The sequence below is a fragment of the Trachypithecus francoisi genome, unplaced genomic scaffold (assembly GCF_009764315.1).
Source record: "Trachypithecus francoisi isolate TF-2019V2 unplaced genomic scaffold, Tfra_2.0 Lachesis_group11, whole genome shotgun sequence".
Taxonomy (NCBI): Eukaryota; Metazoa; Chordata; class Mammalia; order Primates; family Cercopithecidae; genus Trachypithecus; species Trachypithecus francoisi.
In genome coordinates, this window is record NW_022681456.1 from 69,564,260 (window position 1) to 69,808,052 (window position 243,793).

Genomic DNA, 243,793 nt, shown 5'->3' on the forward strand with positions numbered 1-243,793 from the left:
TTTTTAGCAGCTTTGTAATATATTTTGATATGTGGTAGGGTTAGTATCTTCTTTCATATTCTTCCATGTTTATTCTTCCAGATGAAATTTAGAACATTTTATTTTGTTTCCCCCAAAATATTTTTTGAATTTTAATTGTGACCATATCAAGATTATAGCTTAATGGGGGGGAGGAATTAATATCAATACAATATTGAATCCTTTCATTAAGAACAAAGGATACCTTTCCATGTATATCATATTTTATGTTCCTAAGACGACTTTTTAAGTATTTCCCTGATAGGCCTTATACACGTCTTGTTAGGTTTATTTTTTAGGTATTTTGTTACTTCACTGATATTACAAATTTTTTTTTTGTTATTCTTGGTTATTATTTTTATAAAGAAAAACTATTAGTTTTGGTATGCTAGTTTTACAAATAGATACCTTATAGGATTCCTTCTTTTCTTTCTTTTTTTTGAGATGGATTTTCACTCTCTCACCCAGGTTGGAGTGCAATGGTGTGATCTCAACTCATTGCAACCTCTGCCTCCCAGGTTCAAGTGATTCTCCTGCCTCAGCCTCCTGAGTAGCTGGGATTACAGGCGTGCACCACCATGCCCTGCTAATTTTGTCTTTTAAGTGGAGACGGGGTTTCACCATGTTGGTCAGGCTGGTCTCGAACTCCTGACCTCAGGTGATCCAACCGCCTTGGCCTCCCAAAGTGTTAGGATTACAGGCGTGAGCCACCGCATCCGGCCAGGATTCCTTATTTTCAGTTAATTATTTTTTTTTGAATTTTCCTGATATATAATCATGTTGGGAGTAAATAATGCCAGTGGTATCTTTTCCTTTCCAAAAATTTTCAGTCACATTCTATTCCACTGAGTTTTTGCATCTTATGGTATGTTTAGAACAATATTACGTATTAGTGGTAATAGTGGAAATTCTTGCTTATTCCTCACTTTAATGGCAATATATCAGACATTGATGTTGGGTTTTAGTTTGTGGGATATATAAAAATCATGTCAAGAAAATCTATTTCCATCCATTTATATTTTACTAAGATTTAAAAAACTCAGAAATACATGGTGAATTTTATTATATGCCTTTACAACATATATTGAAAATATCATAGGCTTTTTCCATCTTTTAAATCCATTGATATGGTGAATTACATTAATAGCTTCCTAATACTGAACCATATATGCACTACTGAAATGGACATTGAAGATAATTAATAATGCAAGAAAATTTCCCATAACTGAAAGACATGTGTTTCTAGCTTAAAAGGGCCTAATGAGTGTCTGGTTAAATAAATACTTTTTAAGCCAGATGTGGTGGCTCATGCTTGTAATCCCAGCTACTCAGGGGGCTAAAGTGGGAGGACTGCTTAAGCCCAGGAGTTCATGACCTGCCTGGGCAACATAACGAGTCCCCCATCCTTAAACAAACAAACAAACAAACAAATAAATTTAAAAGCTCACTCCAAAGCACTTTATAGGGAAATTTCTGAATATTAGACATGAAATGCCTTTCACATACCCGTTTTACAGGAAGCTACTGGATGTTCCACACTACAGTGAAGGATTAAACAAAGAATGAAGAAGGAGTAGGACTTGAGAAGTAAATGATCTAACTCAAGAAAGAGGTAAAGGGAATTCCCAGGATAAAGGCCCAACTAGGCCTGGAAAACAAACTGTCCACATTGGAACAAGAGAAAGGAGGGAATCAAGGAAAAAAGAGGGATCTGGGGTGGAGGTGGGGGTGTAGAAGTGCTCAGCTATCTAAAATGTTTAATTAGGCCAGGCATGGTGGCTCACGCCTGTAATCCCAGCACTTTGGGAGGCGGAGGCAGGTTGATACCTGAGGTCAGGAGTTCGAGATCAGCCTGGCCAACATGGTGAAACCCTGACTCTACTAAAACTACCAAAATTAGCCAGGTGTGGTGGTGGATGCCTATAATCTCAGCTACTCGGGAGGATGAGGCAGGAGAATCGCTTAAATCCAGGAGGCGGAGGTTGCAGTGAGCAGAAATTGCAGCATTGCACTCCACCGTGGGTGACACAGAAAGACTTCGTCTCAAAGAAAAAATTAAAAAATAAATAAATAAAATGTTTTATTATATGAAAAATTGTATTGGGAAGCTATTGGCAAACATGGAAAGAATTAGAGATAAAGAAAACAAAAAATTTAAAAAATACAACAATAACTAACAAGGTAGTACAAATTAGTTTGGACAGAGAAAGTTCAACTCTTTCCTACTGTTCATCAGATCTCGAAGATAGAGACAGATAATGCTAACGTTTCTTTCTCTCAGGGACACACGGCAGCTATAACGTGTCACAATGATCCCCTAAGAAATCCCTAAAGCCATGCACTATGAGAAACTTTGCTAATTGAAATAAACATCAGCAGTAGTGACACATCCCACTCTTGCCTGGAGGATCTAAGTCACACTGACACAAAAAAGGCAGCCTCGATTTCCAAGCCAGGTGCAGAACTTCAGATACGAATTTTGTGTGATTTCTAAGGAAACAGGAGCCTGGATCCCCCTCTGCAGTCCAGACCTGATGTCGACCCCTTCCCACACAGCCCTGCTTTGCACCTATCGAAACACTACTTCATTTAAATTTAACCTAAATTCTGGCCAGGCACGGTGGCTCACACCTGTAATCCCAGCACTTTGGGAGGCTGAGGTGGGCAGATTACGAGGTCAAGAGATCAGGACCATCCTGGCCAACATGGTGAAACCCTGTCTCTACTAAAAATACAAAAATTAGCTGGGCGTAGTGGCACGTGCCTGTAGTTCCAGCTACTGGGGAGGCTAAGGCAGGAGAATTGCTTGAACCTGGGAGGCGGAGTGAGCCGAGATCATGCCACTGCACTCCAGCCTGGGCTACAGAGCAAGACTCCGTCTCAAAAAAAAAAAAAAGAAAAAAGAAAAAAATAGAGGCTGGGCGCTGTGGCTCACGCCTGTAATCCCAATACTTTGGGAGGCTGAGGCAGGCGGATCATGAGGTCAGGAGTTCGAGACTAGCCTGACCAACATGGTGAAACCCCATCTCTACTAAAAAAAAAAAAAAAAAATACAGGCCGGGCGTGGTGGCTCAAGCCTGTAATCCCAGCACTTTGGGAGGCTGAGACGGGCGGATCACGAGGTCAGGAGATTGAAACCATCCTGGCTAACATGGTGAAACCCCGTCTCTACTAAAAAATACAAAAAACTAGCCGGGCGAGGTGGTGGGCGCCTGTAGTCCCAGCTACTCGGGAGGCTGAGGCAGGAGAATGGCGTAAACCTGGGAGGCGGAGCTTGCAGTGAGCTGAGATCTGGCCACTGCACTCCAGCCTGGGCGACAGAGCAAGACTCCATCTCAAAAAAACAAAAAAAACAAAAAATCAAAGAACAAAAATTAGCTGGGCGTGGTGGCATGCTCCTGAAATCCCAGCTACTCAGGAGGGAGAGGCAGGAGAACTGCTTGAACCCGGGAGGCGGAGGTTGTGGTGAGCCGAGATCCTGCCATTGCACTCCAGCCTGGGTAACAGAGTGAGACTCTGTCTCAAAACAAACAAACAAACAAACCCTAAATTCCACCCTTCTTCCAAATCCTAGAATAGCTCTGTAATTTCCTTTGATGAGCTATTGGACGGTTCCTCTGGTTTGAGGTCTCTCCATGGTTGCATGATCTACAGGTTTGTCTCCAGGGGGCTTAGGCTGATTGTACTAGAACAATTCGGAGATTCTTGAGATTTGAGCCTTGTTGCTGCAACTGGGAGGGGAGCTTTGCCTCAGTAATAATGTGTGTATCTGAGACCCCTTAAGTCTCACCTGCCCAAGGCCTCTCTGTCTCCAGCTGCCTAGGATTTGTATTGAATCTGGATGTGATCACAATCTCCTTTGGCCCTTCACTGTTAGGGTATTATATATCTCCTGAGATCTGGGAGTTCTAATCAGACTTTGCTATCTTCTGGTGAAATCTGGCTTTTTTTTTTTTTGAGATGGAGTTCTATTCTTGTTGCCCATGCTGGAGTGCAGTGGCGTGATCTCAGCTCACTGCAACCTCCGCCTCCTGGGTTCAAGCAATTCTTCTGTGTCAGCCTCCCGAGTAGCTGGGATTACAGGTGCCCACCACCATGACTGGCTAATTTTTGCGTGTGTATTTTTTTTTTTTTTTTTTTTTTGAGACAGAGTCTCGCTCTGTCGCCCAGGCTGGAGGGCAGTGGCATGATCTCGGCTCACTGCAAGCTCTGCCTCCCGGGTTCATGCCATTCTCCTGCCTCAGCCTCCTGAGTAGCTGGGACTAGAGGCGCCCGCCACTACGCCCGGCTAATTTTTTTTGTATTTTTAGTAGAGACGGGGTTTCGCCATGTTGGCCAGGCTGGTCTCGAACCCCTGACCTCAGGTGATTCGCCCGCCTCAGTCTCCCAAAGTGCTGAGATTACAGGCGTGAGCCACCGCACCCAGCCTGAAATCTGGCTTTTAACATCTCTCCTGTCTTTTAGCTGCTTGTGCAATGTGTTATATGTTTTTTGTCTCTGAGAACATTTCTCAGCCCCGTCTATGCTTGTACGATTTGCTTCGGGAGAGCTTCTGTTTGTACATTTCACCTTCTGGGAGACTGCTGGTTCTTGGGTCAGCAGTCGGGACAGCTTCACTTTATGGATGAGGGCAGAAACCCTCAGAAGCAATGTCTTTATTTTTGACCAACCATCAGCCAGTTTCTCATGGGATTGTTATTGTCTTCCAACAAACTTATGCTACCTCCTGATATAACTTTATTGAGGACGATTTAAAGTTGTAGTGACTGTAGTTTGAGGAACATTGGTATGAGTAAGATTGCTCATTAGAGCAGTGCCTCAGAATAAAAGGGGCTCGATTGCCTTAAGCAGAGAGAATTTTATTTAGTGTAGGAGACCCCTCTCCATTCTTTGCTTTGTATTTCAGGAACTAATAAGTATTGATTTTTTTTTTTTTTGTATTACAATGGCTTGATAATATTGTCAAGGGTCTGAGTTATCGTTAAACCATTGGTAAGAACTCTGTGCATGAAAATATTTTTCCTGCATCTAAACTTTCTCCTCTCTCCTTGCAGAGGAAAAATAAATAGCCTTTTACAGTGATAGTTCCATATTTGTTTCAAGCTGGCTCCCTCTCACTTAGAGACAATTTGCCTTTTTTTCCCAGAGATGGGACCGTGTTGCTCAGGCTGGACTTGAACTTCTGGCCTCAAGTGACCCTTCTGCCTCCTGGTTAGTGAGGACTAAAGGCATGCACCACTGTGCCCGGCTGATCATTTGCTTTTACAGGCCACTAAATATAGAACAGATTTTGTGATGTCATCTTGTCCATTAGCCTTTCTATTGCCCCACTGATGCACAGAGAATACATTCTACCAGGAGGTTACATCCTACCCTCCAACAGACAAGACACCAGAGTATCCATGCTAGAGTGTTCCTCTGCCAGTTCTTCCATGGCAGTTCTCTCTCTCAGGGCTTCTGATCTACAATAAGTGTCCTTGAGAAAGCCATACAATGCTAGAGACAAATGGGGTGCTGTCTCATAAGCAGCCCCCTCCATTTTCTTCTTCCCTGTGGTGAGAGGTGGGTTTCTGTGTTGCCCAGATGTGCTTACATCTGCCTCCTTACAAGAAGCAGTAGACTTTCATTTGGTTATGCAATCTCATTAACTGTTAAAACATGAGGCAGGAAGGGGTGAAAGGGAGAACCAGAGAAGATCGTTAGTGTAAAGAGACTGTCTGAAAACAGCTAGGTCTTCTAGCTCTGATTTTCTGACCATCCTGAGAGTTTGGTTGTCTTACGAGTCATGATGAAAAGGAGCTGAAAAAATATTTTAAAAAATAAATTAATAGGATAGGCTTTTGTCTTCAAGGGAGTGTCCTGGAAACAATGTTTGATTGGGCATTAGTAATGATTTGGAAAAGAAATGAAGAGCTAGGCTGTGAAAGTGATGTCCTTGCCACAGAAATTAAATGACCAGGATGACTGCTGGGAACCCCAAAGTGCCCTGGAGCAGGTTACACAGAAAAGGAGGCAAGTTTCCATAAGCAGGAGCCTGAAATTTAGGGCTCATCTTATATATGGAGAGTCTAGATCTCAAATTTGTTTTGTTTTGTTTTTGAGACAGAATCTTGCTCTATCGCCCAGGCTGGAGTACAGTGGCGCGGTCTCGACTCACTGAAGCCTCCACCTCCTGGGTTCCAGCGATTCTCCTGCTGCAGCCTCCGGGGTAGCTGGGGTTACAGGTGCATGCTACCACATCTGGCTAATTTTTGTATTTTTAGTAGAGACAGGGTTTCACCAGATCTCATATTTGTTTTTTAAAAAGAGCATGTATGCATTTGGTATGTAAACTCCTTAAGCAGGGTTTAACATAAGGTCTCAGATATTACGACAATGAGCAATGCCAGTCCTGTTTCTGCAGATGAATGACATGGTGGTATATTATCTGACATCAAGAAACTTTCCTCCATGCTGCTCTTCAGCAACTCTGCTGCTGCTTTGTATTACTGTGTCTTAGTTTCACAGAATTTATGAAACTGGAAGGAACCTTTAAGATCAAGTCCAATCTGCACATTTTACAGACAAGAAAGCCCACATCAGAGAGATCTAAGTGACTTGCTCAAAGTCACACAGCTCTCAGTAGCACACCAGGTCTGACTCTGAAGTCCCACAAGCTCTTAAAGTAGCACAGCTCTCAGTAGCCAGGTCTGACTCTGAAGTCCCTTGATCTTCCCAGCAGCCTACAATGCTCGTGAACTGTTTTTTATATATAGTTTGGGTTCCTCAACTAGATTAGAAATGGCTCCAGGCCATGGAATGTGGGCTTTTCTCATATACCCCTCCCCATTCTCCTCCTTCAAGACCATAGATTACCACGGTGTGTAAAATATGTACCGAATTCAGATTTACGACTTTCCTTCTATATTTCTTCCTAAATCATGCCTTGGTGTAACTTACTGTCTTCTAGGGGTAGACAGAAGAGAGCTGCAGGGAGAGTCAGCTGAATCGTGCTGTTACAGGGAGTAAAGCTGTTTGGGAGCTTTCACTTAATTAGTATTAAAATATCATGCACTGGTTTTGCCCTGAGACCATTTACGTTTTCAAGCGGGGTTGATCGGGATGAAGGTACTTAGGGAAACTTTGACATATTTCTGTCAACCGTTAGATGACTCTAGGATATTGATGAGTGACAGAGAGTTTAATCCTAAAGAGACAATCTGATGTTGATGGTTGCCACAATCCATTAATCTACACAGAAGGGTGGAGCAAGGATCCCCAGAGATTAGCAGATTTCTAAGAATAAATTCATTCTTTTTTAACTCAAAATTCCATAGGGCTGTCTTCATAAGTCAGTTCAGTAAAGCAAATAGTTATTGACTGCCCACATACAAAACACTATGTTAAACACTGGAGATAGAAGAAAAGATAGTTCTTGCTCTTGAGGGGATATAATCCTATAAAGCATATATTTAAATAATCCCATTATGATAGAGTAATATTTCAACAGAATTTTTTTTTTTGAGACGGAGTTTCACTCTGTCGCCCAGGCTGCATGCAGTCTAGTGGTGCAATCTCAGCTCACTACAACCTCCGCCTCCCAGGTTCAAGCAATTCTTCTGCCTCAGTCTCCCGAGTAGCTGGGATTACAGGCGGCTGCCACCATGCCTGGTTACTTTTTGTATTTTTAGTCGAGATGGGGTTTCACCTTGGTGGCCAGGCTGGTCTTAAACTCCTGACCTCAAGTGATCTGCCTGCCTCGGCCTCACAAAGTTCTAGGATCACAAGCATGAGCCACTGCGCTTGGCCTCAACAAAAAAACTTTCTTTCATAATATTGTGTATAAGTAAAAAGATTGTTGGAATCAGGCTATCAATCTCCACAGTAATAAGAAAACTAACAAGCTTTACTTTGGAAAAATAGATAATCAAACTTTCTAGGTATAGATTTTCTACTGATGAAAGCTATAAGTAAAATATTCAGTGAGGACTCGTATGTTCACATTCTGTTACTTACTCACTATTGCTCTGTGGTGTGATAAAAAGAGCAGCAGACCAAGAATTAGATAATCTGGGATAAAGCTCTGGTTGTGCCTATGTAATAGTTTTGGGAGCTTAAGGTATCTAACCTTCTGAAGGCAGTTTGCTCATCTTATTTTTATTTTTTGAGATGGAGTCTTGCTCTGTTGCCCAGGCTGGGGTGCAGTGGTGCCATCTCATCTCACTGCAACCTCCACCTCCCGGGCTCAAGCGATTCTTCTGTCTCAGCCTCCCAACTAGCTGGGTTTATAGGCACCACCACACCCGGCTAACTTTTGTATTTTTAGTGGAGACAGGGTTTTACCATGTTGGCCTGGCTGGTCTCGAACTCCTGACCTCAAATGATCCACCCACCTCAGCCTCCCAAAGTGCTGGGATTACAGGCCTGAGCCACCGCCCCCCGGCCTTTTTGCTTATCTTTAAAATGAAGCAATTGGTGAAGATGATTTTTCTTAAGTTCTCTTGGGGCTCTAACATCCCAAATTGTGCTAATCCATATCTGAAGAATGGTACATATAAACAGAGACTTGATATTATCCCTATTTTGACAGTGAGAAAGAATGAAAAAAAATTAAAGAAAAAATGGATGATTGAAATGTCCTAGGCATTATATTTTATAAATTTCTTATTTCTTTTTTAAATGAATTGCATGTTTTTTTTTTTTTTTTGAGACGGAGTTTCACTCTTGTTGCCTAGGCTGGAGTGCAATGGCGCAATCTCGGCTCACCGCAACCTCCGCTTCCTGGGTTTTCAAGCAATTCTCCTGCCTCAGCCTCCCAAGTAGCTGGGATTACAGGCGTGCGCCACCACACCCAGCTAATTTTGTATTTTTAGTAGAGATGGGGTTTCTCCATGTTGGTCAGACTTGTCTGGAACTCCCGACCTCAGGTGATCCACCTGCCTTGGCCTCCCAAAGTGCTGGGATTACAGGCGTGAGCCACTGCACCCGGCCTGCATGCTTTTAAATAAATTTCTTAATCACGCCTTGGTGATTATAGATCATAATCACTTCTGTTTTTTTTTTTTTTTTTTTGAGACGAAGTTTAGCTCTTGTTGCCTAGGCTGGAGTACAATGGCATGACCTTGGCTCACTGCAACCTCTGCCCCCCAGGTTCAAGCGATTCTCCTGCGTCAGTCTCCTGAGTAGCTGGGATTACAGGCACCAGCCACCATGCCCGGCTAATTTTTTTGTATTTTTAGTACAGACTGGTTTTCACCATGTTGGCCAGCCTGGTCTTGAACTCCTCACCTCAGGTAATATACCCACCTTGGCCTCCCAAAGTGCTGAGATTACAGGCGTGAGCCATGGGGCCCAGTCTTCACTTCTGTTTTCAAAGGAGGGTCTGGCACTGGATAATCTGGCACATCATCAGATTATGTGTGATAATGTATCAAAACACATAATACAACTGATGTAATTGTTAAGCACTTACATAAAATGCTGAGCTACATAGGTGTGAAAGAAACATAATTAGAATTTTGATTCAGTTGCAAGATGAAACATTATGAAATGAGAGAATTGGCTTAAGTAGTGTAAGTAGTACAACCAGTGCTGCAGAGTATGAAGGCGAAAGCTGGGCTCCTACAGGAACTGCAGATACCAGACTTGGAGGGGTCATCTACTCCCTTTAACCCCCTCTCCTCTGACCCTTGCATATTCTAGTCAGGCAGGACTGGACGGAAAAGGCAGGGCTTTATGTGGTAGCAAATATAAGGTGCTTTAAATTCTCACATCAATAAATACCTGACTAAAATGTGATGCATAAACTGACGCAAATAAAAGAGATTTAAGGCCCACTGACCTTTTTAGTTTCCTATGGAAAGGAGGGGAACTCATTGTGACTTATTTTTTGTGTTCTGTTTATTCTAAGATGTTTTAGTACTAGGACAAGTTAAGAGTCCCTGAGAATAAGAGATGTTTTTGTTGTTTTTAAATACTAAACATTCTCCATCTCTCTCTAGTCAACTTTTCAGAATCAAAATGCCTAAAGAACATACAATTGGATTGTAACAGTGTTCATGGCTTCTGATACTTCAGCCTTAAAATGCTTAACTTTATTTTCTCTCAATTTTCCCTCCAGGTGACCAAGTGGTAAAATACCTTTTAAAGGCTTCAAGACTTTTCTTTCCCACTCCTCCCTGCCCACTAGAGGGAGGCTCCATTTAAAAATGTAACAGAAAAAAATGGATTTGAAATAAGGCATTAGCCTGAGGTAACTTACCCCCACCTTGGCTCCAGAGCAGCTTGGATTTCTGATTCTTTGAGCAGGTCAGTGATTTGGGGAACCAGTAAAAGAGCCGGGCTATTCTTCTGAAGGTCTCATGAAAGTCACTTCTTATGGCCATAGCGAGAACCAGGAGTGTTCCAGAACGACTCGCTACAGAGAGCATGGATGAGGAGCATAGTAACACCCACATATGACACTTTAGCTGTGAACTGCCTTTCAGCCAATATGTCTGGGGACCACCTGTTAGCCCTAAATCCCCTTCCTCTGTCATTCTTTTGGCTTGTCCTTTAGGCCTTGGCCCTCATAACTAGAAACTGTATTAATAGATGTTCTTTCTAAAGAAAGAGTTTTAAGCTTTCTTAAAAGAAGCTCTAATCTAATGCAACACTTGGTAATTTTCAAGCATGGACCTCCTGACCTCGTTCATAAAAACACAATTATTTTCACAGAGGAGAGAAAAAAAAAAAAAAAAAAAAAAACAGTATTAACTAACTCAACTTCCAACAGAATTGTCAGTGGTAAGTTGCAGGACTTAGTGGTGATAGGCAAGCAATCTCCTAAGGCCGTAGCCTTGATCCCATTTGTTTTGTGCATTTTTACTGGAAAAAAGAATCCTATTTTAAACTTTGGCAGGAATTTATCCCAGAAAAAAAAATTAGTTCTTATGAGTCAAAAAATGTGTAAAAGTGCCAGGCACAGGGGCTCACACCTGTAATCCCAGCACTTTAGGAGGCTGAGATGGGAGGATTGCTTGAGTCCAGGAGCTCAAGACCAGCCTAGGCAACAACGTGCTGTCTCTACAAAAACAAACAAACAAACAAACAAAAAAACAAAAAAGCTGGGTGTGGTGGCATGTACCTATAGTCCCAGCTACTCAGGAGGCTGAGGTGGGAGGACTGCAAGAATCCAGATGAAGCTGTAGCGAGCTATGATTGCACCACTGCACTCCAGCCTGGGTGACAGAGCAAGACCGTATCTAAAAACAAAAAAGGTGCAAAACAACATTCTCCCCCAGGGTCCTATTTTGATCTTTAACCATTTATTGAACAATTCTCTAGAACTTCTAACATTATTGAATCCCTTTCAGCATTTCAGCAGACATCAATGCCTAGTTGTCTACCACGCAGCTCATACTGAGGTTCCCATCATCACTCCTGAGACTATGTCTAACAGTTGGTCCTTGTGCCTTCTGTTTATGTCAAAAGAAATAAACTTATTCATATATTCATTTAGGAGCTAAGTCGCTTAAACAATTTGCCTGATGCTTGCTTTTTATATGCCACAACAAATTTTTGGAGCTGATTTACTCTCTAAAGAGAAACAAGGGATATTATTATTATATTGCCAGTTTTTATTTCCAGATCAGATGTTTTTGTTTTCTATTCCACTTTCAGTATTTCTTAAGAATTTGGACTTCGATTCTTCTTATAAGTGACAAGTGGGGAGCAAGTCCAACTAAAACAACAGTGTAAGAGGTTTTCAGGTCTTCTTAAAAGTGGGATGTGGGGTGGAGAATCCAGCTAAAACAATTAAGATTTCTGTAAATGTTTTTCCCTTCAACTGTGTCTGCCCCAGCACTTACCAGTTTCAAAAATTTGTTTGAGGCCGGGCGCGGTGGCTCAAGCCTGTAATCCCAGCACTTTGGGAGGCCGAGACGGGCGGATCACGAGGTCAGGAGATCGAGACCATCCTGGCTAACATGGTGAAACCCCGTCTCTACTAAAAAATACAAAAAACTAGCCGGGCGACATGGCGGGCGCCTGTAGTCCCAGCTGCTTGGGAGGCTGAGGCAGGAGAATGGCTTAAACCCAGGAGGCGGAGCTTGCAGTGAGCTGAGACCCGGCCACTGCACTCCAGCCTGGGCGGCAGAGCGAGACTCCGTCTCAAAAAAAAAAAAAAAAAAAAAAAAAAAAAAATTTGTTTGAGTGATTGTAAATTTTCTGCAGCACTTCCTCAAAGACAAAGCACAATGTATAAAACACATCTGAGTGAGGTGAAATTAGAAACAAAAGACTAGCTCTTGGCCAGGTGTGGTGGCTTACACCTGTAATCCCAGTACTTTGGGAGGTTGAGGCAGGCAGATAACCTGAGGTCAGGAGTTTGAGACAAGCCTGACCAACATAGTGAGTAACTATACAACATATGGGTAACTATACAAGATACCCATATTAGATGGTCAAATGGAAAATTAAAGCAGGATTAAATACTTCCTTGCCCCACACACTCTCAAACTAAACAGGTAACTGACAGTGGATAACTGTATTATTTAAATAAAGGCATACACCCTTGCATTTATTTGTTATGTGTACATATGATGCCTAAAATTCTCCACTACAATAATGCATCATAATCTCACATAAAATTCTCTAATAAAAATACAAAAATTGACCAGGCATGGTGGTGGGCACCTGTAATCTCAGTTACTTGGGAGGCTGAGGCAGGAGAATCACTTGAATCCGGGAGGCGGAGGTGGCAGTGAACCGAGACTGCGCCATTGCACTCCAGCCTGGGCAACAAGAGTGAAACTCCAACTCAAAAAAAAAAAGACTAGCCCTGGTGGTGGCTGTAATTCCGAAAAGGGAATAAATTGTTGATATTTCAGTTGAGAGTACTTATTCCTACTGATAGTTCCTTTCTTAATTCTAAACAATCTCTTACTTTTAACACAGATCACCACAAAAGGTAAACACTATTGTAAAAACAAAAACCAAAGAAATAAAAACAATCTAAACCAAAACAACCATAAAAAGTTCAGGATTATTGTAATTTTTTTCTGGATAATTTATTGATAAAGACACTACCATTTGTAAAGAAATGTTGATTTTTTTAATATCTAAGAAGCATTTCTTTTTGACATGGTATAATCAGGTCTATAAGCCAATAATTTGGTAACCTCCAAAATAATGGCAGCTGGATTTTTTTTTTTTTTTTTTTTGAGATGGTGTCTCACTCTGTTGCCCAGACTGGAGTATAGTGGTGCGATCTCAGCTCACTGCAACCTCCACCTCCCAGGTTCAAGTGATTCTCCTGCCTGAGCCTCCTGAGTAGCTGGGACTACAGGTGCATGCCACTACACCCAGCTAATTATTTTATTTTTATTTATTTATTTTTTTGAGATGGAGTCTTGTTGTGTTGCCAGGCTACAGTGCAGGTGGCACAATCTCAGCTCACTGCAACTCTGCCTCCCAGGTTCAAGCAATTCTCCTGCCTCAGCCTCCCAAGTAGCTGGGACTACAGGCACATGCCACCACACCTGGCTATTTTTTGTATTTTTAGTAGAGACGGGGTTTCACCATGTTGGCCAGGATGGTCTTGATCTGTTGACCTCGTGATCCACCCGCCTCAGCCTCCCAAAGTGCTGTGATTACAGGTGTGAGCCACCATGCTCAGCCTAATTTTTTATTTTTAGTAGAGATGGGGTTTCACCATGTTGGCCAGGATGGTCTTGATCTGTTGACCTCGTGATCCACCCGCCTCAGCTTCCCAAAGTGCTGGGATTACAGGCGTGAGCCACCATGCTCAGCCTAATTTTTTATTTTTAGTAGAGACGGTGTTTCACCATGTTGGTCAGGCTGGTCTCGAACTCCTGACCTCAGGTGATTGGCCTGCCTCAGCCTCCCAAAGTGCTGAGATTACAGGCATGAGCCACCGCACCTGGCCGGCAGCTCAAATTTTAGGAGACTTAATGGGATTATTTTTCCCATTTCTTTCCTAACCTTACATTCCTGTTTATTTACTTGAAGCTTTTTTTTTTTTTTTTTTTTTTTTTTTTTTTGAGACGAAGTCTCACTCTTGTTGCCCAGGTTGGAGTGCAGTGGCACAATCTTGGCTCACTGCAACCTCCGCCTCCCGGGTCCAAGCGTTTCTCTTGCCTCAGCCTCCCGAATAGCTGGGATTACAGACACCAGCCACCATGCCTGGCTAATTTTTGTATTTTTAGTAGAAACAGGGTTTCACCATGTTGGCCAGCCTAGTCTCGAACTCCTGACCTCAGGCAATCTGCCCGCCTTGGCCTCCCAAAGTGTTGGGATTACAGGCGTCAGCCACCACACCTGGCCAAAGCTATCCTTCTTTTCATATACTTATATTCACTTATTTCACTTTTATTTTTTTCCGCTGTCCGTACTTTAACTTGTTTTATGCTAAGAGTTCTAACTACTAACCCTTCTATTTTAATTTTTTGAGACAGGGTCTCTCTCTGCCACCCAGGCTGGCAATCATAGCTTGCTGTAACCTTGAACTCCTCGACTCAAGCAGTCTTCACAGTTCAGTCTCTTGAGTAGCTGGGACTGTGGCACATACCAGCATGCCTGGCTAATTAACATTTTTTTTTTTTTTTTTTGGTAGAGACAGGGCTCTTGCTATGTTGCCCAGGCTGGTATAGAATTCCTGATCTCAAGTGATATCCCTGCCTCAGCCTCCCAAAGTGCTGAGATTACAGGCATGAGCCATCACACCCATCTGCTATTTGTTATATATACTATTTTTATACCATTAATTGCTATCTTTTTAAAATATAATATTTAAAAAGGGCTACTAAAGTGAAGATACAACTTATTTTAAAGCTAATTTCATTTAAATAGTCACTGAAAATTAGCAGACTGGTATCACCATGCATTTATTTATTTAAAATGTTTTGAAAAATAAATGTTTTGAATGAGGATGCATTTTTGAGGGTAAAATACTGAAAGCAAGAATGCTTCTCTTCCATGTCACTGTAATGGGGGAATAAAAGAGTCAAACTTAAAAAATACTACTGTGGAATAGATATATTCCTATCAATACTACTAATAAAAATACAAGATATCTCTTGAAAGTAAGAATGCTTCTCTTCCATGTCACTATAATGGGGGAGTAAGAGTCAAACTTCAAAAATACTACTGTGGAATAGATATATTCCTATCAATACTATTAATAAAAATACAATCTCCACATAAAGGTTCTGTTTATTGGTGTTCTGTGCTAGAGGTGCTGAAATAAAAACTAAATTGGCAAATATATCAAATAATCACATAATTTGAGTAAAATTTTACCTAATATTGTGATGTAAGCTTTTAAACTATACAAGATACCCATATTAGATGGTCAAATGGAAAATTAAAGCAGGATTAAATACTTCCTTGCCCCACACACTCTCAAACTAAACAGGTAACTGACAGTGGATAACTGTATTATTTAAATAAAGGCATACACCCTTGCATTTATTTGTTATGTGTACATATGATGCCTAAAATTCTCCACTACAATAATGCATCATAATCTCACATAAAATTCTAATCTTCTCATTTCTTAAAACTGAGGGTTACTGATGTTCTTGGTACACAAATTTATTTTTCTTTAGGATATTTTTTTTTATGATACGCAGGTTGTATGTAATCACACTTCACCAGTCTGAAAAGCCAGAAACCAAAACCAAAAGAAAGAAAAGTCCTGTTGGATGAAATGATAAAATACTTTCTTGCTAATAAGCACAATCCCTTGGTCTAGAACTCTGGGTAGATTTTTCAGAGAAAACATTCCTTTTTGGCTGGGCGTGGTGACTCACACCTCTAATCTCAGCACTTTGGGAGGCTGAGGCAGGCGGATTACTTGAGGCCAGGAATTTGAGACTAGCCTGACCAACATGGTGATACCTCATCTCTACTAATAATACAAAAATTAGCCAGGCGTGGTGGTTGTAATCCTAGCTACTTGGCAGGCTGAGGCAGGAGAATTGCTTGAACCTCAGAGGCCGAGGTTGCAGTGAGCAGAGATCACACCACTGTACTCCAGCCTGAGCTACAGAGCGAGACTTGTCTCAAAAAAAAAAAAAAAAAAAGAAAGAAAATGTTCCTTTTCAATTTGTATACCCTAAGTATATGAAAGAACTTCTATACTAAATTTAGAATTAGTGGGTTTAGAAGAGATACAAAATTGTCCCTACATCCAATATTCTGAGAGTAGTTTATGATTACCATCTATATTGTTACTTTCAAAAGATAACTTTTGCTTCACAAACTGAATACATAGAAACACATGAACTCTTTACAGTAAAATTGAGAAATTTATTTTTTTCCATGAAATAGTAAGCAGAATTAAAGTAAAGAAATATACAGCTTAAAACAGTTGAAATGACCTTAGAATTTTAATGACAATTATACATTTATGGCCAAAGGAAAAAAATGAGTAGTTTTTAATAATGAATTCACTTTAAAATGTCTGCTTAATAATTCATCTGAAATTACATGGATACAAGGATAACTGGGATCTGGGCACCTTGTAAAATAAAATAATGCCACTTTATCCTTCTCAAAAAAATTGTTATCCCAGTATAACAGTGGTGCGGTTCTGCTCCCCACTCACAGTAGCCACCGTGCTACCATTTACAAACGTGTCAACTCAGTCTTCCTGATTTGTAAGGATGCCTATTTTGGTTCCACTTAAAAATATTTCCAGTAGGCAGTCAGAGAAAATGCCTTATTTAGCCCCACTCAGAGTAGAGGATCAGTATGTCAACACATTGGTCGGTCATGGCTTTCTTCTCGTGCTCACTGAGGTCAAATTTCCTCATATAATTATAAATGTTAAAAGATAAAATTACATCTTCACAGCAGCCAAAAATTTATATATTTTTTATGTATTTACAATATTGTACATATTTACATGACCACATCAAATACTGAATTGTAGAAACAAGTGACTAAATATAAAGGCATTCATTTAATGCCCAAGCATTATTTTCTTGTGCAAACAGAAACTTTTCTCAAACTTCTATTAGAAAGCTAAAGACAGTCAACGTTGCGAAGGCCACCATCCATGGTTAAAGAGCCAAACCTAAAACACACAGAAAAAGAAAAAAGGTAATCTCAAAAGTTGAATTTATATATAAAGGCCCCCAACCTTAAAATACTTTTCAGAGGAATAAATAGCTATTTATTTTTAAAGAGTTTAAGCAACTACCATTTGTTCCATTTCTTACTGGAACAGCATGGTATTATCATAAATACATGAAAAACCAACGTAATGATGTAATTAAGAAACTGTTAGTAAGAACTGGATAATTACTTTCTGGTGGGGTGGGATTTATAAACTAAGATAGAGTTGGGGCAGGGCGTGGTGGCTCACGCCTGCAATCCCAGCACTTTGGGAGGCCGAGGCAGGAGGATCACTTGAGGTCACGAGTTTGAGACCAGCTTGGCCTATATGGCAAAACTCCTTCTCTACTAAAAATACAAAAATTAGCTGGGTGTGGTGGCACGAGCCTATAGTCCCAGTTACTCAGGAGGCTGAGGCAGGAGAACTGCTTGAACCCAGGAGGCAGAGGTTGCAGTGAGCCGGGATCATGCCACCACACTCTAGCCTGGGTAACAGAGTAGTGAGACTTTGTCTCAAAAAAAAAAAAAAAAAAGGTTTCCAAGTTGGGAGTGTGACGTACCCAACGGAAGCTGAGAAATGATACCTTGCTAGAGAACACAGTGCTATCTTGGGGAGCAGTGGGAAGTAAAGTTGGGTGAACAGGCTGGAACCAGACTATTATACTCTTTGAATGGAGTATAAATTTAGACTTGACTTTTTAGGTAACAGGAGTTTAGAAACTTTTGAGCCAAATAAGTCGTATGATTACATCAGTATTCTGAAAGATGATTTTGGCTGTAATACCCAAGACAGATGGGAAGAGCTTGGGGTTAAGAAAAAAATAGGTTGGTTATTACCATACATCACATATGAAAGGGAAAGGAAATCTGAATGAGGGTGACGAGGGGAAATATGGGAGCCAAACTTGTTGAGAGGGAATAAAGAAGATTAAGTGTCTAAAATAATTTATGTTTAAGGGAATAGGAGAAAGGTGGTACCTTCGAACAGGACTAAGGAGATTACAGGGAAAATTGAGTTAGGACAGATGATTTTAGATTCAAAAAAAAATTTGAAGTGATAGTGGGTTATCCACATGGAGACAGAGTAGTGTAATACTCTGAACAAAATCTGGCTTCCATTACTAGTTTTGGCACTTAATATTTAAGTTAAGATTATGCCATGTTATATCACCCATATATTGTCAAGAAATCTGCAAATAAAACATAGGAGGAATTGACTTACTAAATGTGGTTTAGGAAGTTGGGATTTTATTCCTCAAGGAATAAGTGGTTAAATATAAAAGTTTGTTACAAGCACATCTTTGGCCGGGCACGGTGGCTCACACCCGTAGTCCCAGCACTTAGGGAGGCCGAGGCAGGTGGATCACGAGGTCAAGAGATCGAGACCATCCTGGCCAACATGGTGAAACCCTCTCTCTACTAAAAATACAAAAATCAGCTGGGCATGATGGCATGCGCCTGTAGTCCCAGCTACTTGGGAAGTTGAGGCAGGAGAATCGCTTGAACTCGGGAAGCAGAGGTTATAGTGAGTCAAGATCGCACCGCTGCACTCCAGCCTGGCGACACAGTGAGACTCTGTCTCAAAAAAAAAAAAAAAGCACATCTTTATAGTCTCTTCTACTTGGTGATCTTTAAGCCTGAAAGGATTTAGCTAAAGCTGTGAAGAAACTGTAAACTGGATACTATAAAAAAGTTGGATAATTACTATGAACAAGAAAAATATTTTAAAAAATTAACGAGTAATTCCCCCCCAAATGGAAATTGAACAAACATATTAAACGATGTTTGACAGCACTATAAACCACAGAAATATAAATTAAAATAAGATCTCAGTTTTTACTAAACAAATTGGCAAACGTTTAAAAGACATTATACATTCAGTGTTGCCAAATGCGTAAGTTTTGTCTGTTTAGGACTATAACAAACATCCTTTTAAAGAACAAAATTGACCGGGTGCGGTGGCTCATGCCTGTAATCCCAGCACTTTGGTAGACTGAGGTGGGTGGATCACCTGAGGTCAGGAGTTCAAGACCAGCATGGCCAACATGGTGAAACCCCATCTCCACTAAAAATACAAAAAACTAGCTGGGTGTGGTGGTGGGTGCCTGTAATCCCAGCTACTCGGGAGGCTGAGGCAGGAGAATCACTTGAACCTGTGAGGTGGAGGTTAAGTGAGCTGAGGTTGTGCCATTGGACTCCAGGCTGGGCAACAGAGAAACTCTGTCTCAGGAAAAAAAAAAAAAAAAAAAACAACCAAATTAGTAAAACCCAGCACAATTTAAATTGGCATACTCTCTGACCCAAAATTCCATATCCTTTTTTTTTTTTTTTTTTTTGAGACAGAGTCTCGCTCTGTCAACCCAGGCTGGAGTGCAGTGGCATGATCTTGGCTCACTGTAACCTCCACCTCCCAGATTCAGGTGATTCCTCGTGCCTCAGCCTCCCCAGTAGCTGGGATTACAGGTGTGCACCACCATGCCCGGCTAATTTTTGTATTTTTGGTAGAGACAGCATTTTGCCATGTTGCCTAGGCTGGTCTTGAACCCCTGAGCTCAGGCAATCTGCCTGCCTCGGCTTCCCAAAGTGCTAGGATTACAGGTGTGAGCCACCGTGCCCGGCCAAATGTGAAATATTTTTATTAGCATTACAAGGGTTTGAGAACCCATAGAGGAGCACCTAAAGGCTTGAAAAAGGAAGGGTTTTATTAAAGAGCCAAATATGACTTAATTTCTCTGAGGAATCAGGATAAGGAAAACAGCCATCCAAAAATTGCTTTATTGCCTCTTCAGGTTTTCAAATCTCTTTTGGCCTTCTCTATTAGGATTTTGCTGATAATAAGCAGACACCTAGCTCCTCAAAGTACTGCACTTACCTATGGCTTTCACCTGCAAGGATGTGTGCAGAGGACTCTGTAAGCTACTCAGCACCAGAGTTCTGGTATCTTAACAAGCAACTCTGACTCACCAAATTGAAAATTATGATTCCAATGAATTAAGTTATAAAAATAATGTAAATAGAGTTTGATCTTTACAATTCAAATAAGCAAGTAATTCGATTAACCAGTGCTTCTATAAAATGGAACTAATCAACCATTAAAAGGCATCACAAATACGCAATCATAGAGAGAAAAAACTTAGTTCTGACTTTCCGACCCTTTACCACTGCTGAATCTATCGACACAGGGAAGATATAAGTACAGATGTGTATGAACTCAATTGCAAAGAAAATCACAATAATTATTTTTGTATTACTCACCTTTCTAAAATGTGGTTATTTTCAGCAAGTTCTTTAACCACCCCTTCCATCTCTTCCTTTAATTTCTTCATACTATATAAAATAAACAAGCACTTTTGCTCAAAAAAAGTATGCAAATGTTTTAGAATGATGTTTATATTTCAGTTTTCTAAATTTAACTAGTCAATAAATAACTTTATTAAACATTGTATTACAACAAACAAAAAATTTCAAAATGTAAGAGCAAGAGCACAAACTGCAATGAAAGCAAATGGAAACACTACAGTTTCCAAATGATGAGTTTCTTACCCAAGAGTCATTTCTACTAATGTGTTAGAACTTGGATAAATTGGGGTCATGGTATGTTTGATTCCACTGGAAGCGGCAAACATTTTCTGAGGCAGAGTTTCTTGTAACTAAAACATCCAAAAAAGAAAAAAAACCCACATTAATCACAGAACAAAAGTACTTACTACAGATCTGACATCAAGTGTTACAGCTTTTAATAAGTCCTTTATAAAAACTTTAAATTTTGATTTCAAAACTATCAATGATACAATACTTAAATCAACACACTTTTAAGAAAGAAACTTTTCTTATAGTTGATAAAAGGATGGTTTATCAGCTGTTTTTAGTTGTAAAACATCTACATTCTTTTTTTTTTTTGAGGCGGAGTCTCGCTCTGTCGCCCGGACTGGAGTGCAGTGGCCGGATCTCAGCTCACTGCAAGCTCCGCCTCCTGGGTTTACGCCATTCTCCTGCCTCAGCCTCCCGAGTAGCTGGGACTACAGGCGCCCGCCACCTCGCCCGGCTAGTTTTTGTATTTTTAGTAGAGACGGGGTTTCACCACCAGGATGGTCTCGATCTCCTGACCTAGTGATCCGCCCGTCTCGGCCTCCCAAAGTGCTGGGATTACAGGCTTGAGCCACCGCGCCCGGCCAACATCTACATTCTTAAAACTTGGCTCGAAATACATATTAAAAATTGGTGGGTAGAACTGAATGTAGGCACATTATATCCCATTTCTTCCCTGTCAATCACTATCAGTTATAAACTGAGAAGAATTTTAATTTTTCCTAATGAGAAAAAAGCTTTTTTTCTTTTGATAGCTGTACCTACCTCATTAGTATAGTCTTGATATTTTGATACTTCTTCTTCAATATCAAAACACTGATTAGTCAGAGATAATAACTGTTTCCTAAGATGAAGCATCTTTCTGAAAACCAAGAAGAATCAACTGATATGCAGTCTAGTGAAACATTCTTACTTCAAATGTACATTTATATTGTGCAGTCAACCACTAATTATTCCAAAAGTTTACCCACCTCATCCATTCTTCTGACTTACTCAAAAATGCCTCGTACTTTTTAACACATTCATCTGTAAAGTGCGTCATAGCTTTGGTTGCATGGTAATACAGTTTTTGCCTGTAATTTAGAAATAATCCAAGAGGCTTAAACCAATGTCACTGTTTCTACTTTCGATATTTATAAATTTTCAAATATATGAAACGTATCTTTTTCTTATAATGATTGTTGTGGCTTTAGAGTATTTACAGTAGAAAGTAAACGTTTCTAAGACATTATAGCAGCAAGAAGATAAAGAGAAGGTTCAAAATGGATGTAAAAAAAAATGCCTATTGAATGAGGTTAAAGTTAAGATGGTGGTTAAGTCGGCCCTCGCCTGTGCTCTATTATCTGTCCTTCTGTAATCAGAGCACATGAGGCAGAAGGTGACTGACTGGAACAGTAATCTTTCTCCCCTCTCCTTCTTCCATCATGGTAACTTCCCAATTAGGGAGCAGATGTGTGAACCTCAAAAATGTGTACATATTGTAACAATCCTGTAAAATCAAGATTAAAATGTACTTTTAATTGTAATTAATTTCAACTTTAAGAAGAATCCTAATAAAGATAACCAAAATAGCACCAAAAATAACTAATTATTAAACATAATCTGGATACTTACTTATCAAATTTGTGGATTTGTTCTTCATTATAAGCTAGTCCTAGAAATAGGAACATATATTACTGTTGTTAATGTAGAATCATATCATTATACACAACATATTTTCTTTCGAGATCACTGCTTCAAAAAGGCTAAGAGTTTGAAGCAGATGTCATAGATTTGTGGCTCATGGGCTTCTTATGGCCCACAGGTGCTTTTATTTGGTCTGTAAATAACAATGTAAAAAGCAATTAACTGTTAACATTTAAAAATCAAGATATTTCTAACAAATTCTGTATTTCTAGCTTTTTCTGAGAAATGGGAAGACTGGGCAATACCTTTGGTGAATCTGAGTAGTGGCTCTCCCCTGTAGATGAGTCCCCACTGGCCAATCTCATTCCTTTGTTACCTGCCTGGCCTTTAGAGGTTCTGGAGTTCATGACCCTGATTTAAAGTATCCAAAAGGTTGATTTTAAGGATAGTTTTTTTTTTTTTTTTTTTAACACAATCAACCTTTTTCCTGACAGAATCGCATCTCCGAAACAAAGAGTTTAAGAAGCTGCCCTTACACATATGCCAAATTAATTTAACTGAATTATAACTAATTACTAAGAAGGATTTATTAAATTAACAAACAGCAAATTTTACTTACTACGTTCTGCTTTGTCTTTTTTGAACTGATAGTAAATCTCTGTCATGCAATTTAACAGGACTCGTAGTTTTTCCACACTATTTAAGGAAGAAAAACTCAAATAAATTAACTGAGTCAATGTGAAAAAGGACATTAATAAGAGCAGAAACTACGCACAAAGCTATAACCTACTTTCTATCTTTTGGGTGAGTGCCTTCTTGATGTGCCCATGCATCTGCCAGCGATCCACCTGGAGATAATCTGCTGTCAATATCCTGAAGACTGGTTTCTATTGTTCCCTGAGAACTGGAAAGCTAAATAAAACCAAAGGTTCAGATCCAGGTTGCCAAAAGCCAGAAATGATTATCACAGTACCAACAAAGTCTAAAGTGTGGACCACATTTCTTTTGTAGATTACTTCAATTCAAAGGCACAGTAATTATTTCCATTTTTAAATACAAGAGTTCCTCACATTGATTTCCACCAGGGGTACAGTATAATAAAACATGAGACCAGCACTAGTACATCTTATAAAACATTTCATTCAATACCCTTCTAAAACCACATGTAAAATACTTCTAATCTTGTTTCCTTATCCATAAAAAGTGGTTAATTCTCCATCTCACAGCCCTGTTGTGAAAATTAAATAGAACTACTAGAACAGTCCCAAGTATCAACTGTGTAGGTAGCAAGATTTGTGCTCTTCTTAAGAGGCCAAACCAAAGCAACTCCTCTCAAAAACAGAAAATGAAAAGAAACCTCACCTAAGATTCTGTTCATTTTAAGCTTAGGAAATTTATCACTTACCTACCACAGAAATGCATACAGTATTTCTAAAATTTATGAAGAAAGGATGAAGGTTAGGCTTAAAGGATAAATAAGTCCAAATATTTTAAAGGTCCTGATACACACTATTGCCTTTCAAATAATGTTGTCAGTAGCAGCTGACATTGCCACTAGCAAAAAACAAGGGTGCTCTTTAAACCACACTCTTGTCAGCACTGGAATTATAATTTTTTAAGCCTTGAAAATCTGAAAGACAAAAATAGTATCTTACTGTTTTAACAAGCAATTTTTTCTTGCTATTGGATTTGAGCATTTTTTTTCAAGAGTGTTTTCACCAGATATATTTTCTTCATTTATAAATTGTCTCTAAATGTTCTTTGCTCATCTATTTTTTGCAGACTATTTTCCTTATCAATTTGTATGAGTTATTTTTATAAAAAACCCTTTATCACATTTTCCCAACTTATTTGTGTTCTAGCATTTTTTAAACATATAGAGATCTTAAATTTTTATTTTATTTTTGAAACAGAGTCTCATTCTGTCACCCAGGCTGGAGTGCAGTGGTGTAATCTCAGCTCCCTGCAACCTCTGCCTTCTGAGTTCAAGTTATCCTCTCAACTTAAGCCTCCTGAGTAGATGGGACTACAAGTGCGTGCCATCACGCCTTGAGAATTTTTTTTTTTTTTTTTTTTTGGTAGAGATGGGGTTTCACCGTGTTGCCTAGACTGGTCTTGAACTCCTGAGCTCAACCAGTCTACCCCCACCTTGGCCTCCCAAAGTGCTGGGATTATAGGTATGAGCCACTGTGCCTGGCTTAAATTTTTATATGATCAAATATATATCTTGGTTTTTATGCTTTGTGTCTTTTTTAACATTAATGTTTAAAATGTGTTAACTTATACATCCAATATATGGAAAACAGTTTATGGGAAAAGTCATTTCTTACAGCATTACATAGAAGAGTGAAAAGCAAACTAAAGTACCAACAGTAGAGGAATAATAAGTAAGACTGTAATAAATCCACTGGCTGCAACACGGTATCATTAAGAAAATGGTGTTACCAAAAAAACCTGGAAAATGCCTACACTATAATGTTATACAAAAAGTAAAAATAACAACCATATGTTTGTAGAGTAACAATCATTTAATAATACATATACAAGAAAATGAAAAGAGTGATTACCCAAATTTTAGCAGCATAAGAATCACCTGGAAGGCTTATTAAAAAGGGCCTTTGCTGGGTTCTGCCAGCTGAGTTGCTGACTCAACATATCCGAGGTGGGGTCCCAAAATGTGCATTTCTAATAAGTTCCCATGTGAGGCTGAAGCTGCTGGCCCAGAAGCCACTCTTCTTATTTTTTATTTTTTGAGACAGGGTCTCTGTCGCCCAGGCTGGAGTGCAGTGGCATGATCTCGGCTCACAGCAACCTCCATCTCCCAGGTTCAAGTGATTCTCTTGCCTCAGCCTCCCCAGTAGCTGGGATTACAAGCGTCTGCCACTACACCGGTTAATTTTTGTATTTTTAGTAGAGACAGGGTTTCACCATGTTGGCCAGGCTGGTCTCAAACTCCTGGCCTCAAGTGATCCGCCCACCTCAGCCTCCCAAAGTTCTGGGATTACAGGTGTAAACCACTGAGCCCTGTGACCCAGGAGTCGCTCTGAGAACCACTGCTGCAGGGCAATGGATAAAAACTTTTAAGAATCATTTTCTGGGTGCAGAATATATGTGGTATTTTTTCCACTTATAAATTTTACTTTTGTGTGGGAAAAATTTCTTTAAGGTCTCCAATAGGAAGCCAGGCACAGGAGGCTGAGGCAGGAGAATGGCACAAACCCAGGAGGCAGAATTTGCAGTGAGCCGAGATCGTGCCATTGCACTCCAGCCTGGCGACAGAGCGAGACTCCATCTCAAAAAAAAGAAAAAGAGGCCGGGTGCGGTGGCTCACGCCTGTAATCCCAGCACTTTGGGAGGCCGAGGGGGCAGATCACAAGGTCAGGAGATCGAGACCACGGTGAAACTTTGTCTCTACTAAAAAAAAAAAAAAAGAAAAGAAAAAGAGAAAAAATGAAATCTAGGGAAAAGTAGTTGGTTTGAAGTGAGAAGTCCTGATGTCATAAGACTCCATTACCTCAAGCTATTAGTCATCTATGCTTTCTCATAAGAAATCTTAATTTTGGTCGGGTGAGGTGGCTCATGCCTGAAATCCCAGCACTTTGGGAGGCCAAGGCGGGCAGATCACTTGAGGTTGGGAGTTCCAGACCAGCCTGACCAACATGGAGAAACCTCGTGTCTACTAAAAATACAAAATTAGCTGGGCGTGGTGGCACATGCCTGTAATCCCAGCTACTTGGGAGGCTGAGGCAGGAGAATCGCTTGAACCCAGGAGGTGGAGGCTGCGGTGAGCCGAGATTGTGCCATTGCACTCTAGCCTGGGCAACAAGAGGGAAACTCTGTTTTTTTTTTTTTTTTTTTAAAGAAATCTCAATCTCACAGGAATGTCACAAAAATGAGAAACATTTTGAGATCCCCAAAAGAAAATATATTAATTTTGATTTAAAGTGCTCAAACGATGCTGGCCCTGGAAATAAATGTCCACGAGGCCTATGAGCAAGTAAATCATGTTCTAGGGTGAAAACAGAGAAAGAATATAAAACACTGACAGCAATATGGCTGCCTATATTTAAATGCAGACAAATACTGGGGAAGACTATTTTGTGCTTTCTGACTTTTAATCACTTTATTCTATAGCTGTGTTTTTCAAACTTTCTTGACCAGAACTCATAGTAAGAAACTCACTGTTTTAACTCAGTAACATTTAAAGCGTGTATATACCTGAATCCAAAGTTTCATTAATAATGATTTCCTTATGTGACGCATTCTGACATTTTCTCTTCTGTTCCACTGAAAAATACATTGCTGATTACAATGCACTCAACTTCATAACCTACTAGTTGTTCATTACTCATATTTTGAAAACCACTGTTTGAGATCTAAAACTGAGGAAAAGAAACAACTAAACATCAGCCTAAGCTGGAAAGTGAAAAGGATATTGTATCAAGTTCCTTTTACTTTTAATTTAACATCCATTCTTATGAAAGAAGACTTCAACTACTAAAAGCTTGCAAGACTACAATACATTTATTTATTTATTTTGAGACAGTCTTGGCTCTATCACCCAGGCTGGAGTGCAAGTGGCATGATCTCGGCTCACTGTAACCTTCGCCTCCTGGGCTCAAGTGATCCTCCCATCTCAGCCTCCCAAGTAGCTGGGTCTACAGGCGTGCACCACCATGCCTGGCTAATTTTTTGGTATTTTTTGTAGAGATGGGGTTTTGTCATGTTGCCCAGGCTGGTCTTGAATTCCTGGACTCAAGTGATCCAACTCAGCCTCCCAAAGTGCTGGGATTACAGTGTGAGCCACCACACCCAGCCAAGAGTACAGTATTTTTATTTATCTCATTTAATTAGTACAACAACCCATAAGATGGGCAGGGTAAGAAATTGCTGAAAAAGAAACCAAGGATGCAAAGAATTAAAAGGCCTTGCTTAAGTAGCCAACCATGAGTAGGCAGGTAAATGGGGCAGGTCTGGGATTAGTAATCAGCTCTCACTGATTACTAATATATAAACCTGTGCACTTCTATAATACATTTTAATAAGAGATTCAAAGACTCCCTGAGATTCTTTTGTATTTTTTAGCAGGGTAGAGACTTGTCTTCATTTCTTTTTCTAGTTATAGAAGTGCTTACTGCCTTGAGGATCTCAAATCTTTCTTTCCTTTTTATTTTAGAAAAAACTCTGATAATATTTTCTAATTTAATTTTTTTTTTTTTTTGAGATGGGAGTTTTGCTTTTGTCACACAGGATGGAGTGCAATGGCGTGATCTTGGCTCACTGAAACCTCCGCCTCCTGGGTCCAAGTGATTCTCCTGCCTCAGCCTCCCAAGCAGCTGGGATTACAGGCGCCCACCACCACACGCAGCTAACGACACAGGGTTTCACCGTGTTGGCCAGGCTGGTCTCGAACTCCTGACCTCAGGTGATCCACCTGCCTTGGCTTCCCAAAGTGCTGGAATTACAGGCATAAGCCACCGTGCCCAGCCTAATTTAAATCTATTTCTAAACAAGCTCAAGCACTTTACATTCAACTGCATGTGAAATTACATTTATGAACTTGCTTTAACTGCCACAGCAACAACACAAGAGCATTATGGATTTAAACACTGAGAGAGAGAGAGACAGAGAGAGAGGTTGAAATTACAGTAGGCATTTGAATATGTTACAAAAAATTTCAAGGCAGTAATAGTATTTAATATTGTAAAGAAGCTTCTAAAGATTGGAAAATATTCTTTCTCTGCAGTGAGAAACATCATCTCTATAAGTTTATTTATTTAAATTATTTATTTTACAGACAAGATTTCGTGCTGTTGCCCAGGCTAGGGTGCAGTGGCACCATCATAACTCGGGGCAGCCTTTAATGCCTCAGTTCAAGTGATCCTCCTGCCTCGGCCTCCTGAGTAGCTGCAACCACAGGTGTGTAATATCATGCCTAGCACCTAAGAACGTTTAAATCTAATAGTGCCAGCAAAGGAATAGGTTATGAGCTTACAATTTTCATAATTTTGTAAATACTTACTCTCAACAATTTGGTGTGTATGTCTGAAATTTCACCTAACTCTGCTGCTTCTAGGTTGATCTTCATTAACTTTTCATATCTATATGAAAAGTCAAAAGAGAAAATTAAATGAGTATAATCAATACACAGTTTTAAAAAGATGCTTTATAAATAATAATTTGAGCTTTCATCATAACCATTTAAAAGTAAAAAATTGATTCAAAGTCTGTAAGCCAGCAGATTGTTAAAAAAAAACCTGATGCTGGCCAGGCGTGGTAGCTCACGCCTGTAATCCCAGCACCTTGGGAGGTGGGAAGATCATGAGGTCAGGAGATGGAAACCATCCTGGCTAACGTGGTAAAACCCCATCTCTACTAAAAATACACACAAAAAATTAGCCGGGTGTGGTGGCATGCGCCTGTAGTCCCAGCTACTTGGGAGGCTGAGGCAGGAGAATCACTTGAACCCAGGAGGCGGAGGTTGCAATGAGCAGAGATTGCGCGACTGCACTCCAGCCTACATGACAGAGTGAGACTCTGTCTCAAAAAACAACAACAACAACAACAAAACCATGATGCCTGCCTGAAGAAGGAATTTTATCTTCTTCTATTTTAAATTTGCAGATCAAAGGATGGATAAAACAGAAAAGACCAATTAATTTCAAGTAATCATATGTCAGGATAATAGTAAAAATACATTTCAGAATTAATGAAGGTCAATAGTGATTACTGATTTCATTTATTGTATTTCCTCTGCAGCACAAATAGTATATTCTAGAAAGGGGGCAGTTAAAAATATCATTCTTTCAAAACACGTTCTCAAGAATAAGATTCACAAGTAAGAATAAACTAAAAGTAATTCCTATACTTCTAAAAATACTACTAAAAGGCTGTTCTAGAATACCTCCTCCTATTTCCTTTGTTGATTACAGGTTTCCTATTTTCTTATTCACAGTTTCTGTTTTACAAGATAGAAATGAGATGTTTTTCCCACTACCTTTTCCTACCCAGTGGCTGGGAGGAAATGCCACTAACAGATGGTGTTCATTTCTTACCAAGAAAACTGGCATTTTTGCCTTTGTGATGATGAAGTAATCACTAATCTAAGGCTGATCTTTATTTTATTCTTTGAGATGGAGTCTTGCTCTGTCACCAGGCTGGAGTGCAGTGGCACAATCTCAGCTCACTGCAACCTCTGCCTTCTGGGTTCAAGTGATTCTCCTGCCTCAGCCTCCCGAGTAGCTGGGACTACAGGTGTGCACCATCACACCCAGCTAATTTTTGTATTTTTAGTAGAGACAGGGTTTCACCGTGTTGGCCAAGACGGGCTGGATCTCTTGACCTCGTGATCCACCCACCTTGGCCTCCCAAAGTGCTCGGATTACAGGCATGAGCTACCGTGCCCAGCCGCTGATCTTTAATATAAACCCTAGCACAGCATGCCATATTGTGCCAAGGATAATTAAATCAATTAAACAGAAATGGAACATTTAATAATTTAACCCCTACTAGTAAGGAAGTAGTCTACTCACACTTTCACAGTTTTTTCAATGTTTCTGATACAGAAATCCAATGTGATCACAACTTCTGTCTTTTTGTGAACAGTTTCATTGTAATCATCTTTAATTAATTCACTAAAAAAAGAAAATTTTTTTTACGTAAGGAGTTACTTTTTCTTATCTTTCACTAATTATACTGCAGTACTACTGTTCAAAAACATTTTATAACAATATTCTTGATATTAGTCAATTCACACTTTTTGAGACACTATTATTAAAAGCATTTCTGTAACCCTTATGTATATCTAGGGAACTCATATTTTCATAAACCATTACTACTTAGGTTAACAGTTTAGAAACCTAAGGTATTAATATTACATTAAGAAGTAAAAACTAATCTACAATTACACAAATAGTTTGTAGAGCATTACAGTTTATACCACCAGAATTAATTTTTACTACTCATAGTAGACTACTGTTTGATTCATACTTCAAACCAATTACAGGTTGAATATCTCTTATCTGAAATTCTTGGGACCAGAAGTGTTTCAGATTTTGGATTTTGGAATATTTGCATATATACATACTGGTTAAGCATCCCTAATCTGAGAATCCAAAATGTTCCAATGAGTATTTCCTTTGAGCATAAACTTTGAGCAAAAAGTTGTGACTTTTTTATTAGGGAATTTTTTTTATTAGGGATGCTCAACTTATGATGTGATCTCTGAAGAAGGATGACACAGTAATATACAATTGAAGGGCTTTTGATCTACATCAGGGATCAACAAACTAAGACTTTAGGCCTGCTTTTATATGGCCCATGAGCTAACATTACACTTTTAAAGACTGTAAAAACAAAGAAGAGACCATACGCAGCCCACAAAGTCTAAAATATTAGACTGAATCTTTAAAGAAAATGTTTGCCAACAGTGGTTTACATTAAAACTATTTTCTCATGACTTATTGGACTATAAACTAGTAAGTAAAAGGAATAAAAGCTTCATGGATCAGCGACTGACGGTAGATAAGAGAGAAAATGAATATTAGTACATAGAGATTTTTCCAGAAACCAGTAAAAACAAGGAAGATTATTAGTGGAACAAAAAGGCATAGGCTTAGGAACTTAGATATGTGAACACAGTGAAAAATATAAACACAAATTTATGGGTTTCATATAATGCTAACAGAAAAAAAGAAGGAGCCTAAAAAGAGTGATGAAATGCTTCATATACATTTTTGCAAGAAGGGGTGGGTATGAGGTAGGCATACATAAACTGTCAAAAGCATTACAGTCCAAGGGCACATACGTAGCGACATCAGCGCAGAAAACAAAGTTCTTAGCATCTGTAGGCCACAAGGCCACCATGATGTGTATGCAAAATTCAAAAGCTTTGAATGATGTATAGAAATAAACATAAATCCCAAAAGAGATTATGTATTTTCCATTTTTTTCAGATGGAAAGATGACGTTTCTAGATCATGAAAAGTATAAAAAAGGAAAAAATTATATCCATCTTACATTTCTTAGAGTCACTTTCAGGAAGAAACTATTTAAACTAGATGATTAGTTATTCTGATCTAGAATAACTATATTAAGTGGTCTAGTTTTTAAAAATTAACTTTTAAATTGCTCATTAGATTATATATTCATATTGCATAATTTCATTTATATGAAATGTCTGGAACAGACAAATGGTATATTAGTGGTTGCCTAGGGCAGGGCTGTTTAGGCGGAAATGGAGAGTGAATACTAATGGGTGCAGACATGCTTTCTGGGGTGATGAAAATGTTCTAAAATTAGTGATGATGGCTGCACAACTCTGAACATAATAAAAACCACTAAACTGTATGCTTAAATGCATGAATTAATAGTATATGAATTATCTCAATGTTGTGAAGGCTGGGTGTGGTGGCTCATGCCTATAATCCCAGTTGAGGCGGGCTGATTGCTTGAGCCCAAGAGTTTGAGACCAGCCTGGGCAACATAACTAGACCATCATCTCTTAAAAAAAAAAAAATTAGCTGGGCATGGTGGGGCATGCCTGTAGTCCCAGGTACTTGGGAAGCTGAGGGGGTAGCATCACTTGAGGCCAGGAGTTTCAGGCTGCAGTGATCTGTGATTGTGCCACTGCACTCCAGCCGGGGTGACAGTGAGACCCTGTCTCAAAAAGAAAAAAAAAATATGGTGTGATAAAAAAGGACTGTGTACTTCATTTGGGAAAATGGTAGGAAATTAAGGAAGACTCTGAGGACTTAAACGCTAGAAAGTACAGATTGTACTGGATTCTAACAAGCCAAAGACTTCTAACATAGTGAAATGACAACCGAGTCAAGGTCCTAGGAAAAGAAATGCATTTGCCATCACATCCTATAGCGTGGTGTAAGTTTTAAAATTCAGATACTATTTGTTCTGTTTCACAAGGTCATTGTAGGACTCATGAAAAAAGAGCTGCTAAATGTTTTATAAATGAAATGTGAAACAAATGTATTATAATAAAAATCAAGTACCTAACTAGTTTGAAGAGAGAAAATATCAGTGATGGGGCAACATCTACATGAAAATCAATTTCAAAATTTCAATCTGTTACTCACATCAGCCATCGTATCCCCTTTCGCATTAATTCCTGATAAAGCAGTAAGGTACTGGCAGTTCTGCAGGCATAACACACAACCCCTGTTATTGCCTAATAAAGAAATAAAATGTCAATATTTGGTGCTAATTGTGGTACAGGGTAAGAAAAACTTTTATACAAAATTATTCAAGCTTATACATTTTTATCAGGTTAATTAAAAACACAACAAACCAATTTCTAAGAGTTAAAAATAGATATAAATATAATAAATATGTTATCCTTAACATTATCTAAACATGCACTGTCTCAAAGGAGAGAATTTTCTTATATAATGAATTCAAGAAAGAATAAAAAGTAAAAAAGAAAGCCCACAAAATAACTTGGAAAGGGTATCAATTTAAGTGAATAATTTCCTAAGTCATATAGGCATACATGGAGACACAATACATGTTATTGCTTCCACTATTGATAACATACACTAAATTCAGATGTTTACATAGTAATTCAATTAAATACTAACCTTAGCCATGCTAGCATCCCCATCTAAATCATAACGTGGATGTACTTTAGGGAGGGAAACTGAAATATGAAGTAAAACAAAATGAGAAAGAAAACTTTTTGAAAAAATCACTTTATCCTTTATAGAGCAAACAGAATGTCTAAATTAAACATTAGTGGAAAAATCTTTAATGTACTTTTTGCGATAAAAAAATTACTTCAAACAATAATGTTCATTCTCTAACAAATTACCTCTAATATTTCTAAGGAGTTTCATTTTTTTCCTTAAAAATACTCCAACACAATGAGTTCAATGTTTCTCTTTAAATCTACATCAAATCCCAATCTTCAAATAGAACCATAAAATTCTGGGGGATTCATTTTTTTTCTATCGGTAGAATGAATAATTTAAAAGATTCTCAAAATGCAGATCTAATTTTTCTTAGACTCTAAAGCTTGGCACAATGTTCTATACATACTGGAAACAAAATATATTTGCTGAAATTTATGATATAAAAGGTAATTTTGAGTGTTAGCAAAACACTTTTTAAAGAGAGTTACAGTGAAACGTATGACAAATGACTTTATCATTTTATGAAACAAAATATTTGGAGTCAAATGATGTCTACAAGCCTTTTTCAATTTTATGATTACTCTCAACTACAGTAATTTATAAAATTTTAATGTTTATGAAAGTTTTACACTAATGTGATCATCAGCTTTATAAAGATGACAATCATTTCTACAATGACAGATTTTGTGGATTTATTTTTTTGTTTTTGAGACAGGGTCCCACACTGTCTCCCAAGCTGGAGTGCAGTGGTGCAGTCTCAGCTTACTGCAACCTCTGCCTCCTGGGCTCAAACGATGCTCCTACCTCAGCCTCCCATGTAGCTGGGACTACAGGTGCAAGCCACCATGCTCCGCTAATTTTTGTTTTATTTTTTGTAGAGACAAGGTCTCACTATGTTGCCCAGGCTGTTTGTATTTTTCTAACGGCTAGTAAGAACGACGAGAAAAATCCCAACTTACTTTTTTCATATATTAATCCTATGGTATTCAGAGGTTCCCGGCTTACTACAAATATGGGGTTTTCCTCAGTAGTTTTAGGGAAATGCTGTGCCAGTCTTCCAGGTTCTAAGACTAAGCGTCGCCCTTCATAGATAAGTTCTTGATTTGAAGAAAGAATTTTGGTTTGTTTATATACCAGTTCATGAAATATAGTAGCACTGTGTGAGAAAAATTCAAAAGGACACTATAACTGGGGATAAAGTGTAATTTTTTTAATGAGTGCAACAACATCCATCTCTAATTCATACTCCTAAGATCATAACCAGTCCATACAAACTTGCTTTGTTAATGTGGATACTACAAACTCCATTCCATGTAACCTGTCCATATAGTAAGCAATTATTTTTATGTTTGGATACCTGTGTAATATACAGGATTCTTAATATTTTCTCTCTCTCTCTCTGTGTGTGTGTGACAGAGTTTCGCTCTGTTGCCTAGGCTGGAGTGCAGTGGCGCGATCTTGGCTCACTGCAGCCTCTGCCTCCTGGGTTCAAGCGATTCTTGTGTCTCAGCCTCCTAAGTAGCTGGGATTATAGGCGTGCACCACCACATGCAGCTGATTTTTGTATTTTTAGTAGAGACAGGGTTACACCATGTTGGCCAGCCTGGTTTCGAACTCCTGGCCTCCAATGATGCACCCACCTCGGCCTCCCAAAGTACTGGGATTACAGGTGTAAGCCACCACGCCTGGCCAAGATTCTTAATATTTTCAAATAGAGAATCAACATAGCAGAGAGGTTTAGAGCACTGACTTGAATCAGATACTTGGGTTCAAATCTCAGCTCTTCCACTAACTTCTTATATAACCGTAAGTGACTTAACTCCTCTGCACTGTTTCCTCATCAGTAAAATGGAAATAATAACAGTACCCACTTCACAGAATTGTTGTGAGGATTAAATGGCTTAAATACGCAAAGAATCAAGAATAGCATTTGTTATGTGACTATATGTTTGTTAAATAAATTAATAAAACTAGGTATTTTCAAAATGATGCTTTAGGGGAAAAGATAGCTTCCCCATGAATAGATCAATGACATCGAAAGAAATGTTTCAGCAACAATATTGTAATTTGGCTCTACAAGCCTCCACTGTGTGACCTTTTAAAAAAATTTCGTTTTTAATTTTTGTGTGTACATAGGAAAGGTATATATTTATGAGGTACATGAGATGTTTTGTTACAGACATGCAGTACGTAATAATCACAAGATGGAGAATGAGGTATCCATCCAGTCAAGCATTTATCTTTTGTGCTACAGACAATCAAATTGTACTTTTTAAACTATTTTAAAATGTACAATTAAGTTATTATTAACTATAGTCACACTGGGTGAGCTTTTCACGAAACATTTTGACATCATTGGAGATTCACATGCAGTTCTGAGAAATGATGAAGAGAGACACCATATATTCTTCCCCCAGCTTCCCCCAGTGGTGACATCCTACATACAGCAAAGCATTACAACCAGCTATTAACGCCAATACACTCATTTTTACATGCAAGTGTATGTACGTGTACAGTCATGCATTGCTTATGATGGGAACAGTTCTAAAAAATGCATCATTGTGTGAACATCATAGCGTATATTTACAGAAAACTACATGGTATAGCCTTCTACACACCTAGGCTATATGGTATCTAGCCTACTGCTCCTAGGCTACAAACTTGTACAGCATGTTACTGTACTGAATACTGCAGGCAGCTGTAACACAATTAGAAACAGTATTTGTATATCTGAACATATCTAAACATAGAAAAGGTACAGTAAAAATATGATATTACAATCTTACAGAACCACTGTCATATATGTGGTCCATCATTGACCAAAATGTTATATGCGGTTTTATCACATGGGCAGTTTTTTTAATCACATGGGTGTAATGTGTTTTTGTTTACATAAAACAAACACTGATTATTTCTCCAGCACCAGGTGCTTTAACCATTATTATGGTTAATAATAACCATATTATCTGCATATGGTTATCACAGGCAAATAACCATGCAAACTATGAAGACTTAGGCTTTGATATTTTAAACATGGCAGGATAGTACACTTAGTAAAACCTGGCTCGTTTATTGGTAGATGCCATTTGTGGTTATGTGATTATGTAACTTGAAAGAAAGCACAGCAATGAAAGTAGTTTTGTAAAACTTACAGTTAAAGAAACAAGCTAATTTAACTATACATTTTAGAATATCAATCCTTTTATTCCAAAAATAAGTGAAAAGGAATTTACTAAGCACTTAAATATAATTTTCTATGTGGGAAGTGGGTGCTTTTGGTGAAGCTGAGGCATCTTTTCTATTTCTTTTCCTAACTTAGGAAAATATTATATAACAGAATATGTTGATTTAAGAAGAAAGCAGAAAGAGATACTTACGTATTATAGCTATGAACATAAATCTTATGAGCTGTCATTTGTTGTAGCGAAAAAACATGAATTATCATTCGGTGAAGTATATCACTAGTTTCCGCAAAAAACTGGTCAAAACCCCAACACTTTTCCTGATCTGCTTCAAGGATGTTTGCAAGAACAGGGGTAAGTAGAACCTGAAGACCCCTAAAACAGTATTGAAAAGTTACTTGAAGAGTGACTATGTCATATTCTGTCTAGGTTAAAAATCATAATACCAGCAAATCGAAGGAACTGTCACTATTACTATATTAGACTAATTTTAAAAATTCAAAATCTGTCAACTTTTCAGAAAGCTAGATAACCTTCATTTAATATCACTCATCAATGAATAAGGGATTATAGCTTTTTCTCTTCTAGAAATGGGGTCTTGTTATATTGCCCAGGCTGAAGTATAGCAGCTATTCACAGATGCTTTATGCATTGCAGTCTCAAACTCTGGGGCTCAAGCATCCTGCCTCAGCTTCCTGAGTAGCTGGGATTATAGGTGTATGCCACCGTGCCAAGCTCCATTACATTTCTGGTAGTTGTTTTCACTGCTAATTTGTAGTACTTAAAGTTCTTACTATTTAAAACAAAAAAAAAAAATTATATAATATACTTTCTGGCATCTAAGCAATTTTTCTCAAAGAATTTATAACTTGGTATGCTAAAGACTGATTCAATAGATAAAGCCTGTTACCCTCCAGAAATATGCTGCAGTTCAGATCATCAGATGTTTTTGATTCTGAGTTTTGGCAATATAATTACTTATCAGCAAGTGTTCATTTCCTGAGCCCTTTACATTTTATCAGTTTTGCCTGAGATCCCCAAAATGAGTATTTCCTAAATCAAAATTTAACACAAATCACAATTATAATATTAAATTTCTGCTCTCCAATACAGTGAATTTCTTTTAGTAATCTAGCTGCATGACAATTTCATTTTGGAAACTTTAAAAATAACACACACAAAAAACTGTTAACAACAGTGGCTTTTGAAAATGATTTCAGCATTGGAACTCTTGGTTTAAATGAATTTTCACAGAACCCAACATATAAAATGATAAGTGATATTTTATTAGCTTGTTTTATATATTTATTTCTTTAAAGTCATACAAAAAGCACCCACAACTAAAAACAAGTGTTAAGCCAGTAACTCAACCTGTGTCCAATTAAGTATTATATAACTACCATACTCAGTCAGGAAAAATGGAAGTTAATTCAGTAATCACAAATACTAAATACTGATGCATGTCTTGGCTTTATTTCCAGAGTGAAAATAATTTACTTTCTACTTTTAATTTCTTTTACCATAATTCTTTCTTTGGGGTAACAGGATTCTTAAATGACAATATAATTTTTTTGATTTCTGTCTGTGACATTAAAGACCCATATGAGCATTTGAAATTCTAAAAAGTACAAAAAACTATTATTTCTCACCCTTTGAATAATTTGAATTTTTTTAAATGAAGGTAATACTAAATCTCTTCATTGTTTGCTTTTTACAACTCCAGTTGAGAAATTTACTCATATTCAATCCACTATTTGTTATCCATCAATATGGAGGTCATTATAAAAGGTACTAAGGTCCTGAGCAGGATCCCCACACTGGGAAGAATTCCAAGACCAGTGATTACCAATCTTAAAAATGTATGCCCTGTGTCCTAATGCAGATCTGGGGAAATTATTCGTATAGCAGCAAAGACAAAAATTATTTATCAAAGCAATTAAAATAAAATCAAACTACACTTCAGTATGTGAGTATCTGTGGTTTTAGGCAACAAAGATTTCTAACACCCAAGTGCAAAAGATGAGAATCAGGTATACTATACTTACCGAGAAAGACTGCAAGAAACAGGCATGTCTCCACTCCAGTCAATTGGTCCATTTTCTGCCTTCTGTACTCCAGATATTGCACCAGAAGGCTTTCCTGTAATTATTTTATACCTTGGGAGGAACAAAAGCAGAATAAAATAAGCAGTTATTTTTGCATGACTTATTAATGGGCTATGCAAAAGTATTTCCTCAATTGCACCTACAATTATCTACTAGATGAAACTTTGTGATTGATGCTCACAGGATCCATAAAACAATCAAAATACTTTGAATCTGACTGACTGAAGTACAATAGTGGTTGTACAGTTATTTATATATGCCATAGTTAATTTTCATTTGCGATCTCACAGTGCTTTATAACAGCATCTTGATGTTCACAACAAAAATATTAATTTTTCCATCTGAAAAAACCGAGCAAACACAAAATAAGTTATGTCACATGAAAAAAAAGCATCTAATCCCTCTTACCCATATTATTAAAAGGCACAACTAAAGTTTCTGCAGAATGAATAGCATTCTTTAAAACAAAAAAGATAAAACTATAGTATACAGGGCACAGTATCAGATTCTTTGTACATTGGTAAACACACATTTGCACATTTTGGAAAAAGCATATTTGTTTAACGTTAAATATGCTCTAAGCAAATCAGTATTTTTTTAAAACATAGAACAAACCACTACAACTGATTTAGACCATTTGCTGCTTCCTCAGCAGTGACAGTCAGGATTTCTGCCTTAAGAGATTTTTTTCAAAGAGGAAATTAATATGGAAAATAAGGTGTGTTCATGTGAGAACTATCTAAGGAGTAAGGGCACATATGTGAGATTAATGCAAAAGAGAAATGAATAGAATAAATAGCAAAAGTCTTAAGGGAATGCTTACAAGTTTTAAAAAAGTTTAATTTTGATAAGATCCACATATAAGTACATTCATAACATGCAAATGAGATGCTGAGAAATCAGCACTACTATAATGTTGGATGAATACATCCTTCATTAGTGAAGTAAAACAATTATTATTACTGAGTACTTCAATCACCTCTGAACATTCTTAGCATCAATGTTCATAAAAAGTTGAGTTTCTAATAAAGTAGAATTCTTCTAATGGTATATCTGCCCACAAGGGTGTCAGATAAAATCATCAGGTATTCCTAGCTGCTTATGAGTCACATGTTTCCTTTACTAGGGAGCAGCACACACTTTTATTTAAACCATTTTTAGGGCAGCAAGAAACGCTGACATTGCTTTAAATGCTGATACTATCTATGATGAGAAAAGGATTAACTGTTAGGCACAATTTATGTGTAATGAGAAAAACACAAATTATCAGTTTTTGTTAATGAAGAGATTTCATTAAAAGGGCAATGACATAAAAAAGGCTCAATAGGATGCTATGCCAAAATCATCAGTACAGTTGAATAGGTTATTCTTCCCATAAATATGTACACTGTCCTTGCTGGAAAACATTTAAATACCCAAGTTATAGAAAAAGTCATTGTACCATCTGAATTTGTTTTACTTCCTCCAACCAACAAAAGGAAAAACATGCTTCTCCCTCCATTTTTTGAGAAGAGATTAAATAATTATATTTTTACAGTTGTGATTATTACTTAAAGTCATGTTTGCTTCATAAAAGATAGAGCCAGGCTGGGCACGGTGGCTCACACCTATAATGCCAGCACTTTGGGAGACCAAGGAGTGGGGGGCAGATCACTTGAGGCCAGGCGTTTGAGACCAGCCTGGGCAACATGGTGAAACCCATCTCTACTAAAAGTACAAAATAGCTGGGCATGGTGGTGGGCACCTGTAATCCCAGCTATCTGGGCGGCTGAAGCAGGAGAATTGCTTGAACCTGGAAGGTGGAGGTTGCAGTGAGCTGAGATCGGGCCACCGCACTCCTGCGTGGGCAACAGAGTGAGACTCTGTCTCAAAAAAACAAAACAAAACAAAACAAAAGGTAGGGCCAAATATATAAAGGTCCGAGAAATATGTTAAGACCTAAAAGAATGGTTGGATAGGTTAGGCTGTCAGTAGTTGTTGTCCATTCACTAAACTTAATATTCTTCACATCATAGTTTTATGTGTATGCGGTTTGGCTTTCTCATGAAACAAGATTATTCACTAATGTCTTTTAAAATAAAAAGAAGTGTGCTCAATTATAGATTATTTGTACAATTAATTTCACATCTAGAAATCCATCTCTCTTTTTCTTGGCTTACAAAAAATGACTTTATACACAGTAACTATTTCATAATAATTATGGCAATATATCTCAACAAAGTAGGCACAGAAGGAACATATCTCAAAATAATAAGAGCCATCTATGACAAATCAATAGCCAACATCATTCTGAATGGGCAATTCCCCTTAAGAACTGAGACAAGACAAGGATGCCCACTCTCACCACTCCTACTCAACATAGTACTAGAAGTCCCAGCCAGAGCAATCAGGCAAGAGAAAACTAAAAGGCATTCAAACAGGAGAAGAGGTAGTCAAATTATCCCTCTTCACTGACAATATGATTCTAAACCTAGAAAACCCTAAAGATTTCGCCAAAAGACTCCTAGACCTGATAAATAATTTCAGCCAAATCTCGGGACACAAAATAAATGTACAACAATCAGTAGCATTTCTATACACAGATAAAGCTGAGAACCAAATCAAGAATGCAATCCCATTTACCATAGCCACACACAGACACAAAAATACCTAGGAATACACTTAACTGAGGAGTTGAAAGATCACTACAAGACCTAATACCACTGAAAGAAATCATAAATGACACAACAAATGGAAAAGCATTTCATGCTCATGGGTTGGAAGAATCAGTACCTTTAAAATATCCATACTGCCCAAAGCAATCTAGAGAATCAATGCTATTCCTATCAAATTATTAATGTTATTTTTCACAGAATTAGAAAAAACTATTCTAAATTCATATGGAACAAAAACAGCCTGAATAGCCATGGCAGTCTTAAGCAAAAAGAACAAAGCTGAAGGTATCATATTAGCTGACTTCAAACTATACTGCAGGGCTACCGTAACCAAAACAGCATGGTATTGGTACAAAAACAGATACACAGCCTGATGGAACAGAATAGACTCCTAAAACAAAGCCACACATCTACAACCAACATATCTTTGACAAAGCTGACAAAAATAAACAATGGGGAAAGGATACCCTATTTGATAAATGGTGCTGGGAAAACTGGCTAACCATATGCAAAAGAATAAAACTAGACCCCTACTTCTTACCATATACAAAAATTAACTCAAGATGAATTAAAGACTTAAATGTAAGACCTCAAACTACAAAAATTCTAGAAGAAAATATAGGACATACTCTTCTATACATTGTCTTAGGCAAATAATTCATGATGAAGACCCCAAAATCAAATGCAACAAAATAAAAAATAGACAAATGAGACTTAATTAAACTAAAGAGCTTTGGCACAGCAGAAAGAACTCTCAACAGAATAAACAGACAATCTACAGAATGGGAGAAATTATTTGTAAACTATGTATTTGACAAAGGACTAACATCCAGAATCTATAAGGAACTTAAACGAATTAACAAGAAAAAAAAATCTCATTAAAAAGTGAGCAAAGGACATGAACACACTCTCCTCAAAAGACTATGCAAGATGCCAACAAACATGAAAAAACCACGAATCATCAAAGAGATGCAAATCAAAACCACAATGAGATACCATCTCATGCCAGTCAGAATGGCTATAAAAAAGTAAAAAAATAACAGATGCTGGTGAGGTTGTGGAGAAAAGGGAATAATTACACACTATTGGTGAGAATGCAAATTAGTTCAGCCCCTATGAAAAGCAGCTTGGAGTTCTCAAATAACTAAAAAGAGAACTATCATTTGACCCAACAATCCCATTGCTGGGTATATAACCAAAGAAAAATAAATTGTTCTACCTAAAAAGACACATGCGCTTGTATGTTTATCCCAGCAGTATTCACAATAGCAAACACATAGAATAATAAGTCTAGGTTCCCATCAATGGCAGATTGGATAACAAAAATGTGGCACATATACACCACAGAATACTATGCAGCCATAAAAAAGAATGAAATCATATCCTTTGCAGCAACATGGATGCAGCTGGAGACCTTTAGCCTAAGTGAACTAATGCAGAAATAAAAAACCAAATACTGTTATGTTCTCACTTATAAGTGAGAGCTAAATCTTGGGTTTACAACTTTTCCATCTGTGCCATAGAGCCCATCATATTGTCTCACCAATTCCAGAAATCAATTCTTGTAATTATCCCACTTACTTAATGCATTCATCAAAGATGGACATAAGGATGGAAACAATAGACAATGGGGACTCCAAAAGTAGGGAGGGAGGGAGACAAGGGCCAGACACTTCTTATTCGGTACCATGTTCACTCTCTGGGTGATAGGATCAATAAAAGCCCAAACCTCAGCACCACACAATATACCCTTTTAACCAAACCTTCACACATACCCTCTGAATCTAAAATAAAAATGGAAATTAAAAAAAAATTGTGACAATACATAAATGTATATACATTATACTAGTAAAATATTTAAGTGGCCCAAATCTGCAACACTGGGAAAAAAAAGTTTAATGTTACATTACTGCCAAAATGTTATTTTTAAGTTTCTTTCATTTATTTATTTAGAGACAGGGTCTCACTCTCTCGCCCAGGCTGGAGTGCAGTGGTGCAATCACAGTTCACTGCAGCCTCAATCTCCTAGGCTCAGGTGATCCTCCCACCTCAGCCTCCTGAGTAGCTGGGACTACGGAAGCATAACACCACCCCTGGCTAATTTTTGTATTTTTTTTGTAGAGACAGGGTCTCTACAAAACCCTCATGTTGCTCAGGCTAGTCTTGAACTCCTGGGCTCAAGAGATCCTCTTCCCTCAGCCTCCCAAAGTGCTGAGATTATAGGCATGAGCCACCATGCCTGGCCCAAAATGTTATTTTTTAAATGGTAAAAGAAATCAGTTCACTTTAGGGTAAGACTGATGTTTTAGATCTGGTAATGATTCTAATATTCCACAGAACTGTATTATTTTTTTCAGTTGTATGGGAGAAAAGTGCTGACGAGTACACAGAGTGAAATAAACAGTGAGCTGAAATAAGTCTAGAAAGCAGTACGTTTCTAATGATGGGCCAAAGACTGAATACCATTTATACTGTGTATATAAGATATTTAAACATAACATGGAAAATTATGCATACTTTTATAGGGCTGCATTCTTTTTAAAAACTCAGGTAGCTTAAAATATCAGAAATGATTGTTAAACCAATTTTCATTAGCATAAACCACTAACAATAAGATGAACCAAGATAGAAAACATTTTTTAAATGCTTCTCTGATTTTAGATCGGGAAACCACTTACATCACTTCTTTATTCCTACGAGGCCCTTCAAAGGGTCTAAATGGCAGTGATCCAGTAGCTGCATGGTAAAATGTTACCCCAATGCTCCAAAGATCAACTGTTGCTCCATATTTCTTCTGATGATCTTTTCTTAGCACTGCTCTCTCATACATATCAGGGTGCTAAGATTAAAAAAAAGATGAAAAATCTATGAACTTGTGACCAATTTCATTATACAAACAAATGGATACTCAATGCTTAGAAATTCTATTTTGTTTTCCTAATAACTTCACTTTCCCAATCTGAAAAGACTATTTCATATCTTCCCCTCCCTCCTCAAACCTCCACCACCACCTCCTTTGATCCTCAATTTTGATGACCCTGCTTCCTAATTTAATGTGGAAATGGAATGAATCAGACCAGCACTCCCTTATGCCCTTTACCAAATACAACCTACCTGAATCTGTGTCCGTTTTCTTTTTTTCTCTTTTTTTTGAGATGGGGTGGAGTGCAGTGGCTTGATCTCAGCTCACTGCAAGCTCTGCTTCCTGGGTTCAAGCGATGCTCCTGCCTCAGCCTCCTGAGAAGCTGGGACTACAAGTGCCTGCCATGATACCTAGCTAATTTTTGTATTTTTTGTAGAGATGGGGTTTTGCCATGTTGGCCAGACTGGTCTCGAACTTCTGACAAGTGATCCCTGAGGACCTTGAGAGCCTTGGCCTTCCAAAGTAATGGGATTACAGGCGTGAGCCACTGCCCCTGGCCAATCTGTGCCCGTTTTCCAGGCCTCCTTTCCAGTCACAATGGAACTGTGCCTATACATGGCCAACTTTTCCATCTGTACTGTAGAGCCCATCATATCATCTCACCAATTCCAGAAATCAATTCTTGTAATTATCCTACTTGTTTAATGCATCAATGTTTCCCTCTGTTCTGATTCATTACTTTCTGCTTACAAACATGCTTTAGTATCTCCCATTTTAAAAGATCTCTAAATTGACCACAAAACTCCTTTCAACAATTACCCAATTCTCTGCTTCCCACCACAGCAAAGTTTCTCAGTACAACTGTCCATGCTTATTATAACTGCCTTACTCCCTCATCTCCCATTCAGACCTAATGCATTAAATATCATATGTATGCTTTAACATCCCAAACTATCTTGGGCCCCAAGCCTCAGATTCATATATCCTACTGTTCTCTTGATGTCTACAAGGCAGCTCACTCTTAACACATCCAAAATTGACTCTTGGTCTTCCCACTTAAACTTGCTTCCTCTTAAATCTTTTTTTTTTTTTTTTTTTTTTGAGACGGAGTCTTGCTCTGTCACCCAGGCTGGAGTGCTGTGGCCGGATCTCAGCTCACTGCAAGCTCCGCCTCCCGGGTTTACGCCATTCTCCTGCCTCAGCCTCCCGGGTAGCTTGGATTACAGGCGCTGCCACCTCGTCCGGCTAGTTTTTTGTAGTTTTTAGTAGAGACGGGGTTTCACCATGTTAGCCAGGATGGTCTCGATCTCCTGACCTCTTGATCCGCCCGTCTCGGCCTCCCAAAGTGCTGGGATTACAGGCTTGAGCCACCGCGCCCGGCCCCCTCCTAAATCTTTAAGTGAATAGTACCACCACATATCTAGCTGCTTACACCCGAAACCTATCAGGCAGCCTTAATTTCTTTGCCTTATCCCTCAAATGCAATCTGTCAGGGTAAGTGTATTTAATTTAATGAAATTAAATTCTCCAGAATCAATTCAGAGGACTAACTTGACTGGGTTCACTGGGGATCTACTAACATTCAACACACGTCCTTACACATAGGAGACACTACACCAAGTTTGTCCAACCCGCAGCCTGTGGGCCTACATGTAGCCCAGGACACCCTGAATGTGGCCCAACACAAATTGATAAACTTTCTTAGAACATTGAGGTCTTTTGCAATTTTTTTTTTATAGCTCATCAGCTATCATTATTTTATGCGTAACCCAAGAAAATCTATCATATTTTATGTGTGGCCCAAGGCAATTCTTCTAGTGTGGCCCAGGGAAGCCAAAAGATTGGACACTCCGCACTATATACCACAGTCACTGAGAACAGATGGAGCTTCTAAAAAATTGTTTAGGAGCTTACAGAACCTAACAGATATTCTGTTAGGAATGGACATTTTGTTCTGCAGAGAATAACCAGTGGTCACACACAGCATGGCCTCCTCCCATCTGCCTTCATGAAAGTTATACACTGGCAACTTGAAGATTTTTGGAAGATAAATCTTAAAAAGTATACTTATGGACCAAAGTAGAGTTACCACCTAAATGATCCCAAACCAAAACAATTCCTTATGACACTGTGGGATTTAGCTACAGCCCAGGGAACTGGGAACCAGTGTAGGAAACGCTGCTGGGACGGGCTTCTAAATGATGCAGTCTGTGAATCTTACTCCCAAAGGATCAATCTCTGATTTCTGGGAGTCGGGGGTGGGGGTGCTGGAGATGAGGGTGGGAAAAAGACTCTTTCGAGAAATACATTTTAAAGAGAAATCAGAATGCAGACAAGTATAACACCTGGGTATTGAAGTGAGTGTCCAAACATATGCCTACTAGATATATGGGATCTCAGTGGCTCTGCTGGTTCTGTAGCACAGTACATAAAGTGATTTTTGTCCAAAGAAGCGACTACCAAACCTTTGATCTAGCAGCTGGCACTTAGTGTGTAAATGGTGTCATGAAGAGGCCAAGAGTACCTGGATAGGTCTGACGCCTTCCGGAATATAAAGCCTCCTGGGAAGAGGAGACACAGTGATTCTAGAAGGAGACAAAGACGGACCTCCTCACAAGGTGCAATAATATACAGCCTAATTGGTATAGCAGGAAGCTATTCCCTGGGAGTGACTAACTTGGGGTGGCTTGACACATGCTGGTCTGATACATTTGTGCCCACTGGCTGTCTCCTGATGTGCTACCGGCTTGGTGTTACTGGGCCTGGGCTATTGCATCTGGAAGAAAAGCATAAGGATAAAGCTACTCCAAGGTTTTCAGAATTATATTACTGAGATGATATCCATTATATTAAAAACAGTAGAAGAGACAGGGTGTGGTGGCTCACATCCTGTAATCCCAGCACTTTGGGAGGTCAAGGTGGGTGGATCACTTGAGGTCAGGAGTTTGAGACTAGCCTGGCCAACATGGTGAAACCTCATCTCTACTAAAAATACAAAAATTTGTTGGGTAGTGGCACACACCTGTAATCCCAGCTACTTGGGAAGCTGAGGCAGGAGAATTGCTTGAATCCAGGAGGTAGAGGTTGCAGTGAGCTGAGATGGCACCACTACACTCCAGCCTGGGCAACAGAGTGAGACTCTGTCTCAAAAATACACATATATATATACAAAAATATTAGCCAGGTGTTGTGGTGTGCACCTGTAACCCCAGCTATCCGGGAGGCTGGCACATAAGAATCACCTGAACCTGGGAGGCAGAGCTTGCAGTGAGCTGAGATTGTGCCACTGCACTCCAGCCTGGGCGACAGATTGAGACTCTGTCACAATAACAACAACAACAAAAACAAAAAACAGTAGAAGAATGTTTTCTTTGGACTTTAACATACAAAAGAGAGAGGATTTAACATCTGGGTTGTAGTTTCTGGGAGCTTCAAAACAAGGGAGGTTTTCAATTAAATGTAGAATACAGCTAGGCTGCTGAGTCTTAGACTATTATTTATCTCATTTTATAACTTCTGGTGCACTGTATTTGAATATTTCCCATTCTGAAATAGGAAATAAATAGATTGAAGTTAAATTTCAGCCTTGAGTGGAGTTTATTTAATGTTTTGCTTTTCCTGATTTAAAAGTCTTAGAGGCAAAAGCTAAACTGTGTTCCCAGGAGGTTACATGAAAGATTAATAGTTGGTATTGGGGAAGCAACCTCATGAAGGCTGGTACCGGACTGCTCTTTGCTTGTTATGGTAATTATCATGATTGGAAAAGGCAGAGACCAGACACTGAAGGACATACTGCAGTATATGTGACAGTTCTGAAAAATGATCCCCCTACATACAGCCTGAATGACTTTGGAATATTCTGCCAGATACTTGTGCAGGTGAGAAATCTATTTCAAACTCCATTTTATATATAACAAAGCATTTTTGCACAGTTTTTCCAAGAATGTAACTATATTTAAATCCACTTTGTTTAGTTAGAAACTTTACCAAGAATTGTTCACTACTTTGGAAAATCATGTCAATAACAATATTACCACTTGTGATGTGATTCACTAATACAACGTGAGTTATCACTGCACTTGTATTCAAAGTGGTATTACATAAAGCGCAAGCATGTATGACTACTTAATTGTTTGCTCATGAAGCTGTTTCTAAATTTTTACATATTAAATATCTATTATTTTATTATAAAATATTTTCATTTACATTATTAAGATATGCTATTTTAATTAGGTGTGCAGGTTTATAATATTATCTAGGAATTTCATTTCAAGATACTGAAGGGAACACTGCAAAATATTTATTATAAAAAGGGGGTATTGGTCTGACAGGGTTTAAACTACTAGCCTATCTGATCTGGCTAGCCCCTTGATCACTTCTTCAATTCTAATTCCTTCCACTTGCCTCTTTATTCACTAAATTCCAGCAAAACTGCCATCTTTTCTGTTTCTCCAACTCCTGAGGTCATTTTTTTTTTTTTTTTTTTGAGACGGAGTCTCGCTCTGTCACCCAAGCTGGAGTGCACTGGCCAGATCTCGGCTCACTGCAAGCTCCGCCTCCCGGGTTCCCGCCATTCTCCTGCCTCAGCCTCCCGAGTAGCTGGGACTACAGGCGCCCGCCACCTCGCCCGGCTAGTTTTTTGGTTTTTTTTTTGTTTGTTTTTGTTTTTTTGTTTTTTTTGAGACGGAGTCTTGCTCTGTCACCCAGGCTGGAGTGCAGTGGCCGGATCTCAGCTCACTGCATGCTCTGCCTCCCGGGTTTACGCCATTCTCCTGCCTCAGCCTCCCGAGTAGCTGGGACTACAGGCGCCCGCCAACTCGCCCGGCTAATTTTTTATTTTTTAGTAGAGACGGGGTTTCACCGTGTTAGCCAGGATGGTCTCGATCTCCTGACCTCGTGATCCACCCGTCTCGGCCTCCCAAAGTGCTGGGATTACAGGCGTGAGCCACCGCGCCCGGCCGTTTTTTGTATTTTTTAGTAGAGACGGGGTTTCACCGTGTTAGCCAGGATGGTCTCGATCTCCTGACCTTGTGATCCGCCCGCCTCGGCCTCCCAAAGTGCTGGGATTACAGGCTTGAGCCACCGCGCCCGGCCCTGAGGTCATTCTTGTCTCCAGGCCTTTACAGCTCCTGTTTTCTCTGGGGTTGATAGAACCAGACTGAAGCAGAAGAACATTCTTAGAGCAGTTAACCTTGGCAAGCAGTGCCCTCCTGGGAATGGCAGTGTCCTGAGCACTCATCTACTGTGGCTTTGGCCATGACAGATGTGGGCTCCAGAGACAAGGAGCTGGGGCTGGTGAACTAGCTTTTAGAAATAGGCTGTCCTTACAGAAAGTGGGGTTGGGGAAAAAAAAGTACTGGGTGAGAGAAAGAGAAAGAAAGAGAGAAATTGAATTTTTGAACAAGTTATTTTATCTAATAATTGAATTTGAGGGACACTGGCTCGAGCTTGCTACCGGAAAGGAGGCAGTCTGGGAGAATATGGCCTTGAGCTATTTATTGGAGGCTCACTGTTCTAAGAGAAAAGAGAAGGGGAATGTCTGAGCTGGGGAAGTGAATGAATCAGGAAGCTGCCTTGTACCAAAGCTCTGGTGTGAATTCAGCAGTGTTGCTTCTAGAAGCAGAAAGCATGGTCTAGCCAAATATAACTGAGAAGACCACCAACAGAGAAATGAGAATGAAGATGTGTGTTGACTCAGTCACATGTTGAGGCCCAGGAAGAGACAAAAGGATAATAGCAAAAGCACAAATGTCAGGTAGGACAGAGAAAGGAGCAGGAAGGAGGTGATTTCCTCTTGTCTAACTCTGCCTGGTGTTCTCGGCAGGCTAAGATGAAAGTCCCTGCTTTTGTGGAGCTTACATTCTCGTGGAGAATTCAGGATATGAAGCCTGATTCCATTTGCCAGAAACATCTGAGTCCTGTCTCTGTTCCAGCCAAGAGTCTCAGGAAGCTTGAAGGTAAATTCATTACAACCGTACTTCCCTCTGCTATCTATGTTCTATGACACATTCTCCAGATCCACAATGACAGGGAGCCCACTGTATCACAAAGCAGCTCACACGTCACAACTCAGACAGCCAGAGGACCCCAAAGGCATCCTGGGCCCTCAACAACACAGGTCTACGTAGGGGAGAGGAGGCTAGACTGATGTAGTAGGGTTCAGTAATACATAGCAAGCAGAGATGGAGGGAACTGCCGAGGAGTATGAGGACTGGTGGTTGAGTTTCTTTACCGCAGGGTGAGGTGGCTTCCACAGGGCCAGGGAATGGCCACAGAACAGCAGTCAGAACAGTGTGCCTGGCTTGCTTCTTTTTATCATTTCAGTGTCAGTTCAATTAGTCCTTAAAGGAGGCTTTCCCAGGCTATCTTTCTCCTGCTAGTCACTCTTTATCTTATTACCTTAATTTATTGTCTTTGCTAAATTTTAATGATCTGAATTTACTTTACTTGTTAATCGTCTTTTTTCCCTACCAGAATGTGGGCTCCATAAGAGCAGGAATACCATGTATCTAGAGTCTGAGTACCTAGAACAGTATCTGGTATACAGTAGGCACTTCATAAATATTTGTGCAATGAATGAATAAAATCCATTTTTAGGTACCTTCTTTTTTTTTTTTCCCCTGAGACAGAGTCTTGCTCTGTCACTCAGGCTGGAATGCAGTGGTGTGATCTCGGCTCATTGAAACCTCCACCTCCCAGGTTCAAACAATTCTGCCTCAACCTCCCAAAGTAGCTGGGATTACAGGCACACGTCACCATACCCAGCTAATTTTCATATTTTGAGTAGAGATGGGGTTTTACCATGTTACCCAGGCTGGTCTCAAACTCCCAACCTTGTGATCTGCTCACCTCGGCCTCCCAAAGTGCTGGGATTACAGGTATGAGCCACCGTGCCTGGGTCAGGTACTTTTTTTAAAAAAAATTAAGAGACAGGGTCTCGCTTTGTAGCCCAGGCCAGATTGCAGTGGTGCAATCACAGCTTACTGCTGCCTCAAATTTCTGGGCTCAAGGGATCCTTCTGCCTCAGCCTCATGAGTAGCTGGGAGTATAGATGTGTACCACCATGCCTGGCTAATTTTGTAATTTTTTGCAGAGATGGGGTCTTGTCATCGTGCCCAGACTGGTCTTGAACTCCTGGGCTCAAGCAATCCTTTGCCTGCCGAGGAAGCAATCCTCAGCATCCCAAAGTGTTGGAATTATAGGCATGAGCCACTGCGTCTGACCCATTCTTAGGTACTCTCATCTAAAAGATCATCACATATATCTACAGATGAATTTGGGGTTACCAATTGTTAGGATAACAATTTAAGACACTTAGTTCATGCCACTAAGAATAATCTGAATAAAGCTACAGGGGGTGGCAGACATCTTGCATCTTATAAAATTACAACCGCACAATCCAAATGCAAAAAAGTCATAGATTCTATGACTTTTAAGACAAAACCCATAGAGACACAAAAAACCCTCCAAAAAATCAATGAATCCAGGAGTTGGTTTTTTGAAAAGATCAACAAAATTGACAGACCGCTAGCAAGACTAATAAAGAAGAAAAGAGAGGAATCAAATAGACGCAATAAAAAATGATAAAGGGGATATCACCACTGACCCCACAGAAATACAAACTACCATCAGAGAATACTATAAACACCTCTACGCAAATCAACTAGAAAATCTAGAAGAAATGGATAATTTCCTGGACACTTACACTCTTCCAAGACTAAACCAGGAAGAAGTTGAATCCCTGAATAGACCAATAGCAGGCTCTGAAATTGAGGCAATAATTAATAGCCTACCAACCAAAAAAAGTCCAGGACCAGATGGATTCACAGCTGAATTCTACCAGAGGTACAAGGAGGAGCTGGTACCATTCCTTCTGAAACTATTCCAATCAACAGAAAAAGAGGGAATCCTCCCTAACTCATTTTGTGAGGCCAACATCATCCTGATACCAAAGCCTGGCAGAGACACAACAAAAAAAGAGAATTTTAGACCAATATCCCTGATGAACATCGATGCAAAAATCCTCAATAAAATACTGGCAAACCGGATTCAGCAGCACATCAAAAAGCTTATCCACCATGATCAAGTGGGCTTCATCCCTGGGATGCAAGGCTGGTTCAACATTCGCAAATCAATAAACGTAATCCAGCATATAAACAGAACCAAAGACAAGAACCACATGATTATCTCAATAGATGCAGAAAAGGCATTTGACAAAATTCAACAGCCCTTCATGCTAAAAACGCTCAATAAATTCGGTATTGATGGAACGTACCTCAAAATAATAAGAGCTATTTATGACAAACCCACAGCTAATATCATACTGAATGGGCAAAAACTGGAAAAATTCCCTTTGAAAACTGGCACAAGACAGGGATGCCCTCTCTCACCACTCTTATTCAACATAGTGTTGGAAGTTCTGGCTAGGGCAATCAGGCAAGAGAAAGAAATCAAGGGTATTCAGTTAGGAAAAGAAGAAGTCAAATTGTCCCTGTTTGCAGATGACATGATTGGATATTTAGAAAACCCCATTGTCTCAGCCCAAAATCTCCTTAAGCTGATAAGCAACTTCAGCAAAGTCTCAGGATACAAAATTAATGTGCAAAAATCACAAGCATTCTTATACACCAGTAACAGACAAACAGAGAGCCAAATCATGAATGAACTTCCATTCACAATTGCTTCAAAGAGAATCAAATACCTAGGAATCCAACTTACAAGGGATGTAAAGGACCTCTTCAAGGAGAACTACAAACCACTGCTCAGTGAAATAAAAGAGGACACTAACAAATGGAAGAACATACCATGCTCATGGATAGGAAGAATCAATATCGTGAAAATGCCCATACTGCCCAAGGTTATTTATAGATTCAATGCCATCCCCATCAAGCTACCAATGACTTTCTTCACAGAATTGGAAAAAACTGCTTTAAAGTTCATATGGAACCAAAAAAGAGTCCGTATTGCCAAGACAATCCTAAGTCAAAAGGACAAAGCTGGAGGCGTCACGCTACCTGACTTCAAACTATACTACAAGGCTACAGTAACCAAAACAGCATGGTACTGGTACCAAAACAGAGATATAGACCAATGGAACAGAACAGAGTCCTCAGAAATAATACCACACATCTACAGCCATCTGATCTTTGACAAACCTGAGAGAAACAAGAAATGGGGAAAGGATTCCCTATTTAATAAATGGTGCTGGGAAAATTGGCTAGCCATAAGTAGAAAGCTGAAACTGGATCCTTTCCTTACTCCTTATACAAAGATTAATTCAAGATGGATTAGAGACTTAAATGTTAGACCTAAAACCATAAAAACCCTAGAAGAAAACCTAGGTAATACCATTCAGGACATGGGCATGGGCAAGGACTTCATGTCTAAAACACCAAAAGCAGCAGCAGCAAAAGCAAAAATTGACAAATGGGATCTAATTAAACTAAGGAGCTTCTGCATAGCAAAAGAAACTACCATCAGAGTGAACAGGCAACCTACAGAATGGGAGAAAATTTTTGCAATCTACTCATCTGACAAAGGGCTAATATCCAGAATCTACAAAGAACTCAAACAAATTTACAAGAAAAAAACAAACAACCCCATCAAAAAGTGGGCAAAGGATATGAACAGACATTTCTCAAAAGAAGACATTCATACAGCCAACAGACACATGAAAAAATGCTCATCATCACTGGCCATCAGAGAAATGCAAATCAAAACCACAATGAGATACCATCTCACACCAGTTAGAATGGCAATCATTAAAAAGTCAGGAAACAACAGGTGCTGGAGAGGATGTGGAGAAATAGGAACACTTTTGCACTGTTGGTGGGATTGTAAACTAGTTCAACCATTATGGAAAACAGTATGGCGATTCCTCAAGGATCTAGAACTAGATGTACCATATGACCCAGCCATCCCACTACTGGGTATATACCCAAAGGATTATAAATCATGCTGCTATAAAGACACATGCACACGTATGTTTATTGCGGCACTATTCACAATAGCAAAGACTTGGAATCAACCCAAATGTCCGTCTGTGACAGACTGGATTAAGAAAATGTGGCACATATACACCACGGAATATTATGCAGCCATAAAAAAGGATGAGTTTGCGTCCTTTGCAGGGACATGGATGCAGCTGGAAACCATCATTCTTAGCACACTATCACAAGAACAGAAAACCAAACACCGCATGTTCTCACTCATAGGTGGGAACTGAACAATGACATCACTTGGACTCGGGAAGGGGAACATCACACATCAGGGCCTATCATGGGGAGGGGGGAGGGGGGAGGGATTGCATTGGGAGTTATACCTGATATAAATGACGAATTGATGGGTGCTGATGAGTTGATGGGTGCAGCACACCAACATGGCACAAGTATACATATGTAACAAACCTGCACGTTATGCACATGTACCCTAGAACTTAAAGTATAATAAAAAAAAAAAAATTAAAAAAAAAAAAGACAAAACCCAGAGCCATGAACAATTAGCGAGCTATATATATTAAACTTCCTGATTACATGTTAAAACTATTTACTTTTAAGTATATTTTCTTAAGTGTTTCAAATATTTACTGACTTTACAAAAACACACCTACATAAACTTTTTCAACCACAGAGCTTTTCTAGCTTTCTAAAATTTCAAGTTAGATCTTCTCAGGGGAATTTTGTGTGTGTGTGTTTCTAACAATGGTCCTTTTAGTCATTCAATAACCGACTCCCCCAAATAGAATTATCTGTTTCATAAATATAATGAATACATAAAAAACAGTATTATAACAAGCTTGTAATATATTGATTCCTCATCAAAAAACGGATCCTTCTGATACAGATCCATAGCATCAGTAAAACTTCAAGAATTTAAGGGTGCTATAAAACTTCGAAGAATTTTTAACAGAAAAATAACAGCACCCTTGGAAACGAGTACCTAATTCCCATGTTACACATATTCATTAGAATAGAAAATTTAATTTTTGTCATAAAAATGGTATTTTATAGCGAATTGGCTGATCAATTACCCAACTATAATTACAATATACAAGCTTCTTTAAATGAAAATATTAGCGATGCATGACTTACCAAATATTCTTCTGTGCCATACAGAGAAACAAACTGCTCATCATCTTCCAATTCTCTAGCTGCACCAAAATCTGTGAGTTTGTACACAGACTGTCCATCTTCCCCTATAACACGCATGATATTTCCTGGCTTGATATCACGGTGCACTATGCCATTCTCTCGAAGATGATTCATTCCACCTACTTCAACAATATAAAACAAAAGAAGTCATAATGTATTTAGGTGTATGTGTGCATGTCTCAAATTCATTGATATAGTCACCCAAACTTAATATAAATTTTTCCATAATTTGGTTCAAAGTAATTTTACTCAAAGAATAGATAATAAATAAACACACATAATATCTTATGTTTTAGTTATAAGAAGTTTTAGAATGATAAAAATTAATGTGGTCTTAAGGAAGAATCCAGTGTCTCTTAAGTACTACCAGGAAAACGTAACAAAACAGTCTTAAGCATATGATTTCTTGAATTGCTTTGGTTATATATATGTGGGTGACTGTTTAAACATAAAAATAATAAAGATTCCCAAAAAAGATATCAATCTTTCACCAGAGTTTTACATTTCTTTATCTTGCGAGAAAAATTCCCTAAAAAATAAACTGGACTCAATATGTAAAACACCAAAAAAGAAACAGAAAAACAGCAAAGTGTCAAACTTGTTTCCATAAACATGTATTCTCATATGCTTGACACTATTCCAAAAAGCCCATTTTCTTTTCTCTTTTCTTAAGGGCAAAGTTGTCTACTTTGCTGAAATTAAGCTATTTTGTCTGACAGGCACTGTCACTTAGTGATAACTTTATACATTTGCTTGAGGGCTGAGAGATGAATGTTCAAATTCAAAATATGTAAAAGGTTTAAGGGTATCAATGTGTAACTATTAAAACTCAGGACTACCAGTACACTTAGGAAGACATCATATCCATAATTTCTATCTGATTAAACAGGCTGTAGCATACTAGTAATATGGTTTCTCTCTCATTGTATCCTCAACTAACTAATCACTCTGCTTCCAGTGTCAAGTTCAAGAACTCCCACCAACCTTTTACCTTCTTTATCACTTGACTTTTTCCCATACCTCAAATATTTGATTCATTTAAGATGTTATTTCCTTTGATTGCAGTATTTTTTAAAAAAATAGGTTCACTGAGATATAATTCACATACAACATTCACCTCTTTATTTATTTTTTTGAGACGGAGTCTCGCTCTGTCGCCCAGGCTGGAGTGCAGTGGCCGGATCTCAGCTCACTGCAAGCTCCGCCTCCCGGGTTTACGCCATTCTCCTGCCTCAGCCTCCCGAGTAGCTGGGACTACAGGCGCCCGCCACCTCGCCCGGCTAGTATTTTGTATTTTTTAGTAGAGACGGGGTTTCACCGTGTTAGCCAGGATGGTCTCGATCTCCTGACCTCATGATCCGCCCGTCTCGGCCTCCCAAAGTGCTGGGATTACAGACTTGAGCCACTGCGCCTGGCCTCACCTCTTTAAAGTGTGCAATTCAGTCAATCTTAGTATGGTCACAGAGTTGTACAACCATCGCCACTAATTTCAGAATACTTTTGTCACACCAAAAAGACACCTCATACCCAACTCTGTCTTCTCCTGATCCCCCAGCAACCACTAATCTGCTTTCTGTCTCTATGGATTTGCCTATTCTTGACATTTCATATAAATGGAATCACATAATATTGCGTCTGGCTTCTTTCACTTAGCATAATGTTTTCAGGTTCATCCATGTTGTAGCATATATAACTACTTCATATCTTTTTGTAAACAAATAGTATTCCATTGTATGGACATATCACATTTTTGTTTATCTATTCATCAGTTGAGGGACATTTGGGCTGTTTTCATTTTTTATTTTTTGCTATTATGAATAATGCTGCTAAGTACACTGGAGTACAAGCTTTTATATGGATATGTTAATTCTTTGGGATATATACGTAGCAGTGGAATTGCTGGGTCATTTGGTCAAAAGTTAAACAATTCTATATTTAACTTTTTGAAGAACTTCTAGACTGTTTTCCAGAATGGCTGTATCATTTTACAATCCTACCAGCAATGTATGAGGATTCCAATTTCTCCATATTCTTACCAACACTTGTTGTTGTTCAATTTTTTTTTTTTTTTTTTGAGATAGAGTCTTGCTTTGTTGCCCAGGCTGAAGTGCACTGGTACAATCATGGCTCACAGCAGCCTCAATCTCCTGGACTCAAGTTATCCTCCCACCACAGCCTCTCAAATAGCTGGGACTACAGGTGCATGCCACCATGCTTGGCTATTTTTTATTTTATTTTTTGTAGAGACGGGGGCTCACTATGTTGCTCAGCCTGATCTTGAACTCCTGGACTCAAGCAACCTGCTTGCCTCCGCCTCCCAAAGTGCTGGGATTACAGGCGTGAGCCACCATGGTTGGCCCTATTTGTCTTTTTGATATTAGTCATTTTCATTGGTGTAAAGTGGTATTTCATTGTGGTTTTGATGAGCATTTCCCTAATAACCAATGATGTTGGTTATTAATTGATTAATTAATGTTGAACCTTTTTTATGTACTTGTTAGCCACTTATGTATCTTCTTTGGAGAAATGTCTATGTGAATCCTTTGCCCATTTTTAAATTGGGTTATTTGGCTTTTTATTGTTGACTTGTCTGGATAAAAATTCCTTGTCAGGTGTATGATTTACAAACATTTTTTTTCTCATTCTATGGGCTGTCTTTTCACTTACCTGATGTCCTTTGAGGCACAAAAATGTTTAATGTTGATGAAGTCCAATTTATGTATTTATTTTTGGTATTTGTGTTTTTGGTGTCGTATCTAAGGAAGCATTGCATAAAGGTCTTTAGTTTTGAATGTAAGATGTTTTTAAAAAATTCTGTTATTAAATTTTATATATAAATGAAATCACATAAATAAACAAACATACCCACATCTCGCAAAACAATTAAGAATTCAGATTCTGGTAGTCCATAGGCATTAGAAGGCTCTTCTAAAACAGTGTATAAACTCCCACATGGGCAAAATTCCATAATAAGTACTTTATGTCTTGTTGTTGTCTGAAAAAAAAGAAATCATTGATTGGGAATCAACATAAAAAATAAATTTTGATTATATGTCAGTACTTATCTGATTTCATTTAAATGTAGGATTTGTTACAATGATGAAAGCACTTTGCTTTACCTGAGATTCAGTACCTGTTGTCCATACACATATAAGAATTAACATCTTCCAGCCAGGCGCGGTGGCTCACGCCTGTAATCCTAGCACTTTGGGAGGCTGAGGTGGGCGGATCACAAGGTCAAGAGATTGAGACCATCTTGGCCAACATGCTGAAACTCCATCTCTACTAAAAACACAAAGATTAGCTGAGTGTGGTGGCGCACGCCTCTAGTCCCAGCTACTCGGGAGGCTGAGGCAGGAGAATCACTTGAACCCAAGAGGCGGAGGTTGCAGTGAGCCGAGATTGCGCCACTGCAGTCCAGCCTGGCGACAAAGCAAGACACTCCATCTCAAAAAAAAAAAAAAAATTAAAAAAATAAATAAATTAAAAGAATTAACATTTTCCAAATTCCTATTAAGAAGTTGGATTTGTTTTCGAAGACAAACCACAGTAAAAAGTAGCTAAATCTGAACTACAAAATCATTGGTACAATGTTACAATGGTTTTGTTAAAATTATCTTAAATTTCTTTTTTTTTTTTTTTTTTGAGACAGAGTCTTGTTCTGTCTCAGAGCAACCTCCACCTCCAAGGTTCAAGTGATTCTTCTGCCTCAGCTCCCAAGTAGCTGGGAGTACGGGCATGCTCCATCATGCTTGGTTGATTTTTCTATTATTTTGTAGAGATGGGGTCTATGTTGCCCAGGCTAGTCTCGAACTTCTGGGCTCAAGCAATCTGCCTGCCTCAACCTCCCAAAGTGCTGGGATTGCAAGCTTGAGCCACCACACCCAGTCACTTGAAATTCTTTATTTCTTTTTTTTTTTTTTGAGACGGAGTCTTGCTCTGTTGCCCAGGCTGGAGTGCAGTCGTGCAATCTCGGCTCTCTGCCTCCTGGGTTCACGCCATTCTCCATTCTCCTGCCTCAGCCTCCCAGGTAGCTGGGACTACAGGCACATGCCACCACACCCAGCTAATTTTTTTGTATTTTTAGCAGAGACGGGGTTTCACCATGTTAGCCAGGATGGTCTCAATCTCCTGACCTTGTGATCCGCCTGCCTCGGCATCCCAAAGTGCTGGGGTTACAGGTGTGAACCACCGTGCCAGCGTCGAATTTCTTATGTATAACAGTACATTTAGGACAACAGTTCTTCTAACCTCTTAAAACGAAATTTTTCTGATGATGACTACTGTTACTTCAAGGAATGGAGTCCTATCCTTAAAAATAAATGGGGAGCAGAACAGCTGAGTGGTCCCTCTTGCAGCACAGCTCCAGTCTGCTCATTTGCATCTGAGCTGCTCATTTGTTTTAAACCTTAATTTTAACATACCATTGATTATAATACTTCATCAATTTAATAACAGCTTTACGGGGAAAAAGAAATACCATCAAATTACATATACACAATGATTATAAGATGCACACCAATTCCAGAACCTGAAAATGTGAATGAGTCTTAAAATCTATTCATCTCCAACTTTTTATCCTTTCTTTCTTTTATAATTTTTTTCTACATATGTCCAAAACACTTTAATAAAATATTTTAAATTACTCTCTGGCAGTCATTTCAAAAGAGAGAGAGAAATAACTGGAGATAACGAATTAATATTTTGGTGTTTTTTTTTCAGTCTTTTTTCTATGAATCAAATAATGTCATAGATACATAATGCTGTTTGCATATTATACTGTATATATTAAGATCATACTACATATATATTTTTAATCTTGATTCTTCTCACATAACATCATATATAAGGTGTTCTGAGATTAAAATTTTGGTAAATATCTCTTTTCATTACCACTTAACTACTGTGTGGTAAAATTAACTTTACCCAAAGAGAAGTCAGGCTTTGCCCCTGGCTACTGGAAAGTGATCTCTGGCCCCTGAAATGTCCTATCTGAAAGAACAAGACTTCTGTCTTTGTTCCTCTGGGGGCTTTGGCCACTGGAGATCCTAACAGCATGATTTATGATGGGGGCTTTAGAACACACCGTATGAGTTCTGCCCTCCAGAGGAAATGGAGACTAAAGGAATTACCCCAAACCTCTGGAAGGGGCTGGGGACTAAAGGTCAGCAATACAGGCAATAAGTGATCCAGCCTCAGTAAAAACCCTGGACACCGAAGGCTTGGGTGAGCTTCCCTGACTGGCAATACTCCATGCATACTGTCATACATCAATGCTGAGACAGTAATATGTCCCTCAGGACAAAGAAGCTTCAAGTTTGGAACCCTCCCACATTCCACGCTTTGTGTCTCTTCCTCTGGATAGTCCTAATTTCTATTTTTTTGCTACAATAAAACAGTAATTATAAGTATAGCACTCTCCTCAGTCTTGTCAGTCATTCTACTTTCCAGCAAATTACCAAATCTGAGTGTCATGGGCAACCCCCATATTTGCGTCCAGCTGGTATGATGTGAGGGTAGTCCTGTGGGAACTGTTCTCTCTGTGCAGTTTGCCAAACTCCTTTGCAATTGGTATCAGAAGTCTTGAGCAGACTTGGCAGTCTGGAAGGCTATGCTCTTAACCTTGAGTTTGGCTAATTTCAGGTAACTATCTGCCACATATTCTAATTTATTCAACTTATTTAACCACTCTTTATTATAAACAGCATGCCCATTAAATCTTTATGCATAAAATTTCTGATTACTTCCTAAGAAATAATCACTAAAAATAAAATCACTAGAATAAAGAGTATAAACTGCATTTTTTCCCGAAAGATTTTATTGATTGCTCATGTTTAAAGGGATTAAAATAATTTCTATTTCCATTATTTCTAGATTACGTTTCCTAATGACATTCTTACTTCCACCATTTCCCCTTATAAAAATCAATTCTTTTATAATTGGACTTCATATCTTAAACTCTAGGACTCTTGAAATTTTTATTCTTTTGTGAAATAAATTTTTATTTTTTATTTTTATTTTTATTTTTTTTTTTTTTGAGGCGGAGTCTCACTCTGTCGCCCAGGCTGGAGTGCAGTGGCCGGATCTCAGCTCACTGCAAGCTCCGCCTCCCGGGTTTATGCCATTCTCCTGCCTCAGCCTCCCCAGTAGCTGGGACTACAGGCGCCCGCCATCTCGCCCGGCTAGTTTTTGTATTTTTAGCAGAGACGGGGTTTCACCGTGTTAGCCAGGATGGTCTCGATCTCCTGACCTCGTGATCCGCCCGTCTCGGCCTCCCAAAGTGCTGGGATTACAGGCTTGAGCCACCGCGCCCGGCCCAAAAATTTTTATTTTTTTAAAAGTTCGATTTTTGTTTTGTAATTATTTTTTCTTTTTATAATTATTTGATTTAACTTGTTACCTGTCTTTTTCTAGTAATAATACTGGTAACCACATTCAATACCCTTTTATTTCTTTATTTCTTTATTTTTTTGAGACAGGGTCTCACTCCATCACCCAGGCTAGAGTACAGTGGCACAATATGGTTCACTGTAGCCTTGATCTCTCAGGCTCAGGTGATCCTCCCACCTCAGCCTCCTGAGTAGCTGGAACTACAGGTGCACACCTCCATGCACGGCAAATTTTTGTATTTTTTACAGAGACAGGGTTTTGTCATGTTGCCCAGGCTGTTCTCGAATTCCTGAGCTCAAGTGATCCTTTCTTTCTTTTTTTTTTTTTTTCTGAGATGGAGTCTTACTCTGTTGCCAGGCTGGAGTGCAGCAGCACGATCTCAGCTCACTGTGACCTCCGCCTCCCAGGTTTAAGCAATTCTCCTGTCTCAGCCTCCTGGGTAGCTGGCACTACAGGTGCGCACCACCACGCCCAGCTAATTTTTGTATTTTTAGTAGAGATGGGGTTTCACCACATTGGCCAGGCTGGTCTCAATCTCTTGACCTCGTGATCTGCCTGCCTCAGCCTCCCAAAGTGCAGGGATTACAGGCATGAGCCACCGCACCCAGCCACACCTGGTTACCCCCTTTTATTTCTTATACTACTGTTTCTGATTCCATTTTTATGATATTTTATTTCTATTTTTCTATGTATTCAAGAATCCTTTAGGATAGAGTATTTGGTTGTACAAACCCCAATTTTCAACTTTTTTTTTTTAAATCCATTTTTTAATATTAGGTTCTATCTCTTGACTCATAACTACAATAAATGTAAGATTAAAGTTTTACTACTTACCTCCTCTTCAATAGCAAATAATTTGACAATATTTTTGTGATTGAGTTTTTTCAACACTTCAAATTCTCTCATTTGAACATCCACTGGACGAAGGAAGCTTATGTTATTAAATACTTTGATAGCAAATAAATCACCAGTTTTCTTTAAAAAAAAGAGAGAAATGTTTTATTTATTCATAATATTGTAAAAGAGATTAAAAGGTAGCATTAAAACTAGTTATTGCAACTTATTTTCTTATAGAACATCGTGCATCTTTTAGGCACAGGGAATCTGTACTAGGACTCTTGACTTTTCTAAAAAGTTAAAATGAATCAATTAACTGCTCAACATTTCTTTCAAATTACACCTTTTGGAATTTAGAAATGGATATTTTCTTTCATATCATAAAGCTTTCATGAGGATACAGTGGGGCAAAAATAGTCACACATAGGAAGATAAAAGCTATAATAATATCAAAAGCAAAATCATCTTTTAGAGAGGAAAGAGAAAGTGAAACTCACAAGGGCTTCTCCAAATCATTTTAAACAAATCAAAGCAGGACAGAGAGACTGAGCACTGTATTCCACCTATGAGATTTTTATTAAGAATATCAAAGTAATGCAATTAACTTTTCAGAATTATTTTGTAGCTAGGACAATGTTGGGGAGGGGAGTGGGGAAAGCAGGAGTTGCAAAGCGAGGCTAAAGCAGACTTCCTGGTTGGATTCTACTCCTGCTGCCCTGGGTTACTTTCTGCAACTCTACCTAGATGACCAGGGCAGGCTGTTCCTTCACAGACCCTCTCTAGACGATTAAAGGCATTTATTTCTTCTTCTCTACTGATGTATCAAAGCATCCCACTCTCACTCTTTCATGACCTACTGAAATAGATCACACACAAAATTACAAAGCACAGTTGTAGTTGGGAGGGAATCTTAGAGGTTCTAAACACACGCTTACATTTCAGGTAAATAAACATCATATTCGTATGTTCTTCTTATTAACCTTCCTTTAAGATTCTCTTTCAGACCCTCTCACTTCCTTCCAGTCACTCTAATGAGCAAGCCTCTCCCTCGTGGCCAGTCCAGATCTTGAGTTTAGCCTTACATTTTCCCCCATTCATCCAAGGTTGAACTTCCCTAGAGCAAGCAGGAAAATCCTTTTCTCTTTGAGCCTGGGTTTCAAGCACATTTCATGGCTAAAGACATTTCATGGCTCTCTATCAGGACCTCTGTACTGTTCCTGCTTTGCAGCCTTCTTTATACTTTCCACAGATTCACCACTTGGAGCTATCATCCTCCTCTCTCACTCCAGAATCGCATGATCCTTTTCTTAAGGCCATTTAACTGCTTCATAATCCTATGTGATTCCCCTCACCCTGGTCACACAAAATGCACAAATTGATATATATTCTTTCCAGAGGAAAATGAAAGATGAAAGAGCCAATGACCATTTTCAGACATATGAAAAGAGAAGAATTTAACTATAGTTCAGTTCCACTCTTTTTCCCTTAGTTCAGCAAGGGTAAAGACACTGCCAAATCTATGTATCACCCAACAGAGTGGTTTTTCTTAAGCTGAGACAGACCTCAAACTCAGTCTAAAACTAGGAGAAACCTAACAGAGGAGCAAGCAGGGAAAATAATACAATTTTGCAATATACCCACTGACCTCATGGTCATTATTTTCCAAACTTGTGTAGACTACATCATGCCTGTGAGATTATCGGGATATAGGTGGAAACGTACCATTTTCCCTTTATTCACCTACACAGTCATCTATTATTCACTAAGTCAAAGTGTATACAAATAATAGAGATCCATATATATATTCTATATATGTGTGTGTGTGTGTGTATATCCATATGTGCAGATCAACACATCCGTCAACTCTCTTCCCTTCAACTTCACCATGAATATACACATCCACACTCATACATTAGTAACTAAAAGCAATTTAATGAAAAAGAGATTAAGTAGGTAATATACTTTGAATGACAAGTAATACATGTAATAATTTGGTCATTCTAAGAAATAATATAAAAGGGTCAATATCATGGTAAAAATCCTTAAATAGTTAAAGGGAAGCAGGATTTTTTGGAGGATATAGTCCTAAACACTTGAAATTGCCATCATTAAGAACAAACATGGTTTCTCAAAGCACCTTCCTAGGAAAACTGTTGGGGACTAAATATTAGACTGGGCCTTGGCCATCTTTTTCGTGTGTGTGTGTTTCTAGTAGAGACAGGGTTTTGCCATGTTGCCCAGGCTGGTCTCAAAACTCCTAGACACAAACAATCCACCTGTCTTGGCCTCCCAAAGTGCTGGGATTATAGGCGTGAGCCATTACGTCCGACGTGGCAATCTTTTAATTAATTCTTATATTTCTCAAATCCTCATTTTAGATTTCCACACTATAATGGGTAAATATTTGTTTCCTTTGGAGAGCTTCAGGTTGTCTTGGGGTAGTCTAATCAGTCTTCATTCATTCACTTATTCTTTCATTCAGCAAACATTTATAGAGTGCATACTATGTGTAGTCATTTACATGAAGCACAGAGTATTTAAGTAAGGAAAGAGGAGCAGGATATATGATGTATCTTCTACTGCCAGGCCCTTTCAATATGTCTCATCCAGTCTCTACCACTATCGACTATCTCTCATCCCATCAGCTTCCAATTTACTTCCTTTCTAATCCATCCTGCTACTAAACTTGAAACTGAGTCCAGGGACTGCACATTAGCTATAGTTACATTCACTAGGTCTGCCACAGTGCCTGACACATACCAAGTGATAATTAAAAGTTTGTTAATTTGGACTACAGGAAGATAAGATGATCAGATGTGTTCTCAATGCTAAATTCTGAGTCACTAGTCATTTTCTCCTTGGTATAAAACAAAAGCAATTTCTAGGATGGGGTACCCAGGATCGATCACAAGTAATCTGAGTAAGATTGTGGATAATCCTAGATACAGGGGGAGGAAAGCTAAAAGTTGTCCGTATGGTACTTCTGATTCATTCTCTATGAGCCATAAAGGTTGTTTATAGTCAATATTCTCTCCCCAGAGGAAACAGCCCCTCCCCGATGTATGCTTATCTCATCGTCACTGACAGAACTGACTAGCAGTCTCAAGAATACAGGAAAAGAGGAAGCAATTCCTCTCTACTAAAACTTTAGGGCCCTATTTCTGAAAATAAGGATTTAGGAAGCTCCAAACATCATTTAGCTCCAAAACAAATTCATGGCACTGCAAAATTAGTTATTATTTGTATTATAAATGAACTGTGTACTCCATTTTTCCAGCTTCTTTCCCAGAATAGACTCTATTTTTCCAGCATCTTTCCCAGAATAGGAAGTTTAATTATCTTCGATTTCTTCATTTTAAATTATTTTAACTATTTTTAATTTCATCCTCCACATTGAATCTGACACAAAATCCTTTTTGGTTCTTGAAGTGCCTCTGGGAATAATCTTATTTTATTCCCACTTCCACTACCAGGTTCTGATTACCTTATACGAAAATATGGTCTTTTCAACCTGGGCTCCTAGTTGAGAATCTCATTTTACTCCCATCTGCTTTGTAGGATGCTGTTTTAGTGGGAGTACTTACCCTTACCAGAGCCTATCAGAAACACCTGTGAGTTCCCCTCCAACTACACATCTGCCTCCCTACCATCCAAAATGCCACATCAAATGCTACCTCAACTCATTACACTGAACTTCTGTCAGTGAAATCACTCTCTACCATAGGGGAGCTGTGGTAATCTTTCCCAGTCCATTTTCAACCAATGTTTCCCTCCACTCACTAACACTTAACCTCTGCCACCACTGAGTAGACAGTTCACTGCCTGACACAGCTATGCCTTAAATAACCACAAAAATCATTAAAACAATTTCTTCGGACAAAGGGATCAAAATCATCAAGTCACACATTTTAGCGTAAGCATGCATCTTAGAACAAAATACATACAGTGATAAAAGGTCTTCAAAGTTTTCTCTGTACCAACCTTATGTCTTCCACGAAAGACATTTGCAGTAGCTCCTTGGCCTAAAATATCAGATAAAAGCCACAGATGATTAGAAGTGCTCTGCATCTTGGCTGGATCAGGCAATCCTCTTGCTACACTAAAAGAAAAAAAAAATTTGCAAATATGTTTTAAGGGAGTAACACAGTTAAGAAACAAATGTTAGCTGTTTTTAGTCTCAAGTAAGATCACCCATTATCTGTTGCTGAATTGAAGTGTATAAACAGTTCAACATAAATATCTAAGTTTCAAAGTATTTTCAAGTCATAAGTTGCTAACTGATATGGTATAAACTAGTCAAAATATGAACCATTATGATTCAAGTTAGATTTTCCTCTGGAGAGATGGATCTGAATGTTCAGTTCTAGCCAAGGTAGATTTTTACTTTCAGCTTTTTAATCAATATCACTTTCTGTGCTTTACTCTTTGGTGTCACCTTGTCTGTTTTCATTTGTCTAAAATTCTGCAGGGATGACTAAAATTTGACGTAATGGTATAAATGGATTATTAAGAGTAACTTTAAGTTGAAGATTAAAGCAAGATGCCATTTTCCCCATGATCATCATTTTGATTACATTATTTCCCTTTAAGTTAGTATATACTACACATACTATAATAAAATACAATAATATGACAAAAAAAAAAAAATCTAAGTTTCAGCTGACAGCAGTGGCTCATGCCTGTAATCCCAGCACTTTGGAAGGCCAAGGTGGGCAGATCACCTGAGGCCAGGAGTTTGAGACCTTGGATAACATAGAAAAGCCCTGTCTCCAGAAAAAATACAAAAATTAGCCGGGTATGGTGGCAGGCGCCTGTATCCCAGCTACTAGTGAGGCTGAGACAGGAGAATTACTTGAACCCGGAAGCAGAGGCTGCAGTGAGCCGAGATCGTGCCACCCCATTCCAGCTTGGGTGACAGAGCAAGATTCCATCTCAAAAAAAAAAAAAAAACTAAGTTTCTAGCAATCTTCAAGGCTAAAATGCTGTGCGAGCTTTGAAAAAAAAAACATTAACCAATGACATACATTGAATTTAATTAACTTATCACAGGGCTGAAAGAAACATCTATTTCTCAGTCGGATGCAGTGGCTCATGCCTGTAATCCCACTACTTTTGGGAGTCCGAGGCGGGCGGATCACAAGGTCAGGAGTTCGAGACCAGCCTGGCCAATATGGAGAAACCCCTCCTCTATTAAAAATACAAAAAAATTAGCCAGGCGAGGTGGTGCATGCCTGTAATCCCAGCTACTCAGAGGGCTGAGGCAGGAGAACTGCTTGAACCCGGCAGGCAGAGGTTGCAGTGAGCTGAGATCACACCACTGCACTTCAGCCTGGGTGAAAGAGCCAGACTCCATCTCAAAAAAAAAAAAACAACAAAAACAATAAAAACCAACACCTATTTCTCTTCTAATTTTGTCTTTGTCAGTGAGAGTGATATTGTTACTTACCTCCTTCAAATATTTTGAAAGATTAATTTAAGACATAATTTAAGGTGTTTTAAAATAAAGAAAAGTAATAATGTAAAATATAATAAATATAGAAAAAATTACTTTGTTTCCTTCAGAGCAGGGAAACGCTAATGAAAACAAATGTTGCCATTGCATAATATTTCCATAAGCTAAAATTTCATCTACACAATCTACACAGAACCTGACAAGTATAAAGGAAAGGTGCAAAAATTATTACTCCTGAAAAGTTACGAACTCTTCTGAAATTAAGGGTAGTTTCTCCAACCTCCAAGTATAAATATATAAACGTACCAAGTAGCCTGTATTATCAAGTCTTTAATACTGAAAAGCTATGGATCTATCAAGGTATACAAAATATCCAAGCTCCACATTGGACTAAAATTGATGTATGCTAACATAGCATAAACACTAGTCCTACCATGCCCCCTTAAACCTGCTGTACTGTCATCAAAACATGGATTTTAATATCCCTCCACAGTAAGTTAAAGCAAAAAGTAGTATGCTAGAGTAGGTATTCTGTGATGAATTAATGACCACCAATATCCCCAAGTTGGGTTAGGAATATGCAGAATGGTCAGGGGTCTCAATTTTACCAATCACAGATACAGCAGGATATTTTCATATAATTTTACTACCCATCTAATTTAGATAAATTTTATATACGACTACTGGAAATAAGCAATAAAAATAAGATTTTCTTTTCACAAATAAGGAATACACATTTGTCGGTTATTACATTTCATTCACGATACAATAATAAACGTCTCAACCATCTAATGAAAAACCTTCCCTAATCAATGTAACTATAAATGGCAAACAGTACCATTAGGTACCTATATGTATGTACCTTCAGAATAATAAGAAAAATATTTATCAGCTAAGGTATCTGTTCTCTATGCAGATACAAAACTATGGTTTCTAAGAGTAATCACAATAGTGGTCAGGGGAAATATCTTTTGAAACTATCTTCCAATAACTCCACAATAACATGCTAAAACATGACTCAGCACACCCACAACGTGCTTGCCATATAAATCATCCCAAATTTTTGACAAGCATATAGGCAGGCACTCAACAAGTATGTTGCTGATGATGCCGTGTTCAGCCTACTTCCTTATACTGTCCAAAACGAAAGTTACTATTTGTTGAGGGATGAAAACAGGTTTGACGACATGGCCTATGGACAAAGTTCCAGGATTTCCAAACTCTACCCCTATGTGATTCATACACTGGGGCTTCCAGAGTGGAAAAGACCTGTCTTTGGTTATACATTTGGCAGTTGTTTTGAGGCCACCTACTAAAAATACCTGGGATAGAGACTACAAATTAAACCCGTAAGTCAGGTAGACGAGGAGCAAGGAACGTCTGGGAATTCGTATTTCATAGGCATATATTTAAAATATCTTAGGCTTCTAGTTTCCGGTGTGAGTCAACCTCTGCGGACAGAACATCACTAAACCTCTAAGGAAACGTCTCTTTTTAATCCTCTGAAAAATCAATGCATTTAAAAACTGCCAGTTGTGTCCACTCTCGGAAAGAGGGTAGAAAACAGCGAATCTAACTTCAAGGGAAAGAGGTGTCCCTGCCTCCCCGGGCAGCCAGGGCCCAGGCCCGGTAACGGAGTCGTCCTCTTTGTGCCCAAAGCCCCCGGACGGGATGCAGGTCGAGGACCGGCCGCGCGGCGAGGAGCGGGGATGCAGGGAAGAGGGCCCGCGCGACCATTCCACCGGCTACGGCCGCCCCTGACACACACCCCAGAGGCAGTGTCCGCGCAGCCTGGGTCCTGGATGGCTTGGCCTCGGGTCGTGCTGGGCTTCTCGGTGCGCCCGCCCCCGCCCCCGCTCTGACTCAGCATCCCAGCCTCCCACAGGGGGCGGGAGCGCTCCCCGCCGGGCGGCGCAGGCCTGACCGACCGCGCCCCGCGCCGCCTTGGCCCCTCCGCCCGCGGCCGTCTTACTTACCCAGCCGGGTCTCCGCCGCGCCACCGCCGGCGGGCTCCCGCGGCCTCCTCGAGCCACAGGACACTTCCGGCTTCGCAAGCCCTGGCCGGGGGCCACGTGACCGACGGCCGGCGCGCCGGTGCGGGTGCGCGTGCGCACGCCTATGGCCCGTCCGGTAGCCACCGCAGCTGTGGCGGCGACTGCTGAGTCGGCTTCCCCGGCCACGGTAATGAGGGGGATGTCTGGAGACACACCCAGTCCACTGTTCCCCTCGCTCCCCTTTAATCTAAAGGCGAAGTGAGGAGCCCTGAGCAGCGAACACAGTAACTGGGATTCCCGCAACTGCAAATCCCGCCCCTACCCCGAGCGCCGGCCGACAGTGGGGCGGACCGACTCTGAACAAGGGATTACATCCCGATTTACAGGTGTGCAGAACGTGGGACACGTGGGGGGCAGGCACAGACGGCCGGCAGAGCCGGGAGGGATGGATTCTATGTTTTAAGGGCCCACTTTGGCTGCAGTGGAACCAGATTATCGTCTCACAGTAATTCAGACTTTACATTCTTTTTTTCATTTTCCCATCACCCAGAAAGACGTTAAATTCTTAATGTAATTATGTTCATTTAACTCCCTCTCGGTATTTTGGAAAATGGCCGTTTTGGAGTATCTAACTCCAAACTTAAGAATTTAAGAAGTAAAACCTAAATACTAAAATTAGGTCCTGCAATATTCGTGCAGTCAAAATCTCAAGCAGCTATTCCCAATAAGGAATAGCTTTCTGAAGGGGTCCCTTCTGCCCACGGACAGCAAACAGGCCTTTCTTAACGTAAGGAGGGGGCAGAGAGACCGCTGCTAATCTAGGGCTAAATTTTTGAGTGGAGGGGAAGAGGAAGATGGTGTGTCCCAGAATAGTACTACAGCAAACACGAATGAACGGGAAGTCATGAGGAGTGGCTCAGAGGCTTTTGAATGGAACAGACCTAGGGTTGCTGTCTTGGCCGCCAATTACTAACTTAAAAGCAAGTTTCTTACCTCTCTAAGCCTCAGTTTTATCAAATGCACAATGGAGATAACAAAAGTCCACTCTAATGTGTTCTTACAAAGCAAGTTACTTTATTAGCATTTTAAACAACGTATAAGTGATGGAATCATTCTAACAACGCATCTATTCACTGCTTACAATTCCAACCAATTTCAGTTCTCTGATATCTAATGACAAGAGCAAAGACCTGGTAAAGTTCCTTCCACCAGTAAAACCACAGCTCAAAGTTGTGGGAGTGATTAACTGAGCCAAAGGCCTTCATTCACATGTTTACCACATTAAAATACCACACAGTGCTTTCTTATAAGGTCAACCACCTGGGAACCAATTAACATTAGCATTAAGATTTAAATAAACTGTTAGGCACAGGGCTAAATCAGGCATTACAAAACCCTGTGGTTCCCTAGTCAAGTCACACAAATCCCCAAATATTTCAGCTTGTTAACAGTTTGTCCTTCCTCTCTTGAGACAATTATTTGGGTACTTGCTTTTGGGAATAAGGAAATTCACGAAGGAGGTTTCCTAACTGTGATGGTGCTCTAGGCAACTTCAGAGAAGAAGACAGAAATTATGCATGATTATATAACATGAAGAGTTTAATTTTTATTACACACTCAATTTCCATGCCCTGATTTCTCTTAGCTCTATAAACACATGTAAATCTTCTGCAGAGCTTTAAAGAGCTCCGAACGGGAAAACACCTTTCCATATATGGAATTGATAGCACAGTACAGGCCGTGCGCAGTGGTTTATGCCTGTAATCCCAACATTGTGAGGCCAGTGGGAGGATTGAGGCCAGGAGTTTGAGATCAGACTGAGTAACATAGCGAGACCCTGTCTCAACCAAAAAAAAGAAAAAAAGTAGCTGGGTGTGGTGGTGCACACCTGCAATCACAGCTAATCTAGATGCTGAGGCAGGAGGATTAGTAGAGTATGGGGCTAGAAGTTACACTGAGCTATGATGTCACCACTGCACTCCAGCCTGGGTGACAGACTGGTCTCTATTAAAAAAAAAAAGTATAGTGATACACTATTAATTCCATATATGCTAATATGAGATAGCATCCATATAAACTATGTGCCAGCTACTGTAATAAGTCTTTTCACGTTTAACTCATTGAATTCATAATGAGTTTTGAGGTAGCTACCATTATTTCCCCCATTTTACAAATAGGAAAACTGAGGCTGGGAGACATTATTTAACTTGCCCAAGGTTCTAAACCAGTTACTGGCAGAACTGGTATTTGAACCTACTTAATCTGATTCTAGAGCCTGTGCTATATAAACTCTTACCCACTATGCTATGCTATTCATTAGTATCTGTTTAACAATTACTACTATTACAATAGCTGTAATTATCACTCGTATAGTACAGGGGAACCTATCAAAGAAACACTCAGCTTTCACTTATCTATTTCTGAAAACATTTTTTATTAAAGTATAAGGTGCATTTCACTGATTTACTTATTTATTTATTTTATTTTTTGAGACAGTCTCTCTCTGTCGCCCAGGCTAGAGTGCAGTGGCACGATCTCGGCTCACTGCAACCTCCACCTCCTGGGTTCAAGCAATTCTCTGCCTCAGCCTCTGAGTAGCTGGGATTACAGGTGCCCGCCACCACGCCTGGCTAATTTTTGTATTTTTAGTAGAGACGGGGTTTCACCATGTTGGCCAGGCTGATCTTGAACTCCTGACCTTGAGATCCACCCACCTCAGCCTCCCAAAGTGCTGGGATTACAGGCGTGAGCCACCGCGCCCGGCTGATTTATTTTTATAATTGTCAGTTTAGTTAAGTACTTTTATTATATGATGTAAGAAAAATGTTTGAAATGTCTTCTGGAATTAACCAGAACAAAATAAATGTGCAAAATTTAGAATAGAATTTTACAGAGTTTATAGGCCACTGAAGCCCATTCATGAAACCCATTCATGAGGCCAAAGGGCAAAACACACCCTCCCTGAAAATCTCAATTGGGCTTTTAGAATTTAAACTTAAATGTCTATACGAATTCTGCTGCTCAGTTTTGTCCCTCCTCTCAATTTTCCAGTGATACTACTGATAACTATTATTTCCTTTTGCTTTCTCAAGTAGCTATGAATAAAAATGGAGGAAGGCAGGGGTAAGTACTTCTAGTAATTAAATGTTAGCTACCATTTACAAACATAATAAACACATAGGTATACTATAAGTATACTGTGTTCTAAATACATCCAATAAAAGAGTTAGAAAATAAATTGGGATTTTAAATTCTTTTTTTTTTCTGAGACAGAGTCTCACTGTCTCGCCCAGGCCGGCATGCAGTGGCACAATCTCAGCTCACTGCAACCTCTGCCTTCTGGGTTCAAGCGATTCTTCTGCCTCAGCCTCCTGAGTAGTTGGGATTACAAGCGTGCACCATCACACCTGGCTAACTGTTGTATTTTTAGTAGAGATGGGGTTTCACCATGTTGGCCAGGCTAGTCTCAAACTTCTGACCTCAAATGATCCACCTGCCTTGGCTTCCCAAAGTGCTGGGATTACAGTCGTGAGCCACCACGCCCGGCCTGGAATTTTAAATTCTATCAACAGATTCACATAGGCTTTTTCTAGTACATTAAAAAAAAAGACTCTCATATAACAGAACTAAGTTGCATGTTACCTTTGAGGAGTGAGGTTAAATGAATTAAAGCATCCACACACTCATATTTGTAAACCTTTAAACGCGAAATTAGGGAGAGATTAAGATGAGAAATAAAACTAAAGTATTTATAATAATTCCAGAAAAGACTTGGTAGATTTCACTACGTAAAATTTATTTATATATATATATATATAAAAAAAAGTGTAACACTGGAGCCTAAAACCATTCTCTTTTGTAGAATACATATTGGCATTGAAACAGTTTAAAGAAATGAAATGGCTATCTACAAAAAGTTAGTTTTGATTGTTGTATTCCCCCCATACTTTATGTGTCTTCACACATAAAGAAAATGTTCAAACATTTTATACTCAGCAATTTTTTAAAAAGTACACTGTTTTCCACTGCTGTGGTCTTTATAAAGGACTTGACTTAAAATTTCAAATAAAAAAGAATTAAGGTTCTAGGATAACTGTGTCTTTTAAGAGCATCTTTATACAGAACAATTTGGACCGGCATGCAGGCAACTTCTTTTGTTGTTACATACGTGTATCAGGAAAATTACACCCATTTTACAGAAAAATCCCAAAACATATACTGCAGTAAGCTCAAAACAGTGTGAAAAAGACCAGTGTGAATGGCACACAAAAATCGCTTCTTTATACACTAACTGGAATTCCTGATCATGAAGTAGGCACAGGGAAATCCAGTCCTTAGGGCTTTGCTCTCTGGAAGAACACCTGTAAATAAAGTATTAATGCAATCAATACTAATGTCAGAAGATACCACTTTCACCTGAAGAATGGCTCCAAGTTTCTGAGTGCTAGCAGTGTTCTTTTGTAACATATGATAGATATTTAGAACATTTCGCATGCCTTATATATCCATATGTAATCCAAGGTAAGAACTTTCTGTTCTGGAGAATTTGGTAAGTCTAGATATAACTTATGCTGACATCACCCAACTGGGGAAGTAGTGAAAATATGGTATTATCTCTATGCTATGGAAATCAAGTGGTCAGAAGAAAACATGCTCTTGACACCTTTTTACTGATCGGTACTATTTCAAAATTAACACTGGTAAATTAAATATTGAGGCTGGGCACAGTGGCTCACGCCTGTAATCCCAGCACTTTGGAAGGCTGAGGCGGGCGGATCATCTGAGGTCAGCAGTTTGAGATCAGCCTGACCAACACGGAGAAACCCCATCTCTACTTAAAATAGAAAAAATTAGCCTGGTGCGGTGGCGCATGCCTGTAATCCCAGCTACTCGGGAGGCTGAGGCAGGAGAATCACTTGAACCCAGGAGGCGGAGGTTGTGGTGAGCCGAGATCGTGCCATTGCACTCCAGCCTGGGCAACAACAGCGAAACTCCGTCTCAAAAATAAATAAATAAATAAATAAATATTGAGGAGGAAACAAGTCAAAGCTAAACACAGCAATTGTAACCCCATAAGGAATTTACTGTTTATTTGATGATTCAAAAGTACCTCCAAGTCAAAATTTGAGACTACAAAGGAGTTGGCTAGAGGCTGTGCTAGGCATGGCCTAGTACTACACACTGCCATCCATAGCAGGTCAGGTGAGCATCAGACATAATTCACTGTTCTCAGTAAGGACAATGATATGGTTTGACCCTGTGTCCCCACCCAGATCTCATCTTGTAGCTCCCATAATTCCCATGTGTTGTGGGAAGGACCAGGTGGGAGATGATTGAATCATGGGGGCAGGTCTTTCCCATGCTGTTTTCCTGATAGTAAATGGGTCTCACGAGATCTGATGGTTTTAAAAATGGGAGTCTCCCTGCACAAGCTCTCTTTTTGCCTGCTGCCATCCATGTAAGATGTGACTCACTCCTCCTTGCCTTCTGACATGATTGTGAGGCCTCCCCTGCCATGTGGAATTGTGAGTCCAATAAACCTATTTTGTAAATTGCCCAGTCTCAGATATGTCTTTATCAGCAGCGTGAAAATGGACTAATACAGACAAGAACAGTATTGATAGTGCCCTAGTACCTAGGAGATTCATTTAACAGATAATCTACTGACTATGTGCAGGGAAAAAAATGATCACTATATAGGCAGAAGAAAACCTTACAAGGAGACTGTGCTTAAGGCAAACATAGAAAAATGAGTACAGTTCATACAGAAGTTGGGCTGCTATTAAGGCAGGATTTTTGAAGAACTACAAGAACAGTAAAGACCATTTCTGCAAGAAAAAACAGAAAGGTAGTCTCAGGTCAGAATACAAAAAAAAAAATTAAGTGCCAAACTGAGAAACATGAATTTGTTTAGGAAGATTATGAGGAAGGCGAATAAATACCAAAGGACTATTTGAAGAGTCAAACACATCAGCCTGGCTAGAACAAGAGAAGAAACATCAGAGTAAGATAACATCAGCCTACACCAGAGCAGCAAGAGACAGAAGAGAGGATGAGGAAAGAATCTGCAAGATCTGAGGATCAATCAGATGTGAAGGGAGGAGTGAGCACAAAAGAATGAAATTCATTTTTTCCAACTAGAATAATAATGCTAACACTGATAGTTATGATCACTAAGATAATGTCATCACTAAAGAAAAGTTGGGCCCAGAAGGAAGACTTTTTACAAAAGCTATGCAGATGAATAACCACATCTGGAGCATAAGCCTTCTACAGGGTACCTAGATCTACTGTTACAGATACCTCTAATAGTGAGGATTGAGTCCTTAAATTCAGTTTGACTGATGGTTATTCAACAGGGGTTACTCACGTAGGCACTTTGCTTTTTTATGGGAGGATGGCAAAGGGGAGGGTTCCCAATGATAAAAAAAAAAAAAAAAGCCCTCAATATTCTTCCACACAAACTCTCTGAGATGTTTAAGCTGACAAACTACAACTAAGAAAAAACTGACAAGGGAAAATGTTAGAAACACAGTCAAAGGATGATACACTTAAATTATTTACTGTGCAGAGCCCTTTGATTTACAAATTCCACTGAATGTCTTCACCAAAAGAACCAGGTGCTACACTAAATTACCTGCTACTGAATTTAATATAGTGCTTTGTCTTCAAATTATCTGAGTGAAGATAATAAAAAATAAACAATTCATCTTGTCACACTAACTTTATTTCTAGATCATGAGCTCCTTATGGGAAGGGAAAATTACTCATAGTTGTATTTGCAGCCATTACTGTAGTATTTGGTACATAAAAAGCAGTCATGATGTATGAAATGAATGACTACCTAAGGTAAGACCAAGACTGTTTCATCTCATGAACTTGATTATAACTATGAATACCAAATAAACGTGACACTTTTTGTTGATTTACAGAGTTAAAAAAAAAAAAATCAGTAATTTCGTAAATGTAAAAGGAGGCTTGATGGCCCAAATCTGAGGATTCTCGTTTTTGTCTGTTTTACAGTTCAAATGTTTCAAAATAGGATATAAGCAAGTATCTCATTCTTCTGTTTTTATATTTTTAGCCCCTTCTTTTCAACTTAATGTAGACAACTGTTCCTGAACATTTCTTATTCTTCTAATCCCTCTAGTTTCTATTTAATTACATCATGAAACTATAAAATAAAACTGGCATTTTCTCACCAATATAATCAAAGGTGTACACATTCAGTGTGCTTACCTAACTTATGATCTTTTGCAAAAACTTAGTTAAAAGGGACTTCACATAAACATCTATAATTGCAGATACGTATTCTCTCTTGACTCTCAAACATTACCTAATTGTATGAAGATACGTGAGCTTCGCAAATACCTACCTTTAAGTAATTTTTAAAAACTTTAGCATCAGGCTGCTGAAGCGCTTGACAAAACTCCTGGGGGGTGGGGAAAAGAGGGAGAAAGAACAAATGTATTTGTATTAAATCCATCGTAATTCATATCCACAGGTTTTTTTTTTTTTTTTTTTTTTTAATTTTTTTAAGAGCTGGTCTTGCTCTGTCATCTATGCTGGAGTACAGCGGTGTGATCATAGCTCACTGTAGCCTCCAACTCCTAGGCTCAAAGGACACTCCCACCTCAGCCTCCCAAGAAGCTGGAATTACAGGTATAAGTCACTGTGCCTGGCTCTTTTTTAAAAAAAGCTGTAGTTAAAAACACTTAAAACTTACCACGTTAACCACTTTTACATGTACAGTACAGTAGCATTAACTACATGCACGCTGTTGTACAACAGGTTTCTAGAACTTTTACATCTTGCAAAACAAGCTTGCTTTCTGCCTCTTAACTGAAGAACTCCCCATTTTCCCCTGCTCCAGCCCCTGGCAACCACCACTTTCTGCTTGGGTGAGTCTACTTTAGATATCTCAAACAAATGGAATCATATAGCATTGTCTTTTAATAACTGCCTTATTTCATTTAGCATAATGTCCTCTCGGTTCATCCACATTATAGCATATGACAGGATTATTTTATGAATCAGGCTTGATATTCTATTGTATGTATATACCATATTGTTTATCCATTTATCTGTCAAAGGAATTTAAGGTTGCTTCAGATTCATAGTATTTAATTTATCAAGATCAACTCAAACAGTATCTCACCACAAGAGGTTTGTAGCATTTTCAAATGTTAGTACTTGTCAAACAGGCTGATTTCACTTTTGAGAACATAGCTCTCCTAGACAAGGTGGACTCATGCCTGATAAGAGTGAGTGGGACAAAAACTACATTGCTATGGCTGCTCACATCTAGTAAGAGGGATAAACAAACAGAGCTAGACCAAAAGAAAAAGAGAATAGGGAATATTCTGCAAAATGTGTTGTCAGACATAAGGCATATTAAAAAGGGAAAACTGAGGTTCCTTATCTTTCATAATGAATTACTAAATAGAAAAATAATTTTGCTTCATTTAGCAATCTGGAAGAAGATTAGCTGTAAACTGAATGGTCTAGTTCTACTTTTGGTGAGCACTAAGATCACAATAATAATTAATATTTTCATTAAAATACTAGTTTACTTACGTAACAAATGATAACCAAGAAAGTCATTAATATCTCTAAAGTTAAAGGTGGTATATTGTTAAGTAAGAGATCACAAATTCATTAAAAATGAGTTAAATTCATCTCTTAAACTCATGTGAGATCTACTTTATTTTTGAAAAAACAGCATTATAAAAGCCTCAAAAAAACACCATTGAGGCTGGGCGCAATGGTTCATGCCTGTAATCCCATCACTTTGGGAGGTTGAAGTGGCTGGATCACTTGAGGTCTGGAGTTCAAGACCAGCCTGGCCAACATGGTGGAACCCCATCTCTGCCAAAAATACAAAAATTAGCCAGGTGTGGTGGCACACACCTGTAGTCCCAGCTACTTGGGAGGTTTAGGTGGGAGAACTGCTTGAACCTGGGAGGCAGAGGTTACGGTGAGCTGAGATCGCACCACTGCACACCAGCCTGGGCGACAGTGAGGACCCTGTCTCAAAATAAAAACAAAAAACACCATTGAAAGACAGCTGTGTCATGGACTGAAGACTTAATATTGTTAAAATGTCCTCACTACCCAAAGCAATCTGCTGAGGAGAAGTGGTGTCTGCTGTTCTCTTACCCCTCTTTGGTGTCTGACTGCCACCACCTGTGAAGGGGCCCTTCCCCTTCTGCAGTACCCAGACCAGAGTGATGTAGTAGTGTTCAGGGAGTTGGTGAAGGTCTCAACAGTGAATTATAACACACCTGGGGAGCTGGGTGAGGGTACCAGGAAATTTGTATTTTTCAACATACCTCAGATCAAAAAAAAAAAAAACCCTTGGATGGGGCACGGTGGCTCACGCCTATAATCCCAGCACTTTGGGAAGCCGAGGTGGGTGGATCACGAGGTCAGGAATTCGAGACCAGCCTGGCCAACATGGTGAAACCCTTTCTCTACTAAAAATACAAAAATTAGCTGGGTGTGGTGGCGGATGCCTGTAATCCCAGCTACTCGGGAGGTTGAGGCAGGAGAATCACTTGAACCTGGGAGGCGGAGGCTGCAGTGAGCCGAGATCGTGCTACTGCACTCCATTCTGGGTGACAGAGCAAGACTACAGCAAGACCCCATCTCAAACAAACAAACAAACAAACAAAAAACCCTTGGATGCAGATCATGATGTTTGAGAACACAATACCATCACCCTTCCTACAATTCTATTTATATTATGAAGAGCAGGTCCTGGTGGATATAGAGATCAAGATGAATAAGGAGATCATGGAACACATCAAAAAAATCATGGGCAAGAATGAGGACACAAGAAAGGAGAGCAGGAGAAAAAGCAGCTCTCTCACCCATCTCATTTTGGCCTTCAAAGTAGTTCTTATGGGAATCTACCCGTGAAGTGAAAGGGCAGGCATCCTACCCGGGCCTAGTGGCATTACCCAAGGAGAAGACAGGGAAGTACAAAGCAACACTGAAAGCCAGTGCCTAGCAGTAAGATCCAAGGCCACTACGCGCTAGGGTAATTGATAAGGGGTTACCTTGGTCACAGAAAAGCCCCTGGTTCTGGATAGGTGTGATGGCTCATGCCTGTAATCCCAGCACTTTGGGAGGCTGAGGCCGGCGGATCACTTGAGGTCAGGAGTTCAAGACCAGCTTAGCCAACATGGTGACCCCCCCCATCTCTACTAAAAATATAAAAATTAGTCAGGCGTGGTGGTGGGCGCCTGTAATCCTAACTACTTGGGAGGCTGAGGCCGGAGAATTACTTGAACCTGGGAGGCAGAAGTTACAGTGAGCAGAGATAATGCCATTGCACTCCAGTCTCAGCGACAGAGCAAGACTGTCTCAAAAAAGAGAAAGAAAAAGATGACGACTCTGGAAATGTCTTTGCAATAAAAGGGCCCTCTTCCCCACCTTTACACGTTATGTAAAACGACACAGGGGAAAGAGTATATAAAACTGAGCTGCTAAATGAATATCGCTATTCCATCAGGTCAACAAAATGCTTCTTAATGGCCAGGCAAGGTGGTCACATTAAAATCCCAAGACTTTAGAAGGCCATGGTGGGAAGATCACTGAGGTCAGGAGTTCGAGACCAGCCTGGTCTCTACTAAAAAAAAAGCAAAAAAAAATTTAGCCCGGCATGGTGGTGCCTGCCTGTAATCCCAGCTATTCAGGAAGCTGAGCCACGAGAATCACTTGAACCTGGGAAGCGGAGGTTGCATGCAATGAGCCAAGATCATGCCACTGCACTCCAGCCTGGGCACTAAAACAAGACTCCATCTCAAAAAAATAAAAATAAATTTAAAAAATTTTAAAAAGCTTCTTAATCATTCCAAAAACAAAAAACAAAGCAACGTACAGATTCAAGGCAATCCGTATAAAAGTTCCAAGAGCATATTTTATAGAAATAGAAAAAAAACTAGAATTTACATAAAATCACAAAAGGCCCTGAATAGTCAAAACAATCCAGAGAAAGAGCAAAGCTGGATGTACCACACTTCCAGATTTCACAATATATTTTAATATTACAGTATGAAAACAGTATGGTAACAGCGAAAGACAGACATATATCCTAGCTACTTGGGAGGCAAAGGCAGAGGCAGAAGGATTCTTTGAGTCCAGGAGTTTGTCGTTGCTGTGAGCTATGATGGTGCCATCACATTTGAGTCTGGACAACAGAGTGAGACCCTGTCTCTTTTAAGACAGACATATAAACCAATGGAACAAAATAGAATTTGAAAATCAACCCTGCATATAGTCAACTGATCTTCAACAAGGGTACTAAGAATACACAATGGGGAAACAATAATCTATTCAACAAATGGCGCTGGTAAAGCTGGATATCTATGTGCAAAAGAAAACGAGACCCTTATCTAACACCATACACAAAACTCAACTCAAAATGTATTAAAGACTTTATATAAAGTCTCCAAACTGCAAAAGTAGAAGAAAACATAGAAGAGCTTCAAGATGCTGGTCTTGGAAATAATTTCATTGATATTATGAAAAGCTACATTAGTGGGGCTACATCAAACTAAGAAGCTTCTGCACCATAAAGTAAGCAATCAACACAGCAAAAAGGCAACCTCTGGAATAGCTTGAGAATGGGAGAAAATATTTGCAAACCATTTATCTGATAAGGGGTTAATTTCTAAAATATAAAAAACTCCTTTAATTCAATAGCAAAAAACTTAATAACTTGATTAGAAAATGGGCTAAAGACTTGAATAGACTTCTCCAAATACAAATGGCTAACAGGTATATGAAAAGATGTTCAAACATCACTAATCATCAGGGAAATGCAAATCAAAACCACAATGAGGTATCATCTCACACCTATTAGAATGGCTATTATAAAAAAACAAAAGACAACAAACATTGGTGAGGATGTGGAAAAATTGGAACCCTGCTACACAACTGACGGAAATGCAAAATGGTATACAGCCACTATAGAAAATAGTAAGAGGTTTCTTCAAAAAATTAAAAATAGAACTACCATATAATCCAGCAATCCCACTTCTGGGTATTTATCTACAAGAATTGGAATCAGCATCTCAAAGACATATTTGCACTCCCATGTTAACTGTAGCACTTACAATAGCCAAGATGTGAAAATATCCCAAATGAATCTATCAGTGGATTAATGCATAAAGAAAATGTGATATATACATACAATGGCATGTTATTCAGCCTTTAAAAATTGGGAAATCCTGACATGTAATAACATGGATGAATCTAGAACACATTGTGTGAAACAGCCAGTCACAAAAAGAGAAATAACTGTATGATTCCACTTATATTCGGTATCTAAAGTAGTGAAATTCACAGAATCAGAGAGTAGAATGGTAGTTGCCAGGAGATGGGGGCTGTGGGAAATGGGAATTACTTATCAACGGGTATAAAGTCTTAAGTTATGCAAGATGAATATGTTCTAGAGATCCACCTATATTTTACAGGTACATCACTGTCCCTATAATTAACAATACTGTGTTGTGCATGTAAAAATTGTTAAGATGGTATATTTCTCATATAAGTGTTCTTACAATAAAAACACTATTGATGAAGAAACAAATTTTGCAATCTACATAAGAGATTGTAATTCTAGTTTTAATCAAAAGTTTGATACTTCATTAACTCCATGTACTACTGGACAAGAAATCTGGAAAATTATATGCCAAGAAACAATATTATACAAATGACTTCTTAAAAGTATAAGGTGACTTTTCAGACACTTTTCTTAAAATACAGTTTCAGATTTTCAGATTAAGCCTTGATAAACTTGGTGTACACACAATGAACTACCTGGCACAAAGCTTCAGAACTCTGCTGTGGTCCCCTTCAGCAGTCTGGAAAAGCCTATTAGGCTCCTTTAGAATGTTTTTTAAAAAAAATGCATGAAACATAATACATGGGATTACGACAGAAGCCAATTATACTGAACAATGGTTATCAAACTAAAGTATGGTAGAACAGTAAGGACTTATTAACTTGTTATATAACAAGGTGTAGTGATATTAGTAACTCATAATTTCAAAATGGTGATAAGCATAAACAGTATTTTCAGATACTGGCAACAACTTATGTGATATGAAAATATTTGTGATTTCTGCTGGCGACAATGTCACAGGCAATACTGCTACTACTGTGATTGCTCGCCTACACAATGGTAAGAAACAGCTCTTACCTGAATTATTTCTGGAGCTACTTGCAAGGAGGGCAGGTATTCTTGTTGAAGATACTGAACACATTCTGGGCCCTGAAGATTAAAAGATACTTACAACTGTTTTCTTGCTTGACATTAATAAGCTTAAAAAGAATTGGAACAATACATGTACACTTTAAAGGCAACATAATATTGTGCTTAAGAACACAGACTCCAGAGCCAGACTGCCTTGGTTTGAAGCCTGGCTCTGGCAACTTTTTCTTTTTTTTCTTTCTTTTTTTTTTTTTTTTTTATTATACTTTAAGTTCTGGGTCCATGTGCAGAACGTGCAGTTTCATTACATAGGTATACATGTGCCCTGGTGGTTTGCTGCACTTGGACAAGTTACTTAACCTCTCTGAGCCTTGGTTTCTCCATCTGAAAAATAAGGTTCTTGGCCAGGTGCAGAGGCTCACGCCTGTAATCCCAGCACTTTGGGAGGACGATGTGGGTGGATCACTTGAGGTCAGGAGTTCCAGACCAGTGTGGCCAACATGGTGAAACCCTGTTTCTACCAAAGATAGAAAAAAATTAGCCGGGCATCATGGCACATGCCTGTAATCCCAGCTACTCAGGAGGCTGAGACAGGAGAATCACTTAAACCTGGCAGGCACAGGCTGCAGTGAGCCGAGATTATGCCACTGTACTCCAGCCTGCGCAACTGAGCGACACTGTCTCAAAAAAAAAAAAAAAAAATTCAATGTATCTCTCCTTGATGGACTCTTCCTTGCACTAATACCTGGAATTCCTGTTTAATATTAGTGCTCCTGAATCAAAGGATTTATGTTTCCTCCTTCACCTTGGATCTAGGTCACAGTTTAATGACCCATCAGAGGAAACCTGTCTTTAACTGAGAGGCAGCAACCCTGCACTGTTTCCCAGATCCCTCCTACTTTTCTTCTCATCTTTTTCTTATGTCTACCCTGTCTGTGTACCATTGCTTCCTATTCAATGTTCATCACTTTGTAACCTCACTGTTATCACTTTTTAAAAGTGTAGTTTTGCTTGTTTTGAATCAGGGAAAGTAAACTTATACCTCAAGTCAGTCAAAAGAATGAGAAAAATAGAACAATGAAGCAAAACATTTTTTTCTTTTTGATTTTGAAACAAACACTTTAAATATAATATTGTTTGACTCAATTCTGTATGTTTAAATTAACACTTCTATGGATAAAACAAATACTTCTGAACTAGAAATACCATCCTTACTGTTTCCTTTCATCCCTCATCCACATCCACCTTGATGTCTAGCATCCAAACAATGCCATCCAATCTCCTCTCGAGACTGTCTTCCCTTGTCTTTCATAATGCTCCTACCTCTGGTTCTGCTTTTTCATTTTGTTTTGTTTTTGTTTTTTGAGACAGTCTCACTCTGTTGCCCAGGCTGGAGTGCAGTGCCATGATCTCAGCTCACTGCAACCTCACCTCCTGGGTTCAAGCAATTCTTGTGCTTCAGCCTGCCAAGTAGTTGGGATTACAGGCATGCAACACCACACCTGGCTATCTGGTTCTACCTTTCTGTTGACTCTTGCTTGAGCCAAAGTTCTTTCTGTTCTGGTCTTAGAAAGTCTCAGTCATTCCTGCTTTACTTTGACTGACTTACACTGAGGACTCCAAAATCAGTATTTAATTCTAACTGCTTCAGACCCAATGTTCTGAACACTTTCCCTCCTAAATTACAAACCGACTGCCTACTGACTTCCCAACTTTACGCATGTAACACAAGGCTTTTGTCTATCTAGTCTCATCTTATTTTTTAGCTATCACTTCTGCCTCCATACTTTAGCTAAACAGAATTAAGTCCATAACTTCCCACCAAATCCACCATGCAACATCTAATCTGTCTTTGTACACCTACTTAACTTTGCCCAGAATGCCAGCTCCCTATTAGTTCCATCAATCTACATTTAAGGGCCATCAAAAATATCACCTCTTTCCTATAGCTTGCTTAGATTGCCCCCTCAGGAAAATTTGCCCATTCAGCTTTAGTTCCACAATATTTTATATATCTCCACTAAAGTACTACTTAAACCACTAGAGTTTTTTATGTGTTGGTCTCCCTTGATTCTGAGCTCCCGAATATCGGGAGATGCTTTATTTATCTTTATACAGTTCCCCTGCTGTCCCTAAACACACAGCTACCCCACCCACTTGCACACCTACTTGCAGGTAGCAAGTATAGAGGAAATGCGGCTGAAGTGAAAACACTTCAAGTCTCTATTAGAATCAAAAAATCAAGTTCAAATGAGTGCACAGCTGAATGGAGACCACTGAGCAAAAGCTCATGTTCTTTTTGGGGAGTGAGGGCAACTACTACTTTTTAGCTGGCTGTAGCTATGTGGCAATACCAGTCCTGTGCTGGCATTCTATGGCTTTGAGAGAGGCTGGAGGAAGGAATTTTTGGTTAAAAAAATTTATTGAGATTTTTAAATGTTGGCAACCAATTCCAGCTATTTTTTTTTTTTTTTTTGAGACGGAGTCTCGCTCTGTCGCCCAGGCTGGAGTGCAGTGGCCAGATCTCAGCTCACTGAAAGCTCCGCCTCCCGGGTTTATGCCATTCTCCTGCCTCAGCCTCCCGAGTAGCAGGGACTACAGGCGCCCACCACCTCGCCCGGCTAGTTTTTTGTATTTTTTAGTAGAGACAGGGTTTCACCGTGTTAGCCAGGATGCTCTCGATCTCCTGACCTCGTGATCCACCCGTCTCGGCCTCCCAAAGTGCTGGGATTACAGGCTTGAGCCACCATGCCCGGCCAATTCCAGCTATTTACAAATACCCAGAATCAGCTGGGCATGGTGTAATACCAGCACTTTGGGAAGCCAAGGCAGGAGGAATGTTTGAGTCCAGGAGTTCAAGACCAGCCTAGGCACAATGGTGAGACCTGGTCTCTCCAAAAGCGCAAAAATTAGCCAGGTGTGGTGGCGTGCACTTGTACTCCCAGCTATTCAGGAGGCTGAGGTAGGAAGAGTACTTGAGCCTGGGAGGCTGGGTCTGCAGTGAGCTGAGATCATGCCACTGTACTCCAGCCTGGGTAACACAGGGAGAACCTATCACAAAAAATAAAGTAAAATATATATTAAAGAAATAAGCAAGGCTGGGCACAGTGGCTCACGCCTGTAATCTCAGCACTTTGGGATGCCATGGTGGGCAGATCAACTTGAGGTCAGGAGTTCAATACCAGCCTGGCCAACATGGTGAAACCCCATCTCTACAAAAAATATAAAAATTAGCCGGGTGTGGTGGCATGCACCTGTGTGGTCTCAGCTACTCTGGAGACTGAGATGGGAGGATCGGTTGAGCCTCCAGGAGGTGGAGGTTGCAGTGACCCCAGATTGCACATTGCATTCCAACCTGAGTGACAGAGAAGAGCCTGTCTCAAAAAATAAATAAATAAAAAATAAGCCGGGCGCAGTGGCTCACGCCTGTAATCCCAGCACTTTGGGAGGCCAAGGCAGGCGGATCACTTGAGGTCAGGAGTTCGAGACCACTCTGGCCAACATGGTGAAATGCTGTTTCTACTAACAATATAAAAATTAGCCGGCCATGGTGGCGGGTGCCTGTAATCCCAGCTACTCGGGAGGCTGAGGCAGGAGAATTGCTTGAATCTGGGAGGCAGAGGTCACAGTGAGCCGAGATCATGCCACTGCACTCCAGCTTGTACTCAGTCTCAAAAAGACAAATACAAACAAAAATAAAGTAAAAAATCTGGTAGTGAGGAAGCCTACAAGATCGCGAAAACTGAATCTTGAAATTCTGGCTAAGATTTTTCACATCCTTAGTCAAACCAAAACATGTTACCCAAGACATGAAGGACAATAAATGGATACTACTACTTTCATTCATCCTCTTTCCCCACATCCAAAAAAGTGAAAACAAAAGTTAAATTTTATACAAGATACATCTTTCAAGAACAAGATAATAATACCACACATGAGATGAAAATGAAGGGGCATGGACTACAAAGCTTACCCGTTTGAGATGAATTGTTTTCAGTGTCACTGCACACTCAGATAAAGCCTGTGAAAAACAAGTTTAAGAATTTCTATATACTCAATTCTTGTTTTAGTGATCCAGCTCTTCTCTTTACTATCCTGGCCACTGCCAGGGAAATTCAAATAAATATTTCCAGAGAAATATTTAACTCCAGAGAAGGGATAGAGGAAGGAAAGGTAACAGGTAGGTGGACTAAGTGGGCTGAAGTAAAAAAAGGAAAAAAACCAGAAAAATACAAACTGTTGTTTTAACGCAGTACATTACAATTATGAAATCTAGCTTTTACCAGGTTGTGGGAAAGTGAGAAAGTGGAAATTGACATTAAGTATTCTGAAGATGAGATTTGGGGAAACTATCATACGAGGATCAAGTTGCCATTTCATGCTCTTAATGATTAGGGAAAACCACTGGGTGTAAGTTTTAGAATTAAAGTAGTAGTAGGAAACTAATACTGAAACTTGAAAGAATGTTTGTGTCAAATGTCGTTTCATGGTCCTAGAAAAAGTCAGGTGTTAAAGTTGAAGGAGCAGAATTTGTAAAATTCAGCAGTAGCATTGGGATTCAAAAAGAATTCATAAAAACTCCAGAAGGTATCATAAATCTAAAAAAATGAACCCTGATCTGAAATCACTAAATTAAAAAAAAAATTCAATGAAACATAATATAATCAACCTGGCATTAAAGAAGAAATTGGGAATATATGAGAGCTACACAAGGTAAACAAAGATTCCTAGGTGCTTACCAATACTGTTTGTGCATCTGCCAGGTCAAAGGTTTGTTTTAAAGGTGCTAGGAAACATGCGGGGACAATGTGCTTATAAACAAAATCAGCAAATCCCACTGGTCCATCTTTACCTCCTGTCAAGAGAATTCAAATTTTCATCTTATATATAAAAGTAAGTCAATTAATTCATCACCAGGGAAAACCAACTCCCAGTTTCTCTCTCTGTTAGGGCTATGTTCCATTTCATCTCTAAGAGTTTTATGAAAGAGTTTGGGAAATGAAGGTTAAGAAATAAAATCATCTTACCCCAGAGTTCTACCAACTTTGAAAGGATGATAAAACATGTTTTCTGTGCAATTGGATCTGGATATTCAACTGCTCCTTGAATAACAGTAACCAACACTCTTTCCACATTCTCTGCACCTGAGGAGAAAAACTTGTTTAAGTAATTTCCAAAATTAACTAGGAAAGCAACCTGAAGTTCTCTTTTCATATACTAATGTATATGAAAAATCATTTACAGGTAGAATGGGAAAAATGAAGGGGGGGGAAAGCATTTACAGAGTTGCCAAAATCCCTTGATTTTTATTAACTGGGCACCTTAAGTTTAAACATTAAACATTGAAAAATCAGCTGGGCGTGGTGGCTCCTGTCTATAATTCCAGCATTTTGCGAGGCTGAGGAAGATTGCTTGAGCCCAGGAGTTTGACACCAGCCTGGGCAACATGGTGAGATCCCATCTCTACAAAATATAAGCCCAGCACCGTGGCAAGTGCCAACGGTCCTGGCTACGCAGGAGGTAGAAATGGGAGGACAGCCCAGGAGGTAGAGATTGGAGGATAGCCCAGGAGGTGGAGGTTGCAGTGAGTCATGATCACACCACTGCACTCCAGCCTGGGCAACAGAGTGAGACCCTATCTCACAAATAAAATTAAATTAAATTAAAAAAATAAAACACCAAAAAATAGTTTGCCTCTGGTATCTTGTTCCCTGAATTTCCTATACAGAATTCTCCATACAAATCTATACAGCTCCATTTATTTTATATTTCAAAATGGCAAATTTGCCATAAAGACTCAACTGTCAGGTCAATTCTGTAAGTAGCCATGTTATTTACATTGCTAAAGAACCAAATTAAAAAATATTGCATAAAGAAAAAGGGAACAGAATACAAATTAATTTTAGGTGCTTTACATAAAAGTGATCGATTCCCACCCTGAAAACAATAAACTGTCTTCCCATGGGACAACAAACTTCAAAATTTCTGTATTTACTTCAGTTTGCTCTTGGTCATACAGATGTACAACACTGACATAGACTTAAGCAGACTAATTAGACATGGCATGCGTCCCCACCTTGATTTGCTATAACTTCGCTCATCCCACTGCCTGTGACTGTTTGCAGGAAAGCAAAGTAACTCCTCCGCAACATCTGCTTCTCTAAAGCAGCAGACTGGTCATTTTCTTCTGCTGGCCGGAGCAGCACTTCAAAAATTGCATGAAGCAGGGGCATGAACATCTGTTGTAAAAATGGGGATACCTGTATCTGAAGATAAACAATCATTACTTCAGAAATTAGTAACAATACTAATATACAACTTTAAAAAACTATTTTACATAAAGCCTTTCTTTTCTATTTAGGATGCATACGTACATAATTCAGTTAGCAAATATCAATTTTAAGATAAAATCTATATAACATAAACATTACTAGGCCAGACGCAGTGGCTCACAGCTGTAATCCCAGCACTTTGAGAGGCTAAGGCATGTGAATCACCTAAGGTCAGGAGTTCAAGGCCAGTCTGCCCAACGTGGTGAAACCCCATCTGTACTAAAAATACAAAAATTAGCTGGGTGTAGTGGCAAGCACCTGTAATCCCAGTCCCAGCTACTCAGGAGGCTGACACAGGGGAATTGCTTGAACCTGAGAGGTGGAGGTTGCAGTGAGTCAACATCGGACCACTGCACTCCAGCCTAGGTAACAGAGCAAGACTCCATTTCGGGGGGGGGGGACCTTAAAAAATATTACTAAAAGACCCAAGATCATTCAATTTAAACCCTTTCCTACAGATTAAGATTTAGGTTAAAATAATAGACATTTCACAATAAAATATTGCCATGGAATATTTTCAAATTAAATTCTCAAAAAATGAATTGTTTTGCTAAACTACAAATCAGTTTATATGATTAAACTCTTAGGGGTTTTTTTTTTTTGAACAAAAGTAAAAAACATCGTTTAATAACATGTTCTCAATGCTTGCTTACAAATGAACTCTTGAGTTTTATGAACTCTTGGGCAAATCCCTTAACTTCTCCATGCCTCAGTTTCCTCAACTATAATATATAATCCCTATCTTCTAGGGTTGGTATGAAAATCAAATGAGTAAATGTACAAAAAGTGCTTAGAACAGATTTTTTAACATAGAAAGTACTATGTAAGTGGCCAGGCGTGGTGGCTTATGCCTGTAATCCTAGCACTTATGGAGGCCAAGGCAGGAGGATCACTTGAGGTCAGGAGTTCGAGATTAGCCTGGCCAACGTGGGGAAATGCTGTCTCTACTAAAAGTACAAAATATTAGCCTGGTGTGGTGCATGCACCTATAGTGCCAGCTACTCAGGAGGCTGAGGCACAAGAATCGCTTGAACCTGGGAGGTAGAGGTTGCAGTGAGTCATGACTGCGCCACTGCACTCCAGCCTATGCGGCAGAGCGAGACTATCTCCATAAAAAGAAAAAAGAAAAAAAGAAGTACTATGTAAGTATTAACCACTTTTATTAGCCAGTTTAAATGTCCTACAGAAAACTGACTTTAATACACTGAATTACTTTTAACCCTTGCTTGGGTACCCAAATTATGGTGCTTCTTATTTCTTTAGACATTTAGTACTCAGTGTACTCTTTTTATATGCTCTTCTAAAACAGCCAACTAGTTGTTTTCTTTCGCTACACAAAGCATACAGGGTCTGTTTATATTCAAACATGTACTAAGCATGACCTATGTATCAGGCAGTGTGCCAAACAGCACTAAAAATTCATATGATCCATGATGCTCTCAAGTAATTCATTTAAAAAAAAAAAAGAAAGAAACCCAAGGGCAAATCCAAAACATGTCTGAAGATAAGTACATCTGATCTTCAAGAGATTTTCAGAGCTCTGAAGGTTTGCGGTACCTTGAATTTGGCCGTAATCTGGTTGATAAGAGGAATGAACTCCTGGAGATCTTTTGCTTCACAATCTTTGAGCATATGTTCTGAAGCAGATGGGATGAACGGAAGGACTTCTTCCTCCAGGCAAATAATCATTCGATGAAGGAAAGTACGGACTCCACTTCTGAGAATATCCTTTTGCAAGGGACAACTGAGGGCTGGCAAGAATGTCTGTAAACAGTCCAGATAAACTTCGGAACAGCCACATTGTTTCACAGTCTGCTTGTTGCTGAAAGCTTTACTGGTTCGACTATGTAAGCAAAAATCAGGCAATCAGATGTAACTTTATTCTTTGAAAGCGTTATGGAGTATTCAAAAGGAACGCACAACAAATTACAAAATTAACAAAACTAAATAAGCAGACCTTTATTTTCCACATCACAATTACTTCCATCTTTAGCTAATATGGCTATTTGTAAACTACTGCTTCCAATTATCTTTCCAGAACAAAAGCTCAAATTCATTTAAATGAATGACATGGAGTTAATATAATCCTTCTAATGTGAGTCTACCTAAATGTTTTATTAAAATCCTATTGACCGGGCTGGCTATTGTGGCTCATGCTTCTAATCCCAGCACTTTGGGAGGCTGAGGCAGGCAAATCACTTGAGACCAGGAGTTCAAGACCAGTCTGGACAACATGGTGAAAACCCGTCTTTACTAAAAATAGAAAAATTAGCTGGGTGTGGTGGCACACGCCTGTAATCCCAGCTACCTGGAAGCTGAGGCACAAGAATCACTTGAGCCTGGGAGGCAGAGGTTGCAGTGAGCTGAGATCACAACACTGCACTCCAGCCTGAGTGACAAAGCGAGACTGTCTCCCCCAAAAAAAAGAAAAAGAAAAAGAAAGAGAAAAATCCTATTGACAAAGTGGACAGAAAAGAGAAAACAAATCCACTTATTATGACTAGGCTGTACTAGGTAATCTGCAAACTACTCATTTAAATTTAGAAAACCATCTTCAAAATTATTTATACAACTTTCTAATATCTAGCTCTTGTTCTTAAGTATATTATAGAACAATTTAACTTCTAATTAGCAATCTTTACAACTTTCATGCCATTGTTTATTGTTTGTCAACAAAAAGTATGGGTAGAGGGGGAAAAAATAGCTGCTTGGGTGGTCTTCAGGACACAATACAACTAAAGAGAAACCTTAGGCTCTTCTCTTCAAGGTAACCAAGATTAACCAAAGACATCCCGTCCCAATGTATCTTTAGTATATTAACTCTTTAGCTGATCCCCTTAAACACACAACCCATTTATACCAAAGAAGTCAGAGGGGTTAAAGATTTACAGCTGTCAAGGCAAAAATGCAAATGGTATGTAATCTATCCCCTTCTTCAACTGAATCTAACTGACTGGATTTGGAGGACAAAGATTTAGACAATTATGTGGACTATCCAACTGTGGAAACACAAATGTGTGTGCCCACCAAACAAGTGGTTCTGTCTGTGTCGATACATGCACTTCACAATTTTAACTGTGATCACACTTACCTTGCAAATCCAACAGCATGGTTGAGACAGTCTGCTAAAGAGGCTTGCCTTTCTTCATCTTGTGCCAGCATCAACTTTTCTAACAGAATTTTAAACTTCTCCATTAGTGGAGTCAACAGATTCCTCATTAAGGCTTGTTTCCTTTCTGCTGGGTATTCACTATTAACAATCAGCACTCCAGCTGTCTCATAAATAAAAAGTTGATCATCGCTGCTCAGTAAGGACTGGTGGCCATTCTCCTAGAATGAAATTTAGTCTTACTAAAAGTTTTTAATTTTTGAGTTCCTCTCATTTAATGAGAAAACGTGCATTAGGAACAGGAACTCATGTATCAAATACTTATAAAGACAAATTTTCTCCCAGGACCACAGAATGAAAAGAAAACTAAATTGGAGGTCAACAGATCATGGTTCTAATTCCAGCCCTGACAAGACTCTACAAATGATCATGTAAGATAATTATTAAAGTTAGTTTTCTAACTTGTTTTCTTTTGTAAAGATCTTATTTATAAGATTGTTATGAGGCTAGGCTGCATGTGGTGGCTCATGCCTGTAATCCTAGCACTTTGAGAGGCCGAGGCAGGCAGATCACTTGAGGTCAGGAGTTCATGACCAGCCTGGCCAACATGGTGAAAACACTGTCCCTACTAAAAATACAAAAAATTAGCTGGGTGTGGTGGCACACCTGTAGTCCCAGCTACTTGGGAGGCTGAGGCAGGAGAATTGCTTGAACCTGAGAGGTGGAGGCTGTAATAAGCCAAGACCATGCCACTGCACTCCAGCCTGGGCGACAGCCAAGACTCTGTCTCAAAAAAAAAAAAAAAAAAAAAAAGTTCTAGAGGGCTACCTACACTTCTTTTAAATAATTAAGTAATAAATACATAGTAAAGCATTATTTTGCATGTGTCTGTGAGGGTGTTTCCAGAAAAGATTAGTTGGTCCAAGTAGACCAGGTGGGGAAGACCTGCCCTCAGTGTTGGCGGGTACCATCCAATTGACCAGGGGCGCTGAGAGAACAAATACATAAGGCGAATTGGTCTCTCTCTGAAAGCTGGACAGACTTTTCTTCTGCTGCCTTGAACATCAGAGATTTGACTCCGCAAAAGTGCATTACACACAGCATTAACTGTGTGTGTAAACACTGTGCATGTACACAAGAAAGGTCCTTTCTTTCTTTCTTTTTTTTTTTTTTTTTTGAGGCGGAGTCTCGCTCTGTCGCCCGGACTGGAGTGCAGTGGCCGGATCTCAGCTCACTGCAAGCTCCACCTCCCGGGTTTATGCCATTCTCCTGCCTCAGCCTCCCGAGTAGCTGGGACTACAGGCGCCCGCCACCTCGCCCGGCTAGTTTTTGTATTTTTAGTAGAGACGGGGTTTCACCGTGTTAGCCAGGATGGTCTCGATCTCCTGACCTCGTGATCCGCCCGTCTCGGCCTCCCAAAGTGCTGGGATTACAGGCTTGAGCCACCGCGCCCGGCCGAAAGGTCCTTTCTGTACATCTGCATCTGTGAAACATAAAATTTCTTGTGATCTCAGTTCTTTGGGTGACTGCATATGTTGTAGTGACCCATTTCCATTTTTTATCAATTTCCTCAAGACTTAGGTTGTCTGTCATGGTTATTTCAGATAAGCGCAGTTATAAAACTGAGTGGCACACAATTACTAACCATAGTGATATGCCCTTACACATTTTGCTTTCTGATCTATTTCTTTATGAATACAGTTTGTCTGCTCCTGTTTTACCCATGTAACTGTCATTTTTATAACTGAGTGCTTATACTTGCAAAAGCGTGTGTTATTACTGCCTATTTTGTGTAAAGTGGACTATGAAGTGCTGTCATGTTTTTACATGTTTCTCAAATACATTCCCTTTTAAAAATGTAAAGCAATGTCTTTCAAATAATTTTTTAAAATTACTTTTTCCAGGATTATATTTTTAAGATTTTGATCTTTCGGAATTGTGGTTTTTAGGATTTCAGGATTTTAACGCTTGGGATTATGGCCCAATCCCAGCGCCAAAATACTCAGATTGACTAGCACTTAATTTTTTTTTTACCCTAACCCTGAAATGACACGGAAAACCTTTGATCTAGCAGTAGCAGCTGCTAAGAATGGCTTAAAATACAATTATAGGACTAAACAGAATAATTTAGAAGTTGAATTTTTTTTCTCAATTTTTATTTTCTTTTCATTTAAAAAATTTTTAATATACTTTTCATTTTAATTTAACAGCAAGCTCATCTTTAATTAATTTTTTCTTCTTCATAAAATGCTTCAACATTTTAACAATATACCTACCCCATGCTGCCAAATTGATCTGTCAACTCTTGATTCCTATGTTTTATTTACTATGTCAACAGAATTTTGGTAAATAGAACTAATCTTTGCACATACACCTCCCTCCACCACCTGTTTTTTTTTAAATGCCCACAAAGGTAAACCTAATGGCATGTGTGGCTTAAATGATTTTTGGGTAAAATATCTTGAAGAGACAGATACTTACAGGTGGAGAAAGCTCTAATAAATCTTGTATTCTATTCAAAATATCCTCAATGAAAGGATTCATTTGCTTACTGAAAAACAGCAAAAAGGAAAATCACAATTAATAACAGTGCTCAAAACAGTGCTAAAATACCAAATTCCCCCTTTAAGACAGAACTAAAAAAAAGTTCAGTTGTAGGCTAGTCACTTCTGATTAAGATTAGCTATGGTTAATTTTTAAAAATTACCTTTATCTGCTCTGTAGTGATAAGATTGTCAAAATTACTTACAATCTTATAAGCCTAATAAGGAGTAGTTTTCATTCCCCAAAAATGGTACTAGTAAAGAATAATACAGGCCAGGTGCAGTGGCTCACTTCTGTAATCCCAACACTTTGGGAGGCCGAGGTGGGAAGACTGAGCTGAAGAATTTGAGACCAGCCTGGACAATGCGGTGAGACCGATTCTACAAAAAATACAAAAATTAGCCGGCCACTGTCACACGCCTGTAGTCCCAGGTGCTCCAGGGGCTGAGGTGGGAAGATCACCTGAGCCTGAGGAGGTTGAGGTTGCAGTGAACTGGGATCAAGCAGCTTAGGCGATAGCGTGAGACCCTGTCTCAAAAAAATAACAACAACAACAACAAAAAATAATAAAAACTTTTAGTACTGAACTAAGTACTTGCCTGATGAACAGGAAAGGAAGTGGCAACATAAAATGGGGGCTGGGTGCAGTGGCTCATGCCTGTAATCCCAGCACTTTGGGAGGCTGAAGAGGGTGGATCATCTCAGGTCAGGAGTTCAAGACCAGCCTGACCAACATGGTGAAGCCCCATCTCTATTAAAAATGCAAAAAATTAGCCGGGTGTGGTGATGGGCACCTGTAGTCCTGGCTACTCGGTAGGCTGAGGTGGAAAATCGCTTCAACCCAGGAGGCAGAGGTTGCAGTGAGTCAAGATCACGCCACTGTACTCCAGCCTGGGCAACAAGAGTGAAATTCCATCTCAAAAAAAAAAAAAAAAAAAAATAGAGGGGGACATCTACCTGACAAAGCATGACTTGACTTGAACAGGAAGAACCAAATCTACCATAGGCACTTGGAAAATAATTTATATGTCTACTTTTTTTTCATTTCCATCTTCATTTTATTTTATTTTTTTGAGACAGTTTCACTCTTGTCGTCCAGGCTGGAGTGCAATGGTACAATCTCTGCTCACTGCAAACTCTGCCTACTGGGTTCAAGCGATTCTCTTGCCTCAGCCTCCTCCCGAAGCTGCCTCAGCCTTCCATTAGCTGGGACTACAGGCACCCACCACCACGCCCGGCTAATTTTCTGTATTTTTAGTAGAGACTGGGTTTCATCATGTTGGCCAGGCTAGTCTCGAACTCCTGATCTCAGGTGATCCACCCACCTCAGCCTCCCAAAGTGCTGGGATTACAAGAGTAGGCCACTGCGCCAGCCCTCCATCTTCATTTTAAATTCAGGGGGTTTGTTACATGGGCATATCATGGGATGCTGAGGTTTGTGCTTCTATCGATCCAGTCCCATCACCCAGATATTGAACACAGTGCCCAACAGGAAGTTTTTCAGCACTTGTCCTACTCCCTCCCTCATTCTGGAGTCCCAACTGTCTTTTGCTCCCAGCTTTATGTCTGTGTGTACCCAAGATTTAGCTCCCACTTATAAGTGAGAACATGTGGCATTTTTTTGTTTCTGCATTAATTTGCTTAGATTAAAGACCTCCAGCTACATCCATGTTGCTGCAAAGGACATGATTTTGTTCTTTGTTATGGCTGTTTAGTATTTCATGGTGTATGTGTGCTACATTTTTTCTTTTTTTTTGAGACTGAGTCTCACCCTGTCACCCACGCTGGAGTGCAGTGGCACGATCTAGGCTCATTGCAACCTCCATCACCCAGGTTTAAGCGATTCTCCTGCCTCAGCCCCTTGAGTAGCTGGGATTACAGGCACCCACCACCATGCCTGGCTAATTTTTTGTATCTTTAGTAGAGATGGGGTTTCACCACGTTAGCCAGGCTGGTCTTGAACTCCTGACCTCGTGATTGGCCTCCCAGAGTGTTGGGATTATAGGCGTGAGTCACCACACCCGGCCTACATTTTCTTTAATTAATCCACCACTGATGGGCACCTAGGTTGATTCCATGTCTTTACTACTGTTTTACATCTATTCAGTAACTTAAAAAATAACATGTTAGCTGCAATTTTATACTTACTTGAGAGATTTGACAAATCTAGAAAACAGGTAAGCCGTCCTGCTCCGAACTTTTGCACTGGAATGCCGCAGACCTCTATGATCTAAGAAAGCCATCTAAAGAAGGAGACACTTTTACTATTTCTGCACTTTTTCAGGGGTTTTGTTGCTATTGTCATGCTACATTTTTGTTCATACCAAATTTTACATCTTAGCTCCTAAAAGGCAGGAACCAGGAATACACAAGTAATTCTAAACTACACACAAACAGTCCCGTGAGAACTTGTTTTAGTTAATTGACTAATTGGGCACAAACTATCCATTTAAAAGAAATGGAGGAGGGGTTATTTTCAGTGTGTGCCAAGCATTTCTGAGAGGTTCTGATTCTGAGAAAAGTTATAGACAGAAAAATACAATGCTATCAAGTCATTAGCTGAAATCCATGTAAAGTAACAAAAATCCAGAGTACTTACTAGTACACATGGAATGTGCTGAGGTTCAACTGTGAAAAACTTTTCATATCTAACAACAGTTTCGAAGAACTCCAACGTCACAGATGTATGCTGATAGGAACTGACTCCTGATGTTACCAGCTAGAGCAGGAAAAAGTTAAGAAACCTCTTCTTATTTATTGCAATATCAAAATGCCCCAGTATTAACATATACTAAGTTCTAACAAGGAACTCCCATTAGCTTATACTGAAAACAGAAATTTATGGTCAAAATTATCTTCAGTATACTTACAGTTCGCATCATATCCTGCAAAGCACTAGCTTTTGAAACATCACCTGAGAAGTGAGCACCATGAGATACTGGAAGAGCTTCTGCCAACATATACAGCAATCTTATTGCTACTTCAACCTCCATAAACCGTGTAGTCTGCCAGTTCCTACCAAGGTATAATATGTCAGTGAGATTTAAAGATAAATTTTTCATACAGTGAATTATGCACAGGGTAAGACACCAACAAAAGTCTTTTTAATTATTAAAAAGTCATAGCAATTGTTAACTTTCCCAGACAATATAATATATATCACAAAGATAGAAAGGATCAAGAGAAATCAAGAAGACACTTCATTGTTTCCAGAGATACACATATGATCTCAATAAGTAACATAGATTAGTAAGTCATATGAATCATTTCTTTTGACCCATATCAAAGAGCAAAAGAAAGAAGTAGGCTTGTTACAAAAGGACAAACTTACTGCAGTGTAGAACTAAAAACTCTGCGAACAGAGGCCAGCAGTAACTCTGGGGAAACTTGAGCAAGCCTGTCCAACAGTAACTTCAGTTGTTTTCTATATTCTACAAACATGGCTTCATCTTCACCCTATGATACAGGTTAAAATCCTCATTTAAAAAATTTAGGGTTGATGGGTGCAGCAAACCCCATGGCACATGTATACCAATGTAACAAACCTGCACATTCTGCACACGTACCCCAAAACTTTAAGTATAATAATAAAAATAAATAAATAACTTAAAAGACCTTAAAATTCATGTAAATATCCAGTTCTGTATTTTTCTGCATTTACACATTTTGTACTTTTATTTTTTGTCACTATTTATATAGAAAAACTTACTATGCTTAATAACTTCTCCCCTCTAGCTCACAAATAAGTACTTCTGCACATAGCCATAGGCCTCAAAAGCCTTGAGCCAGAAATACTCTAAGAAGGTTAAAGACAATAGTCTAGCACTAGAATGGGCTTTGAAATCTTTGCACCTTATTTATTCTTATAAGTCAATATCCACTGTAAAAAGTGGTAATACTGTGGTATAACTGGAGATATTAAATGTTAGGAGGCTGGCACATCCCAAGTGCACAGGGTGTTGGTCATCACCACCATTATCCTTTTACAACTCTTAAGTTTTTCAATGCCTGAAGTGGGGGAATAAAACATTTTAGAACAAAGCTTGGCAACGAATACCATGACTGAATACCTAGAAAGCACCAATGGCCCTTGTCTGATGGGAAGCTGACCCACTCACAATCTTGAAAAAGACTTTTAACTGGAACAAGTCTAGAGTGCCTCATTTCCACTCTACCAATACAGTCTTGTGACTGGAGTTCCTCATTCTTACAAAATATAAAATGAAATATGATCACCAATAATATTAGCAATATTTTACTATGTTCAGTGCTACAGAGTATTTGTAAAAGGACTGTTAATGGGACAGGTGTAGTGGCTCACACCTGTAATCCCAACACTTTGGGAGGCCGAGGCAGGCAGATTACTTGAGGCCAGGAGTTTGAGGCCAACTTGGCCAACATGGCAAAACTCCATCTCTACTAAAAATACAAGAATTAGCCGGACATGGTCGCACGTGCCTGTAATCCCAGCTACTCAGGTGGCTGAGGCACAAGAATCACTTGAACCCAGGAGGCAAAGGTTGCAGTGAGCCCAGATGGCACCACTGCACTCCAGCCTGGGTGACAGAGACTCTGTCTCAAAGAAAAAAAAGGGGGAGGTGGTTGTTAATGGATAAAATATCAAAAATGAAGGATTAAGAGGCTTCTATTAATTTCACCCAAAGTTGGTGTCAATATAAACAGACTAATTTTTCAAGAACTTCAAGTTTTAAAGGGCCCCGAAACAATAAAAACTTGAAATATGAATTTGATATAAGTAAATAATAAAATTAAAACTCCTTTCTCCTCAACAAAAAAAATTCTTACCTCATTTTCAAAGTTATATTCTTCATCGTAAGTCAATTTTTTCATAACGGCCAACATGATTGCCTAAGAATAAAATTGAGAATAAAAGAGTTTTTGTCAGTCTCCTTCTAATTTGATATAATTTGAAATTAAGCTATATTTCAAGGCAAATTATAGACTAAGAATCTACCATTGGTTTAAAAGAAGCATAAAGTCAATTACCTCTACATTAGCTTTTTGCTGATCCGAGAGCACTGTAAGCTGTTAAAAAGTAAGCAATAACTTATTAGGTTTTCTAAAGTTGTACCTGCATATCAGAACATTTTTCTAACCAATTAAGACCTTTTTTTTTTTTTTTGAGACAAGGTCTTGCTCTATTGCCCAGGCTGGAGTGCAGTGGCACAGTCATGACTCACTGCAACCTCCAAATCCCTGGCTCAAGAGATCCTCCCACCTCACCCTCCCACAGGAGGGTGGGACCACAGGCACTTGCCACCATGCTTGGCTTGTTTTCTTTTTATTATTTATAGAGATGGAGTCTCCCTATGTTGTCCAGACTGGTCTCAAATTCCTGGCCTCAAACAATCCTCCTGCCTCAGCCTTACCAAGTGCTGGGATTACAGGTGACAGCCATTATGCCCGGCCTCTAATCAATTAAGATATTTGAAAACATGCACCAAACTTTTTTGGAGGGCAGTTTAGCAGCAGCTGCCTATATTTAAAATGTACCTAACCTAACTTAAGATCAAGTAATGCCACTTCTAGTAAGTAACTTGACATGTAGACAAAGACACCTACAACATATTCTGCAAAAAAGGTTTTTAAACAAAGCAAAACAAGCCTACAAAACCATTAGGAGTTGTACAATGGGATTACCAGTAGTGATCATACCTTTCCACACTGCTGCATAAAATTTCTTAAAATATACATAAAGATAGATGTTATGTTTACTACAACAAAACAGAAACTAAACGTATTTGGGAAGGTATTTTAAGCTTGACTTGATTCAATTAATTCAATGTAAATATACAGAAATGGCTGTTTCCATTTCTGGAATGGAACATCCAATGTCATGTTGATAAGTCACTAATTCTTTTAATTGCTAAATGCTATAATATGGAGACTAACACCACCTACAAGTTCTTTCTGGAAGTGGGGGACACTTTAATCATAAAAAATTGTTGCTGGGCTTGGTGGTTCACACCTGTAATCACAGCACTTTGGGAGGCAGAGGCAGGTGGATCACCTGAGGTCGGGAGTTTGAGACCAGCCTGACCAACATGGAGAAACCCTGTCTCTACCAAAAGTACAAAATTAGCCGGGCGTGGTGGCGCATGCCTGTAATCCCAGGTACTCGGGAGGTTGAGGCAGGAAAATCGCTTGAACCTGGGAGGTGGAGGTTGTGGTGAGCTGAGATCGCGCCATTGCACTCCAACCTGGGCAACAACAGCAAAACTCTGTCTCAAAAATAAATAAATAAATAAATAGTTCATGAGAAATGAATGATGTACATGTAAATTAAAATAACAGACCATGCTTATGAAAATTTCAACAGTATTCACAAAGACAGGTTCAAAATAAAAAAATAACCTAAACCTATAACTACCTCTGAAGCTGGTTAGTCTACTGAATTTAGAACCTGAAACTATTTCCTGGCCAATTCTTTTTTTTTTAAGATGGAAATACATTAATATTTAACAGTAAGTATCTTTTAGGTAGTAGAATTATGGGTATTTTCTCATTTTTAATTTTTCCATATTTTCCACTTCTCCATGGCTCCTTTGTATTATTATGTACTGAGCAAAAAGAATAAAACAAAAACTTACCTGTTTCAAAATATGAAGATAATCATAACAAAATCCAATAATATTAGAAGAAATATCGTCATCCTCATGAATTAGTAGCTGCAACATCAGTGCCACTTTTGTTTCAATAGCTTGTAGTGCCTCTTGAGCATTCTTAATATCCCCATTCTTAATTAATTTACTCCAACTAACTATTAATGACTGTCCCATTCCGTTTACCAGCTTAGAAAATCTGGCCAGGAAGTCAACATCTTCTTCCTATAAGCAATCAAGACACATTTCTGTTTAAAACTGCGTGCCCAAGCTAAGAGGAAAAACTGAACTTTAGTATGAATCAAGTGCTAATTACAGGATTCAATTTTAAAGTGACATTATATATTTAACAATTCCAGGCTGGGCATGGTGGCTTATGCCTATAATCCCAGTACTCTGGAAGGCCAAGGTGGGTGGATCACCTGAGGTCAAGAGTTCGAGACAAGCCTGGCCAACATGGTGAAACCCCATCTCTACCAAAAAAGTAAAAAATTGGCCGGGTGTAGTGGCGTGTGCCTGTAATCCCAGCTACTCAGGAGGGTGAGACAGGAGAATCACTTGAACCCGGGAGGTGGAGGCTGCAGTGAGCCAAGACTGCCACTGCACTCTAGCCTGGGCAACAGAGCGAGACTCCATCTCAAACAACAAAACAAAACAAAAAATCTCAATTCCACTATGAACAAGTTGTGTCAGCATCTCCTGAGTTTGTGCGAAATGTGCAATTGCAGGCTTTCAAGTTTAAGAACTGGTATAACCTATTTTCTAAGGAGAATGCTACTGAGAACATTTTGGCTAGATGCAGTGGTTTATATTATAATCTCAAGGAGAGTTTATAACATTTAGAAGAAAAAAAAAGCTAACATTATATTTAACTTAGTACCTATCCCAGTTTGTTCTAACAACTTTACATACAAGTTTTTATATAAATTTACCAACCTGGTCAATGCTGAAAAACCCAGCAGACTGTAATACTTGACACAAAGATTCTACTAGTTTCATTTTATCAACAGGGTCCATTCCTTTATTTACAACTTCAAATAAACAGTCACATGCTTCTTCCCGTAGAACTTCTATTGACATATGACCTAGCAGCATATTTATAAACCTGGAATGGGAAAATAAAATTGTTGTAACATTTTCAAAGTCATGAGTTTTAGATACTGTATTTTACAAGTTTATGCTATAAAAATAATAGGCATACTTACCTATCATTGGCTATAAGGGATAAGTCTATCCAAGAGACATAAGCTCCAACTACTTCAAGGCACTGACATGTCACTTCAGAATTAGTATACTGATAATTTTGTAATATTTGGTACCATGATTCCACCAGATTTGGAATGCACTGTTCCCTCATGGTATCTTTTATGAGAGTATTCCTACGAGCCTCCTAAAATACAAAACGCCAAATGCACACATTACCTTACAAAATAATGTTTGATAGCTGAATATACTTGCACAGAGTAAACTTTCAGGCTTGTTAACACATTCCCTACCAGTATTTCCTATTTACCAGCTCTAAGCTCATATCCTGTGATTCTTTGTATTTCCTCTTTCTGTTCTACTCCTCAGTGTCAATTTCTTAGTAAATACAAACTATAAATAAGCATTGCTTAGAAATCTTAAGCATATTTTAAGGTATTTCTCAATACAGTAACAAAGTACTTATACTATGTGATGAAGAATACAGAAGCAGCAACATTGACAACTCCTAAGCAATGCTTCTTCCTTGCTCAGGGACTATACAGCAGTATTAAATAGAGACTACCTTTCTCAACAGATTCATAAAAGAAAATCAACTTGTATATGTCGCTATGGTATTTGCCTAGTTAAAAAAAATTCAGGCTGGGCGCAGTGGCTCATGCCTGTAATCCCAGCACTTTGGGAGGGCAAGGCGGGCGGATCACCTGAGGTTAGGAGTTCAAGCCCAGCCTGGCGACACCCCAGCTCTACAAAAAATACAAAAATTAGCCAGGTGTGGTGGCATGTGCCTATAATCCCAGCTACTTGGGAGGCTGAGGTGGGAGAATCGCTTGAACCCGGGAGGCGGAGGTTGCAGTTAGCCAAGACTGCGCCACTGCACTCCAGCCTGGGCAACAGAGAAAGACTCCGTCTCAAAAAAAAAAATTAACGTAATACTTTAATTTCAATATACCTCTGGAAAAAAAATAACCAAGTTTGAGTTCCTTCATAAAATACAATCCAAAACATTAGGTAAATTTATAATTATATAACTTAAGAAAGTTTACCTCAAGAAACCTTTCTGCTCCTTTTAGTATGTGCCCATTATCTCCTACAAAACTTAACATTAAATATAAAAAATCCATGGTTACTTGCCTCTGATGTATGCACCACATCACGATCCACCAACTCTGAATCAATAGCCATGAGGATTCGCAGGTACAGATCTACTCCCCTTGGATTTAGGTCCACTACTGAGAGAATGTCAAAAAAAAACTTGGGCCACTTAGTGAGATACTCTGTAACAAAAAGCAAGGCGAAGACTTGGGCGGCTTTATTTCGTATAAAGGTCTTCTCTGGTTGGGGATTCAGCATCTGACAGAAAAACAGTCCATAAAATTAAATGTAAATTGAAAAGACCCAGAAACATGTTGTCTTATTAAAAGGCAAAGCTTCATCAAATGTCAACATGGCCCAGATAAACTATGCAACAAATATTCTTCAAAATTATTTTGATAATTATGATTATCAAAATTATCAAAAGTATTTAAGTGATTGGACAGATGAAGAACAATTAAATGAACCATTAAAGGCTGTAATGGTTATTCCTCATTCTTACACTTTGACAGAAAAGTTTCATGTGCAGAGTTTTAATAGTTCCTATCATTTCTTCTAAGAAAAAAATTGTTTTTCTTCTATCTACTTGCTCTTTAAGGAAAATAAAAACTCTAGCTACACAACTGCTTTACATGTTAAGATTAGCTAAAATTAACTGAAAAGAACTCAACTGGCCCTTTATAAAGGGCTCTTGTGGAGAGGCTGTCCAGGAGGGCTCACCTTTAAGAGCCAAACAGAAAGCAGAGTTTGTCAAGTAGTTAAAAACAACTACATTTTAAAACCAAAGTTTCCACAATGTGTCATGGAAGCTATGACCATTTCAGTCATTGATATAATATTAAATTATTGCTAAACTCCCACTTCCATGATCTTTAAAACCAGCACCTTTTAAAAAAGCTACAAAATCAAATGGAGGAACACTGATCAAAATCTTTGAGGTAAAGTTCTAATCTCTTGCAAAAACAAGTTTAAATATCTAGTAATTTGAGGTACTGAATGAAATTACGATTTTACCTGAGCTTGCAGCCATGATATGAGCGTCTCCCTAATTAGTTGTTGTTGAACAGTGGTTAGTTCTGAGTATCTGTTCAAAATAGAGAAGAAAAAGAATAATGGCTATATTTGGTATCTATAGTTGTGAAAAATAACAGCCTCAAATATTTAAAAGGGAAAATTTGTATAGCTCTCAATTATCTAAAGTTTCCTAACATTAAACTGATAATGCCACTCATCACTGCTTTACAGATAAGGACGAGGGTGGCAGGTAGGATATCAATATCAATCTTTAATTTGTGATTCTATTCATGTTGAAACGAATGACAGCTACACAATTTTTTGAAAGAAAACATGTTTTGTGGTCTGTGATCTACAGAATAAACCAACAGGTGAACTAGGAATCCTCTCAGTACTGATTTGTTATTTGGATTAATTAGTAAGTCAGAGATTCTGAACACAAGTGCCCATGCAGTCACTTAACTCTAAGAGACAGCTGTCGTGTAGAAAAACAGGCCTGGTGTTACCAGATATTCTGACTTTTCCAAAAAGCTGGAAATCTACATTTTTCTGTGAAATGTCTGGATTTTCATTTTTTTTCTTTTTTTGAGACAAGCTGTTGCTGTGTTGCCCAGGCTGAAGTGCAGTGGCACTATCATGGCTCACTGGAGCCTCAACCTCTTGGCCTCAGCTTCCCCAGTAGCTGGGAATACAGAAGCAGGCAGCCATGCCTGGCTAATTTTTTAAAAAAATTTTTGTAGAGATGAGGTCTCACTATGTTGCCCAGGCTGGTGTCAAACTCCTGAAGTTCAAACGATCCTCTTGCCTTGGCCTCCCAAAGTGCTGATATCATAGGTATGAGCCACTGCGCCCAGCCTTGGATTTTTATATGTAACCAACAAACTCAGCACTTTTTAAATTTCTGAGACGGAGGCTTGCTATCACCCAGTCTGGAGTGCAGTGGTGTGATCCTGGCTCACGGCAACCTCCGCCTCCCGGGTTCAAGCAATTCTCGTGCCTCAGTCTCTTGAGTAGCTGGGATTACAGGTGCATGCCACCACATCTGGCTAATTTTTGTATTTTTCGTCGAGATGGAATTTCACCATGTTGGCCAGGCTGGTTAGTCTCAAACTCCTGACCTCAAGTGATCCACCGGCCTCAGCCTCCCAAAGTGCCGGGATTACAGGTGACAGCCACCGCGCCTGGCCAACTCAGCACTTTTGAAACACTCTGGGATACATCAAAACATATCTATGACCTGGATATAACATACACACTGTCAATTTATAACCTGTATTATGGTTTCCTTAAGGAAGAAAAACATTAAATTAAAAAAAGACCTCTCCCCACAAATCTCAGAGTCAAAACAGTGAGAAAAGCCTTACTTGTATTTAACTTGATGTTCCAGTACTTGAAAGCAGAAAAACTTCACATGATCATCACTGAAAAGGAAAAAAAGAAAATGAGATAAGCAGAATATGAACTGAGGAAAAGAAATCGAAGGCAAAATAGTAATGAGTAACACAGCAGAAAAGTTTCTCAAACTAGACCTTTGGCTTGTTTCATACTTACTGGTCTCATTTTATGACGTTAAAATCCATTTACTTAAAAAGCTATGAGAACTTTAAATATTATACAATATTTAAAATTTCCGTTAACTCTGACAAGCAAAAAATTACCAAAATATTAAGATGCACCTTGAATACACTGCTTTGTAAACAGCAAACCATCCCCCTAAATTCCAGATATTAAGATTCCTGGAACAACCCCTTCATTTTACAGTAACAGGTTAGGTGTAAAATGACAAATGGTAGAAGAGCCAGAGTCTGAGTGAAAGTAGAGATGGTCATCCAAGTCCTGCTTAAAATTAAACCCTAGTAGTTCTATTGTAGCCAAATCCAAAACAAGCAGGGCCACATGGACTGTCAGTCCAGCTTCAAAGTTTCATATAGTAAACTAAATTACAAATATGGTACCCTTGCTTATAAGATGGGGGCAAAAGTTAACACACTAATTACCCACTTCCAACTGTCTTTCTAGGGGAGTGACAGAGTTGCAGTAAGCCAGCTATAAACACTGACAAAGATCCTTTAGAGACCAACAATCTGCCAATGAAGTGAGTATAAAAGAGTTCCTATTTCTGTAAAAAGTTAGTTGAATGCTTTAGAAAGATTTCATAGAAAGCCACACTGCAGAAGGAAAACATCTGTATATATTTGACATGGCCTACATAACCAGAAAACTCGAGAGGCAGGGACAAATATCTTAAAAATCTATGGATCGTCAATCATTGTACAGAGACCCATGCTTGAAATTGTAGAGGATGGGTTATAGGTGTGACCAACCTACAAATAAAGTAAATGCTAGTCAGTATACAAAGATAAAGACTGTGGTCCAATATCAAAAGATTGGTCACTGAATGATTATATACCTTAAGTTAAAATTAAAAAGTAAGATATAGGCCAGGCGCGGTGGCTCACGCCTGTAATCCCAGCACTTTGGGAGGCCAAGACGGGCAGATCACGAGGTCAGGAGATCGAGACCATCCTGGCTAACATGGTGAAACCCTGTCTCTACTAAAAAAAAAATACAAAAAAATTAGCCAGGCATAGTAGTGGGCACCTGTAGTCCCAGCTACTCAGGAGGCTGAGGCAGGAGAATGGCGTGAACCCAGGAGGCGGAGCTTGCAGTGAGCCTAGATCCCGCCACTGCACTCCAGCCTGGGCAACAGAGCGAGACTCCATCTCAAGAAAAAAAATAATAATAATAAAATTAAGATATATGTCATTTACAATAACTTTCTTTACCAATGTTTTAGAAAAGCAGTTATCACTCTCAATCATAAGATAAGGAAGTTTTTTCTGCACTTTATTCCAGCTGGGATCTGGTGACAGGTACACAATATATGGCAAAGGATGGTTTTACTGAAAAGTTAATTCTGAAATGGCCAAACTGTTGGCTTACTGCTTTTCTCATTTCTACATGGAATGACTATATGTTAATGACTTTGCAAAAAAAAATTTTAAAAAAGTCATAAAATGTTTTTATGAAAACACTTTCCAAATACAGGTAAATTTAACAGTCCTGTCATGCCCATAGAAATTTAAATTGTCATGCAAATTTTGTTTTAATTACCTATATGTCCTCTGGGCTAGAGCTTCTGCACACACCTGCCAGGCATCTGGGGAAATCTTTAACTGCTCAAAATAGGCCAGGGCCTGTAAGATTGCAAAACAAAAAAATGCATTTTAGAATAAACAATCTCAATGCCCTGCTAATACTAAACAAAATATTCTGAGAGTTGCAAACTTGTAACAAGTCAGTAAACTTAATAGAAAAACAGCTAAAACATTAAATACAGGCTTCCAAACATATGCAACTTAGGGGTCATTCCTAAAAATAGGTTAAATAAATATAAATTCCATCAGTTAGATAATCAAACCTGTTTTTTTACAGCAGCAACAACACAAAAATGCCCCGCAGACTTCACTGGGTTATTATGAAGAATGAGAGCAAGTGCTTTGTTACTACTATACTACTGAGAAATTGCAGAGGATGAGTTAAGGGTGTGATCATATTATAATATGCAATTATAAAATGGCATATAAAGGGCACTTTTCCTATTTAATAGCACATCTGCTATTAAAGCGGTGATTATAAAAGATAAAACATACTGTGTACCTTATCTGATCTACTGTTACAGAAAAGGAGAGTATTTCAAGTCTTTAATTATACCATGTAAGTTTCCTAAAGAGATTAAAATTAGAGTACAAATGCATGATACGAATTTTGAAAAATATTAAGTAACTGAAAAGGTCAAAGCTTGAGGAAGTTTCTTATCTCTAAGTTTATGAATTCAGGGCCTTGTAATTGCAAGTAACAGTGCCAACAAGGAGTAAGAGTACTCTAGAATGGATGCAGCACAAAGTCCATATGCTCTCTACCAAACTGTTGGGAAAATGGGAGTTACTTCAGGTACTCTTCCCATCAGCATGTTGCACCAGATGCAGGTTTCACACATGGCAATGGACAAATAGTAGTGAACATCTTGTGAAAAGTATCTCCAACAGACAAGAAAATTGCACATCAACTGGAAACACTGCTACATGATTTGACACCAATTATGTACTGATACAAAACCTGACATGAGGTAAAAGAAACATAAGCCTCAGAGAAACCTAATTTCAATTGGTAAATATTTTTAAAACAGTGGTGTCTCCCACTAGTTATGAAATCAGTTTATGGGTCCTGAACAATTTTTAAAAATGAAATAGAGAATGTTAGATATTCTATACTGTACCCTAGCAAGAATATTACTTTCTGTAACTTGTTTTATTTATGTGTATATGTACATATAAATATATACACACACACTGGGTCATCAAGATGTAAAGTTATTTTTTTCTTTGGGTTACAGATCAAAGCCACTGTACTTATACTTAGGTGATAGTTTCCTATACTATGTAACTGTATGAATGAGGGAATGGGTTTTCATACATGGTCTCAATGGCTGCTCCCACTGACAGAAGACCAGGTAAATGAAGGTGATTCGGTGAAGATCACCAAATATAATATTAAATATGTGGTATAACAAAAAAATACATTTGGGCTTTGCAGCCAGTTGCTGGCTCAGAGCTCTTAAAACTCTTGGGATTTCCCGAGCAACAGGACTGTCTTTTGTAATTTATAATGAGCCCCTTTGGGCCAGGCACAGCAGTTCACATCTATAATCCCAACACTCTGGGAGGCCAAAGTGGGAGGATCACTTGAGGCCAGCAGTTCAAGACCAGCCTGGGCAACATAGTGGGACCCTGTCTCTACAAAAAATTTAAAAGTTAGCCAGGAGTGGTGACGTGCACCTACAGTCCCAAATACTTGGGAGGCTAAGGTGGAAGGATCGCTAGAGACTTCGAGGTCAACAGAGCTTATGTTAATGAGGTAACTTGGTGTGGGAAACCTAGACAGCCTGAGGAGAAGGCTGGTTACCAGAAAGATCAATTGATTAGAGTGTTGGAAATTTAAGCCCTAACTACCAATCCCTGGGAAGGGGAGAGGGGACTGAAGATTCAACTCTATAAAAACTCCTGAACTTCCAGGTTGGCAAACACATCGAGATGCTGAGAGGTTGGTGTTCCTAGAGAGGACACAAAAGCTCTGTGCCCCTTCCCCTATACTTTGCCCTATGCATCACTTTCATGTGGCTGCTCATGAGGTGTATCCTTCATAATAAATCAGTACAAGTCAGTCAACTGTTTTTCTAAGTTCTGTGGGCTACTCCATCATTAGAAATATGAGAGGTTCTGGACTCGACTGGTGTCTTAAGTGGGGGCGGTTTGTAAGACTGAGCCCATAACTTGTGGGATGTGATGCTAATCCTGCTAGTGTCAGAGTTGAATTGATTTGTAGGACAACCAGTTGGTGTCCACAGAATCAGAGAGTTGGTTGTTGGTACTGGAAAACAGCCCAGAGTAAATAATGTCTCTCTTTAGAAGTTAAGACTGTAAGAGCACAGGCAGCTATAAAAGATATTACTAGCTTAGTTGTTCCTAACAGCAGTCCATGAAACACAGGGTTTCCTTTAGGAATATCTCAGAGGCCAGGGGACAAGGTAGAAGTTAATCACGTATGTTGCACTACCACCTAATATTTCACTTACAAAAGAGGGGAGAGGTGGTTTCAGCTGCTAGCAATGTCATGACATACCATTTTCTTTAAATAATAATAGGTTTTAAGCCAAAGACGAGTCTTTTATTTTTTAAAAAGTGGGAGGCCGGGCACGGTGGGTCACGCCTGTAATCCCAGCACTTTGGGAGGCTGAGGCGGGGAGATCACGAGTTCAGGAGTTTGAGACCAGCCTGACCAACATGGTGAAACCCTGTCTCTACTAAAAATACAGAAATCAGCCGGGCGTGGTGGTGTGCGCTTCTAATCCTAGCTACTCTAATCCCAGCTGAGGCAGGAGAATCTCTTGAACCTGGGAGTTGGAGGTTGCTGTGAGCTGAGATGGCGCCATTCCACTCCAGGCTGGGCAACAGAGCGAAACTCTGTCTCAAAAAAAAAAGGGCAGTGGAAGGAGAGGAGAGATAACCTGGAAGTTTTTAGTTTTTAAACAAAGCCTCTGTATTCTGAATCTATGCAGTACTAACAATTAAAAAAACAAAATTCTACAACACTGACAAGTCCAAGCTTTCACCACCTAGTTCTACCCCATACCTTTTTTCTAATGGTTTATTGACTCTATGTGCAAGAGTCAGTTCAACTTTTATTGCCCATGTGAAAAACAGAGAATTACAGATAGACAAGTGAGCAACTGGGGTTGGCAGACAGTCATTCTTCTCACCACCAAACTGAATTAAGTTTCCACTACTCCCGAACTGCAACAAAAGGGCTGTCAAAATTCACTTTCCTTAAGATTTCTTCCCTTTCATCCTAATAAATTGTTATTCAGATTGGCTAAATGGATACCGAATTATGCCTGGACCTGGATGCTTAAAACGCGTCTGTGACAGAACCCATTTTTATTGACAAAAAGCAGAACTTGTGTATTAAAACCACTAATAATGCATTGGTTTTAATTTTCTGAAAAAGAAATCATGGTACATTTTAAAAAACTGGATGCTGGAACTTAAGAAATGAAAGATTTCAAGAGGCACATAAAAATAAGAGTAAAGGCCATTTAATAACTAAACATACAGTTAAAGGCTTTTAATTACAAGCATGCAATAGCAAGCTAGACTAAAGGTAAAGATCTATGATGCTTCAACTATGTTTGAAAGTAGGTAGCATAAAACCCTATGGCAAGAAAGATTTGTTTATACAGAGAAGACATGGATTTTAAATGTCTTCTGATGTCCTAACTTATTTGATAGTTTTCTTGTAATTAGCCAGATACTTAAATCTCAATTCCTATTATTTTCCTGTATCTGAAGGGCTACTTATTTAGTAGCAGAGACATGCACATGGTACTATATTAGAAACTAGTTGGGGTTTTTTTTTTACTGCTTTAAAAGATTTTTTTCTTGAAGTAAGAATAAAAAATGCTATATTTAGTGAGATTGTTAACCTCATTTAGCTCATTTATAGAAAGTATTCTTTGCTATGAAAAGTAAAAAGAAAATGCTTCTTCCCTTTCCACTTACCCTATACTTCAGAATGCCCACGTCTTTAAAAAAATTAATTATAGGCTTATTTATATTCTTCTATCATTCAGCTATAGTCATGATTATAGTTGTAGGCTACATTAAACTGTTTACATTTATCCAACTATCCCAGCACTTTATAATGGATTCTTGTCATGTAATCATTTTACTGAAGACATAACCTATCATAATTGCTTATTTATGTGTGCCTAGACCAAATAACAAGAATGTTAAATATCATTCATGTGGCCGGGCAGGGTGGCTCATGCCTATAATCCCAGAATTTTAGGAGGCTGAGGTGGACAGATCGCTTGAGCTCAGGAGTTCAGCCTGGGCAAGATGGTGAAACCCTATCTCTACAAAAAAATTAAAAAAAAAAAAAATCATTAAGGTAAGTGTTAAAACAGCTTGTATAGATCAAGCTAAGCAATGAGAAAATAAAATACACATGTCTGCTTCTATGGAAAGTCTCTCAAATGAATCCTTCGCATTACAACTTTTAAATAATTAGAAATAATGACTGATGTTGCATAAAGATCCGCCTTGAATCAATCATATTAGATTTTAATACTTTTGCTTGGCCAGGTAAACAGAAAATAAATCACAACACTCACTGTTTCTATATTCAAAATATATTCAAATATCTCAAATTTTTTTGTTTCTGTTCATTTCTACCCAAAGTAGACCTTTGCCAGATGCATTTTTATTCAAGTCCCCTAATCCCAATCTGTGGTGACACGGTTTAAAAAATGATTCAGCAGAGTAACTTACCCTTTGTCTAAAGTCTGAATCAGCATTTGGATTTAGCCCTAATAGAGCCTGTTCATCCATCCTTGCTGCTATACTTGGAGTTTTCTGGTTACAATAGGCGTGCCCTCTGATCCCACAGAAGAATTTATAAACATCTGCCACAAAAAACAAAGTTGAAAGAAAACATTACTTGATAAACAAATAGATGCTTATCCCGAATAACGTAAACGGATAAAATCATGCAAAGAAGCTTAATGTTTAAATAACTTCTTTTGGAACTTATCTAAATTACAATTAAAAGTTAGAGCCTAATTCTCAGAAAAATGGGCTCTGCTAACTACTCCATTAATGTGTAATTTCTAAAAATCTTAAAGTATGCCATTAAGGTCATCAAGCTTTCTTAGTCTTCAAGATCTTCTTAATAAGGTATAGAAAGTAATCATTTTCTACTTTAAATAGTAGATGCACCTAATTTATGCAGTGTTTTACTTATCTCTAGTACTTAAAAATGCAATTGTGCAAGTGCAGTTAAGTATAAAAATGACAAAACCTATTTTATGACAGTAATTATAATAATTTGTCTACTTACAGATACCAATATCACAAACCTTCTTTAAAACATTAGAATGGCTGACCTCAGAGTTCAATATCCTTTGGAGTGTTTACTAAATACTACAACAGAAGTCTAACGAAAGGAACAGGATAATGAAAAACCAGTCATTCAGCTTTTGAGCAATGGACTTAGTTTTGCATTTTATAGATCTCTGCTTTTGCCAGCCAATTCTAGAAATTTCAAAAAAAAATTTTCAATAGTAGATACAAAAACCCACAAACCAGCCAGGCACAGTGGCTCACACCTGTAATCCCAAACTTTGGGAGGCCGAGGTGGGCAGATCACTTAAGGTCAGGAGTTCAAGCTAGCCTCACCAACACCCTGAAACCCTGTCTCTACTAAAAAGACAAAAATCAGCCAGGCGTGGTGGCACACACCTGTGATTCCAGCTCCTCGAGTGTCTGAGGCACAAGAATCGCTTGAACCCAGGAGGCAGAGGTTGTAGTGAGCCAACCCTGTGCCACTGCACTCCAGCCTGGAGAGTAAGACTGAGATTCCATCTCAAAAAAAAAAAAAAAAAAAAAAAAAAGTCCACAAATGACTTAACACTGACTACTCTTATTAAGATTTTTTTTTTTTTATTTTTTTTTATTTTTTTATTTTTTATTATACTTTAAGTTCTAGGGTACATGTAAGATTTTTTTTTTTAATCTCTGAGAAGTAATCTACTTCTTCACAATATAGATTCTAACATTCTCAAATAATAAGCCGCAAAAGGCATCCTAGTTTTTGATAGAATGTATATTCATTTGAGCAAACATGGAACAAACTCTAAATGATGTGAAAATGTTATTTATTTTCTCAAGACCTATAAGGTAGGGAGACCGAGTCTTACTACTTCCATTAAAGGCTGTGGGGGGCCAGGCATGGTGGCTCATGCCTGTAATCCCAGCACTTTGGGAGGCCGAGGCAGGTGGATCACTTGAGGTCAGGAGTTCAAGACCAGCCTGGCCAACATCGTAAAATCCCCTCTCTACTAAAAATACAAAAAAATTAGCGGAGCATGGTGGCACATACCTGTAATCCCAGTTACTTGGGAGGCTGAGGCAGGAGAATGGCTTGAACCCAGGAGGTGGAGGTTGCAGTGAGGTGAGATCATGCCACTGCACTCCAGCCTGGGCGACAGAGAGACTATCTCAAAGAAAACAAAAAAAGGCTGTGGGGTTTTTCGTTTCAATTATCATAACCAAAGATGCCAAAAGACTAATTGGGTTGGGGGTAGGGGAGAAAAGCCTTTTAAGGGAATAGCAAAGCCAGGCTCAGATCCAGGTTACAGGATACCTACAACATGCTTTTCTGTTTTCCTCTGAGCCTGCCTGAATCAAATAACTCAGGATATGGACTGAGAGCTTTGAAGACAGCTCAGCCCTTTCTCTTATGGTTCATATCACACTTGCAGACTTCAAGGCAGTGTAACTCCCTGCTGCCTTCAGATTATGATCCAAACACTTCTGAATGACTCCTCACTATTCTGCACCACAGGTCAGCAAGGCCAGTGCTAGTGAACCACATGGCAGTTCTCCAATGGTATTCTACCTTTCATCTTTGCACACTGCTCTTTCTTCTTGTTAGTAGGTTAACCCCTGCTGTTCTTTGAAATTCAACATAGAAGCCATCTCTTTCAAGAACACTTATTTGACCCCTATTGTCCAACTCTCCCAAATTGGATTACATGCCCCATCCTAAGCACTGCTATGTTGTCACTGCCAGCTTACTAGTTTTCTCTCACTAATCTTTTTTTTTTTTTTTTGAGACAGTCTCACTCTGTCACCCAGGGTGGAGTGTAGTGACACAATCTCGGCTCACTGCAGCCTCTGGCTCCCAGGTTCAAGTGATTCTTCTGCCTCAGCCTCCCGAATAGCTGGGATTACAAGGGTGAGCCACCACACCTCGCTAATTTTTGTAGTTTTTAGTAGAGATGGGGTTTCGCCATGTTGCCCAGGCTGCTCTCGAACCCCTAACCTCAGGTGATCTGCCTGCCTCGGCCTCCCAAAGTGCTGGGATTACAGGTGTGAGCTACTCAGCCATCTCTCATAATCTTAAAGGGCAAGGACTGTCTTCACTATCCATCACTATGTCCCTAGGACATAGTAGAGCATAGGTTTTGGATTTCAAAGACCTGGGTTTATATCCCCATCTTGTCATTTTTTTAATTGGGGCCACTTGGAAAACTTACAAAACCTAAGAGAACCCTTTCTATGACATGGGAAAAAGACCATCTGCCTCATAAAGTTGTAAAGGCTTCAAAGAGATAAGGTATGCAGAGCATGGCTGGCACATAGTGAGCCCTCAATAGGTTGTTTATAATCAGAGGCAGGAACATGGGGGATGGAAACTACTTGGGGCGTTCTTATACTAGTAGATCAGCATTTTTAAAAGATAGAAAAACACACAGAAAGGCACTGGTTCCCTTTGCTCCCCCTAAATGTTAAGAAAATCTGATGTCCATTCCCCTGAAAAATGCACACAGAGGGAAAAAACAATTTCGGAGTTTCTAAGAATCCCAGATTGAGAAGTCCAATAAAAGCTTCCTTGAATTTGCTATGGTTTTTAAAAAAAATGCTGGCCGGGCAGGGTGGCTCATACCTGTAATCCCAGCACTTAGGAAGGCCAAGCCGGGGAGGGATCACCTGAGGTGTACGGAGTTGGAGACCAACCTGACCAACATGGAGAAACCCCGGCTCTACTAAAAATACAAAAATTAGCCGGGTGTGGTGGCACATGACTGTAAGCCCAGCTATTCGGGAGGCTGAGGCAGGAGAATCGCTTGAACCTGGTAGGCGGAGTTGCAGTGAGCGGAGATCGTGCCACTGCAGTCCAGCCTGGGCGACAGAGTGAGACACCGTGTCAAAAAAAAAAAAAAAGCTTAAGCTTGGTCAAGTCACTCTGAAGCTATCGGGAGAAAAATCAAGTGGCCCCAAGGAAAACAGCCAATAAACCCAAGGAAACAAACTAGTTACAGTTGTCACTACAAAAAGAATCCCCCACAGAGAAGGCACTTGGACGATCAATTTGCAGTGGAAGGCTGGGCACGGTGGTTCACGCCTGTAATCCCAGCACTTTTGGGAAGCCGAGGCGGGTGGATCAAGAGGTCAGGAGATCGAGACCATCCTGGCTAACACGGCGAAACACCGTCTCCACGAAAAATACAGAAAGTAGCCAGGTGTGGCAGCGCGCGCCTGTAACAGAGCTACTCGGGAGGCTGAGGCAGTAGAATCACTTGAACCTGGAAGGCACAGGTTGCAGTGAGCCGAGACGGCATCACTGCACTGCAGCCTGGGTGACAGAACGAGACTCCGTCTCAAAAAAAAAAAAAACAAAAACCCAAAAACTTTGTTTCAATACGGTAAACAATTATGTATCGTGCAAAGGTTCTGGGGGGAAGGCGAGCAACATACTTAAAATATTAAGCCTTAACTTTTCCTGGACAGCCATTAAGAATCAAACAATTTGGAAAAATTCCTCTACACCTACTGAAGACTGTTTCAAAGACTACGACTGAATCTTTCCAGCCTTTTAACACCACGCTGACAAGTCGGTTTAATGAAACTTAACTCTCCCCCAACCCCCGCCCGCCACAACTGATTAGCACTTTCAAAAAGTACTCGTTTTTCTGGTTACAGGAAAACCTCATGCTTCTCTAGTCCTGCAGGATAGTGAGGAAGATTTGAAAAGAAATGGAGCGTCCGTGCTGGCCAGTTACTGCACAGAAATAACACTTTTCCTCCTTTTTGTCCAGGAGTGGGGAAAGAATCAAGTTTGAGGTGTCCACAGTTGATAAGGCTACAACGATGACTAACGGGCTTGGGAACCACAGGCGATGCCGACCCTCCTCGGCTAGCCTTGCTCCCATCCCTCCCCCGATCCCTCCCCTAAAGGAAGCCTCGTGGCAATTCGGGTGATGAAACATCAGGCAACGGGCGGCCACGCACTCGGGACGCGCTCGTCGGCGGCGGCCCCGGATCGTACCCACCCCCACCCGGTCCGCCCAGCCTGGAGGTGCACCGCCATGGAGGGTCCCAAGCCTGCACCCTCCCGGGCGTCGGGACTCCCCCGGGCCGGTCCGCCCCGGCCAACTTCCTCGAAGCCTCACGCGGACCAAATCCGGCCCGGTCCCGCCGCCCCCGATCCCCGAGTCACCTTCCCTATCACTCCATCCCGCCTCCCAGTCTGCACTCCAGATGGTCAGCCAGCGGAGCGGAGCGGCGCGGCACGCAGAGAGCTCGAAGAGCGGCCCTCGTCCTTGTCGCCGTAGTCCTCCGCCACGGCCGCAACGCCAACGCCAGAGACGCAGCTGGCCGGGACCGCGCGCCTCTAGCCGCTCCGCGTCCCCTGGCACCTTCTCTTGCGTGGCGCCGGGCAGGCAGGCAGGCAAGCAAGCAAGCAAGCGGGCGGGGTCGGCGCCCCAGGAAGGGAAAGAGCGCGAGGGCCGGCTAACGCCGCCGCCGCCGCCGCCGCTGAGTCAGCGCGAAGCGCGCTCCCCGCGTCGGTGCCGCGCGGGCGGGCGCCGGCGCCAGCAGTCTCATGGAGAGTGCGGGCGGCAGCCCGCGGGCTGGGGCTGGAGGCCTACAACTCCCAGCATGCAGCGAGCGGGCGGCGCTTCCGGGCGGCGAGGTGCACACGCGCTCCCTGGCGCTCGCCGGAAGGCGTGGTCGCCGGGGCTTGAGGTGCATGCCGGGATGAGGCGTCCGGCACAGGAGTCCCTACCCAGCTCCTGAATTCCCGGCTGCGCCTGTCTGGTGTCAGAGCTCAAGCGTCAGGTTCGCCCCATGCGTTCCACACAGGCTTCTAGTAATTAAGAGTACGGATTCACGAATCAAGATGACGTGGTTCTAACCACGTGTGACTCAGTTTAATTGCTTGTCTACGGCCCCAAGTGTCCCGAGTCCAGCAGTGTAAAGATTTACGGATGAGTGCTGACAGTTTTTCAAAATTTATGTATTTATTTATTTAGTTATTCTTTGAGACGGATTCTCGCTCTGTCGCCCAGGTTGGGGTGCAATGGCGAGATCTTGGCTCACTGCAACCTCCGCCTCCGGGGTTCAAGCAGTTCTCCTGCATCAGCCTCCTGAGTAGCTGGGATGACAGGTGTGCTCCACCACGCCCGGCTAATTTTTGTATTTTTCTTAGAGACGGGGTTTCACCATGTTGGTCACGCTGGTCTCGAACTCCTGACATCAAGTGATCGACTGCCTTGGCCTCCCAAAGCACTGGGATTACAGGCGTGAGCCACCGTGTCCGGCCCAAAATTTATCTTAAACAGACTAAAATTTTGTCCATCAAAAGAAGGAGAGCATTCTTAGGAAGTCCTACTCACGGGTTCTTTCGATGCCACTAAATGTCACTTCATTTATTTGGTCACAGATTTATTAATTTATTAATGCAACATAGAGGCAGCGTAGGCTTAGGCTGCCTCGACTTGACTGCCACGCCGCCTCCTTACTAGTTGACCGCAGGCACTTTACTTCAGTCTACCCGTGCTTCAGTTTACTAGTATGTAAAATGGGGATTGTAATAGTACCGACCTCAAAGGGTTTCTGTGAGGTTTGAGTTAATACATGTGTTTGACACACAATGTGCTCAATATTTACATTTCATTGTTGATTATTCAATATGTACGAAATACAGACAAGGTTGCTACCCCAGACTACAAACAAAATTTGGAGAGGGAGGGATGGTAAGAGCGTAGAATAAAACTAATGTAAAAGTTTCACAGCTACATTTATATAGCTGGACAAGACACTACACCAGGCATTTCCTATATAAAATACCTTGAATCACTCTTGCATCATGTTTCTAATTTATGTGTTTAAAATGTCAGGCTAGTGGCTACAAGATGTAGCTAAAGGAGAACTGGGTTTTGATTTTTTTTTTTGAGAAAGGGTCTCGCTCTGTTACCCAGTCTGGAGTACAGCGGTCATAGCTCACTGCAGCCTTGACCTCCTGGTCTCAAGCAATCCTCCTGCCTCAGCTGCCCAAGGAGCTGGGACTACAGGTGCACGCCACCATACCTGGCTAGTTTTGTTTTTGTAGAGATGGGGACTTGCTGTGTTGCCCAGGCTGATCTCTAACTCCGAGGCTCAAATGAACCTCCCACTTCAGCCTCCCAAAGTGTTGGAATTACGGGTGTGAGTCCCTGTGTCCGGCCTTAATTTTCTTCACACTGCTTTCAGTTGGCTTCCTAATGAAATAGGTTCTTTGTTGTTGTTCTGTCATATAAATTTTCTTTTGATTGTAATCCTTGCATGCATTATGTTTCTACTATTCAAATTATTAATGCTAGGTATCTCTTGTTCTACTTCTGAGAAAACCAAAGTCATGGTATTCTCAAGATGAGAGATAATTCAACAAAGCCTGTGAATCTCCCTCATTTGGAATCTCTCTGGGCCCAATCTGTTTTCCACTGCTAGGGTGCTGCTGCTAAAGCTATATCATATGAAACCACCCTCCCTAAAAGCTCAGGGACCATCTCCAAATAGGAGGGCTGGTGCGACTGTAAGAGCTGGATTGATGGGTGGAATCTGGAAGCTAAAGTAACTCCATCTTTGGTACTAATCTGCCATATTGGCTTCTGATTAACCCCTGTTCCCGGAAGTCCTCTTAAGATTTCAAGTTGTATCACAAAAAAAAAAACGAAAAAAAAGAAAAAAAAACCACACAAAAAAAACAAAAACAAAAAACAAAACAAAAAAATTTCAAGTTGTGTGAGAGCACATACTGTAAATCCTGCCTTTAGGTCAAAATAGCCTTGATGTTATTGTGCTTCAGTTGTCTTCACATCCTGATGTGGTTTGGCTGTGTCTCCACCCAAATCTCGTCTTGAATTGTAATTCCCATAATCCCCTCATGTTGTGGGAGGGATCAGGTGGAGATAATTGAATCATGGGGGTGGTTTCCCCCATCCTGTTCTCGTGATAGTGAGTTTTCATGAGATCTGATGGTTTTATAGGGGACTTCCCCCTTTGCTGGGCACTCATTCTTCTCTCTCCTGCCACCATGTGAAGAAGGACATGTTTGCTTCCCCTTCTGCCATGATTGTAAGTTTCTTGAGGCCTCCTCAGCCCTGAGGTACTGTGAGTCAATTAAATCTCTTTCGTTTATAAGTACCCAGTCCCAGGCAGTCCTTTATAGCAGTGTGAGAACAGACTAATACACATCCCTTCTGAATTACATATACCCTTTCCATATGGGGGTTAATGGCGAGGGGATCCACCATCTTGTTTCACTGTTGCTAGAGACACAGACATGGCTTCTATTCACAAGTTGCTATTAAATGTTCCTTTCTAAGAAAAAAATTATCAGGCTAGGATTTCTGCCCTACCTATTTCAGTGTATCTTCCGAGTCTAGCACAGTGCCAGCCTGCTAGTTACAACTCAATAACTGAATCATTGCATGAATTCTTATATTAGCTGTGATGGTCAACTATCGAGTATGAAGGCTCAATACTAATCTTGGGCTGAGTGCCTCTGCAGTCTGTATGTTCAGCATATTCCAGGCCTCATCCTAAAGAATATGGCAATTCAATGTATTGTATTATAGCTGTATATATTGTATTATAGCTTTACTTGCTGTTTTGTTTGTAAATTCATTTTGTGGTTACTTCTTATGTTGAATGTCATACAAAGCCTATCTTCAGTTTATCTACAGTTTATCTACTAACATTAGCTCTTTCATATATGGTAGTTGAAATACCTAGAATTGTAGAAATCTCTTTCAATTTGGTAACCTCATATTATTTCAGAACAAATAAAGAGGCCGGGCGCGGTGGCTCATGCCTGTAATCCCGGCACTTTGGGAAGCTGAGGCAGGTGAATCACGAGGTCAAGAGATCGAGACCAGCCTGGCCAACATAGTAAAACCATGTCTCTACTAAAAATACAAAAAAAATTAGCTGGGCATGGTGGCATGGTGGCATGGTGGCGCATGCCTGTAGTCCCAGTTACTTGGGAAGCTGAGGCAGGATAATTGCTTGAACCTGGGAGGTTGCAGTGAGCTGAGATCACACCACCGCACTCCAACTTGGGCAACAGAGTGAGACTCTGTCTCAAAAAAAAAAAAAAAAAAAGGCTGGGTGCTGTGATGCACACCTGTAATCCCAGCACTTTGGGAGGCTGAGGTGGGCAGTTCAGGAGGTCAGGAGTTCAAGACCAGCTTGGCCAACAGAGTGAAACCTTGCCTCTACTAAAAATACAAAAATTAGCTGGGCATGGTGGCACATGCCTGTAGTCCCAGCTACTCGGGAGGCTGAGGCAGGAGAATTGCTTGAACCAGGAGGTGGAGGTTGCAGTGGGCTGAGATTGCACCACTGTACTCCAGCTTAGGCAACAGAGTGAGACTTTATCTCAACAACAACAACAACAACAACAAAAAGAACAAATGAAGAAGCACTTGGTGGAATTCAACCGAAGAGGACCTGAGAGAGGTATTACATTTGACCATTCCATATTCTGCCTCCTCCATCCATGAAGGGATGGGCAGTTTCTCATCTCAGATGAAATGCTACTCATCAACGTGTTGACAAATAACACTATCATTTTGTAACTGCCCAAAAGGCTCCTTTTGTAACCGCCCAACAGGTTTCCTGCTGCCTAGACAGAGCCGATTTATCAAGAGAGGGGAATCTCAATAGAGAAAGAGTAATTCACATAGAGCTCCTCGTATGGGAGACTGAGTTTTATTATTATTCAAATCAGTCTCCCTGAGCATCCAGGGATCAGAGTGTTTAAGGATGATTTGATGGGTGAGGGAAGGTCAGTGAATCAAGAGTGCTGATTGGTTGGATCAGAGATGAAATCATATTATTTGAACTTTGAGTTGAAGCTGTCCTCCTGCACACTGAGTCAGTTCCTGGGTGGCGGCCACAAATCAGATCACCCAGTTTATTGATCTGGGTGGTGCCAGCTGATCTATCAAGTACAGGGCCTGCAAAATATCTCAAGCACTGATCCTAGGTTTTACAATATCGATGTTATCCCTAGGAACAATTTGGGGAGGATCAGAATCTTGTGGCCTCCAGCCCCATGACTCCTAAACAATAATTTCTAATCTTATGGCTAATTTGTTAGTCCTACAAAGGTAGTGTAGTCCTCAGGTAAGAAGGGTGTTTTGGGAAGAGGCTGTTACTGTCTTTGTTTTAAGCTATAAACTCTAAGTTCCTCCCAAAGTTAGTTCAGCCTATGCCCAGGAATGAACAAGGACAGCTTGGAGTTTAGAAGCAAAATGGAGTTGGTTAGATCAGATCTCTTTCACTGTCTTGGTTATAATTTTGTAATGGTAGTTTCAATTTTAACATAAAGCATGTATGCTTGCATATGACAATACTTTTATGTATTAATTGCCAACATTTTTGAGCATGTGTACCAAACACAGTTTTTGTTTGTTTGTTTGAGACAGAGTTTTGCTCTTGTTGCCCAGGCTGGAGGGCAATGGCACGATCTTAGCTCATCGCAACCTCTGCCTCCCAGGTTCAAGCAATTCTCCTGCCCCAACCTCCCGAGTAGCTGGGACTACAGGGATGTGCCACCACACCTGGCCAATTTTGTATTTTTAGTAAAGACGGGGTTTCTCTATGTTGGTCAGGCTGGTCTTGAACTCCTGACCTCAAGTGATCCGCCAGCTTTGGCCTCCTAAAGTGCTGGGATTACAGGCATGAGCCACCGCACCTAGCCGTAAAACGCAGTTTTAAGTGTTTATACATCAATCCTCACAACAACTCTATGGAGGCAGATACTATTATTATCCCCATTTTATAGACAAGGAAACTGGAGTGCATAGAAGTTAAGTAGCTGAATGGGATTCATTTGTAGTCATTGAAATACAAAGAAAAAAGTTTAAAAAAAAGAGCTGGGATTGAAACATACATAGTCTGACACTAGAGTGTGTGCCACTAACCTGTCTCTCAGATGAAGGTCCATTAGGATTGATGACAGTGTAGAACGATAGTACTAAGTCTGTTCTTCCTATAAATATGCTCAGAAGGCCCTTTCTTCCAATGACAAACCTTATTTGTACCTGTCCCATGTCTCCCTTTTCTTTCAGTTGCTGAAGTACTTGAAAGAATTATGGTAGATAATATTTGTATGTGGTATTCCAGTATGGTTTTCACCGTGCCTCCATGTATCTTCTAATTTCTTCGTCTGACATTGTAGGGATGGAGCAGGTATCATCATCGCCATTTTAAATTTACAGATGAGGAAACTAAGGTAGATCTATTTTAAGGAATGTATCCCAAGTTACATAACTGATAAATGGTAGACTAGAACCTTGGACTCTTGATTCAAGATTTCTTGCCTTCAGTACACCACATTTGTTTCCTGTACGTACTCTTCCTTTCCTTCACTTTTTGTAATCTGTTTTTTCACTCCCAAGTCGCTCAACTAAAACTCCTACAAATATTCCAGTCATGGGACCATTTTTATTCATTTATTTTCTTTCGACTTCTCTGTTGACTATTTCCTTCCTCTTCAGAATTCTCTTCTCTTTTGACTTCTGACCCTATATTATTCTTAAACTCCTTTTACTTTTTTGACCATTCCTCTTTGTCTTCCTCACCATATCCTTTTGCTCCCTTAGCATGTTTTCTTTCCCAGGCCTTTGTTCTTAGCCCTCCGGTTTTCTTTTGCCTACACTTGCTCCCTTAGTAATTATCTATTTCTGCAGTTTCAACACTCAATTCCATGAAGATGATCTCCAGTTCTGTACTTCTGGTCCTAATATTCTGTACTGCCAACTTGCATTCACAGATACCTGCATGTCTCACCAGCACCTCAACTCTAACATGTCTGCAATGGATTAAATGTTTGTGTCTCCTCAAAATTTACACGTTGAAACCCTACCTCACTGTATGGTATCTGGAGGTGAGGCCTTTGAAAACTAATCAGGTCATGAGAGTGGAGCCCTCATGAATAGGATTAGTCCCCTTGTAAGAGGAGCTAGAGAGCTCTCTTTCCACCATGTGAGGATACAAGGAGAAGACAGCCAGCCATCTTCAAATCAGAAATTAGGCCCTCACAAGACACTGGATCTGCCAGCACCTTGATCGTGGGCTTTCAGACATTTCTTTTCTATAAGTTTTTGGATTTAAAAAAATTCTCAGCTGGGCATGGTGGCTCATGCCTATAATCCCAGCACTTTGGGAGGTTGAGGCAGGTGGATCACGAGGTCAGGAGTTCAAGACAAGCCTGGCCAAGATGGTGAAACCCCATCACTACTAAAAATACAAAAATTAGCTGCACGTGGTAGCAGGTGCCTGTAATCCTAGCTAACTCAGGAAGCTGAGACAGAGAATTGCTGGGACCCAAGAGGCAGAGGTTGCAGAGAGCCGAGATCATGCCACTGCACTCCAGTCTGAGTGACAGAGGGAGACTCTGTCTCCAAAAAAAAGAAAAAGAAAAAAATTCTGTACAGTGATCATATACTACTTTGATAATCAGAAAAATAAAAAAAATTAAATTTTTTTTTTTTTTTTGAGACAGGGTCTTGCTTTGTCACCCAAGGTGGAGTGCAGTGGTTCAATCTCTGCTCGTTCCAACGTCTGCCTCCTGGGTTCAAGCAATACTCCCTCCTCAGCCTGTGGAATAGCTGGGACTACAGGTGGGCACCACCATGTCCAGCTAACTTTTTTGTATTTTTAGTAAAGGTGGAGTCTCACTATGTTGCCCAGGCTGGTCTTGAACTCCTGAGCTCAAGCTATCCACCTGCCTCAGCCTCCCAAAGTGTTGGGATTACAGGTGTTAGCCACTACAACTGGCCAAAAAATTTAAAAACTGCCTATAATAAAAGGAAAAAAAGAAATTGTTTCATTCACTCTTTGACCATTTATCGAATGTTACCTCCCTCATGAAGTCTTTCCAGATTTCCTCAACCAGGCTTGTGCTTGATCATATCTTTGACACAGCTTGCTTGTTTTTTTTTTTTTTTGAAATCTCTTAATTGCATTCATATGTTTGAATATGTTTTTGTTGTGTATTAAGTTTGTGTGGTTATCTTACCTATTAGTCATATTTTGTGTGTATGAATGAGAAAATAACTTTATTTCATTTCAGGGAGCTGGCAGACATTCAGCCTCAGAACTTATGGAATTGCTTCTTGATGTCTGCGGCCTTGGTGACCTTGAGCACATTGAAGTTCACTGTCTTGCTCAGGGACCAGCACTTATCCAGCATGACAGTGTCGCTGATCTGGACATCCTGAAGCAGGGGAACAGGTGCATGGACATGTTCTTGTGGTACTTCTCGAAGCAATTGTACTTGCAGATGTAGTAGAGATAGTCTCTGTGGATGACAGTGGTCCTCTGCATCTTCATCTTGGTCACCATGCCAGACAGGATCTGCCCTCAGTGGAGATGTTACCAGTGAACAGGCATTCCTTGTCAATGTAGGTGCCCTCAATAGTCTCTTTGGACCTCCTGAAGCCTAGCTTGCCAGTTTCCTTTAGCAGGATCCTCTTCTTGCTTTGAACAATGGTCAGCTGCTTGTGATAGGCATGCTCAGTCTCAATGTCCACCATCTTCTTGGCTGCCTGAGAAAAAACTAGACAATTATTATTATTATTATTATTTTGAGGTAGAGTTTTGCTCTGTCACCAGGCTGGAGTGCAGTGGTAGTGGTGCGATCTTGGCTCACTGCAACCTCTGCCTTCCGGTTTAAGCAGATCTCCTGCCTCAGCCTCCTGAGTAGCAGGGACTACAGGTGCGCACCACCACGCCCAGCTAATTTTTGTATTTTTAGTAGAGACGGAGTTTCACCATGTTGGCCAGGATGGTCTCGATCTCTTGACCTCGTGATCCACCTGCCTTGGCCTCCCAAGGTATTAAGATTACAGGCATGAGCCACCACTCCCGGCCAAAACTAGACAATTTTTAAAGATTGAAAGTAAGTGTTATCTTGATTCTGTTTATGGGTAATAAATATTTCTCAGTAAATATCTGTGAAATGTATTGAGTTGAACCAAAAAGAACATAATTATGAGCTGATAGCCACTGAGTTCTGTGTCAGATTCTCTTTGTGTGTTTCATCTCAATGGTCTTTAAACTGAACGCCATTGTCACCAAAAGCTTATGCATAATGGGCTTCTTGGCAGAGAAAGAAGTTGGAAAACAGGTCAGGAATGCTGCCTTTATTGGTCCTACTCCAACCATTAATTCCTCTTACAGGAAGTACATGTGCACCAGGTAGCCTGAGAGGCAGAATAGAGCATTGGAGTATTATTCAGTGAAAGAAAACATGAATCCAAATCGTTTGTCTGGTTTTTATAACAATGACATCTTTCCTTTGTATGTCATCTGATTACTAATAGTAGATATTTAAATGATCAGTATCCACTAATAATAAGTACAGAGCTGGGTGCGGTGGCTCACGCCTGTAATCCCAGCACTTTGGGAAGCCAAAGCAGGTGGATCACCTGAGGTGGGGAGTTCGAGAACAGCCTGACCAACATGGAGAAGCCCCATCTCTACTAAAAATACAAAAATTAGCCAGGTGTGGTGGTGCACGCTTGTAATCCCAGCTACTTGTGCGGCTGAGGCAGGAGAATTGCTTGAACTTGGGAGGCGGAGGTTGCAGTGAGCCAGAGGTTGCAGTGAGCCAAGATCGCACCATTGCACTCCAGCCTGGGCAACAAGAGTGAAATTCTGTCTCAAAAAAAAAAAAAAAAAAATCTAAGTTGAAGCACTAAGAGATTCCTAAATGAGACACCTTTAAAAAGTCAGGTTCTAGGCCAGGCGTGGTGGCTCACGCCTGTAATCCCAGCACTTTGGGAGGCCGAGGTGGGCGGATCACGAGGTCAGGAGTTCAAGACCTGCATGGCCAACATTGTGAAACCCCATCTCTACTAAAAATACAAAAGTTAGCCGGGTGTGGTGGTGGGTGCCTGTAATCCCAGCTACTGAGGAGGCTGAGGCAGGAGAATTGCTTGAACCCGGGAGGTGGAGGTTGCAGTGAACCGAGATTGTGCCACTGCACTCCAGCCTGGGTGATAGAGCGAAACTCCTTCTCAAGAAAAAAAAAAAAAAAAAAAGGTCAGGTTCTATTTATATGCCACATATTCTAAATATCTTACTGTGTGTACTGTCTGTCTTTAGTTTCAAGTTGGGGGAATGGGAACACTTGGGGTCCCTAGAACCACTGAAGGGTACTTCTAGTGTGGAATCCTTACATGGTTCTCATGGCCTAACCTTCTGGTCACTTCACTAAAAATGTGATCCAAAAAAGGTAAAATTTGCCTTGGGTCAATCTCAGAAAGTTAGACTTGTATCCAATAAGAGGAATTTAATATTACCTTGTAGATAAGGAACAGAATGACCATATATGTGACAAGAAATCACGTACTTGTTGAACTTATTATTTATTTATTTATTTATTTAGACAGAGTCACTCTGTTGCCCAGGCTGGAGTGCAGTGGTGCCATCTCAGCTCACTGCAACCTCTGCCTCCTGGGTTCAAGCGATTCTCCTGCCTTAGCCTCCCAAGTAGCTGGGACTACAAGCACCCGCCACCACACAGGCTAATTTTTGTATTTTTTCCCAGAGACGGGGTTTCACCATGCTGTCCAGGCTGGTCTCGAACTCCTGACCTCATGTGATCTGCCTACCTGGGCCTCCCAAAATGTTGGAATTACAGGTGTGAGCCACCTTGCCCAGTGAACTTATTCTTTAAACACTTGTATAGTATTTATTGCAGTCCAGGTTCCTGTTCTAGGTACTTTTGAAACTTTTAAAATCCTCGTAATAACCCTTTGGGGGTTGGTACTATTATCCCCATTTCATAGATGGGGAAACTGAGGCATAGGTCATTCAGCTACTGAATAGGAGAGCTGGAATTTGAACCCAGGTCATCTGGCTCTACAGTTCTATGCTCATAACTACTGTCCTTTCGAATTATTTGAATTGACCATCCCTGGACCTAAGACCACTGTTCTGATGAAATTCAAGGAGATTGCCTTTGAGGATTAGTCCAGGTAAGTAATGTCTCATTCCTTTTGATAATTTTATCAAGAAACATCTATTAAGTTATTGATTGCAGGAGTTCCTTTGCCAAATGTTTCTTGAGTTTGGATGAACTTACAAGATAAGGAGTGAGTACCTATCTTTGGTGCATTTGGTTAACCATGTAAAACAGGGGTATCTAGGCTTTTGGCTTCCCTGGGCCACACTGCAAGAAGAATTGTCTTGGGCCACATATAAAATATACTAACACTAATGATAGCTGATGAGCTAAAAAAAAAAAAAAATCACGAAAAAACTCATAATGTTTTAAGACGTTTATGAATTTGTGTTGGGCCACATTTAAAGCCTTCCTGGGCTGCATGTGGCCTATGGGCAGTGGATTGATGTAAAGCTTACCAAAAGATAAGGGAATGTGAATGTTTCATATGTCTATAGTGCTCATAGAGTTCATAATTCATCACATTGATCCTCACATTTTACAGATGAGGAAACTGAGGCTCGGAAAGGTTGTGATTGACTTTCCAAAAGTCTGATAGATAACAGAGTTATTTATTTATTTATTTAAATTTTTGATACAGAGTCTTGCTCTGTCGCCCAGGCCAGAGTGCAGTAGGGCAATCTCAGCTCACCGCAACCTCTACCTCCTGGGTTCAAGCAATTCTCTTGCCTCAGCCTCCCGAGTAGCCAGGATTACAGGCATGTGTCACCACACCCAACTAATTTTTTGTAATTTTAGTAGAGATGGGGTTTCACCATGTTGGCCAGGTTGGTCTCATACTCTTGACCTCAACTGATTCACCCGCCTCGGCCTCCCAAAGTGCTGGGATGAGAGGCATGAGCCATCACAGCCAGCCTGTGCTTCATTTTAATGTTTGCTAAGCTTAGTACACTTGTCACCAAAAGCTTATTCAAGATGGGCTTCTTGGCAGATAGATCAAGTATGCTGTCTTTTTTGGTCCTGGTCTAGTCATTGTGTTTTAGTCTTGGGAAGTGGGTATGAACTAGGAAGCCTGAGAGACACAAAATAGCAGACTAAGGTAAGGCGTTTCCCTTACATGGCCTCACTTTCCACCTCTGATGTTGTAGTCATTCGCCTTTCAACTGCTTTTGTGAGGTGTGGCTATTCAGCAGAGGTGAAGGGCCTTTGCCTTTCTGTTGGTTTGAAGCAACAAACTCTATTTAGAGTGGTTTAGATAATGAGTAGTCTTTATTTTGGAGGAAATAGCCATGCGGCGTCTTTTGTCAATAAAGGTTGCTAGGGATGGTGTAGTTCATTCATTTTTCATCCAGTTATGAAGTTAGGAAGGCTCAGATGTGTAATGAGATCCTAAGCAAACTTTAACTACTAGGTCATTTAAGATTTTGCCAGCAGGTGGCACTTCTCTTTACTCACTTGAGTCCCTTAATGTGATCTTAGACTTAAGTCTAGCCAGACGCTGACATGGCGGTGGCTCATGCCTGTATTCCCAGCCCTTTGGGAGGTCGAGGCAGGCAGATCACTTGAGGTCAGGAGACAAGCCATGGCCAACATGGTGAAATCCCGTCTCTACTAAAAATACACACAGAAAAAAAATTAGCTGGGCATGGTGGTACACACCTGTAGTCCAAGCTACTTGGGAGGCTGTGGCAGGAGAATGACTTGAACCCAGGAGGCAGAGGCTGCAGTGAGCCGATATCATGCCACTGCACGCCAGCCTGGGTGACAGAGCAAGACTGTCTAAAAAAAAAAAAAGTTTAGTCAGATCCAAACATTTCTCTTTCCCTTTGTACCAGTGTAGTCTACAATATCTGTTTATAGATTGTAATATATATATATATATATATTTATTTATTTTGAGAAGGAGTCTCGCTCTGTCGCCCAGGCTGGAGTGCAGTGGCAAGATCTCGGCTCACTACAAGCTCCGCCTCCCGGGTTCACGCCATTCTCCTGCCTCAGCCTCCCGAGTAGCTGGGACTACAGGCGCCCACCACCACGCCCGGCTAATTTTTTGTATTTTTAGTAAAGACGGGGTTTCACCGTGTTAGCCAGGATGGTCTCGATCTCCTGACCTTGTGATCCACCCGCGTCGGCCTCCCAAAGTGCAGGGATTACAGGCGTGAGACACTGCACCCGGCCATATTGTAATATATTTATACCTTCTTTCCACAAGGGATTTGAAGTTGCTTATAACATACAGTATACAATAATAAAATATGTAGAAAGGGAGAATATAAAGCATATCAAATTTGATTCAGGGTTGCTGGCAGCCACAGCAGTGAATGATATGGTTTCATTATCAGGTTTTTGGGTCAATGGGGAGGGGAAGAGAATAACTTTTCTAGGATTCGAAATAAAAAATAGAACTTCTGACCTAGAGCATTTCTGTTGTGCCCTTCTCATCTCTGTAACCTAATTAATAAATTATTCTTGGCCTGTAAAAACTAAGGAATACTTACTTCTCTGCAGCCTCAGGGCTATGTAATCAGCATTCTTCAGTCTATCAGCTTCAACTTTTCAAGATGCCAGCTTCACCCATTCATTCTTCCTGCATAGATTGCCCTGGGCATTGGAAACAAAACCATATTCCTTAGGTAGGTTTGGGTGTGCTCACATCAATTCATGTTAAGAATCCCTTTCTCAAAGGCTGGGCGAGGTCACTTATGCCTGTAATCCCAGCACTTTTGGAGGCTGAGGTGGGCGGATTACCTGAGGTCAAGTGTTGGTGACCAGCCTGACCAACATGGAGAAACCCCGTCTCTACTAAAATATACAAAATTAGCTGGGCGTGGTGGCTCATGCCTGTAATTCCAGCTACTCGGGAGGCTGAGGTAGGAGAATCGCTTGAACCCGGGAGGCGGAGGTTGTGGTGAGCCGAGATCGCGCCATTGCACTCCAGCCTGAGCAACAAGAGCAAAACTCCGTCTAAAAAACAAAAAACAAGAAACAACAAAACCTTTCTCACTGGTTGGATAAAGAAGACCTATGTTTACACTCCAACAATATCAGAAAGCTGTGCCAGGCCATGTCATAACCAAAAGCTAAATCTATGTGATTGGTAATAATAGGTTTCTAGGGTTAAAAATAAATCGGTAAATTAAACTCTTTCAAGTTTCTAACAAGAAACCAGATTGAAACTGGCTTCCAATACCAATAAAGTTTGTATGAGATGGTGTGATCCGCAACAGAGTAGGCAGTGGTGGGGGCTGGCATGAGGGGCGGGCGGGAGAGACCCTAAAAATCCACCGCCCTTCTGTGGCAGGGGACTTCATGGTGTTTAGCCAGAGGTGCCCATCAACCCGGGCCTAAAGGACCAGCGTCTTGCCCCGCCCATCGCCGTCTGAGGTTAGGTCAAAGATCGGGAGGCTGGACAGGGCTGGGGAGGGCGCTCCAGGGAAGCCGACCTGGCGTCGATTCCTACAGTTGCGGCCCGGGTCCCCACGCCTAGGAGAGGAGGCGACGCGGGGCCGGCGGCTTTGTGGCGCGCAGGTTCCAGCGAGGGGGAGGGGACAGAGGGTGAGCTGAGGGCCTCGAGTCCCAGCACTCCGCCCCGCTGCGGGCGCCGCGCATGGCCGGCCCCTTGCCGTCCGGCTTCCCCGGGCGCACGAACAGCCGCCTGGATGTGTTCCTGCGGCGGCATCTGCCGCCGGAGTTCTACGACGCGGTCCGCGCCTATGAGCCATGCATCGCGGTGTCCAACTCGGAGAACCACACCCTCAAATACGTGGTGCTAAGCGACCGGCTCATCTACCTAACCGAGAACCCGCCCAAGTCCATCCGGCGGGTAGTGGCTCTGCGGGACGTCGTGGCCATTGACCTGGTGAGCGGCGCCGGTGGGCAGGCGGGCTCCGAAGTGCAGTGAGAACCCCCGGCTGAGGCTCCCAAACCCAGCTCTCCTGCGCGCGGGGAGGGCTGCCCCACCCCGCCCTCGACTTCCCTACTGTTATTTGAGAACGAGGAACATAGGGAAGCTGTGGATTGCTGTGAGCACTCCTAATACAAACACGTTTCCCATTCTCCTTGTATCTGGCTGTCCACCCATTCTCCCGCCTCCCCTACCCCACGTAGGGCTACAGGTTTGAGAACCGAACTCCCTATCAAAAATACGTTTTAAAGTCGTTCCTTTGTTAACAAATCACCTAGTCAGTGCCAGGCACTGTGCTAGACTCGGAGGATGCAAAAACGAAAGAGGGCCCCTACCTAGAAGCAGTTGCTGGAGGGCTAGAAAGCCAACACCCGTGCAAATAAATGCTGTGTGTTAAGTGCTGTTATGTCTCATTTACTTTTTTGCCCCCGATGCTTACAGCATGTTAGGTGCTCAATAAGAATAAATGCATAAGGCCGGGCGCCGTGGCTCTCGCCTGTAATCCTTACACTTTGGGAGGCCAAGGTGGATGGATCACCGGAGATCAGGGATTCAAGACCAGCCTGACCAACATGGTGAAACGCCGTCTCTACCAAAAATACAAAAATTACCCGGGCGTGGTGGTGTGCACCTGTAATCCCAACTACTTGGCTGGGCTAAGGCACAAGAATCGCTTGAACCTGGGAGGTGGAGGTTGCAGCGAGCCGAGATCGAGCCATCCGCACTCCAGCCTGAGCAACAGAATGAGTGAGACGCCGTTCCTTCCACCCCCTCCCCCCACAAAGAATGAATACATGAATAAGCAGATGCGTTAATGAGATGCGCACCGGACGCTTGGCAAACTCGGGCGGCTCACTTGATCCAAACTGGGCGCAGGGCCTGCTGGGAAACGTCTTGGAAGGAGGGGCGTGGACGCTAGGAGCTGGGCCTGAAAGACGTCGGGCCTGCCACACACAGCCTGTCCCGAGTTTTCGCGTCCTGCTCCTGTACCCCTTTCCTCCAGGAATAGATTTACCTTGTAAACCAGCAACGGACTGGAAGCACGGTCTCCTCTCCAATTACTGTTTTCCCCGCCTGGCTCCCTTTGTCTGAGCTGCTCTCCAGGTGTGTTCTCGGTTTTAACGTTGGGGTCAGGTGTCTAGCCTCGTTTTTTCATTCCCTTGGCTGAGCCTCAAGGGAGAGGTTGGCGAGACGCTTGATGGAGCTGTTTTGCTGAGAGAGTCATGGCTTCTTTTGAACGAGTCTGTTAGAAAAGAATAAAATTAAATGAAAAAAAGATTTTTTTTTCTACTCGGGATACCTTTGTGAACTAATATAACTGTGCCAATTTGTGTTCTTCTTTATTGAGGAAAAGTTCGGGGTACAACATTGGTTTTCCTCGCTAACATTGTTTCCATTCTCTTGAACTAAAACAGTTTTTTTGGAGACAGTCTCACTCTGTCATCCAGGCTGGAGTGCAGTGGCACCATCACGGCTCACTGCCACCTCAACCTTCAGGGCTCAAGCCATCCTCCCACTTCAGCCTCCCAAGTAGCTGGGACTACAGGCTCATGCCATCACAGCCGGCTAATTTTTTAAAAAATTTTTGTAGAGACAGGATCTTGCAGTGTTGCTCAAGTGATCCACTACAGACATGAGCCACCGCACCTGGCCTCGAACTAATTTTTTTTTTAATTTAAATTTCCTTTACTAAATGTTTTTTTAAACTTTAGACTGGGCAAGGTGGCTCATGCCTGTAATCCTAGCATTTTGGGAGGCCAAGGTAGGGGGATCACATGAGCCTAGGAGTTGGAGACTTGGGCAGCCTAGCGAGACCTTGTCTCTACAAAAATAAAAATGAATAGCTGTGTATGGTGGTGCATGCCAGTTGTACGAGCTACTTGTACAACTGAAGTGGGATGATACTTTGAGTTAAGGAGTTGGAGGCTGCATTAAGCCATGATCTCACCAGTGCACTTCAACCTGGGTGACAGAACTAGACTGTCTCTAAACAAACAAAAAACTTTAAAAGGGGCCAGGTGTGGTGGCTCACACCTGTAATCCCAGCTCTTTGGGAGGCCGAGGCAGGTGGATCACCTGAGGTAAGGAGTTCGAGATTCTCTCGAGAATCTAAGAATCTAGGCACGTGCCACCATGCCTAGCTAGTTTTTGTATTTTTTGTAGAGACAGAGTTTTGCCATGTTGCCCAGGCTGCTGGGCTTAAACGATCCACCCACCTTGGCCTCCCAAAGTGTTGGCATTACATTGCAAGCATGAGCCACTGTGCCTGGCTTGGTTTTTTTGTTTGTTTGTTTTTGTTTTTTACCTGTGAGAATCTAAGAAGTACTGTAAAGCTCCTTTGGCCCTGAGCCAAGAATCCTACAAAAAAAGGATACCAATTTATTTATTCATGCTTTCTGTACAAGGTTTACCTTTCAGGCATAAAGAATGTGTAATGACTATAAATGTCCTGAACAAATCTAAGCCTTCAACATTGTTGGTAGCTTGAATGTCCATCTTGCACAATATAGTTCAACTTTGGAAGTTGTGATAGGCAGAATAATTATGCACCAAAGATAAGCACATGCTGAATCCCTGGAACCTGTGAATATGTTATATTACATGGAAAAGGAGAATTAAGGTTGCAGATGGAATTAAAGTTGCTAATCATTTGTCCTTAAAATAGGGAAATTAATTTGAATTATCTGGGTGGGCTCAATGTGAACACATCTTTTTTTTTTTTTTTTTTTTTTTTGAGATAGAGTCTCGCTCTGTCGCCCAGGCTGGAGTGCAGTGGTACAATCTCAGCTTACCAAACCTCTGCCTCCCAGATTCAAGCAATTCTCCCACCTCAGCCTCCTCCTAAGTAGCGGGGACTATAGGCGTGCACCACCATGCCTGGCTAATTTTTGTAGTTTTAGTAGAGACATGGTGTCACCATGTTGGCCAGGCTGGTCTCAAACTCCTGAACGTCCGACCTCTTACACTTTTAAAGATGTGTTTATGGCTGGGTGTGGTGGATCACGCCTGTAATCCCAGCACTTTCGGAGGCCCGGGTGGACAGATCAGCTGAGGTCAGGAGTTTGAGATCAGCCTGGCCAACATGGTGAAGACCCATCACTACTAAAAATATAAAAATTGTCCGGGTGCTGTGGCTCACTCCTGTAATCCCAGCACTTTGAGAAGCTGAGATGGGCGGATCACCTGAGGTTGGGAGTTTGAGACCACCCTGACCAACATGGAGAAACCCCATCTCTACTAAAAATATTAAATTAGCCAAGTGTGGTGGCACATGCCTGTAAGCCCACCTACTCGGGAGGCTGAGGCAGGCGAATAGATTGAACCCGGGAGGTGGAGGTTGCGGTGAGCCGAGATTGCACCATTGCACTCCAGCCTGTGCAACGAGAGTGAAACTTCGTCTCAAAAAATATATATATATGTATATATGTGTGTGTGTGTATATGTGTGTGTGTGTGTGTGTATAAATTAGCCAGGTGTGGTAGCACACACCTGTAAGCCCAGCTACTTGGGAGGCTGAGGTGGGAGAATCACTTGAACCCTGGAGGTGGAAGTTGCAGCGAGCCAAGATTGCACCATTGCACTCCAGCCTGGGCAACAGAGTGAGACTCTGTTTCAAAAAAATCAAAATTAAAAATGACAAAAAAAGTGGAAGAGGGGGCAGAAGAAGAGTCAGTGGCCAACTGATGCAGCACGAGAAAGACTTGACTAGCCATTGCTAGTTTTGAAGGTGGAAGAAGGCCTTAGCCAAGGAATGTAGGCAGCCTGTAGAAGCTAGAAAAGGCAAGGAAATTGATTTTTCTCTAAAGCTTCCAGAAGGTCCTGCCAACACATTAATTTATTTAGTAGAGATGGGGTCTTGCCATGTTTCCCAGGCTGGTCTCGAACTCCTGTCCTCAAATGATTCTCCCACCTTGGGAGGATTCTAAAGTTGTAACTGCCCAGTGGATTCACCTTGCTTGATGCCTAGACAGAGCCAGTTTATCAAGACAGGGGAATCACAATAGAGAAAGAGTAATTTATGCAGAGCAGACTGTGCAGGAGACTGGAGTTTTATTATTACTCAAAGTAGGCTCCCTGAGCATTTGGGGATCAGAGTTTTTAAGGACAACTTGTTGTTTCGGGGAAGCCAGGGAGTCAAGAGTGGTGATTGGTTAGGCAGGAGATGAAATCATAGGGAATGGAAGCTGTCCTCTTAGTACTGAGTCCGTTCCTGGGTGGGGGCCACAAGATCAGATGAGCCAGTCAATCGATCTGGGTGGTGCCAGGTGATTCATCAGGTTCAGCATCTGCAAAATATCTTAAGCACTGATCTTAGGAACAAATAAAGTCCTTTATACCTCTGAGCCCCAGCCCTCCTTGTTCCATGTTACGCCAGATTAACTCTAGTTCCTGACATAGGTCACATTTATCTCAGGGGAAAAAAGCCCTTACAAATAATACAGATAAAATTCTATTCCCTTCACAAAGGAAAAAAAAAATTAAAGGTAACAGCAACAAAAAGTTAGATCAGAGTGTACACATGTTTGTTTTGAAGAAGGGTACAAGTGAGATTTCCGTTCCAGCAAAAATGAGCTTAAAGTGCACTTGACAATCTCAATACGTGTTAGATGTGGTTCATTTTCTCAAAGAAAGGGTTTCCAAGTTACCTGGGCAGATATTATTTTATAAAGGGCTGACATTTTCTTTAAAAGTTACTTTTGAAAAAAATTCTCTAGAGTTCTGCTCTTGGGTGCATCAAAATACTACTTAAGCCATTCTAAGGTTAGACACTTCTCTTTTTTTGTTTGTTTGAGCAGGAGTCTCGCTCTGTTGCCCAGGCTGGAGTGCGGTGGCAAGATCTGGGCTCACTGCAACTTCTACCTCCTGAGTTCAAGTGATTCTCTTGCCTCAGCCTCCCGAGTAGCTGGGATTACAGGCTCGCACCACCAAACCTGGTTAATTTTTGTATTTTTAGTAGAGATGGGGTTTCACCATGTTGGCCAGGCCAATCTTGAAATCCTAACCTGAGGTGATCCGCCCGCCTCGACCTCCCAAAGTGCTGGGATTATAGGCGTGAGCCACCGCGCCCAGCTGGTTACATTTTTAAGTGTGAGAACAATGCAGAGCAGTCTATGAATTTCCTACAGAATAACTGTCCTTCAAATCCATCCCATCACATACAGGAAAGAAAATCTGTCAACTTCAGCAGTCCTTGCCTCTCTTTCTGCTAGTCCTTTCACCTCTCCCCTCCAACCCTTCCGCTGATATCTGCTTTCTAGGTGTCCCAGGCTCCAGGAGGCCTCTTGAACAAGAACAAATGCATCTTTTACAGGCTGGCCTGCTTGCTTGCCATGAACAGTTTGTCCTCCTTCAAGGTGGTTGAAATAATCACATTTTTAATCACTTGTTTTATCCTTGGTGACATTATTGAACACCTACTACTTGCTATGCAGTCTAAAAAAGAATAGTACAATCCTTTTCTAAAGGAGACAATCACTGGAACATAATAGTTCAAAACAGTAGAATAGTGTTGGTGGTATAGTGGTGAGCATAGCTGCCTTCCAAAACAGTAGAATCTCAAATAGAGGTATTCCTAGGATGCTATGATACCACAAAATACTGTCTTCTGCTTTTGCATGGAAAGAAGAAGGGGAGGTAAACAGAATAGATTCAGGAGGTGGAATTGTATAAGTACCTAAGATCACAGGCTCTGAAATCAGATTGCTTGTCTTCAAATCCCAGTCCTGCCACAACCTTAAAAAAACTACTTAATTTCTCTCTGCCTCAGTTCCTTCATCTATGAAATGGAGAAAATAATAAGAACTACCTCTTAAGGTTGTTGTGAAGATCAGTTGAGATCATTCATGTAATACATTTAGCACAGTGAATAGGTCGGAACAAGTAATCAATGCTAGTTGTTATTACTTTGCAGAAATATGAAGGACTCTTGAAGGATGAATGCTGTTTTTCCAGGCATGCATTGTGAACCTGTCTATTATAGCAGTCAGCTCACTGCCTTACAATTAGCTGGATTCATTTTTGTCTCCACACAATATCTTAGTCATCTTTGTAAACCAGGCCTGGCAAATATCAGCTCAATGTGTAGTAGTTGAATGGGTAAACATATAACAAAGGACAAAGTTCATATTTGGTTAATTTACAGTTGTGGACTTCTATTTTTAATCAATTTTTTAAAACATTTTATCAGCACATTTACCTATATTATGAAGGGGGGAATGGAAGTGTTGGGCCGGGCACGGTGGCTCATGCCTGTAATCCCAGCACTTTGGAAAGCTGAGGTGGGCAGATCATGAGGTCAGGAGTTCAAGACCAGCCTGGCCAGCATGGTGAAACCCTGTTTCTACAAAAAATACAAAAATTAGCTGAGCATGATGGCATGTGTCTGTAATCCCAGCTACTCGGAGGCTGAGGCAGGAGAATTGCTTGAACCTGGGAGGCAGAGGTTGCAGTGAGCCGAGATTGCACCACTGTACTCCAGCCTGGGCAACAGAGTGAGACTCTGTCTCAAAAATAAATAAATAAATAAATAAATTTGGTTCTCTCATTTATAATCTGGAAAATGCAATTAAACAAAAGAGGTACTATTTGATTTTTCTTGGTTTTTTTTTTTTTTTTTTGAGACTTTGTCTCCCAGGCTGGATTGCACTGGTGACATCTCTGCTCACTGCAACCTAGACCTCCCAGGCTCAAGTGATCCTCCCACCTCAGCCTCCTGAGTAGCTGGGATTACAGGCACACTCGGCTATTTTTTGTAATTTTTGTAGAGACAAGAGTTTTGCTATGTTTCCCAGGCAGGTCTCAAACTCCTGAACTCAAGTGATCTGCCCACCTCAGCCTCCCAAAGTGCTGGGGTTACAGATGTGAGCCACTGCACCCGACCAGAGATCAAAGTTTCAAAGTTGAACTATAAACTAGGCTCCTCCCAAAATTAGTTTCATGGATGCCCAGGAATGAACAAGAATAGCTTGGAAGTTAGAAGCCAAATGGAGTTGGTTAGGTCGGATCTCTTTCACTGTTTCAGTTATAATTTTATAATGGCCGTTATACTTATAGAATTGTTGGCTTCAATTGATTAATTAAATACACTTAAAAGAGTGCTTAGAACATGGTAAGACCTACATATATATTAGTTATTATTAATAACCTTTATTCACATATATTAAGTCAATTAAGGCACACTATAAATCTGTAAGATTGATATGGTCCCTTTTTCAAATTAGGGCACCTGGCTTTAGGAAATTTAGCAAATTTGGAAAGAAAATAATTGTTTTTTGAGTACTGATTATGTATTAGGAAAATGCAGTTAAACAAAGAATTTACAAATTAAATTGCAATTAAACAAAAATTTAAACATTTAAAATGTTATCTCATTTATTCTTTTTTTTTTTTGAGACAGAGTCTCCTTCTGTGGCCCAGGCTGGAGTGTAGTGGTGCAATCTCGGCTCACCACAACCTCCACCTCTCGGTTCAAGCGATTCTTGTGCCTTAGCCTCCCAAGTAGCTGAGGTTACAGGAGTACACCACCATGCCTGGCTAATTTTTGTATTTTTTAGTAAAGATGGGGTTTCACCATGTTGGCCAGGCTGGTCTTGGACTCCTGACCTCAGGTGATCCACCCGCCTCAACCTCCCAAAGTGCTGGGATTACAGGCGTGAGCCACCGCACCCTGCTGAGTTTATTCTTCCTAAAAATTCTGCCTGGTAGGTATATCAAGTTCAATGTGTTCAAAAACACAATTGCTTATTTCCATCCCCAAATCTGTTCCTCCTTGGTTTTCCCTATTTTACCAAATGACATCATCTTCCATTACCCTTGATTCAGTCTTTAACTTGCCACATCCAACTCGTCAGTTGGTTCTTTTGACTTGTTTTCCAAAGTATATTCATGAATTTTCTGACCCTATTTTCTGTTGCCACCTGTCCAGTTTCTTAACTAGACTTTTGAAATTGCCTCCAAACTCATTCCTTCCCATATAGCAATTGGTGGAACTACCATTGCAAAATTGTAACTGAGACAGTGAAAGAGATCTGACCTAACCGACTCCATTTTACTTCTAACCTCCAAGCTATCCTTGTTCATTCCTGGGCATAGGCTGAACTAACTTTTGGAGGAACTTAGTTTATAGTTTAAAACAAAGATAGTAATAGCCCTTTCCCAAAACAGACACCCTTCTTGCCTAAGAACTAGACTGCCATTGTAGGACTAACAAATTAGCCACAAGATTAGAAATTATGGTTTATGAGACAGGCATCCAGAGGCTACAAGATTGTGACTCTCCTCAAATTGCTCCAGGAGATAACATCACTATTGTAAAACCTAAGGGCAGTGCTTGAGATATTTTGCAGACTCTGTACTTGATGGATCGGCAGGCACCACCCAGATAGGATAAACTGAGTTGTCTGATCTTATGGCCCCCACCCAGGAACTGACTCAGGGTAAAAGAACAGATTTGGCTCCCTATGATTTTGTCTCCGACCCAACCAGTCAACATTCCTGACTCACTGCCCCCACCCCAAAATTATCCTTAAAAACTCTAATCCCTGAATTCTCAGGGAAACTGTTTTGAGTAATATTAAAACTCTAGTCTCCCATACAGCTGGCTCTGCCCGAATTACTCATTCTCTATTGCAATTCCCCTGTCTTGATAAATTTGCCCTGTCTAGACTGTAGGCAAGGTGAACCTGTTGGATGGTTACATTGTGATTATCTTTGAAACATAAATCATAAATTAAATTATAACATGCTTCTGATTCAAAATCTCCATGAGCCTCCAAACTCCTTATTGCTTACAAAAGCCTGCATGATTTAACCCTGCTGTCTCTGACTCATCTCCTACCACTCTTCCCCAAACTCTTTATGCCCTTCTATACCTCAGGGCCTTTGCACTTGCCTTTCTACCTAGAACACTCGAGATCCTCAGGGGGTTGGTTCTTTTGTGTAAGTCATATTTCAGCCCAAACTCAGCATCACTTCCACAAGGATGCCTCTCTGATCACTCAAACTAAAAGTACCATTCCCCCATCACACTTACTACTATCCGTTTGTTTCAAAGCAGTTATCACTATTTGCATTTTATAAGATTAACTTGTATAACAATTTTCTGTTCTCTATCTCCCATGGTAAATGTAAGCTACATGGGAGTAGGAACTTGCCTCTCTTGTTCATCCCTGTGTCACTGTGCATTACATTCCCTGACACTTAGTAGATGATCAATAACTATTTGTTGATTAGAAGAATTAATTAATTAATAAATGCTCAGATCTATCATATAGCTTATCTCTTAGATAAGGAGTTCATATTTCCTTATATCCAAGTGTTGAGGGATCCCAGAAATTGACCGCTTATCACACTGGCCAGGGTTACTCAGGCAGTGGGTGGCAGAGCCTGGATAAAATCTTATAGGTCTCATGATGCTCGTGTTTAGCTCTCTTCACACTTCTTTGTGCATATTGTGAGATGATCCCTGTGTTGTTTAGCTGTGTCGTGTGTTTTGACAGGTATTAAGAGTTTTGTATGCTGAGGCCATATTATAGATGCTTCTTTTCTTTTCCAGCTTTCTGCTTTGACTCCTTTATAGCATTTTAAGGCTCTCATTATGGGAGACAGTAGGAAGTGGTAAACACCGCACTCGGCCAGGTTCTGTTCATTTTTAAAAGTCCCAAGATATGGGCTGGGTGTGGTGGCCCACGCCTGTAATCACAGCACTTTGGGAGGCCAAGGTGGACAGATCATTTGAGGCCAGGAGTTCGAGACCAGCCTGGCCAACATGGTGAAACCTCGTCTCTACTAAAAGATACAAAAATTAGCTGGGTGTCTTGGCACTTGCCTGTAGTCCCAGTTACTTGGGAGGCTGAGGCATGAGAATCTCTTGAACCTGGGAGGCAGTGGTTGCAGTGAGCTGAGATCATGCCACTGTACTCCAGCTTGGGAGACAGTAGGACTCTGTCTCAAAAAAAAGTCCCAAGATATGGGATACTTAGTCACACATCTTAGTATCAGAGGCTTCATCTCATCCATCTCAGCACATGTTTGCTTATTCACCATGACAGGGAGAAATTAACTTAGTAAACGTATGTACTGGTTTTTCAGCTTCTACCTAGAACTGATACATGCCACTTTTCACAGTTTATTAGCCAGCGTCAGGCACATTGCCATGCCTAACTTAAAAGGGGACAGGAAAATGTGATTCAACCATGTGTGCATTCCACATGTCTGGAAGAGAGGAAAACAGTAATATTTGTGAGCAGTACTTAATGACTTTCTCAAGCTGTTGACATTTATTGAGTGCTTACTATATGCCACTTAGATGCTGTTCTAAGTGCTTAGCTTGGAACTTCATCCTCATAACAACCCAGATAATATTCTTAGCTCAGTTTTACAGGCAAAAAACCTAAATTACAGCGAGTTTGAGCAATTTGCCCAAGGTTGTCTATGAAGTGGCAAAATCAGAATTTGAATTTAGATCATCTGGCTCCAAAGTCAGTGCTTTAATCTCTAGCCTACAGCTCCTTCAGTACCCAGTAGATCATAAAACAAAAAATTTTTTTTTTTGGTTGCCTGAATTCCCACAAGACTTTAAGCCCTTTGAAAACAGAAACCCATCTTATATTTTATATGTTTCAGTGTTAGCCTTTGTAGTAGGAGCTTAAAAATACTTATGATGAATTGAACTGAACAAATCAGAAACTAGATAATCAACTGCTGAAAGCTTAGGGGTCTTTTTTTCTCTGAAATTAAAAACTGATAAAAGAAGTATGAATCAAGGCTATGAAAGCAAGAATAACAGATAAGATAAATACGGATTTATTCACAAAATATGGGAAACCAAGAAATAAGAGGTACTCCTTTGCATTTTGAAAGTAATATTTTAAAATTTACAAAGAAATCACAAACATCTGTATTAAAAAGTGGGCCAAGAGGCCGGGTGCAGTGGCTCACGCCTGTAATCCTAGCACTTTGGGAGGCTGAGGCGGGCAGATCACTTGAGGTCAGGAGTTCAAGACCAGCCTGGCCAATATGATGAAACCCCGTCTCTACTAAAAATAAAAAAATTAGCTGGGCGTGGTGCACATGCATGTAATCCCAGCTACTCAGGAGGCTAAGGCTGAGAATCATTTGAATCCAGGAAGTGGAGGTTGCAGTGAGCTGAAATTGCACCACTGCATTCCAGTCTGAGCGACATAGCAAGACTCCTCCAAAAAAAAAATAAAAAGTGGGCAAAGGACATGAACAGATACTTCTCAAAAGAAGATATACATGTGGCCAACAAATATGTGAATAAAAGTTCAACATCACCAATCATTAGAGAATGCAAATCCAAACCACAGTGAGATACTATCTCACATCAGTCAGAATGGTGATTATTAAAAAGTCAAAAACAACAGATGCTGGTGAGATTGTGTAGAAAAAGGAACGCTTTTACAATGTTGGTGGGAGTGTAAATTAGTTCAATCATTGTGGAAGACAGTGTGGCAATTCCTCAAAGACCTAGAGGCAGAAATACCTGGCCGCTGCACTCTAGCCAGGGCAATAGAGCAAGACTCTGTCTCAAGAGAAAAAAAAAGAAAGAAAGAAAATGTGGTACATATACATCGTGGAATACTATGCAAGCATCAAAAGGAATGAGATCATGTCCTTTGCAGAGACATGGATGGAGTCGGAAGCCATTATCCTCAGCAAATTAATGCAGGAACAGAAAACTAAACACCACATGTTCTCACTTATAAGTGGGAGCTAAATGATGAGAACACATCGACACATGGCGGGGAATGACATACACTGGGGCCTGTCAGAGGGCGGGGGGTGGGAGAAGGGAGAAGGGAGAAGATCAGGAAGAATAGCTAGTGGATGCTGGGCTTAATACCTGGGTGATGAAATGATCTGTGCAGCAAATCACCATGGCACAGATTTATCTATGTATTAGTTGGTGCAAAAGTAATTGCTGTTTCGGACCGTGGGTTTTAAATAATTATAACTAGGCTCAAACACATCTTTATTCATTAAGATAGTAACCATTACAATCAACACATTTTTGCCAACAAGAAATAAGTTTGTTAATTCCTTTAGCTTAAAAATCCATGCTTTGGGGCTCAGTGAACTCTTGGAAAGCATTTTCTGCATCCTGCTGGTTGTGGAAGCATTTTCCCTGCCAGAAGTTGTGAACATGCTTGAAGAAGGGGTAGTCAGTCGGTGAGAGGTCAGGTGAATATAACGGATGAGGCAGAACTTCGTAGCCCAATTCTTTCAACTTCTGAAGCGTTGGTTGTGTGATGTGCAGTCAGATATTGTTGTGGAAAAGAATTGGGCCTTTCCTATTGACCAATGCCGGCTGCACTCCAGAGTGAGACTCCCTCTCAAAAAAAAAAAAAAAAAAAAAAAAGTTGAATAAATAAATAAATAATAAAATAAATATAAAATAAACAGCAAGTAATAAGTCACTAGCAAAAAAAAAAAAAGTGAGAAACATGCGTTAAAATGATGTATAACATAACCACATTTATTTAAGGATGTATTCCAATATCAAACAGCAAATTTCAACAATGCAAAAACCACAATTATGTTTGCACCAACCTAATAGCGAGCCTGCATGTTCTGCACATGTATCCCTAAACTTAAAAGTTGAAAATAAAGACTGGGTATGGTGGCTCACACCCGTAATCCCAGCACTTTGGGAGGCCAAGTTGGGCAGATTGCCTAAGGTCAGGAGTTTGAGACTAGTGTGGCCAACATGGTAAAATCCTGTCTCTAATAAAAATAAAAAAGTTAGCCAGACATGGTGGTGGGCACCTGTAATCCCAGCTACTCGGGATGCTGAGGCAGGAGAATCACTGGAATCTGGGAGGCGGAATTTGCAGTGAGCTGAGATCTTGCCACTGCACTCCAGCCTGGGTGACAGCGAGACTCCATCTTGGAAAAAAAAGAAAAAAAATGTTGGAAATTTTTTTTTTTAGACGGAGTCTTGCTCTGTCGCCCAGGCTGGAGTGCAGTGGCGCGATCTCGGCTCACTGTAACCTCCGCCTCCGGGGTTCACCCCATTCTCCTGCCTCAGCCTCCCAAGTAGCTGGGACTACAGGAGTCCGCCACCACACCTGGCTAATTTTTTGTATTTTTAGTAGAGACGGGGTTTCACCATGTTAACCAGGATGGTCTCGATCTCCTGACCTCATGATCCGCCCTCCTTGGCCTCCCACAGTGCTGGGATTACAGGTGTGAGCCACTGCGCCCAGCCTATGGAAATTTTTTTTAAAAAGTAATGTTTTGATAAAAGTAAGAGAAATTAATATCAGTTGCAAATATAAATATGGTGAAAAATGATGTAGATACATTTGTGAGTGATATATTATTCTTAGAGACCCCACAACTCTCCATTCAAGGTTGTCATCCTTCAAAGCCCAGACTGGTGTCGTCGTTGTTGATGAGGTTCAAGGACCAGTGTAGCTGAAAAGACCCAGGTGGGATGTAGCATCCTTTTCATAGGGCCAGGATTTGAAATATTTTTTTTTTTCACTTTTAGTCTTTCTTGGCTGTGTATCTAGGCCCTGAGGCAATGATTTTTCAAGCCTAACACTGAAATAATTTTCACTGTTATGATGAGGCACTGCCTACTTCTCAAAACTGGTCATTCTTTTGAGAATTTGTGGATGGATCATTCATGCCAGCAATATTCATAGATTCTAAAAATAGCTCCTGTACCCAGACTTCCTTAGGGATTGGTACACTAAAGCCCAGGTAGAATATAATGGAAAAAAAGACCACCTGGTGGAGATGGCAATGAGGTTTTTAATTATGACAATGAGAGGCTTTGCCAAGTTCCAAATGGAAAAATAGTTTCTACTTAGAACTAAGCTGATGTACAATGTGCAGGTAATTGCTAATGCGGTTTGATGTGGGGAAAAGCTACTCAGAATGTTTCCATATACTGGCCACTGTGTTAGTAGATTTTCGTGAGAGAACATGAACAAGAAGATTAAAAAAATATAAATTTTAGCTCCCTAAAAAAATTTATCAGTAGATTCAATCCTTTGGGTTTACCATTGGTCTTCTTTTAGGTTCATTGAAATGCTCTCAGAACAGGTAACTCGTTAAATTACAACAAATAATTTATTACTTGCTTTCCTTCCTTTTTTTTTTTTTTTTTTTTTTTTTTTTTTTTTTTTTGAGGCGGAGTCTCGCTCTGTCGCCCGGACTGGAGTGCAGTGGCCGGATCTCAGCTCACTGCAAGCTCCACCTCCTGGTTTACGCCATTCTCCTGCCTCAGCCTCCCGAGTAGCTGGGACTACAGGCGCCCGCCACCTCGCCCGGCTAGTTTTTGTATTTTTAGTAGAGACGGGGTTTCACCGTGTTAGCCAGGATGGTCTCGATCTCCTGACCTCGTGATCCGCCCGTCTCGGCCTCCCAAAGTGCTGGGATTACAGGCTTGAGCCACCGCGCCCGGCCGCTTTCCTTCCTTTAATGGAGACTGGAGAGTTAGAGTGTGCTGTGCAGAGAAGTTGGGTCCTGAAAGGACCATGGAAGCTGAAAGATGTCTCACAATTTAGCACTTGCTAAGTCTTGCTTACACTGATTTCAAAACTGTGGCCCAGTTGATCTCCAAACTTTTCTCTACATTGTGCACTTCCATTACATGGATATTCGATTTAGTTTTCTTTATTTTTTTTTAAGACAGGGTCTTGCTCTGTTGCCCACACTAGAGTGCAGTGGTACAATCTCAGTTCACTGCAACCTCTGCCTCCTGGGCTCAAGCGATCCTCCCACCTCAGCCTGCGCAAGGACTACAAGTACATGCCACCACGCCCAGCTAATTTTTCATATTTTTTGTAGAGACAGGGTTTCACCATATTGCCCAGGCTGGTCTCAAACTCCTGGGCTCGAGCAGTCTTTTCGCCTCAATATTAGATTTCATATGGAGTATTCCACCAAAATGTTTTTAATTACCAGGGACCAAAAACATAAAAGTGAATAAAAAACGGTCCTGTTTTTGAGTAACTCATAACTTAGGGAAGGAGGCAAGCAAATGAGGAAGAAGGAAAACAGTTATAAGCAGATAATGATAATGAAATGTGAAAACAGATATAATACGCAGATTATTGTAGGAAACCAGAAGACAGAGTGACATATTCTGTCGAGGGCATGACACAGGTACAGTTTCATCAAGGAAGTAAAAAGCTTAGTCTTAGAGAATGATGAGAAGTTTCTAGGCAGAGAAAAATGGCTAGTGTGTTCCAAAAGGAGGGAAAAGCATGTGCTTGATCAGGTTTCTACAATATATCTAAACTCAAATAGGGACTTAGTAGAGCCAGGCCGGGCATGGTGGCTCATGCCTATAATCCCAGCACTTTGGGAGGCCGAGGTGGGCGAATCACCTGAGGTCAAGAGTTTGAGACCAGCCTGGCCAACGTGGTGAAACTCTATCTTACTAAAAATACAAAAATTAGCTGGACATGGTGGCACATGCCTGTAATCCCAGCTACTCAGGAAGCTGAGGTAGGAGAATCGCTTGAACCTGGAAGCAGTGGTTGCAGTGAGCCAAGATCGTACCATTGCACTCCAGCCTGGACAACAGAGCAAGACTCTGTCTCAAGGAAAAGAAAAGCAAAACCTAAAAAAATTACTAAAAGCCTCAAGATCATTAAATTCAAACCATTTCCTACAGCTGAAGATTTAGGTTAAAATAAAAGGTAGTCAGACATAGTTTGCAATAAAATATTGCCATGGAATACTTTCAAATTTAAATGATCAAAAAATGAATTGTTTTGCTAAACTACAAATCAATTTATACGATTAAACTCTTAGGGGTTTTTTTTTTTTTTGAACAAAGGTAAAAAAACATCGTTTAATAGCATGTTCTCAATACTTGCTTACAAATGAACCCTTGGGTTTTATGAACCCTTGGGCAAATCCCTTAACTTCCTCCATGCCTCAGTTTCCTCAACTATAACATATAATCCCTATCTTCTAGGGTAGGTATGAAGACCAAATGAGTAAATGTACAAAAAATGCTTAGAACAGAGTTTGAACATAGGAAGTACTATGTAAGAGGCCAGGCGCAGTGGCTGACGCCTGTAATCCTAGGACTTATGGAGACTGAGGCGGGAGGATCACTTGAGGGCAGTAGTTCGAGACCAGCCTGGCCACCATAGTGAAGCCCTGTCTCTACTAAAATACAAAAATTAGCCGGGTGTGGTGGTGCAAGCAAAACAAAAACAAAAACAAAAACAAAACAGAAATCACTGCCAAGGCCAATATCATGACACATTCCCCCTGTATTTTCTTCTTCTTCTTCTTATTTTTATTTGAGACAGAGTCTCACTCTGTCACCCAGGCTGGAGTGCCATGGCATGATTTTGGCTCACTGCAACCTCTACCTCCTGGGTTCAAGCAGTCCTCCTGCCTCAGCCTCACAAGTAGCTGGGACTACAGGCGTGCACCACCATGCCCAGCTAATTTTTGTATTTTTCTTAGAGCCAGGTTTCACCATGTTAGCCAGGCTGGTCTCAAATTCCTGACCTCAGATGATCCACCTGCCTTGGCCTCCCAAAGTGCTGGGATTACAGGTATGAACCACCATGCCTGGCCACCCCCTGGATTATAGGAGTTTTACAATTTCAATTCTTAACATTTAAGTCTTTAATCCATTTTGAGTTGATTTTTTTATAGTATAAGATATTCTGATTTCATTCTTTTGCTTGTGGACATCCAGTGTTTTTGGTTTTGTTTTTTTGAGACAGGGTCTCACTCTGTCACCCAGGCTGGCATACAGCAGTGCCATCTCGGCTCACTGCAATCTCTGCCTCTTGGGTTCAAGTGATTGTCACACCTCAGTAGCTGGGATTACACGTGCGTGCCACCACTCCCGGGTAATGTTTTTTTTTGTAATTTTTTTGGTAGAGATGGTTTTGCTGTGTTAGCCAGGCTGTCTTGAACTCCTGACCTCAAGTGATCTGCCCACCTTGGTCTTCCAAAATGCTGGGATTACAGGTGTGAGTCACCATGTCTGGCTGATATCCAGTTTTTCCAACATATCCTTGTTGTGTATTTTTGGCATTCATGTGGAAGATCAGTTGACCGTATATGTGTAGATTTCTTTCTGGGCTTTCTATTCTTTTGTTTTTGTTTTTCAGAGATGGAGTCGCACTCTGTGGCCCATTGTGGAGTGTAGTGGTACAATGGTAGCTCACTGCAGCCTTGAACTCCTGAGCTCAAGCAGTCTTCCCAAGTAGTTGGAATTATAGGTGTCAGCTGCCATGCCTGGCCCTGGGCTCTCTATTCTCTTCCAATGGTCTCTATGTCTGTTTTCACATTAGTACCTTACAGTTTTAGTTACTAGAGCTTTATAATATATTTTGAAATCAGGAAATGTGATGCCTTCAGCATTGTTCTTCTTTCTCAAGATTGTTTCAGTTATTCAAAGTCTTTTCTTCTAGTTCCAATTTTAAAATTGGTGCAATTAGCATCTTTTTATTTATTTATTTATTTATTTTTTTGAGACATGGTCTGTTGCCCAGGCTGGAATGCAGTAGCACAATTTCAGCTCACTGCAACCTCTGCCTCCTGGGCTCAAGCGATTCTCATGCCTCAGCCTCCCAAGTAGCTGGGACTATGGGCGCATGGCACCATACCCAGCTAATATTTGTATTTTTGGTAGAGATGTGGTTTTGCTCTGTTGGTCAGGCTGGTCTCGAACTCCTGACCTCAAATGATCCTCCTGCCTCGGCCTCCGAAAGTGCTGAGATTATAGGCATGAGTCACCACACCTGGCCTATCTTTTTTTTTTTTTTTTTGGTAGGGGCAGAGTCTCACTCTGTCACCCAGCCGAGTAGCATAATCTTGGCTCATTGCAACCTCTGCCTCCTGGGTTCAAGCAATTCTCCAGTCTCAGCCTCCCAAGTAGCTGGGATTACAGGTGCCCGCCACCACACCTGACTAATTTTTGTATTTTTTGTGGAGAGAGGGTTTTGCTATGTTGGCCAGGCTGGTCTTGAACTCCTGACCTCAAGTGATCCACTTGCCTCTGCCTCCCAAAGAGCTGAAATTACAGGTGTAATTTCAGCCACCATGCCTGGCCAGCATCTTATTTTGTAACAGTCTAGTTTGGATTATTATCAGCTTGATTTTTTTTTTTTTTTGAGACAGAGTCTTGCCCTGCCTCCCAGGCTGGAGTACAGTGGCATGATCTCAGCTCACTGCAACCTCCACCTCCTGGGTTCAAGCAGTTCCCCTGCCTCAGCCTCCCAAGTAACTGGGATTACAGGCATGCATTACCATGCGCAGCTAATTTTTTTGTGTTTTTAGTAGAGATAGGGTTTCACCATGTTGGCCAGGCTGGTGTCGAACTCCTGACCTCCAGTGATCCACCTGCCTTGGCCTCCCAAAGTGCTGGGATTACAGGCGTGAGCCACCACATCCGGCCTATCAGCTTGATTTTAATAGTGTATAAAAATTTTGCTTCCATATAGCTCTGTTCTCTCCCCCTCCTTTGTGCTATTACTGTCATACAGATTACATATTATACACTGTGTTCCCATCAACACAGATGTATAAGTACTGCTTTAGGCAGTGGTCTTTTAATTAGATAGGAGATAAAAAAGAGTTACAAACAAAAAATTCATTTTAAAGTCAGGCACCATGGCTCACACCTGTAATCCTAGCTCTTTGGGAGGCTGAGGCTGGCAGATCGCTTGTAGTAAGGAGTTCAAGACCAGCCCAGCCAATATGGTGAAACCCTGTCTGTACTAAAAATACAAAAATTAGCCGGGCGTGGTGGCACATGCCTGTAATCCCAGCTATTTGGGAGGCTGAGGCAGGAGAATCACTTGAACCCGGGAGGCAGAGGTTGCAGTGAGCCGAGATTGCACCACTGCACTCCAGCCTGGGCAACAGAATGAAATTCTGTCTAAAGAAAAAAAAAAAAAATCATTTAACTGTCTTTTATTTTTAACTATGTAGTCATTTTTTTTTTAACCTATGTAGTTTTGTTTTTTTGTAGAGAGATGGGATTTCACCATGGTGCCCAGGTTGGTTTTGACTTCTTGGCCTCAAGTGATCCTCCTTCCTCAGCTTCCCAAAGTGCTGGGATCACAGGCATGAACCATGATGCTGAACCCTATGTAGTTATCTTTAAGAGATTTCTTGATTTGCATTCAAGTTACTCCCTAAGTTCTTTTATTTCAGCCTGAAGGACTCTGTTTAGTTAGTATTTCTTGTAGGTTTGCTAGTGCTAGTATCTTTCACAAAGTAGAAGAGACCTCAAACCTATTCCATATTTTTCGTTTTACACACGAGGAAATCAATGTCAAAAGAGGTTAAGTGACTTAACTGAAGTCACACTGCTAGTTAGTAGTGGAAGCCACACTATGAATCAGATTTCCTGACTACTAGTTTATAGTTTTCCCAACCATTCCAAATTTTTGTCAAGATGTCGACTGTGATTACCCAGTTTGGTGATAATGTACTTAATAATAGGGCACAAAAGAATGAATTGGCCCATAAGAATTTAATTAGAATAATGTATTTCTGGTAATGAGATTGCTGTCTGCCTGATGGCTTTCCTTCAGAACACTTTAATATGGTTCACTCAGAATTCTGATTTCTAAGAGATTTTAATCCTGACCCGTGTACATTATTTTGTGTTAAATTCATTTTTTAGGCTTTCATAGTCTGAGGTTCTCTTTCATGTTTCAATCTCTCTTTGATGTCAGGCCTTTGATAAGATATTCCATAGGTGGACGGTTCATGAGAATGCATGAGAAATGAAGACATTTGCCACCACACAAGCAAAATGGGTCAATTCAGTAATTAGGAAATCCAGAATTTGTGAGGGTTTTGTGACATTTGTTACAGTAATCATGTTTATGTTGTACAGTATCTCTCCTTAGGCTGGGCATGGTGGCTCACACCTGTAATCCCAGCACTTTGGGATGCTGAGGTGGGAGCATCACTTGAGTTGAGCAGGTTGAGGCTGCAGTAGCCATGACTATGCTACTGCACCCCAGCCTGAACAAAAGAGCAAGACCTGGTCTCAAAAAAACAAGGCCGGGTGCGGTGGCTCACACCTCTAATCCCAGAACTTTGGGAGGCTGAGGTAGGTGGATCAACTGAGGTCAGGAGTTTGAGACCAGTGTGGCCAACATGGTGAAACCCTGTCTCTACTAAAAATATAAAAATTAGCTGGGCGTGGTGGCATGCAGCTGTAATCCCAGCTACTCGGGAAGCTGAGGCAGGAGAATCACTTGAACCCGGGAGGTGGAGGTTGCAGTGAGCTGAGATTGTGCCACTGCACTCCAGCCTGGGTGACAGAGCAAAACTCCATTTCAGAAAAAAAGGATAAAAAAAAGAGTGCCTGGCACGGTGGCTCACACCTGTAATCCCAGCACTTTGGGAGGCTGCGGCAGGTGGATTGCTTGAGGTCAAGAGTTCAAGGCCAGCCTGGCCAACAGGGTGAAATCCCATCTCTACTAAATACAAAAATTAGCTGGGTGCGGTGGTGGAGGCTGAGAGAGGCAAGAGAATCTCTTGAACCCAGGAGGCAGAGGTTGCAGTGAGCCAAGATCATGCCACTGCACTCTAGCCTGGGCGACAGAGCAAGACTCTGTCTCAAAAAAAAAATATCTCTCCTTAAACATTGTCTCATAGTGAGAATACAAAAATTTACTTTATTGTAACATTGTCCTATCTCATAATGGAAGCAATTTTATTTTTAGACCCCTAGTATTTTAGTTTCTTTTTATCTGTATATATATTATAATATATAATAGAATATATTATGTATACCTGGGCCTCCCAAAGTGCTGATATTACAGTCATGAGCCACATGCCCTGCTGTTTTATATTTTGTGTGTCAGTTTGTGTAAGTTGAGAGCATAGGCTTCATTTTGAATCTCTGGTCTGCCACTCATTAGCAGTGACAATTTGGGCAAGTAACTTAGTTCTCTGAGCCTTAGGTTCCTTGTCTTCCCTGATAAGATGGGAATAGTGGCCAGGTGCAGTGGTTCATGCCTGTAATCCCAGTACTTTGGGAGGCTGAGGAGGGCAGATCACGAGGTCAGGAGTTCGAGAGCAGCCTGGCCAACATAGTGAAACTCCGTCTCTACTAATACAAAAAAATTAGCCAAGCTTGGTGGCGGGCACCTGTAGTCCCAGTTACTTGGGAGGCTGAAGCAGGAGAATTGCTTGAAACCGGAAGGCAGAGGTTGCAGTGAGCCGAGATCACGCCACTGCACTCCCGCCAGGGCAACAGGAGCGAAACTCCATCTCAAAAAAAAAAAAAAAAAAAGGAATAGTTTTAACAGCTGACGAAGTTGTCTGGAGATTAAATGATATACCTATAAAGCATTTAAAGGATCATGTAATGAGTGTTCAACGAATGTTCTTATATTCTATGTGACATTGTTTCGATATTTCATTTTTTTTTCCTTTCCCCATCTTCATGCTGGAGAGAATTTGGCCACAAGGATGAGAATTTTTATGAATCCTTTAAAGAGGAAGGATGGGGCAGTGGGCTGACCTCTCTCTGACTTCTAGCCTGGGGTAGGACAAAGCCATGCAGTGCCCAAAGGAGGCAGAGTGAGAGTGGGCTAGGCAGCCAACGGCTCATGCCTGGGTATGGTTATCCCACTGTGTAGGGGGATCCCAAGTCTGCCATCCTGCTTGATGATTCACTGAAAGGACTCACAGGATTCAGAAACGCTTTTATATTCACAGCTTACATTTATTACAGCGAAAGGATACATATTAAAGTTAGTAAAGGGAAAAGGTGCATGGGATGAAATCTAAGAGAAACTGGATACAAATTGCCAGTGTTCTTTTTCAGTGGAGCAGCATAGACCTGCTTACTTCTCCCAGCAACGTGCGACAACATGTACAAAGTGTTGCCAACCAGGGAAGCTCACCTTAGCCTTGGTGTTCCATTAGTCCCATAGGCATGCAAGGCCTACATGAGTGAGTGACTTCAGTTACTCAGACGCCAGCACCCCCAATGCCTCTTCACTGCTCCCTACCCTTGAGCAAAAACAGGTGTTTACAATAAATCACATTGTCAGGATAAACTTATCTGGTCCAACTGGTACAGTATGGTCCAAGGTTTCAGACATGCAAAAACATTTAAAATTTTTTTTTTTTTAATTTAAGACATTTTTGTTTGTTTTGTTTTTTTGAGGCAGGGTCTCCCTCTCATTGCCCGGGCTGGAGTGCAGTAGCTCAATCTCGGCGCCCTGCAACCTCGACCTCCCGCAAGTAACTGGGACTACAGGCACACGCCATCACACCCGGCTAATTTTTGTATTTTTAGTAGACATAGGGTTTCCCTGTGTTGCCCAGGCTGGTCTGGAACTCCTGGGTTCAAGTGATCTGCCCATATCGGCCTCCCAACGTTTTGTGATTACAGGCGTGAGCCACTGTGCCCGGCCCAATATTCTTTAAAAAAAAAAAAAAAAAACAGAAATAAATTTTAACACAGCAAATGAAGACAGCATTTTGCAAATTTATTGCTCAAAGGAATTATCTATTTGAGGAAATCATCGTGTTACACTTTGATAGATGAAATGTTACAGTTTTTACACCAAAAGTGAAAAATGAAATAAAAGAATGAAACGGTTACCAAGGTAATGCAGGTCAGGGGGTTAAAGGTGAAGGGTCATACATTATTAAAAAGATCCAAAAGGATGACTGCATCATGATCTCTCATCAGTGTTCCAACGGTGACCTCATGCTAAACTCGAACATTTAGGCATACATTCAAGCACCTTTTTCCGCAAAAAGATTTGTACATGACTACTCTGGCTATTCCCATGATCATCTCCAGGTGGCACGGCATTGAGAACATAGTAGGTGCTGGTTCCAAAGAATACACTTTGAGATACTCTCCTCTGGCAACCATTTCCCCTCTTCCTCCTCCTCTCGAAGGGGCCCCAAGCGTGCGCCCCAAAACACTTTTATGGAGCAGAATATCCCAAGGGTTCGAGATGATCTCCGGGCCGTGGGTCAAAGGCCAGTGCTGATTCAAGCCTTTCTTTGGAACATAAGGGGTTTAAACAACTGAGTTAACACTTTCCTTCACACTTACCTGTCCTTTTAGCCTCACAGATTGAGAGAAGGTGCACCTCGCTAGGGAGCCAGCATTTTCATTTTCCTTCAGCAGGTAACATGGTTGTTGTAGAGTTTTCTCAGTGCCCAGATTTTACTTTGAGAATAGTAATTGGTGCATCACTTGGTTCCAAACCACATTCAGCACTGTCAGAGGTGTTTAAGCCAGAACAATTCCATCTTGAATAGGGGCTGCGTAATATGAGACTACGACCTACTGGGCCACATTCCCAGGAGGTAAGGCATTCTAAGTCACAGGATGAGACAGGAGGTCAGCACAAGACAGGTCATAAAGACCTTGCTGATAAAACAGGTTGCAGTAAAGAAGTCAGCCTAAACCCACCAAAACCAAGATGGCGATGAGCTGACCTCTGATCTTCCTCACTGCTACACTCCACCAGTGCCATGACAGTTTACGAATGCTGTGGCAACCTCAGGAAGCTATCCTATATAGTCTAAAAAGGGGAGAAACCATCAGTTTCAGGAATTTCCCACCCTTTTCCAGAAAACTCATGAAAATCCACCCTCTGTTTAGCATAAAATCAATAAATAACCATAAAATTTGGCTATTTTTTAATGGAGTAACCTGTGGAGTAGCCATTCTTATTGCTTTACTTTCTTTTTCTTTTTCTTTCTTTCTTTTTTTTTTTTTTGGGACGGAGTGTCGCTCTGTTGCCCAGGCTGGAGTGCAAAATTGCTTTTACTTTGCAGTGTGGACTCACCCTGAATTCTTTCTTGTGCCTGGTCCATGAACCCTCTCTTGGGTTCTGTATGAAGACCCCTTTCTGGTAACAGCACCTTCCAAAGCAAATTTTAGGCCAAATATTACAAAATGTTATAGTTTATGACAGGGAGTGAGAACTTAGGAGGCCATTTGCAACTAACTCCAACTTCCCCAGCCCCAGTTTCTAAGGAGAAAAGACAGCTAGTTGCTGTTACTGGAAAGGGGTCCCAATCCAGACCCCATGAGAGGGTTCTTGGGTGTCATGCAAGAAAGAATTCGAGGTGAGTCCATAAAGTGAAAGCAAGTTTATTAAGAAAGTAAAGGAATAGGCTGGGCAAGGTGGCTCATGCCTGTAATCCCAGCACTTTGGGAGGCCGAGGTGGGCAGATGGCCTGGGGTCGAGAGTTTGAGACCAGCCTGACCAACATGGAGACACCCCATCTCTACTAAAAATACAAAATTAGCTGGGCATGGTGGCACATGCCTGTAATCCCAGATACTCGGGAGGCTGAGGCAGGAGAATCGCTTGAATCTGGAGGAGGAGGTTGCAGTGAGCCGAGATTGCACCATAGCACTCCAGCCTGCGCAACAAAAGCGAAACTCCATCTCAAAAAAAAAAAAAAAACAGGTAAAGGAAGAAGAGAATGGTTACTCTATAGGCAGAGCAGCCCCAAAGGCTGCTAGTTGCCCATTCTTATGGTTATTTCTTGATTATATGCTAAACAAAAGGTGAATTTTTCATGCCCCCCTTTTCAAGACTATATAGGGTAACTTCCTGAGGTTGGCATGGCATTTGTAAACTGTCATGGCACTGGTGGGAATGTAGCAGTAAGGACAACCAGAGGTCACTCTCATCGCCATCTTGGTTTTGGTGGGTTTTAGCTGACTTCTTTACTGCTACCTGTTTTATCAGCAAGGTCTTTATGACCTATATCTTGTGCTGCACTCCTATCTCATCCTGTGACTTATTATAGAATGCCTTAACCTCCTGGGAATGCGGCCCAGCAGGTCTCAGCCTCATTTTACGCAGCCCCATTCAAGATGGAGTTGCTCTGACTCAATTACTTCTAACATTACCGTTTATATTGGTGTGGCATACAAGTGCAGTGCTGGGCCAATGTAATTTTGTTTTTCTTTTTCTGAGATGGATTCTTACTTTGTCTCTCAGGCTGGAGTGCAGTGGTGCGAATCTCAGCTCACTGCAACCTCTGCCTCCCTGGTTCAAGCGATTCTCCTGCCTCAGCCTTCTGACTAGATGGGATTACAGGTGCGCACCACCACACCCAGCTCATTTTTGTGTTTTTAGTAGAGACCAGTTTCACCACGTTGGCCAGGCTGGTCTCAAACTCCCGACTTCAAGTAATCTGCCCACCTCAGCCTCCCTAAATGCTAGGATTACAGGTGTGACACCACACCTGGCCCAATAATAATTTTATGCAATTATACTTAAAAGAGTTGATTTATCAAATGTATATAAATAATGTGATTTCATTGTTATACCAAAGGTTTTTTTGTTGGTAGTTCTTACGAAAAAAAAAAAAGTATGTGTCCTGATTTGGACTTTTAAAATTATTTTCAGGTATATATTACTTAGATATTATTGCCTGTGCTAAAAAGGGTCTGGATAAAGGCAGTTCTTTCAACTTTCATAAACAGTCCTAAAAACAAATTTGATGTTATATGAAACATAAAAAATCTTAACTTATTTTCAACCTAAATAAGCTAAATAGCCATTCAAAATAGAATTTTACTCACCATACTTAGAGCTTATTTTAGGACAGTTAGAAAATTTTAAAATTATTTTATAGGATCTTTACAATATCTTTCCTATCTATCTGTCTGTCTGTCTGTCTGTCTATCATCTGTCTATCTACCTACCTACCTATTATCTATATTTTTTCACATTTTGGGGTTAAATGGAAGGTTTGATGTTTGAATTTTCTTTTTTATTTTTTGAGATGGAGTCTTGCTCTGTCACCCAGGCTGGAGTGCAATGGCGTGATCTCGGCTCACTGCAACCTCTGTCTCCTGGGTTCAAGCAATTCTCCTGCCTCAGCCTCCCAAGTAGCTGGAATTACAGGCGCCTGCCACCACGCCCAGCTAATTTTTGTATTTTTAGTGGAGACAGGGTTTCGCCATTTGGCCAGGCTGGTCTTGAACTCCTGGCCTCATGTAATCGCTGGCCTCAGCCTCCCAAAGTGCGGGGATTACAGGCATGAGCCACTGCGCCCGGCCAGTTTTTGAATTTTGTAAAAATATCTCTGATGTAAACACAAAAAAATGTTTCTTTAAAATTATACCATGTCTAAACTAAATTGCTAGCAAGGGATTGAATTTTGCTTTGTCCCTCTTAAGAGATTCTTTTGACTGGGCACAGTGGCTCACTCCTGTAATCCCAGCACTTTGGGAGGACGAGGCGGGTGGATCACTTAAGGTCAGGAGTCCGAGACCAGCCTGGCCAACATGGTGAAACTCTGTCTCTACTAAAACTACAAAAATTAGCCAGACATATTGATGGGTGCCTGTAATCCCAGCTACTCAGGAGGCTGAGGCAGGAAGAATTGCTTGAACCCGGGAAGAGGAGCTTGCAGTGAGCGAAGATCACGCCACTGTACTCTAGCCTGAGTGACAGGGTGAAACTCCGTCTTAAAAAAAAAAAAAAAGAGCTTCTTTTCTTTCTTCAGGCACTGAGAGCATGTTCTTTGGATTAAGCTTTCCTGCTCTGTTCAGTGCTCATAGTGGAAAAGCTTTCAGAAAACTCTTTACCCCCCAATAGATGTGTCAATTAGACTTGCTTGGCTCCTGAGTGGTCCCCTCTGGCTTCACAAACATGCTGTGATCTTTACAAAGAGACATTTTTTTAAACAGAGATTTTTATTTTTGAAAATTTTTTTTTTAATTTTTAAAAGTATAAAGGAGGAAATAAATCTTTTCCTTCTACCCATCTTAGGTTCATTGGCTTGGGGCCCTTGTAACAAAGGATAGATTAACGACAGAAAAACATACACATTTATTTCAGTTTTATGTGACATGGGAGCTTCGTAAGGAAATGAAGATCTGAAGAAGTGATTAAACCTGAATGTCTTTATGCTTGGTTTGATGAAGAGAGGAAAGTCATGGAGAAATATAATAGGACAAAGAAAAAGTATGATCTCAGTGTAACAAATTGGAGAATGTTAGGCCTGTTTGTTCAGATACTTTATCCTTTCCTCTGGATACAGGGAGGGCACCTTTCGCATGAGGGGTCTATGACCTGCATCAAAAGAAGGTTAGAAAATTATTCCTAGATTTTATGACCTGCTTCAGATCAAGGTCAAAAAGTGCTTCCTGTACATGTCATTCCTCAAGTTCCTTCAGCTTAAAATAATCAGTCTGGTGAAGTGCCCTATTTTGGGGTAGTATGTCCTGAACTCCATCATAAGCAAATAAGGAAAAGAAGAAACCACCCTCCTTTCTCTAACACTTTGCCCTCTTTCCTCAAGTCCAAGTTGAATTAAATGTTTCTGTTAGAGTTTTGTTCTGTCTTACGATTTTGTGACCATAAGTTTTGCAACTGAGATTATTATTATTATTTGGAAACGGAGTCTCACTTTGTTGCCCAGGCAGTGGTGTGATCTCGGCTCACTGCATCCTCCCTGTCCTGGGTTCAAGCGATTCTCCTGCCTCAGCCTCCCAAGTAGCTGGGATTACAGGCGTGCACCACCACATCTGGCTAATTTTTGTATTTTTAGTAGAGATGGAGTTTAACCACGTTGGCCAGGCTGGTCTTGAGCTCCTGACCTCAAGTGATTCACCAGCCTCAGCCTCCCAAAGTGCTGCAATTACAGGCTTGCGCCACTATGCCTGGCTGAGATTATTATTCTTACTTTTGAGACAGAGTCTCACTGTGTCGCCCAGGCTGGATTGCAGTGGCACGATCTCAGCTCACTGCAATCTCTGCCTCCCGGGTTCCAACGATTCTCCTGCCTCAGTCTCCTGAGTAGCTGGGATTACACGTACATGCCACCACACCTGGCTAATTTTTGTATTTTTAGTATAGATGGGGTTTCACCATGTTGGCCAGACTGGTCTCGAACTCCTGACCTAGTGATCTGCCTGCCTCAGCCTCCCAAAGTGTTGGGATTACAGGCGTGAGCCACTGCACCCAGCCGAGATTATGATGTCTAAATCAACCAATAAGAGAGAAAGGGGGAAATGAGAAATCACAGTACTTTTGGTACATAATCTTTTGGTACTACCACTATTCATAGTTTCTTTTTATCACATCTGTCATCATCCCTCCTTTTACATACGCAAATATGTCCACTTGTTTGTATGACAACTATCAGTGTAATCACATATCACCTCACAGTGATGGAGGCCTTGTAGGGTATATAGAAGTGGCTTTCTTTTTTTTTTTCTTCTTTTTTTTTTTTTTGAGATGGAGTACCCCTCTATCACCCAGCCTGGAGTGCAGTGGCACAATCTCAGCTCACTGCAGTCTCTGTCTCCAGGTTCAAGCAATTCTCCTGCCTCAGACTCCTGAGTAGCTGGGATCACAGGTGCGTGTCATTAAGCCTGGCTAATTTTTGCAGTTTTAGTAGAGATGGGGGTCTCACTATGTTGGCCAGGGTGGTCTCAAACTCCTTATCTCAAATGATCCACCTGCCTCGGCCCTGAAACTATTGGGATTACAGGCACGAGCCACCTCGCCTGGCCCGAGATCTCGTCTCTACAAAAAAAGTAAAATAATTTAGCCCAGCCTGGTGCCATGTGCCTGTAGTCTCAGCTACTCAGGAAGCTGAGGTGGGAGGATCGCTTGAGCCTGGGAGGCAGAGGTTGCAGTGACCTGAGATTGTATGACTGCACTCCAGCCTCAGCTACAGAGCTCAACCCTGCCTCAAAAAAAAAGAAAAAAGAAAAAAGAAAAAAAAATTTGATTGATAACACATATTTCAGTTGTCTAATATAATAAGGCAAAGCACCCCTAAGACTGACATATAGGCAATAAAAGCATCAACAAATCTCCCATAGAAAAATTTCTGAAATATTTATGTTATTACAACTTACTTAAAACTTACCTACACAAATTTAAGCTAAGGAACACTGAACATCTCTTCGGACTTGACAATTCTTCCCATGAAACAGTAGTAATTAGACCAAATTATTTCCAGCCTCCTCTTCTCATAAGTTGAAAGACCACGTTTTTGTGCTTTTTTTTAGGAGCCCGCTGATAAATCTCAACGATGTTTCAGGTGTAAAATATAGCCTGAGATTTTAATATATTTCTTTCTTATAATTAGAATCTTATTTGGGGAAGGCAAAAATCAAGTGTTTATTAAAGGGGATTTTGACTTTTGGTTAAGAGAGAATCATGGGTGCCTGAGAAACAATGCCTGGTTACCTAGTTAGTCAAAGTGACAATAAAATATTTAATAGTAGGCATAGAAAGCAACATGCTTGAAAAGAATGTTAGATATCATGAACTCCAAGCTTCTCTTCAAAGAATCAGTATGTCAGTATGTTCAGCTCTCTTATTCTCTGTTCTCCATTTTAAAGTTTAACTTCTTGGTTGTCTTCGCCCCCTTCCCTCTAGTTTCAGTAAACAACTTTCCAGCTAATTCTAATCAGTGGTTCACATCTGTTCCCCTCATCACCTGCTCTGTCCTGACACATCCTGAGTTACCTGTTCTGTAACCATCCTTCCTGCCAAACTACTCACCCCACCACTCTGACTCGTATCCCTGCTGTCTTTAAAATAACCAATCGGAATTAGCTTAGACTATGCAGTCCAACCCTATCCAACAGGGGAATGTCACAGGAGTAGGATCTACCTGCGTCAGGAATAAGAACCCCTTCCCCTCCCTTGTTCAGGTGTGCTCTTGCCATTGCTCCATCCACCAGTTGCACCCTTCTATGGAAGTAACAATCGCTTTGCTGAGAAAATTCTTTATCTGAACACTCGTTCTTTTCAGCACTGAGGAACAATCATTTGTTTCTAAGAAGAACCTCTTTCACAAGCATGGAAACTTTGTAAATGAGCACATTGATTAAACATGACCAAAATATATAACCTCTCTGTAAAATACAAAAATAAGCTTAAATGTATTTTTTTTTTAATTTTTTTTTTTTTTTGAGATGGAGTCTCGCCCTGTTGCCCAAGCTGGAGTGCAATGGCATGATCTCAGCTCACTGCAACCTCCACCTCCCGGGTTCAAGCGATTCTCCTGCCTCAGCCTCCTGAGTAGCTGGGATTACAGGTGCACGCCACCACACCAGGCTAATTTTTTGTATCTTTAGTGGAGATGGGGTTTCACCACATTGGCCAGGCTGGTCTCAAACTCCTGACCTTGTGATTCACCCAGCTCGGCTACCCAAAGTGCTGGGATTGCAGGTGTGAGCCACCATGTCCAGGCAAGTGTATGTATTTTTTATCCTTTTGAAGTTCATAAGCATGGTGATTGGGTTTTCACACTCATGTGTGGGAAGTACCACCCGCAAAGCTTGTTATGATGTGGGCACATTACCCATCTGGCATGAGAAGAAAAAACAAAACCACATGTATATACACTTAAAATAATGCTCAAGTAGCCAATGTTTCAGTATTCTTTCTTACTTAGGAATTATTTTGGTGTCTGATGATTATCTATTACCTCAATTTAATATCTGCCCAAGGCTTTAAGTTACCTAAGGATCTTGGAAATTATCTTCAATCTGAGATATTATAAAACATAAAGTTGAAGTAAAAACTTATCAGAATAATGATTTCATTATATTGAGCACAAATTCACATTTTTTTCTAATTTTTTGAGATCCTGTTTCAAAAAAAATTAAAACTACTGTTCAAATCATAAAAATAAATAAGACTAATGGAATTAAAATTGTTTAGCTTAAATCAGAGAAAGTTGAGTGGTGATTTCAAGTACAGATTCATTAACTGGTTTGAATTACTCTACATATTTGAAAATAATTTTAAAAAATTGAATTTGAGTAGATACTAATAGCTTTTTATTAATTCATCTTCCTATCTTCAATTCCTTTGATTTAGATTTTATAAATTGTATTACTTGATATTTCTTTCTTAGATTTGTGAAAAGAAAAATGAAACTGCATGATGACAGTAAACATTCTTATCTAAATTCTAGGTACTCACAAAAAGCCTATACAGGAATTCTGCCTGAGCCCCAGGTTTTTTTTTTTTGAGATGGAGTCTCACTCTGTTGCCCAGGCTGGAGTGCAGTGGTGCAATCTCAGCTCACTGCAACCTCCACCTCCAGGGTTCAAGCAATTCTCCTGCCCCAGCCTCCCAAATAGCTGTGACTACAGGCATGCACCACCACACCTGGCTAATTTTTGCATTTTAGTAGAGACAGGGTTTCACCATGTTGGTTAGGCTGGTCTCAAACTCCTAACTTCAGGGGATACACCGGTCTTGGCCTCCCAAAGCTGTGGGATTACAGCACTTTGGGAGGCCGAGGCAGATGGATCACCTGAGGTCAGGAGTTCGAGACCAGCTTGGTCAACATGGTGAAACCCTGTCTCTATGAAAAAAAAAATACAAAAAATTAGCCAGATGTGGTGGCACGTGCTTGTAATCCCAGATACTCTGGAGGCTGAGGCAGGAGAATTGCTTGTACCTGGGAGGTGAAGGTTGCAGTGAGCCAAGATTGTGTGATTGTACTCCAGCATGGGTGACAAGAGCAAGACTCCATCTCAAAATAAAAAAAGGAAAAGAGATGGGATCTTTCTATGTTGCCCAGAGAGGGTTACAGTGATCACAGACAAGTGCACTGCACAGATCATAGCACACTACAGCCTCAACTCCTGAGCTCCAGTGATTCCCCTGCCTCAGCCTCCAGAGTAGCTGAGACCACAGGTGGGCACCATTGTGCCTGTCTCACTCTTAGCTTTTCAATCAACTGCTATTGCTGCTTGTCATAGAAAGTGAAGTAGGCTGTTACAGAGAAGATCTAAATGTCCTATTTATTGAGAACTTTTCCCGTTTTTATCCAGAATAGAGAACAGAGCACGTTGGAGAGAAGCACATTTCCAGTAGTTCAAACCTAGATGTTTGCGTCACAGAATCTGTGGACTGTTACCTATAAATGGACATTGTCTCCTGCATAGAAAAATCTTAGTGTAAAATCAATTAATTATACATTTTTGAGACCTTTATGAAAAAATTATTTTTAAAATGCAAGTGGACTAGACACGAAGGCTCGTGCCTATAATCCCAGCACTTTGGGAGGCCGAGGCAGGTGGATCACCTTAGATCAGGGGTTCAAGACCAGCCTGTCCCATATGGTGAAACCCCATCTCTACAAAAATACAAAAATTAGCTGGGCGTGATTGCAGGTTCCTGTAATCCTAGTTACTCAGGAGACTGAGGCACGAGAATTGCTTGAACCCAGGAGGTGGAGGTTGTAGCGAGCAGAGATTGTGCCATTGCACTCCAGCCTGGGTGACAAAGAGAGACTCTGTCTCAACAACAAAAAATAAAATAAAATGGAAGCGGAGAGGGATGTATTTTAACAAATACTGTAACAAAACACTGTTAGTGTTTATGTAGTAATTCTATAGTGTAAATAGTTTCTTGGGTTCTGTTGCTGAGCACATTTTTAGTAAGAACTAAAAAAATAGAAAAATAATTGGGAAATCTAACAAGAAGAAAAGGAAGATGTCCCAGTGGAGAAAATGAAGGGGGAAAAAAAAAGAACTCAGTTTAAACTTGCCTTTGGGCCGGGTGCCATGGCTCATGCCTGTAATCCCAGCACTTTGAGAGGCTGAGGTGGGCGATCACTTGTGGTCAGGAGTTCGAGACCAGCCTGGCCAACATGGTGAAACCTGTCTTTACTAAAAATACAAAAATTAACCCGGTGTGGTGGCTGACGTCTGTAATCCCAGCTACTCAGGAGGCTGAGGCAGGAGAATCACTTGAACCCAGGAGGTGGAGGTTGCAATGAGTTGAGATCGCACCACTGCACTCCAGCCTGGGTGTCAGGGTGAGACTCCTGTTTTGAAAAAAAAAAAAAAGTATATACACACACACACACACATACATATATGTAGAAACAAAAAAACTTTGGGGGGATTTATTATAACAACATAGGTAAGCAGTTGTATTTGTCTTCAATTAGGTGAATTATTTTTTTTTCCAGATTGATGATTACCCAGAATTTTTGAGCTCGCCAGATAGAGAAATCAGCCAACACATTCGTATCATCTATTCTTCAACTGTTTTGAAAAAAGAGTGTAAAAAGTCAAACGGTGTCAGGAAATTCCTATTTCCATTTCATCATACTAAAGCTAACAACGAGAAAGGTAGGTACTTCCAGTCTGTCTCTGGATCTAAGGCAAAAAAAAAAAAAAGTATGTAATATATTTCTTAAAATTGATGCAGGATATTTTGCTCCTTAGTTCAGGTAAAATCCAGGTTCTTATCACACAGCCAGGAAAATTAGGCATGGGGACACATTGAAAGATGCAAGAGAGTGGGATTTATTAAAAGAAAGCTCTCGGTGGAAAAAAGGATTCTGGCCAACTGGCGCTCACCTCGCAGATTGAGTATCAGTCCACCACACACAAGAGCTGAAGAGACCAGGCTCATCCACCCGCACAAGGCTCGAATTCCTGGTGGTTCCAACTCTACTCTCCCAGCGCACAAGTGGACTCGCCCAGACAAGGCCCTGGGAAGGTTTCCTTATCTTCCTCCTGCATCTATCATTACCCAGTCGAAAGAAGTACATCTAAGGCCCGGCGCGGTGGCTCACGCCTGTAATCCCAGAATTTTGTAAGGCCGAGGCGGGCGGATCACGAGGTCAGGACATCCAGACCATCCTGGCTAACACGGTGAAACCCCGTCTCTACTAAAAATGCAAAAAATTAGCCGGGCGTGGTGGCGGGCGCCTGTAGTCCCAGCTACTCGGGAGGCTGAGGCAGGAGAATGGCGTGAACCCGAGAGGCGGAGCTTGCCGTGAGCCGAGATCGCGTCACTGCACTCCAGCCCGGGCGACAGAGCGAGACTCTGTCTCAAAAAAAAAAAAAAAAAAACAAACAAACAAGTACATCTAGCTGCCATTAGAATAAGGATAAGAACGAGGAATGATCTTAACTGCTTCCAGCTGACGGGGGCGCTGTTTTGGGAAAATGGCAGTCAGATCTCCCTCAGAGGCCTGTCTCAGGGTTCCCTGTAGAAGGGGCCATCCTCTGGTGCTCTGGTTGCATGACTATTTGGAGCTTAATGGCCTGAAAGTGAGAAGAGATAAACTGGCTTATTAGAAAACATGTATCAAAATGAAATAAGGATGGTGGGTAAGGACAGCTCAAAGATCCTGAGACCTTTTACTAATTTGCACCAAAAGCCTGAGTGGTAAAAAACACACACACACACACACACAAAAAAACCCTTTTACTCTTTTGCTGGCATGTTGGGCTTCTGGGTTCCCTTCCCCTGAGCCCAATCTTAAGCAACCAGTTTAAGGTTTGGGAAAGTAACTTTTTCCAGTTTGGAGGATGTATCCAAAGGGAGTATCCCGTAGTACCGAGATACAATACCTATCTGTGAAGAGAGGACAGAGGAGGAAAGAGGAAAGAAAATGACTTTTTTTCCCAGGGGGTTCAGGATGCATTCGAAAGGGGTACAGCTTGAAGATGAATGGCTACTCCTCTATTCATAGAAAGAGGGGAGTGAGGCATCCCACATTCCCATCTCTTCCTAGCGAATACCCAGTATACATGAGAAGTGAGGCATCCCTCTTTCTTTCTTCCATCCTTATATCCCTGAGTCTCAGGGACCACATCAGGGTGCCATCCATGGGTATCAAAGCGGCTTTCACTAATGTTAACCGGGGGGCCTAGGGGCTGGGAATATATACTCTTACTCATGTACGCCCTATCTCCCCTGCTGTCAGTAGCCATTGAGTTCCTTAGACTTCATTTATGCCATGGATATCATCAGCATGACCTTTTTTCATGAATTGGGAAGCTTGGCTTAATTGGCAAGAATCAGTGATGCTTACCTGTGCTGTGCCTTTTAACTTCTGTTATTGCCTGCAGCTGGATCCTTCAGAGCCAGCTTTCTTTCCTGGGGCTTTGACCCAAAGCTTGGAATTGAGTTTGGGACAAAAATGTGTCTGCGGGGGAGGGGGTTGCATAGACTCCTTATTATAAGCCAAATGCTAAGGTGGAATTGAGTCATCCTCTAACAAGGGAGAGAAAAGGATGTCTGTGACATGCCCAGATAAGTGGTGGCTATATTTATTCTTGCTAAGATTTGGGTGCATGGGGTTTCGCTTTGGTTAACTCCCTTGGTCTTATTTTCCCAAATGGCAGGATGTGTAGGATAGTTTCTCAGAACTTGAATAGTAATCCAGATTTTTACATTACCCATCCCCTTTTGTTCCTTATGAGCTACAGCCAGAGATTGCTGATTGGTTCACAGGAATAAACAGGGTTAGTCTAAAACGTAGGCAAAAACTTAAAAACAGCTAATCTAAAAAGTCTAGAATTTAATGACAAATATTTAAGTTTTGAAATATAATTTCTTTCTCCCCAGTCCTCATTTTTGCTAAAAACAAATCATGATAGGACTGAGTTGTTTGCAAAATAGACTTTAGTCTTATATTTGACCTGATTATTTGCATAAAGTGCAGCAAAGATAATTATTTTTACATAGGCCTTTTAGACTGGCTTTGATGAAACTCTGTTCCACAAGGAATCTCAGATAAGACTTTCTAAAGCTGAGCCCCGCCAGGGGCTAGTACCCTCAAATACCTGAAAGTTGGGTAAATGCCTCTCCTCTTGAGGTCCCAAGAGCATGGGGTCCTGGATCTGTTAGAAAGTGACATTCTTTACTCACCACAAATTAGCAACCCGGTGTGGGGACTGTATAGACAACCTATCAGGCCAGTTTTCCCAAGAGGCTTTTATCAGTTCTGCAAGTCAAGCTTGACTCCTTAAAGGGAAGCATACCTTTCCAGTCAAAGCCTTGGTAAAACAACCAGTTTCTCCAGCTGCCTCCTATTGCAAAGAAAATGGATTTTTTTTTTTTTTTTTAGCCACTCTGTGGTACGTTGTTACCCTATCAAACTAACGCAATGCAGCCCTGTCAAACTAATGCAATGATGTACTCAAACTTGAATTTCATTTTTCTTTATTTTTTCCATAGGTTATTGGGGTACAGATCATATTTGATTACATGAGTAAGTTCTTTATTGGTCATGTTTGGTTACATAAGTAAGTTCTTCAGTGGTAATTTGTGAGATTTTGGTGCACCCATCACCCAAGCAGTATACATTGCATCCTATTTGTAGTCTTTTATTCCTCACCTCCCTCCTACCCTTCCCCCCATGTTCCCAAAGTCCATTATATCATGCTTTTTTTTTTTTTTTTGAGATGGAGTCCTGCTCTGTTACTCAGGCTGGAGTGCAATGGCGTGATATTGGCTCACTGCAACCTCCACTTCCTGGGTTCAAGCAATTATCCTGCCTCAGCCTCCTGAGTAGCTGAGATTACAGGCACCCACCACCATGCCTGGGTAATTTTTGTATTTTTAGTAGAGACAGGGTTTCACCATGTTGGCCAGGCTGGTCTCGAACTCCTGACCTTGTGATATGCCTGCCTTGGCCTCCCAGAGTGTCAGGATTACAGGCATGAGCAACCGTTCCCGGCCTATTGTATCATTCTTATGCTTTTGTGTCCTCATAGGTTAGCTACCACAAATCAGTGAGAATGCAAAATGTTTGCTTTTCCATTCCTGAGTTACTTCACTTAGAATAATAGTCTCCAGTGTCATCCAGGTCACCGTGAATGCCGTTAATTCACTCCTTTTTATGGCTGAGTAGTATTCCATCATATATATATATATACACACACATATATATGCCACAGTTTCTTTATTCACTCATTGATTGATGGGCATTTGGATTGGTTCCACAATTTTGCAATTGTGAATTGTACCACTATAAACATGCATGTGCAAGTATCTTTTTTGTATAAAGACTTTTATTCCACTGGGTAGATGCCCAGTAGTGGGATTGCTGGATCAAATGGTAGTTCTATTTTTAGTTCTTTAAGGAATCTCCACACTGTTTTCCATAGTGGCTGTAGTAGTTTACATTCCCACCAGCAGTGTAAAAGTGTTCCCTGATCACCGCATCCACACCAACATCTATTGTTTTTTGATTTTTTGATTATGGTCATTCTTGCAGAAGTAAAGTGGTATTGCATTGTGGTTTTGCTTTGCATTCCCCTGATCATTAGTGATGTTGAGCTTTTTTTCATATGTTTGTTGGCCATTTGTATATCTTCTTTTGAGAACTGTTTATTCATGTCCTTAGCCCACTTTTTGATAGGATTTTTTTTTCTTGCTAATTCATTTGAGTTTGTAATAGAGTCTGGATATTAGTCCTTTGTCATATGTGTAGATTGTGACAGCAGGAGAATCATTTGAACCTGGGAGGCAGAGGTTGCAGTGAGCTGAGATCACACCATTGCACTCCAGCCTGGGCAGCAGAGCGAGGCTCTGTCTCAAAAAAGAAAAAAAAAAAACAACTTTTTTTTTTTTTTTGAGACGGAGTCTCGCTCTGTCGCCCAGGCTGGAGTGCAGTGGCCGGATCTCAGCTCACTGCAAGCTCTGCCTCCCGGGTTTTACGCCATTCTCCTGCCTCAGCCTCCCGAGTAGCTGGGACTACAGGCGCCCGCCACCACGCCCGGCTAGTTTTTTGTATTTTTTTTAGTAGAGACGGGGTTTCACTGTGTTAGCCAGGATGGTCTCGATCTCCTGACCTCGTGATCCGCCCGTCTCGGCCTCCCAAAGTGCTGGGATTACAGGCTTGAGCCATGGCGCCCGGCCAAGAAAAAAAAACTTAACTTCAGTTTTCTATTAGTTCAGTCCATTCTTGTTTTGCTTGATATTTGTGAACAATTCAGCTCTTCATGAGTCCTTACGTTTTTCTTTTATTCCAATGTCACAATCTCAAAAGTTATCAGAAACCTGCATTTTAGAGCACCTGTCAAAGTTCTATAGCTGATAATAAACCATCCTTTGAAGAGGATCAAGACAAGACAAAAAACTTAACATAACAACCTTAATTGTGATTGCTAGCCTATAGTCAGACATTAGAATTTTAGAAATCCCATACATTTTGGAACATATATTAATATTATTCCCTAAAATATAACCTGAGGAAGATTAAACATCATTTTGGCAATCCCGTGTACCTAAACATATCAGGTAATCCTGTTTACCTCTCTTCTGTATGCCCCAGGGGCCGTCTGTAGCATCCAAAAACTAGCCATCAAGAAGGACAATTTTGAAACTGAAGTTTGATTTGGAGAAGACTGTTAAATATATTAGAGACTTAAAGCACTTGATGTTATGAAAGAGAATACCAGATTACCTTATTTGTTTTGCCAAAATGATGACTTGGAAATTTTTTAAAAAGCAAAAATCTTTTATAACCCTTTACAAATTTTGCTGAAGAGCAGATTAGTGCCTTAAGAGTGCCTTGTTATGCTTTTATTTTAATTCTCAATTTGCAGAAAAACCATATAACACCCCCCTCCCTTTTTTTTGGATATGGAGTCTTGCTCTGTTGCCTAGGTTGGAGTGCAACAGCACCATCTCAGCTCACTGCAACTTCCGCCTCCCGGGTTCAAGCAATTCTCCTGCTTCAGCCTCCTGAGTAGCTTGGATTACAGGCATGTACCACCACACCTGGCTCATATTTTATTTTTAGTAGAGATAGGATTTTGCCATGTTGACCAGGCTGATCTAGAACTCCTGTCCTCAGGTGATCTGCTTGCCTTGGCCTCCCAAAGTACTGGGATTACAGGCATGAGCCACCATGCCCAGTCCATGTAATACCCTTTCAAATTTAGTCAGTCTGTTCACACACAGAATTTCTTTTGCAAGATTAATTCTTACAATCATTCCACAACTCATTTAAACCTTTAGGTTTATCTTATCTGATTTAAACAATCCTTTAACCCTAGGCAAAAATTTACATTTTGATGACTTCTGCATTTTACCAATAATCTTTAAGACTGTTTTTAATTCTCAAAGATTAAAGTTATGTGAACTAGAAGGTACCACAGCTTTTGTCTTCCCTTTAAAACATATTTGATCCAAGTGCTTATCCTTCCTTAAGTCAATTAATTAGATCTCTTTTTATAGACATCACACACACAACACATGTATAACTAGACAGACAGGTAGAAGAAGATCCAGTCTGAGGGACAGAGTGAGACCCTGTCTCTAAAAAAACAGGGAAGTCAGGCTGGGTACAGTGGCTCACGCCTGTAATCCCAGAACTTTGAGAGGCTTAGGAGGGTGGATCATGAAGTCAGGAATTCGAGACCAGCCTGACCAATATGGTGAACCCTCATCTCTACTAAAAATACAAAAATTAGCCAGGTGTGGTGGCGTGCACCTGTAATCCCAGCTACTCAGGAGACTGAGGCAGGAGAATTGCTTGAACCCAGGAGGTGTAGGTTGCAGTGAGCCGAGATCACGCCACTGCACTCCAGCCTGGGTGACAGAGCAAGACTCTGTCTCAAAAAAACAAAAAAAAGTTACTAGGCTGGGCATGGTGGCTCATGCCTGTAATCCCAGCACTTTGGGAGGCTGAGGTGGGCAGACCACTTGAGCCATCTCTACTAAAAATACAAAAAAATTAGTTGGGTGTGGTGGCACACACCTGTAGTCCCAGCTCCTTGGGAGGCTGAGGCAGGAGAATCGCTTGAACCCAGTGGGTGGAGGCTGCAGTGAACTGAGATCGTGCTACTGCACTCCAGCCTGGGCAAGACAGAGTGAGACTCCATCTCAAAAAAAAAAAAAAGTAACTAGATAGATAGATAGATATAGATAGAAGTATAGATATAGATATTTTGTTTTTCAGACAGCATCTTAATTTGTTGCCCAGGCTGGAGTGCAGTGGTGCGATCTTAGCTCATGCAGCCTGGTCCTCCCAGACTCAGGTGATCCTCCCACCTCAGTCCCCGCAAGCAGCTGAGACTACAGGTGTGCACCACCACATCTGCCTAAGTTTTAAATTTTTTGTAGAGACGGGGACTCACTATGTTGCCCAGGCTGGTCTCAAACTCCTGGCCTCAAGCAATCTTTCTGCCTTGGCCTCCCAAAGTCCTGGGATTATAGACATGAGCCACCACCAGACTCAGATATATATATGTGTGTGTATATATATATATATGAAAAAAAAGCAGACTGTAGCCTGCAGCAGCTTAGGAGAAATGGGTCAGAAATCTAAGAGAATATCATAGCTCGTGACTGCAAAATACTTGTCCACATTCCGGGAAGATTCATGGTTTGTGCTCTTAAGTAAATACTTACATTTATGACCTGGGAGGAAAGTGCCTATTAACCAAGCTTTGCTAACACATTAATAAAGAGATGACAGCCATCTTCCTATTGAAAACAAAAAAAGAATGTTAGAATCTGGACCCCATTTGGTCAGTTCTTGTTTAATTTTAATAATCTTATTAACATCCACAGATTTTAATGAAAGTTTATTTTGCCAAGGATAAGAATGTGCCCATGACACAGCTTCAGAAGGACCTGATGACATGTGCCCAGGGTGATCTGGGTGCAGGTTGATTTTATACAGTTTAGGGAGATCTAATACAGCAGTCAATACATGCAATATTTACAGTGGTTCAATCTGGAAGGGTGGGAAAACTCGATGGTGGGGTGAAGCAGGCTTCCTGGTAGTAGGTTGATTTAAACATTTTCTGATTGGCAATTCACTGAAAGAGTTACTATCCAGAGAAAGGAATGTATGTCTGGATTATAACAAGGGGTTTTATAGACCAAGGTTTTATCATGCAGATGAAGCTTTCAAGTAGCAGGCTTCAGAGAGAACAGACTGTAAAAGTTTCTTACCAGACTTAAGGTCTACATTGATGCTAATGCTTGTTGGCTTTTCCTGAATTCCAAAAGTGAGAGAAGTATAATAAGCCATGTCTGACCCCCACTTCCTAGCATGGTGTGACCTAGTATTTCAGGTTAACTCTGGAATGCCCTTGGCCAACAGTAGGGGTCCATTCACATGGCTGGGGCTAAATAATTTTATTTTTGGCTCACATGTAGATGCTTAAAAAAAAAAAAAAGGAATTTTATAGCCAAAGGGTGGGGTCAGTGAGTAGAAAATTACTAAAAGGAAACATCAAGAGTGGCATGGAATTCTGGCTAAATGGACCTAACAGGATTCTTGCTGAAGACAGGCCAGGATAATTAGACATCACCTGGGGGGTGGTGGAGGATGAGGAAGCTGATCAGATGTAAAGAATGATGATACATGCAGGATGGGGGATTCTGGCTAAACCAACTTATCAGGATTCTTGCTGAAATTGGACAATACAGAGAAGAACATGGAACTCCAAAACTCAAGGACTACTTGAGAAATTCAGGGGAGTCTGAGCAGAGTTTGGTTAAGGAGATAATCTTTTTCACCATCTAAGACCTGGGATACACACCTAATGAAAAGATGAACAGTCATCTTTAGATCATGTTCATAGAGAGCTCAGCATCTGATGTAAGTGATTTCCCTACTCTGCCCAAGGAGATCTAGAAGAGAATGGGAGGATGAGGATTCAGAGATGCTGGTACTCACCTGGCTCTGCTGGTACTGCCCCGCCTTCATGTTTCACATTTTGGGCTCTTTCTAAGCTTTTTGTGTGAAGACTTTTACAAATCCAAGGACAAATGGATAAAAGTAGAATATTATGTATAGCTCAGTAATACACTGTTTATTTTCATGGTCTATTTTATTTTTGTTAGTTTGTTTGTTTAGAAACATGGTCTTGCTCTGTCACCCCGGCTGGCGTGCAGTGGTGCGATCTCAGCTCACTGCAGCCTCAACCTCCTGGGCTCAAGCAGTCCTTGTGCCCCAGCCCCTCAAGTAGCTGGGACTACAGGTATGTGCCATCATACCTGGCTAGTTTTTTTGTAGAGACAAGGTTTCACCATGTTTCCCACTGGTCTCAGACTTCTGGGCTCAAGCAATCCACCTGCCTCTGCCTCCCAGAGTGCTGGGATTACTTACAGGCATGAGCTACTGAGCCCAGCTTTATATTTTTAGAGACAGGATCTCACTCTATCATCCAGGCTGGAGTGCAGTGGCACAATTACAGCTCACTGAAGACTTGACTTCCCCTGTCTCAAGTGATTCTCCCACCTCAGCCTCCTGAATAGCTAGGACTGCGAGTATAGGCCATCACAGCTGGCTAATTTTTTTTACTTTTATTTTTTGTAGAGACAATGTCTTGCTTTGTTGCCCAGGCTGGTCTCAAACTCCTATACTCAAGCATTTCTCCCATCTTGGCCTCCCAAAGTGCTGAGATTATAAGTGTGAGCCACCATGCCAGGCCTTTATTTTACACACACACATATATATATATATATATGGTGAAACAATAAAGAATATATATTTGGTCCTTGTGCCTAGTTCCTCACACAGAGCTTCTGAAACATTTAGAATTTAGAATTTTCTGAGTGATAAGAACATTGTTTGTTATTCATAACAAGCTCCTTTCAACAATAGAACACATGCTAATGAGATGAGGTTGAGAGTATGACCCATGAGGAGGTGTGCTATGTTCGAAAAGAACCTCATGAATTTTCTAATTTATTTAAACAAAAATCTGGACAACAGACACGGGAATGGATATTAAGGGTGTGGGATAATGGTGGAAGGAATGTAGAGTTGCATCAGGCTGAGTTTATCGATTTGGGCCCACTAAGTAGGGACTCTGCATTTATTGTTGCAGCTTGGGGAGTTAAAAAAGGTTCTAATAGTTTATTTGCTTGGTTTGCTGAAATATGGTTTAAAAGATGGCCCAATGTGAGTGAGCTGGAAATGCCTGCTCTCCCTTGATTTAATGTAGGAGAAGGGATCCAAAGGCTTAGGGAGATTGGAATGGTGGAGTGGATTAGTCATTTTAGACCTACTCATCCCAGCTGGGAGGGTCCAGAAGATATATCCTTGACTAATGCCTTGCAAAATAGATTTGTGAGGGCAGCACCTGCATCTTTGAAGAGCCCAGTAATTGCTCTTCTCTGTATGTCAGATCTAGCGGTGGGAACCGCAGTCACTCAACTACAAAATTTAAATACAATGGGAATAATTGAATCCCAAGGTGGCAGTGGCTGAAGGCAAAATAAAAATTTTGCTGAAGGCAAAAATAATACAGAATGGGTAGTAGCAGAAGGTAGTCATCAATACCAGCTATGACAACGTGACCAGCTGCAGAAATGACTGTAGTTGTCATGGGTATTTCCTCCTTCTTTCATTAAAAACATGTTTGTGCATGTATATACTTGTACTAAGAAAATATCTTCATTTTATTTCCTTTTTCCTTTAGCATATGACTTAAGATTTATTTACTTCTCATCAGCATTTAGGTATTGTTAACTTTATGAAATAGTATTTGGGTTGGGGATTGTTGCATTTCTGGTTGTGCAAAGGATAGTTGTATTATGCTAGGCATAATTATGACCTTATTATTGTCCTTATTTGAAGATTTGTATGATCTCAGGAGATGTGTATGGGTTCAGGTTGACAAGGGGTGGACTTGTGATGGTTAATACTGAGTGTCAACTTCATTGGATTGAAGGATAGAAAGTATTGATCCTGGGTGTCTCTGTGAGAGTGTTGCCAGAGGAAATTAGCATTTGAGTCAGTGGGCTGGGAAGGGCAGACCCGCCTTATTCTGGGTGGGCACAATCTAATCATCTGCCAGTGAGCTAGAATATAAGCAGGCAGAAAAATGTGAAAACAGAGATTGGTCTAGCCTCCCAGCCTACATCTTTCTCCCGTGCTGGACGCTTCCTGCTCTCAAACATTAGACTCCAAGTTCTTCAGTTTTGGAACTTGGACTGGCTCTCCTTGCTCTTCAGCCTGTAGACAGCCTATTGTGGGACCTCGTGACCGTGTGAGTTAATACTTAATAAACTCCCATATATATGGAAGTTATCATATAGGTAGAACTGGAAGTTTTCATATCCACCTGGACACATTGGGCTCTCTATATTTATTCCATTAATTCTGTCCCTCTAGAGAATGCTGACTAATACAAGCGTGGTGGCTCACACTTGTAATTCCAGCACTTTGAGAGGCTAAGTGGGGACAATCACTTAAGACAGGAGTTTGAGACCAGCCTGGGAAACATGGCAAAACCCCGTCTCTTCAAAAAATACAAAAATTAGCTGGGTGTGGTGATGCACACCTGTAGTCCCAGCTACTCAGGTGGCTGAGGTGGGAGAATCACTCAAAGCTGGGAGGTTGAGGCTATACTGAGCCATGATCACACCACTGTACTCCTGCCTGGGTGACAGAGGAAGACCCTGTCTGAAAAACAAACAAACAAACAAAAACTAAAAAAACCCTTAACTGACGGGGTTTGGAGAGCTCCCAAGTTGGTGACCACATTAGGTTCTTGGGACAGTGGTGCCAGGAGAGGGCATGGAGGCTTTGCACCCCTCCCCTGATGCCCTGCTCAATGCATCTCTTCCATTTGGCTATTCCTGAAGATAATCCTTTATAATAAACTGGTAATGGTAAATGAAGCACTTTCCTGAGTTTTGTGAGCTGTTCTTGCAAATTATTAAACCCAACGAGGTGCTTGTGGTAAAGGGGAGGAAAGACTTTTCCTCTACCTTCTTAGGTTTTGTGGTTGTACCTAAGGATTAAACTGAGAAAAGGCAGGTTAACAGGAGATAAGGATACACATTTTATTTGACATTAACACTTTTACACGACAGGGGAACCTTCATAGAAGAGAAATGAAGACCCAAAGAAGCCGACAGGCCTGCGTGCTTACATACCATGTTAACAAAGAATGATAAATTGTACAGCTGTGACAAGACAAGGCAAAGGGTCTTGGGCTATGCACAGTGAACTGTGGGAAAATAACTAGGAAATATATGGTGAAAATTAATGGAAGATAAGACTTATTTTAGTGTTTGTACAGATTCATCTCAGGGTCCATGCCTCACTTCTGTTGACAAGAATGTTCTCAAAAAGTAAAGGAAACCAAGATTTGTGCAGGGGTTTCCTCTGCCCATTCCTCCCACCTCACCCTTCAAACCTAAACTCGAGCCTGTTGCTCACCAACCTAACATTGCTCTCACCATCGCTCTCAGCGATGCTGATGTGCAAAAGCAGGTAAAGCATATGATGGCTTTCATTGAACAAGAAGCCAATGAGAAAGCAGAAGGAATAGATGCAAAGGTAGAAGAAGAGTTCAACATAGACAAAGATTGGCTCGTGCAAGCCCAAAGACTAAAGATTATGGAATATTATGAGAAGAAAGAGAAACAGATTGAGCAGCAGAAGAAAATTCAGATGTCCAATTTGATGAATCAAGCAAGACTCAAAGTCCTCAGAGCGAGATGACCTTATCACAGGTTTGTACCAGTTGCTGGAGCCCCGAATGATTCATTGTTGCAGGAAACAAGATTTCCCTCTGGTAAAGGCTGCGATGCAAAAGGTAATCCCTATGTACAAAATTGCCAGCAAAAAAAAGATATTGATGTCCAAATTGACCAGGAGTCCTACCTGCCGGAGGACGTAGCTGGTGGAGTTGAGATATATAATGGGGATCGTAAAATAAAGGTTTCCAATACCCTGGAAACTGGCTGGATCTCATAGTCCAGTAGATGATGCCAGAAGTCGGGGGGTGCTTGTTTAGGGCAAATGCCAACAGGAAGTTTTTGGACTAAGCCTTCGGGAGGTGGAGCTCATCCTCAGCTCTCCTGCTGTGATGTGGAAGCTTCTGATATTTGAAGAAATACAAATGTCTCTGTAACTTCCTCTTTACTGCCCCAGTATTGCTCTGTATTTATCAGTGATGCCTCTTTGTCACCAATGCCTTGCCTAATTGTTCGCAATGGTGGAAAGCTTTGTGTAATATGATCAGGACTCACCTCCAGTTCATCCGAAAGTAAAAAAAAAAAAAAAATTTGCTCCTCTTCCTGGTATAAAGAGGTTGCATTTCTCATGGGAAATTTATGTCCTGGTGTGTTTTTTTCTTTTTTCTTTTTTTACAGAATTTTGCTCTGTCACCCAGGCTGGAGCACAGTGGTGTGATCTCAGCTCACTGCAACCTCCATTACTCAGGTTCAAGTGATTCTTGTGCCTCAGCCTCCTGAGCAGCTGGGATTACAGGCACGCACTACCACACATGGCTAATTTTTGTATTTTTAGTAGAGTTGGGTTTTTGCCATGTTGGCCAGGCTAGTCTCAAACTGCTGGCCTCAAATCATCCACCTGCCTCAGCCTTCCAAAGTGCTAGCATTACAGGCATGAGCCACTGTGCCTGGTCTATGTCCTGTTTTAAGGTAGAAAGGTGTAGATCAGAGAGCTCTGAGAGCCCTTCCTACCTCTGGTATCTCTCAAGCACCTTCAGGTCAAAATAACCAATATGCCAAAGTGGCATATTTTGGGTGGCATGTTCTGGTTCACTTCATGGGGAGCCCCTGATTTATAGCTGGTTGGTCAGAAATGCAGGTAGAAACCTGGGAGTTGCAACTGGCATCTGAAGTTAGGGCAGTCTTGTGGGACTGAGCCCTTAACCTGTGGGGTCTGTGCTACTGCCAAGTAGTGAATGGCAGAATGGAATTGAATTGTAGTACTCCCCGTTGGTATCTAGAGAATCAGAGAATTGGCTTTGGGTGAAAGAAAAAAAATCGCACACTTGGTGTCCGAAGTGAGTAAAAACAGCTCAGACATATCTGTATATCTACATTTATATAGATATATTGATATATTAGTCTTTTTAAGGTATCTGTCCCTGTAATTGGGAGTTGATGAAAAGCATAGAAGAAGAACATAGACTTTGCGTTTCGCTAAGCCCAGGTTCGAATTCTGTTTCTCGCATTTCCTAGATGTGTGACCTTCAGCAGGTCACTTAAACTTTGTGAGTCTTAGATTCCTTGTCTCCATTACTAGCTTCACAGAGTTGTTGCATTACATGAAATAAGGTGGGCAGGGCAGGGTACACAGCTGGGGGGGGCTGACTTATTGAAGTCAGCCCTTAAGATTGAATCTTTAGCATAGAGGGAGAAGGAAAGGAGGAAGGTCCGAGGAGCTGGATAGGCCCTTCTGCTTCTGGCATCCAGCTTGTGTAGCCCATTCAGCCCATTCATTGTCCACAGACTTTATTCTAAGTCGGACTCAGAGCTACGATGTGTGAGAAAACTGTGTGGTATTTTTACACTTTCATGGATGAGCACCTTTCCACGCTGACACACTGTGGCATGGAAACTGTAGAATTTGTTATTACCAGGTTTATCAAATCCCTGATTGCTCACCAGGTCTCCTGTCACACTAATTAGGGTATCTAACTGGTGTTGGTTGCCTTAAATGCATATTTATCCTTGTCTACAAGCATAATTATTCTTGACTTTTTTTTTTCCTTCAACATGTATAGGAAAATAAAAACACATAGAAAAATAATGTAGTAAAACAGATCGAAGTTTGATGACATTTAAATTCCTAGAAACTTTGCAAGTGTTATTAAAATTAGTGAAGAGTTTGTCCTGTGCTGATGTGCAAGGCTATTCATAGAATAACACTTGCCCCCACCTGTTCTCTACTTTCATTCCCAAAAGTACCATCTGACACTTGGGTGTGGGGGCTTTTGACAACACAAAACTGCCACTGTCACAAGGAGCCCCAGCTACATTACAAGATAGAAAACACTCCCCTTTTCCATTATGTCAACAGTGATGCTGTATGTTTTCTGTTCTTCCAGCTGCTTGTTCCCTGAGTCAGGTATTGCTATATATTTAGCGCCCCAGTGGTTCACCTCAGAGACATTCTGCAATATGTATCCTAAAGCAAGAGACAGGCCCAAACCTACCCGACCATCTATTTGACAATAGTCATTGCTAGAATCTTTAATATGTTACTAATGATGATGTCATGCCTAGAGCAGCAGCACCCGATAACTACTGAGCACTTAAATAAAGGTTATTATTAGGACCAACTCCAAACCTCTTGGGTAAAAAAGCCTAGGGGATATTTTTGTCATGTGATACAGGTGCCCATGGTCCAATCAACTCGGTCATCTGAACAAAGCAAGCTCAACATTGGAAATCATTTCTAGTAAAAATACTTAGTTTAAATTACCACATTTTTAACAGGATTCCTAATTAGATCCCACTTTTCTGAATATATAGAGGAAAAGGTGCTTTTCTTTTTAGTATACATATGTTCTTATATGGGCTACAGTTAGCACTTTGAATTGCCAAGGCTGATCTCAGATGTCTGATTACAGATACCTGCCACCATACCTGGCTAATTTTTGTAGTTTTAACAGAGACGGAGTTTCTCTATGTTGGCCAGGCTGGTCTCGAACTCCTGACCTCAGGTGATCCACCCGCCTTGGCCTCCCAAAGTGCTGGGATTATAGGCATGAGCCGCTCGCCTGGCCACAAAAACTCTTGAATGGATTGGTTTATTAACCACTTAGTTTCAGTTTCAGGTACATTCTAAAACAGCATTACCCAACAGAACTTTTGGCAATGATGGAGATGTTCCATATCTTGTCTAATCATGTCTAATACAGTAGCTATTGGCCACCTGTGGCCACTGGGCTTTTCAAATGTGGCTAGTGCTGCTGAATAACTGAATTTAAGTTTACATTTAAATAGACACAGGTAACTAGTGTTTTCAAATATTCACTGCAGCTCTAGAAAAACAGAAAAGACCTTACAGGCTTTAGTGGTATGTTTTGAAATATTGGCATAAAATTAAATAGACAAATCCCCAACCAGATGGAAACATAGTTTAACAAAATCTAAACCGAACCAAAGTTTAGCAATACCATAAAAGCCTTTGTAAAATGTCTTTTCTATTATTCTAGAGCTGCGGTGAATATTGGCTCTCCATATTCGTGAGTTCCACATTCATAGATTCAGCCAACAGAAGACAGAAATCATACTAAAAAAGAATTGAATCTGTGCTGTACATATACAGACCTTTTTCTTGTCATTATTCCCTAAACAATACAGTATAACTATGTACATGACATTTTTTGTTGTAGTTAGTATTATAAATAATCTAGAGATTATTGAAAGTATATGGGAGGGTAGGCATAGGTTGTATGAAAATACTATACCATTTTCTATCAGGCACTTGAGCATACTCAGATTTTGGTTTCCAGGGGAGATCCTAGAACCAATTTTCCATGGATACTGAGGGACAACTGTATGTATGTGTGTGTAATTTTTAAAAATAAATGTAAAACCTAGAGATTTTCTAAAACCAGTGATGTGGGGCAAAAGTAAAAGCACAAGAAACTGATGAGCCTCTCAGGTTTCATGGACAGTTTTTACATATGAAAGCTTGACAATCTTCCCCACAGGATGGGACTTTATGAATGTAATTGAACCTCTTGCAATAGAGAAAGCAGATGTCTTATTCTTGTAGTGTCCCTTCTAAAAAATGTTCCTCAGCTGGCCCGTACTACCAAGCATTCCATAAGATATGCATTGTGCTAAATGACTGAAGGAATTCATAACCAAGCCACTGAAGAAGGGTGTCAACTGCTACATGCACACTAGAGAATACAGCAGCAGATGACTCTGCAATCAGGCTCTCTTGTCATTATTGCCTTACACCTGCCAGACTCTGGTCCTTGGTGTCCAGGAGACCAGACTTTCCACCAAGTACAGAAACAGATTGAACTATACTTTAATTCTGAGTGGAGAGCACAGATGATCCTAATTCTCCAGACCACTGTTACAAAGTGAAATTTAAAGCTAACATAGGCCGGGCACGGTGGCTCACACCTGGAATCCCAGCACATTAGGAGGCCAAGCCGGGTGGATCACTTGAGGTCAGGAGTTTGAGACCAGCCTGGCCAAAGTGGTGAAACCCCATCTCTACTAAAAATACAAAAATTAGCTGGGCATGGTGGTGGGCGTCTATAATCCCAGCTACTCAGGAGGCTGAGGTGGGAGGATCGCTTGAGCCCAGGAGGTGGAGGCCACAGTGAACAGAGATTGTGTCACTGCACTCCAGCCTGGGTGACAGAGTGAGACTCTGTCTCTATAAACAAACAAACAAATAAAAATAAATAAATAAATAAAATAAAGCCAACATAGAAAGAGGCAGGGATGTGAAGACTAAAGTTGTTTTTTCTCAACTTCTTAATGACCTTGCACAAAAAAGAGAGAATTCAAGTTTGCTTAGTGAATTGGATGGAATGAGGTTTAAGAGACAACTTAAGACTGTTACAGGATGATTGTGCAGGTAACACTAACATCCTAACAGATAAGCCTCGGTGATCTCGTCCTCCTTTCCAGCATGCCAGCAGTGATGTGCTCTATATTTCCTGCTCTCCTCCAAGCTGCTTGCTCTGTGACTTGGTATTGCTGTATCACCAGGACCAAATGGTTTACCTCCTAGATATTCTGTAATTTGTGATCTGAAGCAGGAGATGGGCTCAAACCTGTCTGATTGATGAGTCATAAGTGCTTCCACTTAATTCCAGCAATGTACAAAGGCATTATTTGCATCACATTTAGTACCATTATTTGTGAAATGCTTACTTTTACAAGTGATTGTGTTGATTGGGGTCTTAAAGTTTCTTAAATTCCAAATAGAAAAAACTGATTCTGCCTATCTTGATGTCAAGGGGAATTTGTTGGGAGATTTTGGAGTCTCCTAGGGAATCAAAAGGGAAACAAAAGAGCCAAATAGTGGAAGACCAGGAACCCAAGTGCCTGTTCCAGGGCCTGAGCAGCCTGGCCAGGACCTCCTCCTAGGGTCCAGCCAGCTCTAAAGACTTCTAGACCTGTCTCTCAAGAACAAATGTCACAAATCCGGGGCAAGACATTGATTGGCCCAGACTGGGTCAGCAGTCCACCTCTAGACCCATCAGCTATGGCTAGGGCAGGAGTGGATCTAGGTTTTATGGGGACTGAAACTCACACAATTTGGAAAGCGCCCCCCTTGAAATAACTAAGACGTCTGTTTTACATTGTACAAATACAATGCCCACAGCACTCCAAAGAAATCAGGACAGAAGAAATTACAAATACAAAGTGCCTACAGCCACTCTCAAGAGAGGAAGTGAGATGGAAGAAAAATCAAAGTGGGAAGAAGAGCCTGTGGTCTTAAATTGTTGTGGTTGAAGAGGTGGATTATTCTCTTTGCAATTCTTATAAAAACATTTGGCCATGTTAACACAGTTTTAGGGTCTCTCCTAAGACTTTGGAAGGAACTCATGCACTGAGGGGCACTGAAACTTTTTTTTTTTTTTTTGAGATAGAGTCTCACTCTTTTGTCCAGGCTGAAGTGCAGTGGTGCAATCTTGGGTCACTGCAACCTCTGCCTCCCAGGTTCAAGCGATTCTCCTGTTTCAGCCTCCTGAGTAGCTGGGACTATAGGCGCACACTACCATGCCTGGCTATTTTTATGTTTTTAGTAGAAACTGGGTTTCACCATGTTGGCCAGGCTGGTCTCGAACTCCAGTGATCTGTCTGCCTCAGCCTCCCAAAATGCTGTAATTACAAGTGTGAGCCACCGCACCCGGCCAGGGGCACTGAAACTTAAGCATCATTTGTTTCACGGAAGGGGCAAAATCTTTTTTTTTTTTTTTTTTTAATTTAAGGATGAGGACCCTCATGGTAACTATAGGAAGAGAGCAATTCTTCAAAAAAGGGAGAGGTTGCAAAGACAGAATAACAGCGGACCACTATCTTATCCTGCACCTGCTGCTATAACAAAATACCTTAGACTAGGTAATTTATAAACAACAGAAATTTATTTCTCACAGTTCTGGAGGCTGGAAGTCCAAGATCTAGTCACCAGCAGACTCAGTGTCTGGTGAGGGCTGCCCTCTACTTCAGAGGTGGAAACTTCTTGCTGCATCCTCACATGGCGGAAGGAAGAAATCCTTTGTCCTCACATCATGGGAGGGGCAGTGGGACTAGGGCACTCCCGTCAACCTTTTATAAGGGTACTAATCCTGCTTATGAGGGCAGAGACCTAGTGACTTAATCACTTCCAAAAAGGTCCTACCTTTTACATTTTATTTTTATTTTTTATTTTTGAGACAGGGTCTTGCTCTGTTACCCAAGCTAGAGTGCAGTGGTGTGAACATAGCTCACTGCATCCTCAACCACCTAGGCTCAAGCGATCCTCCATCCTCAGCCTCCCAAGGAGCTGGGACTATGGGTGCACACTACCACACTCAGTTAATATTTCTATTTTTTGTAGAGATGACATCTCACTATGTTGCCCTGGCTGGTCTTGAACTCATGAGCTCAAGTGATCCTCCCACTTCAGCCTCCTAAAATGTTGATATTACAAGTGTGAGCCACTGTGCTTGTCTGAGGACATGTTCATGTCAAAGCCAAAGTTCTTTTTGCTCCATCATGCTACCCAGCTTACAATTTTGGACTTACAATTTTTGTGAGGATTTATGAACAGTCATTCAATCAGTATGTGTGACTAGGTCTTCTTCATAATCTCAATCAGCCGGGCGCGGTGGCTCAAGCCTGTAATCCCAGCACTTTGGGAGGCCAAGACGGGCGGATCACGAGGTCAGGAGATCAAGACCATCCTGGCGAACACGGTGAAACCCCGTCTCTACTAAAAAATACAAAAAACTAGCCAGGCGAGGTGGCGGGCGCCTGTAGTCCCAGCTACTCGGGAGGCTGAGGCAGGAGAATGGCATAAACCCGGGAGGCAGAGCTTGCAGTGAGCTGAGATCCAGCCACTGCACTCCAGCCTGGGCGACAGAGCGAGACTCTGTCTCAAAAAAAAAAAAAATAATAATAATCTCAATCAAATTATTTAATTAATGACCAAATAACTATTTTTTTTTAAGTCGAGGAAGAAAACAATGGCCTTGCCTTTTGGAGAATCAAAGAGCCCAGAAGTCTGAATGAATCTTCTCTCAGGTGAGATTGTTGTTTGGAGTATGTGTTTAACTTGCTAATCAAAACATTTTTACATTGCAACTTGTTTTTCTTAATTTTTTTTCTCTACTAATGGCTTTGAACTGAGTTCTGTTAATCTTATGTATGCAATAAGGAAGAAAGTATTTTTGAGAGAACTTTTTCTCAATTCAAATCAGTTAAATAGTATAGTTTTTCTAATTTTCTATATATTACTGGACATATAGATGTCACAATATAGATAAATAATTCATTAAAATTAAATTCAAAAATATCTGTTGAAGTCTGGTTCTGTGTAGGACACTATGTTTAGGCCCTATGATGGATACAAAGATGAGTAAGTCATAGATCCTGTCCTTGAGAAGCCGATTCTAACCAAGATATACAGCATTTGCACAAATAAAGAAAATACAGGCCGGGCGCGGTGGCTCAAGCCTGTAATCCCAGCACTTTGGGAGGCCGAGACGGGCGGATCACGAGGTCAGCAGATCGAGACCATCTTGGCTAACACGGTGAAACCCCGTCTCTACTAAAAAATACAAAAAACTAACTGGGCGAGGTGGCGGGCACCTGTAGTCCCAGCCACTCGGGAGGCTGAGGCAGGAGAATGGCATAAACCCGGGAGGCGGAGCTTGCAGGGAGCCGAGATCCGGCCACTGCACTCCAGCCTGGGCGACAGAGCGAGACTCCGTCTCAAAAAAAAAAAAGAAAAGAAAAGAAAATACATTGTCCACATGCTCAGTGTCCTGAATGAGTCTGAGCAATTTGCAAAGAGATTTGAAGAGGAGACAGATGATATTCAGTTGTGGGGAGACGTCAAGATGCCTAGTGATAGTTGGTAAAGGAATAGGGCGCCTGGAGATGGGAACACTGCAGTTGGAGGAATAGTGGAAGAAGAGATCCAGGCAGGAAAGAAATGGAACATGTGTTAGCCCCGTGGGATTGAAAATGGGACCTGAAAATGAAATGGAGCCCATACTTTGGAGGGTCTTAAAAGTCCAGATGAAGACTTTACATTTCATTTCACAGGATATGAAAAAACTATTGAAAGTTTTGACCATGAGAATGATACAAAAAACCATTACTACAGAAAAATAATCCGACGATTGTGCTTAAAATGGATTGAAGTGGGGAAAGACCAGAGATTGGTGGAAAGTCATTAGAATGTGAACTGGGGTAGTGGTAGCAAGAATAAAGAAAATGGGATGGATGGAAGAGACATTTCATAGGCAGAATCCACAGTACTAACATTTGATTGAAACAGAAGAGATGGAAAGAGAAACTACTGTGGTTTCCAGCTGGGGTGACTGAATAATGATGCCCTTCAAAGAAATAAGGATGTCAGAAGGGATCACGCTCAAGTACTGGTTTAAATAGGTTAAGTTTGAGGTCCTAGTGGGCTTATCTGGTGGAGAAGTTCATCTGGCAGTTGAAAATTTCAGTCTGGAAGGTGGGAAAGAAGTCTAGGTAAATTTAAAAAGGAGGAAAAGGAATCGTGTTTTTTGTTTGTTTGTTTTTGTTTTTTTGAGACTGAGTCTTGCTCTGTCACCCAGGCTGGAGTGCAGTGGTATGATCTCTGCTCACTGCAACTTCTGCCTCCCAGGTTTAAGCAATTTTCCTGCTTCAGCTTCCTGAGTATCTGGGATCACAGGCGCCCACAACCATGCCTGTCTAATTTTTTGTGTTTTTACTAGAGATAGGGTTTTGTCGTGTTGACCGGGCTGATACTGAACTCTTGACCTCAAGTGATCTGCTCACCTTAGCCTCCCAGTGTTGGGATTACAGCATGAGCCACCGCACCTGGACAAAAAAAAAAAAAAAAAAAAAAGGAGTTTCTTAAGTTGCATAAAGTTGCATAAGTTAAAGTGTGATACTGGTTTTTTTTCTTTTCTTTCTTTCTTTTTTTTTTTTTGAGATGGAGTCTTGGACTGACACCCAGGCTGGAGTGCAGTGGCTCGATTTCGGCTCACTGCAACCTCCGCCTCCCGAGCTCAACTGATTCTCCTGCCTCAGCTTCGCGAGTAGCTGGGATTACAGGTGCCCGCCACCACGCCCAGCTGCTTTTTGTATTTTAAGTACAGATGGGGCTTCACCACGTTGGCCAGGCAGACCTCGAACTCCTGACCTCGTGATTCGTCCGCCTTGACCTCCTAAAGCACTTGGATTACAGGCATGAGCCACCGTGCCTGGTCAAAGTGTGATAGTGTTACACACTTTCTCTATTTAGATATTAGAAGGAAGAGGGGATTGTAGGATTCTGGGAGCTGCCAGTCAAGGGATATAGAGGCATAGGGAAAATTAATATGAATTGGATCCTAGAAAGACAGGTCATAGCAAGCGGAAATATCCAGATTAGAAAAGCATTGCAAAATGCTGTTCAGAAAAAGCGAAATCCTACCTGGGGATATTCACAAACCCGTGGTGGGCCATGCTGTGTTTCTTAGCTCGCTGGGGAGGGACCTTTTCTCACTGCCCTTTCTGTCATTCTCACCCTGTCTCACAGTTTGAACAAGAGGACCTATGAGTTCTCTTCCAAACCGAAATTTCATTATTATTATAACTTCTTAGGAAGTTTCTTTTTCCTAAACACATTGCAAATTTGCTTTGTAGAATTTTAACCTTAGGGCCAATTATTCTGGATAAGAAAATTGTTGGACAGTGGCCACAGTAACTAATTTTCTTAAAGATGCTTAAGTTCAAGGTTAAGGAGTTAGCTATAGTGTTCCTGTCAGAATTCTCAAGGCTTTGGAGGGTCTGATTATATTTGAAGCTAAACATCAAAAAATTTACCAAGACAGAATTGTCTAATGTGTTCTATTTAGCATTGCAAACCATAGCTTTAAAATGCGCATCGAGACCCCTTTAAAATGCTGGCATTGGAGAAGGAACCAACAGCCTGTGTAGCTGAATTCCTTTCACCAGATTTCTCAAGGGGTGCTGCTGGCGTTTGTGTGGTACCATTTGTACTTGTGCAGAATGGGGCCACACACTGTGAAACTGCAGCTTCCCTGGCTTTTGTCCACTAAGTGCCAGTAATGCTCCCCATTTATTGTGGCAACTAAAAAATACCACTACACATTTTCTTTTTAAAAAATTTTACTTTATTTATGTTAAGTTCTGAGATACATGTGCAGGATGTGCAGATTTGTTACATAGGTAAATATGTGCCATGGTCACCATGCATTTTCATGGAACTACCTGGCTACTTCCAGTTCTCAACACACTTGTCAAATGGTCAAGATTTGTTTCCATTTCTCCCATTCTGTGCTCTTTCTCCCTTCTCTGTGCTGTCCTCTCTCTAGCCTTCCTTAGTATCTCAGTTTGTTTTCTGTTGCATATAACAGAATACCTGAAACTGGTTAATTTATAATGAAAAGAATGTATTTCTTACAGTTATGGACGCTGAGAAGGCCAAGGTCAAGGAGTTGTATCTGCTGAGAGCCTTCTTGCTGGTAGGGACACTCAACAGAGTTCCTACGCTGTGTAGGACATCACATGGCGAGAGGACTGGGTGTGCAAGCTCAAGTTGTCTGTCTACTTCTTCTTATAAAGCCAGTTCCATTCCCATGACAACACATTAACACATTAACCCACTTATCCATAAATTGATTAATCCATTTATGAGGGCAGAGCCCTCACTACCCAGTCACCTCTTAAAGGCCCCACCTCTCAATACTGCTATACTGGGGATTAAACTTCAATGTAAGTTTTGGAGGAGACAAATATTCAAACCATACCACCTAGCAAGCATCCTTGCTCTTCCTGTAAATTTTATGTTTGGGTTTTTACTGATAACATATTGTGATAATTCCTTCCTTCCTTCCTTCCTTCCTTCTTTCCTCCCCCCCCCCCCCTCCCTCCCTCCTCCCTTCCTTCCTTCCTTCCTTCCTTCCTTCCCTCTCTCTCTTTCTCTTTCTTTCTCTCTCTCTCTCTCTCTTTCTTCTCTCTCTCTCTCTCTCTTTCTTTCTTTGGCGGAGTCTAGCTTTGTCGCCTAGGCTAGAGTGCAGTGGCTCGATCTCAGCTCACCACAACCTCTGCCTCTCGGGTTCAAGCAATTCTCCTGCCTCAGCCTCCTGAGTAGCTGGGATTGCAGGCACCTGCCACCACACCCGGCTACTTTTTTTATATTTTTGGTAGAGATGGGGTTTCACCTGTTTATCAGGCTGGTCTTGAACTCCTGGTCTTGTAATCCACCTGCCTCAGCTGGCGGTGGTCCTAAGTGCTGGGATTACCAGCGTGAGTCACCGTGCCCGGCACATTGTGATAATTTAATAATACAGATTTAAAATGGTTATTCCTTTGGTGGGATTTCCATTTTAGCAGGCATGAAAGCCAGCAGCTCCAGGAAAGAAGTTCTATTTGGAGAATTTTGTTGTAACAGCTTTACTGAGGTGTGATTGACACACAATAAACTGTGCATATATGTTTTATTATATCTATCTCTCCATGAAACCATTACCACAATCAGTATGTATCACCCCCCTCCTCTCTACACTGTGCCCTGGAGATTTTCTCAAGGCAGTAAACTGGGGCAATCATTAGGTCTCACCTTGATTATTTCCCATCTACCAGCACTCGTTATCTTTTATTGCCTGGTGTCTAGTGTCCTGAAGTCTATTTTTGCATATATTTTGTCCAATTTTTGGTTGTTTCAGGTGGGAGGGTATATATGGTCCCTATTACTCCATCTTGGCTGGAGGCAGAAAAAAACTAGTAAAATTTTAGGTTTATACCCATATATAAAGAAGAGGATTTGGACTGGTGTTAGATCCTTCCTGGAGTCAGTGATGGTTCTGGAATTTCTATAAAAAAGATCTTTGGGGCAGCAATAGGGGAGGTTAGGGAATTCATTTACCTAGACTGTATGTTTGTGTGGGGTAGATTGAAACTCTTTTTTCCTTAGCAAGCACAGATACATTGCTTTTATGTGGCATAGATATTTATTTGTACTGGCTCACTCAGGGGAAGACTATTGGAGATCCTAGGGAGTGGGGGCACTAAAGTCTCCCCTTCTTTTGGCTTTTGCCTTTGGGAGCCTGCTGTTTCAGGCCAACTCGTCAATTTCATTTCCAGACTATATTAATGAAGATAATCCCGAAGTTCAGAAGGACCTCGATTATCAAAGATTCATGTATGTGTACTATTCTGCCTTTTCCACAAAGACAAGACCACACACTTTTAGAAAACTTTCTTAACAAAGTTAAGTATCCCATACAAGGTTAGTTAGAGAAGTCAACTGAATATGAGATCTCGTTTTCCCCCAGCAGTCCTTCTGTGTAAAGTTAAATAGACTGTAGGGGCTTGAATTTGCTTACCAGAAAGTTAGAATCTAGGACACTCATTGCTGCTGCTTCTTTTCTTCTTCTTCTTCTTTTTTTTTCTTTTTTGAGACAGGTTCTGACTGCCTAGGCTGGAGTACAGTGTTGAGATTATGGCTCACTAAAGCCTCAACCTCCTAGGTAGCTGGGATTACAGGCGTGCGCCACTATGCCCAGCTCCACTGCTGCTGCTTAATGTGGTGTTACTGCTTTGAGATTCTACACTCTTATTATATGCTGACTAGGCGATGTGAGGACTTAGCCTAGATCTTCTGGGGTGTGGAAATAAAGCTGACTTGGAATAATGGGAAAAGTCCATGTTTATTTCTATTTTGGCCATGTATAAGAATCTCCTAAGGGCTCCTAGAGAGTACAGACTCCTAGACTCTACTCCAGGCTGTTGAATCCTCAGCTTTAGGGATAGGGTTCAGTTGTCTGTTTTTGGTAGCTACCTAGATGATTCTGTTAGCTAGCTACCAAGGTTTGAGAATTGCTGGCCTAAATAATCTACAACGACATCAATCTTCCCCTGGAGTATTGGAACTCCTGAGTTCATAATATGTCTCTAACTCACCCATCAACTTTTATCTCCACGGCCAAAACCCCACTATCATCTCTCATCACTTCTGCAACATCTGTAACTACACCCTCCACCTCCATTCTCAGCAGCTGTCTACCTCTGCCTGAATCCATTAGCCACCTTAAAGCCAAAATGATCTTTTCCAAATGTCCCTTTCTTGCTTAAAACCTTTCAGTGGTATTCCATTGCACAGCAAATAAACCTTTTACCACGTCTTGACATCCCTGCAAGACCTGGCCATTGCCTACCACTCCAGCGTGATCTCTTACTTCTCTCACTCATCTCAGTAGAGCACTGCAAACTCTTTCCAGCTCAGACCTTTGAACTTCTTACCCCTCTTAACATTGCTTTTCACATGGCTCACTCTTTCTCGTCATTCAGATCTTAGCTTAAATGTCTGCATCCCAGAGAGGTCTTGCTTGATCACCTAGTTTGAAGTATGCCACCTGTCAACACACACAGGTTTTCTTTATCAGACTGCTTTGCTGATTTCATTGCACTTTCATAAGTTATAACTACATGTTCATTGCTTACTGTCTGTCTTCCCACTAGAATGCAAGCTCCATGAGAGCTGAGACCTAGATATTCTTGTGCACTGATATATTCCTAGTGTTGGCCCAGTGCTTGGTACATACTAGGTGCTTAATATTTGTTGAATGAATAATCATATTCTTTACAACCTAGCCTGGCTTGCATAATACTGGCTTGTGGGAGTGTGATTTGCTCTAAATCCATGTAATAATAAACCATGTTTGGGCAGAGTTGATGTATTTCCAATATTGCCTTGAAGAATGTGACTTATGAGCTTCTCGGGGGAGGGCTCTGCCTTGTAGCAGGGCACTGAGCGAAATTCTTAACATGGTCTCTGTAATTGGAAGGATTGAGGGAGGGGCAGTTCTAGGAATAGGCAGCCACATGCTCCCAGACTGAAGTCTTCATTTCAGCATGTAATTCCCCACATTTCTAGGATACTTTGAGAGTTCCATTGTTTTCCTCCAATTTAGAAATATAAAAGAGGTTTTTAGTTCATGTTTGCAGCTCAGTGTGATGGCTCACGCCTGTAATACCAGCACTTTGGGAGGCCAAGGTGGTTAGACTGTTTGAGCACAGGAGTTCAAGACTGGCCTGAGCAACATGGACAAACTCCATCTCTTAAAAAAAAAAAAAAAAAGCAACAATTAGCTGAGCTGGTGGCATGTCCCTCTAGTCCAAACTACTCACACCACTGCATTCCAGCCTGGGTGACAGAGTAAGACCCTGTCTTGGCAAAAAAAAAAAAAAAAGTAAATGTTTGCAATAGTTGTTTTAGGTTACTGTGGAGGTTAAAACTCTGTTAAAAGTGACAGAAATGCATATTAGGTTTAAAAAGGGAATTTATAGGAATTACTGGGTCAACTCATGAAATTCAGTATTCATTCAACACATATATTTAGAAATGGAAATTTATAAAGATATAGATATAGACATAGATCTATCTGTCAGTCTAATCTGGCATATTCGAATTGCTGGGCTCTGTGTTCTATTTTAAAGGCATTAATACTTAGTAAAGTTCAGAAATGGAATCCTGGGAACGTAGGAATGGTAAGAACGGAATTTAGACACAGCTGGAACTGGGGGCTTGAGTGTCCCAGGACTCGGTCCCTGTCTCCTTCTCTGATGTTTGTTTGTCAATTGCATCTTCTGTCCCTGAACACCACATCCTCCATGGGGCAGCAAACGAGTCACTGACTGTCTTAAATTCACATTTTACAGCTTCCACCCACCAGACAAAGGTTAACTCACCCACTTTCTTATATTGAATTTTTAAATCCTGAAGCAAGTTTCTGGTTGCCTAGCTTGAGTAAATGACACACTGCTGAAAAATATTCACCACAGCCGACAGATAGGGTCTTTAAAAACATGGCAGCTTCTGTGTGCTCTGTGTGTAGAGGAGAGAAGTAGTTTCCAGACAAAGAGGGTGAAGAGGGAGCTGGGTCTACTGCCCCATAGTTTTCTACCACTGTCATCTCCGTAATTAAACATTTGAGTCAGAAGACTAAACAAAAGGCAGGGTGGGATAGAAAACACTAAGTAGAGGACTAAAGGACGTTATCATGTACAGAGATTTGAAGCACCTCCTAGGTGCCATGTTTTAGGCCTAATGATGAGAAGCTGCAGGTCACAAGACGGATGTTGTTACCTTGGGACATCAGACTTACATAAGGTGTGTATGATTACTTTTCAGGGTAATAGTAAACAACAGGTCTTTAAATACCTCTCGCATATTCCTCTCTCATAGTATATAAACATATAGGCTCTGGAGCTATACTGGCTGACTTCAAATCCTGACTCTGCCTTAAGCTAGCTATTTAATCTTTCCAGGCTTGACTCTTTTCATAGGTGGAAGGGCTCATAATAGTATCTATCCCACAGGCATGACATGTAAGGGCTAAATCATGTACATATAAGGTACTTAAACTCTGTGTGGCACATAGTGAGTCTGTATTATTATCAAATGTAGCTCTTTTGTTACTGCTGATGATCAGTAAGTCAATCACAGAATAATCACTATTCAGCATCCTCAGAATCTTTGATCAAGCCCGTGGGGGGCTTTCTTCTTTTTCTACTCTCACTAGTAATACTGTATTATTTAAAAAATAAAAATGCTGTTGTGCAATAATATGGCATGAGGTACCATTCTTAATTTTCTAAGAATTTCTTATACAATAGATTGTTCTAGTTCTATTATGGGACCAAGTCCTGTGTTTATGTAAATATATCATGTGTGTAAATGTATGAATCCAGGGTATTTAGAAACTCAAGAGTAAAGACTCAAAGACTTCAATATTTGTTCTAAGTCTTTATTTCTTGATATTTCTCAAAATAAACTGAAAATATTAGATAGATATATTCTCTCTTTTTTTTTTTTTCCAGATAGGGTCTCACTTTGTCACCCAGGCTGGAGTGCAGTGTCAAGATTTCAGCTCACTGCAGCCTCAACCTCCTGGCCTCAAGTGATCCTCCCACTGCAGTCCCCCAAGTAGCTGGGACTACAGGTGCACGCCACCATGCCTGGCTAACTTTTTGTGTTTTCTTTTTGAGGCAGAGTCTCGCCCTGTCACCCAGGCTGGAGTGCAGTGGTGCGATCTCATTGCAACCTCCACCTCCCAGGTTCAATCGATTCTCGTGTGTCAGCCTCCCAGGTAGCTGGGATTATAGGCATGTGGCACCACGCCCAGCTAATTTTTGTATTTTTAGTAGAGACGGGGTTTTGCCATGTTGGTCAGGCTGGTCTTGAACTCCTGGTCTCAAACAATCCGCCCACCTCAGCCTCCCAAAGTGCCAGGATTACAGGCATGAGTCGCCATGCCCAGTGATATATTCTCTTATATATTAATACAATTTTCTCAGTTTATTACTGTTAACAAATATTTATAAAAATATAAAAAAATTATTGAGCATTGAGATAGAATCAATATACTTTCTTCCTCTCCTCTTTACTCTCCTCCATCCTTTTATTCCTATCTTCTTTTCCTTTTTGCCCCTCCCTGCCTTTCATTTATATACCTGTTCGAAAATTTTCACTGCATGTATAGTCAGGAGCAGAATTGTTTGGTACATTCTATATATTAATCTGCTTGTTGTTTTTAGACATTCCGAATATCACCTCCCATTTTGTTAGCTACCTGTTAGCTTTATCTATGTGGTGTCTTTATTGACTATCATTTTAATTTTGATATTAATAAAATTAATCAAGAAGGTTTTGATTCAGATCAAGTTGGAGTAAGCACACTTTCCTCCACCTTTCCCACTGAATGCAAGTAAAAATCCTGAATGGAATACATACAACAATTGATTGCCTGATTTTTGAAAAAATCAATCTTCTCCATAGAATTTAAGTAAGACCCAGAATCACATAATATTCAAAATGTCCCAGATGCAATAAAAATTGCTTGACATTTGGAGAGCTAGCAAAATTTCAACATTTTATGAAGGACAACAGATAACAATCCCAAGATGACACAGATGTTTGAAGTACAAAAGATTTTTTTTTTTCTTTATTAATAGAAATGGGGCCTTGCTGTGTTGGCCAGGTTGGTCTTGAACTTCTGGGCCTCAAGTGATCCTCCCACCTCAGCCTCCCAAAGTGCTGGGATTACAGAAATAAGCCACCATGCCTGGCCCAACCAAAGACTTTAAGGCAACTATTATAACCACGCTCCAAGAAATAATTATGAACCCCTTTGAAGCAAATGGAAAGACAGAAAGTCTCAGCAGAGAAATAGAAAACATAAAAAAGGGACCAAATGGAAAGTTTAGAATGAAAAACATACTGCAATAACTGAAATTTTAAAAATTCACTGAATGGCTCAATAGCTGGAATGGAGATGACAGAAGAAAGTCATTGAATTTGAAGATAGATGAATAGAAATTATCTAGTCCGAACAAAAGAGAATAAAGATTGAAGGAAAAGACAAACAGAATCTCAGGGTACTGTGTGGCAGTATGAAAGATCTAGTATTCATGTCTTCAGAGTCTCGGAAGCAGAGGAGAAAAAGTATAGTGCAGAAAAATAGCCAGGCACAATGGTTCATGCCTGTAATCCTAGCACTTTGGGAGGCCTAGGCAGGAGGATTGCTTGAGCCCAGGAGTTCAAAACCAGCGTGGGTAACATAGTGAGACTCTGTCTCTAAAAAAATTAATTAATTATTTAATTAAATGTAAAAAAATTAATGAAAAGAAAAAGTATTTGGAGGAATAATGACAGAAAATTCTCCAAATTTGGCAAAAGACATACACTTATAGGTTCAAGAAATTCAGTGAACCCAAAAAAGATAAACTCAAAAAAATTCCACACCCAAACACATCATGATCAAACTGCTGAAAAAAAGGAAATTAAAAGATACTTAGAACTTAATGACAATACATATCAAAGTGCATGCAACTGAGCTAAAGCAGACTTTAGAGGTCTGCTCTAAAGCTATATTTATAAATTTTACTGTATTCACCAAGAAATGAGAGGTTAAAAAATTAGTGAGTTAAATATTCCACTTAAGAAACTGTAGGCTGGGGCAGGGTGCAGTGGCTCACAGCTGTAATCCCAGCACTTTGGGAGGCTGAGACAGGGGGATTGCTTGAACCCAGGAGTTTGAGACCAGCCCTGGCAACATAGTGAGACCCCATCTCTACAAAAAAGTTTTAAGTTTATAAAAATGAAAGAGAGATTTCAAGCTGGGAACAGAGGTTCATGCCTGCAACCCCAGCAATTTGGGAGACTGAGGCAGGAGGATCACTTGAGGACAGGAGTTTAAGAACAGCCTGGGCAACTAGTGAGACCCTCATCTCTACAAAACAAAGTAGTTTTCTACTATCGTAGCGGTTCTAATCTCATGGGAGAGAGAAGATAACTTAATGTAAAAGGATAAACTTCCCCCCAAAATTATTGAAATAAAAAAAAAGACAAACCATCAACTCAAGGCAATATAGGGTAATAGTAATAGCTTGCACATATTGTTTCCAGTTTTGCAAACTCACTGCATGTATCCTCACAGAAACCTTATGAGATGGGTGCTATTATTGTTTCTGTTTTAAAATTAGGAAATGAAGTCCTAGGTCCACTAAGATGTCAAAGACAAAATAAGCATAGATTTCGTTTTATTTGTGATTCTAGAATTGAGAGAAGTGGTCTGAAAAGCTGAGCAGAGGAGGTTGACTTTATAGGCAGAGAAAGGCTGAAGCAAGCTGAAACGAGACAAAAATTGAATTACTTGTTTCAAAGCTACTGTTCTTAGAGGGTTAAAACAGAGGACACTACTTCATTATTGACTTAGGTTGACTGGAATCTGTTTTTCTGGAAAACTGGTCAGTTTCCAAGTTCAGTTTGATTACTGGTACTAAGCACAAGGGACTCCCTTCTGTTTTGGTCTGTTCTGCTGGGGCCTCATGCAGGAGGCTAGTTGAAAACAATGGCCTCTCATAAACTTTGTTTAACAAAGGTCACATAACCATTAAGTGGCAGAGCCAGGATTGGAATTTAGGTCTCACCAAACGCTGCAACTTCTAAGCTTCCTCAACGTGTTTCCTTGTGCAGCAAAGTAAAGAAAGGTCATGGTCTGCTGGAGAGAAAAGGGAAGGTAAAGGACACAGCATTGATTCTGAAAAAAGTGCTGATGCTATTGGGAAAATCAGAAGAGTATTAGCAGGAGGGGAATTAAAATACCATTTAAAAAAATCTCAGGCCAGGCACAGTGGCACAGGCCTGTAATCCCAGCACTTTGGGAGGCTGAGACAGGGGGATTGCTTGAACCCAGGAGTTTGAGACCAGCCCTGGCAACATAGTGAGACCCCATCTCTACAAAAAAGTTTTAAGTTTATAAAAATGAAAGAGAGATTTCAAGCTGGGAACAGAGGTTCATGCCTGCAACCCCAGCAATTTGGGAGACTGAGGCAGGAGGATCACTTGAGGACAGGAGTTTAAGAACAGCCTGGGCAACTAGTGAGACCCTCATCTCTACAAAACAAAGTAGTTTTCTACTATCGTAGCGGTTCTAATCTCATGGGAGAGAGAAGATAACTTAATGTAAAAGGATAAACTTCCCCCCAAAATTATTGAAATAAAAAAAAAGACAAACCATCAACTCAAGGCAATATAGGGTAATAGTAATAGCTTGCACATATTGTTTCCAGTTTTGCAAACTCACTGCATGTATCCTCACAGAAACCTTATGAGATGGGTGCTATTATTGTTTCTGTTTTAAAATTAGGAAATGAAGTCCTAGGTCCACTAAGATGTCAAAGACAAAATAAGCATAGATTTCGTTTTATTTGTGATTCTAGAATTGAGAGAAGTGGTCTGAAAAGCTGAGCAGAGGAGGTTGACTTTATAGGCAGAGAAAGGCTGAAGCAAGCTGAAACGAGACAAAAATTGAATTACTTGTTTCAAAGCTACTGTTCTTAGAGGGTTAAAACAGAGGACACTACTTCATTATTGACTTAGGTTGACTGGAATCTGTTTTTCTGGAAAACTGGTCAGTTTCCAAGTTCAGTTTGATTACTGGTACTAAGCACAAGGGACTCCCTTCTGTTTTGGTCTGTTCTGCTGGGGCCTCATGCAGGAGGCTAGTTGAAAACAATGGCCTCTCATAAACTTTGTTTAACAAAGGTCACATAACCATTAAGTGGCAGAGCCAGGATTGGAATTTAGGTCTCACCAAACGCTGCAACTTCTAAGCTTCCTCAACGTGTTTCCTTGTGCAGCAAAGTAAAGAAAGGTCATGGTCTGCTGGAGAGAAAAGGGAAGGTAAAGGACACAGCATTGATTCTGAAAAAAGTGTTGATGCTATTGGGAAAATCAGAAGAGTATTAGCAGGAGGGGAATTAAAATACCATTTAAAAAAATCTCAGGCCAGGCACAGTGGCACAGGCCTGTAATCCCAGCACTTTGGGAGGTGGGGCTGGAGGTGGGCAGATCACTTGAGTCCAGGAGTTTGAGACCAGCCTGGGCAACACAGTGAGACCCCATCACTGCAAAAGAATACAAAAATTAGCTGGCCACAGTGGCATGGATCTGTAGTCCCAGCTACTCAGGAGGCTGAGGTGGGAGGATCACATGAGCCTGGGAGGTGGAGGTTGCAGTGAGCCCAGATCGTACCACAGTACTCCAACCTGGGTGATAGAGTGAGACCCTGTCTCAAACAAACAAATAAACAAACAAAACCCCTCTCTTCATATCCCTATTTGAATAGATTTTTGTTTATAGGATCCATTAGCAATGTACAATTAAAGGACAATTAGGTTTCAAAACTAGAATGAAAAAGTCCTTTCAGTGGAAATATCAGGGCTCCATGAAGGACAGGCACCATGCTTTCAATATACAAAGTGCTTCATTATATGAAATAAAATATATTTCAGAAATACAGTTTATTTCTGAAAACAGAAAACTATACCAAAAGATTGCTGTATCACATCTCCTGTAGTCAATGGGTTATTACCAGCGAGGTGAAATGACTTCCTTGTTTTAACAAGCATTCCTTTTGTGAGAAAACATTTGTGTTCAGAGTCTTAAACTACCAGTTCTCTTTGTTGCTTACTGTGAAATTTTGCACGTCATGTTTAACACTAAATTCTACCTGACAGGGACCAGCAGGAGAGCAGTACACCATCCAAGGACTCAACTCTCTGTCCTCATCCAGGCGTCAAAAAGCTGTCCCTTCATGGCCAAGGTGCCTTTCGACCCTTACCTTCCCCCTCCAGGAGGAGCTCTCAGTCTGCACCAGCAACTGGCAAGGCTGTCAGTGAGCCATCTTGCACAACAAACACAAAAGAACCCCAGGGACTTCCAGATCACAACAACTCCATAAGTGAAATTCCTTTCAAGTGCAGTGGGAACGGAAATGAGTTTTACTTAGGAAATTCCCTCCTAGATTCCCCTTCGCAGAGCAACTCAAATTTAGAGAAAAAGGAGTCAGAACTTCATTTGTATGTTATTTCCACAACCTCATCAATATTCCTGCACTTAAAAAGTTCATGGAACAATTATAAGATAGTAAGTGTACCCCTAAGTAAACCTTGACCTGAATTTTTATTTATTTTATTTTTTAGAGTAAATAAGCCCTCCTCCCTCCTTTACCTCCCATTTTGGAAATTTAGCCTTGGAATTTAATAATATTTTGAAAAACAAAATGTACTGAACAATTAAGGAGATGATTTTATTTAGGGGATTGCAATAGGGAAAAATGCTCATTAATGAGCAGTTTCTGGACGGGCATGGTGGCTCATGCCTGTAATCCCAGCACTTTGGGAGGCCGAGGTGGACGGATCACTTGAGGTCAGAAGTTCGAGACCAGCCTGGCCAAGATGGTGAAACCCTGTCTCTAGTAAAAAATACAAAAATAAACTGAATGTGGTGGCACGCGCCTGTAATCCCAGCTATTTGGGAGGTTGAGAATCACTTGAACTCGAGAGGCGAAGGTTGCAGTGAGCTGAGACTGCGCCACTGCACTCCAGGGCAACAGAGGGAGACTCTGTCTTAAAAAACAAAACAAAACAAAACAAACAAACAAACACCTGGGGTTTTGTAGAGGCAAGTAAGTAAGGTGAGTCAAGGAAGTCATGAAGAAGGAGGGAGATAGGTCTTATCTTGGAATATGTGTGAGCAGGTGGTCTTTTGCAGTTGCTGGGGTGACAAAGACCTCAGGTAAGGTTCAACGTTGTCAGTATTGCTTAGCTGTGCTATTGAAAGTGGGTTGATGGAGGAGACCTTGTTATAGGATCAGATATCTAGAGATCACTAGGCTAAGTCCTTATTTTATAAACGAGGTAACTGAAACACAAATGTTTTTTCTTTTTTCTTTTTTTTTTGAGATGGAGTTTTGGTCTTGTTGCCCAGGCTGGAGTACAGTGGTGTGATCTCGGCTCACTGCAACCTCTACCTCCCGGGTTCAACTGATCTCCTGCCTCAGCCTCCTGAGTAGCTGGGATTATAGGTGCCCACCACCAAGCCTGGCTAATTTTTGTATTTTTGGTAGAGAAGGGGTTTTGCCATGTTGGTCAGGCTGGTCTCGAACTCCTGACCTCAGGTGATCCACCTGCCTTGGCTTCCCAAAGTGCGGTGATTACAGGCGTGAGCTACCACGCCTGGCCGAAACACAACATTTTAAAGTAATTTAGTCAAGATTATATAACTTTAGGGACAGAGTCAGAACTCCCATTTAGGGACCTTTTTATCAGATTCGATTTAAAAAATAAGTAATTATTAAAAGAGTAATAGAATCCCTTTATCTTCAGTAGTATATACTTTTTATTATTAATCTTTCAATATAATAATAATAATTATAAAGGGCTATTTCAGTCAGAAGAAACCAGGAAACCAGGGTTTTATAAATGGCTAAAATTATGAAAGATTACAAGACAATCCTTAATTTTTTTCTTATACTACTGTTTGGAAGACTTCAAATATTTAAAATTCCTTTCTAAATTTTTAAACTGCTTCCTTCAAATTAAAAACGTAAACAAATTACAAATAGAGGAAAACTCTGGTCTATTAAAAAAAGATCTCATATATTCTAATAGAAAAAATGAAAACTTAACTGACTTTAAAAGATCTATGTGAATACTTCAAAATAACCGTTTATGCTTCCCTGAATTGCCCAGCTTCAGGTTTTAGCACTACTTTTAAATTACGCAGCAGAGGCATGGTTGGAGCACTCAGGCTGGTGAACTCATTACCTGCTAAGCTATAAATAGTCTTTGCAATAATAAATGCAATAACAATAACTAATATCTATTGTTAATTTCCTACTAGATAATAACAATAGAATGGAGCCTGATGCTTCATGGATATTAACTTGTTTAATTTTTACAACAACCCTATGAGGTAGGACTGTTATTCTCATTTTATAGATGAGGAAATTGAGGCACAGAGAAATTAAATTATATATGCAAGGTCACATAGCTAGTATAGAGCTGGGATTTGAATCTAGGTAGTCCGATTTTTTTTTTCTATGACCATTGAAATAAATGTGGGTGGAGGAAAACTATCTTTATGAGTTGGTAGATACTATCATTGAAAATAACGTTCTCTTAGCCAGATGTGGTGGCATGCACCTACAGTACTAGTTACTCCAGAGGCTGAGACAGGAGGATCATTTGAGCCCAGGAGTTAGAAGCTCTGCTACACACTACTGCACTCCAGCCTGGGCAATAAGCAAGACCCCATCTTTAAAATAAAAAGTAAGGCCAGGCGTGGTGCCTTATGCGTATAATCCCAGCACTTTGGGAGGCTGAAGCAGGTGGATTGCCTGAGCTCAGGAATTCGAGACCAGCCTGGACAACATGGTGAAATCCCATCTCTACAAAAAATACTAAAAATTAGCCAGGCATGTGATGTGCGTGTACTTGGGAGGCTGAGAGGAGTATTACTTGAGCCTGGGAGGTGGACGTTGTAGTGAGCCAAGATTGTGCCACTTGCACTCCCACCTGTGTAACAGAGTGAGACTGTCTGAAAAAAAATATATAAAATAAAATTTAAAAAATAAGTTTAAAAATTACAATAATGTTCTACCTCTTCCTTGAAAGATGGAAAATGAATAACCAAATATTTCACATGTAAGTGAGAAATCAGGTTAAAATTCATTCTACTAACAATAAGCTTCTAGTTCAATATAAACACTTTTTTTCTTTTCTCTCTTTTTTTTTTTGAGATGGAGTTTCTCTGTTGTTGCCCAGGCTGGAGTGCAGTGGCGCTATCTTGGCTCACTGCAACCTCTGCCTCCCGGGTTCAAGTGATTCTCCTGCCTCAGCCTCCCGAGTAGCTGGGATTACAAGCACGCGCCACCATGCCTGGCTAATTTTTGTATTTTAGTAGAGACAGGGTTTCGCCATGTTGACCAGGCTGGTCCTGAACTCCTGACCTCAGGTGATCCGCCTGCCTCGGCCTCCTAAAGTGCTAGGATTACAGGGGTGAGCCACTGTGCCCGGCCACATTAGACATTTTAACTTTCTCTGTACTTTTACATAAAATTAACCCAAACCATCTAATTAGATATTACCGGCACTCCTCCTGATTTTAAGGATTTCCAAAGAGTTGAGCCTCCTTCCATAATCCATTTTATCTGTAACATTCACCAAAAATAGTTACACCTGGGTTGTTAAGCGCCTTAAATTTTGTAAAGATGAAATGTGGTAATTCTTTGCCTTGTATACATTGTGACGATAGCTGCTACAAAGCTAAATATGGGATACCCCAAATTAAAATTCTGGATTTAAAGAAAACATAAATATTTGGAGAGGGAAGAAAGGCTGCTTTAAAAAAAAAAAAAAAAGTAGAACAATGACAAAAGTAGCAAGAAAAAGCACATATCTCCCCTGCCACCATCCACCCACTACACCACTCTGATATTAAGCACAACGCAGGTTGGGTGGCTAAGGCGGGTGGATCACCTGAGGTCAGGAGTTTGAGACCAGCCTGGCCAACATGGTGAAACGCTGTCTCTACTAAAAATACAAAAATTAGCTGGCCGTGGTGGTGGGCACCTGTAATCCCAGTTACTCAGGAAACTGAGGCAGGAGAATTGCTTGAACCTGGGAGGCAGAGGTTGCAGTTAGCCAAGATCGTGCCATTGCACTCCAGCCTGGGCAACAAGAGCGAAACTCCATCTCAAAAAAAAAAAGCTTGTCTGCAGTGTCAAATCAGCAACATTTCAGAAATTCCTTCTGACATGTCTTAAACCTCAACATAAATAAAAGATTATTTAGAGAAATTGCTGAACACTGTATGTCTATTTTGAGGACCCAGAATAAATGAGAAATGGCAACACTAAAGATTTAAGGAAGAATAACTCCATAGTTACTCTTAATCTTCATACTAAAGATTTAAGGAAGAATAACTCCATAGGAAATAGTTAACAAAAGTGTTGTATATCTATGCTATGGAATACTAAATAATCATTAAAAGGATTGATATTGGTTGGATGCAGTGGCTCATGCCCGTAATCCTAGCACTTTGGGAGGCTCAGAAGGGAGGATTGCTTGAAGCCAGGAGTTCAAGACCAGTCTGGTCAACATAGCAAGACCCCATCCCCACTAAAAAATAAAAAGTAAAAAATTGGCCTGGCATGGTAGAACATGTCTGTAGTCCTAGCTCTTCAGGAGGCTGAGGCAGGAGGACTGCTTGAGCTCAGGAGTTTGAGGCTGCAGTGAGGTATGATCATACCACTCTACTCCAACCTGGGTTACAGAGTGAGACCCTGTCTCCTTTAAAAAAAAAAATTGAAGTAAATCGGTAAATCTTTTTTTTTTTTTGAGACGGATTTTCCCTCTTGTTGCCCAGGCTGGAGTGCAATGGTGCGATCTCGGCTCACCGCAACCTCCGCCTCCCAGATTCAAGCAATTCTCCTGCCTCAGCCTCCCGAGTAGCTGGGATTATAGGCATGCGCCACCATGCCCGTCTAATTTTTGTATTATTAGTAGAGACAGGGTTTCACCATGTTGGCCATGCTGGTCTCGAACTCCTGACCTCATGATCTGCCCACCTTGGCCTCCCAAAGTGCTGGGATTACAAGTGTGAGCCACCGTGCCAGGCCATAAATTGGTAAATCTATATACACAGACATGAAAAATCATCCACCATATATTAAGTTAAATCAAGTTCCAGATTAATATATGTGATATAATTTAGGATTAAATATATATTATAAAAATATATAAATACTATAAATTTATATGTTTATAATTCATATGTCTTTATATGCCTCGAAGGACCTAAACCAAACAGATGATAGATACTTTAAAAAATGTCAGACACAAGGTCTTGCTCTGTTGCCCAGGCTGGAGTGTAGTGGCACAATCATAACTCACTGCAGCTTCCAGCTCCTGGACTCATTTGATCCACCTGCTTCAGCCTCCAAAGTAGCTGAGATTACAGGTGCGAGCCATGGCACCTGGCTCCATGATCAGACACGTTGCATAGTGGGATGGAAGGGGTAAAGAAAAATAGAGAACCTTTATCCTTTACTTTATCTAAACTGTGTGATTTTGATAAATGATTTCATTTTATAATGAGCAAGTGTTATATTTAAAACTTTTAAAAAACTAGATAAGAAAAAATTCCCTGTGGTATTATTAAACACTAGAATGAGCTTTACAAACAAATTGTGTACTATAGGAGGGCTTAAAGAATAGATATATAATATTGACTAAAGGTAGGGGGAATTGATCTTCAGTAAATAAAAATTCTAACAATTTCTACTTTTTCCTTTTTCAGAAAACTACCCTTTTACAAGATCCCTTCTATGCTAGTGAGTTCAGTCGCGCTATTGGAAGTCAAAAGCCATATAGGTAAGATGTGATGATGTATGATAAAGTTCTATGGGGGATTTTTCTCTCCTCTTTGCCTCTCCTTTTTTTGAGACTGAGTCTCGCTGTTTCCCAGGCTGGAGTGCAGTGGCGCAATCTTGGCTCACTGCAACCTCCACCTCCTGGGCTCAAGAGATTCTCCTGCCTCAGCCTCCTGAGTAGCTAGGACTCCAGGTGCCCGCCACCAAACCCGGCTAATTTTTGTATTTTTTAGTGGAGACAGGAGTTTTGCCATGTTGGCCAGGTCGGTTAGATTGGTCTAATCTCAGGTGATCCTCCTGCCTCAGCTTCCCAAAGTGCTGGGATTACATGTGTGAGCCACCGCACCCGACCCTCTTTGCCTCCCCTAACTCTGTGTTGTATGTGTGGCTATCACAATTGTATCTCTACCTCATCTGCCTGCCCTGACAGTTAAGTCCGCAAACACAAGTATCCACTGGACATCTTCTGTATGTCTCATAGGAACCTTAAAGTCAATATATTCAAAAGAGAACTCAGCATCTTCCCTCTGGAACCTGACTTTCCTCTTGTGTTTCCTAACACAGGGAATGATGTCATTATCCCCAGATCACCTGAGCCAGAGTCCTGAAAGTCACCCTTGCCTCCTCTCTCCCCTTCACCGTTTCCGGCATCCAGCCACTCACCGCATGCCTTATGTATTGCTCCTTTACTATCTCTGGATAACGTCCACTTCTTTCCATGGCCACTCGCTCAGGCCCAGTTATCTCAGTTCTGGGCTCCTACAGTGTTTTCCTAGCTGGTCTGTCTGCCTTCACTCTTGCTCCTCTTCAGCCCATTCTCCATTACAACAGAGGAATCTTTCTGAAGCACAAATCTGATCATGTAACTCCTCCCAGGAAGCTTCCCATTGCCCTTAAGTGAAAGTCTAAACAGCGTACAAAAAATATGTATGACATCTCTTTTTATGTTTCTGTCCTCAACTGTTGTATCCATCCTCACTCTTGCCCTAAGTTCCTGCTCCAAATGAACTTCTCACAACTCTCAGGAAGCTCCCTATTCTCTTCCCTCTGGAGCCTATCATGATGGCACCTCTTCTGGAACACTACTGTACTCTTCTTCCTCTTCCTGAATAACTTCAGCTCTTCCTGAGTAACTTCAGCTCATCGAGTCTCAGCTTATTGATCATTTTCTCTGAAAATCTTTCTTGACACTCCAGAACATAACGTCCTATGTTCACACTTTTTTTTCTTTCTGTTTTGTTTTTTTTTTTCTGAGACAAAGTCTTGCTCTGTTGCCCAGGCTGGAGTGCGGTGGCGCAATCTCGGCTCACTGTAACCTCTGCCTCCCAGGTTCAAGCAATTCTGCATCAGCCTCCCAAGTAGCTGGGATTACAGTCACCCACTACCATGCCTAGCTAATTTTTTTATTTTTAGTAGAGACTGGGTTTCACCATGTTGGCCAGGCTGGTCTCAAACTCCTGACCTCATGATCCTCTCCCTTCAGCTCCCAAAGTGCTGGGATTACAGAGTTGAGCCACCACGCCTGGCCTGCTCACACATCTTGTAGTACTTACCAGTCTGCATTATGATGGCCTGTTTCATTATTTGCTGCCCTGTTATGCAATACATTCCTTAAGGGCAGGGACCCTAGAATGAATGGATAAATAAGATAAGATAGAGACTACTGATCATAAGTAGTCTCTACTACTTATGAGAACAGAGCATAAAAGGGCCCTATATGCAAGGCTAAGGAGTTTGAATTGTATCCAGACTTCAGAGTTCTACTATATTCTTATCACAGGTTGGCTATATGGTAACTACTACAGGTATATGGTAAAGTGATTTTAAAGCTAATTGTATAATAAAAAAGACTCAAATTCTGTGTGTGGGTGGCTTGAAATTTATTCCTGAAGGCAAGAAGGATGAGTTCTACCACTCTCTTGGCTCAGGAAAAGCGTATTTCTTACTATTTCCTGAAAGCAACATACTTAAAATGCAGTGATTTCAAATGCACTGTGAAGGATGCAGTGATACACAAGAAATAGCCTCTACCTGCAAGACATCTTCAGTTCAAAAGGAATAAACATCCTTTAGGTTTTCAATTCATAACTGTGTCACAGATGGGACGGTTTTGCAACCTGACCACTGTGAAAATCATACACAGCGCTTCTGAGATCATATAGGAAGAGCCTTTCCAGTGCTTTACAAATGTGAGCTATTATTTATAGTAAAGGTCTGGAAAGATGAAAAAATACAGGAAAAATAGAGCTTATTATTGGATTAAGAATCCTTCCTGAGGCTGGGTGTAGTGACTCACGCCTGTAATCCCAGCACTTTCAGAGGCCGAGGTGGGCGGATTACTTGAGGCCAGGAGTTTGAGACCAGCCTGACCAACGTGGCAAAACCTTGTCTCTACTAAAAGTACAAAAATTAACCAGGTGTGGTAGTATGCACTTGTAGTCCCAGCTACTCTCAGGAGGCACAAGAATCGCTTGAACCCAGTCTGGGTGACAGAGCAAGACTCTGTCTAAAAAAAAAAAAACCGCCCCCCCAAAACAAACAAACAAACAAACAAACAAAAGAAACACCTTCCTACAACATTATTTTGGTGAATTTATGTTTTCCACCTGATGAAAATAGAGTATCTGTTAACATTAGTATAGATTTTCCTCTTATTCCTAAATTGAATAATAGAGTCTTCTGGCATTCGACTTTTTCTTATTTCTTCAGTCAAATGAAGTTTGTCATCTATGTATAAGCTAACATTTTCCGAATCCTCAAAGAAATTATTATTCATAACTTATCTGCAGTAATATAGAATGTGTACTCTAACTTGAATTTATGATGTGTATGAGACCTCCATTTATGTATGAATTGATTTTTAGTCTGAAGAGATTAGTATGCTGTTTTCTGTGAAAATTTTTTTGGCCATAAAAAAATTAGTTTGGCATTACAATCTATTATCCTAGTTGGCAAAGGATTAAAAACAGTTTATTTTTATTGCGGATCTTAGCAATTTGCTGACTCCAAATGAAAAAACAGGAAAATCAATTTCAAAATAATTCTGCTGATACTGTATCTTATTTGAGTTTTTGCTTTTCTAAGCTCTTTTGTTTGTAAAATCTACATTTCTGTTGTTGGAGTTCTAAAAGAGTAGAGGGATTTCATAGTTATTTTTTAAATGAAATATGGTGGTAATTAGATGTGGATAGCGAAGCAGGATCTCAAACTTATTCCTGCTTTATTTAGAGACCATTTATCAAACACTTAGTGTGTATGAAGACATGCATTAACTAAAATATCAAAATAGCACATTTGGCTGGGTGTAGTGGCTCACACCTGTAATTCCAGCACTTTGGGAGGCAGAGGTGGGTGGATCATCTGAGGTCAGGAGTTTGAGATCAGCCTGACCAACATGGTGAAACCTCATCTCTACTAAAAATACAAAAAATTAGCTGGGCGTGGTGGTGCTCGCCTGTAATTCCAGCTATGCAGGAGGCTGAGGCAGGAGAATTGCTCGAACTCAGGAGGCAGAGGTTGCGGTGAGCCAAGATCACGCCATGGCACCCCAGCCTGGGTGACAGAGTGGGGTACCGTCTCAAAACAAACAAACAAAAAACCCGGCACATTTGGATCGGTACTATCATTATTCCTATTTTACACATGAGGACATTGAGGCACAGAGAAGCTATGTAACTTGACCGTGATAATGACCTAACTGAGTCGGGGCAGATCTAGGATTCTGACCTCAGTCTTCATGCTCATAATCATTATGCTCCTCTGCCTCTCTGCTTGCTATTATTGAATTCGTAATGATCAGTTTCCCTCCAGCACCTCCACTAGGAAAGAGACCATTTTTTCAAAAAAAGTCTTAATTTTCAGGTTAATAAGAGCGACTCATTGATTGGACAAAGGAGAACATCTTAGATGTTTTTTAAATAAAGGGGGAGGTAGTAGGCAAGTACCAACATTCCATGCAGTAGCTAGTATTGGGATAAACGGCTGGTATAGGTTTCTGGAGTAAGTGGTAAAAAATGTTTTTACTTCAAGTCAGAAATTTTAAGATTCCATCAATCTACATAGAACATGAACTATCTTTCCTACTGTTACCTTGCACCCTGGCTCTCTGAATTTGTGTGAGCGTAGACAGGTTACTTAAACCTCCCTACAACTTCCTGTAAAATGCGATGGTAATTCCCAGCTCGATCCCCACAGTGGAGCCAGCTCAGTGCAAGAACGAGTCTACGGAAAGCACTCAGGCCAGAGCCGGCCACCTAGTCAGTGCCCAGTTAAGCGCCAGTTGTTATTACTGAGCACAGTGAGAGATGGAAACAATATTTAACCCGGAGACATTTTTTCCAAGTTGCTGAAAGTCAGCTGAGGGGCTAGGATAGGTACATGAGTAACTAACTACAATGAGTGAAACGGGATTAATGTGATACTAGGAGTGTGAAAAAACTGCCGTGGGAGAAGGGCTGCATTTGTTGGTGGAATTAGGGAAAGATCTGAGGAGAAGGCTTTTCTGCTAAGCCAGCTTTTCCTTAAGTGTGGAATGCACATGGTTCAGTTACGGGAGATGATTCCAGGTGGTACTCTGATACGGCATGAAACAAATTTGAATTCCATGGTGGAAATATGTGATTCCTTTTTCCAGCTAGGCTGATCTCATCAGGGAGAACCTCTCGGCTTGGGGCCACTAGTGACAGTTCTGGAACACATGCTCATCTGCCCTTTCCTCACAGAGAAGCCAGCTTCAGGCTCAGACCATGGAGCATTGACTTAGAATTTATGGTGCTTTCATGCCGTTTACACAAAGTGATACTGGTTTTCCCTGGAAAGTGACACAACATTTTCTTTATAAACTTCTTAAAAAAAAAAAAAAAAGCTAGTTGATTGAAAGAAAAATATTACCTAAAGGTTCATGGATTATGGTAAATGAAAGAGGGACAGAAATTTACCAGGGACAGTGAGAGTATTCCTGGTATAAGAACAGCTTGAGTTAAGGGGCATGGGCAAAAAACTATGTTTGGAGAGTAACAAACAGTTCAATTTGCGGGGAGCAAGTTTCACTACTGATGAGTACTAAGGCTAGAAGAATAAAACTATATGAAAAGCCCATTAATAACAAAGTTTAACAAACCTGTCAGTAATCATCGATATTCGTAAACTGCTATTTTTTACCATTTTTTAAGTGGAAAATTTTCTTCTGTTTCTGTAGATCTGAGGAGAAAATTAAGCACTTCAGTCAACTTAAATCTGAACTTTTTCTTAAAGACAATTCTTTGAGGAGGATACTTCCTTTAATTATGGAACTTAAAGCAGCAGCCCAGAAAAACTTCATTCTGAAAAGGCTTTTCTGGAAGGTAAGTGTTTTGTTTTATTTTTAATCTTTAAAGCTTGTATCTCCTGTTTACCAAATATAAGCATAAATTAAAATATAAATAAGTGTTGTCTTGTATTCTGATGCTGTATTTTTAAATGTCGATAAAATTTAATGTAGTCATGTCTTAATGCTGGATACTTTGTGATGTAGTCAGTAGTGTATATGTGTGTGTCGAGGGGAGATGGGAAGAGAAGGGAGTGGTAGCAAAAAGTAGCTCCCATGCATTGGGTTGGCAGAGCCAACGGAGAGATATTAGGAGGAACATTTTTGGCATGCAAGATATATAGACAGTGAGATGGGAAAATAGATTTTAAGAAGTTTTTGTTTATTTTTTATTTTTTTGAGACAGTCTTGCTCTTGTCGCCCAAGCTGGAGTGCAATGGCATGATCTCAACTAACTGCAACCTCTGCCTCCCAGGTACAAGCCATTCTCTTGCCTCAGCCTCCCAAGTAGCTGGGGTTACAGGCGCCCACCACCACGCCCGGCTAATTTTTTGTGTTTTCAGTAGAGACAAGGTTTCACCGTGGTGGCCAGGTTGTTCTTGAACTCGTGACCTCAGGTGACCCACCTGTCTTGGCCTCCCAAAATGCTGGGGTTATAGGCATGAGCCACCACACCCTGCCTGTTTATTTTTTTAAACAGAGACAAGGTCTCACTCTGTTGCCCAGTCTGGTCTCAAACTCCTGGGCTCAAGTGATCCTCTTGCCTTGGCTTCCTAAAGTGCTGCAATTTCAGGCATGAGCCACTGTACCTGGCTGATTTCAAGATGTTTTATTGTGCAGTTTTCTGTACTGTAAAAAATAATTTAAAAATTATTTTTGAGTATAGGACTGGTATTTTTAAAAATGTGACTCCTGGGGAGGCAAGGCAACCTCATTCTCACTCAGTAAATTACAGATGCCTCATTTTCAGGTTCAGGTGAAAGAGTTAAGAAGCCCAGGTGAGTAACCTGGTGTGGCGTTAATGAGGCCTAGGTGAGAGGGTAAGCCCTGCCTAGGGCTGCGTTCACGTTGATTGCTACATATTTAATCCTAATTCTGGCCATTGATCACATAAGTAGCTGCCATCATTTTACTGAGCAATGGTAAAGCATGTGCACTCCCAACCATACAAAGCAGTCCTGGCCATTTATTAGCTTCTAGGTCCTTCATATGTGGGGTGACCAACCATTTCGGTTTGCCTAGATTAGGGTGACCAACTATTCCAGTTTGCCTGGGACTAAGGAAATTCCTGCAATATTGGAAAGCTAGAACAGTTCCAAGCAAATCAGTACGGTGAAGGCAGATAAGCTGTAGAGAGTAATATGCCAAATGTCCCACCACACTGAGACACTGAGACTCAGGTAAGGATGATATAGTACTGCATAGTCTAAAATGGTTGGTGCTGGATAGATCCTGTGAGGAATATGGCATCCAAGTTTTGACTCTAGAACTTCAGAAGATTGTGGAAAATATGACCAACCAAGTAAGACCAATCCATCTTGATTATGAAGATGGAATGGAATTCATGTGGAAAGGGTAAATAAATTAGGATTATCTTCTTCCCAAATAAACCTCTCCAGTCCATCCCACACACAGTATCAATTTAATCTACAACCCTGATTGTATGGGATTTCTTGTTCAACAGTTTCTTGCAACTTTCCTTACTAAATTAAGTACAGACTTTGGCTTCTTCATTTAAGGCTCTCCCCTAATCACAGATTTCAAATTTGGACAGGTATGGCCTTTATTTTAGTAGGCTGGGGTTATCAGGAAGGGGTTGTGTATTAGTCCATTCTCACACTGCTATAAAAAGACTACATGAGACTGGGTGATTTATAAAGAAAGAAGGTTTAGTTCACTTGTTCCTGGACCAAGCCAAGGGTCAGGCTGCTTATTCTCATGGCCCAATAATGAGACACAGATGAACTGGGAAAGAAGGGAGTTTATTTCTGTAACCAGTAACAGGGAAAAGGCCTCAAAATTATCGCCAGACCAACTCAAAATTACAAGGTTTTCCAGAGCTTATATACCTTCTAAGCTGTATGTCGACATGTAAGTGCATTCATCTAAAGCCATAAGTGATTAACTTCTTTTAATCTATGCCTAAGATTAGATCAGGACCTAAGGAAGGTCCTTAAGACCTTCCTCTGGGGCCTCAGTAAATTTACTTAATCTAAATGGGTCCAGGTCCTGGGGTGATTACCTTTATCTTGCCTCCTACTAAACCACGGAGGTTTGGGGAGTTCCCTCAGACCACCAATAAACTTGTTTGTGGAGGCCTGGGGAGTTTCTTCAGACCCCCAGTAAAACTCGTTTAATTCTAAACAGGTCCTGTTAAGAATTCCTTCATTATCTTGTCATGCTTCAAGGCCCAGGAAAGGCCTGGGCAAAACTCTTGGTGGGCTTTTGTTACCTCCCAGCCTTTGTGTAAGGACACTGGCTCTATCAGCTTTTAATATTTAATGTAACCACTCAGTCAGCGCAGGAACAGTTGTTATGGAGGCCTGTCTGTTCAGCTGTTATGAAGACCTGGCCTGCCACAGACTTAGAGTTCCACATGGCTGGGAGGCCTCAGGAAACTTGCAATCATGGCAGAAGATGAAGGGGAAGCAAGGCATGTCTTACATGGCAACAGGAGAGAGAGAGAATGTGCAGAGGAAACTGCCACTTTTAAACCATCAGATCTCATGAGGACTCCCTCACTATCATGAAAAAAGCATGCACGATCCAATCACCTCCCACCAGGACCCTCCCTCGGCAGTGGGGATTACAATTCAAGATGGGATTTGGGTGGGAACACAGAACTGGACCATATCAGGCTACCATCTGGATAAGGTGGGCACTGGGAAAATGAATCCAGATGTAGATGCTCCTGGAAAAGGCACAGTGCCTAAGAGTGAGGGCCATAAGAGTGAGCTAAATGAAATATCAGGATATTTTAGCATGTGGGTGAATTACACCTGGATGTCTGCACAAACATTTGGCACCAGGAAGATCTGCTTGTTTAGGGTGTGGGGACGGAGGTTTTATGGAATGTGAGGACATAAAGATTGTCAAGAGTAAATTCAGCAGCTGGGAGAGGACTGGGAAAGGACTTAGGACAGTGCCCAAAGAGGAAGTCCACCCAGATACACTGGACACAATCAGGGACTGGATTTAAAGTGCATGTTTAGGTAGGAGAACTGAAGTACCACTTAAGGGTCAGATTAAGAAGGATGTTGATGTGTACTCCTAATGGGATCAGCACCAGCGTTAGTCTAGAGGTCATTTAAGCATCTCCAATGTAAAAACAGGGCTGGTACCTGTGGCCTAGGCTGTGGAGCAAAAAATGGATGGAGAGAAAGAGAATAAGGTTAGAACTAACAGACCTGACCAGCCACTTCATCTTCTCTCTCACCTCTGTCCTCTACAAGATCGAGCCATGTGGGATAACTTGGATACCTGTTCTCCTTAGCTCTCTTTTCTCCCTGCTGTTTGATTTCTCTAGAATACTGTTCTTCTAATTTCTCTTGTTAAAAATCATACACATTCATCAAGGCTAAGCCCAAATGCCATTTTCTACCTTTCTTGTCATGCCGAATGGGGAACTTTAGTACCTTCCTCCTTTTGATCTTCTCTGTCAATTCTGTGCCATAGAACTTTTTTTGATGTTTTATAATCTGCATTGTTCAATACAGCAGACACTAGCCACATGTGCCTTTTAAGCACTTGAATGTGGCTAGTGACTAAAACAGTAAAATGTTAATTTTATTAAATTTAAATTAATTTAAATAGCCACTTGTGGCCAGTAGCTACCGAGTTGAACAGTGTAGTTCTATGACATCTTTCATAGCACTTCCTCTTTAACAATTATCAGACAGGTTTCATGCCTAATCGGTGTGAGGCTTGGTGACAGGTATTAGAAATACAGCATGATTATGATACAGTTCCTACAATCAAGAATTAGCACATATCCTCCCTTTTACTATAGTTATTGGTACATTTTTCTTATTTATCATAATATGCTATAAGCTTCTGTAGGAGAAGTATATATCTTACTTACTTTTGTATTCTCCCTCAGTCCAAATACAATGCATGCATATTCCAGGTGCTGTAAGCTATTCATATTGAATTGCAAATCTGTTCTCTTGTGAAATATTAACCTAATCTGATGTCTAAAAAATGAAGCTTTCATGATCTGTTTTATACTTGAAAACACTGCAGCCATTATTTAATAGAATGTTCTTACCTGGGCTAAAACAGATCTTCTAATTCGGTTGTCAAAAATGAAAGGCCAAAGTGAATGGAGAAAGAAATAATTCAAATAGGAAAAGAGGAAGTCAAATTGTCTCTGTTTGCAGATGACATGATTGTATATTTATAAAACCTCACTGTCTCAACCCAAAATCTCCTTAAGCTGATAAGCAACTTCAGCAAAGTCTCAGTATACAAAATCTATGTGCAGAAATCACAAGCATTCCTATACACCAATAACAGACAGAGAGTCAAATCATGAGTGAACTCCCATTCACAACTGCTACTAAGAGAATAAAATATCTAGGAATACAACTTACGAGGGATATGAAGGACCTCTTCAAGGAGAACTACAAACCACTGCTTAAGGAAATAAGAGAGGACACAAACAAATGGAAAAACATTCCACACTCATGGATAGGAAGAATCAATATCGTGAAAATGACCATACTGCCCAAAGTAATTTATAGATTCAGTGCTGTCCCCATCAAGCTACCCATTGACTTTCTCCACAGAATTGGAAAAAACTACTTTAAACTTCATATGGAACCAAAAAAGAGCCTGCATAGCCAAGACAGTCCTAAGCATAAAGAACAAAACTGGAGGCACCATGCTACCTGACTTCAAACTATACAAGGGTACGGTAACCAAAACAGCATGGTACTGGTACCAAAACAAATATATAGACCAATGGAACAGAACAGAGGCCTCAGAAATAACATCACACATCTACAACCATCTGATCTTTGACAAATCTGACACAAACAAGCAATGGGGAAAGGATTCCCTGTTTAATAAACAGCATTGGGAAAACTGGCTAGCCATATGCAGAAAACTGAAACTGAACCCCTTCCTTACACCTTATACAAAAATTAACTCAAGGTGGACCTAAAACCATAAAAATCCTAGAAGCAAACCTAGGCAATACCACTCAGGACATAGGCATGGGCAAAGACTTCATGTCTAAAACACCAAAAGCAATGGCAACAAAAGCCAAAATTGACAAATGGGATCTAATTAAACTAAAGAGTTTCTGCACAGCAAAGAAACTATCATCAGAGTGAACAGACAACCTACAGAACGGGAGAAAATTTTTACAATCTACCCATCTGACAAAGGGCTAATATCCAGAATCTACAAAGAATGTCAACAAATTTACAAGGAAAAAACAACCCCATCAAAAAGTGGACAAATTATATGAACAGACACTTTTCCAAAGAAGACATTTATGCAGCTAACAAACATACGAAAAAAAGCTCATCATCACTGGTCATCAGAGAAATGCAAATCAAAACCACAATGAGATACCATCTCACACCAGTTAGAATGGTGATTATTAAAAAGTCAGGAAACAACAGATGATGGAGAGGATGTGGAGAAATAGAAACGTTTTTACACTGTTGGCGGGAGTTTAAATTAGTTCAACCATTGTGGAAGGCAGTGTGGTGATTCCTCAAGGATCTAGAACTAGAAATACTATTTGACCCAGTGATCCCATTACTGGGCATATACCCAAAGGATTATAAATCATTCTACTATAAAGACACATGCACACGTATGTTTATTGCGGCAGTATTCACAATAGCAAAGACTTGGAACCAACCCAAATATCCATCATTGATAGACTGGATAAAGAAAATGTGGCACATATACACCATGGAATACTATGCAGCCATAAAAAAGGATGAGTTCGTGTCATTTACGGGTCATGGATGAAGCTGGAAACCATCATTCTCAGCAAACTAACACAAGAACAGAAAACCAAACATGTTCTGCATGTTCTCATTCATAAGTGGGAGTTGAACAATGAGAACACACGGACACAGGGAGGAGAACATCACACACTGGGGCCTGTCAGGGGGCAGGGGGCTAGGGGAGGGATATCATTAAGAGAGATACCTAAGGTAGCTGACGGGTTGATGGGTGCAGCAAACCACCATGGCACATGTATAACAAAACTGCACATTCTGCACATGTACCCTAGAACTTAAAGTATTAAAAAAAAAAAAAAAGTAAATGGCTAGTCTATTTGGGATCTTTCTACACTTTAGTGGAGTCCCCCTTGGCCCTATCCCCAACCACGCCATCAAACCCACTAGCCTTATGTTCTTCTGTCTCATCCACAACCAAAATCTATCCTCAGATTTGTTTTCACAAAATTAGCATATATGACTAATAAAAGTCAACATCCTTTAAGTTTTTTTATTTAAATTGTTATCATAGCCTTAAGGTAAAGCAGTGGTTTTTCAACTTTATGCTATATCTTGGAAAACATACGTTCTGTGAAGTTCCCTTAGAAACCCATATGGGGTGGAGAGATTAGGGCCATTGTCTTAGTCTGTTTTGTGTTGCTATAACAGAATATCACAAACTTGGTAATTTATAAAGAAAATGAACGTATTTCCGACAGTTCTGGAGGCAGGGAAGTCCAATATCAAGGTGCTGGCATCTTGTGAGGACCTTCTTGTTGTGTCATCCCATGAGAAGGCAGAAGGGCAAAAGAGCATGCAAAAAAAAGGGGTGGCAGGGGGCCAAACTCATCTTTTCATCAGAAACCCACTCCCACAATAATGACATTAATCTATTTGTGAGGGCAGAAGCCTTATGACCTAATCAACCTCCTAAAGGTCTCACCTCTCAACACTGTTGCATTGGGGATGAGTTTCTAAAACATGAACTTTGGGGGCCACATTCAAACCACAGCGTTCTGCTCTTGGCCCCAAACATTCATGTCTTTTTTACATACAAAATACATTTATTCCCTCCCAATAGCTCCAGAAATCTTAATTCATTCCAGCATCAACTCATAAGTTCAAATTACAAATTGTCATCTAAATCAAGTATTGTTGAGACTCAAGGCAGGATTCATCCTGAGGCAAATTCCTCTCTAGTTGTCAGACTGTAAATCAAGACAAGTTATCTACTTACAAAATGCAGTGGTGAGATGCGTGGAGGATAGACATTCCCATTCCAAAAGGAAGCTATAAGCAAGAGGAAAGGGCCAAGTAAGTCCAAAACCCAACAGGGAAAATAATATTGTCTTAAAGCTGGAGAATAATCTTTCACTCTTTTGCTTAAGAAATGTCTAAGAAGTTTCAGACTTTCCCTACAGCTGTCCTCTTTCTCTGAGCCCCCACCAGCATCACTTTTAATGCTCCAATTACTGCAGTCTAGGCTTTTTCTAGGTTGCTCCTCCAAATTCTTCGAGCCTCTATCCATTAACCAATTCCAAAGCCACTTCCACATTTTTAAGTATTCCTTAGAGCAACAATTCCACTTCTGGTACCAAAATCTGCATTAGGATTCTCCAGAGAGACAGAACCACTCAGTTCTCCAACTCATATGCCAGTCTCCTCTGGAAATACCTTCACAGACATACCAGAAATAACGCTTTGCCCGTTCTCTAGGTACTCCTAATTTAGCCAAGGTTACACCTAAAATTAACTGTCACAGGCATCTCTAATTTTTGGTTCCTGTAATAGCATGGAAAATTATACACATATATAATATACATATTATGGATATAAAATTATAGATATGGTGTAATATAGAGTGATATATATTATAGATATAAAGATATATATTATATAGTTTTTTCCCTCCCTTTTAAAATGAACTTTATTGAGGCATACTTTTTTCTTTTAAGTGGTCTTTATTTTTTAATTTTGTTGAAGGTACAATTTATGAGAGTACATTTTCATTTTTTTTTTGAGATGGGATCTCACTCTGTCACCTAGGCTGAAGTGCAGTGGCACCATCTCAGCTCACTGCAACCTCCGCCTCCTGGGCTCAAGTAGCTGAGTAGATGAGTACTTCCCAAGTAGCTGAGACTACAGGCACATGCCACCATGCTGGGCTAATTTTTGTATTTTTTGTAGAGATTTCACCATGTTGCCCAGGTTGGTCTTGAACTCTTGGACTCAAGTGATCCACCTGCCTTGATCCACCTGCCTCCCAAAGTGCTGGAATTACAGGCGTGAAATTACAGGCCAAGAACGCTTTTTCATAGATTGACTAAACTCCCAAGTTTTAGAAGAACAGACACATGTCTGTCTGTTTTGCTCAAGATGTTATTTCATTATCTAGCATACCTGCCACATAGCTGGCAATCAGTAATTATGCATTCAGTGAATGAATAAATGAGTAGATAAAATATGTTCTTTTTCTAGTTTAAATTTTTTCCACTGGGCACGGTGGCTCATGCCTGTAATCCCAGCACACTGGGAGGCCGAGGCAAGTGGATCACTTAACTAAGGTCAGGAGTTCAAGCCCAGCCTGGTCAGCATGGTGAAACCCAGTCTCTACTAAAAATACAAAAATTAGCCAGGCGTGGTGGCATGCACCTGTCATCCCAGCTATTTGGGAGGCTGAGGCAGGAGAATCACTTGAACCCTGGAGGTGGAGGTTGCAGTGAGCCAAGACTGTGCCACTGCACTCCAGCCTGGGTGTCAGAGCAAGACTCCATCTCAAAAAAGAAAAAAATTTTTTTTCTTCATATGATTTTTTTTTCCATTTTTAAAAATTGTGTCAAAATATACATAACACAAAATTTACTTCCTTAATCATTTTTGGGCATACATTTCAGTGGTATCAAGTTTATTCACAATGTTGTGCAGCCATCAACACCATCATCTCCAGAACACTTTTCATCTTACAAAACTGAAACTCTCTACCCATTAAGCAACAACTTTCCATTTATTTCCCCATCCCACCCCCACAACCCACAGCCCCTGGAAACCACCATTCTATTTTCTGTCTTTGTGATTTTGACTATTCTACATACCTCACACAGTTGAAATGATATAGTATTTGTCTTTTTGTGACTGAGATTTCACCTAGTGCAATGTTCTCAAGTTTAATCCATGTTGTAGAATATATCCGAATTTCCTTTTTGTTTTTTAAGGCTGGATAATATTCCATTGTACGTATACACTACATTTTCCTTATCCATTCATCTGTCAGTGGACACGTGGGTTGCTTCCATGTTTTAGATGTTGTAAGTAATGCAGCTATGAACATTGGTATGCAATATATCTCTTTAAGACGGTGCTTTCAATTCTTTTGGGTATTTACCCAGAAATGGAATTGCTAGATTGGATGGTAATTCTATATTTAAATTATTGAGGAACCACCATACTGGTTTCCAGTGTCTGTGCTATTTTCTACTCCCACCAACAGTATATAAGGGTTCTGATTCCTCCACATCCTGGCCAACACTTGTTATTTTGTGTTTTTTTTAAATAGTAGCTATCCTAATGCGTGTGAGATAATATCTTATTGTAGTTTTGAGTTGCATTTCCCTAGTGATTAGTGATGTTGAGCATCTTTCATGTGCTTATTGGCCATTCAACTATCTTCTTTGAAAAAATTATTGTGGTATAATTTACATGAAATAAAATGCACCCATATTTAAAGATACAGTTTGAAGAGTCTTGACAAATGTCTCTATTCTTATAACTATTAACACTACTTCAATCAAGATTTAGAGTGTCTCTGTCACTCCAGAATGTCACCTTGTGCCCTTTGGCCGCCAGTTCTTTCACACTCCTGGCCTCGTGCAACTATCGATGTGCTTTCTGTCACTGTAGATTCATTTTGCCTCTCTTAGCATTGCACTTACATGGAATTCTGCACTAAGTACTCTTTTGCATTTGGCTTCTTTTGGCATAATATTTGTGAGATTTTTCCATGTTGTTTCAGGTATGATATTTTATAAATGAAAATTCTTGAATCAGTGAGCAGGTGAGAGGTCATAATAACAAGTGACACTTATTGAATACTTGTTATGTGCTAAGCACTGCTGAAACTTTACAAATACATACTATCTTATTTAAACGTAGTATCAACTCCTTGAGGTGATATTATTAACCCCATTTGAAAGACTGAGTGACAGGGAGTATAAGTAATTTGCCAAATGTCACACAACTGCCAAGTGGCAGAGCTGGGATTTGAGCTCAAAGAATATAGCTCCAGGGTCAGTCTGTAAAACTGCCACACTATGCTAATTTATCAGGCACTGGGTAAGCCCAAGCACTTCTTTTTCTTCTTCTTCTTCTTTTTTTTTGACGGAGTCTCACTCACTCTTGCCCAGTCTGGAGTGCAGTGACGCAATCCCAGCTCACTGCAACCTCCACCTCCCAGGTTCAAGTGATTTTCCTGCCTCAGTCTCCCAAGTAGCTAGGATTAGGGATTACAGGCGCATGCTACCAAACCCAGCTAATTTTTGTATTTTTAGTAGAGATAGGGTTTTGCCATGTTGTCCAGGCTGATCTCGAACTCCTGACCTCAAGTTATCTGCCCGCCTTGGCTTCCCAAAGTGCTGGGCTGACAGGCGTGAGCCACCGCGTCCGGCCAAGTCCTTCCTTCTTTCAAAGCCCAAGCACTTCTAAGAGTATCTGGTATACATCCTGCTCCTCTTCCTCTTTTTCCTTTCTCTAAGCCATTCCCAGCCTCTTCTCATGCCATATTACCTGAATAAGGGGACACACACACTTTCTAAACAAAAAGCCTAAATTGTCAATAGTAAACCAAAATCCCGGGGGAAAACTGAACAATAGAGGAATAGAAAAGAAAAGCAATTACATTACATTTCTCATTAATGCCGACTTGCCTGATTTCATGGGCCAGCGCTTATTTTCATGCTCAATTTCTCATGAGACTGGACAGGAACACAAAAAAAATGGGTTCCCCAGCTCTAAGTCAGTGTTTATTTGGACAGAAATGGCAATCTACATTTCCACTGTATTTCAGAAGAATCAATATTGTTCTGCACCATTTCCATAACCTAGCGTAGTGCTGTACATTTGTTTTTGTGTTAGTAAACATTTTAAAACGAGAGCTTGCTTATTCTTTATATCCTCACAAAGGCCAAATTACTTTGGAAAGGCAGAAATTATAGGAGCCCCATTTTTCAAGGTGACTGAATGAGTTGCCTGAGATGACACACCTGCTTCTGGATGATTTTCAAGGTTAATGGTCAAGCCAGGCCTAAGTTGCATCTCCCAGCATTGCCCCGTAGCCCTTGCTCTGGTCACCAGGACAGTGGTCTCTTGGTTGTAAGTAAGAAGTATGTTTCCAATTTGGGTTAGGCTAGCATTGATGGGAGATATTGTAATTCATTTCTCTAATCAAAGAACAAATTATTTCTTCATATTTTTAGTACATGAGAGTAGAGAATTTTAACAACAGATACCTTAATTACTGTCTTTCTTTCCCACTTGCTTTTACAGACCAGTGACCTTTTCTATTTCCTAGTAAACAAACTTCATGAGTACTTGCCAGAGTCTAGGGATAAGAATGCACTTCAAAATCAAAGCCAGAGGGTTGATGAACTGGTGTAAGTTCTAACTAGATAATCATTGATTTTTTTTTTTTTTTTTGCTAGGGTGTTAAAGATAAATGGAAGACACTGGACAACATATATGCTATGTTAATGATTAATGGCACTGCAAGTTTTTCTTCCTGTGGATTTTATTTTTATTTATTTATTTATTTATTTATTCTTGAGACAGAGTCTCACTCTGTTGCCCAGACTGGAATGCAGTGGCACAATCTTTGCTCACTTCAACTTCTGCCTCGTGGGTTCAAGCAATTCTTGTGCTTCAGCTTCCCAAGCAACTGGGATTACAGGCATACGCCACTACGCCTGGCTAATTTTTGTATTTTTAGTAGAAACGGGGTTTCACCACGTTGGCCAGGCTGGTCTCAAGCTCCTGACCTCAGGAGATCCATCCGCCTCAGCCTCCCAAACTGCTGGGATTACAGACATGAGCCACCGTGCCTGGCCTCTTCCTGTGGATTTTAAAAAATAGAACTCATTTTGTTCTAATTTTAATGGAAGGATGCACAAGAAACTAATAATATTTGTTGTCCCAAAGTGGGAAAAGTGGGTATCTGGAGGAGAGAAAGCTTTCACTGTATTCTCTTTTTTACCGTTGACCTTTTGAGCCAAATATTACCTTTCTGAAAATATTAAAAATTAAACAATAATTTTAAAACAGTGTGTGATAATCCTAAAAACTTTGGAAAAGAGATACATATAAAAATGACTTAGTACTGACATCCAGCTATTCATTCATTCAACAATTTTTTTTCTTGTTTTTTTAGAAAAGTTCTCACTCTGTCCCCTAGGCTGGAGTGCAGTGGTATGATCATGGCTCACTGCAGCCTTGACCTCCTGAGCTCCACACTCAGCTAATTTTTGTAAAGGCGGGGTTTCGCCATGTTGCCCAGGCTGGTCTCAAACTCTTGGGCTGAGGCCATTCGTCCACCTGGGCCTCCCAAAGTGCTGGGATTACAGCATGAGTAGTGTGTGAGCTACCCCGCCCGACCAGCAAATGTTTTTGGGTGTTTACTGTGTAGCAGTCAGAGTAGGCATTTAACCAATGTTAGCAATTTGATGTACAGAGTTTATTTCCTGTACTTTTTTCTGTATGGGTATCTGGAAGCAGTTTTAGCAAAGATTACTACTTTCATGGAATTCTGAGCTTCTAATGAAATCATGCCATTTCTTTGCCTTTTATCGTTTTATTTTCTAGGGCATGCATTGAAATTATACAGACCCTAGTATTGATGTTCAGAGAAACAGAAACTGAGTCATCACGCCTGAACACATTGGCAGCTAAGAAGTAAGGTCTTTTAGAAGATATCGGGACCTTGTGGTTGCAACCCATTAACTCTCCTTGTTGAGTGTCTTCCAAAGCACATAATTCTCCAACTTCCCTGTTCAACACCCTTCCAAGTATATTTCACTCTTTTGTTTTTCTCCTTCCTTCTGTGATGAACAGGTTAATTGGCACAGGCCAAGTTCTCTCTGTCTGTCTGGATTATTAAGGGTACAAGGATTTTCTTAGCATAATTATTTTTTGTCCTAGTCTGGTGAACTTGAAAAAGACCAAATGACCCATCATACATTAAAAGCCAGGGGATCTCCACTAGAATTTCCCAGAGTATCCTTATATCCACACAACAGAAAAATTGCAAAATCAGGAGTTACAGTAGCCTCATTTATAATATAATCATGTGACCTTAGAGTAAATGAGTTTGGAGAGTTTATTAATACCTAGGGTGAGCTGCTATAATAGACACTCTAGGCCAGGCACCGTGGCTCACGCTTGTAATCCCAGCACTTTGGGAGGCAAAGGTGGGTGGATCACCTGAGGTTAGGAGTTTATGACCAGCCTGACCAACATGGTGAAACCCTGTCTCTACTAAAAATACAAAAATTAGCCAGGCGTGGTGGTGCGCGTTTGTAATCCCAGCTACTCGGGAGGCTGAGGCACAAGAATGGCTTGAACCTGGGAGGCGGAGGTTGCAGTGAGCTGAGATCACACCATTGCACTCTAGCCTGGGCAACCCCGTCTCAAAAAAAAAAAAAAAGATACTCTACAATATGTGGCCCAAAGAAGATCTTCATTGAAATCTTTCTCACGTAACAGTTCAGAGTAAATATTCAGGCTTTCATACACAAGGTGAGCCAGGGACCTAAGTTTTTTCCCTTTGTTACTCTGTTGTCTTCTATCATGTTGTCTTTATCCTTATAGTGGAAGCTGGCTGACCTTGATGACTTCATTATACCCTGTGGGAAGCAGAAAGAGAAATAGAGGGCATTCCAGTTAAAAAAGAAAAAAAAAAGAGAGGGAGAGAGAAGTAGAGGGCAAACAAGCTTCCTTTTTAGCAAGGCATGTAATACATCTGCTCACATTCTCCTGGTGAGAACTTTAGGCACATGGCCACACCTAGCTTCAGGAAAGGCTGGAAATGTGTCTGCAGTTGGACATCTATGTGCCTAACTTAGTTTTGGATGGTAATGAGGACATCTGTTATGAAAAGGAAGAATGGAATAATGTATAGTGAGGGACAGTAGCATTCTTTGTCACAGAAACTTTGATTCTGCGGTTTTGCATACTGTCTGCTTGATTTTTTATTTTGATTTTTTGAGACAGAGTTTTGCTCTTGTCACCCAGGTCGGGGTACAATGGTGCGATTTCAGCTCACTGCAACCTCTGCTTTCTGGGTTCAAGTGATTCTCCTGACTCAGCCTCCCAAGTATCTGGGATTACAGGTGCCTACCACATGCCCAGCTAATTTTGTATTTTTTTTTTTTTTTTTTTTTTTTTTTTTTTGAGGCGGAGTCTCGCTCTGTTGCCCGGACTGGAGTGCAGTGGCCGGATCTCAGCTCACTGCAAGCTCCGCCTCCGGGTTTACGCCATTCTCCTGCCTCAGCCTCCCGAGTAGCTGGACTACAGGCGCCCGCACCCGCCCGGCTAGTTTTTTTTGTATTTTTAGTAGAGACGGGGTTTCACCGTGTTAGGCAGGATGGTCTTGATCTCTGACCTCGTGATCCGCCCGTCTCGGCCTCCCAAAGTGCTGGGATTACAGGCTTGAGCCACCGCGCCCGGCCAATTTTTGTATTTTTAGTAGAGACGAGGTTTCACCATGTTGATCAGGCTGGTCTTGAACTCCTGACCTCAGGAGATCCACATGCCTTGGCTTCCCAAAATGCTGGGATTACAGGTGTGAGCCACCATGCCCAGCCACTTGATTTTTTAACATGTATTTATAAACTCTAAATTATATTCTTGGGCAATGTTGTGGCTAAATTTTTTTTCCACTTTCATCAATTGTTTATTTAAATCCACTGTATTCAAAGGTGGAGAAATGAGCCAGACATGGTGGTGCACACCTGTAATTCCAGTACTCAGGAGGCCGAAGGGAGAGTTCACTTGAGCCTAGGTGTTCCAGGCAGCAGTAAGCTATGATCATACCACTGCACTTAGCCTGGGCAACAGTGAGACCTTGTCTCTTTAAAAACAAACAAAAAAAAGGGGTGGAGCAAATGATGAGAGCCATGGACTCTAAAATAGTCAAAACATGTCATCCCAGCACTTTGGGAGGCAGGGTTGGAGGATCAATTGAAGCCAGGAGTTTGAGACCAGCCTGGGCAACAAAGTGAGACCCCATCTCTAGGAAAAAAAATGTCAGGCATGGTGGCACATGCCTGTGGTCTCAGCTACTCAGGAGGATGAGGCAGGAAGATCAGTTGAGCCAGAACTTCGAGGCTGCAGTGAGCTATTACTGTGATACACTGGGTGACAGAATGAGACCCTGTCTCTAGAAAAAAAGAAAAACAGACAAAAACACTTAAACCAGGGGAAAGAATAAGAACTCTTGGTAATATTTTTCCAGCCCTCCACCTTCTGGGCTCAAGCAGTCCTCCCACCTCAGCCTCTCAAGTGGCTAGGATGACAGGCATGTGCCACCACACTCGGCTAATTTCATTAATATTTCTTTCTTTCTTTCCTTTTTTTTTTTTTTTCTGAGACAGAGTCTCGCTGTGTCGCCCAGGCTAGAATGCAGTGGTGCGACCTCAGCTCACTGCAACCTCCACCTTGCGGGTTCACACCATTCTCATGCCTCAGCCTCCCAAGCAGCTGGGAGTACAGGCATGAGCTACCACGCCCGGCCCTGATTTCATGAATTAATATCTATTTTTCTTTTCTTTCCTTTTTTTTTTTTGAGACAGAGTTTTACTCTTGTTGCCCAGGCTGGAGTGCAATGGCACGATCTCAGCTCATGGCAACCTCTGCCTCCTGGTTTCAAGTGATTCTCCTGCCTCAGCCTCCCGAGTAACTGGGATTACAGGCATGCACCACCATGCCTGGCTAATTTTGTATTTTTAGTAGAGATGGGGTTTCACCATGTTGGTCAGGCTGCTCTCAAACCCTCCACCTCAGGTGACCCGCCCACCTTGGCCTCCCAGAGTGCTGGGATTACAGGCATGAGCCACCACACCTGGCCTCATTAATTAACATTTCTTAAGCACACTTGCTATGTGCTAGGGACTATGGGCATACTATGCTTTTTTTTCTTTTCTTTCTTTTTTTTTTTTTTTAGATAGGATCTCACTCTGTCATCCAGGCTGGAGTGCAGTGGCACGATCTTGGCTCACTGCAGCCTTGATCTCCCGGCGGCTCAGGTGATCTTCACCTCCCCAGTAGCTGGGACCACAGGTACATGCCACCATGCCCTGCTATTTTTTTTTTTGTATTTTTCATAGAGATGGGGTTTTGCCATGTTGCCCAGGCTGGTCTCAAACTCCTGGGCCAAGTGATCTGCCCCCCTCTGACCCCCAAAGTGCTAGGATTACAGGCATGAGCCACTGTGTCGAGCCGGCATACTATGTTGTGTAGCAGGAGTGGGCAAACATTTCTGTAAAAGGTCATATAGAAAATAGTTTTGGCTTATCACACCATACAATCTGTGCTGCATCTACTCAGTTCTGCCATTGTAGCACAAAAGCAGCCATAAACAGTACATGAACGAATGGACACAGTTGTGTTCCGATAAACTTTATTCACAGAAACAGGCTGTAGGCTGGATTTGGCCTACAGGCCATAGTTTGCTCAGTCCTGCTTTACAGCAAACAAGAAAATACACCATGCCAAGCTAGTTCTTATTTTTTTATTCTTTTGTAGAGACAAGGTCTCACTTTGTTGTCCAGGCTGGTCTCAAACTCCTGGGCTCAAGGGATCTTCCCACCTTGGCCTCCCGAAGTGCTGAGATTACTGGCATGAGCCACCGCATGCAGCTTGAATACTTCTTTATGCGAATGGTAGTACTGCCATTTCCCTAATCTCCAAGATGGAGATTCAACATTGTTTTTGATATTTCTGTCTTCTCCCATATTAAAATTATCACTAAATCTGGTTATCCTTTTTCTCCACCTTTTGGTCCCTGCCTTTCTATTTCCAAGTTGAAAAAAATCATCCTTACTCACCTCTGTCATAAAGTATTGTTTTTATTTATTTATTTATTTTTGTTGTTCTTTTTCTTTAAAAGCATTGCCTTTAATTGTTTTGTTTTAACTTGGTTTGATCACATCAGCCCTCCTATATCAAGGCTCTTTCCTGATATTACCAATTCTTTTCATGTCATTTAATACATATATTACATTGCTATAGTAGAGTCTGGTTGTAATATTAACTTTTCTCAGCCAGTTTTTACATCCCTAGGGTCAAATCATGTGACCCATAGTATTACGTAGCCCAGTAAATATCTAATAAAACTGTATTAGTTTTCTTTTTTCTTTTCTTTTCTTTTTTTTTTCAGACAGAGTCTCGCTCTGTTGCCCAGGCTGGAGTGCAGTGGTGTGATCTTGGCTCATTGCAACCTCCATCTCCCTGGTTCAAGCAATTCCCCTGCCTCAGTCTCTCAAGTAGCTGGGATTACAGGTGTGTGCCACCACACTCAGCTGATTTTTTGTGTGTTTTTAGTAAAGGTAGGGTTTCACCATGTTGGCCAGACTGGTCTTGAACTCCTGACCTCAGGCAGTCCACCCGCGTCAGCCTCCCAAAGTGCTGGGATTACAGGTATGAGCCACCACACCCGGGCTCTTTTTTCTTTTTTTGAGACGGAGTTTTGCTCTGTCGCCCAGGCTGGAGTGCAATGGTGTGATCTTGGCTGACTGTAATCTCTGTCCCCTGGATTAAAGCGATTTTTGTGCCTCAACCTCCTGAATAGCTGGGATTACAGGTTCGCACCACCATGCCCTGCTAATTTCGTATTTTGAGTAGAGACGGGGTTTCACCCTGTTGGTGAGGCTGGTCTTGAACTCCTGACCTCAGGTGATCCACCCACCTTGGCCTCCCAAAGTGCTGGGATTACAGGTATGAGCCACTGTGCCCAGCCAAAACTGTATTAGTTTTCTATTGCCACATAACAAATTATCACAAACTGAGTGGCTTGAAACAACATGCATTTCTTATCTCACAGTATCCATGGATCAGAAATCTGGACACAGCTTAACTGGATCCTTTGCCCACGGTCTCATAAGGTTTCAGTTGAGGTGCTGGCCAGGCCATAGTCTCATCTGAGGCTTGGGACTCTCTTCCTAGCTCATTTGGGTGGTTGTTGGCAGACTAAATGTCATTACAGCTGTGGGACTCAGGTGGCTTTTTTCTTGGCAGGAGAGTATCTCTTTTTCAGGGCTCACCTGATTAGAGCAAGCCAACTCTGGATAATCTCCTTTTGACTAACTCAAAAGTCAGCCAATTAGGGGCCTTTATTATATTCTCAGAATCCTTTCACCTTTCCCATTTCATATAACATAATCACAAGAGTGACAGACAAACATATTCAGAGGTATTGCCCATACTTAAGGGGGAGGAATTTGATAGGGTTTGTACCAGCAGGCTGGGAATTTTGGAAGCCACGTTAGATTTCTGCCCACCACAATAACATAGACTGACTTAGGAGACTATGAATGTGGCCTTCAAAGTCTGTATTTTTAAAGATATTGTAGTACAATCCAAATCCATACATTGGAAATAGTAACAACCTAAACAATAAAGCCCTTTTAAGGCTGTGATGTCAATCCTCTAAATCATCTATATTTTCAGGATGAAACTACTATTTTGATTAAAATTTCTTCTATCTATTATTGCCCTAATGGATTTTAAATTGAATTGGCAGAAGAGGTGGATTTCAAATTAAATTCCATTTGGGTAAATAAAAAAGCAGTTAATCATTTCAGCATTTTCCTCTGTATTATTTTTATGAGTGGAGATTTTATTAGTTCCACATGCTTTGCTGTAACTTTCTTGAAATGTGCCATATTTTTTCATATCCTAGTATTGTTAGGGTTGAATTAATATGTTATCATAGCAAGTGACCCATAGTTCGGGAGTTCTTTTTCTTTGCCTTGGATGTATGATACTTTGAAAATAAGCTGTTACTGAAAATAAAGGACTATAATTAAATACAACAGTGAATGGAATGCCAATTCAAACAATATCAAGAAACACTTCTAAAGGGAGTGTTCTGTTGATTTTAAAAGGGTCTTCTAAAAGTAAGATTGGCCATTTTAAGTAGCCTGAATAAAACATTATTAAATACACTGTAGGGTATATCCTGCTTTTGTAAGAAATGTACTAACTGACATGATTCTTCTTTCCAAATATAAGAACTAGACTTGCTTTTTGACTTGGAGAAAGGAAGGGCACTGTATTTTTACTAGAGTGTGGGTTAATCATGAGCTTCTAATCATGATGATGATTTAAATGATTGTAAAAAGATTAGAAAGCCTCAGATCCTACTAAATAAGGATATTTATACTCACTCTCCTTTATTCCATTATGAAAGGAATGCTTATGGTTATGGAGAACTTTTGTATAGTCCTATCTTTGAATCATTTTACTACTACTACCCCGCAAATCTACTCTGACATTGCCTTCAATTAGACAACTGAGTTTTTAGCAGTCTGCCTTCAGCTCCTTTTCAACCATACTGGGGTTGTACTACTCAAGAGGAGAAGATAATGTTATTAACTCAGCTCATCAGGATGCACATGTAACATTTAAGTGAGTTATCAACGGACAGTACCCCATATTGGAAAGGAAAAGATCTGAGGTTTTTTGAGATCAAATAAGCATTTTAAGAAATGGTGGAGTTGGGTGCGGAGGCTCATGCCTGTCATCCAAGCACTTTGAGAGGCTGAGGTGGGCAGATTGCTTTAGGCCAGGGGTTCAAGTTCAGCCTGGGAAAAAAGTAAGACCCCATCTTTATGTTAAAAAAATTTTATATTAAAAAAAAGGAATGCTGTACATTATTAACAAAAACCAAGAAAAGGAAGCAAACTTAGTGTTCAGCAATGGGTGAATGGATAAAGAAAATGTAGTATATATACACAATGGAATATTATTCAGCCATAAAAATGAAGTCTTGTTATTTGTGACAACATGGATGAAAATGGAGGATATTATGCTAAGTGAAATAAGCCAGGCATGGAAAGACAAATATGAGTTTGACTTTTGAGATCATGCATGATCTCACATATATATGGAATCTAAAAAAGCCAAACTCACAAAAACAGAGAGTGTAGAATGGTGGTTGTCAGAGGCTTGGGGGCGGGGTGGAATTGGGAGATATTGGTCAAAGGGTACAAAACTTCAGTTAGACAGGAGGAATAAGTTCAAGAGATCAATCATACAAATATGGTGACTATAGTTAATAATAATGTCCTGTATACTTGAAAATTGCTGACAATAGATTTTGTGTTCTCACTATATAAAAATAAGCATGTGAGGTAATGCATATGTCAATTCACTTGATTTATAAAATATGTACACATTCTATAGTATATACATATTTCAAAACATCATGTTGTATACTATAAACATATACAATTTTTATTATCAATTTAAAAAAGTAAAAACTGAAAGTGGTCGCTCAAGCCTGTAATCTCAGCTACTTGGCTGAGGCAGGGGATCACTTGATTCCAGGAGTTCAAGACCAGCCCGGGCAACATCATGAGATCCTGTGCCAAAAATAACCCAAGCAAACAAACTTAAAAAAAGAAAAAAGAAGAGCTGGATACTGTTGCTTTGACCCAGAGATACACAGTGCATATTAGCATATAAAGCCTCCGAGAAGTTCTGTAGTAAACACATCTGATGAACTTGGTTTAACCAAGTACCCTATATCTCCTTTGACCACAGAATCTATTTTGACTATAATACTGTCTGAAATTAGCAATCCATAAAAAGTCCTTTGGAAAATAATGCTATAATTGAAATTACCCAAATCTCCCTTAAATCCAGATTTTCTAGTCTTTCTAAGCTATGTGAACTTCTAGAACTATACTCGCTCTGAGCCAGAAGACCAAGAAATTATATTTTCATTAAAATTTTTTATCTCTAGACATTCATTTGCATGTCCAAGGGTCCAAAACTTCAGTCAAAGATTGTCTGCAATGCTTCATTCTTTTAAACATAATTATATTCAGTGTTTGTAAACTTGGCGTCACCATTTTTCTTCTCAATACTTTGCTCACTAATTGCCTTTTATTTATTTTTTTCCAGGGGAACACTATTTAATCTCTTGGTAGTTGTAATTAGTGAGCCTCAGATTCCAAAATCTTGTCCTGTGTTTGATATCCAGTTGGTGGCTGATTCAGCTTTAGTCAGAATGTCTTTTGATGCTGAGGTGAGATGAGAATTTTTGGGGTAAACTATTATATATTGGGGCCCTGGCTTCTTTTAATGTGGACCATGACACCGTAGAATACAGAAATATAATTAAACCAAAGAGTAGATCTTTTGTCATTAACCTCAAAACTTAGAAAACTATTCAGTCTAAAGTAGATTTAGAGATTTAGAAGGTCAAGAAAAAGGAAAAAATAACTATTCAGTCAATATTAATATATCCATTTTATATGTCTTAAGGTATGTATATTAAGGAAAGTAATTAGCATTCCTTATAAATTTGATAAATCTGTTTATATCTGTCTCTGTACAAAATATGATGTATATGTAATTCCATTGTAGGGGTCTAATAGGTGAAAAATCACTGTCTTAGAGATTTTAATGTTAACTCTCATACTTTACCATTTTCCTACCTATATGAACAGTATAAATTCTCAGAAAGAGTTACTTATTTTTCTAAGGTTGTACCAAAACATTAGAAATATCAAACTGCCTAGAAGGCACACCTTCTGAGAGAATAAACCAACTTATTATTAGTTTATTTTGAGCCAGGCTAACAGATTTTTTTAAAAAAGATGGAACATGATTTGATAGTTCTTAAATACATGGTCAGAATTATGTTTTAGAAAACTCGTTTTGTCATTCAGTAATTTTTTTTTTTTTTTTTTTTTGAGAAAAGGTTTCACTCTGTTGCCCAGGCTGGAGTGCAGTGGCACGATCTCGGCTCACTGCAGACTTGACCTCGCAGGCTCAAGTGATGCTCTCACCTCAGACTCCCGAGTAGCTAGGACTACAGGCACCACGCCTGGCTAATTTTTGTACTTTTTGTAGAGACGGGGTCTTGCCATGCTACCCAGGTTGGTTTCAAATCCCTGGGCTCAAGCGATCTGCCTGCCTCGGCCTCCCAAAAGGCTAGGATTACAGGCATGAGCCACCACATCCGGCCACAATCAGTAAATATTTATTGAGCATCTGTTATGAGCAAACAACGTACTAGGGAGTAGGGTCAAAACAGTAAGCAAAACAGACATGACCCCTGCCTTCATTAGTTTCTACTCTGCTGGGAGAGACAGACGTTATTCAAATATATCCATGAATATATAATTATAGACTCCATATAGAAAGTCTCCAATATCACTTTCAGTGGTGGATTAGGGATTAAAGAATGGGGTGGAACCAAGACTCAGATAGGCAGGGCTATTAAGGAGCTAGTGCCGTAATCTAGGTAAGGAATGATATGGGCCAGAGGGAAGCATTCCTTGATCCCCAAATGAGACTAGTCCTCCTTTATAGAGCTCCCTTAACTTCCTGTACATTTCTTTCATAGCCCTTGTCTCAGTTTATAATTATGCATTTGCTTATTTGATCATTTGATGTTTGTTCCCCAACTAGACTGTATGTTCCATGAGGGCAGGTCTCATGTCTGTGTTGTTCTCCCTTGCATCCCCAACACCTAGCACGGTGTCTGATGCATATTTGTTGAATAAATAAATGAAGAAAAGAAAAGGGATAGTTTTGTAAAGAGGAGTTTGGAATTCTTGAGAGGAATGAAATATCTCTAAGTCTTCTATTTATCCATCCCACAGAAGGAATCTTAGTTTAATTTGGGCATAAGCCTAAATTCCCCAGAGAATCTCTCACCTCAACTCAAGAATGTATTTCTACATTCTTGAAAGGAAGTAGGGTTGTTGATCTGATTGATTTTGCAAATCAAGTATGCAGTTTTTTGTAGTAGTATTCTGTGGGCCAACCAGGGATAATGGCTTGCCTCTGAATCCCAGCTACTCAGGAGGCAGAGGTGGGATAGTCACTTGAGGCCAAGAGTTCCATACCAGCCTGGGCAACAAGCGAGACCCTGTCTCTACAAAAATAAAAAATCAAAAATTACCTGGGTGTGGTGGCACATACCTGTAGTCCTAGCTACTGGGGAGACTGAGGTGAAAGGACTGGTTGAGCTCAGGAATTTGAGACCAGCCTGGGCAATATAGTGAGACCTCATCTCTACAAAAAATTAAAAACATAAAATTAGCCAGCATGGTAGCTTGTGCCTGTAGTCCCAGCTACACAGAAAGCAGAGGTGAGAGGAATGAATGGCTTGTGCCCAGAAGTTGGAGGCTGCACAGAGCCATGACCACAGCACTGTCACCTGGGTGATAGCATGAGACATTGTCTCGAAAAAAAGAAAAAAAATTATTGTATAAGTACCTAAAGGGAACCAAGGGAAATTATCATTTTCTGACTTGGTTTATGACATTGCATTGATTATTCTTGAAAATTCTAGTTACAGAAGCTTGTTCTGGAGTATACAAATACTGCTACAGCACTTTTATATGAGATACTTCTTGTCTTTCAGCAGGTACAATTTTTAAAAATTATATTTTAAAATATTTTATGTAACCATAAATTACATGACTATTATATATTATGATATATGTATATTATGCAATTATGTTATATGATTAATAATATACCAAAAATGCTTGTATTTGAGATGATCTCCAAAACTGGTTGACTTCAATGATATGACCTTTGCTCTTGAGTGCTCATCTAGTTTATTTTCCAAAACTGATTTTAAGGATTCGATTAATCAGGATAAAAATGTATTTAAGAATGAGTATCCTTTTATATACAACTTGAACTTTATGAATATAACTTGTTTATTTCCTTGAGTCTTTTAGGGAAATCTCGGATTGGGATCCACAAAATTTGCTATTAGCTGGATGATGTCCTTTCTACAAAGCTGTCCTCCCATCGTAAGTATCTAGAAGTCAAAACGAAATCACCCCTCAAGCCTAATTAAGCAGATACTCTTGTGCTTAATTAATAAAACACACATTTTTCCCTGTGATGTAATCAAGTTTATCAACCAGAAGCAAAGTGTAAATCTCACAGTTTATTATTTAATTGATAAATTATTTTTACATTTGGGACCTGAATGTTTAAGGCACTGACATTATATCTTAAATGGGAACGTTATTTCATGAAAAACTCTAAGATATATGTGGAAAACAGAATATTAAATTATTAGCTCTATAATTAGGTAAAAAGATAAATACTTACCTTAAATAGTGAGCGTGAATCTAACACTTGGGATCATTTGTGTGCTCTGTCCCACAGACACCATCCTAGTTCCTATTATCACCATTTCTTTCCTTGATGCTACAATCACATCTTAATGGTCTGTCCCTGTCTTCCCACCAGATTACAGGCTGAGGGATCCATTTGAAATAAAAATCTGATGATCGTCCCTTGCTTCAAATCTCTCAATAACTCTTCCTTCTGAATAAAGACTAAACTCCTTAACATGGCCTACAGGGCCTGCGTGCTATGGCCGATAGCCTCCTCTGGTCCCTCAGCCTCCCTGCTGTGTGGGTCTCTTGCTCACCATCTCTCTCCCCACCACCGCCCGGCTCCCCCCAGCTGCATCACAGGACCTGTACCATTGCATCTGTCTCTCCATTGGAAATGCTTTTCCCTTCCTTTTTCACCTGGTCAACTTCTACTCATCCCTCAGGCCTCAGGGCCCCTTCCTGGGGTGGGACAGAGGAGGACGCTTCTCTGCCCCCCTTGACAGGGGAGATTCCCTCATTAGAGGCACAAATAGTGCATGGCATGGTGTCCTCTTCCTCTGCTTTATCGGTCTCATCACTGTTGCAGTTGACGTTTGTTTGTGTTATTATTTGCTTCTGCTGTGTCACAGCCATTAGTGCCCACTCATATTCTGTCTCTCTCTCCTTCTGGGCACGTGGTGGGACTGCACTTCCCTCTCCATGTGAAATCGGGGGGCGGGGGCGGTCTCTGTTGCTGCTTTGGTTAATGAAATGTGAGCAGAACTGGCTTCTGTCACTTCTGGGCAGAAGCTTTAAGAGCCAGTGTGTGCCACCTGGCATTCTCTTTTCCTTTGGCATAGCACCCACAAGGTGGCTGCTCTGCCCACTGATGGCCTAGAGTAACTACAGTGAGCAGAGCCCTGCAGACCCCTCTGGGACTGAGTCATCAACCTTTGCTGTTTCAAGCAAAGCACTGGTATTTTGGGAGGTTTGTTACCACAGCATAATCTAGTCCATCATGACTGATACACTATCTTTCTCTTCCAACAGACTGTCAGTGCCATGAGGGTAAAAGCTATGTCTGTTGTGCTAGGCACACCATAAATGTTCAGTAAAATATCTGCTGAATTAATTCTAGTAAAGGCTTTATCCCTTAATCTCTTCTTACCTCCTCAAACTTATGCACTCAGTCAACAAACACTTAATTGGAAATCTCTTCAAAAGAATAATCTAAACTAAATTTCCATTGCTAATGGGCACGAGGCAATATGTTCTCTTTTTTTTTTTTTTTTTTGAGACAGAGTCTTGCTCTGTTGCCCAGGCTGGAGTGCAGTAGTGCTGCAATCTCAGCTCACTGCAACCTCCACCTCCCAGATTCAAGCAATTCTCCTGCCTCAGCCTCCCAAGTAGCTGGGATTACAGGCGCCTACCACCATACCTGGCTAAGTTTTGTATTTTTTAGTATAGACGGGGTTTCACCATGTTGCCCAAGCTGGTCTGGAACTCCTGACCTCAGGTGATCACCCACCTTGGCCTCCCAAATTGCTATTACAGGCATGAGCCACTGCGCCCGGCCTGTTCTCTTTCCATATATGGACATGCATCTGTTGGACCGTCAGTGGTCCCCTGCCGTTTCTCTAGAGTGATGTTGGGCCTGTCCTATGGGATCTAGCCTCTCTTGTCAGATCCTTATGACATATGTTTACACAAAGCTGGCTGGGGTCAGAGGGTACATTTGTCAGTAGAACAGCCAGCTGTCTTCTACGGAGGTTGAGCCCATGAACTTGTCTTCCTCAGTAGCACACAGGCCCCAACCAATCTCAGACCACTTCACAGAATGTTTGAAAGTTACAGACATTCACAGCAATGGCAGCTCATATGTGCAAGATGCAAGACCCCTTTGTTTTCTGTGTGGTGGCTGCAGACCCTATTACATGAACTGATGTGTGGAAATCTGGGTTTTACAGACTCCATGTAACAGGGACGTTTCTTTTTATTTAGTTAGTTAGTTTTATTTTTTTACTTTTATTTCCCATGTAAGCCTTCCTGCATGGTATTTATTTATTTATTTATTTGTTTGTTTATTTATTGGAGATGGAGTCTCACTTTGTCACCCAGGCTGGAGTGCAGTGGCGAGATCTCAGCTCACTGCAACCTCCACCTCCTGGGTTCAAGAGATCCTCTTGCCTCAGGCTCCCAAGTAGCTAGGATTATAGGCACCCACCACTATGACTGGCTAATTTTTGTATTTTTAGTACAGACAAGTTTCCATCATGTTAGCCACGCTGGTCTCAAATTTCTGACCTCAGGTGATCCTCCTACTTCGGCCGCCTAAAGTGCTGGGATTATAGCTGTGAGCAACCGCACCTGGCCGCATTTATTCATTTTTAATAATTTTTTAAAAATGAGATGGGGTCTTGCTATGTTTCCCAGGCTGGTCTCAAACTCCTGGGCTCAAGCGATCCTCCTGCCTCAGCCTCCTAAGTAGCTGGGAATACAGGCATATGCCACTGCACTCCAGCTAAAAGGAAGTTTCTTTACCAGCCTCTAAAGTTGGTTCACCAAAGGAATTGGGTTGAGTATGAGGCTAGTCTGTGACCATGAAGCATGTGAGGATGAAGGATTGGCAGAAGAAAGCTTCAATATTAACCCAGCTCTAAACAGTTAAATGGGCAGAAAGAAATCACTTGAGAGACATTTGCAAGCAAAGAAACTGGGATCATTGCTATGTACCTGCATGTCAGTCAGCTCTCATTATCTTACTTGGTTAGAGAAAGGTGCTAGAAAAGTTAAAAATTTAATTTCTAAATGGGCTGATTAACATTGTTCTGTTCTACTGCCTCAGACTCTCTCAGCTCAAGCTGTGTTTGCCAGGCAATACATGTTTAATCAATATATATAATGTTTTGTCAACATATGTAAATGGTCTGGAATGGGGAAAATCCACTTCCAGCTACTTGCCCTACCTGTAGGGAAGGGTCAGTTGCAACATATTACAATAGAAAAGGCAATACATTTTTACTGATACTAATTTAATGGGCGTGTAGTGTGACCTGTTGGTTAGAGCTTGAAAGGGCACTAGCGTTCTTTTCTGTTTTCCACACAAGCCTATATTTATGGATAGTAATTACACAGAAGAGTAATTACTTGCACTCGCCCAGGCTGGAGTGCAGTGGTGCAATCTTGGCTCACTGCAACCTCTGCCTCCAGGTTCAAGCAATTCTTGTGACTCAGCCTCCCAAGTAGCTGGGATTACAGGCATGTGACACCATGCCTGGCAAATTTTTGTATTTTTAGTAGAGAAGGGGTTTTGCCATGTTAACCAGGCTGTCTCAAACTCTCTGCCTCAAGCTACCTGCCTCAGCCTCCCAAAGTGCTGGGATTACAGATGAGCCACAGTGCCCAACCTGGCCTTCTATACATATATATTTTTTTGAGATGGAATCTTGCTCTGTTGCCCAGGCTGGAGTGCGGTGACATGATCTCGGCTCACTGCAACCTCTGCCTCCCGAGTTCAAGCAACTCTCCTGCCTCAGCCTCCTGAGTAGCTGGGATTACAGGCACGCACCACCACACCTGGCTAATTTTTGTATTTTTAGTACAGATGGGGTTTCACTATGTTGGTCAGGCTGATCTCAAACTCCTGACCACGTGATCCACCTGCCTCAGTCTCCCAAAGTGCTAGGATTACAGGTGAGAGCCACCACGCCCAGCTTCCTCCTATACTTTTTATTTGACACTGAACAACATTTCGATGAGTAACATTGCAACAGTGGTGTTAGGGTAGTGAGGGCTTCTGTCTAGATTTGTAGTTGAAGCTCCAGCTAAAATAGTTGCTTTTGTGGGTGGCACACAGCCTACATGTAACTGTATTTTCCTTGTCTAGATTACTTTTGTGGCCAGTATTGTGAAACAAGTGGTGAGGGGCTTTCAGCTTCATTTCAGCTGCTAAGTCCCTGCCAAGCAGTTCTGTTGTACCAGCAATTTTACATCCTCAAGAGCTGTCTGCGGCACAGTAGGACTCTAGCTGAGTATATTAAGAATAACTACAGAGAAGAATTCAGGTAAGAAAAAAAGTCTGAATCTAATCTGCAGTAAGATTTCACTCATTTCTGAGTTCATGCAAACCTGCAACGTGGTTCAATACTTAGAAGATTAGGTATTTATGAGGGATTATTATTATCATTATTATTTTGAGATGGAGTCTCGCTCTGTCACCCAGGCTGGAATACAGTGGCGCAATCTCGGCTCACTGCAACCTCTGCCTCCCAGGTTCAAGCAATTCTCCTGCCTCAGCCTCCTGAGTAGCTGGGATTACAGGCGCCCGCCACCATACCTGGCTAATTTTTTTCTATTTTTAGTAGAGACAGGGTTTCACCATGTTGGTTAGGCTGGTCTCGAACTCCTGACCTGATGACCCGCCTGCCTCAGCCTCCCAAAGTGCTGGGATTACAGGCGTGAGCCACCGCATCTGGCTTATTTTTGTTTTTAATAATATTTAACTTTGATCTGTGAAAATGGTAGGATTTTGGGGACCTCTAAGAACCACTGCCATTTGAAGTATATTCCCAGGCCAGAAAAGACTAGTGAAACATCAAACTCTCTTTGTCTCATTGTCTTTATTGTAGTTGCATCTCACAGAAGTAGTAATCATTTTAACCTGCTTTGAGTAATTAAGAGCAAATAAACTTGGTTGGGCGTGGTAGCTCAGGCCTGTAATCCTAGCACTGTGGGAGGCGGAGGCGGGTGGATTACTTGAGATCAGGAGTTTGAGACCAGGCTGACCAACATGGTGAAACCCCATCTCTACTAAAAATACAAAAATAAGCTGAGCATGATGGCGCACGCCTGTAATCCCAGCTACTCGGGAGGCTGAGGCAGGAGAATCACTTGAACCCGGGAGGCAGAGGTTGCAGTGAGCTGAGATCACGCCAACGCACTCCAGTCTGGGCAACAGAGGGAGACTCTGCCTCAAAAAAAAAAAAAAGTGTAATAAACTTCACTGAAGAGGATAATAAATTATGGATTGTGACTTACAATTGAGTTATTGGACAGAAGCAATTGATAAAGGAGTAACAATTAATCAACATGGTTATCAGGGGTTTTGTTTGTTTCACTTACCCCTCTCAGTAACAGAACAGTAAGAAAGAGCAGTAACCAGCATTGGCTTCATCTGCCAGCCTGTTCTCCTGCACCTCAGGGGTTCCATTTCTATTTATAGGCTGCCAAAGCCAAGTGCACTTGGCAGTGCAGCCCTGCGTAGCACCTATTAAGGAGAAAACCCAGGTTGTCTCTGACTTAAGATGAAAAGAGTGCAGCAGACATAACTTTGTCGTTTGTTTGGATGAAGATGTAAAAGGATGCCTTAGATTGTCTTTTTTAAAAAAACTTCAGTCCAATTTATAGACTTTTTTTTTCGGAGACAGGGTCTCACTCTGTCGTCCAGGCTGGAGTGTAGTGCTGTGATCTCGGCTCATCACAATCTCTGCCTCCTGGGCTCAAGCGATCCCCCCTCCCACTTCAGCCTCCCGAGTAGTTGGGACTACTGGCATGCACCACCATGCCCAGGTAATTTTTGTATTTTAGTAGAGATGGAGTTTCGTCATGTTGGCCAGGCTGGTCTTGAACTCCTGGCCTCAAGTGATCCACCTGCCTCGGCCTCCCAAAGTGCTAGGATTACAGACGTGAGCCACCACACTCAGCCATGGACTTTTTGTCTTCTGTGAGGTGTTACATTCTGACTCCCATAAAAGGGATTTGTTTGGCTCTGAGTTGGTCCAAACAATCCAATTCCCATCTCTTCCTTCCTGCACCTCCTCACTTAAAAAAAAAAAAAAATATATATATATATATATGTACATTTCACGTAATATGAAATTTGCCATTTTAAAATATACAATTCAGTAGTTTTTAATATAATTTACCATATTTTGCAACCATCATAACTGTCTAATTGCACACTATTTTCATCACCTCAAAAGAAATTCAGTACCCATTAAGCAATCATACCACATTTTCTCCTCCTCCCAACCCCTGGAAACCACTAATTTACTTTCTGTTGTGATGGATTTGCCTATTCTGGACATTATATATAAATGGATCATATAATATGTGGTCTTTTGTGTCTGACTTCTTTCACTGAGCTTGTTTTCAAGGCTCATCCACATTGTAGCATACAACTCATTTTTTTAAAACTTAGATACGAACATCTGAAAATCAGGACAGCTGGCAAAGTGGTGTCACACTTGTAGATGACAACAGTTAGGCAGAACTCCTGCAGCTACCCCCTTAGGTGCATCATGTACTGTTTAGTTTGCCACCATCTCCTCTCTCTCGTGCTTACTCTTACCCCCTAAATTACATTACTGGTAGCCATTTAGGTTTGGATTCTTGTTTTAAACTAGTGTTTTCAACTCACATTGCATTGGAATTACCTGAGTAACTACAGGTTGAGCATCCCTAAACCAAAAGTCCAAAATTTGCAATGTTCCAAAATCTGAAATCATTTGAACACCAACATGATGTTCAAAGTAAATGCTCATTGTAGCATTTCAGATTTTACATGTTCATATTAGGGATGCTCAACCATTAAGTATAATGCAGATACTCCAAAATCTGAAAAAATCTGAAATCCAAAACACGTCTGATTGCAATCATTTTGGATAAGAGATACTCAACCTATTAAAAAAAATACTGATAACCAGGTGTCACATGTAGAAATTCTGTTTCCATTTGTCTGGGGTGGTACCAGGGCCGTGGGATTTTAAAGATAAAGCTCTCCAGGTGATTCCAGTGTGCACTCAGTGTTGCGACCCATTCTTTTAAGTCATCCAAGGGGATGGTTGAAAGCCTTCTCATTTTTGCCTCTTCCTCTGGCCATTCCTAGGCTTTTATTGAGGCCGTAGGGATGAGCTCTACTCTTCCTTCTTCACTTGGCCCTAGTAGTCACCACAGCTCGACCCTTTCATTTCAACTCCTCACTGTACACTGCCTGATAAACCAAGAAGCAGGAGCCTCTGCTCATACTGTGGTGAGGACAGTCCACATGTCAGAGGTTTTCTAGGTCACAAATGAGGGAGATTGGAGGGCTGAAAATGCTGCCCAAGTCTTGTGGCTTAGACTCCCACACCCAACAACCCTAGCTAGTGAGTGTGAATGTACCGATGCGACCAATGTGAAAATTCTTGTTTTTAAAGCGCTCTATTTTGTTTCTTTTTATGATTTGCAGGTACTTTATTCACAGGCCAGCCTTGCAGAAAAGGCTCCCATTGTGTTACCCCATTACTCAACCTACTACTCAACTTTTTCATGAAGTTCTGAAATTGGTTGAATAGAAACAATGTATACAATGTTAATAAGAGTATAAAATGTTAATCAAGAGTCAACTTGATATTCATGAGAAACATTTTTTGATTTGTTTAATATCTGGCTATCTCTGAGTCCTATAAACAAAGATTTTAATTGAATGTTCCATCAATACCTCTCTATGAGAAGTTTAAAATTTTTAAAAATAAATTTGCTTTATTATAAGTGTGCAAAGATCGTTATACCATTGGGCAAAAGGGCCATTTCTCTATTAGAGTAGTTCTTCAGACTCACTCTTGCCACAAAATAAGCCACTATCCATCAAGACACAGAAAAAAGGAGTGCAGGGATGTAGGAATGCTATACTTGCTTCTCTTCAACCTTAGCAGCAAAAGCAAGAAAGTTCTCAAAATGCTCCTGACAATAGTTCTGTTGCCTTAAGCAATAGGATGCTGGGGAGTGTGAGGGCCTCAGACACGGGCATTCAAGTTCTTCTCAAGGTGTTTTATCTTCTCAGCTCGGGCACAGTGTTCTTGGTGAAACCATGCCAGGGACAGGAGCATGCTCTTCACCCGATTCTGTATACAGAGCCACCCAAAAACCATGATTTCGACTAGGTTCTTGGAGCCCACTATGTCTACCACCAGCAGGGCTTGGTGCATCCACGCCATTTCCAGAATTACAGCTTGGTCTGGGCCTAGGGTCACTCACCCAAGATCTCGTCCGCCAGCCACGCCTCCAGGTAGAATACCAAAGGGTCTCTCAGTTTCTGCACCAGAAACCACCAGGGCTGGATGCCAGAGTTTTTAAATCTGCTACAAAGAAACCTACATCCACTCTTGCATACATAAAGTGGTGCTAAACATTAGTGTTTCTCAAGAAAAAAAGTTTCTAAGACAAAAATCTATCAAGGGAACAGAAGCCTATGAAGAGTGAATACAGAAAATACAATCTGGTGAGTTTCTCTGGTGTAATAATGGTGGGTAGCGTGAAGCCACGAAACATCCTGAGATAAACTGTTGTGGGGAGTATAAGCTACAGAGTGATTATATGAGAAATGCTGAGCAATAGGATGACACCCTCCTCCTCCACCTGTACAAATTCTAGTGACAAAAGTATTCCTGGAAGAATGAGCAGAACACAGGCATAGCTGTATAGAATGTCACTTCCTCTTTTATCATAGGGAAAGAAGCTTGGACTTCAACAAAATTAAGTGTGTGGTGCCACTCTGTTTCAGGCATGTGTAAGCTAATTTGTTTAGTCCCATAGAGTCTCTATGAAAGACAAATTTTCCATGAGCAGTTATGGCTCTCCCACAACTATTTAAAAACTTGTCTTTACTATATTTTATGCCATAAACTAATTTAATTCCACAAATACTTAACTTTGGCATCACTGTGAGGTGTTGAATTTGGACTTCTAAGAACATAGAAACTGGACTCTCCATTCAACTTATTATGACTTCAGGCAGGATCAGAGAAAAATCTACTTCCAAAGAAAGAGTTCCTAAGCCAGATTCGCCTGTGTTGGGCAGTGGAGATAATTACTAGGACATTTTATTCCTGGTTCTGACAAAGCCAAATGACCGGCTATTTGACTTCAAGCAAGTCAGGCCCCCTTTCCAGGCCACATCTGTTTCTTCCTGGGCTTCCTCTGCTATGTGGAAGGGTGGGGCTGATGTTCTCCAAGTTCCCTTCCAGCTCTAACATTCTCTGCCTGTGACAAGACATTTCACACTCTGAAATGGAGTAGTGTGTTTCTCTGCTATCTCAGCTCAGTGGATGATTTCGCACTAACTCCAAGTAACCCTCCTTTATTTTACCCAAAGTTTCCCTTTCAGCTGTCACCAGCCATCACCCCATAAAGTGTCCAGGCCTTTTCCTTCATTAACCAATGAAGAGTCCAAGTTTTCTACCCTCCATTTTGGGGGCAGAAAGAGGAGCAAAATGGTGTTTTTGAGTGTCCTGGCTGTTAGATGGGAGATTATTTTGAAGAGATGGTCAATCAAAGGAATATGAAAAGATTCTTGGAACACAGGCAAGAATCACCTCAAACTGGACAAAGAATGTACTGGTGAACCCACAGGATGACACGAAAGGATCAACTCAGTTCTGCCTCAGCTTCTAAGCAGTGCCCTGGATCTGGGCTAGTAGCTGTGCAGGCTCTGGTGAGGGCTTGGGGTGTCTCTCCCACGTGATTTCTGCCCTCCTCTCCCACTCGTCTCTTTGCCCCGGGATCTTACTTTATTTAATCTCGGGAGCAAAAGCTCTGTCAAAATATATCTGAATCTTTTCATGTTGGGCTAAAGTCAGTGGTTTTTTGGAGAGCTAATGGTTGAATATTTGTCACCCTGATTTTCTTCAGGCTACTCTGTATAACTCATGTCTATTCATTTGCACAGTATGGGACCAGAAACTAATAATTCGAAGGATTATCCAACCAC

At 40.7% G+C, this 243,793-nt stretch overlaps 3 protein-coding genes, 1 long non-coding RNA gene, 1 other non-coding gene and 2 pseudogenes across 9 annotated transcripts; 4 read left to right on the plus strand and 3 right to left on the minus strand.

The window, feature by feature from the left end:
* Positions 1-16,285: 16,285 nt before the first annotated feature.
* Positions 16,286-69,689, minus strand: TBK1 (TANK binding kinase 1). 4 transcript variants are annotated; one of them, XM_033221394.1, is made up of 22 exons: positions 69,585-69,689; positions 66,138-66,255; positions 62,154-62,294; positions 57,795-57,924; positions 54,870-55,051; positions 43,595-43,755; positions 38,203-38,313; positions 36,353-36,532; positions 33,935-34,131; positions 32,925-32,983; positions 32,424-32,515; positions 29,865-29,966; positions 28,355-28,433; positions 26,551-26,619; positions 23,123-23,244; positions 22,952-23,028; positions 22,321-22,360; positions 21,678-21,779; positions 21,472-21,568; positions 20,662-20,768; positions 20,374-20,445; positions 16,286-17,077 (listed from the first exon to the last, which is right to left on the minus strand). In XM_033221394.1, exons 2-22 carry the CDS (start codon positions 66,222-66,224, stop codon positions 17,026-17,028), a joined length of 2,259 nt encoding a protein of 752 aa, XP_033077285.1. In that variant the 5' UTR covers positions 66,225-66,255; positions 69,585-69,689; the 3' UTR covers positions 16,286-17,025. The 4 variants fall into 4 exon arrangements, with proteins under 4 accessions (XP_033077285.1, XP_033077287.1, XP_033077286.1 ...); XM_033221395.1 differs by having other exon boundaries at positions 16,376-17,077; positions 66,138-66,250; positions 69,585-69,664; XM_033221396.1 differs by lacking the exon at positions 26,551-26,619 and having other exon boundaries at positions 16,295-17,077.
* Positions 69,690-69,903: 214 nt separating this feature from the next.
* Positions 69,904-108,401, plus strand: LOC117089820. Its single transcript, XR_004439767.1, has 4 exons — positions 69,904-69,988; positions 92,611-92,696; positions 106,764-106,839; positions 108,180-108,401. It is a non-coding gene; the product is annotated as an uncharacterized LOC117089820 (long non-coding RNA).
* On the minus strand, positions 73,376-117,604 carry XPOT (exportin for tRNA). 2 transcript variants are annotated; one of them, XM_033221392.1, is made up of 25 exons: positions 117,366-117,604; positions 112,634-112,767; positions 107,859-107,941; positions 106,109-106,165; positions 104,745-104,814; positions 103,770-103,988; positions 102,638-102,822; positions 102,369-102,537; positions 101,421-101,657; positions 99,817-99,855; positions 99,616-99,678; positions 98,141-98,265; positions 97,680-97,824; positions 97,409-97,528; positions 96,958-97,052; positions 94,747-94,816; positions 92,248-92,486; positions 90,714-90,999; positions 88,901-89,090; positions 87,852-87,968; positions 87,564-87,679; positions 86,798-86,845; positions 82,813-82,884; positions 76,978-77,034; positions 73,376-73,963 (listed from the first exon to the last, which is right to left on the minus strand). In XM_033221392.1, the coding sequence occupies exons 2-25, from the start codon at positions 112,691-112,693 to the stop codon at positions 73,937-73,939; spliced, it is 2,889 nt and encodes a 962-aa protein (XP_033077283.1). In that variant the 5' UTR covers positions 112,694-112,767; positions 117,366-117,604; the 3' UTR covers positions 73,376-73,936. The 2 variants fall into 2 exon arrangements, with proteins under 2 accessions (XP_033077283.1, XP_033077284.1); XM_033221393.1 differs by lacking the exon at positions 117,366-117,604 and adding an exon at positions 114,243-114,296 and having other exon boundaries at positions 73,382-73,963.
* Positions 117,605-125,228: 7,624 nt separating this feature from the next.
* On the minus strand, positions 125,229-133,178 carry LOC117089819 (annotated as a pseudogene).
* Positions 131,380-241,569, plus strand: CUNH12orf56 (chromosome unknown C12orf56 homolog). The gene is given in 14 exon segments (XM_033221398.1): positions 131,380-131,967; positions 164,953-165,115; positions 184,655-184,727; positions 198,738-199,146; positions 204,364-204,437; positions 209,634-209,778; positions 221,243-221,349; positions 222,551-222,640; positions 230,873-230,996; positions 233,277-233,351; positions 233,674-233,748; positions 237,932-237,971; positions 237,974-238,109; positions 241,274-241,569. Coding segments are annotated over 14 exon segments (1,869 nt in total). The 5' UTR covers positions 131,380-131,715; the 3' UTR covers positions 241,380-241,569.
* On the plus strand, positions 162,228-162,331 carry LOC117091253. Its single transcript, XR_004440360.1, has one exon. It is a non-coding gene; the product is annotated as a small nucleolar RNA U13 (small nucleolar RNA).
* On the plus strand, positions 176,585-177,754 carry LOC117089818 (annotated as a pseudogene).
* Positions 241,570-243,793: the final 2,224 nt, after the last annotated feature.

Excerpts from the sequence above, each read along its gene's own strand:
- XPOT (XM_033221392.1), bottom strand. The coding sequence starts at position 112,693 with ATGGATGAACAGGCTCTATTAGGGCTAAATCCAAATGCTGATTCAGAC. Across the intron at positions 104,815-106,108 it reads GAACATCAAGTTAAATACAA|ATACTCAGAACTAACCACTG; the intron begins GTAAGGCTTTTC and ends TATTTTGAACAG. Across the intron at positions 73,964-76,977 it reads TTTTTAAAAATTACTTAAAG|GTGTTCTTCCAGAGAGCAAA; the intron begins GTAGGTATTTGC and ends CTTTATTTACAG.
- TBK1 (XM_033221394.1), bottom strand. The coding sequence starts at position 66,224 with ATGCAGAGCACTTCTAATCATCTGTGGCTTTTATCTGATATTTTAGGC. Across the intron at positions 34,132-36,352 it reads TATGTTCATAGCTATAATAC|TGCTACTATATTTCATGAAC; the intron begins GTAAGTATCTCT and ends TTTCTCACACAG. Across the intron at positions 23,245-26,550 it reads TAATGAAACTTTGGATTCAG|CTTTCCAGTTCTCAGGGAAC; the intron begins GTATATACACGC and ends GGTTTTATTTAG.